Source organism: Pleurodeles waltl, chromosome 4_2, assembly GCF_031143425.1.
Source record: "Pleurodeles waltl isolate 20211129_DDA chromosome 4_2, aPleWal1.hap1.20221129, whole genome shotgun sequence".
Classification (NCBI taxonomy): domain Eukaryota; kingdom Metazoa; phylum Chordata; class Amphibia; order Caudata; family Salamandridae; genus Pleurodeles; species Pleurodeles waltl.
The window spans coordinates 645,321,997-645,610,354 of NC_090443.1; positions in this window are offsets into that span (position 1 = coordinate 645,321,997).

The following is a 288,358-nucleotide window of genomic DNA, read 5'->3' on the forward strand; positions in this document are numbered from 1 at the left end:
TATATGCCCTTCACCTCAGTTTTTACGGTGTCAGTTAATGTTATCTTTGTGGGGTATCCTGACCTTGGTGGAGTATCCAGAAATTGATGCAGCTGTGATTAGGAAGGAATGGTTTCTTACTTGTAATCCTAATTCTCTATTAGTCTCCCTTGAAATCATCAGCGCTGAATAGTCCCGCCCATGAGTGGGGATCCCAGAGCAGTTCTTTCAGAGTCACATATACTTTGCCTTACTTCAGAAAGGCCAGGAAACATATGTGACAGACATGTTAAAATGAATAATAGGGTCATACCTTTAAAAGTCACTTAAATAAGAAGAAAAGTGACCTTTCGAAAATGTCCTTCACAAACACTTTTTAGTTCATTTTTAAACTAAGATAAGGAGCAAAATATAGCAATATAGCCTTCAAAGGCTGCAGCATTGAAAAAATGCAAAAAAACTCACCAACTTTAAGAGCCTCTTGACCTCCAGTCTCCAACCATGCCCTGTTGGTGGCAGTGTACTCAGTTCTTTTTGACCAGCAAGTTAGCAGTATAATGTTATACAAATATTATGTCTTCCATCAGGGAGGAGGGAAGGTTGCATATTGTGAGGTGTATTATATGGTATGGTTGTGTGGCCTTACCGTGGAATACACTTGCAAATACTGTCTTGGGTCCAGTCAGGCTCGTTTGTACAGATGCATGATGGAACAACATATGCGTATATCACTCATTCCTTTTTCAATGCGGTCTCTACAACAACTGTGTCTTTACCACGCATGCCTTTACCGTGCATGCCTTTACAACAAATTTTGTTGTAACAGCATGTTTGGTAAAGGAACATGCATGGTAAATTCTTCACCACCCTGCCCCTTACACCTGATGCCATACTCCACCAGCCCAAGCCCTTAAAAGTATCCCTTCCCCCCCCTGCCCGGAGCCCTAATCCCCCCGCCCTAACCCTGCCCTGTCATAAAAACTACAACAACCCCCCACCCACCCTAAACCCTAAAACCCACCCTGTCCTAAAAACTACCCCACTCTGCCCTAAAACTACCCTGACCCCCAGCCTAAATCATAAAATATACCCTGCCCTGTCCTAAAAACGACCCCAAGCCCCTGCCCCACCCTAAACCCTAAAAGCTACCTGTCCTGTCCTAAAAATGACCCCAACCCCACCCTAAACCCTAAAACCTACCCCGTCCTAAAAACTATCCCTCCCTGTCCTAAAAACTACCCCGACGTCCACCCTGAAACCTAAAACCTACTGCGCCCTGTCCTAAAAACCACCCGACCCCTTGCGGTAAACCCTAAAACCTACCCCACCTTGTCTTAAAAACTACACTGAACGCCCACCCCCACCCTAAACCCTACCCTGTCCTGTCTTAAAATGTACCCCTCCCACACCCTAAACCCTGAAAGCTACCCAGTCCGGCCCTAAAACCTACCCCACCCTGCCCTAAAAACTACCCCAACCCCCACCCCACCCCACCCTAAACCCTTAAACCTACCCTGTACTAAAAACTATCCATCCCTGTCCTAAAAACTACCTGACCCCGCCCTAAATGTGAAAACATTCCTATCCCTGTCCTAAAAAGTACCCCGACCCCAGCCCCCTTCTAAAAGCTAGAAGCTACCCTACCCTGCCCTGTCTTAAAACCTAACCCACCCTGTCCTAAAAACTACCCCGATCCACCACCCTAAACCCTAAAACCTACTCTGTCCTAAAAACTACCCAATCCCTTCACCCCCCCACCCGGAACACTAGAACCCACCCCACCCTGTCCTAAAAACTACCCTGACCCCGCCTACGCCCTAAACTATAAAAGCTAACCTGCCCTGTCCTAAAACCTACCCCGCCCTGTCCTAAAAACTACCCCGACCCCTGCCATAAACCCTAAAACCTACCCTGTCCCAAAACCTAACCCACCCTGTCCTAAACACTACCCCAACACTGCTCTAAAGCCTAAAACCTACCCTGTCATATCCTAAAAACTACCCTGTCCCACCCTAAACCTTAAAAGCTACCCTGCCCTGTCCTAAAACCCACCCTGCTGTGTCCTGAAAACTACCCCGACCCCCACCAGAAACACTAAAACCTACTGTGTCCTAAAAAATACCCTGACCCCTCACCCTGAACCCTAAAACCTACCACCTTGTCCTAAAAACAACCCCATCCCGACCATATCCTAAAAACTACATCAACCTCCCCCCCAAAGCCAGCCCCACTAACCTCTCTCACCTCTGGTCACTGCGCCTTCATGTTCTGCCTGGACTGTCTCTCTGCCATTACCATGGGCATTGCGTCCTAAACACGTGTAATAAACACATATGTGCGGTAATGGCAGCATGGTCAATGCAAAGCGTTGCATTGACCGCATTGTCAGTGATGTTTCCCATTTGTACAACCTTAAGCTCAACCCTTGGTAGTTATGGCTTCGAGCAACAGGGCATGGACCAAGGAACTAGTGTAAAGCATTTAACAGTACCAGAAAACGAAAAAAAGAAGAGCAAAATGCACTTGAGGGTTCCTGAGATTTAAGTAAGCTTAGTTTTTAATCCATCTGCAAACAAGCATTGGTAACTGCAACGTTTGTAGCCTTTTCAAAAGTTTGTAAAAGTTACTTTGGCTACTCCAGCCTGACTTTGGTGACCAAATCCAGCAGGGAGAAGGTCTGAGGGGCCAGGGGGGTAGGTTTGAACAGCTACTTGGCTGACAGCATTTTCCAGTCCAGTTCCAAGCTTTACAGCACAACTGTCATAGATTTTAATAGAGTGGTCCTGATGCTGCAGATGCCGGGGATGAAGATGTTCAAAGGTTCTCCAGGTGCTGTGCAGTCAATGGGGGATCCTTTGTGGTTATTCCTTGGTCCACAAGTCCGATGGGGCATCTTTGGCCACATAGGTTGGGGTCCCTCAAAGTCCTCTTTGAGGCAGTAGAAGGCCAGCAGTGGCTGGACTACCAGTCTTTGTACACAGAGGTCCCAGTGGTATCCTTTGGTGCAGATTAGTGTCCAGCAGCAGTCACTGGGGGATCTTCTGAAATGGCTACTGACTTGCCGAGTTGGGATACTTTAATGAGCCTGGTGCTGGTTGCAGGGGTTCAGCCGACTGACCCTTGGAGTCACTTCTTTGGTATTGGGCTAGGGAATTACTTTTCCCCAAGCCAGAAGCCACAGGCACAGTCCTCTCTTCGCTAGTCCAAGGTGGAGCAGGTGAGTCCAGAAGATGGTGCAGTCTCTCTTTGTGCAGTACAGGGGTCTGCAGGGCAGTTCTTCTTCAGTCCTTGTTCCAGTTCTGATGTGATCTGAGGTTCAGAGTACCGGGGGTGCTGTATTTATTCCCAGAAAGTACCATGGGGGGAGGTAATGTGGTTACTTGTCAAGGGGCTACCAGGCTCCGTTCCTCTTGGTGATGACTTCCAGCTGTATGTAGCATCTTGCAATCCCACAGTAGAGTAGTCTTCCCACTTTCAAGATGTCTGCACCCTTCCTAGCTGTTAATATCTTCTTAGCCTACCCTAGAGGTGTGGCTACCTGTGGGCTACACGCCCATGGGAAAACAGTTTAGGCACTGGCTTCCCCTCTCTGTCCTTGTAATTAGCCAAGAAGTGTGAGGGCTATTTGCCCACCAAAGACGATGTTATGCAGTGGCAGACTGGGAGCCATTTTGTACCTTGTCACACGCAGGGTGGCACAATCAGTGCTGCTGTCCTGGGTGAACACCTCCTTACATGCTGTACATACCATGTACTAAGGAATTATAAGTAAGTCAGTTCTTGCCAAGTGAGGGTAGCCAATTCGATATGAACTTTGTAAGGGGATAGAACACTGGCACTGAGGTCTTGTTAGCAGGACTCAGTGCGCTCTCAGAGTCTATAAACAAGCAGTATCAATCCAAAAATATAGGGATGAACATGCAAAAATAGATGTTTCCTCACGTGTGGTTTCAATGGAGTTTCCCCTGAGAGAGAACTAAGATTACTGATAAAAATAAATCATTTTTTCTCCGGGGATCTCCATTGATAATCATAAACACTGAATAAACTAGCTAGCTCAACACCAAAAGATCCCATGAAGGAAGAGATAAAAAGGAGTCTAGTATAATTAGGCAAACAAATTATTTAGATATGCTTGCCGCATTTGGGCATCAGCATCAGTGTCTGAATCAAGGCAATATAGTCTAGTAAATGTGTGAATCAATCTCCAAGTTGCAGCTATGTAAATCTTAGCAATTGGAATGTTCCTAAGTAAAGCAGCAGTAGCTTATTTACCTCTTGTGGAGTGGGCTCTAGGTTTACCAGGTAGGGTCTTGTTTGTTTATTGATAACAAGAGATTAAGCAGGAGATAATCCATCCAGACAAGGATTGTTTAAAAGTGTCAGATTCTGTCCGCTTTGAACCATAGGTGACAAAGAGTTGCTTTGATTTTCTTGACGATTTTGTCCTCTCTACATAAAACTTCAAAGCTGTCCTAACATTGAGAGTATGGGGAGACCTCTTTACAGGAGAAGAAGGATTCTGAAAAAATGTGGATAAAGTAACATTCTGATTGATATTGAAATCCAAAGACTATTTTAGGGAGTACTTTATGATGTGCCCTCATCACTACCCTGTTAGTGTGGAACATTGTATAAGATTAATGTGAACTGAGAGCCTGTATATCGCTAACTCTACAAGCTGAAGTAATGGCTACTAAAAAGGAACCCTTCAAAGACAGGTGTTAGAGTAAAGCCATATGAATGCGCTTGAACGGAGAACCCATAAGGCAAGAGAGGAGAATGCTTAACTCCCATCGAGGAGAAGGTCTCCTGTGCGGAAAATATATTTTCTTAATACCTTCCAAAGCATCTTTGATGACAGGCATTCAGAAGAAGGACATTTGTGAAGGATATGTTTGATAAGCTGTGACTGCTGCATGATGTACCCTAATGAAGAGAATTGCAATTTTGCTTTAGTGAGGTGGAAGAAATATGAAAGAACAGGCTCTTCCTGACAAGGTAGAGAACAGAAATTGCTCTGAGAACACCAGATACAGAATCTCTTCCACTTGAAGGAATAGGAAGTTCTAGTGGGTGGGCTTTCAGCGTCTCTCAAAACACCCATGCATTTTTTGGGGAGATTCAGGTGACCATATTATATGAGTTCAGGAGTCATGTAGCCAAGTTCAATGAGTAGAGGTTGGCATGTTGAATATGGTCTCCATACTTCTGAAGAAGATCCAGTCTGCATGGTAGCCTCCGGTGTGGACATACTGTGAGGGGAAGGAGATCGGTGAACCACCATTGTTGAGGCCATTCCTGAAAAATGAGAATCATTCTGGCTTTCGAGTGTGAGATCTTGATGATCACTGTCAACAGTAGGAAAACTGGAGGAAACCTGTGTGTCCTAGCCAAGAGGAACGCTGAAGCGCTAATCAATGATAATAACCATGCGCGGCTAGAGTGAGGGAGTCAACTTCAGCTGAAGCAAGACAAAGTTCATGTGACTTTGAAAGAACTGCTCCTTGATCCCTGTACGTTGGCGGGACTATTCTGTGCTTATGATTATCAGTGGAGATCGCCAAGAGAGAAATGACATTGCACGGATAAATGCCCAATTAGAAGCAATGCTAGCTTTGTTCTGTTATTAGAGGATTTGACCTTGCATTTGGGGCTAGACTGTTTCTTTAGGTGGGGGATGGGGTAAGTTAATTTGCTGTTGGTTGTTTGGCAAAGACTGGGTCACAAAACATTTAGGACTGGCACTACTTGATGTCCTTGGTGGTAACTTAAGACAGTGTTTGGGCAAAACCCTTTTACCACTTTATTATGACAGCAGGTTTTGATTAATGTGTGACAAGAGAGTCTGTGAATATTTGTTGTGTGATATTTTATTGTGCTGGTGATATGTCCTTTTGATTTTTGTGCTACTGTTTATTTGTGATGCATTACTGCAATAAGATGTTGCTATATACTGTGAATATTGAATTGCATTCTGTTTTGACTGTATTGTTTTGTTGTGCCCTGTTAGGCGTTATTTGTGGTGTTATGTTGCTTTCTGTAAATTATTATGTAATGTTCTGTTGCTTACCTTGGATACGTTAATAAATGCTATTACATTTTGAGGGAAAAACCACTAATAACTTTGAAGTTCCTGTGGCAAACAAACATTTATCAATGCCTAAGATGGTAAGGTATTGCAGTTCTAGTTCTTCAAATATTTAGGACCAAAATGTGAGACCTATCTTAAATTACCACCTTTCGTGTTATATGTGCCTGTTTCTTAAATTAGCAGTTGTCATGCTCATTTTATGTACGATGGCCCACAATATATTGCAAAGTTGTAATGGCTTATTGGTCATTTTGCATATTTTCACTCATTTAAAATTCACAGTATCAACTAGAATGGCACATTGAAAATGATAAACTCATTGCATGAAATCCCATTCTCCTTCCCACCAGGGATTATTCAGTCTCCAGTTGTACCTTGTGTTCTCAGAATCCTAGCATCCTGTTACTCATTTCTTTTTTGATCAGGCAAAATCAAAGAAAAATCAGAGGCGAACACAGTGCTCACAACAAGAACATTTTTTTCAGACAGACTTGTAGCCAGGACATTTGTTTACATTGTAGATGATTACAAGTGATCACTCAATATTAGTGTATTTCAGGAGATCTTCTCATTAAATTGTGCGACGCACACTAAATACTCACAGTTATTAATCCTTAAAAACAGATAATCATTTATGAAACTATTAAAACATCATGCTTAGAAGTGCTCGACTCCAACATGCAATCACATCCTAAAATCATTTTTTGATTTCTTAGACACCAAGAGACATGCAAGTATGTGCTTGATAAAAAGACAATATACCCTTAGGTGTCCTCTTTAAGAATCTGTAGTGCTACTTGGTGGTTCCTCAAACCCAACATCAGGCGTATTGGCCGAATCCTGTCAAATACTATCACTTAGGGGCATATTATTTAATAATTGCATCACCCTTGCACCAGGCAATGGGGCACAAGAGTGACACAGCTTCTAAGTTAGATATATCAAGCCATGCAAGGCCACCTTACCTGCTCTTCCCTGCATGATAAATCTAGAGTAACACAACACAGCACAAGTCACTTCATTGCATTGCTCTGCCTTGGTAACGTGTTCAATCTACCAATGGGTTTTTGCATATTCCCAGATTTACCATTACTGGTTGACCTGTGAATGTGTCGATATCCTGCACTTTCCCAGATGAGGTGTAATGAGGAGAAATATCTTTATTTCTCCTCATTTTTTCCTCTTATTATATGTGCTCCATTCTGCTGCCCACATAGAGCAAAATGCCGTTCAGGATTGTTTTTAGGCAGGAAGGTGCCCCTTACCAGCACAAAACAATCCTGCTTACAATGCAAGCATCCTTGCACCATGTGAAAGGATGCTTGCTTTGGTGCAACGAAGTACATTGTGCACCAGCACTGAGAAAAGTCAGGAATGCACTGTACAGTGTTAAGTACAAGGCATTCCAGCCTTTTCCCTATCACGCAGTGCAGCAAGGTGACTTGCAGCGCAGCACTGCACGATTTTATTATAAAAATGTCACCAATTCTTGGAAGAGTCGTATGCTTCCCTGAAGTAAAATCTACTTACAATGGGAGGTGAATAGTGCATGTTTTCTTAATGAGTGCACTGATTTCCTCTAGAAGGTGGTGCCTCATACTTTATAACAACTATTTATGTTTTTTAAACTTCAAGCTTAGAGAAAACATTGGCTATCGAATTTAGGAACATATATTTATAATGGAGTGCACATTTTCCTAAGACTCCTTACAGAAATGTTTTTTTTTTATTTTTTTATTTGGAAAAGTCAGTACTGATACATGAGCTCTGTACGGTTTCCTTAATATTTCAGCTTTTCATTCTTTACCAAGTCTAAACCATTGATTTCCATTGAGTTCCCTGAGCTAGAAAAACCTGTTTAATAGATGTCACTGGTTGAATATGGCGTATGCTTCATCTTTTGAAAAAACATTCCAGTGAGGCAGATGTCCTTCTCGGGTTGAAATACCCATTACCATTCTGAAAAGAAGTTGGACCGGCACTGGAAGATACTTTTTAAAATGCACAGTGAGGCTTTTCACTCTGCATATGGTCCGAAATCAGATCTTAATTTGTGCTTGATGTTTCTGGTGGAATACACCAGCACTTATTTTTGAGGGCCGGCGCTTAGTTTTCAACCTCAAGTATTTACTGCGAGCAAAAGACACATTTGGGAAAGACGGGGGAAGAGAAAAACGAAAAAACGTCACAATGGGAGAAAGCAGAAAGCTGCACGAGTGAGCTGAATGGGCAGACAGTGGCTTTCAATGGATTGAAGAGGCTCAAGATGGCTTCCGGTTTACTCTGCCTCAGTATATTCTACATTTCCAACATTCAATGAAAGCAAAACGACAAGTGTCCTGATCTTACTTGGGTGTTTATTTACAGGCATATACAATGCGTTTAGCACAGCCAGACTCTCAGAGGACAGGAGCCTAGTGAATCTTTTGTAATTCCTGGAAGTAAACAGTCTAAGTAATTTTTTGATAGTACCAGAAAATGTCTTTGTTTTTCTTGTACAACCTAATAAAGCACAGGCATTTCGGACAGTGCTCAACTTGTAAATAAAAACGTGCCGAACCTTAAACCCTCCTCTTAACCCATTAGCTAGTGGGCCTTCCACCTCCCGCCCCCCAGTGTTGAGCCTTTTTTCAGCTATTTGGGGTAGTTTGCACTTAGGCTTTCATAACTTTTTGTCCATATAAGTGATCCACGCCAAATTTTCGTTCTTTTTTTCCAGCATCCTAGGGATTCCAAGAGATCCAGAGTTTGTGGGTTCCCCTGGAGGAGACAAAGAAATTGGCCAAAATACAGCTATAATTTTGTTCTATTTTTCAGAAAAATCGGAAAAAGGGCTGCAGAAAAAAATATGTGTTTTTTTCCCTTGAAAATGGCATCATCAAAGGGTTTGCAGTGCTAAAAGCACCATCTTCCAGCTTTCAGGAACAGGCAGACTTGAATCGGAAAACCACATTTTTCAACACAATTTGGCATTTCACTGGGACATATCCCATTTTTACAATTTTTTGTGCTTTTAGCCTCCTTCCAGTTAGTGACAAAAATGGGTGTGAAACCAATGCTGGATCCCAGACAGCTAAACATTTCCAAAAAGTAGGCAAAATTCTGAATTCAGCAAGGGGTCATTTGTGTAGATCCTACACGGTTTTCCTACAGAAAATAACAGCTGAAATAAAATAAATTGAAATTGAGGTGAAAAAAAAAAACAGCCATTTTTCTCCACATTTTACACTGTAACTTTTTCCTTCGATGTCATATTTTCAAAAGTAATATACCATTAAGTCTGCTGGACTCTTCTGGTTGCGGGGATAAATAGGGCTTGTAGTTTCATCAAGAACCCTAGGTACCCAGAGCGAATAAAGGAGCTGCACCTTGAAATGGGTTTTCATTGTATACAGGGTGTACAGCAATTCATTTGGTGAAATATAAAGAGTAAAAAATAGGTATCAAGGAAACCTTTGTATTTCCAAAATGGGCACAAGATAAGGTGTTCAGAAGCAGATGTTATTTGCACATCTCTGAATTCCAGGGTGCCCATACTAGCATTTCTCAAATAGATGTCTTTTTTACACACTGTTTTACATTTGGAAGGAAAAATTTTAGAGAAAGACAAGGGGAAATAATACTTGTTCTGTTACTCTGTGTTCCCCCAAGTCTTCCCATGAAAGTGGTACCTCACTTGTGTGGGTAGGCCTAATGCCCGCGACAGAAAACACAACATGGACACATCACATTTTTACATTGAAATCTGACTTTTTGGGGGAAAGTGTCTAGCTGTGGATTTTGGCCTCTAGCTCAGCCGGCACCTAGGGAAACCAACCAAACCTGTGCATGTTTGAAAACTAGACACCTGGGGAAATCAAGGATGGGGTGACTAGTGGGGCTCTCAACAAGTTCTTTTACCCAAAATCCTTTGCAAACCTCAAAATTTGGCAAAAAAAAACACTTTTCCCTCAGCTTTCGGTGCCTCAAAGTTCTGGAATCTGAGAGAGGACGCAATCTTCCTTCCACCCAGCATTTACCCAAGTCTCCCGATAAAAAGGGTACCTCACTTGTGTGGGTAGGCCTAGTGCCTGTGACAGGAAATGCCACGAAACACAACATGGACACATCACACTTTCCCAAAGAAAACAAACCTGTTTTTGCAAAGTGTCTAGCTGTAGTCTTTGGCCTCTAGCTCAGCCGGTACCTAGGGAAACCTATCAAACCTATGCATTTTTTAAATCTAGATATCTAGGAGAATTCAGAATGGGGTGACTTGTTGGGCTCTCATCAGGTTCTGTTACCCAGAATCCTTTGCAAACCTCACAATTTGGCAAACAAAAAAAAACTTTTTCTTCACATTTCGGTGATGGAAAGTTCTGGAATCTGAGAGGAGCCACACATTTCCTTTCACCCAGAATTCCTCCAAGTCTCCCAATAAAAATGTTACCTTACTTGTGTGGGTAGGCCTAGTGCCCATGACAGGAAATGCCCTCAAACACAACATGGACACACCAAAGTTTTATATTGAAAACTGACGTGTTTTTTGGAAAGTGCCTAGCTGTGGATTTTGGTCTCTAGCTCAGCCGGTACCTACAGGAATAGATCACACAATGGTCAATGTTGATCCTTACATGAGGGCAACTGTTGACCCAGGGTGATCCATTCCTGATGCAGGCACTAGGTACAGGCACTCAAGTGGGGTAGCGTTTTCATCAGGACAGGTGGGGAAACACTGGGTGGTAGGAATCTTGTGGATCCCAGCATATTCCTGTAGGATGTGTGGCAGCAATGCAAGAAAACAATGAGTTTTTATTCAACATTTCACCTTTGCAGGGTACTCTGGGTGAGAAAAATTTGGGGAATCCCGGATGTCTACTTTCCAGAAATGTCTGGGTTTGATAGGTTTCCCTATATGGCCGCTGAGCCCAGGATCAAAAATGCAAGTGCCTGCCTTACAAAACCAGATTGTCTTGTGATAGATAATTTTGATGTCACCGCAATCGAATTTGGGAGGTGGAATTTGGGGCTGAACTAAATTGGGGAGCTCCCAAGAGAACACTCTCTCTGTGCTTGCCGCCGCATGCACCTGCTCTCTGGTTTGGGCTAACCCGCTATTGTCTTGTTGCACAGACTGTGCCTGCGAAGGGAGAGAAGGACTGTCCTCATCACCTCCCTCATAATCAATGGAAGAGGAGTTATTGAATGATACTCCTCCGACTGAAAAATCACTCCCAGAGTCTGCACCACTGTCCTATCCCTCTGATGCTGTCTCAGTATCTGCTGTCTCAGTCTCTGATCCTACATCAGAGCTGTCCTCTATAACCCGAGTGAGTGCTTGAGTAGCAGTCATCCAACGAGATGCCATCTCTACTACTGGCTAAACTGTTGCTCTAAAACACTAGCCTACGTAGACTGTTACAAAATTGCTGGTGGGTGTGTGTGTGTGTGTGATACATGCAAAAGTAGAGGTCACCTTACCTTTGCTTCTTCCCTAAATCAGCACGTTCTTTTTAGACACCCAAAAAAAGACACACTATTACTTCACCTTGTCACATACCAATCATTACAGTCTTTAGCACCTCTAGCACCAAGTTTAACAATCATTATTGGTGCTCCCACTCCCATGACCCCCACCTCGGATTCCCTCACTACCACCCAGAAAAAGTGCCCTTCACCTCTCCATAGCTCCCCACACATACATTTAATTTGTATTATAGCACAGGTAATGGCTGACTTTACTAATCTACTCAGCTATTTACATAAAATATAGATTTGATTTTTGCAGTAGGCATATTAACCTTCTGCGCTACTTTATGGCATCAAAACTGCCACTAAACAAAAGTCAGATCCAGTTGCTGACACCCGCACTGAAGTGGTTAAACATGCAGCTGCTGCAATTAAATGTACAAACCCGTCAGGATGCAATTTGATCTGGTAGTAGGCAGCGCCAGCCTCGTAAAGGAAAGATAATCCGAAATGTTATGAAAAGAGCATGGCCAAAAGAGTGAACAACCTGTTCTGGAATGTATGACTTGGAAAATGCGTGCATCGCACTACAGATGAGAGCCATTTTGAGCTGCAAGTTGTTCCCACACAAGAGAGTGAAAATAAAAAAGGGAAAAAAGTGACAGTTGAATTTGTGCTAAGGCTATTAAAAGGTCTAGAGATCAAAAGCGCAAAGGAATTATGCTAGACAGTGATGATGAAGTTATTTTATCGAATCAGCATTTGATATAGCACAAACTCCAACAGGAGTTAGCGCATTTGAATAGCGCAATACTCCAACAGGAGTATCCTGGCGCTATAACCAAATACAGAGAGAGGCAAGTGGCAGACAAATCAGAAAAGGGAACGAATGGCTAAAATAGCCAAGATTTCAGCAACTTTTTTGAAAACAATAAAACTTTAAATGGAAGGAATGTGGCAGCACAACTTATTTCTGTGGTAAGGTGCAAGGTAAGACAAAGAGAGTCACCTATTTTGAGCAGTCCGTATGCGATGGCGGCAGAGGGGGGAGCACTGTCAGATAATCTAAACTTCCCGACTGGCTGGTAAAACCTGATTCTTGTCTAAAGGTGGACCGGACCCTCACCGTAGTAAGATTTATGGACGTGGAAAAGGAGGTCAAATATATGCTTCCTGACAGGAAGCCAATGAACAGAACCTGTCCGAGTGCCAGATGAAGTACGACAAACCAAACGGCCAATGAAGTGCTAAGCGGCATAAGAAATAATTTGCATACAAAGAAAGGGTAGCCTAAGGCAAATTAGGTGATGGGAGAGGGTGGTGAGGTCAAAAACTATACCTTAAAATGTTTGAGGACCATATGATAAGAAGGCGTTGTGTATCTCCTGGTAACCGTCATTAATTTATTACCAGTCTGCCATTTAGATCGTTTACATAGAACCTTCAATTCTATTTCCCAGGTACTTCTGAGCTGTCAATGTGCTCATGCCATGTGGGACACTGGCTTAGCTTGAAACATTTTAGAGCATAACCAAAGAAGATCGGAACCCATGTCTTTCTTCTTTAATTGAATGTTGGACAACATATTACGTGTCAGCATACTTTGGGTGCAGGCAGTAACAGAATAAGCTCTGTTTGAAGCAACACCAGAGGGGCAAGGGGCCCACACTTACATGTCAGAGAACCATTTCAGATAATGACCACAAATGGTGCTTGTACCCTACAATATGCCCCATTAGGGAAGAGAAACACTGTGTGGTCTCTGGGGTGGAGGGGAGGGTCTCTAGCCCATTGCCATGACAAGAAGCTCTGCACCTCATTCATTTTCTTACTGTTAGACCCACCCAGGTAGGACAGTGCCACCTGGGCGGACTCAACCTCACTGTTAACTACACCAATCAGACACCACCATTAAATTTGTCACTCCTTACAGGTGTCTGCTTAGGTGTTTTTAATTTTTTCACTAGATTAGCTGGATCCCGATCTTTCCAGAAACAAGTTTATTTACGCACTCCCTCCTGTTCCTTTAACAGTGAGGTTGAGTCCGCCCAGGTGGCACTGTCCTACCTGGGTGGGTCTAGGTGGTCAAATGATGAAGCATGACACTATATAGTGTGTGAGACCACCTAGTCCGTAAAAGGAACTCCCCCCGGTTTCTCTCCCCGCGCATGCACTCTGCAGTTACTTACTGACATTTCACTGACATTACCTTTCCAAATAGGAACACGTACAACCTAGGGCTACGCTGGTACCCGCGACGCCCTCTTTAGAGAACCCCGTACTTTCTTGTGTGCTTTGAGAGGGATGGCTGGCCTATCCTGGCAATAGGAGGCCCCTACTTCCCCACCTTCCTGACAGTCTTTCTGTCCCACCGGTGACAGGGTGGTGTTTTAACCACCATTCCACCCACCCCTGTCTTGATATTGGGCCACACCCTCAGGCAACAGTCTTTCTACCTAGAGAACAGGGTAGAATTAGGATTAACTTCCTATCTGCTAATCCTATAAATCCCACACTTCTCTCACATGGTATGGGTGCAGTATTCGGGCTTGGGGTTGGTCGACACACAGGAAACCCTACGAACCCTTGACATTTCTGAAAACTAAAGATGTAGGGAAATCCTGGATGGTGTGGGTTTCATGGGTTCCACCAAAATATTTTGCTCAGTATTCTCAATGAATGTCAAACATATGTTAAAGTCATTACATTTCCCATCTCTTGCCATGTAGGTAGGCTGCAACATTTGGCCCCCTAAAGCATGCGTCCAACCCTGCTCAGTTCTGAAAACTTTAAACACCGTGACATTCACAGTGTCTCCAAAGTATAGGTGAACACAATTTTCTCCAGGAACAATTTATGGGACAGAAATCCTAGGCATTTCCAGCAAATTACAAATGTCTTTTATGTATAATTTTTGCCATTAATCCTCCAAACCAATGTAAAAACAATTGGCAACTCTTCCCACACAAAAAATACACCATTAGTGTATATTACAGGACACACTTGGAGTCTGCTAGTGGTGTACGGCAGACATACAAAATGTTATAAAACATGACCTCAACCTGTGCGCCACAAGTCACAAATGGCCCACAGTGACACACACATAGGATTAGTACTTCCAATACCACAAATGCACCAAGAGAGACCATGTTATGGGTGAACGGTAACAGGAGTTGCAACTGACTCTGGTGTATACAGGTGCTCTTCCTCAGCTTCTCCAGTCTCCTTACTGATCAGATAAGTCTGGTATGGACCCCAAAAAGTTTTAGGGGGAGTCTGCGGAGGAGTTAACTCATTGTATGTGGCAGTCTGGGTGTTGCAGTATGTCATGTCGGTGTGGCAGTCTCTTACTGTCTGCAATTGCCCACGGTCCCATTTCAATGCCACCTGGCACTTAGCAAGTAGAAGGCCCATGGAGGATTACAGTGTTTTTACCCTCACATAGCCATACCTGGGGATGTAGAAAGACCACTGGGGAAAACATCTAGAGACCCCCACCCCAGTGACTGCACATTTTTCTCTCGCTTTAAAGTGGCAGATTGTAGGATGCAGGCACCATTTGTTGTGATTATACAAGATGGTTCTCTGACATGCCAGTGTGGGTCCCTTGCCTCTCTGGTGCTGATTCAAACAGATATTATTCTGTCACTGCGTGTAGCTGTCAATCTGAGGCCTACTGTGTGTTCCAACTCTAAAAATGTTGCCTTCCAGAATTTATGTACTCTCGGGCCGGTCCTTGCCATGTGAAGAAAGTCAGCATTGCCCCTTCCACATCTCAGGATGGCAGACCAGGTGTGCAGCCCATGCTTCCAGAGTCTATGAGGTGCTTAATAAACTCAATTGAGATATTTAAAGTGTATCGGTCTATGCCTTCCATTTAGGAAAATAGTTTGTGTCATAGAACAGCAGTATGCCCATTGAGCATCAGTTAATGCAATGCCTAGGTCTCTTCTCCAGACGAGCCTAGCTTTAAGTAATCTGGGCCTACGAGTGAAGGCATATAGGGGGTCATTATGACCCCGGCGGTCAGCGTTAGTAGTGAGGAAAGTACTGCCAACAGGCTGGCAGGTACTCTCCTCCATATTATGACATTGGCAGTTTGGCTGGAGCCAAACTGACAATGTACCACACCGACTGCCACGTCAGTAATGACAGCCGGGCTGTAGACTTGAATCTTCAGCCTGTTGGCCGTTACTTGCCCGCCTGCGGGCTTATGACCTCGCCAGGAGGATGATCCATCTATCTATAGCTTCCGATAAGTTTTGCATTGATCTCCCATAGTTGTCAAGCAAGACAATGGATGGGTCTGTGTGTATCTGAACCCCCAGGTACCAGACAGAGTCTGTTGTCCACGCAAAGGGAAACTCCAGTGGCACGGGGTCATGGTCCAAGTGGGGGGAAAATGATAGATTTGTCTCAGTTAATCTTTAGGCCAGACTGGATTCTGAATCTCACTGCCTCGTGGAGCAAAGGTGAGAGGTTGCGGTCTGGGTCGCAAACAAAAAACAGGGTGTCTTCCGCATAAGTGGATATTGTCACAGTGTATCCGGGGAAGTGGATACCTTTATGGCTATGATATTCCCGCAAGGCACTACCTCCTTGCCTGTCATTGATAGGGGTCTTCCCTGCCCCCCTGCCCTCTCCCCAGTTTCCTTTCCCAACCCTCCTTCCTCTCCAAGCCCCACCTTCATACACGCCTCTCTTTTCACACACGCACACACGTATACACACACCCATTCCAACATTCATCCACACATGTATACATCCATTCACACACACATCCCCACACACTTGCATACATACACACACACACGCATTCACACAACTCAACAAACATGCACTCACACCCCCAAACATGCACACACATACAAAACACAATAAACACCCACATTCACGCACGCACAGACATTCGCCCCCCCAAATACACACACAACATCCCCCATCCCCCTCCTGTCAGAGCACCTGACTTACCTGTAGTCAGAGGGTCCTCTGGCAGGAGACGGGGTGCTGCTGCCAGCAGCAGCGTCCACCAGCAGAACACCGACAGGCTGTATTATTGTCCTAATACGGCAGGCGGCAGTCTACTGTTGTGGCGCTGCTGCTGGCAGCAGCGCCATCTTACTGCCATCTGCCAGCATGGCCACAGCCGGATTCCCAACATCCTTCTGGTGGAAATCAGGTTGTGGTCATAATCCAGCAGATGGCTGGCAGCTGTGGTGACGGTCTTTTGGCGGTTGTCACTGCGGCGGTAGGCGGTTTTTACTGTCGGGGTCATAATGGCCCCCATAGTCTGGTGAATAGTTTCCCCATGCTGTCTCTTGTATCAACCAGGAAAGTTCAGGTGGCTCAAGAAGTTCATCCCCAATTAACTCCCATAGTGTGTATAAGGCCCTAAAGTATTGGCATTTCATAAGTAGAGTCAATGTTGGAGGGTGTACAAGTCTAAGTGTCCCAAGGACTCATACTGCCATCCTTGGAAAAATTGCCCATAGTTTTGATGCCTAGTTTATGGAACGTATCTGCTGCACCTCTATCTTGTACCGGTGGGAATCACGCACACCAGTCGACCCTCGCTTGTGAAGAATATCGTGGTGGGAGTGCCTGTTAATGCCATATTGTAATTTTGGGGGCATAAAAATTCACTGTGGAAGTGTGTTTGGCCTCTAGATGACACGTTTGAGGTAGGAATCGGGCACGTCATGGGGACCATGATCCAGCCATGCGAGAGCATGCAGCTCTATAATAGGCCTCAAGGTCAGGGACAACCCACCCATACCATATGGCAGCGTAATGACCTTCCATCGAACCCTGGGTTGTTTCCCCACCCAATCAGGTCTAACCAGCAGAGAACACAACATACAAAATAATGACCGGGGAAGCAGCATTGGAATGTTTTGAAATAGAAATAAAAAACCTGAGAAAGACCACTTTTCCATGAGGGCTATGTGCTCCATTATGGAGAGGGGGAGGATGATCCATCTATCTATAGCTTCCGATAAGTTTGGCATTGCTCTCCCATAGTTGTCAAGCAAGACAATGGATGGGTCTGTTGTATCTGAACCCCCAGGTACCAGACAGAGGGCCTGATTCTAACTTTGGAGGACGGTGTTAAACCGTCCCAAAAGTGGCGGATATACCACCTACCGTATTACGAGTCCATTATATCCTATGGAACTCGTAATACGGTAGGTGGTATATCCGCCACTTTTGGGACGGTTTAACACCGTCCTCCAAAGTTAGAATCAGGCCCAGAGTCTGTTGTCCACGCAAAGGGAAACTCCAGTGGCACGGGGTCATGGTCCAAGTGTGGGGGGGGGAATTATAGATTTATCTCAGTTAATCTTTAGGCCAGACTGGACTCTGAACCTCACTACCTCGTGGAGCAAAGGGGAGAGGTTGCGGTCTGGGTCGCAAACATAAAACAGGGTGTCTTCCGCATAAGTGGATATTGTCACAGTGTATCCCGGAAAGTGGATACCTCTATGGCTATGATATTCCTGCAAGGCACTTGCTAATGGCTCTGCCACCAGAGCGTGCTGGAGGGGCAACAATGGGCACCCATACCTGGTACCTCTGGTGATTTCTATAGAATCTGAGACGATTCTGTTAACCCTCATGAGTGCCATTGGGCTGGTGTATAGGGTCTGTACAAGTTGGAGAAACATTTCTCCCACTCCTATATGGCACAGCACTGCCAGCATAAAACAGTTTAACAGAATCGAAGGCCTTTTCTGCATCTAAAAAGATTGCTGCTGCATGTACTGCCGGGGCGACTTGTCACATACTGCCAAATAAAGTTCTAAGGTTCATTGTGAGACTACTACCAGGTATGAAACGTGCCTGTTCTGGCCGTACCACCCTCAGTGGGAGTGGCACTAATCTATTAGCTAGGATTTTGGCATAAGTATTAATGTCTACGCTAAGTAGGGAAAGAGGCCTATACGAGGAGCATTGTCGCAGGGGTTTGCCAGGCTTAAATAAAGTGATAATTATAGCTTCTCTCAAGGAGGGTGGCATGAGAGGATCACTAGCGATCTCGCCAGACAAAGTTTGCAAATGCCATATTAGAATCTCTTGGTAGGCCTTGTAAAATGCCACTGTGAGCCCATCTGAGCCCAGAGCCTTCCCTGCCACCATATATTTAAGATCCTTGTGTATCTCGGCTGGTTACAATGAGGAAATGTGGTATTCCCTATTGGTGTTTGTCAACCAGGGTATGGCAATATGTTCTAGGTAGTTTGTGGTGGCAGGTTCATCACACGTAAGCTTAAGTGTGTATAAGTCTGAGTAATAATCTCTAAATCTTTTCACAACACCCATTGAGTCACAAGTTGATCGCCCCTCTTCCGTTAGTACCTCCAAGACTACATCCAGTTCCTTATTGGGTCTCAATAATGCTGCCAACACCATGCTAGGTCATTAGTTCTCCCCATAGGAGTTGGCTACCTCATAGTTACGACATATCTGCCTGGGCAGTGTCATGGAATTTGGTTATTTTCTCCTTGATTAGTCCCAGCTGGCTACCATCCACTGAGGCTAGGCGCTCTTTCTCCAATTCAGTTGTCTCTCTTTCCAACTGGGCCAGTTGGACTCATATGGATTTCAAGACGTCTGCATGCTGATCGGTGGTTATCCCTCTTACATATACTTTAAAGGTCTCCCATACTACACTAAATTTGGAAAACGTCCCATTATTGACGCAAAAGAATTATTCTATGGCCTGCTCTAAGTCACTTTTGAATGCTGCATTCAGCAGCAAGTAAGGCACAAAAAGGCCACTTGAAAGGGCCTGCAGTACATTTACAAGTCTCTATTGTTAGTAGGACCAGGGAATGATAATAATATGTGCTGGGTAAGGGTTCACAGTCGATTGTTCCAGACAGAAGGCTTCTGGACACCAGCCAGTAGTCAATGTGTGTATGTAAATTATACACTGCAGAATAGTGAGTGAAGCCTTCTGTTGTGGGAAACCTATGTCTCCATATGCCAACAAGCCAAGTGTTGGCCGCAATTTCAATTATAGCTCGCACTGCAGCAGAAGGGCATCTAGTAGACCCAGAGGATCGATCCAACAAGGGATCCAGCATACAATCAAAGTCACCCCCCCACATCAGCAGCTTATCGCCCCATCTGGCAAGTATTGCACATAAGTCATGGTAGAACTGTGGGTTATTGTAATTGGGACCATAGAGCCCAACAAGCACAAATTTTAAATCATCTTTACTACAACGCACAATAGTGTACCTGCCATTCGGGTCACAGGTGAATTCCTGGATATGCACCCCTGAAGTTTTACCAGTCTATATCAGTACCACTCGGGAGTGTGAGGTGTATCCTGCAACCACAAATTGGCCCTGTAGTCTATTCGGGGTCAGTTTCAGACTGTTTGGGGCTAAATACAGTATATTTCTTGAATTATTGCTATGTCTTTATGATGGCCCTTTAAATATGCAATAATTTCCCTCACCTTTCTATGGTCATTGAAGCCTCTAAGGTTCCAAATTAGTAACTTTATAGGCGTGGGGTGAGAGGGGCTTTCAGGCCCGTGTTCACCTCCGTTGTGTGTTGCTGTCCATAAAATGTGGTTGGAGTAGCACAGGCCAACAGTGTGTTGTTAAATGTTGTGTGGAATAAACAAGAACAACAAACAGAACAGATCCAATATCCCACCCCTCACCCACGACAGGCCAACCTTCAACTAGCATGTCGATCTACCTAAATGCAAACCCTGTCCCACCCTCTTCCCTCCCAATGAGACCATCTACCAGATACTGTGGAGCACACATGGGGACAAATGTTCCCAGCCAGAAAACCACAGTCCCTCCTGAAATCTGTATATAAAGAGATATTTGAGCCTTCATGTTGTAAGGTCTTGAGTTCTCGTGCCTTCTTCAGAGCCGCATCACAGTCCCTCTAATTAAGTAGTTTTGCTATCACAAGGTGAGGCAGCACCCCACACGGCACCCAGGGCACCAACGAGCAGTGGGCTCGCTCAACCACGAAGATGTCTTGAAAGGTTTCTCATCCCTGTAGCATGATGAGAAGTTGTTCAATGTAGCGCTCAATGTTATCAATGACAGTCGATTCGGCAATGCCCATCACCCACTTGTTGCTACTACATGAGCGGGCCTCCAAATCTTAAACTTCAGCTTGTAATGCTGTAACTGTCTTGTCCATTTTAGGTTGTGCAGAGAAAGCAGTGTAATGGTTATCTTCGGCCTCAGAGATTCTAGGTTCAGCTATGTTGAGGCACTCTGCATGCAAGGTGCTCAGACATCCTGTCTATCCGGAAGCACAGGGAGTCTGCTTTGCCGTTCATTGTGACCATGCTATGTTGCATTGCTGTGAGAATGTGCTTCAGCTCAGGCTGCATGTCAGAATCAAGTTCTCCGAGGTTATGTTATGTTTTGAAAATTTATAGAACACATAGCTACCAGAAGGCCTCCCAGCGTTATACTGAAAAACCTTTGAATATACAGCTTTGTGACACAAACTAAAATAACCAAGTTTTTAATAGCCGCTGAAACGACAGTTCGTGGCTGGTTTGACGTAGATTCAGTGGTAATGAATTCCACACTCTAGCTCCAAGATACAATATTGATCTTCCTCCCCATTTGGCCTTTTTTATTGGGGGAATGACAGCTCGGGCCATGGAGGAAGATCTAAGGGGTCTGGTAGGTTTGTAAAAAGAAGCCAGGCATCGCAATATTGGTGGACCTTTGTCATATAGCGCTCTATGAATGTAACATAAAGATTTACATTTTATCCGTTGCTCGAAAGGAAACCAGTGCACCGTTGATAAAGTTGATCTGGCCGATTCATGCCTGGGTAGGTTGAAGAGAAGGCGTGCAGCAATGTACTGCACCACCTGCAATTTCTTCATAACCTATTTTGGTGCACCAAGAAACAGGGCGTTCCCATAATCCAGCTGAGAGATTATTAAGGCCTGTATGATGAGCCTCTTTGCAATGAATGGAAGTATTTTGAAAATCTTTCTAAGAAGTTTGAGTATGCCAAAACAGGAGGAGGATTTTTATTTCGCTTGATGATCCATGGTCAACCATGGATCGAACCATACTCCCAGATGCTTAATGCTTTCTTTGGGCAATGGAAGATCTTCTAATGGTTGTAAGACTAGGGAGATTAAGTTTTGTTTTGCCTGGTGACCCAGAAACATAGCCTCTGTCTTGTCTCCTTTCAACTTAAGTCTACAGCTGGACATCCATTTGGAGATTGCCTATAGACAAAGAATGAGCCAAGAATTGGTTGACTTCTGAACGGTAGAAAAGGATGCCACAAGCTGGGTGTCATCTGTATATGAGACTGCAGAGTGTCCACATGGCTCCACTACTGTTGCCAGAGGGGCCACATAGATATTAAATAACGTAGGGCTCAAAGAAGAGCCCTGAGGCACCCTCACTTACTATTAAAACAGCTTGAATAAAAGGAACGGTCCAAAACCTGAAATGATTTTGCTTCCAAAAATGAGGCAAACCAACTCAGGGCATTGCCTGAGACCCCTCTTTCCCTCAATCTCTGGAGTAAAATATTGTGCTCCACTGTATCAAAGGCGGCACTAGGATCGAGAAGCACGATTGCCGAGAACAAGCCCTGATCTACACGTTTCCTAACTTCTTCAGTGACTGCGACTAATGCAGATTCCGTACTATGTAATGGTCTAAAGCCCATCTGAGACGGATGGAGGTGGCACCCACATAATCGGTATGCCCTTCCCTGGACTTGAGGGCCTTACGCTGTTCAAAATGCAATTTTGCCTGCGTCTTGTCTGTTTTCCTAATCTCTGTATTGTGGTGGGTTCAGCGGTCGCCTGGAGGTCAGCTGTGAGTGACTTAATGCAGCTTTGCTCACAGTGGGGAGTGACCCACTAATTCCCCAGTGAGTAGCAGAGCAGTCTTGGGTTTGCTAGGATATGTGGGACTCCTCCTCCACTTGTGCCCTTGAATGTTACTGGCAGTCCCATCACAGAGATAGGCAAGGTCAAGTGTTCCAGTGCAACTGCACGCCGGCAATTAACAGTGACCGAGAGCACCGGAGGGGGCACTAGCAGCCCAGGGTCCACTAGGCAGATTACCGGTACTCACTGTGGCCACCGCTGCAAGGAGGGCAGTACTGCATGTCCATGGAGCTCTTTTCACACACCCAGTGCCACAGGCAGCCTCAGCAATGTCCATTCAGGCACAGGCAGCTGCAGGCTCACAGTTCTCCATGGATAGGCCCTCACCAGCAGCTGGCATGCCCAGGCCGCGTCCTTAGCCCCCGCAGCAGGATCTCTCTTCCAGCCTTTGCTCCCTTCAGGGTCTTACATCAGGACCGTGCATCGCAGTGGCCTTTCCAGTCCACAATCAGACACAGCCTCACCTCCTCTTGCCAGGTAGGATGAATCAGTGGCTTCCCCTGCTGCAAAATCCACCATTCCTACTTCAGCAGCCTTAGCAAAAGCAGCGACACAGGGGCCTTGACTAGGTGAATGCCTCGGCTGACTCTGGATCATCGCCAAGTGTTCGAAGATCGCAGCTGTAGGCCCACAACGGATGAGGTAGGCCACATCACTTGTGCAGCGGATGAGCGTCATGTAGAGCTGCAAAAGGCACTCCGTCGTGGTCACAGCTGCTGGAAGAGAACAGGCATAGACATTGGAGGCACTTTATTCAATCAGGGCTTCAGGATTATTCAGGATCACACGGTGACCTCGGGAGTGAAATTAACCCACGGCCATCTTGCAGCCCGGCAAACCCCGTCCCCAAATCACAAAGGTCTTACCATCCTGCATTTCCTGTGTCTTGAGAAAACCAGTCCTCAATATCTGTGACTAGTCCTGAGACATATGTGAAGAATGGCCCAAAAAGTCAACCATGTGAAATTTACATCAACATCACCTTAATTTCACATGGTCCAGGTTTTGATCAGTTCCTGCCGGGTATGATAGGTCTACCAACAAAAGTTATTGCTGTGGTTAGAAATGGGGTCTCTGGTTGGCAGTCAGTTTCCATTCTGTCCAATAGGGACCCTCAATCCAGTCAGGGTAAGTAAGATACACAGCTTAGATAGCCCCTTATCAAACTCTTGGTAGCTTGGCACAGCAGTCAGGCTTCTCTCAGAGGCAGTGTGTGAGGTATTTGTACAAACACATACAGTAACACAGTGAAGACATCACAAAACACACAACAACAGTTTAGAAAAATAGCCAATATTTATCTAAATCAAACAAGACCAAAATGACAAAAAGCCAAAATACACAAGTAAAGTTATGAACCTTAAAAGATGAAGGCCCTCATTACAACATTGACGGTAAATCCTGCTTACTGCCGTGCAGAAGACCGCGAACACACTGCTGCGGCGGCAGAATTCCGCTACAGCTATTACGACCCACAGCTCTGAATCCACCAAAATCCAGACACCCACACAAGTCCGTCACACCAAAGGTCAGTGATAAACTGGCGATAACAAAACCTCCACCATCACGCCAACAGGAATACGCCCACACTATCACGACCCATGAATTCACACAACGGTCTTTCAACTGCGGTATTCCATTGGCGGTACACACCGCCGCGCTCAAAATACATACACATTTACAAAACACAACCACATTGGACAAATCGAAATACACACACCTGATACATATACACACACCACTCCCACACACTCAATACAATATAAAACACACACCCACATCACCCACAAACCCCTACTACAATAATTGAGAAAGAAGCCCAGAGAGAGACACCACCATCAACAACACTACCATCCACAGGCACACAACACCATCACTCACACAACATCCACGCACCTCAAACAACACACACAAACACATCCCCTACACATCACAACCGACACCACCTCACACATCACCCACACCATGGCACCGCAAAGACACCCCAGGTTCTCTGAGGAGAAGCTCAGGGTCATGGTGGAGGAAATCGTCCAGGGAAGAGCCACAGCTATTCGGATCACAGGTGCAGCACACCTCCATAGCTAGGAAGATGGAGCTATGGCACAGAATCGTAGAAAGGGGCAACGCAGTGGGACAGCATCCAAGAACACGGGATGACATCAGGAAGAGGTGGAATGACCTATGGGGGAAGGTGTGTTCCGTGGTCTCAAGACACCAGATTGCAGTTCAGAGGACTGGCGGCAGGAGTAGCAGGAGGAATGGACTCTGGTAAGTGAAATCTTAACTATTACATCCCCCACCCTACCTGCATACTAACACATACCCACCCTCACCCCATCACTCCAACACCTCACAAATGTCCCACTATCACAACCCACACATTCCAACACCAAGCCCTGCATACAACACCAAAGCATAGACACCCATCACCAAAGCATGTCCACTACAGATACCCACACAGATCCCCAAACCAATTATCACACAAGGTCCTACTCAAGAATGCAAGCACTGGAGTACAGGGTCACCCACCCATTGCACACGATGGCACACACAGATGCAATAATCATGCCTTTACACCCCTGCAGGACCCCTACCCAACGTCACCGGACAGGAGGTTCCAGACATGTCCACTCCCCCCACAGAAGAGGCCCACAGTGATGACAGCAGCTCCGTCCAACTCGATCAAGATGACCAGCCCGGGGCATCTGGGACCTCGGGATAGTCAGTTCCCCTGACACTGGCACAAGCCACCACAGAGCCTCCCTCCTCAGGAAACATCAGCACAGCACCCACCCAGCAGGCCCATCCCTCTGTCCCCAGGACACGTCAAGCAGCAGTGTGTGCACCACTACAGGGAACCAAGGCTAACCCACCAACCCAAGAAAATCAGGGACCTGGGGGCAGTGGCAGTGGGCACACGGTTCAGGGGACAGAGGCACAGAAAAACAGGGGAACTGGGAGGACTGATGTGCGACAGGGGGAGGACAGGCCCAGGGAACCCACTCTCCATGAGGCCCTCTCCAACATCATGGGAGTGTACCATCATTCCCAGGAGACGATGGCAATGGTACTGGCCAAGTTTCAGGAGACCCAGCGGCTGCAGAAGGAACAGTATCTGGGGATCAGGGAGGAACTTAAGTCCATCAACACCACCCTGGTCACCATTGTAGGGGTGCTGAAGGACCTTGTGAACACCAGGAGGGACACTGTGGCACAATAAGGGGCCCCTGACACTAGCCTCGATGATGAACAACCCACCACCTCAGCCGGCGCTAGTGGACAGGAGGCACTGCCACAGGACCTCGACACCAGCCCCCCACCCCCTGCAGAAGGAGAACCACCCTGCAAAGGGTCCCTGAGATCCAGGACAAAGACAGAGAACAATGCCAAGACCCCCTCCAGGAAATGAGACCCCCCTGAATGCCATCCTTCTGTCCCACTTCGTCACCCTGTCCATCCATCAACTGCCCTAGCTCCACTTCCTATGGCCCTTTGGACAATGTACCTGTGAAACAAATAGACTGGACTCAGCCATGGACAATCCTCCACCATCACCCCTGCCCATTTTACAACCCCCTCCACTATTTTGCACTGAAATAAACACCCTTGAATCACAAAATAAGCTGGAGTCAGTCTGTGCTTTCACAAATGTTTATTTGCAATAACTATGGAATATAGCAATGTTGATTGTATTGTCAACATACTGATGTAAACAGCTCTAGTCCATGAGGTAATATAGCAGAGGTCACACAGTGGGACCCACATCTGTGAAATGGAAAGGCAAAGTGACAAGTCAAGGTCCATACACTGGGTGAAAGTGACAGACATATGATGGGTCTAACAATTGTATGAGAGGTGTGAGGCAGTGACATCTTCTTACCTGTGTCTCACTGGAAGTATTGCTGGATAACGTTGTTACTGTTGTCGATATCCTCTTTTTCTGCCTCCTCTTCTTCACTGTCCACAGGCTCCACAGCTTCCACAATACCTCCATCTGGACCATCCTCCAGCAGAAAAGGCACCTGTCATCGCAAAGCCAGGTTGTGCAGCATACAGCAGGCCACGATGATATGGCACACCTTCTTTGGGGAGTAGTAGAGAGAACCACCTGTCATACGGAGGCACCGGAACCTGGCCTTCAGGAGGCCGAAGGTCCTTTCGATCACTCTCCTAGCCCATGTGCCTCATTGTAGCCTTCCTCTGCCCTTGTCCTGGGATGTCTCATTGGGGTCAGTAGCCATGACAGGTTGGGGTTCCCAGAGTCACATGCAAATGTCGAGGGACAACTATTAGACACACACTAACCCTTAGGGACAACCCCAGACCAGGACAACTTTTCACAGGGTATAGGGTCCTTGTCCTCACCTATTAGCCACACACGGTGCCTCTGGAGTTGCCCCATCACATAAGGAATGCTGCTATCCCTCAAAATGTAAGCGTCATGCACTGAGCCAGGAAACTTGGCATTCACATGGGAGATGTACTGGTCGGCCAAACACACCATCTGCACATTCATTGAACGGTAGCTTTTCCAGTTTCTGTACACCTGTTCACTCCTGCAGGGGGTACCAAGGCCACATGTGTCCCATCAATGGCACCTATGATGTTGGGGATATGTCCCAGGGCATAGAAGTCACCTTTCACTGTAGGCAAATCCTCCACCTGAGGGAAAACGATGTAGCTGCCCATGTGTTTAAGCAGGGCAGACAACACTCTGGACAACACGTTTGAGAACATAAGCTGGGACATCCCTGATGCAATGGCCACTGTTGTTTGAAAAGACCCACTTTCCAAGAAATGGAGTACTGACAGGACCTGCAGTAGAGGGAGGATTCCATTGTCGACAGGTCCACCAGCGGTCTGTACACCGGAGGATGCCGCCATCTCACCACCTGCCCCAGCGGACGTGCCCTATGGAGGAAAACAGTGAGCAGAGAGTCAGCCAACACTGAGGTATTACTAAATGTCATTAGCAAACATTTGTAAATCCGCAATGTGCCTGTTACTGTGTGTATGCAAGGCCTAGATAGGTGTCACGCAGTTAATATTAATGCCATGTGGCCCCCTGAAATGGCGGCTGCCTGACCTGTAAGGTGGGACAAGGGGATATGAGGTAACAGCACTGGCGTGGTCGAAAACCGCAGCGCAATCCTGCATTGGTTAACATTGGACCCTATGTGTCCCAGGAGCCAATGACGATGTACGCCGGTGGTGACGGTATGCACCACCGCGGACGTGACCGCCATTTTCTGTCTGTTAACTCACTTGATACCTGACCTTCGACAGGAGAGGACCTACACTGCAAGTGCTGCTGTGACCTCAGTCTGGAAGCAACAATGGCTCATGTGTCTGGGGAAAGGGCCCCTGCCTTCACTTCGGAGGAGTTGGAGAAGTTAGTGGATGGGGTCCTCCTCCAGTACACGCTACTCTACGGTCCTCCAGACAAACAGGTGAGTACACTGTGAGCATGCTGCATGGACAATGCCTGTTTGGAGTGGTGTGGATGGAAGATACATGGGGGGACTGAGGCCTGCATGTGCGGATGGTAAGTGTATGTGCGTCAGGGCAAGGGAGGGAACATGGGCTTATGACTCTGACGGTCCGGACGGTTAATGTTTTTCCTTTTCCCCTGTACTATTCCTCTAGGTCAGCACCCACCAGAAGAAGGATATTTGGCGTGCCATCGCCAAGGACGTCCGGACCCTGGGGGTCCACCATAGACGGAGCACCCACTGCCGTAAAAGATGGGAAGACATTCGCTGCTGGAGCAAGAAGACGGCGGAGGCCCAGCTGGGGATGGCCTCCCAACGTGGGAGGGGTGCCTGTCTCACCATGACCCCCCTGATGTTCCGGATCCTGACGGTGGTGTATCCGGAGTTGGATGGGCGCTTGAGGGCATCCCAGCAGCCACAAGGGGGTGAGTACCGTCACATCCATATGACTCTGCGCGCATTACGAGGTGTCTGCATGGGGAGGTGGGCAGTGGGTTACCCTAGGCCAGGGTGAGCTTTGTAGGCAAGGACCCTTTGTGGGGCAGGCAATGTGGCACCCCAACCCCACCAGTGGTAGGAGCCATCGACACTTAGTCAGGCTCCTGTGACTTCCAGGTGTGCAGCAATCAGGGATAGGCCTTGTACCCCATGGGCATGTGATTAATCTAGGAACTCTAAGTGCATGGCGTAGTGCAGAGGGCTGCTGTGTCTGTAGTGTCCGCCAACAGTAGTGGTATTGCATGCACTGAACATGTATTTCATCTGTCTTTTCCGCCACCCTTTTTGTGGTCTCCCTGTTCTTGTGTGCAATAGCATCATCAGGCGGAGGAGCAGTGGCACCGGAGCAGGAGGAAGCTGCATCCCACTTGGCCCTGGAGGGCGAGATAACGGAGTCTGAAGCCACCAGTGGGACGGGGACAAGGGGAGCTCCACGGCGGGGACAGAGGGTTCATCACCAACAGCGACTCCTCCTCTGGTGGGAGCTCCCTTGCGATGGCAGGCCTCTCTGTGCCCCCCACATCAACAGGTACAGCTCCCCCTACCAGCACCGCCCTCCCAGCAGCCCCTCAGCGTGTGTCCCGTGGCCACTCACCAAGGAGGGTGGGCATCTCCTTCGCCCCAGGCACCCCAGGCCCTGCCCCAGTCAGCCCTGCTGCCCTCAGTGAGGAGGCTATTGACCTCCTGAGATCCCTCACTGTTGGTCAATCTACCATTGTGAATGCCATCCAGGGTGTCGAGAGGCATTTGCAAAAAACAAATGCATACCTGGAGGGCATTCATTCTGGTCAGGCAGCCCAACAGAGAGCATGTCAGGCTCTGGCCTCAGCACTGATGGCAGCCATTGTCCCTGTGTCCAGCCTCCCCCCTACAACTTCCTCCACCCAGACCCAATCCCCTGTACCTCAGTCTATCCCAAGCACACCATCAGACCAGCATGCACACACCTCATCAAACAAGGGTGACTCTGGCAAACATAAGCACCACACATCCCACAGGCACTCACACAAGCATCTTTCCCATGCAGACATACCAACATCCACTGCCTCCACTGTGTCCCCCTCCTCCACATCATCCTCCTCCCTCCTTGTCTCATCTCCACTCACACCTGGATGCACAACATCTTCAGCCACTACCTCCATCACCAGCACGCCCATCACAACACACCACTGATGTGCACTCACGACCCCCACTACCATTCACACATCCCCTGTGTCCTCTACCAGTGTGTCTGTGAGCCCTCCTCCCAAAGTACACAAATGCAGGCACACACCCATCCAACAGCCATCCACCTCACAACAGCCTCCAGCCCATGCACCTTCACCCAAATTCAGCAATCATACACCTCCTAAAACCACTACCTCTTCCTCCACTCCCAAACCCACTCCATCTACCCATCCCAGTGTGTTAAAAAACAATTCCTGGCTAACATTGACCTCTTCCCTACACCTCCCCCACGTCCGTCCCCTAGGGCCAGGCTTTCCAGGTCCCAACCCAGCACCTCAGCCACCACATCACCGGGCACTGTGGTCCCAGCAACAGCGGGCTTTTGGAGTGTGCCAAGCATCAGGGCAGCCAGTGTGCAATGGAGCGAGGGCAAGGACATTCCGCCACCTGCTAAAGTAAAAAAGTTGCCCACATCCCGGAGGGAGAAAGCGAAAACACCTACCACCAAGGGCTCAGGGAAAACAAAAGGGGATAGTGGCAAGACAGCTGCGCCCCCATCCAAGGTGGGGAAGGGCCAGAAAATCAAGGGCAGGTCAGGAGAGGGCATGGTGGCACCGACTATGGGACCAGTGTCACACCTTCTGTCCACGTCGACGCCAACCAGTACGGCGGAGAAGACCGCCACCTGCACTGCCACCTGCACCGCCACATGCACCGCCACCAGCACCGCAGTCCCTGAGCACGCCACCAGCACCGCAGTCACTGAGCCCGCCACCAGCATCGCCGCCACTTAGCCCGCCACCAGCACTGCCACCACAGAGCCCGCCACGAGCACCGCCGCCACAGAGTCTGCCACCAGCACCGCCGCCACAGAGTCTGCCACCAGCACTGCCACCACACAGCCCGCCTCCAGCACCGATGCCACAGAGACCACAACAACCACCGCTGCCACAGAGTCCGCCGCCAGCACTGATGCCACAGAGGCCGCCGCAAGCAACGCTGCCAAAGAGGCCGCCGCCAGCACCGATGCCACAGAGGCCGCCACAACATTATTGACGCACAGCTTGATTGTATACTTGTTGCTTTGATACCATAAGGAACAGTATGATTTTATTCTTTTTGTTAATTTTTGTAGAGGTGTCACTGCCGCCTGATAGTCCTGATGAGGCCCTGACTGAAGAGGCCGAAACGCGTTGACATTTCTTGCGAGATTGAGGGCTTTTTCAGTCAATTTAGTCAGACAAGAAATTTAATATGCACTACATAATACCTTTGGAAATAATTGCTTAGGTATTTGACAGCTGGGTGCAGCTAAAAACCTTCAATTATCGCATTTCTAGTGGATTACAACTACAATCTTGTTACAGTGATCACAATGTAAAGAAATGGTGTCAGGCATAACCCTCCTTTGGCGTATTGCCAATACTGAGATTTGTTTCATAATATGTTTGTAGTGTTTTGTATATATTTATGTTTTGTATATATCTATGTTATGTATATACCTATGTTATAGAGTGTTCACCGACAAGCTACTGCTGACCCTTTGGAATGATTTAAATAAATAAAGGGGAAGTAATTGACCCATGAAATCAGGATTTAGGCAGTGGTCTCTTAAAAGAATGGTTTGATTCGTCCCTACCTGCTGATTATTTGTGTTTATGATTAGTGTAGTTCCCAGGGCAGGTTAGGGTTACAGGGTTCCCTCTTTTGGAGTACAGAGGCCGCCGCAAGCACCATCGCTACTGACACCGCCACAAGCACCGCCAGCGGCCCCGCGACGTCCTGAGCCAGTGGCACCACCACAGACATGGCGGCCATCACCAGTGGTTAGTCGACCGAGCCTGGTGGTCAGTTCCAGGAGCCTGGGCAGCTTCCATGATGCAACACCTTCAGTGGAGAAAGGCATCCACTACCTCTGTCCTTGGCAGGATGAAACACTCTGGGCACAAAGCCCCCTCCAGAACCAGTGGAGAAAGTCATCCACTTCCTCTGTCCTTGGCAGGATGAAGCACTCTGGGCAAAAAGCCCCCTCCAGAACCAGTGGAGAAAAGCATCCACTACCTCTGTCCTTGGCAGGATGAAGCACTCTGGGCACAAAGCCCCCTCCAGAACCAGTGGAGTATCACATCCACTACCTCTGTCCTTGGCAGGATGAAACACTCTGGGCACAAAGCCCACTCCAGAACCATTGGAGTATCACATCCACTACCTCTGTCCTTGGCAGGATGAAGCACTCTGGCACAAATCCCCCTCCAGAACCAGTGGAGAAAGGCATCCACTACCTCTATCCTTGGCAGGATGAAGCACTCTGGGCACAAAGCCCCCTCCAGAACCAGTGGAATATCACATCCACTACCTCTGTGCTTGACAGGATGAAACCCTCTGGGCACAAAGCCCCCTCCAGAACCAGTGGAGTATCAAACCCACTACCTCTGTCCTTGGCCGGATGAAGCACTCTGGCCACAAAGCCCCCTCCAGAACCAGTGGATAAGTGCATCCACTACCTCTGTCCTTGGCAGCATAAAGCACTCTGGGCACAAAGCCCCCTCCAGAAACAGTGGAGAAATGCATCCACTATTTCTGTCGTTGGCAGGATGAAACACTCTGGGCACAAAGCCCCCTCCAGAACCAGTGGAGTATCAAACCCACTACCTCTGTCCTTGGCCGGATGAAGCACTCTGGCCACAAAGCCCCCTCCAGAACCAGTGGAGAAAGGCATCCACTACCTCTGTCCTTGGCTGGATGAATACACTCTGGGCACAAAGCCCCCTCCAGAACCAGTAGAGAAAGGCATCCACTACCTCTGTCCTTGGCAGGATGTAGCACTCTGGGCACAAAGCCCCCTCCAGAACCAGTGGAATATCACATCCACTACCTCTGTTCTTGGCAGGATGAAGCACTCTGGGCACAAAGCCCCCTCCAGAACCAGTGGAGAAAGGCATCCACTACCTCTGTCCTTGGCAGGATGAAGCAGTCTGGGCACAAAGCCCCCTCCAGAACCAGTGGAGACTATTATCCACTTGAGAGACTGTGGCTTTGCACTCCCCAGGATGCAGCAGTGGGCAAACCACCCACTGGAGAGACTTGAGAGACTGTGGCTTTGCACTCCCCATGATAAAGCAGTGGGCAAACCACCCACTGGAGAGACTTGAGAGTCTGTGGCTTTGCACTCCCCAGGATGCAGGAGTGGGCAAACCACCCACTGGAGAGACTTGAGAGACTGTGGCTTTGCACTCCCCAGGATAAAGCAGTGGGCAAACCACCCACTGGAGAGACTTGAGAGACTGGCTTTGCACTCCCCAGGATGCAGCAGTGGGCAAACCACCCACTGGAGAGACTTGAGAGACTGTGGCTTTGCACTCCCCAGGATACAGCAGTGGGCAAACCACCCACTGGAGAGACTTGACAGACTGTGGCTTTGCACTCCCCAGGATATAGCAATGGGCAGTGGTGTCTTGCACTCATCCGGCTGAAGTGCCCCCCCTTCCCTTCCCCCTGAGGTGCCTGTTTCCTTTCGATCTGATGCCCCTGCAGTGTTCTCTCCGTTTGATGTCTGGTATTGAGTGTGGGACTTGCCCATGCATTTTGGGCCCAGTGGTCCATGGACAATTATTGGTGCACTATCCGACTTGTGTAGTTGGTGTACATAATTGTATATACTGTATTTGGAGTTATGACTACTGTTTTTTTCATGATTACAATTGTTCAACTTATTTCCTTTTGTCCTTGCGTTCTTGAAAGGGGGGTGGGGGGTGTAATGTAATGTTGCAGCATGTATTTGTGTGTATGTTGTTGTGGGTGAGGGTGGGGGTGTTGCGTGTTGCGTGTGTGTGTCACTCTCTTTTCCCTCCCCCTTATCCTGTGTTGTAGTTGCAGTACTCACCGTGGTCGCCGCCACCGTCTTTGTAGCTCCTGATAGAGGAGCAGGAATACCATCCCAGGGAGTATTTGGAGTTCTGGCTCCATGGCGTCCTGGTTCCCAAGTCCTCTTTCCGCTGTGTTTTTGTTCGAGTTGGTTCCGCCCCGGAAAAGGTGGCGGATATGCCTCTCATAATAGTGTGGGCGGTACATTGTCTTCCGCCTGTCTGTTGACGGTGATGACCATGCTGTTTGTTTGTACCGCCGTGGCGGTCGGAGTGTTAAAATGGCTGTCTATGTTGGCGGTTTTCGCCACGGTCGTGATTCCATTTTTTTTCTGCCAGCCTGTTGGCGGTATTACTGCCAATTTAACACCGATCGCCAGGGTTGTAATGAGGGCTTAAATCCCAATAAAAACCCTAAGAAACATAAGAGCTCCAACGGGGGCTATCACAACGTCATTGACAAAGTTGTTCCCAACAGTCCGATGCCTCTTGCGGGGATGGCGGTGCTGATCACAGAGTTGCATGGACCGCCAGGTACAATATTTTTGGTAACAAGGAAAACAAGCTGGTGCACAGACTTGTGGAGGTGAGCCTGGATCTGGTGTGGTGTTGGTTCCTTACTGCAGAGGAGGGAAGGTGAGGCAGCACGGTGTGATGTGTTGGTTCCTTACAATCCAGCAGGGTTGATGAATCTGGCAGGTCAAGACGCGGTGGGGCGACCTCCCTGGGTCGCAGTCACGCCACTGGGCTACAAGTGCTGTGGCGGAGTCGTTTGTCACGGACGTTTGTGACACAGCACTCAGGACTTACAATGTCACTGGACTTCAGCGGGCCTGCTGTGGCGTCGGTCGGTTTGTTGCACTCCAGCAGCTTTGGGTTGCAGGCAGCAGCATGGAGTCATGCAGTGGTGCTGGTTCTGGAGTCGTCAGAAGCCGGTTTGCTTAGTTTTTCTTTGTTTCAGGCCAGCTTTCACTCCCAAGGGCCAAGGAACTGGATTGGCACCCCTTGGCAAGTCAGGGTCCTCAGAGGGGTTAGTACCCAGGTGCTGGCAGGTGAAGTCTTTGATATCCCTGAGACTTCTTAACAGGAGGCAATCTTCGTACAAGCCCTTGGAGAAAGCTTCACAAACAGGATTTCAGAAAGAAAAGTCCAGTCCTTTTCCTCTTAAGGCAGAAGCAGCAGCAGGCCAGCAAAGCAAAAAAAAGAAACAGGCAGAGTGGCAGGCCCTCCTCAAGCATTAAGCTCTTCTCCTTGGCAGAGGTTCCTCTTGATCCAGAAGTAATCTAAAGCTGTGTGGTCAGAAGTCCAATACTTGTGCTTATTTCTGCCTTTGAAGTTTGCACAAGACCCTGCCTCTTCCTTGCCCTGCCAAAGACACACTCCACATGGTTGAGCTGTATTGTGTAAGGGCAGGCACAGCCCTTTCAAGCGCAGTTGTTGGAGGAGCTCCTCCCTCCAGCTCTAGCTCATGAAGACTCATCAGGATATGCAGGACACACCTCAGCTCCCTTTGAGTCACTGTCTAGAGTGAATTCACAAACAGCCCAACTGTAAGTCTGACCCAGACATGTATTCAGTAGCCAGGCAGAGGCACAGAATGGTTAAGCAAAAAAATGCCCACTTTCTAAAAGTGTAACTTTTAATCTAAAAAACAACTTCACCAAAAGATGGATTTTTAAATTGTGAGTTCAGAGACCCAAAACTCCAAATCTCCATGTGCTCCCAATGGGAAACTGCACTAAAAATATATTTATAGGCAATACCATGTTAACCTACAGGAGAAAGATGCCTTGCAAAAGTGAAAAACAAATTTGGTAATATTTCACTTTCAAGCCATGCAAAACACAACAGTACATGTCCTACCTTTTAAATACACTGCACCCTGCCCATGGGTTACCTAGGGCTTACCTTATAGGTCACTCGCATGTAATAAAAGGAAGGTTTTGGCCTCGTAATTAGGTACACTTGCCAGGTCGAATAGGTAGTGAAAAGCTGCACACACCGACACTGCAGTGGCAGATCTGAGATATGTTTACAGGGTTACTCATGTGGATGGCACAATCAGTGCTGCAGGCCCACTAGTAGCATTCGATTTACAGGCCCTGGGCACACATAGTGCATTTTACTAGGGACTTACCAGTAAATCAAATGTGCCAATCATGGAAAACCAATTACCGATATCTTTTAGACAGAGAGCACTTGAACTTTAGCACTGGTTAGCAGTGGTAAAGTGCCCAGAGAATCAAAACCAGCAAAAACAAAGAACAGCACAGGATCCAAAAACAAGGGATCAGAAGCAAAAAAAAAAAAAAATACAGGGAAACCACACCAAGAGCTGCCAGGTCTAACAGCTGTCTTCAGTTAAAAAGTGAGACTACAAGAAAGTTGGATTTTGCTGTTGGTGGCATGCGGCAGATTTTTTTGTCACATAAAAATGTGAAAATTAACGAAGAAATTGTTTTATTTTCACCCAGACATTGATATTTAGTAGGAATTATTTGTATGAAAATTAGGGAAACCACACAAGCCTGACCATCTTAGACCACCCCCGGGAGTCTGAGTTACACTCGTATTAGACTTTAGTAGTTTTCTCTGGTTGTTGTCCGGCCTTTGGCCCAACATTGCATAATTGCTTGTGTAATTCGTGAAGGAAATTGATTTTTTTAGACATAGGCATGAGACTTGCAGGGTGCTTTTGAGTGAGGAGAAAACTATTGGAATTCACATTAGCCAACACATCCTGGATTTTGCCTTGTCTCTAGTTTTTAAAACAACGCGTGATTGGCAGAATTTCATGATTGTTTGCTGCCCTTGGGCCCAAACTATAGCTGTGGACAGTGAGGAGAATTGGAGTTATTTTAGGCATAGTTCTGATGTGCACAAGGGATTTTGAGTATGACATGTTAATGGGATCCATACCAGCCACACTACCCTGGATTTCGACACGTGCCTAGTTCTCAGAAATATCTGGGGTTTGTACGTTTGTTTGGATGCTGGCTGAACCTGTGCCCAAATACCACAGATGTCAACATAGTACGGGTGTCATTTATCTTACTCGATGAATAACGATACCACAGGGCATGGTATTTATAGGGAGTGACAAATGCCATCCATTTCAGGTTTGAGTGGAATAATGTGGATTTCAGTGTTTAACACACCAGAATCCGCACGGCATTGTATAGACCATATACATTGCAGCAGGTTTAGCCTGCTGGCGTTTAATGACAGTTGAGGTATTTAACACATCAGATAATTATTGGATGTGCCATATACAGCCAAAATAATTCCAACCAGTACACAGACTGGGGTTTGTGCGTGGGTTGGATTTACCAACCCACTCGTAATCAGGCTCGAAGTGGCAGAATTTTAGTCAGTTCCTACAGATTCCAGAACATTCCCTCAGGGAAATGTGGGGAACATTGTGACTTTAGACGAAGTTTTACATTTGTATCTCCGTTTATGTATTGATAGGTTTTCTATTTAAAAGTTAATGGGTGGGGTTCTGTCTAGAGTTGGGCGTTTTGCATTACAAGAAAAGAATACTCCAAAAATAAATGATAACTTTACTTTAATTCAGTATGTGTTTCCTACTTGTTTACAAAAAAGATACAAGTTTGGCTTGAAAATCGTTTGTTCAAAAAAAAACAAATACAGGCTTAAGCATGAACTGCCTTGATTATCAAATAATGGGCTCAGCATGGGGCAGTGGAAGCCTCAGCACTTAAGGAGTTAAGAGGACATCTATATACAGAGATGTTCTTTTCTTTGTGACAATTACTTAGTAACGAAAAGTAAGGGTTATTTACGTTTGACAACATTAAATCATGACAGCATTGCCCTATACTTCGTTCATTTGGCATACTGTTTTATCTTTATACATTTGCTAATCCATTTGTCGAGCCACTGAATAGCAGAAATTACAGTATCTGAATTACAGTGGAAGATCCAGTTATGCAGTGGGTAAAATTGCCATAGGTATTTTTTTAGATTTTAAGACAGACAATGCCTCTGTGATATTGTTGTTGCTGAATATGTCAAGTCAACTTTATTGTTTCAGCTTACAAATGCAGGGCATAGAATACACAAACAAATATCAAATTAGAATTGCACATAAAACGACGAATATAACGACTACATTGTCATATGCAAAATATTAAACTATCATAATTGTTGCCCCCCAAAAGCTTACCCAATGTTAAAAAAGATACATCTAATTCACAATAAAAGCTAAATAGTAAAGTGCTGGTGCTTATACCTTGTACCTTAAAATGGCCTTCCAACATGTAACATACTAGCTGTCTTTACAAAAGAAGAATATGATGAATATATCTATATGCTCTTCCTTATATGCCCTTCCTACGTCATCTCTGATATGTCAACACTTTTATAGGCACACATTGGCTTCTGCTCATATTCTGAGCTGTAGGAGTTTATAGATATCAAAGCTAAAAGCCAAGGGTTACCTCTAATCAGTGCCAATGTATTTTTTATGATCATTTACTCTCCTCTGAATGCACATGAAATGTTATCCCTCTAATGATAAAAAATATAGAAGTTATATTTAATATATTTACCTCCAAATGCACATATCGATACATTTAAAAAAATAACTTATATCACTATACAGTATATAGTTGTTTATTTGCAGATTCCTTACCTTAGAATTTCCCCGGGCATCAGTCTGGATCTAGAGACCTTCTTGTGCAGTACCCCTGAGCGCCATCAGGTGGTGCCTGTTTGCTCTGTGTCCCTCGTCAGCATCATGCGAACCAGCTATGATGTTGTGGGACCTATATAGGTGCCACACTGGCGTGCTAAAGTCAGTTCTGTTCTTTCCGTGCAAGCCAGTGCTGATCTAAAGAAGAGCTACCTCTCAATCACTTTTTGACTGGTCTCCTTTGAGATTTTTGAGTGTCTACACTCCTGGTGCATCAAGATGTTGTCATGTAAGACCGGACTCAATCCCTGTGGGTCCTGTCATCAGGCGATGTCCATGACAGATCTGCACCTTGTGTACTTGTGGTGCCTGGACCACAACCATGACCCAAAGTTCTGAGTGCCTGGCCAGGAATCCGATAGCTTTGAAGGAGCTGTCCCTAAAGCGCCTTGTGGCCCGGCACTCGGCTCCATGTTGCTCCCGACCTTGGTCAAGAAGAAGGTCCCGAGAATAGTCGTGGAGCCCCCCATTCATCATCACCCCGCTCCAAGTACTTGGGATGGTTCCATAAATCAAGGCACAAGAAGAAGTCAAAGAAGAACAAGCTTTCTTTGACTTCACACTGTCGGTTGCCCGACGTTCCAGCCCTCCATCCTCGGAACCTGCATCTGGAATGGCTCCATGCCACCCTGAGTTTCTGGGAGATGGAGCAACCCCTGCCCTATTCTGAGAGTTTCATGAGGCCATGCACCACATATTTGGGCAGTCTGACTCTGCTGGAGCACCCTCGAGCCCTGCAAGTTCCATGCTGGCAGCTACGGCCTCGGCTCTGGAAGGCCCCCAGGGATACATTCCTAGATCAGAACCGTCATACCACCTCAAACTTCTCTGATGCTGGTTCCATCATCTGTGCCCCCATGTGGCGTCAACACCATCCTCGTTGCTATTATGACATGGAACCGGACCAGCGTCACGCAACGCAGGTTCTGTCTTTGACAGGGGCCTTGCTCCCTAAGTCGGATCCGACCCTTACTCTCTTGGAATGGGACATGGTGAGGATTGGAATACCAGCTAGAAGATCCCACGGACTGGCAGATGGTCCTGGGTGACGCCAGTGGGCTGGACACTTCCCCTGACACTGGTATGCTTTCTCCCCCTACAATAGTTATGGAGGAGGGAGTGTCCTACTCAATGGTGGTGACAATAGAAGCCGAGGTCCTGGCCCTCAAGCTGCTGTGGTTACTGTCAGGGCTAATGTCCTGAGAGAGGTGCTCAGCCTGGGGCTTCCTTTTCTGAACCCCTCTTGCCCTTTAATGAAGCACTTATTGATGTCCCTTTTATGAACCCCTCTTGCCCTTTAATTAAGTACTTATTGATGTCCTGCTGGGGACCTTGTCCAAACCCATCACAGGGGCTGCTGTGAATAGGGCAATCGCCCACCACCAAAGACCCACTCCAAATGACCCATTGTTCCTAATACATCACTCCCAGAGATTTTGGTTATCTAAGCCTCCATGCCCCCAGGCTCTTTCCCTTTGCACCATTGGAAAGGAAATCCAATAGGCTTGACCAACTTGGGAAGAAGATGTTTTCTTCCTCCAGCCTGGCATTGCGGTCTGTGAACACCACATGCCTTTTGGGCTGTTAAACCCATGCTTTCTGGGACGTGGTAGCGCAGGTCCCTGAGGAGGCCTGGGCCTGTCTCTCCCAAGCTGCTGCTGATGGAAGAAAGGCAGTGAAATTCACAATATGATGTGGGCTCGATACAACCTACTCACTAGGCAGATCAGTTGCACCAGCAGTGGCCTTGAGGCACTTCTGGCTTTTCAGGGGATGTCCAGTTCACCCTTATGGACCGTCCCTTTGAGGGCACCCGTGTTTTTTGAGAAAATGCAGACTCGGCGCTCAAGTGCTTTAAGGATACCTGAGATACTTATATTTCCTTGGGCCTCGCAGCTGCCCCTCACCCACCTCAGTCTGCTTTTTGCCCCTTTCTTGGCTATGAAGGGGTGCCCAACCACATCCGTTCCCCTCCAGCCACCATGCCACGCATGCTGCCCAGCCTCTTCAAGGCCGGAGACATGAGATCCAACATCCTCGTGGATCAGGGAGCCAGCAGTCTAGCCAGTCCATTGCCCACCTCTGCAGTGACCTCTAAACCATCCTAGTCTGACGCTTCCCCTCCAGGGACCAGTCAGAGGCAGGATTCACTATCACCTGCCCCATTGGCAGGATGATTTTGGAAACAGTCACAAAGAGGCTGCTTCCTCCCCTTTGTGACTACCGCTCCATCCATGCCACTGTCCTACAGTCCTACAATGGATGATGAAAGATCGCCTGCCACCTCTCAATTAGGAGGTTACGGCTATCTTGACCAAGGAAGCATAGAGAGGGTCCTTGTATCAGAAATAGGTCATGGTTGTTATTCATGCTACTTTCTGGTGCCCACAAAGGACAAGGGCCTCCACCCTATCTTAGACCTTTGGTCCCTCAAAGTCTTCCTCAAGAAGGAGAAGTTCAAAATGCTCATTCTGGATCAGGTTCTCTCTGCCATGGACCCAGGAGACTGGATGGTAGCGTTGGACTTGCAGGAAGCATATTTCCACATTCTTGTCTTGCTTGCCCAGACAATACTTGCAGATCATGGTAGGTCACTGGCATTTTTAGTTCACTGCACTCTCCTTTGTCCTTACCAGCACCCCTTGGTGGTGGTCGCAGTTCATCTGCGAAGGTCAGGGGTTTTAGTGTTTCCCTACGTCAATGACTGGCTGTTGAAGGTGGGCTCAACCCGGACTGTTGTCTCCCCCCTCCCAACTATAGCAGACCTCCTGCATTCACTGGGGTTCACTATAAACATGCTAAACATGCCAAAATCATACCTGACTCACTCTCAGACAATCCCTTTCATCAGAGCTGTTCTAGTCACGGTGCAGTTTCAGATATTCAGGCTATGATTCCGATGTTTCAGCCTCTAGCCTGGATTTTGGTGAGAATGACAGTGAGGTTGCATGGCCTCATGGCCTCCTGCATTCTGCTGATGACACATGCCAGATGGCATATGTGGGCTCTGCTGTGGGACCTGAAGGTCCAGTGGATGCAGCATCAAGGGAATCTCTCCCACATGGTTCAGAGTTTGGAAGGAACTGCAAAAGATCTGCATTGGTGGCTCGTGAACTGTGATTGGGGCAGAGGCAGATCCCTCTCCCTTCCCAAACCAGATCTGAAGTAGTGACAGATGTGTCACTCCTGGTATAGGGCAGCCACATGGAAGAGGTGGAGAACAGAGGCGTCTGGTCTCCAGCGGAGTCCAGGCTCCACATCAATCTTTCGGAGCTCACGGCGATCAGACTGGTGTTGAAAGCATTCCTTCCCTCTCTCAAAGGGAAAGTAGTCCAGTTGTTCATGGACAACACTACTGCCATGGGTTACTGCAACAAGCAGGGTGATGTGAAGTCATGGACCCTTTGTCAGGAGGATCTGGGCCTCTGGACATGACTGGAATATCAGGGCATTTCCCTGGTGGTTCAAAACCCAGCGAGCACTCTAAAACGCCGGAGCGGACAAACTCAGCGAACAATGCCTGGTCGATCACAAATGGCATCTCCATCTGCAGGTGGTGCAAAGTCTCTTTTAGCAGTGGGGACAGCCCTAGGTGGATCTGTTTGCCTCTGCAGAGAACTCACAATGTCAGCAATTTTGCACGTTGGATTTTCCAAGGTGACTGTTGCTCGCGACCCTTTTCGTCTCGAGTAGAGCTCAGGCCTCCTGTATGCCTTTCTGCCCCTACCACTTCTGCCCAGAGTTCTCTCTTGGCTCTGGGATGACCAGGCCCAGGTAATCTTTTTGGCTCCAGACTGGGCATGAAGAGTCTGGTATCGCAAGCTATTGAGCATTCCCATTGATCCTCTGATCAGACTGACCTTTTGGGACAATCTTCAGCAGGGGAGGGTTCTCCACCCGAAACTGTCCTGTCTCCGCCTCCTTGCATGGAGATTGAACAGCGGCAGTTGACATGTTTTGACCTTCTGCCTGAAGTATGCAATGATATCTTGGCAGGCAGACGTCCCTCCACCAAAATGGTATTCACCTGTTGTTGGCATAAATTTGTGGCATGGTCCACAGCCAAGACTGTTGACCACCTCTCTGCCCCTCTTTCTGAGGCCTTCTTGCTTATACTTTCTTTGGCCCAGCAAGGCTCTGCTTTGGGCACCCTCAACGGTTGTCTGCTATGTCTGCATTTTTTATATTATCTGACCAACCGTCTTTGTTTAAGTCTCCTATTGTTAGTAAGTTCCTTAAGGGTCTTACCCACATGTTTCCTCCATTACTATTCATCATGCCTCAATGGGATTTGAATTTTGTTCTGACATTTCTCATTTGTGCTCCTTTTGAGCCTCTTCACAATTGTCCTCTCAGGCTTCTAACATTAAAAACAGCCTTTCTTGTGGGCATTACAACTGTCTGTAGGGTGAATGAGCTGCAGGCATTGTCATCTAACCCACACTACTTTTCCATCTATCCTGGCAAAGTGGTGCTTGGCACCAATGCTTCCTTTTTGCCAAAAGTGTCACCCCATTTCATGTAGGCCAATCCATCACCTTGCCTGCTTTTTACACCCCCCCACTTCCTTCTACGGAAGAGGAGAGAATCCACCACCTGTACTCAAAAAGAGCATTGACATTCTACCTTGATCATACCAAAGAGTTCCGGATGGATGATCAACTTTTTGTTGGGTGTGTGGGTGCAAAGAAACGTCGGGCAGTGCAAAAGAGAGCCACCTCTAGATGGGTCATTCTCTGCTTAAAATGTGGTACGCATTGACTAAAAAGCAACCTCAGAGGGTTTGCACGCTCATTCTACCAGAGTAGCAGCTGCAACCACTGCATTAGCATGCAAAGTTCCAGTCCTGGATATCTGTCAGCCAGCATCGAGGGCATCTTTGCACATGCTCACACCACACTACTGCCTGGACAGTCAGGTCCGAAAAGATGGGTACTTTGCACATTCTGTCCTGCAGGACCTCCTAGTATGATCTTGGTTCGCAGACCCTCATTCGGGGATGGCATTGCTTGTGTATCCATTCTAAGATAAGGCATCTGCAACTAGAAGTTTCTATCCAATGAACAAGTGACTTACCTTTAGTAACGCCTTATGTGATAGAGACATATTCTATGTGCAAATATTTCACCTACCAACCCTTCCTCCCCGCTCTGCAAACTGATTTCTACTGATAGGGACCTCCCTTTCAGGTCCTTAGTTTTGACACACCACTGTTCAGTGTTCTTCATGGCTCCACGCTTCTGGCGTGGAAAGTCGTGAAAAGAAACTGACTTCAGCGTGCCAGTGAGGCACCTATATAGGTCTCATGACATCATATCTGGTGCGCATGATGTCATTGACGGCATGGGGCCAACCAATGCCACCAGGTGGCATGCAGGGATATTGCTCGAGAAAAAGCTCCTGTTCCAAACTGATGCCTGGGGAAATTGAAATTCTAAGGTAAAGAATCTGCAACTAGAATATGTCTCTACCAGATAAGGCATTACCGAAGGTAAGTTACTTGTTCTTCTCAATAGCAACATTTACTGTTATTGAAAGTAAAGGCACAAAAACACACCCCGTCAGAGTTGCCCTCTTATTTTGGTGAACATTATTTTTCAAGAAAATCCATAGCAGACAATCACTAATAAAGTGTTTTTTAATCTAAATTATTTTTTTAATGTTAATGCCTTCAAAGGGATGCACTAGTGTTCCAAGCTGTAACTGGTGTATACTGTGTTTTTTAAAACCCACACCCTTAGAGCTTAAATCACTCACATAAGACACTAGGATGAAAACACAGTACTCATGCACAGACTCTACAATAACATGTTTTAAAAAGTAACAACAAATAAGTTAACTGAATATGTTCACAGGCTCGCTGGTGTCTCGTTGTGGAGGAATACATAAAGCTCCTCATCAAACAATTAATCTTTTAACAGTATATGGCACCCTTACAGCTATATTTATCACAAATTTGCATAACAGAATGAGCACCTATAGGTTGACACCGCAAAATATTGGCAACTTTCTCCTCATTTCTATTTGTTTGCTTTCTGTCACCTGCTACACAGATTTTCCTCCTTCTTTCTATCCACCCAAAAAATCATGTCCTCTATTAGAATCCCAGAAGCCAACTGGTTGATGCAAGTCAGTGTTTACCCTTTGTGCTAGAGACCTCTTTTTAACTTGATTGAGGACTCTCATCTTTTTTTTTAAGGTATCTGGTGCTAAATCTGGGAACAATAAAACATTGTGCCCTTCCTACTGATGATGTCTTGGTCCTGGCAGCTGCTTGGGTATGTTCATTGTCCCTTAAATCAGTTACTTTAACAGCAGCATTAGGCCACATTCCCATCCTCCGGAATATATGTTGCTTGTCTTAGTTCTATGTTATTTGGTCACATAAAAGTGATCACTTTCTCTATCTGGATTCAGTATTTTCATAAATGAGTCAGCACTGAAGGTGGCACAGTATTTTTCGTTGACCCTGTCGGAAGTCTGAGTTTTTGGCATGGTCACCCCCTATTTCTTTGCCTTTTGCTGAACCCTATATGTTTGCTGGCTCTAGAACTCTGTAGACTTTACCCCTGCTAACTAGTGGTAAAGTGCATGTGCTTCCCCTTGAAACATGGTCAAGTTGGCATACTCTTGATTGACATATGTGACTTGCCTCTACCCCCTTGTATATGATAGAGAGTGTACCTAGGGACTTAAATATAAATGCTGGTAGTGAACTCCAGCACCTATTGCGCCATCCACTACAGTGGCAATGCAGACACGGCTCCAAGCCAACCTGAATGTAGCAGTGTAAAAACTGCAATGTCAAAATAAACCCTTCTGACAGTTTGTGATTTTTCCTTGAGTTCTGTAGTTACCCACACCAATATTCCAATTTCTTACAGACTCCTGTCTTGAAGTCCTAGAACCCTGATGTGATTTTAATGTGCCACATTTTCCAGGGTCTCATTTCTGAATGCAGTAGTTTTACTCTCCTTTATCAATAGCTGCATTTTCATGTTAACGCTGTCACATTTAGAGGATTGCCAAGGCTGGTACCTCCTCTGCTCTGTAAGACCTCTGTTTTATTCTCCAAAGCAACAATCATCTTGTTCGATTGGTCTAGCTTCCTTTCCAACCTGGAAATTAATTTATCAATTCTTTCTAGTGTTGTAAAAATAGGGATTTTATCTGACTCTCTAGAGATGTGCCATCAACTGGTGTGGGCCAATTTGCCCAATTGTGTCAGCTGTCCTAAAGTTGGCGAACACAAGTCACAATAAGAGAAAATGGACTTGCTCTTTAAGGTGCTATGTTGGGGTGAGGCAACTATGCTTGGGTCTTGTACATAATTCTGGAAGCTATGTGTGTGGATACTTACTTTTTCTTTATAAATGAATTGACAGCAAGCCAAGAGTTGTGGGTCCTGTCACATACAGCTCCTATATCCCTAGGCTAAAATTTTATTACTGCAAGTATTCCCTGACATAGAAAAAAATACCAAACCAAAAAGTGTTGTTTCAATCTGAGAAAAAAAGAAGAGGGGTACATTAGCAAAGTGTCACAGGAGCTCAACTGCTGTAACATTCATTAGTTTTACCCCTTTCATTCTGTGGAAACGGCTGAGGAAGCTTGTGAAAACAAATCTTTAATACTGTGTATTCCTATTTAAAATGTACCTTAATAGAATTTAGGAAATGTTCAGAAGTACAACCATCAAATTCATCTGATTTCAGGATTGTTCTATAATGATACCTGGCACATGATAATTAGGCCACTCAAAAGCTTATGAACAATTATTGCACCAACAGGAGACACCCTTTTGAAGGGGACAAGCAGACTATGGGCCCCAGTGGGTCTTAGGGTGTGTTATTCTGCATAGAATTGAAATGTGGGCCACAGATAACATTATACTCAGCCCCATGCAATATGGGTTCTGTGTGGGATGGGACACCCTTGAGCAATGATCATTGGGAAGTACACAATCGCTGAATCAGGAACTCTGTATTTAGCCCTTAATGACCTCAACAGCCCATTTGACAGGATGAATCAAAGTAAACGCTGATATATTTTTGCAGAAAGAGGCCTGTTTAAGTCGATTGTTTTTTTAAGGGTCCTTTATGAGGGGGTCAATGTGTCAATTAGGTATGGCAAAGAGGGAGAATGTACCAACCCGTTCCCACTCCATAGGGGAGTGAGGGAGAGGTGTATTTTGGCTCCTACATTATTCCTCCTGTATATAGATTGCATACAGTCTATTTTAGTTTCTCTGGATATTGATCTTCCATCTGTCAATGGCAAACAGGTGCTGTGTCTCCTATATGCTGATGACACAGTCCTGCTTGCACTGACAGGGAATGGTTTAAGGTCTCTTATTAAAACCTTTGTAAAATATATGGATGAGGTAGACCTGGATGTAAACATCTCTAAAACTCATTTTATGGTCTGTGGTAAGGCAGGACAGAAAGTTATCCCTACCCCAACCATTAATCGCAGCCCATTAGCCAAGTGAAGGTGTTTTCTTATTTGTGGGTTACTCTTGACTCCAGGGGGAGCTGACTCCCCAGTTTGTCTAAAAGATGCTCCCGTTTTAACTCTTCACTAGAGGCTCTGTTTGAGTTGGTTGCTAGAGTTAGTAATAAACCTATATTGCTCCTGTTGGAGCTGTATAAACTTAAGTGTCTTCCTGTCTTAACCTTTGGGGCATTGAATTGGGGAATCTGGGACTGTAGTAGCCTTCAGCAAGAAGAAAATAGCTTTCTGCAGGCACCTACTGGGGGTAAGTCTGGGAACCCTGTATTTTCTTCTCCATGAGGAACTCAGTATTGTTTACACTGAACATTTTATTAGCCTTGCTCCCTTTTCATTGTGACTATCTATATGGGGAAACCAACATGCAGATTTTAAAAGGACGTTATCTTGGACTGCTTGTCCTGCGACTATGGTTATAAAATTCCCTGGTTGTGTTATGTTAGGAATGTTGTGGATAGGCTGGGCAGGCCAGATCTTTTTTCTTCTCCATTTACTTTTCTCAAAGGTGTGGCTTGCTGGGTTAAGAAAGAGTTTAATAGAATAGCAAGGGAGAACAGAGAGACCAAGGAACTTGTTAAGCCTGCTGCGAGCTCTTATCTAATCTATAAGTCTTGTCCAGGAATTGAACCCTATCTCTCCCATGTTGAGAATGTTTTGGGAAAGGACTCTTTAAACCAGGTTCTGGATGAGCTCCATTTGGTGCAGCCTCTGTTTTCCGCTAAGTCAGTTTAATCCTAATTGTATTCTGACTTGTCCCTGAGATGGTGTTTCTACACAATCGCTAATGCACTTTACTCTCATCTACAGGTTTTGTGAGCCGTTCAGACGGAGGCACCTATTGCCACTTTTAAGCATTTCTGGATTTCACCAATGTAGACCAGCAATTTATTATTTATGTATGACTAATGAGCCTGATGTGTGGTCTGTGGTTGCTGCTTTTTTAAAGATGTTGACCTTTTTTAATATCTGTTCTATTTATCTTATGTTTATTTGCTGAATTATTTTAGCTTTGTAATACGTTTGCTTTTTAATCCTATTTTCTTTATTTTGTATGTTCTTTTGTGATTATAAGTGTTGGACTTTTTCCCTTATGCAGGGTCATCCCCAATCTTTTTGCCTCCTGCCTCCTATTTTGTCTGACCTGTTTTTGTTGGCTTTAGAACTCTGAGCACTTTACCACTGCTAATCATTGCTAATGTGCACATGCTCTCTGTGTAAATTGTATTGTTGATTGGATTTCCATGTTTGGCATATTTGATTTACTGGTAAGTCCCTAGTACAGTGAGCTCACAATTTAAAAATACATCTTTTGGTAAAGTTGATTTTAAGATTATGGGGGTCATTCTGACCTCGGCGGTAAAAGTCGCTTACCGCTGGCCAGAAGGCCGCCATAACACCGCCGCGGTAAACCGCCACGGTCATTCTGACCCACAACTGGCAAACCGCCAAAAACCCGACATCCACAAAAGTCCGCCACACCAAAGGTCAGCTGGAAACTGGCGATGACCAAACCTCCACCGTCACGCCAACAGAAATACGCCCATACCATTCCGACCCACAAATCCCTGCAGCGGTCTTTCAACCGCGGTATTCCATTGGCGGTACACACCGCCGCGCTCAAAATACACACACCTTTACAAAACACTACCACATTGGATAATTCAAAATACACACACCTGAGACACATACACACACCACTCCCACACACCCAATTAAATATAAAACACACACCCACATCACCCACAAACCCCTATGACCACAATTGCGAGTGAAGGACAGAGAGAGAGAGCACAGCATAGAGTACACCATCACACAGAGGCAAATCACAACATCACCCACACAATTTCCACGCACAAAACACCATACACCACCACACTCACCACACTCTACAACACATACACCACCCCTCACCTCATCCACACCACCCCATGGCACCCCAAAGACACCCCAGGTTCTCTGACGCAGAACTCAGGGTCATGGTGGAGGAAATAGTTCGTGTAGAGCCCCAGCTCTTCGTGGCACAGGTGCAGCACACCACCATTGCCAGGAAGATGGAGCTATGGCAAAGAATAGTGGACAGGGTCAACGCTGTGGGACAGCATCCACGCAATCGGGAGGACATCAGGAAGAGGTGGAACGACCTACGGGGGAAGGTGCGTTCCATGGTATCAAGGCACAACATTGCGGTGCAGAAGACTGGCGGCGGACCCCCACCTATTCCCCCAGAATTCAAATCATGGGAGGAGGAAGTCTTGCACATCCTGCATCCTGAGGGCCTCGCAGGAGTAGGCGGAGGAATGGACTCTGGTAAGTCAAATCTTCACTACTTGATTCCCCCCACCCCACCTGCATGCCAAATCATACCCCCACCCTCACCCCCACCCCCATCACACCAACTCCTTGCAAATGGCTCACCATCACATCCCACCCATCCCAAAACCTAGCCCTGCGTGTGTCCCCAAAGCATGGACACCCATCCCCAAAGCATGCCCACTGCACACACCCATCACCCCCACAAGCCACCGTCACAAAAGCCCCCACAAGGGAATGCCAGCACTGGGGGACACAGCCACCCACCCATCACACGAAATGCCACACACAGAAGCAATAACCATACTCTTATACCCCTGCAGGACCCGAACGCCACCACACCGCCCAGGAGGGTCCAGAGATGTCCACCCACCCCCAGAAGAGGCCCCCAGTGATGACAGCAGCTCTGTCTCCCTGGACCCTGATGACCAGCCTGGCCCATCGGGGACCTCGGGACAGTCGGTTCCCCACAGACAGCCACAGGCTACATCAGACCTAACCCCCTCTGGGAACACCAGCACAGCTCCCACCCAGCGGGCCCATGCCTCTGTCTCCAGGACAAGTCAATCAGCGGTGTGTCCACCACTACAGGGCACCCAGGTTGACCCACCACCCCAACAACAACAGGGACCTGGGGGCAGTGGTAGTGGGCACACCGTCCAGGGGACAGAGGCCCAGGGAAGCAGGGGAACTGGGAGGGCTGCTGTGCGATAGGGGGGGGACAGGCCCAGGGAACCGACTCTCCAAGAGGCCCTCTCCTCCATCATGGGAGCAAACCACCACTCCCAGGAGACGATGGCTACGGTACTGGCCAGGTTCCAGGAGATCCAGGTCATGCAGGAGGAACAGTTTATGGGGTTCAGAGAGGAACTGAGGAACATTAGTTCCGCAATGGGGACCATCGTTGTGGCCCTAACCCAGATAGTCACCACATTGCGGGACCATGTGTCACCCCAAAGGGCCCCTGTCACTAGCCCGGGCCACGAACAGCCTACCACCTCCGCCGGCGCTAGTGGACAGGAGGCCCCCACACAACGACAGGCCACCAGAACCCCACCTCCTGCTGAAGATCAACCACCCCGCAAGCGGAACCTGAGATTACACAAGAAGACAGAGTAGGATGCCAAGACCCCCGCCAGCATGATACCCCCTGATGTCATCCCACTGTCCCACATTGTCACCCTGTCCAACCTTCAACTGCCCCTGCTCCATCCTTCCACAGGCATATGGACAATGCACCTGTGCGACTGAGAACTGGACTCTGCCATGGACATTACTCCACCCCCACCCATCACCGTTTTACTATCATGGACCTATATGCAGCACTTAAAATAAATCACCAATTGCACTTCAAAATTCAGGAGTCTGCTTGTATTCTTTACAAATGTATTACACATAACGGTGCAATAATGTTCAGTTACATTGTGATGACAACATACCAATGTCAATAAGCATTAGTCCATGGGCAAACAAAGCAGAAGTCACGCTGTGGGTCATACAGCTCTGAAAAGGGAAGGAAAAGTAAAAAATCAGTTAAAAGGAACTGGGGGGAAACACAGAAAGTAGAGATGCAGGAGGCCAGAAGTAAATGTAAAATGGTGTGGGTGATTCTTACCTGTGTGCTACTGAAAATACTGTTGTATAACTGTGTCCCTGTTGTTCGTGTCGTCCCCGTCGTCTTCCTCCTCTTCACTCTCCACAGGCTCCACAGCTGCTACAACACCACCATCTGGACCATCCTCCTGCAGGAAAGGCACCTGGCGTCGCAATGCAAGATTGTGAAGCATACAGCAGGCCACGATGATATGACACACCTTCTTTGGTGAGTACATTAGGGATCCACCTAAACCTGGCCTTCAGGACCCCGAAGGTACGTTCTATAATCCTCCTAGTTTGCCCATGTGCCTCATTGTACCCTTCCTCTGCCCTGGTCCGGGGATTCCTCACTGGGGTCAATAGCCAAGGCAGGTTGGGGTAACCAGAGTCACCTATTAGCCACACACGGTGTCTCCGTAGCTGTTCCATCACATAAGGGATGCTGCTATTTCGCATGACATGCGCGTCATGCACTGACCCAGGGAACTTGGCATTTAGATGGGAGATGTACTGGTCAGCCAAACAGACCACCTGGACATTCATCGAATGGTAATTTTTTCAATTTCTGTATACCTGCTCATTGTCTTTTGGGGGTACTAAAGCCACATGGGTCCCATCAATGGCACCAATGATGTTGGGGATATGTCCAAGGGCAGAAATCACCCTTCACAGTGGCCAAATCACCCTCCTCAGGGAAAACAATGTATCTCCGCATGTATTTCATCAGGGCAGACAACACTCTGGACAAAACCTTAGAAAACATAGGCTGAGACATCCCTGATGACATGGCCACTGTTGTCTGAAAAGACCCACTTGCCAAAAAATGGAGTACTGACAGAACCTGCACCAGAGGGGGAATCCCTGTGGGTTGGCGGATGGGGGACATCAGGTCTGGCTCATGCTGGGCACACAGTTCATGTATAGTGGCTCGGTCAAGTCGGTATCGAAGTATAATATGTCGTTCTTCCATTGTCGACAGGTCCACCAGCGGTCGGTACACGGGAGGATTCATCCTTCTCCTCGCAAGTCCCAGCGGACGGTGCCTAGGAAGGACAACATGGAGCACAGAGTCAAGCAACCCACAGGTACGTTCACCCAGCTTGCACAGTACACGAATCGCTATGCATTGAAAGGCTTGTATGAGTGGCAATGCAAGGCCTAGGCCTGTGTGACGCAGTAGCAATTAAGCCATGTGGGCCCTTGTAATGGCGGCTGCCTGACCTGAGAAGTGTGACAGTGGGATGTGAGGTCAACGCGCTGGCGTGGCACACCGTGGCGGTAGGCGATCGAAGACCGCAGTGCAAAGGCGCATTGGTTAACATTGCACCCTATGGGTCTCAGGAGCCAATGACGATGTGCGCCGACGGTCGCGGTACGCCCCGCGCCGGTACGCACCGCCGCGGGCGTGACCGCCATTTTCTATCTGCTTAATCACTCGAGACCTGATCATCCACAGGAGAGGACGTATACTGCAAGTGCTGCTGTGACCTCGGTCTGGAAGAGACAATGGCTGCTGCGACTGGGGAAAGGGCCCCTGCCTTCACTTCAGAAGAGTTGGAGAAACTTGTGGATGGGGTCCTGCCTCAGTATGCGCTACTCTACGGTCCTCCAGACCAACAGGTAAGTACACTGGGTGCACGTTGAATGGGCTATGCCTGGGTTGTGTATGGTGGATGTAAGATGGTGGGGTGGGGAGCGAATGAGGAGTGCAAGGCACGACAGATGAGAGCATGTGCCACATGGCAGGGTTGGGGAGGGGGGGGCAATCACATCTAACATGCAGAAAAATGTTGAAATTTCCTTTCCCACCCTGTACATGTCAAATAGGTCAGCGCCCATCAGAAAGTCGACATTTGGCGTGCCATCGCCAAGGAGGTCCGGGCCCTGGGGGTCCACAACAGACGGGGCACCCACTGCCGAAAGAGGTGGGAGGACATCCGCCGCGGGACCAGGAAGACCGCCGAGTCACTGCTGGGGATGGCCTCCCAACGTAGGAGGGGTGCCAGTCGTACCTTGACCCCCCTGATGTCCCAGATCCTGGCGGTGGCCTACCCCGATTTGGATGGGCGCGTGAGGACATCACAGCAGACACAAGGGGGTGAGTACCAGCACATTCTGCTATCTTTACGCGCAGTGGAGGTGCCTGGGTGGGGGAGGAGGGCTGTGGGTGACATTAGGCCAGGGCGCTTTCTGTAGTGTAGTCCCCTCCTTTAGGCATGGCCCTGTGCCCCCGCCCCCCACCTCTGTAGGGTGCCAAGTACAGCAATCCATGGTCCAGCATCACCCATGTGTGCATTTGTTGTCCATAGACCTGTAGGCCTAGTCACAAGTACTGAGTAGTGTACCCCGATTGCGCGGCGTAGTGCTGGAGGCTCCTGTGTCTGTTCTCTCCGACAACGGTGTTGACAATGCATGCACTCAACCTGTCTTTATTTCTCCCCCCACCCTTTTTCTTTATCTTCTTGTGCATGTGTGCATTAGCATCATCAGGCGGAGGAGAATTGGCATCGGAGCACGAGGGAGCTGCAACTCACAAGGCCCCGGTGGGCCATGCTACAGACACCGAGGTCACCAGTGATACGGAGGGCGAGGGGAGCTCCACAACGGGGACCCGTGGTGACACCAGAGACACTGACACGTCCTCGGAAGGGAGCTCCCTAGCGGTGGCGGCAACATCCGTGCCCCCCGCCTCAACAGGTACAGCCGCCACCCAGCGCACCAGCTCCGCCCTCCCAGCAGCCCCTCAGCCTTCGCTCCGTGCCCGCTCGCCCAAGAAGGCGGGCATCTCCTTCGCCCCAGGCACCTCAGGCCCTGCCCCAATTACCCCTGCTGCCCTCAGTGAGGAGGTCATTGACCTCCTACAGACCATCATTGTTGGGCAGTCTACCCTTTTGAATGCCATCCAGGGGATAGAGAGGGAGGTGCATCGGAGCAATGCATACCTGGAGGGCATTCATTCGGGTCGGGCTGCCCATCAACGATCGTTCAATGCTCTGGCCTCAGCACTGACGGCAGCCATTGTCCCTGTTTCCAGCCTCCCTCTTCTAACTGCCTCCACCGTCTCCTAGTCTCCTGTTCCCCAGCCTATCCCATCCACACCATCAGACTAGCCTGCACACACCTCAACACCCAAGGGCAGCTCATCCAGACATAAGCACCACCGATCCCACAAGCATTCACCCAAGCAACATCCAGATGCAGCCATGGCAACAGTCACTACCACCTCTGTGTCCCCCTCCTCCTCATCTCCCTCCCCCTCCCTGTGACGTCTCCACTCACACCTGCATGCACACCACCATCAGCCAGTACTTCCATCACCACCACACCCTCCAGTACAGTCCGCACACGTGCAGTCACCACCCCCACTGCCATTTACACGTCCCCTGTGTCCTCTCCCACTGTGTCTGTCACCCCCTCTTCCAAAACACACAAACGCAGGCAGCCAACCACACAACAGCCAACCACCACACGACAGCCTACGTCACAAGCACCTGCACCCATAGACAGCACACCTGACTCTCCTACAACCACATCCTCTCCCTCCACTCCCATACCCACTGCACCTACCCTTCCCATTGCTCCTAAAAAACTTTTCCTCTCCAAACTTGACCTCTTTGCACCACCTGACCTACCCCCTCCATCTGGTAAAAGTCCGAAGAGCACCTCAGCCACCACCAGCCCTGCATCAAGTCTGACCATGTGCACGGGTTTTGGAGTCCACCCTTTCCCAGCACAGATACATCGGCCAGCAGCAAGGGAACAGCCAGCCCCCCCCCTGGAAAGAGAACCCGTAAAACCAAGGCCCGCCGTGAGAAGGCTGACACGGCTGCCCCCAAGGAGCAAAGTCATGGCCCGTCACCTGCCACAACATCAAGGGCAGGCAAGGGCCAGAGAGCCTCATCGAAGGAGGGCAAGGGCAGCAGGGCGGAGAAGTCAGCCAGCAGGGGCGCGGACCAGGAGGGCCCCACAAGCCCCATCCCGGGTGTGACGGAGGACACCCACGGGCCCAGGACTCCGTCACAGGAGGGTCCAGCAACTGCACGGTCGGAGGGCGACTAAGCAGGGAGTCCTGGCCAGGTCTGGCTCCCTTGATAGACAAGAAAGGCACCGCTGAACAGGGCCCCGCCTTGAAGAAAGGCACCACTGAACAGGGCCCCGCCGTGAAGAAAGGCACCGCTGAACAGGGCCCCGCCGTGAAGACAGGCACCGCTGAACAGGGCCCCGCCGTGAAGAAAGGCACCGCTGAACAGGGCCCCGCCGTGAAGACAGGCAACGCTGAACAGGGCCCCGCCGTGAAGAAAGGCACCGCTGAACAGGGCCCCGCCGTGAAGACAGGCACTGCTGAAGAGGCCCCGCTGAGAAGAAAGGCACCGCTGAACAGGGCCCCGCCGAGAAGATAGGCACCGCTGAACAGGGCCCCGCCGTGAAGACAGGCACCGCTGAACAGGGCCCCGCCGTGAAGAAAGGCACCGCTGAACAGGGCCCCGCCGTGAAGAAAGGCACCGCTGCACAGGGACCCGCCGTGAAGAAAGGCACCGCTGAACAGGGCCCCGCCGTGAAGAAAGGCACCGCTGAACAGGGCCCCGCCGTGAAGACAGGCACCGCTGAACAGGGCCCCGCCGAGAAGAAAGGCACCGCTGAACAGGGCCCCGCCGAGAAGATAGGCGCCGCTGAACAGGGCCCCGCCGTGAAGACAGGCACCGCTGAACAGGGCCCCGCCGTGAAGACAGGCACCGCTGAACAGGGCTCCGCCGTGAAGAAAGGCACCGCTGAACAGGGCCCCGCCGTCTCAAGCACCGCTCCGCTGGGCCCTTCCTGTCAAGCACCGCTCCGCTGGGCCCTTCCTGTCAAGCACCGCTCCGCTGGGCCCTTCCTCTCAAGCACCACTCCGCTGGGCCCTTCCTGTCAAGCACCACTCCGCTGGGCCCCGCCGTCTCAAGCACCGCTCCGCTGGGCCCTTCCTGTCAAGCACCGCTCCGCTGGGCCCTTCCTGTCAAGCACCGCTCCGCTGGGCCCTTCCTGTCAAGCACCGCTCCGCTGGGCCCCGCCGTCTCAAGCACCGCTCCGCTGGGCCCTTCCTGTCAAGCACCGCTCCGCTGGGCCCTTCCTCTCAAGCACCGCTCCGCTGGGCCCTTACTGTCAAGCACCGCTCCGCTGGGCCCTTCCTGTCAAGCACCGCTCCGCTGGGCCCTTCCTCTCAAGCACCGCTCCTCTGGGCCCTTCCTGTCAAGCACCGCTCCGCTGGGCCCCGCCGTCTCAAGCACCGCTCCACTGGGCCCTTCCTGTCAAGCACCGCTCCGCTGGGCCCTTCCTGTCAAGCACCACTCCGCTGGGCCCCGCCGTCTCAAGCACCGCTCCGCTGGGCCCTTCCTGTCAAGCACCGCTCCGCTGGGCCCCGCCGTCTCAAGCACCGCTCCGCTGGGCCCTTCCTTTCAAGCACCGCTCCGCTGGGCCCTTCCTGTCAAGCTCCGCTGGCCCATTGACAGTGTTGGTTCTGTGTTGAGCTAGTGTTCACGCTGCACTCTGGGCACCCTGCCTCCTCCATGACCAGTGGAGTCTGTAATCCACATGATGGACTGTGGCTTTGCACTCCCCAGGATGGCACAGTGGGCATGGTGGCCCCTTCGTGGTTCTGGCGTCGTGGACTCCTGTGGCTGAGGTGCCCCCCCTTCCCTTCCCCCTGAGGTGCCTGTAGTTTTGTCATCTGATGCCCCAGCAGTGTTCTCTCCAACGGACTCAGGTCTCCTGTGTGGGCTTTGCCCATGTGTTTGGTAGACATTGGCCCACGGACTGTGGATATTTGACACACTGAGCAGGACTTATTGACTTTGTACATAGCTTTCGCACTGTTCATGATTTTTGCTTTGATATTTCATAACGATAATTTTCCATGACTTCAATGAACCTAATTTATACATAAATTTAAATTAAAATGTTATTATGTCTTTGCATTTTTCAGGGGGATTTGGGGGGTGTCACTCAGTTGTTGCTCTGCATTGGTATGTTGATAGTTGGGGGGGGGGCGTATGTGTGTGCCCGTAACCTTTCGTCCTCCCCCCTCCCCTGTGTCATAGGTGCAGTACTCACCGTTGTCTTCTGCGCCGGAGTTCGTACTCGTGGTAGATGAGCAGGTAGACAAGAGCTGGTAGGATGTTTAATTCGGGTTCCATGCTGTCCTCCGTCCTCGTGGAGTGTATAGAGGTGAGCGTTTTCCCGTTCGTAGTCTGTTTCCGCCGTGTTTTTATCGGCGGGGCTCCCGCCCCGGAAAAGGTGGCGGATTGGTGAGTTGTGATAGGGTGGGCGGTACATTGTCTGCCGCCTGCCTGTTGGCGGTGACCGCTGCGCTGTTTGTCTGTCCCGCCGTGGCGGTCGGAGTGTTAAAGTGGCGGCCTGTGTTGGCGGTTCCCGCTAGTGTCAGAATTCCATTTTTTGGACCGCCTGCCTGTTGGCGGGTTGGCCGCCGCTTTATCACCGACCGCCAGGGTTGGAATGACCCCCACTGTCTTTCCACATCTCATACATAGCTTACACACCCTGCTATTCACTTTTCACTTTCTCTCTTTTAATTAATTCTTTTTAGACACATTGTCCCCCTCTGTATATATGTTTATGCTTTCTATTTCGTTCTTTCTTTCTTATATCTAATCTCTTTCTCTGTTTCTCCTTTACGGTCTCTCTTAACCTTTGCCATCCCACCTATCAATGTATCCCTCAATTGTTTCTCACCTTGTGTTTTCTTTGCCTCTCTGTTTTTCCCTAGCACCTCTCCTCTGTCACTTCTATGTCTTACTCCTTCTCCTTCTCTCACTATCTCCCTCTCACCTTGTCTCCCTCTCCACATGTGCTTCGGTGAGAAGATACCGGACTCATAATATGCCCTTTAGCATAAAACCAATGCAGTGGCCCTTTATGTTGAGTTACTTTGTGCTGACAACAGGAAGCTTGCTGACAGAGTTGCAGAAAATGAATCCATACCATAATGAATAATGAGTAGTGGAACTACAGTGTCAATCATCTGAACTACAGAAGGAGGTCCAAATTCTGCATGAGAGACCGGAGGATGCAGTGGGATTTTCATTTCATAATATATCAGTATTGTTAGTGAAACGACTGAAGGCCCCTCTGCTGAGCTGATCATTGAAGAATAGCTTCTTGAGAAGATGTTTCAGAGCAATCAATTGAAGTTCTTTTCTGTGGAATGGGCACACAAAATCACAATGCAGCTGCCATCCCATTGGGTGACCCCCCACTCCCATGGTAGTGAGATTACTGAACTATTGAAAAAGAGACAACGTCCTCCAGTTAGCTCACAAACATGGTCCATGGGAACTTGAAAACCACAAAAATCATGTTGACCCATATTACACAACACTAGTACAAAGGCAAAGCTTGTTAGAAGTAAAGTGGACATTGACATTCATGAACATATCCTTTGGGTTGATCTACCCGATGGAGCTGTGGGCAGTGGCAAAGAACAAGACGTACATTTTCATGCAACTGGAGGAGTTTTAAACATTGCTGAAGGCTGCCAGTCATGAAATTACTCAAATGAGGCACCAATCTGAGAAGGCCCTGGGACAGAGAGTCAGATGGTGCCATGCACTTTGTACTGCAAGATCCCCCACCAAAGAAACAGGATGCAGCTGCACAAGTCACACTGGTTTGAGATCTGAGGATGAGGACATTGACAACACAACGCAGATTGACTGGTATGATTTACTGGTCATGGGATTGGAGTCCTTGGCTTCCTCAGATGTACCTTTGTTTCAGACGTGCCCAATTTTCACTCCAATTACTCCTTGGAACCTTGGGGTAAGGCGTTTATGATTTGCAAGATGATATGATACCCCGAACTGCAAGACTGGCTATGCCTCTGAAGCAGCGTGGTGGACACCAAGAGCATCAGCTGAACGCTTTTTGTCTCACTGTTTTTGCAATGTTGCAATAATCCCTTGAGCTTACTATTCTTTATTTTTAGATCTATATTGTTGTTAGGGTGGTCAGAGCACATTCAGTGATAGCCAGGGTTGATAAGGCTACCATTAACTCACTTACACGTTGTCACCTCACCTGACCAGTTGAACGGTTTATTCCTAAGGCACAACAGGTGAGGAGAGCTAGTAGGCACTGAGTGACATGGATGCCCCTCTACCAATATTCCGTTGCCCTCCCTATACTCAATTGGAATCTCTGGGGCCTCTGGGCCCCTCAAGTTATGAATATATGGTTCATTTATTTTCATGAGTCAGAGTTACATATTTCTATCATGCATTGTTAGCAGGACCGGCTCTCTCATGAAACGGTATTGCTTACAATCCATTCTTAGACAGAGTTAAAAAGCATATAGCCTATTTACATTAAATGTACCTGACATTATCTGAACTCCATACATTAGAGAAAAGGTGATGAGGCCAAATGCAGGGCACTATGTATTCTACCTTCTCCTGAGGCTCACTCATATGGATGGCCCCAGGTGTACCATACCCAATAACTAGCAGAATAGTAGATGAGTATGTAAGTACATGATCATTGAAGGTTTACTGTATGTCTTTACATACCCAACTTTGGTCAGTTGCACTTCCTCATGAAATTGTCCACATATGTTACTAGAACATTAGGGGTTGCCAGATTCTAAAGAGGGGATTATATCTTGGACTGTGGTTTTCGGCAATGGGGTTTTCATGACCTCTGGATGGAACTTCACAAGAATGATATGGAATACTCTTTCTATTAGTCCCTACACAACATACACCATTGTTGGGCATGTATATGGGAACGGCAGATCTGACACATAAACTTTATAATGCAGCATATTTATGCCGTATTGATTCAGACCACAAACTGTTGATGCTGGTGATCTGCTATGGAAGGATAATATTCCCATGGTGCCAACATGGATATTACAGCCCAATGAACTTCTTGAGCCTCCCTTTCAGTTAACAATAGCGGAGGAGGTAGATCACTGTTAGACATGACATCCTTGACATGGTATTCCAAAGCTTTTTGCCTTCACACATCCTGTTTGTGAATGCTTTTTGTTGGTTTCAGGAGTTTGTGCACTTTACTACTGCTACCCAGTACTAACATGTTTGTGCTTTCTTCTTCAGACATGGGAAAATTGGTGTACACCTAATTGGCACCTTTAATTTACTTTTATGTCCTTGATAAATGGTACTTCATGAGCCTGTAAGTTAAATGTTACTAGTGGGCATGTAGCACTCATTGTGCCACCTACTAAGTTATCAATTTAAATACATGTCTCAGGTGGGCCTCTGCAGTCCGTTGTATACTTTTAAACTGCCATTTCTACCTGGCAAACTAAATCTTTTGCCAGGCCTAAATCGTTCTTAATAATCATAAGTAGAGTAGGGTAGGCCTTAGGGTCACTAGGAAAAGCCCTAAAGTCTCACAGAGCAGGGTGCACTGTATTTATAAAGTAGAACGCTGGTGTTTAAAATTCTCTTTAATGGTAATGTTGTTTTTTAAGTCACAATTCAGGAAATGTCACTTTAGAAAAATAGCTGTTTGTTTTCTTAACCAAAAGTCCCTTCTGCCAGTGTCCTGGGTCACATGATGTGAATGGCTCTGCTGTTGGGTTCTGTGTATTGCATCCAGACAGTATCTTCAAGGGACCTTAGGTGGGATCCAGATAGGCTATCGTGGTAGTATCACTGGGGAGAGGGTTGTACCTAGCCCTGCTTAAACATGAAAGGACTCTGCCTCCTGTGCACACTAGGGAATCTGACCCCAATCCTGCCCTGCCTTTTGTCACCCCCAGTCAGATCAGAGCCTTGACAGGGGAAGGGGAGGCTCTTTCCAGTACAAAATGTGGGGGATAGGACAGAAGATCTCCCCCATATAAGTGGTGTAAACAGGTATAAATATTGAACCACCAGAGCCACTCAGCAGATCACTCCAGGACCTGTGAAAGCTATGGAAGAAGAACTGCCCTGCTGCCAGAGGACTGTCCTGCTTCATGGAGGATGACCTTGTGTCTGGGAAGGAAGATTGGACCTGCTTGCCTTCATCCCATACTACCAAGAGTGACTCAAAGTCAGAGATACAGGGACAACCTTCAGAGGCCTCCCTGCAACTGCCCAGCTGACCTGCTGCAGGTGAACCTGCCTGGACTTGCCTCAACCCTGCTGCTGGTCCCTGCTGTAATGAAACATAACAAGCTTCAGAAGTCTCCATGCAACTGCTCAGTTGACGTGCTGCAACTGATCCTGCCCGAATCTGCAGCTCAACCTGCCTGAGCCCTGCTGGGTGCCTATGCTGGAGTGAGTCCTGATCCCTAGGAGGTGCCTCCCAGGTCATAGACCCTTGCCTGATATCAGTGAGCACTCTTGGTAAGTGAAAAGGTGAGCATTTTGAAGTTTAGGCCCGTTTACACCAAGACTCTACTGCATGCTGTAACGTGAAGTTCCAGTGGGACCTGCTCTTCACACAAAAGCGTCCGCCAATGATGACTGAAAACTCAAGACCTGGACTCTGCACTACAGCAGTAGCATCCTACGAAGTCCACCAAAGCCAAGCTACAGCAATGACATCCATGGCGCTTGACTTGCTGTTTGGCCTACTGTCCACAACACTCATTCTCCTCCTTGCGGCCTCCTACACCCAAAATGGAACTCTTAGTGAGATGCTTAGGTGGTAAATTTTACAGGTGACTAACCTGGTCCCTTCATCCCACCCATGTTGCATTGTGTCAGCTCTAACTTGTGACTCTTCCTTCACTGTAGCTTGACCAGATGAACAGGAATGGTAATTTGTGCCTTTAGGAACTATTTTCACCTAAAACTTTCAAAGTGATTCTCTGGTTCTACTAATTGGATTTTTGTTGTTCTGGCATTATTTTATTTACTAAAATGTACTCTTTTTATACTAAATTGGCCAGGGGGTTTCTTTGTGTTGTATTTTCACTTTATTACAATGTGTGTGTTGCATAAATACTTTACACATTTCCTCTAAGTTAAGCCTGACAATTTTGTGCCAGAGGGTTAAGCACAGGTTAATTTAGTCACATCTTATTGTTTACTCTGGCAAGGAATGTGGTTGTTGACTCTGTGCGGCTTCCAGTCCATCAACCAATAACCCAACTTTACAACACCTATAGAACACAATTTGCCCCACAGCTTAATGCTACGTATATGAGAACTTATAATGTGGGGATACTTCTAGAAACAACTCAACATTCAATTGTAATGGTAATACCCAAAGTAGGTTGTTGACTTGGTGACAAATCTTAAGGCTATTTTCATTTTACACAAAATCCAGCATCCCATAGGCTAATGACCCCAAACTGACCCATCAAGTCCATACATAGGGCTCAAAGTACTGTTGTTTTACTTTTACAAGAAGATAGTTCAACCATGGCAGAATCCATTGATAATTAATTTATACATGTGTTGACAAAATCCAAACTGGTTTCAAAGAAGGGAGAAGTGGACAGTTGTTGATGTTTTGTTCTCTTGTATAACTAATATGTGAGACCATCCTCTGGACAATGCTAATAAAACAAATATCCTGTATATTTCACTGCTATATAAAAGAGAAAACAAAAACGCACTTAGACAAATTCCCTGAGAAACTGAAGTTGAAATAAAATAATGTGTTACACCCTGGTTAAGATATATGTGAACAAGCACAAAACAAAATAGTGTGGCACTCTGTGGCCAACTAAAACTTTCTGGATCTAATTCAAACAATATAGGTGGTTAATGTGAATATGCAATAAATACACAATTATATATCTCTTTCACAATTTAGAGTGTATCAACATACCAGTTTTGTATCATCTGTCTCTGAAACATGCAGTGAAATGCACATAGTAATTACATTTGGATTTATTTTAAATTTGAGTGCACCACAATACTTAGTATTGCAGAGTGAAAATATATTGTAATTGTTTGAGAGGGACAACAGTCAGTAGTAATGTTATCCACAAATAAAAACATTAAGGATCAAGAAGGCAGCACCAATCTGCTTACTAATTTACCTTTTAAGAGGTTTCTGATCAATTAGAATACAATACGACTGCTGTTGCTCAGTTCTGGTGTATCGCTATAAATTGCCAGAGCATGGCCATCTTAAGGCTGCAGGTGCAGTTAAAAAACTAGGCCACACAAGGTCATACTTAAATAATGAGCTGTACATTTCAGGCTCCCAGGTAATTATTGATATGTCAGAATCACATACAGTAAGGTATACGGAAGCACAGATAAATAGACTATTGGAGCATACTCCCCTTTTAAGTGGTGATCAGGCAACACCAGTTACCTCCAATGAAGATAAGGTAGAGAAATTGAAACAGCTTAAGAAAACGAACAAAGAAAATAAGAACTGAGTTACACTCACAGGTTCTTCAGAACATTTGAAAAATAGCAACATCCCTGTAGGTCTTCAAGTAAAAAATATTTCAGTTAATTTTGTTTTTGATAAAGCATATCTGTCACAGTTCAGTGGGGTAGGTACGAAATGTTCCTTAGATTGGCTGGCATTCCCTCTATAGAAACTGCCTTACGAATAAGTGAGCCTGAATTTAATGAAATTGAATCTTTGGAGTAAGAAATCACCCAGGATCAAACGATTCAGGACGTAAAGCAACTTTTAGAGTCTGTGGAAAAAACTATAGCTGAATTAAAAATCTGTACAGTAAACCAAAAAACTAAAAAAGTATCAAGAGATATAAAAAACTTCAAAATAGAGGAAGTGTATTTGTTCCTCAAAGAAGATTTTTATAAATTTAATAACCTTAGTAATTTGAACCTGCAATACCAAACTCAGTCACAAAGGAGATTCATTACGTTTTCAGATACCTCATCTGATTCGGATCAAGATTCTGTGAGACAGGCCACTCATAAATTCCATTATTCAGGAGCCCAACCTTTTTTCAACAGACCCTAATAACCCAGCAGGTAGACCCATAATATCTGCCTGTGGATAGGTACTTGAACCACTTGCCAAATATGTAAATACTTTTTGAAGCCATTTGTGTGGAAGACGCAGGCCTATAAACGTGATTCAATGGATATGATTACCAAACTTGAGGATACGATTTTTAACGATCAAACACAATTGTTGGTTACATTGGACATTGAAGCTCTATACACTAACATCCCACAAGATGATGCATAAGAAGTAATCACGGTTTTTTAAGAATCCAGGGCTCCACCACGTAAGGTTCCTACTGAATTTATAGTGATTCAGCTTCGCTTTGCCTAAAAAGCAATTTTTTCACTTTTGGAAATGACTTTCTTTTTCAAGTGAAAGGAGTAGCGATGAGATGTATCTTTGTTCCTGAGATTGCTAATTTAGTGATGGATTGTTTTGAGATGAGGTCGATTTATGACATCAACAACTCCTGTAGGAAGCATGTCGTAGAATGGCTCCGGTACATTGACAACATATTTATGATATGGGAGGGTGAGAAGGAGTCACTCTGCTCCTTCCATCATTGGCTTAACCAACGCACCCCTGATTTGAGATTCACTATGAACCATGATTCTAGATGCATTCATTTTTTAGATTTATGGGTTGGATCAAGAGAAGGACATATTGAATTAAATCTATACACAAAGGCTACTGGTAGCAGTATTCTATTACATTTCTCCAGCAGCCACCCACGTACATTGAGGGAGAATTTGCCTTACGAGAAGATTCTTCTTATATGAAGAAATTGTACAAATAAGGAGGACTATTTTGCAAATGCTGGGAATTTAATATTGAGATTGACAAATTGGGGGTACCTAAAGAAACTTGTAAAAAGGAACATGTAAGTCTGCATGATATTCCTCGAGAGAGGAATTGTTGGTCTGAAAGATGCGGACCAGAGAAATCCCATTATCATGCGTCTTAACATATAACCCTAAAGCCAACAGGGTAAGATCAATAATTGAAAGGAACTGGACATTTTTTGACCCCATTGGATATACCAAAACCTCTATTTTCACTCAAAATGAGTCACAACCTACGGGACTTTCCGGTCCATTCTTCTACCCTTGAAAAAAAGAAAAAAGATCTCAGGGAAATGTTTAGTTTACCCCCAGTGACGTCAATACAGGTGTAATACCTTCTCTGCCTGCAGGTTCACAGAAAACACAAAAAAGCATTGAGCTTAATGGAAATGTACATAAACAACTTTTTCCAACTGCAATACTAAAAATGTCATATATTGTATAAGGTGCCCTTGTAGGTTATCATACATTGGGCAAACAGTACAATCAGTTAATTCACATATTTTCCAACATAGGTCCAGAATTTAATGCTCTGTACAAGGAGCTCCTCTTGTGGAACACTATATGAGCAGTAATCATTCAGAGGACGACATTTGGTTGCAAGTACTGTTTGTGGCAGAGACAAAGCAGAAAGGAACTGGTGTGACATCCATCCTGGATAAGGTGGAAGCTAGATTCATTGGGAAATATGGTACAGCAAGAATTGGGCTGAATGATCTAAATGAAATGTGGTCCCTGATACAATGTTGAAGATAGACAACAGGCTGAAATTTATGTATTCTATTTTCTTTGGATATTTTCTCTAATTTTGTATAATTGGTGATGTATGGTTTAGGAAGGATGTTTCAGATGGCTAGATCATTAGCAGTGTTTCTTGCTATACACGTAATGGTGAAGTTCACACTTGTTTTTTAAAAGTATCAAGCATTATACAGCGGATATATATTTACCCCCCCAGGTGGGTAACAGGACGACAATGTTCATGTCAGGGATCAGCACGAATGTCCGGTTCTCGGGTGAGGGGATTTGTTACAGTATCAAGTGGTTAAGACCCATCTCCATTTCCACCTGTAGTTAGCCCTTTTCACATTTAAAGATGGCCGCCAGGTTAACCAGGTCTTTAGAATCATTGAATATCTAAAGCACACGTTCGTCACAGTGCAGCTGTTCAGGAGGAACCCCATTGTGATACTATGCGATGATGTAGCACACATACACTGGTGTGGTTCCCAAATATTTGGTAGGCGTCTTAAAAGTTTTTGCGCTCCTACCGCTGATGTCTGAAAGAATTTCAAAGAAAGGAGCATTCATTTAACTATCCATTCATGAATCTTAGAGGCTGAAAGACATAAAGGTTTCATATTTGGGTACTTTCTGCTTTATCTTTCAGGATTAGGTCTACTTGAGTTCTCACCGAGTGGGCGTCCCCCCATTTTGGCACCATCCCTTAGTGTTAAGGGATAGATACTCCTGAATTGAAATAAAGTATCCCGTGTACAAATACATGGTTTGGTCTGGTGTCTGTGACCAAATAAATGTCAGTACATGCAATAAATTCAGGTTAAGACACTTAAAAAATAGTTGTGCTCCACTCGGGTGTTGTGGTATTTACCTTCAAATCTACCAGAGAAGCTGTATAGTTTTTTATACATTGTAGACGGAGTGTTAACCTCACCATAAGTTTTAATTCTTATAAAAATGTAATTTGCATGTGTGTGTCTATGTTTTAATATTTACCATCACAGAAGTTTGCTGAACTCTTTAACAGATAGGGATTGATCACAAGGTGAACAATTAATTAATTGGTGAACAGGGCGTCATGTGACCCTGGCGGTATTGGTAATAATATAATATAGTTGCCATTACAATAACGGGTATATACATATGCAATTCTACATTTTGGTACTACTTTGCTTCCAATGTCCTGATGAGGCTTGTAGTAATGAAGGGCCGAAACACATCAACCAACAAACTGAGGAGTAGGACAAATTTATGAATTAAAGTTGAAGAAATAGGACATAAGGCTATTAACTATTACAGAAAAATTACCAATCAATAATGGTATTTATTAGTACTACCTCATACAGTGGACTGCTTTTGGAAAAGCTGATTGGCAGCTCGCAGTTGTGAATAGCGAAAGAAGATTATAACGGTTATCCATTGTACTGAGTAACTTGCCCGGAAATTGATATGATATAATTGTACTTATGTTTTTTTGTGATGTGATGTATATATGTGATTTATTGCTCTCCATTGTGCCAAAATTATGTATATTTTGTGTTTTTTAGAAGAAGGAGCAGGACAAAGTGTGACACAAATAAATTTGTTTAATAAAAGGCATTTGTGTTATAAGTGACACAAATGTTATTCCAGTGATCAATACAGGTTTTCACTATGGTATATAGTACATCTGTATTTTTCCCCACTACTTATCAGTATTGTATTTCTGTTGTACATTTGTGGTGGGCATCATTGAATGGAATAGTATTACTTTGTTGCACATATCACTAGCTTCAACTCCAGAAATAAATCAACATGATAGTATGGTGATTGAAACTGCTGAACAATATATCTATTACTTGAAAGGGAGCATATTGTTGAATAAAACAACACCAGTGTAAATGGCTACTACCCAGACATCAGCAGACATTTTAAGACTGTAGTTTGACAACTGCCCATTGAAAATTGCTTCGGATATAGTGTACACTCATGACAGTCCTTGTCTCATTAGATAGTATTGTTTAGGTGGCCAAGACTAAATTTCAGGTTCCAAGTGGAGAGTGTTTCAAATGTCTAATCGTATACTTGACATTTGGAAAAGAAAATCATAATGAATGGAAAATTTTTTGACATACTTTAACTATTAAGTAGTAGACTATTCTGGGCATAAATCAAAGAATGGAAAGAGTTGTGAACAATTTCTCAGTTTACATATATAAAACTTCACTGACCTTAACCACCGTGAACAGTAATGAATATTCATGCAAACAATAATCAGCAGAGTAGTAATTATTATAGATCCGCATAGGATGTGTCATTTAAAAGTAAGAATAAATTGAAACAATTTGCAGTGCAAGCAGAAAAAAAGTCCAGAGAAGTTATACAATTCAGCAATGTTTTTCAATATTTGTCATTTAAACCTTAAAATTGTTTGTAGTTGTTAACAAAACAATATCAATCCTGCTAGAACAAGAACAGACAGATTTTAGATACAATATTCTTACTGAACAAGCAAATATGTGACTAACCTGATCCTTAACTGGATATTAGTTGTGCAAGGCTAGTCTCTGCCACTCCAGAGCCACATTTAAGTCAGAGGTAACATTGTCTATGTGTCAAATCCTTCAATTTTCACAAAGGGGAAGTAGGTTTTCCAGGTTGTGGTTTTGTACTGACTTTTGTACTACCTGAGTCCCCCACCATTCCATACATCTAGGTGAATGCTTGTGGCTAGTGGAATATGAGTGACTTGGGGTCCAACTAGTTGTTGGAAGATTTCTTTTGTATCTCTTATGTAGTTTTTCCTATGTAAGGCAAATAAATTGTCCTTCAAGTTTTTGGGATAATGGCTATCAAAACACAGCAACATGCTGCATGCAGTAGGTTTTGTAAATAAGGTGGTATACAGTGATCCAATATCATCAAGGATGGTTAAATCTGAAAAGGATAATGAGTATTTATCTGACTGTATAGTAAAGACTAGCTTCTTGATCAAGGAATTCAGCCAAAAAAGCCTGACCCTGTGATAATGATTCAGTATCACCTCGCCAGATCACAAAAACATAATCTATAAAGTGAATCCATTTTTATATTAGTTTTTGATAGTTAAAGATGGAATAATATTCAAAATCAGCCAAAAAAACTGTTGCCCTTGTTTATCGCAACTCTTATTTTTGGGCAAAATTATTGTAAATGTACAAATCCCATACCTACCCGGACTAGTACATCATGAACAATGAGGATTTTTGCACAAGGGAGGAACACACATGTCAATACATGCCACTTGCTATGTGTTATAGATCATATACAGTTGACAATGCCAGGCCCATTGAGGCCTTGCTTGATATAGAAAAAACTTTTGACACATTTGTATAGTCATATCTTTTTGCAGAGGTAATAAGATAGGGGGTGACAGGTGATCTGTTATGTTGGGTACAGTTATTTTATGCACAACCAATAATGAGGGTACATATGGGCAAGATACATTCAGAAAGATGGCCACCTGTAGATGTACTAGAAATGGGTGTCCATTTTCCCCCATCTTGTTTTTGCAGGCGCTTGAACCATTGGCATGTCTGCTGGGAACAAAATGGTATGAGAGGGGTGTTGCCATTTGTTTGTAAGGTGCATGCTGTGGCCTGATATGCAGAGGATGCACTGTTATTCCTTAGATATCCTCAGCTGATCTCCTGATTGGAGAAGTTTGGAAATGTATCAGTCCCTTGGGTCAAGTAGGACAGATCCTGCATATCTCCATCGCAACAACCACATCTTAGAGGACCTCCAACCCTCTATTAGGGAGTCCTTTAGATGGGAACTTGAAACATTGAAATATCTAGGTGTTCAAATATATCATAAAGGTGATAAAATAAAAAGGAGTAACCTGAATAGATGTGTTTTAGGTATCAGAGGTTTGATTCGATTTTGGATGGGCTCCCACTGTCCTCTCTTGGTTAGATGGCTAAGGTAAGCATGATTGTGTAACCATGCTTTCAATGTTTTTTATTGTGTTCCCCTTGAACGTACTGGGATCCTTTTTTCATGACATTAAATCTCTTGTGTCATAACTAATCTGGGAAAATCAGAGGAGGCACGTCTCCTTAAACAGAGCAATGCACCTATAAGATGCTGGTGGGATGTGGATGTCTGATCTAACAATATATTTTTTAGGCGCTCAATTGGTGAGGATGATACGATGGATGATAATGGAGACATACAATGAACGTCCAAACCTGACAAGCATTATTGGTTCTGATGACCCATTGCAAGAAATATACGGTACAGTGAGAATAGGACCCAGGCACCAGAGATCCTTCCGTTCAGTTCAGATATATTGGATTAAATATTCACATAAAGTTTGGTTTGCTACCCCATAGTCCTGTGAACTTCCATAGTGGTTGATACCCAAATTAGCTACTGTGGCTAGGACACACAACACACAAGAACAGACACAGAATGGGATACTTGTGCTGGGGGCTCTATATGAGGATGACACACATGTCCCTTTTCAGACACTTATTTACTTGTAAATAATTATTGGATAATACCGGGCAGTTATTGACCAACACTGCTGCGGTTTCAGAGGGAATGGCGAATGGGGGTGGGTGTCATGCATTGGGATGTGATATTGTTTGCGATACAAACCAAGGTAGATGAGACACCCCTTTGACAAGGACACAGTATTTCATCCTATTACAAATTAGTTAGACACAATACACTTGTAAGATTGACTGAAAATGTGGTGAAGGACATAATGTACAATTATACACTGAATTTTGGATCTGTTATGGTATATACAGGAATGCTTAAGTATGTAAATATATGCTGGTTAAGACGTGTGACCAAGAATGGCAATGGATGAATATGCTTCCAAGACTATGGCCCTCATTATGAGTCTGACCGCCTGACTCGTGATGGTGGAATGCTGTGATTGTGGCGGTCTGACCGCTAGATTATGACCATGGCAGAGCTGCCACTGTTTGACCACTGACACCACCAAGTTGCCGCCAGTCGACAGACTGACGGTCTCGGCGGTTGTAATCCACCAATGTGGTGCTGCATGCAGTGCTGCTCTGGGAATTATGACTCCCCAATCCGCCAGCCTTTTCATGGGGTTGGAGCACCATGGAAAGGCAGAATGGGGGCCCCTGCACTGCCCATGGACAGCCTCATTGTGCTTTCCACTGCAACTTAAGGGCAGTGGAAAGAGCGACGGTTGCTGCTGGACCCATCACACTGCCACATTGTTGCCAGCTCGATTATGAGCCGGCGTCATTGTTAAGGCCCTGTTCACTGTAGGGCTGGTGGATGAAAACATTGTTTCCTCCCACCGGCCCTGTGGTGAACTCATAATAGGGCGGCGGTGTTCCGCCCACAATGACGATCAGGTGGCGGTAGGAGTTTGGCTAACTCGTAATGAGGGCCTATGTGTATAGTGTGTATACTGTAGTATTCAACAGGTAGCGCTCTGTCATCATTTTTTGTTTTGTTTTACATGAGTATTAAAGCATATTATATATATTGTTGACTTTAGGTTAAGTTTGATCATAGTTAGTGGTTTTCACACTATAGTTAACCATAGTTAGTGACCATGGTAAACTGGACATAGTAGGCCTCAAGTTCATTAGCTCGTGCTTAGTTGAGAAGTGCATTTCTGGCTGTAAAGATTATATTAGCATTTCTCTAGTTCCAGGAGCTGATCTTCAGTAGCTTGAATGTATAAATGGCTGCAATTTTTTTTTTTTTTATGAGTAATTTATCTTTGTATGTCGTTCTATATGCTTTTTTGACTTGCTTTGGATTATATCGACCCATGCTGGTATAAATTGATGATGAATCCATGATTAATCTGAATGATTTTAGTTTGTAATTTTGCTAATCCACTAATAAACCGACATGGTTTGCACATCTACTTCTCTCTTTCATCCATCTGGGGCCAGATGGCTTCACTGTTATTAATGTATTATTGATTTGTTGAAGTTAAGCCTCAATTTGAGACAAAGACCCATCCACTCATGTGCAGCTTGTTCTGGAAGGTGCATCAAAGATTTGCAAGGTGAAAATCCCATACCATGCTGCTTCACTACTTTAATGCTGAGTTTAGGATTTTTAGAGATTTTCGGGTATGTTAACATAGTTTTTGACCTCAGTGTTTGCCTCATTATTCAAAGACGACATTACAATTGCATGTATAAAAAGGAGAACAATGGCGAAACCTTTTGGCATGATGGCATGCGGCGAAGAATAAAGAAGGCGGCAGTGACATAAAAAATAGGAAGAAAGTAAAAAGAAGGCAGCAGTGAAGAAAGAAGAAAGAAGACGACATGCTGTAAAGAAGAAAGAAGACAGCAGTGAAGAAAGAAGACAGAAGACACCATGCAGTGAAGAAGAAGAAAGAAGGTGGTAGTGATGAAGGAAGACATAAGACGGCATGTGATAAAAAAGAAAGAAGGTGGCAGTGAAGAAAGAAGAAAGAAGAAGGCATGTAGTAAAGAAAAAAGAAGACAGCAGTGAAGAAAGAAGACAGAAGATGGCATACAATAAAGAGGAAAGAAGAAAGCAGCAAAGAAAGAAAACAGAAGACAGCATGGGGTAAAAAAGAAGGAAGACAGCGTGAAGAAAGAAGATGGCAGTGAAGAAAGAAGACAGAAGAGTACATGTGGTGAAGAAGAAAGAAGGCGGAAGTGAAGAAAGAAGATGGCAGGGAAAAAAGAAGACAGAAGTCGTCATGCAGTGAAAAAGAAGGAAGACAGCATGCGGTAAAGAAGACCAAAAATGGCAGTGAAGAAAGAAGGCAGAAGGTGGCATGCATTAAGGGAGAAAGAAGACAACAGTGAAGAAAGGAGAGAGAAGATGGCTTGCGGTAAAGAAGAAAGAAGATGGCAGTGAAGAAAGAAGACAAAGAAGATGGCAGCGAAGAAATGAGCCATTACGAAGAAAGAAGAAGGCACGCAGAAAGAAAAAAGAAGTACCTTCTGCATCATAGCCAAAAGGAAGGACACTGGCCAATGTCCAATGAGTAGTAACCTAGTAACCGGAAGGAGTACTTGGTCCATAGGCAACCCAACAGCAAGAAAGGTGAAAAAAATTAAGAAGATAACAGGAAGTGAATCAGGACGATGTGCAGACGATGTGCTCGACAACCAGAAGCATGTAAATCAGCACGATGTTGGACTAAGCCAATGGTAAGTTCAAGTAAGTAAGGGGCTGGTCTGAAGCACCTTTTAAGTTTTTTTTTTTAATTAGAAGATTTTGCAAGCAGCACACAAGCGCTCATGCAGGCGGAACCTAAGGAGAGAGAAATAAGGGAATAACCCTTTGAGACATCCCCCTTCTTTCTTAAGGTTTATTTCAAAAGATGGTTTGCCTTTCCCTCGGCTGAGACAGCCTCTTGAAGTAAATCATTGGATGATGAAGAATAGGATTTGTAGGAAGTAAAACTAGCAGTTAGTAATCATACATTGATTTGTGATCGGCACAAAGACAATTACAATAACGAACATGAAATATAGAAGCATAACTCAAAATGCATTGGGTGTCAATACAAAATATGACAACATAGTGTTAGTGTTAGAAATGGGGTCTTTGGTTGACAGTCAGGTTACTCCCTGTACAAGCAAGGACACCCACTCTAGTCAGGGTAAGTCACACACAATCCAAATTATCGTTTGCCCACCCTCTGGTAGCTTGGCACTGAGCAGTCAGGCTTAACTTAGAAGGCAATGTGTAAAGTATTTGTGCAATAAATCATGCAACAACACAGTAGAGCACCACAAAAATACACCACACAGTGTTTAGAAAAATATATAATATTTATCTGATAAGATGCAGGTCAAAACAATTAAAATGCAATAAGTATATGTTGAGATATCACTGTAAAAGTGATATAAAGTGTCTTTAGTCTTTAAAAAGCAATAAATGTCTCTTTCAAGCACAAAGTACCTGGTTCACGTGCAAAATCTCCACAAAGAACTGCAGAGGAGGAGATGCGTGGAAACAAATGGAGTGTGCGTCGATTTCTTGGGCCGCACACGGCGATGTATTGTTTCGTTTATACACGGGGATGACTGTGCATCGATTTCTGGCGCTCGGTCATGGATCCTCTTCGGGTTGTAGGGTTTTGGGGTGACCCGGGGACATTGCATGGATTTCTGGTGCTGACAGGACGAAGTCATAGGGGCTGAGTTGTTACGGCTCGGCTGTGCGTCGATCCAGTGGGCCATGCGTCAAATTTCCGGTTGCTACTCTGGCGCTGCGTCGAGCTTCTCATTTCGAAGTCAGGCTGTGTCATTCCAGTTTGGCGCAAGGTGAATGTTATACCGCGTGCAGGCTGTGCATCGTTTCTGGCAGGCTGTGCGTCACTTTTCGCCGCACAAGGAGTCCTTCTCGTAGAGATGAAGTATTTTCGGTCCTGAGACTTCAGGGAACAGGAGGCAAGCTCTATCTAAGCCCTTGGAGAGCACTTCTTTATCACAGCAAGGCAGCAGGGCAACAGCAAGACAGCAGTCCATCACAGAAAGCAGACAGGTGAGTCCTTTGGGCAGCCAGGCAGTTCTTTTTGACAGGATGCAGGTTCTCTTCTCCAGGAAGTGTCTTAGTTCATAGAGGCAGGGGCCCTGTTTAAATAGTGGGCGAGACTTCAAAGAATGGCTTAGAAGTGCACAAGGTCCCCTTTCAGTTCAATCCTGTCTGCCAGGATCCCAGTAGGGGGTGTGGTAGTTCTATGTGTGAGGACAGGCTACAGTCCTTTGACATGTAAGTGTCAGGCCCTCCACCCTCCCAGCCCCAGAAGAACCATTCAAAATGCAGACGTATGCAAGTGAGGCTGAGTATCCTGTGTTTAGGGTGTGTCTGAGTGAATGCACAAGGGAACTGTCAACTAAACCCAGCCAGACATGGATTGTAAGTCACAGAAGGATTTAAGTGCAGAGAAATGCTCACTTTCTAAAAGTGGCATTTCTAAAATAGTAATATTAAATCCAACTTCACCAGTCAGCAGGATTTTGTATCACCATTCTGACCATACTAAATATGACCATCCTACTCCTTTCAGATCAGTAGCTCTCACTCAAACAGTATATGAGGGTAGCCCCAATGTGAGCCTATGAAGGGAGCACGCCTCACAGCAGTGTAAAAACACATTTAGGAGTTTTACACTACCAGGACATGTTAACTACACAGCACCCTGCCCTAGGGGTTACCTAGGGCACACCTTAGGGATGACTTATATGTAGAAAAAGGGGGGGTTTAGGCTTGGCAAGTACTTTTAAATGCCAAGTCTAATTGACAGTGAAACTGCACACACAGGCCATGCAATGGCAGGCCTGAGACAAGGTTTAGGAGCTACTTAAGTGGGTGGCACAATCAGTGAATGCAGGCCCACTAGTAGCATTTAATCTACAGGCCCTGGGCACACGTGGTGCACTTTACTAGGGATTTATAAGTCAATTAAATAATCCAATTGGATATGATCAATGTTACCATGTTTAAGGGAGAGTGCGTATGCACTTTAGCACTGGTTAGCAGTGGTAAAGTGCGCAGAGTCTTAAAATCAGCAAAAACAGTATCTATAAAGTGGAGGGAGGCAGGCAAAAAAGGGGTGTCCACTCTAAGGCTGTCAGGTCTATCAGTTAGCATTAATGCATGAAAGACATCCTTAAAAGTGAAGAAATTATCTATCCCTAACATTTTCATGGAGCTGTAGCCAACAGTTGTGACATTTTCAAACTAAAACTATATTTCCAGCAAATTCATTTATATTGCAAAAGGCATTCTTGCATAGATTTTTTCATATGCATCAAGACAAGAGTAATGCATTGTAATCGTTTTCGGTAATCATACTCAAAGCAGCCAGTGTCACAGGCGACAGCTTGTAATTTGTTCTTGTCCTTGCAAATTGCTTTTACACCCGTTAAAACGTTAAGTATTTCACTGATGTAATAGCAGTCTTTTTCCCCAGTAGATGGATGGCATGTGTAGTACACTTGTGCATTTAGCAGGCATTGGGTTCTTCTTGTGCGTTCGGTGACCGTGCTGCATTATAATCCTATGCAGACACAAATACTTCTCTCATATTCTGCCAGTGTCCTATGCAGCGTGTGTAACCACCTTGCTGATCTTTAACGGAATATTAGACCGCACTGAATATGCATGAACAAGGTCTGTTGCTCTGAGATTGTGTCAGAAAAACATGCACGCTCCCGGATGACAAACATGGCTGCGAGTCTGTATTTATTGTTGTGCAAAATGTGTTTGCACTGAATAATCAGTGTTATTTGTATTATAAGTAACAGATGAGACCAAAAACGCTCAAATGCGAACAAATGATTAGCCAAATCAACATTACAAGTACCCCTGCTATTCAGATGGAGGTGGCAAAGCTTCGGCATGCCTCCAAGCTACAAAGCAATACGCAAACACGTTTGAGTTGTATAGGTACAAGCGTTAGATTTGGAAATAAAATAACTTCGTATCCTTATTGTTGTTAATAATTTTGCCGGTAGTGTTCTTCTTCTTCCTCATTATTATTATCAGTATCATTATTGTTATTTGTATTATTATTACTATTATTATTATTATTATTATTAGTATGATTATTATTATTGTTATCATTATATTACAGTTTTTGATATTTTTGCTCCTCTAGTTTGCCCTTTCTGCTTTTTCCCCATACATGCTTGTATTATTGGGGCTAGATTTATCAAATATGCATGCAACCCGCACTTTGCTGTGATGCTATGCGTGAAAGTGAAAGGGCAGGAATGCACTGTATCTAACATAATATGGCACATTTCTGCTCTCTGCCTGCACTAGTGCACAAACTGCTGCCTAACACCAACGCAAGCACCCTTCCATCCTGTATGTACATACGTACATACAAAGAGGAAAAAACAAGAAGAAACAACCATATTTCTCCTCTTTAAACTTCCCTGATGCATTCCCATGTCTACTGCTAATGGTAAATCTTGAAATGCTCCAGATGTAATACCTTGATAAATCTTGCCCTAGGTGGTTATTCCAGCTCTTTCTCCGCTGTGGGGCTTTTTTTTAAGTCTCGCCTCTAGCCAGCACGCCTGCATATCTCAAACCAAGGCTGTTGTGTCTATACCTTGTGCTCCAGTCCGCCCACAGCCTTTACATTTGCTGGCACCATCATCGCTCCATGTTGCTATATCCCCTTTCTGCTTTTTCCCACATGTGCTTCTGTTATTGGGGCCAGATTTATCAAATATTCATGCAATACAGCACTTTGCTGCGCTGCTGTGCATGAAAGGGACAGGGCTGGAATGCACGGTATTTAACATAATATGCCACATTTCTGCTGTCTGCCTGCACTGGTGCACAAACTGCTGCCGAACACGCACGCATGCACCGGTGCACCCTGCATGGTACAAGAGTGCCTAGGTTGTAGGCAGGACTTTTTTGTGCAGGAAGAGACACCTTCCTGCATAAAAACATTCCTCTGAGGCGTTTTCCTCTTTCTGGTATTGCTGCAGAATGCAGCACAAGTAGAAAGAGGGAAAAACGAGAAGAAATAACCATATTTCTCCTTGTTAAACCTCCCTGATGCATTCCCAGGTCTATCACTAATGGTTAATCTGGAAATGCTCCAAACGTAATCCCATGATACATCTGGCCCTAGGTGTTTATTCCAGCTCTATTTCTCCTCTGTGGATGCCTTTTTTAGGTCTCGCATCTAGACAGCGCAGATGCGCATCTCAAACTGAGATTGCTGTGTCTACATTGTCTACATTGTGGGCTCCAGCCTATCCACAGCCTTCCCATTTTCTAGCACCATCGTCGCTCCATTTTGCAGTATCCCCATTCGTGAAGGGCATGCCAACATCCTGCTTTTTCCAGTGTTTAGCTCTCCCTGAGAGCACTGGCCAACTATGTCAAAAATACACAACGCTTGCAAACAAATCGCACATTTCAGTTCACAGCAGCACTGGCCAAACGCAAAAAACAAATTTTACACCCGCCCTTCTGCCCTGCCATCTGCACAGTTCTTGCAGTGTTTTTCTCTCAAGGGCTTGAGTGAGTAGTCTCTTCTGGTGCACCCTGCCACTAATTTAATACTTTGTGATCCCAATATTAACAGGGTAATTTCCACCACAGCTATCCTGCAGAGGTGCATCAAAAATAATGTTTGCCTTTTCTTAGTAGCACTATTGATTAGGAATTGAGAGCAAATTGTGCTCGCTCCCGTTTTGAAGTGACCACACCTATTTGTACTTGTTAATAAAACAAGAGGTAGCACCGTGACCAAAAAAGGACCCACCTTATTCTATTCTGATTTGCACGAAAATGCTAATTATTTGGAAAAGAACGGCAACAATGCCATTATGGCCAAAGTTTGGACCTTGCAACCAAGGGTAAGTGGTTTCCAGCTACAGCAGTGTGTTATTTTGTGAGAAATCTTGGATCAACTCCAGCGGCCATATCATGAACAGCTGCGCTGGCTTAAGGCAGAGCCGAGCACCACTTTCTGAGTGCTTACAAAGTGCTTAATGTGGCAAGAAAGTTGTCAGGACCAATATATTAACTATTCAGTTGAAAAGAAATAGTGCTTCAGGACTGTATCATCAACAATAAACAACATTACCAACCAGTCACTTGGTGAGATTGTGTTAACCCTAGCAGGTGACAGGCTGAAACGGTGTTTTTTTTTTTTTCTTCAGCTGATGAATGACAGAAGCAGAGGGCCCGAAAGGACCCCGGTTCAATGTCCTTTTTTAAGTCTCGGCTCTAGAGGAGCAATATTGTGCCTGTCGCTCATGGTTTTGTATGGTTGCTTTCCTTTTTGTGCCTCTCTGACTGTTTTCCGCTCATTTGTTATCTTCTGTTTGTGCCATTCTGCTTGTTTCTTGACTTCTGTTTCTGCCCGTATGTTAGTTTTATACTCCTTTCATGCTGTCTGTTTCTATCTTTCTGCTTGATTCTGGACCTCTGTATCTGCCTTTCTACTTGTTTATTCATTTGTTTCTGCCTTTCTGTTTGTACCATTCTACTAATTTCTTGACTTCTATTTCTACCTGTAGACTCCTTTCATGCTCCTTCAGTGCCATTTGTTTCTGCTTTTCTGCTTGATTCTTGACCTCTGTTTGTGACTTCCTGCTAGTTTCTTGCCCTGTTTGTGCCTTTCTGTTCATATTATGCTCATCTCTTGCCCTCTGTTTCTGCCTTACTGCTTGTTATGCTTCTTTCGTGCCCTCTGGTTCTGCTTTTATGCTAATTTCTTGCCCTGTTTGTGCCATTCTGGTTCTTTCTTTCCCTGGTTTCCACCTCTTTGACTGGTTTCTGCTCATTTCTTGCCTTCTGTTTGTGCCTTTCTGCTCACTTCTTGCCTTCTGTTTGTGCCTTTTTGCTAGTTTCCTGCCGTTCGTTGCCTTCTGTTTGTGCCTTTCTGCTCATTGCGTGTACTCTGTGCCTTTCTAGTTGTTTCTTGCACTGTGTCTGTGCCTTTCTGCTAGTTGTATGTTCATTCCTTGCACTCTGTTTCTACCTTTCTGCTCTTTTCTTGCCCTGTTTCTTCCTTTATGCTTGTTTCTTGCCATATTTCGGCCTTTCTGTTTTTTTCTTGCCTTCTATTTGTTTTTCTCTCTCTGCTTATTTCTTGCCCTCTGTTTGTGCCTTTCTACTTGTTTTTTGCACTCTGTTTGTGCCTCTCTGCTCATTTCTTGCACTCTGTTTGTGCCTTTCTGCTCATTTCTTGCACCGTTAGTGCCTTTCTGCTCATTTCTTTCCCTCTGTTTGTGCCTTTCTGCTAATTTTTTTGTCCTCTATTTGTGCCTTTATGCTTATTTCTTGTCCTCTGTTTGTGCCTTTCTGCCTGTTTTCTTCTTGTTTCTTGCTCTGTTTGTGACTATCTGCTTGTTTCTTGTTATTATTAAACTGTGTGCCATATCCCTGTCCCTTGTTGCTTCTTTTCCCTGCCACGGACCCAGTCATCCCTTCCTCTTCACCACACCTGCCCTCCTTCATGTCTGGATTTTACAACTCTTTCCGTGGCTTTTTAGTGACCTGGGTGCCCCGAGACTACTTACTCCTGCAGTGCGACTATCTTTGGGGCCCAAATACAGGCAGGGTCTCGTTGCCACTCTGCCCCATCCGTGATGTGCCCTCAGCACTGTAGCAGACACCCCCACCAGCCCTCCCGTTCGCCACTCCCACTGCACTCCCGTTCACCACCCCACCCCACCCCACCCCACCCCACTGTCAAAGGCAATAGGTCACCCATTGCCGAGACATATTGACTTTGCCAGTGCTTATTTTCTCTGATACCATGTCCTCTACCTCCTCTGTCCCAGCTTTTACCTCTTTGCTTCCCCAATCCTCCCAGTAGCAGCTTGAAGGGCTGATGTCCCTGCAGGAAATGCAAGGCATGTAAAACCAGGACTACGAGGAGGTAGTTCTCGATGCCGTTCAGCAAATGGATTAAAATGATTACTGAGTTTCTGACTTGTAACTACCAGTTTATATCTTAGAATGTCTCTGCAATATGGTCTATGTGGACAGTGCAATTTGTCCTGTAAAATTTTCCAGCACACGAGATCCACTGAAAACTAAGACCCTCACTATCCCATTGCTAAACAACCAAGAATATCACTTTATTGACAGTTACAAGCTCTCCTATTTTGCCATTGAATATATCCCACACAACACCCGGGGAAGCAATAGAGAATTGTTACTGAAACACAAGGAATCCAGATAAATAATTGATCTAGATATCAAGATCCTAGGAGGATGAAACACTGAAGAGGAACTGAAAGTTCATTTTGAGGACGACTGAACCTCTATGCATTCTCTGTATCACTGTTTATTTTTAATTGCATCATAATTTGCACTAGGTTTCTTGGCAGCTCTTAAGTTTAATTATGTTTTTATACAATAACCTGTTTCTTTTTTATCTATTTCAGGAGGAAATGAATGGAATCTCAACCTGAGATGTGGTGTTGCCCGCTTGGACAGGAGCCCCTTACCCTTTCTTTTGCACACGACTGAGTGCTTGGAACACATTCTTACAGATAAGATGTTTTAATTGATGTATTTAGACTGCCAGTATTCTTTGCAACTTGATTACAGCTGTATATGGTTTTCATTCTGGGTGGAAAGTTTAGACTACAGGCAATTTGCTTCTATATGGTGATTTAATCTTGTTTTCCTTCTGGAAACCCCTCGATCACCAATTCACCTTATAACTCATTACATTAATTTATCTTACCTTATCCCACTGGGACTGACTTCTGCAGTCCTCTTGTCCATATTCACCCCAACAAGATTTTAGATGAGGGTCTCCCAAAGTGGGATCATTAGTTGATTAAATGAACACTAGTGAAAATGGAACAGGCGATTAATTTGTGTCTGAATGCATGTGTGCCATTTCATGGGTAGCACCATTAGGTCTTTTGATGAACTGATTCGCAATTATTTTGTGAGTTTCTTATTTACTACATTTCGTGTTTCATGAAAATTGAGCTGCTAATTTTTTTTTTTTCAGTTCAATGCTTTCCAACCCATCATTTATGCACCTGTTTCAAGATACTGCTGATGTGAACTTCTTGTACTTATGTCCTTTTACTATGTCTTTACTGCAAGTATAGATGGTGGGGGTCTGTCCCTGTAGGCCGTGAGGCCAAAACGCACCATGAGTTTTAAACCCTAAACGGCTGAACTCCATTCCTACCTTTTGTTTTGGGGTTTATTTCCTTTACTGGCTTGAATCTTCAAACATTTGACCAAATTTGTATTCCTCGGCTTCTAATTAACAAATAAATAGTGCAAAATATAAAAATAAAGATTATCTTTCTTAAAACAAGAACAAAAACGATATTACTTACAAATAAATTAAAACAAATACATGTATAAGAAGCATTATACACATAAAGTAAATTACTTTAAGATAAGTGTAATAAGTGCTGCTGATAAAGATGTTCAAAACTCAAACTATATATCAATTAGCACAGGCAGAAGCAGCAACTCACGGATAGCTCCACAAAGCACACTCACAGACAGGGCAGCTCTACTTCCTCAGCTATCCTGCTCTTCTCCATGCAGAGATTCCTCTTGGTTTCCAGAAGTGTTCTAAAGTATGTGGTTTTGGGTGCCCTTCTTATACCAATTTTGCCCTTTGAAGTAGGCCTACTTCAAAGAAAAGTCTCTCTTGTTTGTGAAATCCTGCCTTGCCCAGGCCAGGCCCCAGACACGCACCAGGGGGGTGGAGACTACATTGTGTGAGGGCAGGCACAGCCCTTTCAGGTGTGAGTGACAACTCCTCCCCTCCCTCTTATCATAGATGGCCCATCAGGAAATGCAGACTACATCCCAGATCCATTTGTGTTACTGTCTAGTGATAGTTGCAACCAGCCCATCTGTCAAACCGACCCAGACAAGGAATCCACAAACAGGCAGAGTCACAAAAATGGCTTAAGCAAGAAAATTCTCACTTTCTAAAATTGGCATTTACAAACACACAATCGTAAAACCAACTTTACTGAAATATATATTTTTAAATTGTGAGGTCAGAGACCCCAAACTCCACATGTCTATCCGCTCCCAAAGGGAATCTACACTTTAAAGGCAGCCCCCATATTAACCTAAGAGAGGGAAAGGCTTGCAACAGTGAAAAATGAATTTACCCATATTTCACTGTCAGGACATATAAAACACATTACTATATGTCCTACCTTAACTATACACTGCACCCTGCCATTAGGGCTACCTAGGGCCTACCTTAGGGGTGCCTTACATGTCAGAAAATGGGAGATATATGCCTGGCAAGTGGGTACACTTGCCAAGTCCAATTTACAGTTTAAAACTGCACACAAAGACACTGCAGTGGCAGGTCTGAGACATGATTTCAGGGCTACTCATGTGGATGGCCCAACCAATGCTGCAGGCCCACTAGTGGCATTTGATCTACAGGCCCTGTGCATGTCTAGTGCACTTTACTAGGGGCTTACTAGTAAACCAAATATGCCAATCATGAATAAACCAATTGCATACAATTTACACAGAGAGCATATGCACTTTAGCACTGGTTAGCAGTGGTAAAGTGCTCAGAGTTCTAGAGCCAACAAGGACAGGTCAGAATAAATAAGAGGCAAAAAGATTGGGGATGACCCTGCATAAGTTAAAAAGTCCAACACTGCTGAATAGTTACTATACAATGACTACTATGGTTGACATTGTTGTTGGCTGCCTTTGGGCTCCTGGTTGTTGCAGTGTTGTAACAGAGGCCATTGTAGCCCGTGAGGTGCGGGGGCCTGCGGCTCCGTGGGGTCACTTCAGCACAGTGCACTGTGCATGGGCGACAGGCCCCTGCCTGGGTCTATGGGGGAGGGACCACCTCCAGGTACTTTTCCGGGGAGGTCCTCCTCAACTTTTGTTACATCGCTGGGCTGTTGCTCACGCTGGACCTGCTTGATTTTCCTGAAAGTTTATCGGGTGTCACACTGAGGTAAATCAGGAATAAAGGTAGTAATCTGTAACAACTACTGTTGCCCCTTCACATGGACATCAATTCACCAAAATCCCAGGGATAGTGGAAGTGACATCACACGCCCTTTGAAGTTCACTTTCACTCACACACATGCTTACACATACATGCACATTTACACATAAACACTCTCTCTTTCACATAAACACTATTATCAGCAAGCTTGCAGACAGCATACATTGAAAGACATTTTCTTACTTACCTCAGCTGCCAGGGAAGGTTATATTCCACCTAATTGTACTCCGTTTCTATTATACTAAGAGTGAATAATGTAATACTATTCACTATTAGTGTATCAAGAAAAATGTCATAAAACAGAGTGGGAGCCCAACCAATGTCTGTGGTGCCCCTGACACTGATTTTGCCACTTTAAGGCAGTACCAGTAGTCACAAGGGGCAAGGTATGGTCACATTTGCGACCCCTGGTGACTCCTAGATAACACTCATGCCCCTGCATGAAAACAACTAACCTGGGGCCTATAACTCACCTAGGGGCCATGGCATTGATGCTACAGAACCCTCAAGAGAAGCACATGAATGACTGTTGACCTGACTTTGAGTGGAGAGAAATGTGGTTACTACAAGAGTTGTGGCGTTCTTAAAGTACAGGGAGTCAGTCTGAAACTATTTAGTAAATGGAATTGAGGTTTGAGCCAACTTCAGTTAAAATCACTACCTTTGCATTTTATGAGATGGAAATCCTCGGACTACCAACTGTTTAATACTGTTTTTTGGTTTCTTTTCTGATGGTGGCTTTGGAGTTGTAGGGTGTTTTAATCAGATACTTCATTTCCAGTTTGATGATGATTTTGGCTTTGCATTAAGCTTGTCCTCAATAGCTACCTGAACCTGTGGATGAGTGTCTTCAGGGATTTTATTTCAGTTTGTAAAACGGACACTACAGTGTACAGTGCTGACTTCAGTTTGTTCTGTGATTGCCATCTATGATAAAGCTGAGCAAGATGTGATTTGTTCAAGAGTATGACTATCTTTGTTAAAGGGTTCATCAATGGGAGGTTTAACTTGTAGACCTTTCCATTGCTCAGGTCCGCAAAAAATAGGTGAAGACCATGTTCCCTCTGCCAGCTATGATTCATGAGGAAAAGGAGGTTGGAAACATTCAGTTGATGGAATAGTATATCTGTGTACAAATGTCTAAGTGTACCCCTATGCAAAAGTCTGGGCACACAATCGTCCGAGACTGCTTGTAGGATCCTTAAAACTGATCTTTCACCTACTATAGCAATAGGGGTGGCCAAATTCCTGGGGTGGGCATGGATACTTCGTTCTGAACTACTAAAACAGTTACATGTTTTAGATAAGTAAAATATCTTGAACATTAGAACTGAGTTTTTAAAGTAATGTACTTCCTTTTTTAATATGTTAAAATATTTAACAAATGAAGCATTAGTAGCTTTTATGAAATATTGTATTTATTGTTTTAATCGTTAGCACTGTTAATTTTATAAGTATTATGACGTGTAGCATGTCTTTTATGATGAAATATCGAATAAAGACTTCATTGACTTGACTTGACTTGACTTGTCTAAGTGTACCATAAGAATAATATCCATGAACAATTTCTCAAAAATGTTTCAAACTTTTTGTTGGATTTGCTTCTTGGAACTGTGGTAAGTAGTATGATGGCTACCTCTATTTATTCTCAGGGAGGAATTCTAATAAGTCTTGACTAGATGAATCATTGAAGTAATACACTTAAAAAAATCCCATATACATCCCATTTTTTACCACCAGGTTTGGATGGTGTTCAATTCTTTAAAGGTGAAAGAAGCTGTGTGAGATGCCTGATTTGAAAGGATGCTGTCATGTTCTTGATGTTAGGACTGTGATCTTCAGAATTCTGTGTAGGATATATAGATGCCTCCTCGAATGGTTGGGCTGTACAGCAATTATCTTTTTAAAAGTGAATGCACAGGTTCACCTGTTCAGAGAATGGAGTGAACAGAAAATGCTATTAAACTGTACTGACACATATCTAATGGAATATAAGTGTGAGTGATTGTGACAGGTTAGATATGTCTGTGTTAACATCTGTGTTATTTGTAGTTTACGGAATGTTGTTAATACCACATTGGATTCATTTGAAGTATTACTACAGTATAACTGAATCAGTCTTTCCCAGAGATGAGAGATTTCCAGTCAATATTGGCACAGTATTCAGACCACTGCAAAAAAAGGAAATTATCATTAAAGTTAAGAGTGGTGTCTTTGAAGAATGCAAATAAAAAAAATAGTCCAACTGAATATAATCTGGAAACCATTATACCTCTATGGCATTGCTGTTAATAACATATTATAGCCATAAAGATTTATATGATTTGATGTGAGGAGCAATGTGGGTCAGCCTTCTGAGATCGTGGAGTTCCTGTGTACCAATCCTTCATGTATTTGTAAGTTCTGAAGACTGATTCCAAATCTGCACTTGTCGTTTTGGTGGTGAAGGAGGCCATCATGCTGGAATGTAAAAAATTGAGAATACTACATTATTGTGTTCCAGATGAGAATGTATCCAGTTGAGGAACAAGATTTGCCTTCAACATTGCTATTGTCCGATCTGTCAGGCCACTCCAGTGTCATCCAATCCTTTGTGAGTATTGAGTCCAGTGGTCTGTTTAATGGGTGGCCAGATTCAGGTTTCAGATCGAGTTCTTACCTCTTTCATCTGGTTCAGGTACTCTGGTGACACCCTTGCCAGCTTATAGGAACAGGAAGACATTCCCCAGGACAGGAGAATGGAGCATACTGCAGAGGCACTGCTCAAAAGGAACATGTAAGGCAATAGTTGGTGGATAGCGATGCACCAAATTGATAATATCATACAGGATGGACCTTGAAAAGGTTGGCAATACGGAAGAGATGGTGAGGTCATGTTTACTACATCACATATTAGGTATTTGCAGGGGTGTCTGGTCAAGGATGGGTACATGTTTTCAGGCACAACTAGAAATTGTTGACCCAGAAAGCAGGTTCATTGTAATGGGGAGCAGACTGGATGAGACTGGCAGAGCACTTATTATAATGTCAATGCTCTAAATGCTCTAAATATGATTCAGCATTTCTTTTGAACAGATAAGTTTCACATCTGGCTAAAGTTGTCCACTACCTCTTTAAACTTGGAGGTAACTTTATATCTAGTGAAGGCACCAGGCTGCATAGATCACACACTTCCACTCCCTATGTCAGGAAGACATAGAATGACCAATGGATTCACATCTTGAATTAAACTATGGTGGTGAAGACTTCAAGGTTGATACATGATCCATTTGTTCAGTTAGATAAATTCTTGTGCACTGCCAGGTCCATTCTACAGTCACGTATGGTGAGTATTTAGCCAAAACCTATTCACACCACAATCATTGCATTTAGTTGTAAGACAGGCAGAAGGGCCATCCTGACCAGTATTTTAAGCACACAATTGTTGGAGGCTTCAGTTTACAGGGGTATCCTGGGTATACAATAGGAAACTATTTAAGTGACTACACCAATACGGCATTGCCGGTCCTCAAAGAATGGAAGGCATTTAAGATTGTAATTTATGGCCATGGGTATAGCTGGAGTATGGACTGATTAGTTACAGATTTCACCTGAGAGGAACAACTGCTGAATACTTTAGAGAGAGGAGTGTTGTGGGGGTCAGAAAAGCAATAAAGCATCTAGGAGGAAATGCATAGAAGGCTCTTGGTGAATCAATTGAAGAAAAATGATTCAATAAGTTACAGAAGCATTTAATTAACAGGGCATAGGGATCGCTACCCCCACACTGTGTGAGGCTATTATAGTTTCCATCACTAAGCTGCATTAATACATGACAAGGATATCCTTTTACCAACCATTATCGATGCTCAACGTGGATTCCAAAGTCCTGAGTAAGATATTGGCAAATAGGCTTCTCCCAAAGGTTGGCGAGTTGATGCAACATAAAAAAAGCTTTTGGCCAGTATGGAACTTAGGGCCAGATGTAGGTACAAAAAAATTAGCGACTTGCAATTTGCGAGCATGTGCGACTCGCAATTTGCGTGTCGCTAACTGGAATGCAGGTACAATTTGCGGGGACAAATTGCGACTCACACCCAAAGTCGCACCGCAGATAGCGAGTCCGCTGTCTGCGAGGTCGCTTTTTGCGACCGCGCAAAAAACGGACTTGCAATTTGCGGGTGGGTGTCGCAAATTGCGATTTTCATGAAAATTGATTGCAGGTGCTGCAGAACACTCCAGAAACCACTCCAGAACACTCTGGAAACACTTCCTGGCACATGATAATGACATCACAGCCAGGAAGTTTACAAATACACCTGGGAGGAGGGAGGACCACACCCTTTTTAACTGCTGCACAGCTAACAGAGCAACAGCAACCATGGCTGACACTCCCAGAAAGAGGAAACTGAAATTTGCTGAGAAGGAGCTGGAAGTGCTCACAGAGGAATGCTGTCAGCACCATGATGAGCTATTTGGGAAGGCAGCCCTCAATGTGCCAGACTCTACCAATAAAAGAATTAGGCAGGAAATTCAGGAGAAGGTGAACTCCCTGGGGGTCAGCCACTGGAGTGTTGATGAGATAAAGAAGAGGTGGTATGACCTCCGCTCCCGGACCAAGGAAAGGGTGGCAGAAAGGCTCCAGGAGATGAGAGGCACAGGAGGGGGACCATCATCCATACCACCACCCACACCCCTGGAGGAAAGGGTGGAGGAGACCCTGGAGCAGGAGGCTGTAACAGGATTCGGAGATCTGGACACCTCTGAGCCCAGAACATCAACCGGTGAGTACCATGTGATATGCCTGTACCCCCATCAATGCCATACCCCCACCCACCATGTACACAGGGGCATGCACAACCAATCCATTTCAGAGTAGCATATACCAGCATGATGCATTATGGGCAATGTAGTCAAGTAGGCAGTTAATAGGCAAATGTTTATTAGGAAGTGTGCAACAGATAGTAGACACTGACAGTCTTTTCCCCATGTCCCACAGGTCTCCCACAAGACCCCACCACCAGCCACAGCAGCCAGGTGCCACTGGTCAGCCTGCCCCATGAGGAAACAACAGGAGCAGCCACCACTCCCACCTGCACCACCAACACCATCCCCTCTATGACAACACCCGCTGCAACAGTGGTTTCGGAGGCTGCACCAGCAACAGCCAGGAGTGCCACAGCACATCTCAAAGGGCATCCACCGCTGCACAGGCGATGCAGGATGAGGAGAGCAGGGCTGCAGGCAGAGTCAGGGCGTCCATCCACCACACTGACAGAGGCACAACTGCTATGTGGTCAGCGCCTGCAGAATCAAATGTTAGGGCGGATTAGTGGGGTTCTGCACCGCTTCGTAAGGAGCAATGAAAACAGCATGCAGCGGCTTCATGCCCAACTGGACGTAATAGGCAACAACACTGGTGACCTAGCCCTGTCCATGGGTGAACTGGTGGCTGGACTGCTTACACAGAGCGAGGGTGCGCGGCGCAGGGACCGCCAGCTGCTCCAAAGGCTGGACAGGATGGCCTCCACAATTTGCAGACTGGCAGTGAACACTACTGGGCTGTCGAGAAGAACAGTCAGTCTCCAGGTGGAAATGGGCCACTTTGCAGGTGATGTGGCAAGGGGCCTGGCCGGATCACCCATGTGATCGACCTCATGGAGGCACAGCAGGTGTCCAGGGGCACAGGGGACACCCCACAAGACAGCGAGGAGGGCTCCACTGTCAGCAGTGTCTCTGCTGGTGACACCAGGGTGCTCCGGAGTGGGAGTACGAGGCAGAGCACTGCTGAGCAACCTGGTACCAGCCAGGCTGGCAGAGGCCGCCGTAGGCAATAAACTAAACACTGTCCCTGATGTTGGGGCACATGATGGCAATGTGCCCCATGCCAGGTTGGCTTTTTGAAGTCCCTGAACAGTTTTTCATCATAAATAGTTCGGTTTTTGCACATATTAAATAACTTTTTTGTTCCACTTAACAAATGGAATGTTTGTTCAATTGGTGAGTATGGTAGAAGTTGGCACGTACCTTCCAAAGTATTGTGTTGCGATGTGTTCCCGTCTCAGTCTGCCTTGATTTGTGATGCTCCTATCCCCATGATGGTGATGTGGTTGCTCTTGCTCTTCATCCTCAGAATCCGGGTCTTCAGGGGTGAGAGGTAGCCCACGTCGGGTGGCAATGTTGTGCAGGATAGCGCATGCGACAACTATTTTGAATGCCGTTATGGGGGTATACTGGAGGGCACCTCCACTTTGGTGGAGGCATCTGAACCGTGCTTTCAGCAATCCAAAGGTTCGTTCGATCAGGTTCCTGGTCCTCTTATGTGCACTGTTGTATCGCCTCTCACATTCATTGCTGGGTGTTAAGTACGGAGTCATTATCCATGGCCGTAGTGCATATGCACTGTCACCTGTTGGGCACAAACAGTACACTGTTAGAAAGTCCTGGTTGGTGTGCACATTGATCTGTGTGCATGTCTACAAGGTGTATGCAGCTTTACCTAGGAGGTATCCGTCTCCAAACTCCCCACGTTCCAGGCGTTGGTGTATCCCACTGTGACTAAAAATGTAGGAGTCATGAGTACTGCCTGGAAATTTCGCTACAATGTCAGTGATGACATAATGGGCGTCACAAACAACCTGAATATTGAGTGAGTGGGTACACTTTCTGTTGCGGAACAGATATTCCAGGTTTGCAGGAGGGCATATTTGAATATGTGTCCCATCTACACACCCTATGACATGGGGAAAGTTGGCAATCCGGTAAAAGTCCAGCTTGGTACTGTTAATTTTTGCCTCATTCCTGGGTAGGTATATGTATTGGGACATGTGTGTGAGTAAGGCATCTAGGAATGCCCTGAGGAACTTTGATAGTGCACTTTGGGATACCCCACCTGCCACAGCAATGACCCCCTGATAGCTACCTGAGGCCAAGAGGTGCAGTGAGCATAGCACTTGCACATGCGTAGGGATGGCGCAGCCACGCAGCGTCTTGCGTTCTAGCTGTTGTTTGAGTAATTCAATTAGATCTAGTATAGCTGCGCTGCTAAGTCTGTATTTATCATAGATTTCTTCCTCAGTTTGCTGGAAGAGTGTCTGCGTTGTTCTGTAAATCTTCTCCTGTCTCTGGCTCCTCCTCCTCCTGTGCTGGGCTGCGTGGGCTCTCCTTCTCACTGCTATCAGGTATATGTCCGCCATCTTGAGTAACCCAGATGCCTTCTGGGTCTCCTTTTATACTTTGGCAATGATTACCACCTGCTCTGAGTTAGTGGTAAATGGGACATGCAAACTGGGCTTTTTACAACTAGTCGCAATTTGCGAGTTGCTATTGCATATGGTTTGCGACTCGCAAATTGCGACTTCCTATTTGCGGGTCGCAAAATGGGGTTGCAATTTTTGCGATTCGGTAACGGCTCGCATCGTTTTTTGCGAGTCGGTAATGGGATTTTTGCATCCCATTTCCGATTTTGCGGAGTCGCAAATAGCGATTCGGGTGATTTGCGACTCGCAAACGTTTGCTACATCTGGCCCTTATTTCCGGTTTTCTGTGACTCGACTAAACTACTGCATACTAACACAATGGCTTGAATCAAAATGGGGGATTTGTCTCTGAACCTTATTTTGTCGGCAGAGGAACAAAACAGGACTGTCTGTTTGTGCTAGTCCTGTTTGTGGTAGTAGTGGAGGCATTAGTGCTGATGGTCATGTGTCAGGCATTCTGCTTCCACAGTCTACAGATTAACGTGCTCCCTCTCCATATGTCTCTGTATGCAGACAATATACTACTGTATTTACAGGAGGCAGTTGGACATACAAGGTGCAATGAAAGAACTTGGGCCCATATTTATACTTTTTGACGCAAAACTGCGCTAACGCAGTTTTGCGCCAAAAAAATTAGCGTCGGCGCTGCCTGGTGTGCGTTAAAAAAAAACACGTACACCAGGCAGCGCCGGCGTAGGGAAAAATGGCGTTTGGGCGTCTAAAAATGGGGCAAGTCAGGCTGAGGCAAAAAAAACATCTTAACCCGATTTGCGCCATTTTTTTACGACGCCCATCCCCCATTGAAATGACTCCTGTCTTAGCAAAGACAGGAGTCATGCCCCCTTGCCCAATGGCCATGCCCAGGGGACTTCTGTCCCCTGGGCATGGTCATTGGGCATAGTGGCATGTAGGGGGGCACAAATCAGGCCCCCCTATGCCACTAAAAAATTAATTAAAAAATACTTAAACCAACTTACCTTCTCTTCCCTGGGGTGGGTCCCTCCATCCTTGGGTGTCCTCCTGGGGTGGGCAAGGGTGGCAGGGGGTGTCCCTGGGGGCTTGGGAGGGCACCTCTGGGCTCATTCTGAGCCCACAGGTCCCTTAACGCCTGCCCTGACCCAGGCGCTAAAATCCGGCGCAAATGCGGGTTTTTTAGTCCCGCCCACTCCCGGGCGTCATTTTTGCCCGGGAGTATAAATCCGACGCAATAGCATCGCAGTCATTTTTTTAGACGGGAACGCCTACCTTGCATATCATTAACGCAAGGAAGGTGTTCACGCAAAAAAATGACGCTAACTCCATGAACTTTGGCGCTAGACGCGTCTAACGCCAAAGTATAAATATTGAGTTAGTTTTGCGTCGAATTTGCGTCGAAAAAAACGACGCAAATTCGGCGCAAACGGAGTATAAATATGCCCCTTGGTGATTTTGGTGCACTGGCAGAGATAAAGATTAATTGAAGCAAGTTCTCCACTTATTCACTACAGAGACATTGGAGGTGAGTGCTCACAAGAGGTAGGACTCAAACCATGCAGGGGAACCCACTGCAATAAAATACCTGCAAAACTATTTTATAGATGGATTGAATGTTACTAGAATTGATCTGGCACAGAGACAGATGCAGGATGGTTTTGTCCAAACTACAGCTATCAGTGGACAAGAGCAGATTAGCTACCCTGGATGTTGAACTCTACTTCATGGCAGTCAAACTACAGTGGACGGGAAGGTGAAGGGATGTTTTGTGGGGTGGAGGAGGCACTAAAGGCATAGGAACACCTCCCCAGACAACAGTGCCTCACCTGCTATAACATGCTTCCAAGAAAGGGCAATTTAAAAAAGAGGGCATCTTAGGTCCTGATTATGACCTTGGCAGATGGGATACTTCATCACAAATGTGACGGATATCCCGTCCGCCGTATTACAAGTTTCATTATATATTATGGTACTTGTAAAACAGCGGTTGGGATGTCTGTCACGTTTGTGGCGGAGTATGCCATCCACTAAGGTTGTAATCAGGTCCTAAGGCCCTGATTTATACTTTTTGGTGCAAAAACACAGTTTTGCACCAAAAAGTTTAGCACCGGCTTGCACCATTTCTGTGCACCAACCAGGCACCATATTTATGGAATGGTGCAAGCCAGTGCAAAGGGTAGGCTAGCATTAAAAAAAACGACGTTAGTCGGGTGGGGCTGGCAGTATGGAAGAAGGGGGTTTTGCACCAAAAAATGACGGTAGGCAGGTTAGAGTAAAACAAAATGACTAACCTGCCTAGAGTCACTTTCTGACGCAAAACCATCCATACCACATGACTCCTGTCTTAGCAAAGACAGGAGTCATGCCCACCACCCCAATGACCAGCACAGGGGACCAGGGTCCCCTGGGCATGGCCATTGCACCCAGTCATGTAGGGAGGCCCATCTCAGAGCACCCAATGGCACTTAAAAAAAAAATACTTACCTGTACTTACCTATACTCCGCTGTCCCTCTGGTGTGGGTGGGGTGTCCCTGGGGCCTGACCATTGAAATAGGCCCACAGGTCCCCTAACGCCTGCCCTGACCCAGGCATTAAAAAATGGTGCAGAGCAAGCTTTGCACCATTTTTTGATCCCTCATCCCTCCCTCCTGTGCGTGATTTAAGCATGGGGGCTAAATATGGCGCTAAGGCCAAAGTGTCATTTTTTGGCACGGGAACACCTACTTTGCATCTCATTGACGTAAAGTAGGTTTCCACGTCCAAAATATGACTTTAACTCCATAAATTAGGTGCTAGACGGGTCTAGCGCCAAAGTATAAATATGGAGTTAGTTTTGCATCGAATTTGCATACAAAAAAATGATACAAATTTGGGGCAAAACAAGTATAAATATACCCCTCAGTGACCAATGTTATGCCTGGCCGAGAGCTCTCCAGAGGACACACATATCTCATTCATACAGCCATAAGATCCATAAAAAGTTGCTGATAGTACTATTGCATAGTGGAAACTGGGGTGAATTGAGAATCTGAGGAGGATGAAGGGTTTCAAAATAGTGGGAAATGTATATAGTGGCAAGGACTTTGTGGAGATTGGTGAGCTTCAAGGGTAGTATGACATCCCAAGTAGGCACTTCTTGATTCATGGGCACTGCTGGCGAGACTTCAGAGGTGGTGGAAATTGGGTGCACTAGAACCCCCTGTAGGTGATTGTATGAAGGACATATATACATTAGATGGAAGGGCAAGGGCGGTAACAATTATGCAGAGGCATATTAACTAAATAATGTTCTGGTTAATCAATGTTCAAATTACTAACTACATTTTCATTACTTGAGATACCGATTCAACCTTATTTTCATTACATCTCATAATCAGCAGTACGGACATTCTCACTTCAGATAGCACAGCTTGCTAATATGTTAATTAAATGACATGTTTAAACGTGCCCAGAAACAATAATGATTAGCCTGCTATTATGTTAATGTGTTAATGTAAGGATTTGTTTGAATGTTTCAGCAAATAACGTTTATTCACATCTTTCTCTAAAGCAAAGAAAAAACTGCTGACATTCAAGTGTTCTGCTGTATAGCTTTTCTGAACTATATCATTATAGGTTTGGCATACATTTTTCTCAGAAAATTAAAACAGATTCCTAGCAATCTATCTGCACGTATTGTGAGTTTTCTGGGGGTTTTTATAACTGGGAAGAAAATGGAATTTTCAGAGATGTTATGTTCTGCTGATTGAGTTATTTTGTATAGTTTGATAAATAACCATGTTTTTTTAATGAAAAATAATTTAGGTTAAGTTGATGAACTTTCCATGAAAATGGGTTACCTTTAAAAATGAGGGTATCACTTTGCCTCGGCACCCATATTATGACATGGGTTCAGAAGTAAACTTCTTTAGGAGGCAAATTAAAAGTGCGCCACAAAAAGGTGGCACACTTTCAGTGTGCCTCCTTGAGGTTGCCCTCTGGGGAGGGAGAAAGGGGGTTCCTCGGATCGCCAGACATCCTCTTCCAGGCCGGTGCAGTCTCACTGCACCCGCCTGCAAGGGGATTTTATAATACCCTTTGAAAGCGAAACCAACATGCACTGTGAAACACGGAGCTGCTTTGAAGCAGCCTTTCCGTATTTCACTTGAATGCACTTTCCTCCTGGCAGCACAAGTTCGCGGCTACCCGAAGGGCAGTGCATTCCTTGTAATCAGATGCACTTTCCCTGTTGTCCCTAGGAGCACCTTTTCTAAGGTGCGCAGTGGTGCAAACAAGGAAAGCTTGCCCTTATGGTAATAGGGGATCTGGTCTCAATGGCATTTTTATTAACATGGTTTTCAATAAAAGTCAATGGAGGTAGTTTTCTCTAAAACATGAACATATTACTTTTTTCACTGCAAGAGTTTTTACACATCTCCGAGTTTGAGTTTTTTTTCAAAATTGCTATTGGGATGTTCAAACACATGTATCTCTTTGGTCTCTTTGTGATTCCATACAAACTATATCCAGGGCTACGCTTTTGTGCAAATCCTTCATCAATGTTTCATTGTAGCCGGAATATAGGATGATAAATGAGGGGATTTGTAGATATTTTAACCACAGTTTTTGGATATGTTTTTGCATTTATCAAATGGACAAAAATATATCTGAAAATGGTAATCAAGTAAATGTTGTCTTGAATGTCTGGAGCCTGGCAATACCAATTATGTGTGTTTTTCTATGGAATGTAGAATGCCTAATGAATTATATAATAGTAGCTCAGATGACTACATTGTCACAGAATCACCTTTTTATTCAAAACCTTTCATTTAATGGGAATTATGTATTCTTCAATTATGTACAAGCTTATGAATGTAGTTAAACAAGTTAGACTTCTCTCAACCCTAAATGCCTGGCTTGTAAAATGCATGAAACATGACATTTGCCAAATTTTCTAGGTCTGGCGTTAGCCAGGACCGTTCAGTTTTTTAAATATCATGGCGGTCATTCTGACCCTGGCGGTCAAAGACCGCCAGGGCGGAGGACCGCGGGAGCACCGCCGACAGGCCGGCGGTGCTCCAATGGGGATTCCGACCGCGGCGGTAAAGCCGCGGTCGGACCGGCAACACTGGCGGGCTCCCGCCAGTGTACCGCCGCCCCATTGAATCCTCCAAGGCGGCGCAGCTTGCTGCGCCGCCGAGGGGATTCCGACCCCCCCACCGCCATCCAGATCCCGGCGGTCCGACTGCCGGGATCCGGATGGCGGTAGGGGGGGTCGCGGGGCCCCTGGGGGCCCCTGCAGTGCCCATGCCACTGGCATGGGCATTGCAGGGGCCCCCGTAAGAGGGCCCCTAAATGTATTTCACTGTCTGCTGCGCAGACAGTGAAATACGCGACGGGTGCAACTGCACCCGTCGCACAGCTTCCACTCCGCCGGCTCGATTCCGAGCCGGCTTCATCGTGGAAGCCTCTTTCCCGCTGGGCTGGCGGGCGGCCTGAAGGCGACCGCCCGCCAGCCCAGCGGGAAAGTCAGAATTACCGCCGCGGTCTTTCGACCGCGGAACGGTAACCTGACGGCGGGACTTTGGCGGGCGGCCTCCGCCGCCCGCCAAGGTCAGAATGAGGGCCCATGTGTATAATGTACTTGAATATAGCATGGGGTTTAGGCAACCCTCTTTGTTCATTGATATAATGTTGTGTCATTCATATTTTACTTTCACCCTCTACAGCATAAAGCATTGGGCAAAGGGTCAGCCAACATCAGCTTTTGGTCAACTTCACCAAGTAAACGGCATTCTAGTCATTGACAATGAGTAGATTGTTAACAAAGTAGTTCTGTTTAGTGCCGGGGATTACCATGGCCATGTGTGTTTTAAAGGGCAAAAATATCTTTAGCCAACTTTGTATTTAACATTTATTTATATTGGCGAAGGCCTAAAAGCTTTCCCAAAAATAAAGGTTGACAAAAACCATCACAAAAGAAAACCAGCACCAGCAAAGCCAAAATGTTGGTAGACAAATCCAGACCTATTGGCTTTTCCAAATGATAATTGTTTCTAAAACATGAAATTCAACCCAGTTTCCCTGCCAAAGTTTGGCCATAATCTCTGTTCTGCTTGGTCTCCTCAGTATGGAGGTTCAAGACCTGCATGATTTTTGGAGGGGCGGTTGTTGTGGTGTCAATATGCAATAAGCTGGTTAAAGGGCATTTGATATATATGGAAACATATTCCACGCTTGGTAATTTACTGTTTTCCATACCTTAACCAGTAAGCATGCGTGCCCTTTATTTGATGTGTAGGTTGTTGCTTTCCTCCTGCCATTTAACTCAAATTATGGTATCTATGCCCCTACTTTCGTGGGACGGCTTGCTTCAAATACAATAAAATATTCCTTTCTTCTTTTGCTAATGTTGTGTCGAGCATTTATTTTATCTTTCTGGCAATATCTGAACTACTGTACGCCCGTGTGCTTTGCGGTCGTTACTGCTTTGTCTAGGTGGGTCTGATTTACCAAAGTAAATGAAGTATTGAGTTTCAAAATTATCTTTTAAGTACTTCATAACTTACCAGAGACTCGTGCGTGTACTTAGCTTTGAAGTAATGTGATTTAAGCTCACAATAGTTACTTCTTACTCAACTGTTAGGTCCTACACCCTTCAAGGCATATTTAGAAGAAAGTGGCGCATCAGTCCAGATGCACCACTTTTCTTGTGTCACCCCTGCTGTACCTAACAGCACCATGGTTGCTCTGTATTTACAATACTGTGGTCTTGAGGAAACTAGCATCAACATTTTTGACAATATTGTGGTGCTTTGCTGCACAAGCGTCAACATTTCTGATGCTAATGCAGCAAAGCACAGGGAGGCCCATTGATTAAAATGGGTGCGTCATTTTACGCCTTCTCTGAGCAGGCGTTAAAAATGCTAGAAATGTTGTAAATTTCACTGTGCCATTTTTCGGGCCTCCCTGTGTCAGAACTCCCCCTTGCATACATTATACCTGCCACAGGGGAAAAGCCACATTAGTGCTTCCTTAGTGTAAAAAAAATTGACGCTATGGCAGCGCAAAGTGGATCTAGGGGCATGTAAATATGCCCCTTCTTTTTTTCAGTAGACTGAAATGGAACGTAGCTTAGTAAGATTGGGGTGGTGTGAACTTCAGATTTTGTAGCAATCATGCTTTCGTATCATTAAAATACATTATATTATATGAAAACCAGGGCATGAAGGAGGCTTAAGAGGCGGGGAGAGGGAGAGAAGTGTGGATTGTTAAGGGTATTTAAATTTAAAACACAATATTTTTTTTGTGTTGTAATTTTTTATTGTTTTTAATAGCAGATAACATACCAAGTAAATACAATATGACATAACACAGCCTTACAGGGCGAGGAAAAAAAAAATATCCACATGAATAAGGCAAGAGGACAGCATCTCGTGAACAACATGATCTAGAGGAAACACATGAGTGTTGCCTGAGATACAGCTGTAGTAACATGGCACGTACATCAATATTTATGGGACCAAACAGTATTGGGGGGAAAAAGATAGAAGGAAGTCAGGGGAGACTAATAATGAATGGTAGCGAATAGTAATAATAATGGTAACAGTAATAATGATAATAATAATAATGGTAAGAATTATAATAAGAATAATAGTGGCGACCAGCAATAGGTAACAGATCTAGCAATACTAATCAATACTAAGGGGGGGAGGTGGAGGGGAAGGAAATGTGAGGTGGAGGGAGGGGGGGAGGGGATGGGTGAAGGATGCAAACCTTTCAAGTATCTGCTGACAAGGGGGGGGCGGGGGTAGGAGGGGTAGAGGAGATCAACTGTCGGGTTAGGACCATATTCCGTAGAGTATCCGCCGAGTGTGAATCCTATGTCTCTGTGTATCGTCTTTTCCCTCATTTATGATTGAGATGAGTAAGTAAACATGCATTTGTCACAGGCGGGGTCCTTCTAATAGCGGGGGCTATCTGAAATTGCATGAGTAGGGATAATGGATGCTGCTCCATGATAGTCGGGTAATTCAGTAGTAAGGGTTGCGGTGGCAAGGGTGGCAGGAAAGTAGAATGTCCAGGTCTTATAGTGTTAGTCAAGGGGTGAGGAGAGAGGAAAGAAGGAGAGAAGAAGAGAAGAAAAGAAAAGAAGAAAAGAAAAGAAAAATAAAAGAAAAATAAAAATAAAGGGAGGGCTGGAAGAACGGAATGGGAGGGATCTGGTGTTGAAGAAAGGAGAAAGAAGAGGAAGAAGAGAGCATCAAGGAAGACATAGATAGATGAGAGGGGAGAGATAGAGAAGAAGTGAGGGAGATCAGAGAAACCAATCGACCAAGTGCAATGGTCCCAGGGCTAGGGAAACAAAGAAAAAGGAGGGAAGGTATGGGATGATAGAAGGGTAGGAGGGGGAGTGTGTGTGGGAAGAGAGGGAGGGAAAGAAGGGAGGGGTAGCAGGTATAAAAAAGGAGAGTAGGAGATACATGAAGTCCGCTGGGGAGCAACAGTAGTGATAATGATGTCGATTAGACATCAGGAAGGAAGGGAGCCCATACCTGAGCAAAGATGGCAGCCTGATCCTGAAGGTTGTAGATGACTCTCTCATGTTTGGCTATGTTAATCATAGCCACAATCCTTTCCTCGGGTGTAGTGGCGTAGGGGGGAGTATCATTGTGCCACAGGGGAGCCTGGGCGTGGAGGGAGGGGTGGACCCCTATGAGGCGGTGGGCCCCCTGCCATGCTACACCCGTCGCCTTCAGGATCGGGTTCGGGGGAACAGCGGTCCTGCGGTACAGTCCGTTAAGGCCTCCTCTATGGGAGAGGCTGCAGGGCTAGACAATGTGGCAGCTAGTGGTGATAGATGGAGGGCTAGAGCGTAATGTTCACCAAAGGGAGCCCCATTCCTCCATGTGACCTACGTGCTATGAGCTTGGCCGATGCTAGACGGTGCATGTGGATCCCCACACAAATATGGGCCATTAGCTGCCGCAATGCAGAGGGACCTGGCCCTGTTTTGGTATGACAGTGATTACGGCGGCGTTGGATATCGCACCCAGCGAACTGGTCTGACAAGCTTCGTTCAGCACCCCGTGTAAAACATCAAGTGTCTCCTCCCCTGCCCATTTATAGAATTCCGCTGGTAATCCGTCTTCTCTTGGCGACTTGTGGGTCGGGAGACCGGTGGCGACCTGCAGAATTTCCTGGCGGGTGATGTCCGCCCCCAGCAGTTTTCGCCCTTCATCGGAGAGGGAGGGCAAGGTGACAGTACTGAGAAAAGGCTCTATCTGGGCAGGGGAGGACTGTGAATCCGAAGTATAGAGGCGGCGATAGAAGGTTGCAAATTCTTCCACTATGTACTGCGGGTGCCTGATAATCTCCCCCGGCTGGGCCTTGATAGCCGGTATAGCTAGGGTTGACGCTCTTTGGCGAAGTTGTGCGGCCAGTAGACAGCCAGCCTTCTCCCCTTGATCATAGTGCCGTCCCTGCAGGCGTTGCAGCGCGTATTCAGCCTGGGAGGTAAAGAGTTCGTTCAAGGCCATATGGGCTCTCTCCAATTCCCTGCAGGTGGAGAGGGAGGGGCGGGCCGTGTAGCGCTCCGTCAGGCGTGTGATATCAGTTTCTAAGGTCGTTTGCCACTATGCCCTGTCTTTATTTGCCAGTGCGGAGTTGCGCATCATCTGTCCCCGTATCGTTGCTTTGGCCGCAGTCCAGGTAATCCTTTTGGATGTCACTGACTCAAGTTTGTCCTGGATATATGTGGATGTGTGTGCCTGCAGCTGCGCCTTCCCCTGAGGGGTTCGGTAGCGGTGGGCAACGAATCGCCATGGTTTGCAGCCTGGGGACACCATGCCCAGCTGAACAGCTAGGAAGATCGGGGAATGGTCTGACAAGCCCCCACTTAGTATGTGAGAGTCCTGCGTTTGTGCTACAAGGCTGTGTGAAATAAGGAAGTAGTCCAGTCGGGATTGGGTGCCGTGGACTGGGGATAGGAAGGTATATTCCCTATTACTCGGGTGCATCAATCTCCACGGATCCACCAGGCCGTTGTCATGCATTACATCAGACTGTAAGGGTCTGTCTCCATTATTGATGGTGTCCATAGGCCCGGTCCTGTCTAATATGGCATCTCGGGCTAGGCTCCAGTCCCCTCCGATAATGTACCGGGCAGCTCCAATCTCTGTCAAGAGATGGTTGATGCGGAGAAAAAATTGTCTTTTGGGACCTATTGGGGCATAGATGGATCCCACGCATACCAAGGCGCCTCCCAGCTTCAGTTTGGCAAATATGTATCGCCCCTCCGGGTCAACCCATGACTTGGTAACTGTAAAGGGCAGACTCTTTTGCAGCAATATTGTAGTTCCACATTTCCGCAGCATCGTGCTCTGGTCATCCAGCGGGGGGGGGGGGTGCTACAGCTGGCGAGCGCAGTCCCCACCCAGTCCCTTCGCAGTTTATCAGAATTGAGCCTGGTCAAGTGGGTTTCCCGAAGGAGGGCTATGTCCACCTGCTTGGTATTGAGGTACAAAAGTATTTTCTTCCATTTAATGGAGTGGGTGAGGCCGTTGATGTTCCAAGAGACAACCCATAAGGGGGCAGACGAGGCATACGGACGTCCAGCCATGGGGGAAAGCTATTAAGAGCGGTGGGGCGAGCGGTGTGAAGAGGAGAAGTAAAAGGATAGGGGGAGGGGTGTGGGGGGTGTGGGACGCTACAGAATATAGGACCGAGTGACTTGGGAGTGGGGGAAGAGGGTGTGAAGGGGAGTTGAAGGAGAAGAGGGCAAAATAGAAGGAGATACCAGGAAGGGAAGGGAGAAGAAGCGAACAGGAGGCAGAAGGCAAGAATGTAGAATAAGGTATGGACGGGAGTAATGGGAGTAGAAGGAGGGGGAAGGGGAAAGAAAGCGGTTATGAGGGAGGGGTAGGGTGGGAGGGCAGCAAAGTATAGGCGAGGAGATAGATACACCAGAGCAGAACCAGCCTCGATAGGAGAGGGGAGATAGCAAAGAGCAAACGGAAAAAAAGAAGAAAGAAAGAGATAGGCGGAGGTTCAAGAAAGAGAAGAATCAAGGAGGGGAAAGGGAAGGGGGGAGCAGAGGGGAGAAGGAAGAGGAGAATGAAAATAGGAAATAGAAGAGAAAATAAAAACGGAAAAGGAAAAGAAGGGGAAAGAAAAAAGAAAAAAGGGGGAGAGGAGAAAAGTGGAGCAAACTAAAGCCCCAGGGAACCTAAACTTTAATCTGCTGGTCTATACCCGGACTGTACTAGTCCTAGCGCAAGGCAAGGCCTGATCTCAGTCCTGGAAAGAAGAGGCGTGGGCCTCCACTTTTGACACTCATTCCAATCCCAGGACGTGAGTCTGAAAGCTTACAATTTCCGTATGGATGGATTTAGTTTCCGCCGCCAATGAAACCATGGCACTATCCATCCCCTCCAGTCTACGGCCAACTGCCAAAATTTCCTGAAGGATATGGTCCATTGTGGATTCCTGGGCTGGGTCCGACATATCTTGGTGTGTGGCAGATGGCTGCGTCACCATCGGTGGAGGAACTCCCTTCGCCTGGAGTAAGGCCTCAGAGAAGACCAACTGCCTCACCAGCTTGCCTGTGTTCTTGTGGGATGATCGTCCGCCTGGCATCTCTGGCCACCATCGCAGGGCTTGGTAGTAGCTGCATAGGGGGGGGGGCCGGAGGGCTCTGAGGTCCTCTCCCAAAGCTGCAGCTGGTCCCACTCTGCGTGGACGGGTAGGTGGGTGGGAGAGGGGGGAAGATAGGCTGGAGTACTCCAAGTCTCACTGTGGCATAGCCGGTGGGTGATTCAGTCCCAGCGGGGGCCGCTGCGTCGTCCGTGTTCTGGTAGTGGAATGAGGTCACAGTCCGGAGGAGGGAGGTGTCTGTCCTGCACAATAGCAAAGGGACGACTGAGCGCGATCCGCGGACTCAACGAGCCGGAGCAAAGGTACTCCGGTGGGTAGGGAGTACCGGTTCTTTTATTGTCGTGACATGGGTCATCTTCCGGAGGCCCCATTTAGCAGACATAGCAGTGTATCCATCAGTAAGGAGCAGAAAGTAAGAAGTAGGAAATAGGCCGACCTGCCTCTCCATCTTCCGTCTTGGCCCCTGGTGGTTTGCGGCCCCACTCTTTGTCAGTCGGGTGGATGGGGGTGCAGGCAGGCGCGTGAGTAGAGTAGGTGGGCCCCCAGTGGGAGAGGAGGGCAGGGTCCCTCAGGGCCCCCAGCACAGCGCAAGACTCTCACTGGTTCCCGACGCCCCCCCCGGCTGCAAAAAGCTGGCGTCAGTTCCCAGGTCGTCGCAGCTCCAGGACCCCAGACACACGGAGCTCTCTGCCCCCACCATAAGCAGCGCCTCAGCGGCAAGGTGGAAAGCTGGTTGGCGCATCAGTGGGTGGGGTGGGGTCTGCAGAAATTTGGTACCCAGGAGTGCCCTCTCCACTCCTGGGGCGCTCGATTGTCCTCGGCGGCGCGGGGCCCCGGTAGCATCAGAGGCCGTGGCTACGGGCTCTCTTTCACGGGCCGCTTTGTCTCGTCGCGGGTTTCTCCCGTGGTCCTGCTCCGCGGTGCTCCCAGGAGGTGACCCAGCGCTCAAGGCATCCTCCGATCTGTTTTGTGCCCCTAGGGGGGAGTTTTAGTGCCCCCGCAGTGCCCCCGTCTCCGGCCAGGCCAAGCCGTCTCGCGGAGCGCGCAGATCAGACGGCCATCACGCTCCGTGGCCAGACCACACCTAAAACACAATATTTTATAAAATAAGCAATATTTTTTAAGACCTTCAAACAGAGACGAGAGAAAGAGTGCATGCATGTGTGTTTTTGTCTGTGTGTGTATGTAAAAATTCCTAGGGAAATCTGACAGACACCTTACAATGCCTGAATAAAAGCACCTGTACCCAACTAACTACTAGATAATACAATTATCAGGAAGTGTAACACCCCAAACACCCCTGAAGCTATGCCCCGGGATACTGAATGCCACAAGGAACACACATTTTCTAATTTCGGGGTTTACAGGGATACCTCTCATCCTAGTGAATACTCCTTGATTCTTATAGAAGTTTAAATACTATGGTCCTCATTATAACCCTGGCGGTAAATGCCGCTTACAACCGTGCTGCCGCGCGGAATTCCGCTACAGCTATCACGACCCACAGCTCGGAATCAGCCATAATCCGGACACCAACACAAGTCCACCACACCAAAGGTCAGTGATAAACTGGCGATAACAAAACCTCCACTGTCACGCCAACAGGAATACGCCCACACTATCCAACCACGGTATTCCATTGGCGGTACACACCGCCGCGCTCAAAATACACTCACATTTACAAAACACAACCACATTGGACAATTCAAAATACACACACCTGACACACATACACACACCACACACACACACCCAATCCAATATAAAGCACACACCCACATCACCCACAAACCCTTACTACCAGATTTCTTAAAATCGCCAGAGAGAGACACCACCATAAACAACACCAGCATCCACAGACACACAACAACATCCACGCACCTCAAACAACACACACCAACACATCCCCTCACACATCACAACACACACGACCTCACACATCACCCACACCACATCATGGCACCTCAACGACACACCAGGTTCCCTGAGGAGTAGCTCAGGGTCATGGTGGAGGAAATCGTCCGGGTAGAGCTACAGCTATTCGGATCACAGGTGCAGCACACCTCCATTGCAAGGAAGATGGAGCTATGGTGCAGAATTGTCGACAGGGTCAACGCAGTGGGACAGCATCCAAGAACTAGGGATGACATCAGGAAGAGGTGGAACGACCTACGGGGGAAGGTGCGTTCCGTGGTCTCCAGACACCAGATTGCTGTACAGAGGACTGGCGGTGGACCCCCACCTCCTCCCTCACAACTAACAACATGGGAGGAGCAGGTTTTGGCAATACTGCATCCCAAGGGCCTCGCTGGAGTAGCAGGAGGACTGGACTCTGGTAAGTCAAATCTTTACTACCTCACCCCCCCCAACTGCATGCCATCACAAACTCCCACCCTCACCCTCACCCCATCACTCCAGCACCTCACATATGCCCCACTATAACAATCCACCCATCCCAATACCAAGCCCTGCATGCAACACCAAAGCATGGACACCCATGACCAGAGCATGTCCACTACAGATACCCACACAGACCCCAAATCAAATATCACACAAGGACCAAGCCAAGAATGCAAGTACTGGAGTACAGGGTCACTCACCCATTGCACACAATGGCACACACAGATGCAATAATCATGCCTTTACACCCCTGCAGGACCCCAACCCAATGTCACCGGACAGGAGGTACCAGACACATCCAGTCCCCCCACAAAAGAGACCCACAGTGATGACAGCAGCTCTGCACAACTGGCTCAAGATGACCAACCCGCCCATCGGGGACCTCGGGACAGTCGGATCCCCTGACACTGTCACAAGCCACCACAGAGCCTCCCCCCTCAGGAAACACCAGCACAGCACCCACCCAGCGGGCCCATCCCTCTGTCCCCAGGACACGTCAATCAGCAGTGTGTCCACCACTACAGGGAACCCAGGCAAACCCACCAACCCAAGAAAATCAGGGACCTGGTGGCAGTGGCAGTGGGCACACGGAAACAGGGAAGCTGGGAGGACTGCTGTGCGACAGGGGGAGGACAGGCCCAGGGAACCCACTCTCCACGAGGCCCTTTCCAACATATGGGAGCTTACCATCATTCCCTCGAGACAATGGTAACAGTACTGGTCAAGTTTCAGGAGACCCAGCGGCTGCAGGAGGAACACTATCTGGGGATCAGGGAGGAAGTTCATAAACAACACCCTGGTCACCATTGCAGGGGTGCTGCAAGACCTTGTCAACGCCAGGAGGGACACTGTGGCACAACAAGGGGCCCCTGACACTAGCCTGGACAATGAACAGCCCTCCACCTCCGCTGGCGCTGGTGGACAGAAGGCACCGCCAGAGGAACACAAAACTAGCACCCCAGCCCCTGCAGCTGGAGAACCACCCCGCAAACAGTCCTTGAGATCCCGGAACAAGACAGAGAACATTGACAAGACCCCCGCCAGGAAATGACCCCCCCCCCACTGAATGTCACCCTTCTGTCCCACTTTGTCATCTTCTCCATCCTTCAACTGCCATTGCTCCACTACTTCCTATGCCCCTTTGGACAATGCACCTGTGAAATAAATAGACTGGACTCTGCCATGGACATTCCTCCACCATCCCCCTGCCCATTTTACAACCCCCTCCACTTATTTGCACAGAAATAAACACACTTCAATCACAAAACAATCTGGAGTCAGTCTGTGCTTTCCCAAATGTCTAATTGCAATAACCATGTAATGTAGCAATGACAATTTACTTGTGCGCATACCAATGTAACACAGCTGTAGGCCAGGAGGAAATATAGCAGAGGGCACAAAGTGGGACCCTCATCTGTGAAATGGAAAGGCAAAGTGACAAGTCAGGGTCCATACACTGAGTGAAAATAATAGACTTATGCTAGCTCCAAAAATAGTTTGAGATATGGGAGGCAGTGACATCTTCTTACCTGTGTCTCACTGGTAGTATTGCATGATTATGTTGTTCCTGTTGTTGATATCCTCTTCTTCTGCCTCCTGTTCTTCACTGTCCACAGGCTCCACAGCTGCCACAACACCACCAGCTGGCCCATCCTCCTGCAGAAAAGGCACCTGCCATCGCAAAGACAGGTTGTGCAGCATACAGAAGGCCACGATGATCTGGCACACCTTCTTTGGTGAGTAGTAGAGCGAACCACCTGTCATATGGAGGCACCGGAATCTGGCCTTCAGGAGGCCGAAGGTGCGTTCAATCACCCTCATAGTTTGACCATGTGCCTCATTGTAGCGTTCCTCTGCCCTTGTCCTGGGATTTTTCACTGGGGTCAGTAGCCATGACAGGTTGGGGTAACCAGAGTCACCTGCAAATATGGAGGGACAACTGTTAGACACACACTAACCCGTAGGGACAACCCCATACCCAGATACCTATTCACAGTGTATAGGGTCCTTGTCCTCACCTATTAGCCACACACAGTGCCTCTGGAGTTGCCCCATCACATAAGGGATGCTGCTATTCCTCAAAATGTAAGCTTCATGCACTGAGCCAGGAAATTTGGCATTCACATGGGAGATGTACTGGTCTGCCAAACACACCATCTGCACATTCATAGAATGGTAGCTCTTCCAGTTTCTGTACACTTGTTTACTCCTGCGGGGGTGTACCAGGGCCACACGTGTCCCATCAATGGAACCAATGATGCTGGGGATATGTCCCAGGGCATAGAAGTCACCTTTCACTGCGGGCAAATCCTCTACCTGAGGGAACACAATGTAGCTGCGCATGTGTTTCAGCAGCACAGACAACACTCTGGACAACACATTAGAGAACATTTGCTGGGACATCCCTGATGCAATGGCCACTGTTGTTTGAAAGGAACCACTTACCAGGAAATGGAGTACTGACAGGAGCTGCACTAGAGGGGGGATTCCTGTTTTATGGTGGATAGCTGACTTCAGGTCTGGCTCCAACTGGGAACACAGTCCATGGATTGTTGCACGATCAAGTCTGTAGGTGACTATTATGTGCCTCTCTTCCAGTGTCGACAGGTCCACCAGTGGTCTGTACACCGGAGGATGCCGCCATCTCATCACCTGCCCCAGCAGACGTGCCCTATGGATGAGAACAGTGAGCAGAGAGTCAGCCAACACTGAGGCATCACAAAATGTCATTTGCACACATTTATTAATCCACAATGTGCCTGTAACTGTGTGTATTCAAGGCCTACATTGGTGTGACGCAGTTAATATTAATGCCATGTGGCCCCCTGAAATGTTGGCTGCCTGACCTGTAAGGTGGGACAAGGGGATATGAGGTAACTGCGCTGGCATTGTATACCATCGCGGTGGGCGGTCGAAGACCACAGTGCATCCAGCATTGGTTGACATGGGACCCTATGGGTCAAAGGAGCCAATGATGATGCACGCCGGCGGTGATGGTACACACCTCCACGGACGTGACTGCCATGTTCTGTCTGTTCACTCACTTGATACCTGACCTTCAACAGGAGAAGACCTACACTGAAAGTGCTGCTGTGACCTGTGTCTGGAAGCTCAATGGCTCATGTGTCTGGGGAAAGGGCCCCTGTCTTCACTTCGGAGGAGTTGGAGAAACTAGTGGATGGGGTCCTCCCCCAGTACACACAACTGTACGGTCCTACAGACAAACAGGTGAGTACACTGTGAGCATGCTGCAAGGGCACTGCCTGTTTGGAGTGGTGTGGATGGAAGATAAATGGGGGGGGGGGCTGAGGCCTGCATGTGCGGACGGTGAGTGTATGTGCATCAGGGCAAGGGTGGGAACGTGGGTTAATGAGTATGATGGTCCGGACGGGTAAAGATTTTCCTTTCCCCCTGTACTATTCCTCTAGGTCAGAGCCCACCAGAAGAAGGCTATTTGGCGTGCCATCGCCAAGGACGTCCGGACCCTGGGGGTCCACCACAGATGGAGAACCCACTGCCGTAAAAGATGGGAGGACCTGCGCCGCTGGAGCAAGAAGACGGCGGAGGCCCAGCTGGGGATGGCCTCCCAACGTGAAAGGGGTGCCTGTCGCACCATGACCCCCCTGATTTTCCGGATCCTGGCGGTGGCATATCCAGAGTTAAATGGGCGCTTGAGGGCATCACAGCAGCCACAAGGGGGTGAGTACACTCTCATTCAGCTGACTCTGCACGCATTACGAGGTGTCTGGGTGGGGGAGGTGGGCAGTGGGTTCCCCTAGGCCAGGGCGATCTTGGTAGGCAAGGTCCCTTGTGAGCCAAGCTCTGTGGCACCCCAACCCCACTAGTGGTTAGTGCCATCTACACCTAGTCAGGCTCCTGTGACTTCCAGGTGTGCAGCTATCGGGGTTAGGCCTTGTACCCCATGGGCATGTGATTAATCTAGGAACTATAAGTGCAGGACATAGTACAGAGAGCTGCTGTGTCTGTTGTGTCCGCCAACGGTAGTGATGTTGCATGCACTGAACATGTCTTTCTCCTGTATTCCCCCCCTTTTTGTGGTCTCCCTGTTCTTGTGTGCAATAGCATCATCATGCGGAGGAGCACTGGCACCGGAGCAGGAGGGAGCTCCATCCCACTTGGCCCTGGAGGGCGAAACAAAGGAGTCTGAAGCCACCAGTGGGACAGAGGGTGAGGGGAGCTCCGCGGCGGGGACAGGAGCAGAGACCAGTGACAGCGACTCCTCCTCTGATGGGAGCGCCCTTGCGGTGGTGGGCACCTCTGTGCCCCCCGCATCAACAGGTACAGCAGCCACCCCCCCTACCCGCACTGCCCTCCCAGCAGCCCCTCAGTGAGTGTCCCATGCCCGCTCACCCAGGAGGGTGGGCATCTCCTTTGCCCCAGGCACCTCAGGCCCTGCCCCAGTCAGCCCTGCTGCCCTCAGTGAGGAGGCTATTGACCTCCTGAGATCCCTCACTGTTGGGCAGTCTACCATTCTGATTGCCATCCAGGGTGTTGAGAGGCATTTGCAACAAACAAAGCCCATGCACCTTCACCCAAATTCAGCAGACCTACACCTCCTACAACCACTACCTCTACCTCCACTCCCAAACCCCCTCCATCTACCCGTCCCAGTATGTCTAAAAAACCTTTCCTGGCTAACATTGACCTCTTCCCTACACTTCCCCCCCGTCCTTCCCCTAGGGCCAGGCTTTCCAGGTCCCAGCCCAGCAGCTCAGCCACCACATCCCCAGGCACAGTGGTGCCAGCAACTGCGGGGTCATGGAGTGTGCCACCCATCAGGGCTGCCAGTGTGCCAAAGAGCGAGGGCAAGGACATTCCGCCACCTGCCAAGGTGAAAAAGGTGCCCACATCCCAGAGGGAGAAGCCAAAAACACCTGCCACCAAGGGGTTAGGGAAAACGGGGATAGTGGCAAGACAGCTGCGCCACCATCAAAGGTGGGGAAGGGCCAAAAACTGAAGGGCAGGTCAGGAGACGGCATGGTGGCACCGACTGAGAGACCAGTGTCACACCTTCTGTCCACGTCGAGGCCAACCTGTACGGCGGAGAACACCGCCACCTGCACCACCACCTGCACCGCCACAGACCCCGCCGCCAGCACCGCCGCCACAGACTCCTCAGCCAGCAGAGCCGTCACAGACCCCGCTGCTAGCACCGCCGCCACAGACCCCGCCACCAGAACCGCCGCCACCGACCCCTCAGCCAGCACCGCCAGCACCGCCAGCACCGCCACCACAGACCCAGCCGCCAGCACTGCCGCCACAGACACCGCAGCCAGCACCGCCGCCACAGACCCCACCGCCAGCACCGCCGCCACAGACCCCGCAGCCAGCACCGTCACCACAGACACTGTTGCAAGTACCACCGTGACTTACACCGTCGCAAGCACCGCCAGTGGCCCCGCGACGTCCTCAGACAGTGGCACCACCGCTGACATGGCTACCGTTCCCAGTGGTCAGTCGTCCGAGGCTGGTGGTGAGTTCTAGGACCCAGGGGTGTATTACAGGAGCTTTGGGGGAGGGATCGGTGGGGGGGGGGCTGCCAGGTAACACCCATAGATATTCAGCATGACTCATGTAATTCGTGGATGTAAACCTGGTGTTGTAGAAAAGGCTAATGCCTTCACCCATTCTGACATCATGTTCCATTGTGTTCCTCACTGCACCTTCCTGCCCATAAGCCATCCATGGACTTGTTTGACATGTTCTGTGTGTGCTGAAGGTTGCAGCACACACGGAAATTGAAAAGGCAAGGTTGATTTCCAAATTTCTCCATGTTATAGCTCTTCTGGGAATGTGTACATTCATTGGGCAGCACCAGGTTTACGTGAGTCTGATAAACTGGGTCAGTGTCAAATTCCATGGGTGTTGCATGTGAAAACCCACTGCAAGGCATATGCAACATCTCTTTTATGCAGAGACAAGCAATGAAATGATTTACTCTGTCTTGCCATGTGCAATGATTGTGCGGTCATGCTTAGGCATGTAAGGTGGCTTTGCATTGCATCATCAGTATAAGTGAGAGTCCTGCACCCACCAACTTTCACAAAAGTGAGTCTCCTATCGGGCAGGACCCTTGTATGTGAGCGCCCTAATGCTAACCACTGAAGAACACTCATGTCTAGATTTCTTACCATTTTGTGTCATCTTTGCACCACTTTTACTGCAAATTCATGACACAAAATGCTAGTAGAGAATTCAAAAGCCAGGCAAGGGGCAATCTGCCACACCTTGCGTGGGCTTGGAAAAGAGTTAATGCGAGTCAGCGTCTAATGCTGCATTATGTAACCTGACATTCTGAAAGGCATTCCATGGGGGGAACATGGGCGTTCCCATGCATCCACCCATGGATTTCATGCAATCTCAGATTAGACAAGGTTTCTACCCCAGGGAATGCATGATTTCTCCACGCATCACAAAAAATGGCGTGACCATGAGAGAAATATGTCTGTGACCTTGTCATTTCCTCTAGCTATGAGAGCTGCATTCTGCTGATCACATAGAAGGAGGAAAGTGCCTCGAAAACTTGCTACTGTGCAGGAATGTATCCCTTCCAGCACAAAAACGCTTCTCTCTGCAATGCTGGCACCATGCACCATGGTGCAAGGGTAGCTGTGCTGGTACTAGGCCTCCTGCAGTGCATCAGCGTGTGCCAGGAGCCAGAGGAAGTGTTCAATATCTTTTATATATGGGGCAGGTCTGCCCTCTCCTTTTCACACAACGCAGTGCATCAACTTTGCTTGCTGCCCTGCAATGTGTCAAAGATTAGTCAAGGGGCCCCTTCACATTCCAGCAAATTGGAAAATTATACTTTGTGTGCCCCAGTATTCACACCAGGGGCTGTATTAGAGTAGTGCTGCAGGGGAATAATAGGTATTTGCACCTTCTTTGCTCACCCCACTGGGCACTTTAGAATGCCAGAAGAAGCTGCTGATGCCTGTTTGGCCCTTCATGAAAAAGCAATAGGGCAGAGTCACTTACAGTGCCTGCACTATCATCAGAGGGTGATCCCTCTTTTGCAGGGTGGAGTGGCTCCATGCAAATGAGGGAATTACTTTGCCTCTGCACTTGTGTTATATTAAAGATGCGGGCCTAGAGGAAAAGAGAATGTCAGGAGGTGCACTGACAGTGCGCCCCCTGATGGTAGCCCTTTGGAGGGGGGGGGGTAGGGGCTCCTATGGTCCCACCCAGACATTTCCTTGCAGTGGGTGCAGTCACTTACTCCACTCGCCTGTAAGGGTATCTGTGATCCACCATTAAATAGCAGACAAGTTGGTGCATCTACTGTGCAACATGGAGCAGCTTTACTAAAGGTGCTCCACTTTACAATTAAATGCGCTGCCACCAGTGCAGTGCAAGCTTCTGCCAGTGCTGGGGGAAGTGAATGCAATTTAATAGTAAATTTTCTCAGTTTGCCCAGGGCTCACTTCTTGTAAGGTGTGACATTACACAAACAAAGGAAGCGTGCCCTATAAGTAATAGGGCACCAGTAATGCATATGTACACTGTCAACATGCACATGCAACACATTAAAATACATCAAGCAAGCCCCCTCAAGTATTCTTAGTCAATATACTGATCCCTGTAATTGTTTACATGCATTGCACCACAGAATACATTATAAAACACAGCCCATTGCTTAAAAAAAAGACTCATTAGCATAATGCATTATTTTTTGCACCCATCTCATTAGCCGGATGTCACACATCTCAGCCGCTGCATCAGAAATACAGCATTGTGCCTTGTCATGTCTTGTGTTAAAATCATTTATTGCCTATTTTTCCAATGTAGTTAAAAAAACAAAACATTTGGTGAAAATGTGATGCATCTGTCCTGGAAATGATGCAGTGGGTCTGCCTTGCTGCAAACCAGGAAGTGTGAAGTTACTGCAACGTTCCATTACACTCTTTCTGTCTTTACTTGCTGAAGGTTGTTTCTTGTGGTTGCTGGACAGTATGTTGCTGTATTTTGGCCTTGTTGGAATCGTCGTCATCCCTGTTGTGTCCCTAACCTTGTATATTGTATATTGTAATTGTTTTTTGTATAGTTTTGTCCAGTGTATTGTCAGGTGTTGGTCTTTTTTGGTATTTTATATTGTTATGGGTAGTTTGGGGTACTCAGGGTAGTTTAGGGTTAATTGAGGGGATTTTCATTTGTGGCGGGACAAGTTAGGGCCGGGAAGGACATGCAATATGTCAGAGCAAGAGTTTGATGGGTTCCTGTGGCTCTTTACATACTACCTAACAAACATGGTTATCAGTTGTGGTCGGGTTGTCATGGGCTACCCAACACAGGAAAGGAAGACGCCAAACTATGTTGAAAAGGAGAAGCATTCCACAGAGGCATTTAAACACTGGGCTGGCATTAGCCCACACAGGCCAGGTAGTGCATGCCATCCCCAAAGCTTCCTGCTGCTCTCCCCTGCCTCAAGAGCGAAGGACAGGACTAGCCCTTATTAATGATATATGGGGCACACATAGAATTCTGAAAAACACAAAGATAAATGAAGATGCTCATCCTCATTATGCCTCCCCTGGGGACGCACGCAGTAATGATACCTTACCAGGTTTGCATATTTTTGTGAATCTGGGGAGGTATCAAAACGTATGTGTGTTGCTTTGGAAAAGTGAACAGAATGCATATGGCATGCCTCCTTGATGTAGACTATGACTATGTAGTGCTGTGCGTTGCCTTGCCTTACTCCTTAATGGAGTTTTTTTGTACTAAAAGCTACTTATGTTGATGAAAATCATCCAGAGCTACGAATATTGTTAGAATTTTAATACTGACCACATCAGAAAAGTTTGCATGTTGTTTTAAATATAACCGTTACAGTTTTGTAGGCTGGGCTACATACAGAAGAGCTACTTATGGGTAGCTCGATAGGTACTAGTAGCTCATGAGCTACTTGTTGGAGACCATATTGGTGAAGGCATGCTAAGCCATGCAGGGTGGCTTTGCATAGCCCCATAGATATGATTGAGAGGGTTGAGCCACTGGAGCGGTTAAAAAAAAAGATCCTCCAGTGGTGCAGGCCTCTTGTAAAGGAGGCCCACAGTATATTACACGTGAACCCACTCACATGTATTTATCTCCAAATGTCTGACAGGCCTTTTTGAGCTACATCTGAACATTTCTCATACATGTTGGTGTTTAGATGTTCAAAATCCTTGATTGTGCCTGTACAGGGCATGAATGGACAATGTGTATTTACTTTGCAGCATTGACAAGTACTGTGCTCAATAAGGGCAAGGAACAAGCATGGCTACTGTCTCATGTGTATAGCATTGTCATGGTCATATAAAGATATGACAACATGAGATTGGGCTGTGTACAGAACTCTCATCATGCTCTGCAGCTGAGTTTTCTGATGGTAGCCGAAGACATTATGGTTGGTGGAGGGACACGCAGCAGCACTGGGTGTCCCATGGCTGTGGGAATGTTATCAACCACAATCATTTTCTGACCTGAGGAAGAGGTATAGAAGCGGTGAAGGGTTACGAGTCCTGCAGAGTGTCCTTGGGACCTAGCCTGTGAATGCTCAGTGATCCACAGTGATAAACCGTATCCCCTCTGAACTGAAGTAACATCAAACTCGAGCGAGTGCATGTTGTTTTAAAACACTTCCTTCAGCTCTTAAATACAGTTTAAGCCCTCAGTGGTTTGAAATGAGCCCTCTTTCATTGACTTTCTTAAAACTTCAAACCTTTCCATTCTCCGCTTCTTCAGAACATGAATGTGACTCTAAAATATATGCTTATTTAAGCTTCAAAAGTGAAGATCTACAAAGTGCACATTCCTGACCACAGCAGCCTATGAAATTGATTATACCCAACTTGTTAACAGACACAACATGCTTTTTCTGATGGGGGCTGGACAAAGTAATTTATTTCATTCAGTTGCTGAATCGTATCACTGGAGGAGTGCACTAGGCCTTCCTAAGGGAGGGGAGACACCTGGTTGCTATGGAAGCGGTCTGTGTAATCAGAGGTGTTGCATGTGGAGTCCAGGATAAATCCCCATGCTCGTCGTTAGCAAGCAGAGCTAGATTTTATGAAGCAGATTTCTTGTGACTCATTTACCAAACCCCCCTAACACTATCTTCATTAAGGGAGACAAGACAACTACAAGGTCAGCTCGTGAGCAGTGAAACAGCATAGCAGAGAAGGGTCAGGGACTTGCGACTATGACAACAGGAATGTAATCTCCATCTCCTCCCTGGACCTTTTGTTATGCTCATATACATGGCAAAAAAAGAGGACTTGCAAGCACAACTGAAGATGGGGCTTAGCACAACAGATTTCATGGAAAAGGACATAGTGTACCATGTTTCTGATGCAAGAGCCCCAAATCCCAGCCCTGCTCTTAAGACTTCTACAGAGGCAACCATTAACAGTATTACAACTCCAGCAAGGATGAAAAAAGCCACAATTAATAAGACTATGAAAGGCCAGACTTATCCTCTGATTTTGGGATCTGAGATAAAGGAACCTCTTTAGGAGGGAGCCCCCTTGAGGCCGACTACTAATTCTGCTGTGACAGATCAGATGGAAAGTAACTTAGCTCCTCATAGAATATGAAGAAATCTTGACCTTCAGCAGATATTGTTGACAGATTCTGTTCTAGGGTCACCAAAGAGGCTGAAGATTCAACTGGAATCAAACAAGGATATTCCACCGGATAAGATGAGTCCATCTGGTCTTGAGTGTCGCCAGACAGCAATGCAAGCAGATAAAAGAGAAAAAGATAAGACATTGCCTTCAAAATCTCTTCTTCAAATTCTAGATGAATTATGAACAATCAAGGTCTCACAGGATGAAGCTAATAAAAAGATTGAACAACAGCTCAACCTCATTATTCAGAGTATGAAGAATTTAACTGCATGTTTATCAGAGGTTGAACAGCGGGTATCAGAATTAGCGGATATGAGAGTGCATCAGGACACCTATACTGCTAAACTTCACGCTAAACTGATAGATCTGCAGTCTAAGATTGATGATGCGGAGAATAGATCTTGCTGCACAAAATTAAGGCTTACTGGTATCCCGGATGGGTGGAAAAATGGACAAACATTAGTCAATCTGATTTCTGATTTAGTGAAAAAATATGTCTATCCAGATGCTGACGCTCAAACTCTGGCTCTAACTATTACCCAAGCATACTGTGGTCCTAGGAAATACCCTTCAAATACCAAGTATCCTCAGATCATAGTAGTAAACTTTGGGGACTATTGAATTAAGGAACTGATCCTTCCTGCCGCTATAAAAGATACATTTTATCAGATTACTTTGCTTTCAATTTTTTTCTGATATGTCCACTTTGCCAGCACGCTACAGTACAGAATTTAAAGTTGGTATAACAATGTGAAAATAACTGAAATATTGCTTTGCACTCTGGGGATAGTAGGTGGGAGAAAGAATGGTATCCTTTATGTTGTTTTCTTTTTCTTTTTTCAGGTGCATTTAGCAGCCTCAGAGGACCCTTTGGTGCCATGTCAATGCACCAAACTAAAGGTAGGGGTTGTGGGGGCTTGGGACACTGAGGGTCAGATGAGAGGGGGTAGAGGAAGAGGAAGAGGAAGGAGTTTGGGACAGGTTCAATGGGTGAGGCAGATGTAGTGGGAAAACGTGCAGTAAACAGATGGAAAGATTTTTTGCAATGTCTTGCTATAGATTCAGAAAAGTGTCATGCAATGTGAATAGCTTAAATGACAGTGTAAAACGTCAAGGTATACTAGCTTGTTTCTGATCTTTAAAGGCAGACATATTATTTCTGCAGGAGACATACCTAAAGGATAGCAGTTGCTTCCCTCATGTGCCTCCGAATACACAACACACAATGTTTGAAAACTTAAGCACTGCTCAGGGTTGGTTTAAATTTCGATCAGTAGATGGGCAGCTCTTGGCTTTCGTGATTGAGAGAGTTTTGAGGCAGCATTATTTGGTCTCCTGACAAACGCTTACTCTGGGGAACAAATCTGTATTTTAGCTTCATTCATGTACAGCATCTATATAGGAGTTATCCGGTGGAGGTGCCTGAGATGGTTCAGAAAATAGGTAATCTCTCGCCTGTCCGCTATTTGAAATTGGTATACAGTATTATGTCAGATTTTAGGGATAAATCTTGCACCGGACCATTTGAACAAAATAACGACTATCACGGGCTGTGCAGTAGCTAGAGCCCAATGATCGTGCGGTAGTCAGATTACATGAAAAGACAATTGCACAGATAATTTCAAGTGCATGGCCTTTTATGGTAAATGGATACTGGATTATACTCCAGAAAAAATCAAACTGATATATGATGGGGCCAATGGTAGATGTTTTAGATGTGGGTCTGATACTGGGGGCTGGCTGCATGTGATCTTTATCTGCCCTTAACTGAGCACATTTTGGACCAGCTTCTTCAATGAGACAGGGGTTTGGCTGGGATGGGCAATGGCCCCTAATCCTTTACGGGCTATTCTCTGTATCCTATCTGTAGCAAATATTCTCCAGACTGAGCTTATCAAGTGTTGCTTTATTGCTACTTTAGTAGCCAAGTCCTTTATTTTAGCCAACTGGAAATCAAGAGGCAAAGCTACTATTGCTAAATGGTACGCAAAAATAGTAACGGTAATAATTCAGGAGAATTTGTACATGAAGAGGGTTGGCGCTAACAAGCGATTTAACAGAATTTGGACAAATTGGGAAGGAAAAGGAGATTCAATTAATTAATGCATAGCTAATGTCATTCACTAACAGTATAATGTATATGTGTTGGGGTGCTTTCTTATGTTTCCGATTACTGTATGGATTTTTATGTGGAATTATGATCAATAAAAACTAAAAAATAAGGGTATATAAAGATATGAGAAAGGCACAGCTAATGTAAAACTTTCCAGAGTGTGGTATGTCAAATTATTGGGTTCACAGACCCATGAAAGGCAGGCACCCTTGTGCCATTTCGTGAGTAGTAATGTATTTGTACTTGTTCCACAATCTGGGCATCAGATGCATGATTAGGCACATCATATCAGTGTACAATTCACCCTGGCTTACCTATGTGTACCAGTAAGCCATGTCAACTGTGCCATATGCTTCATGATGAACATGCAGAGTTACATAGCCAATTGCTAGTTCAATGTATTGTGCTTCTCATGTCCACAGTGTATATGTTTTACATTCAATGTAGTATGTTGTGTCTTGTAGGTGGATCAGCACCACACAACAGGTGAGGTGGAGAGCTTCAGGGATCCGGATGCTACCAATGATGGTACCTGAATGTTTAATGTGTTGTGCAAGGATTGTGTGTGATGTTCAATAATGTTTGCAATGACATGTTCAATGGTTATCCCAAATCCAATGGAATAATAAATTACAGACATGGTACATCATAAATAAAATGTCAAGGTTGCACATGCATTGGCTTCTGACTAATGTCAAGGTGAATGTATTGCCATTCTCTGCAGGCCAACATGTTAGATGGGCTGATAAAGGAGCCATGGCCAAAATGCCATAGTCTGTGAAAATATGTGGTAGCCGATTCACTGATGAACATGACTGGGAATAATTAACCTTCAAAAAAGATGTCAGATTCATATTCTTACTGTAATCGTCCACAGTGCATTCCATGTCCATTTTGTATGGCTAGTCCACCTACCTCAGTGAAGACAGAATGAGCAAGTGTAGCAGGCCCATATGTCAGCATTCCACACTTGATAATGCAGTGGAAGGCCTCACTCTTGTCGTATAATGCCCCATTTACATTATTGGATACATAGACATACCTCTATTCTGTCTTTTTAACAGAAATACCAAAGTGTGTTTGACCAGAGGTATGTCTGCACTGCATAGTCATACAAAGAGTCCATTACACAATCTACCTTCTGGTGGTATTACCCATGACGGCTTGCCAAAAAGATCTCACCCAGGCTTACACTTTGGCTAACACATGCTACGTATATGACAGGATACCTGTGCAGATGACATGTACAGCATGCATGCACACACCCATCACATGGATATGCTGCATGATGATGTGCAGCTAGGTGACATTAATCACTGACATGAAGGAACAGGCACTAGGCCATGTAGAGGGAAACATGCTATTACTTTGCCTGCATGTGATGAGCCATTGCATGGTCAGCCATGGATTTACATTAATCAATATAGGAGATGTATCTAACATCTGCTTTGATGTGAGTTAACTAGCCAGCCTCATTCATATTTCCAAAACCAGGGACATGGTAAATCTATGTAGCCATGTGTCCGGAGATTTGTCCTTCCCTTAATGGGTATACAATGTTGAGACACAATACATGTACTTAGCAGACATTGCTGATCTTACCTTAGTGAATGGCCATGGAATCAAGCCCATTGCAGGCTGCAGAAGGGCCACGAACGACCAGTCATAGGGATATGTGTCCCATACCATGTCTACATAACTACATTGTTACTAAGCATATTCCCTACCAACCTGGTTATACCTAGATTTGGGCAGACAATGCAATTGCAATAGCCAACATTTACAACACCTTTGTACTTTAGCCTCATTAAATTTGGCGACGAAAAATAATTTTTTATCCTTGAATATGAATTTTGAGTTTTAGTGATGCCACATGTGATATTTAATACTAAATTAATCATTATGATGATTGACCCAGTTCCCAGTTACACACTGTATGATAGATTTTTATTTGCTCCAACATACAACATGACCCCTGAACAGAAAAAGGCCCACCTCATCCATGCCAAATGTTATTGCCAAATATGCCTTGTAGCACAATTGTACCTGAGAATGGCTAAACAGTTTTTGAAGGTGAGGGCACCTGAAACCTGGCACATCAAACCCGAGGGCCCAGCCAAACTTGCCCAGCCAGGCAAAACTCAAGATGATGCAGTGGACCAGGAAGGTACATTAGAACCCATTGCAAGCACATCCAGCAGTCAGCACACAGTACCAGCGGTGCCCCAGTCACAGACCACAGGACATGGTTCAAACTTTGAACAAATGATGATGAAGGACATGTGTGACCTAAAGTTCCAGGTGACTGACCTTGAACATAACATGGACACTGTGCTTCACTTGTTATAAACTCTGCAGCAGCCTGTGGACCACATTTCCAAGACAAATGCAGGCCACAGGGATCCTTTCTGGCTGCAGCCATACTTTAGTTTTTGATTTTCATATACTGTTTTTATAGCATAGTTTAGCGATAGTAGTGTACACATAGTTTAGGTTGAGTAGTTTATCATTTTAGGCTGGATGGGTTATTTATGTAGGTCTAGGGGTGTGTAGGGAGTTAGTGGGTGGTGGGGTTGAAGTGTAGGATTTGTGTTTTATCTAACAAAAACAGAAAAATAGAAAATAATATATCTTTGTTGAAGTTTACATGTTTAGGTAGTATGTGTATGGGTGTAGTTGCTGTTGTTTTTGTTTGAAAATATGTATTAAATGGGCTGTTTAATTTGTTGTGATGTATGTGTAGGGTAAGCTAAGTTAAGATAAGGTAGTTTTGGTTGTTTTTAGGATAAGATAGTTTAGGTAGCATAGTTTAGTTCAGGTGTGGGTTAGGTTAGTTGGTACGGTAGTGGAGGTTAAGTAGTTTTATGTAGGAGAAGTTTTATAATTACATTAAATATAAGTGTTTCTACATAAAAGTCTCCCTTATGATTTACTGTGTAGGAGTTAGCATATCTGCCTAGGAAACGTTAACTACATGCAGTTGACTTTGTTAGAAGTGTTTGTAGACATGTGTGAATAAGTGAAATAATTAATTGTAATGTCAAACCATTGTCACTAGTGAAGGAGTTGTATGGTCATACACTAATGCCAGCCCCTTGCACACTGACCCATGTATCATTTGATTGCCACAACAGTGTTATTCATAGACTGCCCATCAGTACTGCGATTTCATTCATCATCAACATTGACTGCAAGCTGCTTGTTGCACTTTATGCTTGTGACCTTGAGTAACTACTTGCTAGTCTATATACAGATATGGTTAACAAAATACATTTCCCACTGCCTGTGTAGCTGTGTCCATGGCTCCATTACACAATGTCCCTTTTGGGAGTAGTTGGTGTGTTTGCCTCACACAATCCACCATGTTCTACTTAGTCTAGACTCTAACAGACATGCAACACACAGGTTAAGCTCAGTGCATTTATGTACATGTGCAACAATTAGTAGGCTCACTGGCACAGCTATTAGGGCAACAACTTCAAAAGTTTGTTTGAGCCATTGAATGTCCAGGTAGAGTCCATGGGTGATATATTGCATGTGACATGTGGAGAAGGGGAGTGTTTCAGTGAGAAAGGGATGTCACACATAGCCAATATGGAAGATAGGCCACATTGACAGTCCACAGTGGGTGGGACCAACAGGAGGGACAGCAAAAGGAGGACAGGACCAGTTTTGAAGGACACTGGCATGGTTATCAGCACCGGGAAAAGGAGGAACTGGAAATTTGGCCCATCAATTGTGGTGTCTTGCTTCTGGTCCATGGACTCCAGGGTCTTGCAGATTACCCCCAGCTGTGTGGCAACCTTACTGGTGCTACTTTGGCAGGGTAGTTGGTCATGCCTCTGCCTCATGACCCCAGCATTGTCAGTGAGGGACTGTTGGAGTCCACAGAGTGGAGGTTAGGTGTCCTTAATTGGACTGAGGCCCTTATGGACTGTCTTTAGAGTACCTGCCATGGTCTCCATCCCTGCCTGAAACATAGCTAGCAACTCCCACTGGACTTCTATCGCACAATGTTGAAATTCTATGTTGGAGTCCTCGGATTCCAGGGCTAGGGTGGCAGGTGGTGTTAGTTGGGTGCTGGGTGGATCCTCTGGAGACTTCGAAGTGCTGCCAGCCCTTCCCATACCTGGAGACGGTGTGTCAAAAGAGGCCAGGATTTGATGGAGGGTGTCTTGGTCAAGGGTTGGCAGGCTGTCATCCTCAGCCAGATCGTCACCCCGGTCAAGTTAGATGTTGACATGAGTAATCTGATTAACAATCTGATTTGCTAATGTTTGACTTTCAATACAACATAAGATGTCTGTTACATGGAGGTATTTTGTCCAAGTTGCACTGTAGTTGCCTTTCATATGGCAGTATCTCTGCATTCTTAATACAACCACTGTGTGACAAAGCAGACTTTTTGACTCACAACACATATTCCAACAGAGTTATACAGGTCACTGGGACTACCCTTCCTGGACTTAAGGGCAGGGTCAGGTCCACATCTGCCAAGGTGATTTGCATTGTTTTTCCTGATGCCTATATAATTGTCTTTTAATATGTTGACCCCTGTAGTGTTCCAATTGCATCTAATCCTGGGGCTGCCTGCATTCACTGTGGCCATTATTCAGCCCACTGCTCTTATGCAGGTGATGTGGGTTTGGTCACAAATTTGTAATGATCCTGCCGTCTCGGTTTCACACTGTGTACTATGGCACTCTGCCTTATTCTGCTGTCTACCATGCACATTGTGTATTCATGTCGGCAAGAGTTGATTTTGTAACACTTACCCTGCACAACTCTACACACCAAAAATACCTTGATAGGCTGCAGGAATGTGTGAAGGCATGTACTTACCATGTATTTGCTATTTCTGTCTCCTTATTTGATTTGATTGGCTATACCTTTTGCTACATAATTGGGGACAATGGTCACTGTGTACCAAATCGGAGGCTATGGGCAATGTCATACTAGGTAGATTGCTATCACTCACATTCAGCCCAGTTGATAATTGACAGATTTGGGTGTCTGCATAGTGTGACACATCCTTTAAGTCAGGCCAGCTCACGTGAACATGCACATGCCTTCTCTGCCACTCCTCATTTAGGGCCAGGGGCACAACTTACTGCCACACAGTGATGTGACTCAGATCATACATTGACTTTCATGTGCCTACAACACCAAGAAATATGCGTGACCATGTCCAATGTACTGAAAGGGCCGGCTGCTATAGAGGGCTATGGGTCAAGCTGTACCCCACATGTTAGTAGTGCTGGAATTAGTGACATGTATCTACCCAGGTCTGCTACATGACTGGGCACATCCACCTCAGTCTCCAACCATCGCTGATTCCTTCCCTTTGTGGTGGTAGACTACTTTCTATGTCCCTTAACAGATCCTTATTTCACATCCTCTAACTGAGACATATGTGGCATAGTGAAACAATTTCCTTTTAGACTTCCTCCTCCCAAGGGCCACATCTTTACTCAGGACCACATCACATGTAGGATGTTGTACCCCAATTGGCTCTTCTCTGTCACCCCTTCCCAGTTGCAACACAAGTGTGACACAGTCAGATACAGCAGTGCATTTGTATTGGTCTGGCTACTTTGCAGTACACATATCTATTCTGACCTTCTTGCTAGGCAATGTGTCCCATTCTGACACAGTGGCAGTACGAAGTAGTCAGTCATCACTTACAATGCACTGCACAACCATGGGCCCACCGGGGCAACACAACAGTTTTGGTTTCAACACACATAGTTTTCTGATATGTATCAATTAACCCTGACCCAGTCATTTTTAGTACATGGCATGAGTTCTGGTGATCCCTACCATGGCAACTGACACCTGTGTGGTCTCTTCAGGGCAGCAGTGTGCTATGTATTGTCATGCCAGTTAATGTACACGTGGCTCTTGGCATGTTCCTATGTGTTGATACTTCAATACGCCAAACCTGATCACCCTTTTAGGTGAGATGTTTCTTCCTTTGACAAACGCATGCCTTGGTTTCCATTACAGTACTTTACTTATGTTTTTGGGCCCATGTAAGACACAGTGGCTGCATAGTGCAAGGTGGCCTGCGTTGTTACTGTCAGGTTGTATAGGGCCCATGTGTCCATGCATGGTGTGTTATTCCAGCCTATGGGTCATATTTGCATGTCGCTTCTACCCCCAGTACATCACTTTTTGTGACACAACAGCAGAGCAAGCCGCAGACGCATTTCTACAAGGCCAGAAAAGACCACTTTGCATGGCTTTACCTGGCCTTGTAGATATGGATTGAGGCAAGGTAGCACAAGTTGTTGTGTTGCTTTACTCAGCATCAATGGGGCATAGCATGGGTGTTGCACTGGGTTTTCAATTGCAAAACACATGGTTTTACAAGGATCAGTGAACAGGGAAATCTTTCACCTCCCCAGGGGAGTCATAACAAGGAGTATCTTCTCTTCACCTTATTTCTTCATTTTTCAATGTGTGCTGCTTTCTGAATCATATATAGGAAGAGGACACAGCCTGACATGATTGTTTTTCTGCAGGAAGGTGTTCCTTCTTGCACAGGGACAACCATGTCTGCAATGTAGGCATCCTTGCAACATGGTACAAGGGTGCTTGTGTCTGACGATAGAAAGCCCAGTGTGCATCAGTGCAGGTAGAGAGAACGGGAATGCACGTTATATTGTCCGTACAGGCCATTCCTCCGCTTTCCATGTGGCTCAGGATAGCACAGCAGGGTGATTTGCTTCGCTGCCCTGCACCACTTACCTTGTGATTGAGCCACCATTTTTTTACTTTGTATTGTTTGACATGTAGTTCTGGTCACTCATGTTGTGCATTGCACTACATGTGCCAGTATACACAGGTTGACCTGGAATAGTGCTGCACTTCACACATGTAATAGATAAACATGACAGAGCCTGACTGAGATGTCCAATATTTTACTGGGTGGTGTGAGTGACATTTCTGTGACATTTCAAGGGACATGGTCTAGATTCCTGCCCTTTGCCCTGCAGACTGTGCAGTGGTGTGCTGAGACATAGCTAGCAGCACTGCACAACATGACTTTTCTGCCCACATCTCCTCTTCTTGATATTTACATTATATCTGTGGTTGTTTCTCATGTGCTGCACTGTCGTGTCCAGGGACTCCAGCCACCAACTCATCTGGGATGACAGTTGCCACCCTCTTCTCCAAGGCATCCAGCTCCTCCGGGGGCGCTGGGCTCTCTCCTCATGTCTGCATCGCTTCCTTCAGGTTCTTGGCCAGTCTCTTCTTTTACCAGCACTTATAATCACGTCAGTGCTTCTTGCAGTTGGTGGCAGTTCTCTTCACTTGTCCCACACTGTTGACTTTCTCCAATATGGACTGCCAAATGGCGCCTTTCCTCCCTAGTGGCAATTTAGAAGTAATAAAGAGCTGATGTTGGTGCTCTGTTATCTCAGTAATTAGGATGTCATTATCCTTCTCACTGAACTTGCACTTCCTCTTCCTCCTCCCCAGGAGTCTGTCTGGACATCCTGGCTGGTGCTGGGCTTGTTCTCCTTGCAGCTGCTGCCTGCTCCATGGCCGCCTTCTGTGAAGAGTGTAAATTTTTTCCAAAACCATATATTTTTTGCAACTTTTTGATGCCTTCAGCACTCAAAATGACGCATGGTCAATTTGTGTCACTTTACGTGGCGCAAGTCAGCCCTGTGCAACTCCTGCAGCAGGAGTGTCAGATTTCTCTATGACATGGTACACACAGATATGTCATTTATTTGACACAGCCAGGATACTTCTGCCATGGGGCACTGTATTGTAAATTCGATGCATCCATGTCATAGGATTCTGATGTACTAAAGCACCAGTTATTTTGATGCATCGCTGATAAAATGCAGCGATGCGTCATTGCTTGTAAATACGGCCCCAAGTGGTGAATGATTAATACTGAGTAATCCTGTATGTACAATACATGTGCCTTCTCTGTGACTCTCTTAGGCCCATGTCCCAAAGTGGGATACCTGCTGATTTTTTATTGTTAGGTGAGTCACAGAGGCCACATATGTTGGTGGGAACACATGCAAATGTGATCATGTACTATTATCAATATAACAATGGTAAAAATAGCAGTAGTTTTCCTGTGCAGACATATCTCCCCCATCAACAGAGCCCTGGGATAATACAACTAGGGTCACAGACTCACCCATGCTATTAAAGGTCAAACAGGATTTTACAGTATCTTGAAGGTCAACAATAGTTTAAGTTCAGAACAGTGTCCAGGTGTTCACATGTGGAAGTATCAAAGAAGTGCACTTAACAGCATATGCTAGTATCACAGAGTGATTAGCTACAATCCCTGTAGTCATTCTAAGATGAAAGCCAAAGCAATGCATGGAACAAAACAACTAGGAACATATCATTGTTAGGTACCACAGTATGAAACCAACTTATGTAGATGTAGAATGCACCTGATTCCATTGGTCCATCTTTGGGTGGTGATGAGAAGGGGCAATGCTGTGCTGCTGCCCCAACAACAGCTCCCCTAGATTCTCTAAATCCACAGAATTGAGTTTGTCAAATACTGCAGAGGAGTGTTGAGCCAGCCTTTTGTTACCTCTTTTGTATTTTCTGTAAAGTTGAAGAAGTACCACAATCAATCTTCGTATATAGGTACATCATCATGCTATATTTTAATATTGAACACCGAGTTCCTATTGTGTAGATTCATACACATGCATTAATACCACACTTTAGATTACAACTCTAGAATGTGGTATCCAGAAATATGCTTGTAGCTGCCATTACTAATTCACACCACATTTATATTTCTGCCCCAGCATGGATATTTACAAGGATCTTAACTTCAAAAAGATTACAAACACATTTTCAGCTTCATTTTGCTAATCTGTTTGGGCGCAGTGTTGCCCGTTTTATATAGCACACGCAGCTAGCATGTTACTACAGAGAAACTACTTGAAGGTATTAACAAACAACGATAGACTTTTCCTGATAAAAAGATAAGATCTCGGCATTCGATGGGGTCCGAGCTTTATAGTTTTCAGGGTTTTACTAATGTTCTAAGAAAATAAAAAACAGATTTCTGGCAATATAGATGAACAAGCATTGAATTTTCTTTGTTTGTTGCCCTTCCAAGGAAATGTTTTTCTAAAGAATGCATGTTCTGCTAATTGCTAATTTTTACACTTTCATTCTATTTAAGATAAAACATAATAGGGGAAAGGCCACGAAAGCCCCATGTTCGTGACTCTGGATTGGCTGCTTCGTTCTGGGAACGTCTCAACTGTTTCTACTTTCGCACCGACTCCCATGGTTCTCCACTCTTGTCCTTCTGCTCTTGTCCTAGAGGGTTTAGTAGTAGACAGGTAGGTAGGTAGGTAGATAGATAGATAGATAGATAGATAGATAGATAGATAGATAAGTAGATAGATACCATGGCAGTGAATGGTGCGCGGTCTAATAACACCTTTTTTAGAACAAACCACAAAATTTATGTGAGAAAAAATATTCGTACGGGCACCTGCCCACACTCAACAATGGTAATAATTTCCATATTCAAAAATGAAGCTGTTCAACTCAAAAGTTAATCATACTGGTATGAATACAATATCCAAGGTTGCTTTAAAACTGCTTATTCACATTAGAAAATTAGAATTATTTAAAGAAATGTGACAATCACTGATTATTGCAGCACCCCAAAAAAGGTACAATGGTTCTACACAGGTTTGGGGTTTTCAGAGCTAGTATTACATATGAAGAACAACATTTTTGATGGACATGTATACTAACATTCACTTTTGACTTGATGAAGTGTATTAAATCGTTCTCTGCCATGCCTTTTCCCCAAGTACTAAGCCTTTTGTATGCTTTTTGGAATAGTTAACGCTTAGGCCTCCTTAATTCTTTTTACCACATAGACTATCCACGGCAAATTTGCCTCCTTTTTTCCAACATCCTGGGGATTCTAAAGGTACCCAGGCCCGTATTTATACTCCGTTTGCGCCGAATTAGCGTAGTTTTTTTCGACGCAAATTCGGCGCAAAACTAACGCCATATTTATACTTTGGCGTTAGACGCGTCTAGCGCCAAAGTATTGGCAAATAGCGTCATTTTTTTGCGTGAACGCCTTCCTTGCGTTAATGAGATGCAAGGAAGGCGTTCCCGTCTAAAAAAATGACGGCGTCGTATTTATACTCCCGGGCAAAAATCACGCCCGGGAGTTGGCGGGTCAAAAAACCCCGCATTTGCGCCACTATTTAACGCCTGGGTCAGGGTAGGCGTTAAGGGGCCTGTGGGCTCAAAATGAGCCCACAGGTGCCCTCTCCTGCCCCCAGGGACCCCCCCTGCCACCCCTGCCCACCCCAGGAGGACACCCAAGGATGGAGGGACCCACCCCAGGGACATTCAGGTAAGTTCAGGTAAGTATAATTTTTTATATTTTTTTATTTTTTTTGGGTGGCATAGGGGGGCCTTATTTGTGCCCCCCTACATGCCACTATGCCCAATGACCATGCCCAGGGGACACAAGTCCCCTGGGCATGGCCATTGGGCAAGGGGGCATGACTCCTGTCTTTACTAAGACAGGAGTCATGAAATGGCGTCTGGGCGTCGTAAAAAAATGGCGCAAATCGGGTTGAGGCGATTTTTTTGCCTCAACCTGACTTGCCCCATTTTAAGACGCCCTAACGTCATTTTTTCCCAACGCCGGCGCTGCCTGGTCTACGTGGTTTTTTTCCACGCACACCAGGCAGCGCCGGTCTGCTTGCGCCGGCTAACGCCATTCCATAAATACGGCACCCGCATGGCGCTTCAGAATGGCGTTAGACGGCGCTAAATTTTTTTACGCTAAACTGCGTTAGCGCAGTTTAGCGTCAAAAAGTATAAATATGGGCCCCAGTGTTTGTGGGTTCCTCTAGAGGGGACCGAGAAGTTATCCAAAATTTAGCAAAATGTTTTCTGGGGAAAAATGGGAGAAAGTGCTGCAGGAGAAAATGTCTCCTGTAAAAAGGCAATAGCAAAAGGTGTGTAGTGTTAAAATCAACAACTTCCCAGATTTCAGGAACAGGTAGACTTGAATTAAAAACACATTTTTACCACCATTTTGGCATTTTCCTGGGAGTTAGCCTATTTTTCACATTTGTTGTGATTTCAGCATCCTTGCAGTTTGTAGTAGAAACATAAATCCCATAGTAAATCCCAGACAACTATACATTTCTTAAAAGGAGCCACAATTCAGCAAAGGGTGATTTGTGTAGATCCTTCAAAGTTTTCCCAAGAAAACTAACTCTTGAAGTAAAACAAATGTTGATAATTAGTAGGAAAAATGTCCGTTTTCATTTGTAACTTCTTGTCACAATGGCTGATTTAGAAAACCAATATACTATTACATCTGCTTGACCATTCTGGTTGTGGAGATATCTAGAGTTTGTGGGTTTTGCACGCAATCAAGGTACCCGAGCCAATAACTGAGCTGTACCTTGCAATGGCTTTTCATTGTGTAATGGGTATAGAGAAATTCACATGGTAAAACATAGGAAGTGAAAAATAGGTACATAGGAAACCTTTATATATTTCAGAAATGGGCACGGGATATGGAGAAGTGGTTATTTTACACCTCTACATTTGTTGATACCCATATTAGCATGTGAATAAGAAGGTATTTTTCACAATGTCTCCTTTCTTACACACTGGCTCAACTTTGGAAGGGACAAATACAGAAAAATATAAAGGGTAATAACACCTATTCTACTATTGTGTATTTCCCTTAGGCTCCCCATAAAAATGGCACCTCACTTGTGTTGGTAGGGCCGGTACCAGTGACAGGAAAAGCCCTAAAATGCAACATGGACACATCACATTTTTCCACTGAAAACTGACCCTTTTTTCAATATACCTAACAGTGGACTTTGGTCACTAGCTCACTCCGCACCTGGGGAAACCTAGAAAACCTGTACATTCTTGAAAACTAAATGTCTAGGAGAATCAAGGGTGGGGTGACTTGTGCTTCTCCCACCAGGTTTTACTACCAAGAATCCCTTGCAAACCTCAAACTTTGACTTAAAAAAACATTTTCCTCAAATGTTTTTGATGGAAAGTTCTGGAATCTGCAAGAAGCCACAAACGTCCTTCCAACCAGCATTCCTCGAAGTCTTCTGAAAAAATTTGTACCTCACTTGTGTGGCCAGGCATAGTGCCAGGACAGGAAACGACATGGACACATCACATTTTTCCACTAAAAGCTGACCCTTTTTTTACAATGTGCCTCGTTGTGGATTTTGGGCCCTAGCTCAGCCGGCACCTGGGCAAACCTAGCAAACATGTAAATTTTTAAAAACTAGAAATCCAAGATGGGGTGATTTGGGTGCCTCTCACTAGGCTGTTTTACCCATAGTCCCTTGCACACCTCAAATTGTGACTAAAAAATTCACATTTTGCTCACATTTCTGTGATGTAAAATTCTGGAACCTGTGACAATCCTCAGACTTCCTGCCACCCAGCATTCCCCAAAAGTCTTCTGATAAAAATGGTACATCACTTGTGTGGGTAGGCCTAGTGGTCGCAACAGGAAACAGCCCAAAATGCAACATGGATGCATCATATTTTCCTCTGAAAACTGACCTTGTTTTGCAATGTAACTAGCTGCGGATTTCGGGCCCTGCTCAGCCCGCTCCTAAGAAAACCTATTAAATCAACACATTTTTTTAAAATAGGCGCCTGAGGGAGTCCACGGAGGTGTGGCTTGTGTGTATTCACAAATGTCTTCCTACCCAGAATCCCCTGCAAACCCCACATTTAGCTAAAACAAAATCCATTTTCCTCACATTTCTGTGTGAGAAAGGTGTTGGATCACCAGGTAAGCACAGATTTTCTGCCAACCAACATTCCCCCAGGTATCCTGATAATAAAGGTACTTCACATTTGTGGGCGGGCCAAGTGGGTGCAATAGGGAAGGACCCAAAACATATTGTGGTGATAAAAATAACTGCAGTAGGTGTACTAATTAGTCCTGGGGTCGGAAAACATATAGAGAAACATATCAAACCCAGACATTTCTGAACAGTAGGTATCCAGGAGAGTTCAGGGAGGTGTTGCTTGTGCAGATCCCCTAAAGTTTTCTTACCCAGAATAACCTGCATAAATGAAATACTGATTAAAAATTATAATTTTTCTGTGACGTAAACTACAGGAATGTGCAGGGACCCACAAACTTCCTACCACCCAGCATTCCCCCCCTTGTCCCAATAAAAATTCCACCCCACTTGTGTGCCTGGGCATAGTGTCCATGACTGGAATGGATCACACAAGGTTCATCAGTACTCCTTGCAAGAGGGCTATTGTTGATCGTGGTGTGATCCATTCCTGAAGAGGGTACGAGGCTCAGACACACAAGGGCCACATATCTTCTCCCCTACTTTCTTCAGTGGAAGAGATGGATCCAAAGGGTGTCTGAACAGTTGGCATTAACATGTTCTTTTATCTTGTAATGCAGTGTTTTGAAACGAAAGGATTGAAGGGCCAGGAATCACCCTAAAATGTGTGTCTTGTTACATTTACTGCGAAATATCCGCTGAAGAGGGGCATGGTCAGTATATAGGGTGAATTCTCGTCCTTCAAGAAAATACTTGAGGGATTCAATATACCATTTTATGGCTGGTGCCTCTTTTACCACAATGGTGTAACTTTTCTCTTGTAAGAACAGTTTTAGACAAATATACAAAATAGGTTTTTGAATTTCCACTTCATCTTTTTGTGGAAGGAATGCAGCAAGGCCTACCCTGAAGGCATCTGTTTGTAGAATGAATGGTTGCATGAAATCAGGGCTGCGGAGAACAGGTTGTGATGTGAGAGTATTCTGTAATGCATGGAAAGAATCTCAGACTTGCTGAGTGGAATGTTGTAGAACTACAACAGCTTCTTTATTTTTCTTCAAGAGGTCAGTCAGGGGAGTGGCTATTTGAGAGAAATGGGGTATGGACCTTCTATAATTGCCTACCGGCCAAGGAAGGCCCTAAGGTCTTTTTTAGTGTTTGGGAATGGCACTCTAAGAATGGCTGACATCTTGTCTGCCATGGGCTGTATTACTCCTTTGTCTAACAACTAACCCAGGTATTGTACCCATCTGGTTACTAGATGGCTTTTTACTGGGTTCATCCTGCGGCCTCCAGAACCTAACAGCTGGAGAACACTTTGCAAATGATGTATATGGCCTCCCACAAGAGACTGTATATAATTATGTAATCTATATAGGCCACTGTGTTGGTGGTGTGAGGTTTCAAAAAGACATTCATCATGCTCTGGAAGGTGGCTGGTGCTGTGCGCAAACTGACAGGGAGAATAGTGAATTGGTATATCCCCACTAGGGGTCGGAAAATACGTCTTTCCTTTATCCCTAGTATTAAGAGGGACCTGCCAAAAACCCTTACACAGTTCTGCAGTAATGATGTATTTTGAGTGTCCTACTTCCTCTATCCTCCCCTCGACTCCAGGATTGGAGTACATATCTAATTTAGCAATCTTATTTACCTCCCTGAAATCAATGCAAAACTTTGTGGAGCCATCGGGGTTTTGGAACTAGGACGACAAGTGAGTTTCATTCACTCACACAGGGTTCAATAACTCCCATTATCAACATGGTTTGAACCTCTTCTTCAACCGTTTATCTACAGGCCTCAGGTACTCTATAGGGCTTCAGTACTAATCAAGTGATATAATATTTGTGTTTTCCCTAGGGTGGTGGAGAAAGCCCACTGATACAGCTCTATCTGATCAATCAAGTCCTGTTGTTGCTTTGGCTCCAGATCATGGTCAATATATCTTTGTTAGAGGCTGATTAGGCTTTACTGGTGTTGCCCTGAAAAGAGCCAGGTGTGGGTCCTCCCATTTCTTCAATATATTTACAATATAAATCTGGGACTCTTTCTTTTCTTTGTAAACCTCCACTCTGTACGTAACTAGGGTAACCCTTTCTAAAATGGCAAACGGTCCTTGCCATTGGCACAACACTCTATTTTCAGAATAGAGTAACATCATCAGTACTGGATTCCCTACAGTGAACTCTGGGAGCTTGGTACAATTATCGGTGTATCTCTTCTGGACTTGTCGGGCTTTTTCTAAGTTCAGACTAGTTACGTCCCATACATGGTTGTGATGGGTGTTTAATCCAGTTACGTATTCCAGCAAGGTTTTGGAGTCATCTTTTTCCTGTTCCAAGGATTCTTTGGCAATGTCTAACAAAATATGGGGCATTCGCTCGAATGCTAATTTAAAAGGTGAAAACCCAGTACTGCTCTGCTCCTGGCATCTGATAACAAATAGGGTTAATGGTAACATCTGTTCCCACTTTCTAGCCTCCAGATCTAATATTTTATTTAATGTGGTTTTTAAAGTAGTGTTAGATCATTCTACTAGACCATCTATCTGGGGAGGGTAAACAGAAGTACATTTGTGTTTTACACACAATTGCTCCCATATTTGTTTCATCAGTTTGGAGGTAAAAGAAGTTCTCTGCTCTGTCAATATTTATCTGTGGAAACCAACTCTTCAAAAGAGCTCAATCATAGCTGTGGTGTGTGGTGTTCAGGTGATGTATGGGAACAGCCTCTGGATAACAAGTGGCAGAATCCACTATTGCTAGTACATATTGACAACCACTCTGGGTGGGTATCAATGGGCCAATGATATCCATCCTTACTTGTGAGAAGGGTTCATCAATCATGGGCAAAAGATGCAAGGGGGCGTTACTAGGTTGAGACTGGCTATGCTTTTGACAAGCTAGCTATTCCCTACAGTATTTCTTCACATGTCTGTAAATATCTGGGCATTAAAATCACTCCAATATAAATTTCTTGATTTTTTCTGGCTCTTAGTGACCCCCCAATAGATGGCTATTGGCTGGGAACAAGACATTGTTTCTAAAGGGGATGGGTATGAGTAATTGTTTAGGATGGTTCCCCCCTTTTCGATACAGCAGCCCCTGTTTGAAACATTGGACACCTACCGCTTGTGTGTTCTCTTTTTCCTTAGCCGTATTCCATGTCTCTTGGAACTGTGGTTCTTCCCTCTGGGTTGCTTGAAAACTGTTATCAGATTCCCAGACATCCTTTCCCAGTGGACAGGAATCTCCCTCAGTGTCTTCTGTTTGTCTGCTCTCCTTTTTTTCTACTCAGTTGATCCTTAAGAAGGAGCCATTCATTGTCCTCCATTTTGGAAAAAGTACTGCTTTCCTACCATGACTCATCCTCTCTCCAGGTTTCCTGTACTATTGTTGACAAGTCGGGAAAAAGTGTGCCTAAAATAAATGGTTCTGGTAGCTGGGGTATCAACCCAACTTGCAGAGATACCATGCAGTCTTCTTCGTGTTGCATATTAATCTTATTAACTTAATACTTCTTCCTGTCCCCATGGACCACCTGGGATGATCTGGGGTCTAATGACACTTTGATGGCTGCTGGTGTCCAATAGAGCTGGAACAAGTTCTCCATTTACTTTTGAAAGACAATGACATGATGGTTTGGTTCCTCAAGTAGCATAATAGGATGGTCTTGCTATCCCAAAATCTATTGGCTCCCCTTTTTGAGGACAAAGACAGGCTATGTGCCCCATAATGCAACAGTTAAAACACTGGGGTCCAAGCTGCATAGGTCTTGGACTGGATCCGGGCAATAAGGGAACAACTTCTAGCTTCTGGGGGCCTTGGAGCTTACTGGATTTCACAAGACCAAGACCCCTGCCCCAACTTCCACTTTCCTCTTACCCTTTTGGGGAGTCTTGGGTGCTGATATAGGCACTAGCAAATCTCCACTGTTGTCTCAAGAGTTATATTACTATGTTGTCTTACCCACTTCTGTACTGGTGGATGCAAAGAAGCTAAAAGAAGTTCCAAATATATCTTTTCCATTATCTCATCCTTGGTGGCGTTCTCCGGGTTGAGCCATCTGTCCATCATATTTTCACTAAGTACTAAAGGGCTCTAGGGATTTCATGGATACCTCCCTTAACTTCTCTTAGCCGGAATCAGTATGTTTCACAATCTACCCCCAACCTCTCTAAAATGTTCTTTTTAATGTCCACATAGGGGACAGATCCTCACGGATTGGTGGCCTAAAAGGCAGTCTGTAAATCTCCTGTGAGCAGGGCCCCAACATACCCTGTTGGGGTCTTCCCCTCAAATATTATTGTAACACCACTGAAGGGAGGGCAGTGTGACACTGTTGCTGGCCCAACACGCCTGCCATTAGCCAATAGCCTCATCGTGCAACTGCGCAACCTTATCAAGTTTTTCAGCCTGACTAGTCACAGCTTTTTGGAATGTTTTGCGTCCTCAGTTGCTGTGAATATAAATTGTTCCATTACTATTTCCAACCGTTGTTGCCCTTCCGCCATACTTGTCACCATAGCCTCTGTTTCCACATTCCATTTCTGACACCTCCTGCGAGAAGTACGGGTGGAAATATGGCTTTGGAGTCTTGTGGGTTTTGCATATTTTGAATTTTTTATTGGCTCACTTGATACTAGAATGATTTTTTTGTAAGAATAACACAAAAATGATAGATGGAGGAGTGTTAAGGGGTACAGTTGAGTGACCATATTTGACATCTTGACAGGCGCAGTGATGGGATTTTATTTCTTCTCTTTCAGTGTTTAGGAGATGGTTGCCACCTCCAGCACCCTCACAAAAATATGGACAATGTGGTAAGTAGAGCGCTCCCCTAATACTGTCATGTTCCTTTCACCAAAACACCTGTGTGCCACAAAACATGTGCTTTTGTCATATCCCTTGTTCCATTTATGTTTCAAAGACTTTACACATATCATAGGGAAGAGGAACAAGAACAAAAATAAGAAACAAAAGAATGACAATACACACAGGGACAAATTGGGACAAGAAAATCCAAAATGGAGTTCTCCTTGATAGACTTTGACACTATGGGAAAGTCTTCCTCTTCCTATCCCTTCTCCGATCTAGGAATGGGAAGCGATCTACCAACTGTAAGTGTCTCACACTGGTGGTGGAATAGGTAAGGTAAACAGACTCCTGTGTATCATGATGGCTTGGGGCCCTTTTTCCATTACCCAGGTGGTATTTTGCAGTAAGCGCCTCCTTCCCCGTGTGGACCTAACTCCAGTCCACTCACTGCACTGACTGCAACTCTCTTGAGTTGTGGGAGGCTGCTGCATACTGTCTGGCAGCATCCATTAGTTTTCGCAGGTGGTCTTCTGGGGATCTTCACTCGTGCTGCATTCTTCAGACGACACTAGCATCTCTTTGGGGCTGTGATAGGTGTCTTCCTCATCCTTCGGCTTGTCTCCTCAGGTCCTGCTCTCCTTGTGTCAGAATGTTTCCTTCTGGAATGGACCCCAGAAGTCTGTTGCACGCCATCTGACCTCTATGCTTCATTTTTCTGTAAAGTGGCCCCACCCCTCCTCCTATAGGGATAAGTCAGTGTTTCCTCTAATATTTTGTCCCTTTTCTGTTTCGTTGTAGGTATTTGTGGCTTTGCGGGTACTGCAAGTGAGCATTGCCAGCAAGTCCACCAGGTAGTCAAAAGGAGCCGGTGAGTTTCATAACATATACATGTTATGCCCTTAATGATCAGTTTCCAAAAAGATGTGAGGGGAGAAGGTGTTCACTACAGAGAGAGTATGCACTGACAGTGAAAAAGCAAAAAAAAAAAAACACTAAAGCATTATTGCACACCCATCTAATAGTCCATCTGAGGCATAATTTGGATTTGGCACTAGGGTAAGTAAATGGTTCATTAAAAAAAAAAAAAGTTATTCTCCAAAGACTTTATGAAATGAAGCCAGCAAAAGTCATTATTAATATTTTTAACATCAGAATAGAGAACCACGGATCTTCAGCTTGTGAGCTGTAAAGCCACATCAAGGCCACTTTACAGTCCATTCACATGCCTTTCATGCGTTAGACACAGAAAACCATTCACAATGCCAGCTGAGGGCCCAACACAATACAACATTTACACTTACAAAAAGTGCCATTCAAGGTCCCATCACCCTCATACTCTAACAAGACTAATACACCAATCACACCACCAAACCCGCAAACATTAAAAACATCAGACAATTTACAAACGTACCTCAAACAAGTCAATACAAATACTGGCTACCAGCTACCAACACACCATCAGCCCACACACATGACCAGCCAGAAACTAGTCAGACACAACAATCATATTGCCTGGAAGTTGGTAGAATGTGTATACTGGCATTTCAATAACAGTGTGTTAGTGTAGAGACTTGCTGCTAGTCACAATACACACACACTGGCAGCCAAAACCCAGTCCACAGACACTGTCAGCCACACACACCAATAGGCAAATGCCAGTCCATGCACACCACCAGCGAAATTATAGTCTACACACACCACCAGGCAAGGACCAGACTACACACACTGTCAGCCAAGTGCCACTCCACATGCACCTCCAGCCAAGCGCCAGTCCACACACACCACAAGCCAAGCAACAGTACACACAAACTGTCAGCCAAACTGCAGTTCACACACACATATACTTATTCCAATGTGTCTAGTGGTTATCGGACTAAATAATGGCTCAGAGGCGAAAATGGCCAAAACACTTTCCCGATAATGGGGAACAGCCTTTGCCCAAGGGGCCGTTCTCCAACATCTAAAATATCTATCCCTGGTGTCTAGCAGTTTTCTGCCTCTTTTGGGGTCAGGTCGGTCTAAAAATACATCCGATCTACCCTCAAGGGGCAGTAAATGGTAAAAATAATGCCCCAGTAATTTGAAGCCACCCATTTCCAAGGAACTGCTCCCTGCAACTAAATATAATCCCTGGTGTCCAGTGGAGTGGATCCCTTCTTGGGGATCAACCTCCCAGGGAGATCCGCAAGCAGCGATCCTCAGTAAAAAGTACCATTGGAAAGGGGAGATAATAATACCATGTGCTTTAATGCTTGGGGGCTGAGATGTGCCCCTGAGCACTAAGCAGTGAAAGTGAATTGAGCCAATCAGCTCATTTAACTTTCTCTAAAATGGTGTCAGTGCTCCACACATGTTGATTGTCATTTCAGAGAAAACAATAAAATGGCCTTGGCAGATGGAAAAGCTTTTTTCCAGCTCCTGGGGGTATTTTAGATAAAACTAAATACCTCTAGTGCTCACACCAGTGGGATTTCTTGACTCAGGTGCGAGGACGGCATGGAGCTGTCTTCAGCACGAGGACCGGTGAGGAGAATGGCTTGGAGTAGTTCTATGTACCAAAATGATTAACCAACAAACTTTGGTCTTGATCATAATCAAGTCATTCTTACGCTTTTGCATCTGTCCAGTAAACCATCCCCTGGGATCCATGGAGCCTAGACCCTTTCATTGTTGTACACATTGTAGTCACAAGTTTCGGCTCTAAATATTTCAGAGAATCTAGAATACTTAAACCTGTGACCAGACACAACTTATTAAAAGTCCTCTGTAGTACCATTCACAGCAACATATCTTACTTGATCTAGCTGACAATGCAACAATTCAGCCAGAAAAGACCATCCATTCAAGGTTGTTCTTTTTCTGACCATCTCACACTTTAAGAAAATACAAATGTTTGGCACTTTCTTCTCTCTATTATAAGCCACATTCTGAAACTTTCTAAAAGGAACAATATTAGTGATTCAGGATCAACAGCAATTCAGGGAAGCAGTAAAGACTTGACTGCTAACAAACAGATGACTCCATTTGAAAGGAGGATGATTAACGCATCTCTGTTTTATTCAGTATAGTCCATCATGATATCCACAGCCATACCATTTAACAGCTCAAATGGAGCTCCTTGAAACTGAATTGAAGACATTTGACTCCTCCCACCCTTTCATTATTCAAGTCTAATGTCCTCTAAAAAAAGACCAGTTTTGGCAAAAATGTTAAATATACTCACCAAGCTAACTGATCTGTCTGACCATCCCTTACATCACTTAAAACATAAACACAGTGACAAACACTATTTGCATGTTTGAAGCACTCCTCCAGTGCTCACCCATGACATCGTAATGTTCCCCCATAGATGACTCTCACATTTACTATTTACTATTCATGTAAGCACAATGGCAACTTCACTGCACATGTTTGGTGCTCAGCAAAGGTATATATAAGCAAATACAACTGTAGCTCCCATAAATCTTATTACCACTGTCAATGTAGAAGTGCAGCAATCAGATCACCACAATATATTTGAAGTACCCTTCTGAAACTAATGCAGGATGCTAGAACTCTTCCCACAAGGGCCACGCTATAAACCCATACTCTTAAAAACCAAGCACATCAGACAGAGTAAATTATTATTTAACTACCATATACTATGGCCTGGCTCTATTAGGGGTATATTGCTTTATACAAATGTTGTCTCACAACACACTTTTCTGTCTGGGATCACTCCTCTATCACACCTTCTGGGTAGTTGGTTTGGACATCTGTTATTTCAAATGATAAGCAACACAATAGCCAGGCAGGATAAAGCAAATCTCTGGAAACTGAGATGTCCCACATTTTGAATAGGCCTCATTGGCAACTGTTCTGTGTACAACAGGAGTCTTCCTGACATCCCTGAAGCTGAGCACAATTGGATCCTTAAATCAAATGATGGCTTAGAGGATATTTCCTTTTACACCTAGTTCAAAGCCATGGGAGGGACAGGAGTACTGCTGGTGGATAGGAGAGAGTCTCAGATTTTAACCAGGTGTATGCCCACTTTGCATATGGATGCACACAACTCTGGAATTGTTTCATCACCAGAAAGAATGATAAAAACATTTATCATGATTATTTAAAACTGGAAGAAGGAAGACTTAGAATGTTTACCCTTCTGGAGAATTTTCCTCAACTTGGAAACTTTATGAAACTTTCCTCCTTGTATCAATAGTGCAGAATGTCCCTGCAATAAAGAAACCTCATGGTGTCTGTGAAGAATTCCAGTGGTTGAGTTTGAATTGAGCATTTGTATGTGAACCTGATGCTTAGTTGTGGTATACCACCTGCAACTGGCATCTTTGAACTGGGGCATACCAATCCAGTATGGGTAAGTTATTGTTTTCCATGTTTCCGATAATCCTTTTTTTCAATTTCATATATGATTGTGTTGATTATTTATTAAAGTTTCATCATTTTAACAATTTTTTTTACTTGTTATTGTGAAAACTACCATTGGTAACAAAGAATGTCTTACAGAAAGCAGTTTATCTTAATGATTTAGATTGTTTGACTCTTGTAAAAGCTCCATCTGCACTAACAACAGAACTATTGTTGACTACACCCATATAAAACAACACTCTGATTTCCTACCACATTGCTGTGCATTTTGCTCATTTTTCAACAGACAGATGTCTCAGAATGAAGCATTGTAATGGTACTAAATGTTTTTCAACCGTGGCTCAATTGATTTATTCAACAGTTGAGCGCTTGTTTTTTGGCATGAAAACAGCTACACATACAAGAAACTGCTCTTAAATATTTTTTGATTTTTAAATGTTATGAAATATGAAACCTACGCACATCTTTTGAATTTCAACTTTGTGAATTGGGGAATTGATTTCACTTTGGACCACAAATGATTCCAGTATTTTAGTTCACCTCCACCCACTCTGATATTGTTTATTTGTTTAGTAAGCTCTCCCTGTTTTCAAATTGATGTGTTGGTGCCAAGAATATGACCCCTGCTGCTTTTAGATTTGGTATTGTGTATTATATCACCCAAGACTAAAAACTTAATTTAAATTAAGTAACAAAGTAAAGGCAGTAATGCACTGAACCTTTTTCTGGTGTAATTGCTGTTGCTGGCACTGTTACTTGTAACAGTACACATAGAAAATGTACTGACCAATATAATAATATTTTTGTGTACATTTTATAGTAGCAGGTATGCACAATTGAAATCTGGAGTTCTTTGTAAATGCTACTCTTCCCTTCAGCAATGCTGAAATCTCAATATGTGACTATTGTCATTATCTGTACTGCAACCACAAATATACCTTGGTGAAATAGAGGAGAACCTGAAGCAGCTCATGATGCATGATCATGTTTGTACAGCAATTGCAAATTATATGTTATAGTGGCATTCATAAATGTTAAGGCGTATATGGTGCCTTTCATATGCAAAAAACTATTTTTTATTGAATGTGCCCTTACATTCATAATTTGTGGTAATGTATCTTCTCTTAGGATGTTAGGTGATAGGATGAGACTAACATTAAAGAGCTTGGGTATCCCTTCTACATCCCTGAATCAGCATGAAACAAAGCAGCCCTGTGAGAAATTGGGCTGTTGGTTGAGTGGGGTGGAAAGCCTGCTCAGGCAACAGCCACGAGTCCGATCAGGGAGAATCACTAAAGCCACTAAATTAACCTGTGCTTAACACTCTGGTAGCTAAGGAAAAAAACAGTCCAGCTTAACTTGCACGCCATATGAAAGTATTTATACAGCACACAATCCATAATAAAGTGAAGAAACTACAGAAGAAAAATGCCACACCAAGTTAGAAAAATATGGTCAATTTTAATTCATTGTCACCAAAAGGACACAAATGTAATCAGTAAAACTGGTGTTATGAATTTTTAAATGTTGAGCTACAAATCTAGCACTTAAAAAATCAAGGCACCAGCCATGGACATCTAGCCATTTGAGAACCGGGCAAAGCCGAGAATCAGGCCGAATGTGATGGAGCATGGGTTGGAAACAAAAAATGGATTGGGCCCAGTCGTTGCCGTTCTTCGGTCTTATAAGAAAGTTTGTGGAAAAATGTTTGAGAAGGTAAAGTTCAGCAGGGGAAGGCTGCAGGCGGTGTTCTAGGAGGAGGCATTGCAAACTACAGAAGAAAAATGCCACTCCAAGTTAGAAAAATATGGTACATTTTAATTCATTGTCACCAAAATGTCAAAAATGTAATCAGTAAAACTGGTGTTATGAATTTTTAAATGGTGAAGGACAAAACTAGCACCTAAAAAATCAAAGCACCAACCATGGACATCTAGCCATGTGAGAACGGGTCAAAGCCGAAAATCAGGCCAAATGTGATGGAGCATGGGTCGGAAACAAAAAATGGATTGAGCCCAGTCGTTGCCGTCCTTTGGTCTTATAAGAAAGTTTGTGGAAAAATGTTTGAGAATGTAAAGTTCAACAGGGCAAGGTTTCAGGCGGTGTTCTAGGAGGAGGCATTGCCGTCAGAGAATCGCTGGACAAGGGTGCGGTGGAGAGTTCCATGTTTGCTGTCTTTTGAATTACACAGCACACCACAGCGTCAAGCATTCATCTTAGAGTCCTTCAGCAGGCCCAGAAAGTGAACTGAGTAGTGGGTCTGAGGGTTCTATTTTTATACCAAATGCCTTCTTTGAAGTAGGGAGAAGTTTTAATAGATTCTGTTTGAAGTGCTTGGAATTTCCTGCCTCCCGTCGCTTGGCTCCAATGGACTAGTAGGAAGTTATTTGTGTAAAGGCATGGACATCCTATTGATTTGCAAGTGGGACTGTGCCCTGCTGTGCACACCCATCCTGTCACTGATGGCCAATTCAGGCACATCTGATCCCTCTATTTTGTGGCTGTCTGGAAGGAATATACAATGTCCAAATGCCAACTACACCCAGTCCTGTGACCGGTGGCAGGCACCAAATATCTACGGCAGGAAAATGCCAACTTCCTAAAAGTGGCATTTTCAAAATTGTATCTTAAAATCTGACTTTACCATTAAGGAGGATTTTAGATTATAATTTCTCAGACACCATTCATGAAATCCCTACCTGTTCTCAATCACAAGTTAGCACTTATACAAATGTAATAAGGAAACTCAATGTTATCCTAATGGAGAGGTAGGCCTCACAGAAGTTAAAAACAAGTTTGGGGGATTTGTCACTACCAGGACATGTGAAACTTAGAAGGTACATGCCCAACCTTTTAATTGCAATGCACCCTGCACTATGGGCTACAAAGGGACTAACTTAGGGGTGAATTATATGCAATATGAGGGGTGTTTTAAGGCTTGGCAATGAGTTCATTTTGGCAAGTTAAACTGCCAGTTTAAAACTGCAGGTCAACTAGTAGACCATGCGTTCATAGTATACCACTTTACTTGGCACTTATAAGTAAAATAAATATGCCAATCAGATGTAAGACATTGTGACAATGTTCTAAGTGACCACAAGCAATTTAGCATGGGTTAACAGTGTTAATGTGCACAAAGTCCTGAGGCCAACAAAATCAAATTCACAAAAATAGGAGGGGCAAAGGCAAAACATTTGGAGACAACTTTGCAGAAGGAGCCATGTCTAACAATTCCTTTTTAATCACATGTGAAAAATCTTATAGTGTCAAAATCAACAATGACATTCTTTCACTGTATGGTGGTGCATAAAGTGATCCCCACCTATTGTTTTATACTTTGCTAGCATTGTTTACTTTGGTAAACAGCCATTTAGCTTCTTTGAACATATGTTCTGACACTTGGTAGTGATCGTTCAGTTATACCCAATCATTATTTAAGTAAGGCCACAGTAACGTGATGCAGTACATGCAATACTGGTAGAAAACAAAATGTCATTTTACTTGCAGTGCCCTTGTACAACTTCCACATGTCTACCACTGCAACTTGTGTGTAAGCACCGCAGAACATTAAAGCAGCATGTGTCGAGAAATTTGACTTTTAGAAAAAAACAATGTTTAGCCACGTAGTAAGGGTACTTTGTAGCCCACAAGTCTGAATGCTGGATGTATATATGTGGAACATGAAAAACATTAAGAATACTAATAGTATGTCTCTACAGTGAATAGCTACAAATGAGATATTTCACTGTATGGGCACTGAAGCTTTTCCTACTTAGAGGCCTACCTATGTTTAAAATGTACTTTTTGTATATGCCATGCTGGGAAAGTACTACTGAAAGACAGACTGCCAATTAACAGATTTTTTGTATTTTCAAATTCTATTTAATTATAAAGGTATTTTGTTTGATACATGTATTGCAAAGGTTTTTCTTTTTAACCGTGTCCTGTTCTCTGTTGTCTGCAAGCAGTGACAGTACTCAAATAATATCTGCCGAGCTCTTCTGTCTAAAAACTTCCTTAAAAGAGACAACAGACCTGGGTATCCTGGCAGGAAGACTTGAGAGGAGTAGTCAATTATCATGGAATGGCGGGGAGAGGAGACGGGAGTGAATAGTGACACATATGTTATCACAAAAGAAAAAATTAAGGCCACGGAGTTTTTTGTGTTTGTAGTAAACAGGGTATATTGTGGGAAGGCTTTTGAATTTGAATCCTCTCCAGCCATTAGCTATCTGCTCACAGTTGGACATAGCCTATTTCCAAATCCAGCAATGGTCAGTCTTCAATTCAGTAAGGCAGTCCTGGATGAAGTGTTCTGCACACTGTGTCGGGGTTCTGCATTTTGAAAGATATCAGAGCAGAGTACTCTGGGACAAACTGTAGGAAAGAAAACAGGCATTGCTGAAATAGTGAGCAGGCTGGTATGTGGGAGTTATGTGAGCCTTTAATTAGAAGTTGTCATTAACTATTAAGTACAGTGCATTATAAATCTTGCTTTCCACAAACAGCCCCTGAGCACCCAACTTTACCAGTTAATGAAACAGCAGCACGATGTTCTATCTGGACCTGCCAGAATGGAGAACTGCGGTGTTGCATGATCTTGCACACAGTTAGTGGAAGTGCTCTCCAATGGATTTCATTGTCTGATGCCCAGCTCTTTGGTAGGCCCCATTGGACTCATTACTCCCACTAATAATGGAACATGTCAACCAGATACTTCTAAACCTAGGTTCTTTGGTATCTCCTCGTTATCCCAGGCACCTATTTGTTATTAAATACTGTACAGACATTATGGCTCCACTAGTCACTTAAATGAAAATCCATCTTTTTTATAAGTCACAGAACCAAGTATCCCCTTGAAAATGCATATCACACCAGTCCAATATGACTACAATTAACCCTATATCTTGCCTTCTTTTCACAATAAAGGCCACATTGGTTACATTGGGAAACTATGGGCCTGATTTGGATCTCGAGTGAGTGGTTACTACATCTCAAGGGTGGCGAATATCACATTCGCCGAAATCTAAATTCCATAGAAAACAATGGTATGTAGATTTCAGTCGACAGGATATCCGTCACCATTGAGACATAGTAACACCTCCGCTGAAATCTAAATCAGACCCTATATTTGGTAGAGTAAATCTTGCTCCTACTTTCTATCAGGGTGGAAGTACCAAATGGCAAAAACAATAGTAAAGTAGTAGTTTTAATACTGTTTTATTTTACCACGTGAGTTGATGCTGCAGAAAGTACTCTGCAGGGAGAAAGAGCGACAACCTGGTGTGAGAAATAAAAGCAACCTTCTTAGCATAACTGTATTGGGTCTTGCATGATGGGAGCAGTAGACTGAGGAATCGATTAGTCTATTGTAATATTTGACCCCTCTTCTGCAACGGGCTGCACAGAATTGCTGCTGGTTGTATATTTCAGAGTGCACTGAGCTTCTAAATTAAAATGCAGAACGTCATGTTCTCCTGCCAGTGTAAGTACGGGGATTACCATAGTCAATCCCTTCACTTCCGGGCCTCTTTGCAACCTACTGTGCAGGAAAATAAGACTACAGCAAAATTACATTAGAACTAGCGTGGTGTTTGGCCTTCCGACCAACCTCTGAACCAAAATACAATATTTGGAAAAACATGTAAATGAAATAAGAAACTTGAAGGTTGGCATCATATATTTCAAGTTCATTTGTGGGGGATCGTAATATTCAAAAGCTAATTTATGTCCATTCCGTATTTTCAAAAGTGATATCAAATGTTATTTCCCAGTTGATAAATGCAGGCTCTTTGACATGAAAGAAGATAGAAGCTAAGCAAAGCATTAATATTTCAACTTTCTTGCCAGTATGCTCATAAGGAATGAGACAGCAATTTGATTTGCCAATCTCCTTTCAAACTGGCCTTCATACATCTGCAAACGATGCCAACTAATTTAGTTTACAATGTGGTATTAGAAATGTGGGCAGCTCCGTGCTAAAGCTCAACAGAGACTGCCAAGTAATTTGAAAGAGCCGCCTGAACTTCTGCCACATGGCAATGACTTGCATTGTCTGCAAATCAAAATATTAGTGTATTTTATATAAATTTCATTGTTGTAATCAATTTCGGAAATACTGGATGCACACGCTTATGGAAAGCAAAATTCTACTTTGAAGTAGCCAGGGGTTGTGTTTTTCACAATTTGTCCAAGTTAGCACATACAATCTAAATTGTCTAGTTGTAGTGCGAGAACATTATGACACGTTTGTCAAACAAATGAATACCACAAAATATCATACAGTACATACATTATCTGCATATTTACTGATAAGCACAAAAACAAAGGGCCAGATGTATCAAAGGGTTTTACCCATTGAGTGTCAATGGGAAAATGCTTTGGTACATATGGCCCAAAAAGTATTTGTTCCAAAATATGGCTTAGGACTATTTCGTATGTCTTCTGTGTTCAGCGGCAATGCCAGTGGAACCCCTCTCTATTAGCTATAGTGTAGGTTTATTTGTTGTCGTCAACTAACTATAAATCCTTTTCCGGTTAGCTTGTCAAACGGCTAATACATGGTTATCATACTTTGGTGGTCATAAAAACCCTAGCAGTCAGTGTTAATGCGGCAGTAAAAGCACCAACAGGCCGGCGGAAAAAAAATGGAATTACGACCATGGCGGAAACCGCCAACATAGACAGCCACTTTAACACTCCGACCGCCAAGGTGGTACAAACAAACACCGCGGCGGTAACCGCCAACAGACAGGCGGAAGACAATGTACCGCCCACATTATTAGAAGCCACCAATCTGCCACCTTTTCCGAGGCGGATACACCGTGAACAAAAACACGGCGGAAACAGGACTTGGAAGGGAAAACGCTCACCTCTACACATCCCACGAGAAACCAGGACGCCATGGAATCGGAACTTCAAATTCTTCCACCCCTTATCTTCCTGCTCCTCTACCAGGAGCACGAACGCCGGCGGCGAAGACCACGGTGAGTACTGCACCTACGACATAGGGGAGGGGGGAGGGAAAAAACAGTGACACACACGCAACACTGCCACCCCCATACTCACCCATGACAACACACACACTAATACATCATGATAAATCACAGTTACACCCCCTAACCCCCCGGGAAGAATGCAAGGACAAAAGGAAATGAGTCGAATGATTGTAATATATACGAAGACAGTAATCAAAAATATATACATATATTAAGATATTCACACTATAAACAAATAAATACACCAAGTTATTCCACTATCATAGTCCGTGGACCACTGGGCCCAAAAGGCATGGGCAAGGCCCACACTCAATACCCGAACAAGATGGAGAGAACACTGCTGGGGCATCAGATAGAAATTAAACAGGCATCTCAGGGGGAAGGGAATGGGGGGGCACCTCAGCCGAATGAGTGCACGACACCAGATCCACGAGGGGGCTCCATGCCGACTGTTCAATCCTGGGGAGTGCAAAGCCACAGTCTCTCAAGTCTCTACAGTGGTTGGTTTGCCCACTGCTATATCCTGGGGAGGGCAAAGCCACAGTCTCTCAAATCTCTAAGTGGGTGGTTTGCCCACTGCTATATCCTGGGGAGTGCAAAGCCACAGTCTCTCAAGTCTCTACAGTCAATCAATCAATCAATCAGACTATTTATAAAGCGCACTAGATACCCCTGAGGGTTTCAAGGTGCTGGGGGAGAGAAAAGGGGGAGGGGGTGTGCTGCTACTGGTCGAAGAGCCAAGTCTTGAGGTGTCTTCTGAAGGTGAGCAGGTCCTGGATCTGTCTGAGGTCAGATGGGAGGGTTTTCCAGGTCTTGGCGGTGAGGTAGGAGAAAGATCTGCCGCCGGAGGAGTTGCTTCGGATGCGGGGGATGGAGGCGATGGCGAGGATGAAAGAGCTGAGTTGCCTGGTGGGGGTGTAGAAGCTGAGTCTGTTGTTAAGGTAGGCTGGTCTGGTTTTGTGGAGTGTTTTGTGTGCGTGGATGAGGAGCTTGAAGATGATCCTTTTGTCGACGGGGAGCCAGTGCAGGTCTCTCAGGTGGGGGGTGATGTGGCTGCGGCGGGGGATGTTGAGGATGAGTCGAGCGGAGGTGTTTTGGATGCGTTGGAGGCGTTGTAGGTTTGTGGTCGGGATGCCTGAGTAGAGTACATTGCCGTAGTCGAGCCTGCTGCTGACGAGGGCCTGAGTTACTGTCCCTCTTGTTTTGGTTGGGATCCATTTGTAGATTCTGCGAAGCATGCAGAGGGTGTTGTAGCAGGAGGAGGAGATGGCGTTGACCTGTTTTGACATGGAGAGGGATGAGTCGAGGATGAAGCCAAGGTTGCGTGCGTGGTCAGTTGGTGTTGGAGGGGTACCCAGCGAGGCTGACCACCACGAGTCCCAGGCGGAGGGGGTGGGCCCAAGGATGAGGACCTCCGTTTTGTCTGAGTTCACTTTCAGCTGGCTGCTTCTCATCCAGTCGGTGACGGCCTTCATGCCTTCGTGGAGGTTGGTTTTGGCAGTGTGAGGGTCCTTGGTGAGGGATAGGATGAGTTGGGTGTTGTCGGCGTAGGAGATGATGTTGAGGTTGTGTTGGCGGGCCACTTGTGTGAGGGGGGCCATGTAGATGTTGAACAGTATTGGGCTGAGGGAAGAGCCTTGGGGTACGCCGCAGATGATGTCGGTGGCTTTGGATTGGAAAGGGGGGAATCAGACTCTCTGGGTTCTTCCTGAGAAGAAGGATGTGGTCCAGTAGAGGGCTTTCTCTTGGATCCCTGCTTCGTGGAGGCGGAATTTCAGAGTGTGGTGGCAGACTGTGTCGAAGGTGGCTGACAGGTCTAGGAGGATGAGGGCTGATGTTTCTCCATTGTTGAGCTGGCTTCTGATGTTGTCTGTGGCGGCGAGGAGAGCGGTCTTGGTGCTGTGGTTTCGTCTGAATCCAGACTGGGAGGGGTCGAGGATGTTGTTGTCTTCGAGGTATCGGGTGAGTTGTGTGTTGACGATTTTCTCAATGACTTTTGCCGGGAATGGGAGCAGGGAGATGGGCCGGAAGTTCTTCAGGTCTTTGGGGTCCGCCTTTGGTTTTTTGAGTAGGGCGTTGATTTTGGCGTGTTTCCAGGTCTCCGGGAATTTTGCTGTTTCGAAAGAGAGGTTGATGACCTTTCGTAGGTGTGGTGCGATGGTTGTGTCTACTTTGTTGTATATGTGGTGTGGGCACGGGTCAGACGGTGCTCCGGAGTGGATGGAATACATGGTCTTGTGAGTATCGTCGTTGTTGGTGCTGGTCCAGGAGGTCAGGTGGTTGGTGCGGGTGGGGTTCGTGGAGGGGGAGGCTGGCGAGTTTGGGGTAGTAGGGGTGTTGAAGCTGTCATAGATGTCAGTGATCTTTCTGTGGAAAGCGGTGACTAGGGCGTCGCACATTTCTTGGGAGGGGGGATGTCGTTGACGGTGGCGCTGGGGTTGGAGAGCTCCTTTACGATGTTGAAGAGTTCTTTGCAGTCATGTGCGTTGTTTTCCAGGTGGGTTTTGAAGGAGGATCTTTTAGCTAGCCTGAGGAGTTGGTGATGCCTGCGTGTGGCGTCCTTAAGAGCAGTATAATTGTCAGGTGTGCGTTCGTGGAGCAATTTCTTCTTGAGTTTACGGCAGTTGCGTTTGGAGGCTTGGAGGTCGTTGGTGAACCAGGTGGTTTTTCTGTTGGTTTGGCTGTTGGAGGGTTTCTTGAGTGGTGCGAGGCGTTGGCGCAGTCTTCGATCCACTTGAGGTTGAGGGCGGCGATGTCAGGGTGGGTGGGGTTGGTGGGCGTTTTTTTGGGCTAGGGCGGTGGTCAACTGGTCTTCGGTGACTTTGTTCCAGCGACGACGGGGTGGTTGCTCGGAGTGGTGGTGTTCGGTTTGTTTCTTGAAGGTGAAGTGGATGCAGTGGTGATCGGTCCAGTAGAGTTAGGTTGTGTGATTGAAGGAGATGTGGTTGCTTGTGTAGAAGATGAGGTCTAGGGTGTGGCTGGCGGTGTGAGTGGGTGCGTTGACGAGCTGTCTGAGAACGAGGTTGGTGAGGTTGTCAATCGGGGTGGTGGAATTGATCTCGTTATTGTTTTCGAGGTTGAAGTTCATGTCCCCGCGGAGGATGTAGTCCGTGGAGGCTAGTGCGTGAGTGCTGGCAAAGTCGGCGATGGCATTGCTGAATAGTGCCCTGGGTCCAGGAGGTCTGTAGACGAGCCTTCCTCTGAAGGTGGTGTTGGGGTCTGTGTGGATTTGAAAGTGTAGGAGTTTGGCGGAGTCGAGGGAGTCGTCCAAGAGGGTGTGGACTTCGAGGGGGGTGGGTGGTTTGCCCACTTGTCAATCCTGGGGAGTGCAAAGCCACAGTCTCTCAAGTCTCTACAGTGGGTGGTTTGCCCACTGTTCAATCCTGGGGAGTGCAAAGCCACAGTCTCTCAAGTGGATAACATTCTCCACTGGTTTCTCGAGGGGGCTTTGTGCCCAGAGTGCTTCATCATGCCAAGGACTGTGTGAGTGGATGTGATACTCCACTGGTTCTGGAGGGGGCTTTGTGCCCAGAGTGCTTCATCCTGCCAAGGACTGTGTGAGTGGATGTGATACTCCACTGGTTCTGGAGGGGTCTTTGTGCCCAGAGTGCTTCATTCTGCCAAGGACTGGAGTAGTGGATGCTGTTCTCCACTGGTTCTGGAGGGGGCTTTGTGCCCAGAGTGCTTCTTCCTCCCCGTGGCGGCCTCAGTAGCGTCGGAATCATTGGCGCTCCCTGGCCTGCGGTGCTGCTGGCGGAGGTGTCCTGGGCAGTGGTGCTCGGCGGTGTCCTGGGCAGCGGGCTGCTGGCGGCGGTGTCCTGGGCAGCGGGGCTGGTGGCGTCGGTGTCCTGGGCAGCCAGGCTGGTGGCGGTCTTGTCCACCGTGCAAATCTTCCCAGACTTGCCAGTCTTACTGTGCCCCTTCCTCACCTTGGATGGTGGCGCAACTGTCTCCACACCCCCAACTGTACCCCTCGGAGCGGCTTTGGTGGCTGATTTATTTCCCCTCTCCTGCCGGGCACTGGGCAACTTTTTATGCTTTTCAGGTGGGGGACTGTCCGTGCTCTGGCTCCTTGCCACACTGGCTGCCCTGCTGCCTGGCGCAGCAGGGCAGCCAGTGTTACTACAGGGTATCCGGTTACTACTGGCACCACCGGTCCCGCAGATGTTGTGGCTGAGGTGCTGGGTTGGGACCTGGAGAGATGGGCCCTAGGAGACTGAAGGGGTGGGGGAGGTGAGGGAAAGAGGTCAAGGTTGGACAGGAAAAGTTTCTTAGGAACACTGGGACGGGTAGCTGGAGAGGGTTTGGGAGTGGAGGAAGAGGTAGTGGTTGTATGAGGTGTACGTTTGGTGACTTTGGGTGAAGGTGCATGGGCTGGAGGCTGTCGTGAGGTGGATGACTGTTGGGTGGGTGTGTGACTGCGTTTGTGTACCTTGGGCGGTGGCATCACAGACACACTGAGAGAGGACACAGGGGACGTGTGAAGGGTAGTGGGGGTGGTGACTGCACGTGAGCGGGGTGTGCTGGTGGGTGTGCTGGTGATGGACGTGGTGCCTGAGGATGTAGTGCATGCAGGTGTGAGTGGAGATGAGACAGGGAGGGAGGAGGGAGATGACGAGGAGGGGGAAACAGTGGAGGCAGTGGATGTTGGTGTGTCTGCATGTGTGTGATGCTTGCGTGAGTACTTGTGGGATGTGTGGTGCTTATGTTTGCCAAAGATTCCCTTGTGTGTTAAGGTGTGTGCATGCTGGTCTGATGGTGTGCTTGGGATAGGCTGAGGTACTGGGGTTTGGGTCTGGGTGGAGAAAGTTGGAGGGGGGAGGCTGGACACAGGGACAATGGCTGCCATCAGTGCTGAGGCCAGAGTCTGAAAAGCTCGCTGATGGGCTGCCTGACCAGAGTGAATGCCCTCCAGGTATGCATTGGTTTGTTGCAACTGCCTCTCTACACCCTGGATGGCATTCAAAAATGGTAGACTGCCCAACAGTGAGGGAGCTGAGGATGTCAATGGCCTCCTCACTGACAGGGGCAGGGGCTGAGGTGCCTGGGGCAAAGAAGATGCCCACCCTCCTGGGTGAGCGGGCACGAGACACACGCTGAGGGGCTGCTGGGAGGGCGGTGCTAGTAGGAGGGGTGGCGGCTGTACCTGTAGATGCGGGGGGCACAGAAGGGCCCACCACCGCAAGGGAGCTCCCATCAGAGGAGGAGTCCGTATCGCTGGTGTCAGCTCATGTCCCCGCCGTGGAGCTCCCCTCGCCCTCCGTCCCACTGGTAAATTCAGACTCCGTAGTGTCGCCCTCCAGGGCCATGTGGGATGCAGCTCCCTCCTGCTCCGGTGCCACTGCTCCTCCGCCTGATGATGCTAATGCACACAAGAACAGGGAGACCAGAAAAAGGGGGGGGGGGGAGACAGAAGAAAGACATGTTGAGTGCATGCAATACCGCTACCGTTGGCGGACACTACCGACACAGAAGCCCCATGTACTACGCCACGCACTTGGAGTTCCCTATTCAATCCCAGGGACATGGGTTACAAGGCTATGCCTGATTGCTGCACACATGGATGTCACAGGAGCCTGACTAGGTGTAGTTGGAACTGTACACAGGTGGGGTGGGTTGCCACAGGGCCTGCCTTAAGAAGGGTCCTTGCCTACTAAACTCGCCCTGGCCTAGGGGAACCCACAGCCCACCTCCCCCACCCAGACACCTACAATGCACGCTGAATCAGCAGAATGAGAGTGTACTCATCCCCTTGTGGCTGCTGTGATGCCCTCAAGCGCCCATCCAACTCCGGATACACTACCACTAGGATCCTGAACATCAGGGGGGTCATGGTGCGATGGGCACCTCTCCCACGTTGGGAGGCTATCCCCAGCTGGGCCTCCGTCGTCTTCTTGCTCCAGCGGCGAATGTCCTCCCATCTTTTCCGGCAGTGGGTGCTCCGCCTGTGGTAGACCCCCAGGGTCCAGATTTCCTTGGCGATGGCACGCCAAATGTCCTTTTTCTGGTGGGAGCTGACCTACTTGAATAGTACAGGGGGAAAAGAGAAGTTATTACCGTCCGCACCGTCACAGTAATTGGCCCGCATCCCTACCCTTGCCATGATGCACATGCACTCACCGTCGTTTCATGCATGCCTCATTCTCACCCCGCCTATCTTTCATCCACACCACTCCACACAGGCATTGCCCATACAGCATGCTCACAGTGTACTTACCTGTTTGTTTGGAGGACTGTAGAGTGGCGTGTACTGGGGGAGGACCCCATCCACAAGTTTCTCCAACTCCTCCGTGCTGAAGGCAGGGGCCCTTTCCCCAGACACACGAGCCATTTTCTCTTCCAGACTGAGGTCACAGCAGCACTTGCAGTGTAGGTCCTCTCCTGTCAAAGATCAGGTATCAAGTGATTGAACAGAGAGAAAATGGCGGTCACGTCTGCGGCGGTACGTACCGTCACCGCCAGCGTACATCGTCATTGGCTCCTGGGACCCATAGGGTCCAAAGTTAACCAATGTAGGATTGCGCCGTGGTCTTCGACCGTCTACCGCAACGGTGTACAACGCCAGCGCAGTTACCTCATATCCTATTGTCCCACTTTACAGGTCAGGCAGCCGCCATTTCATGGGCCCACATGCCATTATTTTGGACTGCGTCACACATATCTAGGCCTTGTCTAAACACTCATACAGGCATATGTCGATTTGCTAATATTTCAGAGTAAGCTCTGATTACGTACCTCAGAGTTGGTTGACTCTCTGCTCGCTGTTCTCCTCCATAAGCACCGTCCGCTGGGGCATGTGAGGAGATGGCGGCATCCTCCAGTGTACAGACTGCTGGTGGACCTGTCGAAAATGGAGGAGCGACATGTGATCATCACCTACAGACTTGATCGTGCCACAATCCAGTAACTGTGTGCCCAGTTGGAGCCAGACCTGATGTCAGCTATCCGCAATCCCACAGGAATCCCCCCTCAAGTGCAGGTGCTGTCAGTACTCCATTTCCTAGCAAGTGGGTCATTTCAAACTACAGTGGCCATTGCATCAGGGATGTCCCAGCCTATGTTTTCCAACGTGTTGTCCAGAGTGTTGTCTGCCCTGCTGAAACACATGTGGAGCTACATCGTTTTTCCTCAGGTGGAGGATTTGCCTACAGTGAAAGGTGATTTCTATGCCCTGGGACATATCCCCAACATCATAGGTGCCATTGATGGGACACATGTGGCCTTGGTCCCCCCGCAGGAGTGAACAGGTGCACAGAAACCGGAAGAGTTACCATTCGATGAATGTGCAGATGGTGTGTTTGGCAGAACAGTACATCTCCCATGTGAATGCAAAATTCCCTGGCTCAGTGCATGACGCTTACATTTTGAGAAAAAGCAGCATCCCTTATGTGATGGGGCAACTCCAGAGGCACCGTGTGTGGATATTAGGTGAGGACATGGACCCAGTACAGTGTGAATAGTTGTCTGGGTCTGGGGATGTCCTTATGAGTTAGTGTGTGTCTAACAGTTGTCCCTCGCCATTTGCAGGTGACTCTGGTTACCCCAACCTGTCATGGCTACTGACCCCAGTGAGGAATCCCAGGACAAGGGCAGAGGAACGCTACAATGAGGCACATGGGCAAACTAGGAGGGTTATAGAGAGGACCTTCAGCTTCCTGAAGGCCAGGTTCTAGTGCCTCCATATGACAGGTGGTTCCCTATTCTACTCACCAAAGAAGGTGTGCCAGATCATCGTGGCCTGCTGTATGCTTCACAACTTGGCTTTGCGACAACAGGTGCCTTTTCTGCAGGAGGATGGTCCAGATGGAGGTGTTGTGGCAGCTGTGGAGCCTGTGGACAGTGAAGACAAGGAAGCAGAAGACATTTGTCTGTCATTTTCACGCAGTGTATGGTCACTGAGTTGTCACTTTCCCTTACGATTTCACAGATGTGGGTCCCACTGTGTGACATCTGCTTTGTCTCCGCACGGACTAGAGCTGTGTGACATAGGTATGTTGACATTACATTTGATATAGCATTTTGCCACTGTTATTGCAAATACACATTTTCGAAAGCACAGACTGACTCCAGATTGTTTTTTGATTTAAGGGTGTTTATTTAAGTGCTCAATAGTGGAGGGGGTTGTAAAATGGTCAGGGGTGATGGTGGAGGAATGTCCATGGCAGAGTCCAGTCTATTAGTCTCACAGGTGCATTGTCCAAAGGGGCATAGGAAGTGGATTTGGGTCAGTTTAAGTATGGACAGGGTGACAATGTGGGACAGAAGGATGACAATCAGGGTGATCTCATTTCTTGGCGGGGGTCTTGGCATTGTTCTCTGTCTTTGTCCTGGATCTCAGGGACCGTTTGCGGGTTGGTTCTCCATCTGCAGGGGATGGGGTGCTGGTGTGGTGGTCCTGTGGCGGTGCCTCCTGTCCACTAGCACCGGCGGAGGTGGTGAGCAGTTCATCGTCCAGGCTAGTGTCAGGGGCCCCTTGTTGTGCCACAGTGTCCCTCCTGGTGTTGACAAGTTTCTTCAGCACCCCTACAATGGTGCCCAGGGTGGAATTGATGGATTTGAGTTCCTCCCTGAAGCCCAAACACTGTTCCTCCTGCAGCCGCTGGGTCTCTTGAAACTTGGCCAGTACTGTTGCCATTATCTCCTGGAAATGGTGGTAGGCTCCCATGATGTTGGAGAGGGCCTTGTGGAGAGTGGGTTCCCTGGTCCTGTCCTCCCCCTGTCGCACAGCAGCCCTCCCAGTTCCTCTGTGTTCCTGGGCCTCTGTCCCCTGAACCGTGTGCCCACTACCACTGCCCCCAGGTCCCTGGTGTTGTTGGGGTGGTGGGTTAGCCTGGGTTCCCTGTAGTGGTGGACACACTGCTGATTGACGTGTCCTGGGGACAGAGGTATGGGCCCGCTGGGTGGGTGCTGCGCTGGTGTTTCCAGAGGAGGCAAGCTCTGTAGTGGCCTGTGCCAGTGTGAGGGGAACCAACTGTCCCGAGGTCCCAGATGGGCCGGGCTGGTCATTTAGATCCAGTTGGACAGAGCTGCTGTCATCACTGTGGGCCTCTTCTGTGGAAGGAGTGGACATATCTGGACCCTCCTGTCTGGTGACATTGGGTAGGGGTCCTGCAGGGGTGTAAACGCATGATTATTGCATCTGTGTGTGCCATGGTGTGTAATGGGTGGGTGACTGTGTACCCCAGTGCTTGCATTCCTGTGTAGGACCTTGTGTGATAATGGTTTAGGGGGGTGTATGGGTATGTGTAGTGTCCATGCATTGGTGATGGGCATCCATGCTTTGGTGTTACATGCAGGGCTTGAGTTTGGGATGTGTGGTTTGTGATATTGGGACATACGTGAGGAGTTGGTGTGATGGGGGTGAGGGCGAGGGTGGGTGTATGTGATAGCATGCAGGTGGGTGGGGGATGTAATAGTTAAGATTTGACTTACCAGAGTCCATTCCTCCAGCTACTCCTGCGAGGCCCTCAGGATGCAGTATAGCCAAGACCTGCTCCTCCCATGTTGTTAGTTGTGGGGGAGGAGGTGGGGGTCCGCCGCCAGTCCTCTGAACCGCGATGTGGCATCTTGAGACCACGGAACCCACCTTCCCCCGTAGGTCGTTCCACCTTTTCCTGATGTCATCCTTAGTTCTTGGGTGTTGTCCCACTGCGTTGACGCTGTCCACGATTCTTCACCATAGCTCCACCTTCCTAGCTATGGTGGTGTGCTGCACCTGTGATCCGATTAGCTGTGGTTCTACCCGCATGATTTCCTCCACCGTGACCCTGAGCTCCTCCTCAGAGAACCTGGGATGTTTTGGAGGTGCCATGGGGTGGTGTGGGTGATGTGTGGGGTGGTGTGTCTTGTGATGTGTGGGGTGATATTTAGAGGTGTGTTGTGTGATGTGCGTGGATGTTGTGTGAGTGATGGTGTGGAGTGCCTGTGGATGCTAGTTTGTAGATGGTGGTGTTTCTCTCTGGCCCTGAGTCGCAATTGTTGACGCAAGGGTTTGTGGGTGATGTGAGTGTGTGTTTTATATTGTATTGGGTGTGTGGGAGTGGTGTGTGTATGCGTATCAGGTGTGTGTATATTTCAAAATGTCCAAAGTGGTTGTGTTTTGTAAATGTGTGTGTATTTTGAGCGTGGCGGTGTGTACCGCCAATGGAATACCGCGGTTGAAAGACCGCCACGTGGATTCGTGGGTCGTGATAGTGTGGGCATATTCCTGTTGGCGTGACGGTGTCGGTTTTGTTATCGCCAGTTTATCGCTGACCTTTGGTGTGGCAGACTTGTGTGGGTGTCTGGATTTTGGTGGATTCTGAGCTGTGGGTCATAATGACCGTGGCGGAATTCCGCGGCCGTGGCGGTGTGTTGGCGGTCTTCTGCATGGCAGTAAGCGGCTTTTACCGCCAATATGTAATGACCTCCTTTGTGATTTTGCTTCTTGACTATTACACATTGTTTAAGGACCTATATGGGGAACATGTCACAGGCGCAGTCACTCTCTATGATATAATATATTATATTTGTGGCACAAACAGCAGACTAAGGGAATGATGTCCTGCGACTGTTCCTTATACTATGTTTTATCGTCAAGTCATTACTTTTCACAAGACTCAAAGTGTGCTCGCACCAACACACAGTGTACAAGGAACAGTATGTTAAAGGGTTTACTTTATTCTTTTTCTTCCTTAGAGAAGTCACAATTAGCTTGCTTTATGGTCCCTTAAGGATTTCTGGTTGATATGTGAATGGATGACTAAATATCTTTACATTGTCAGATTTTTTGACAAACCAGTGTTTCTATTCACAATTCTGCTAGCTGAGTATTTTGCCACGGTTCAATATTGTGATTAGCTTATCTCTGGGATTGTAGAATGTATACACAGGCAGAACATATTGGTGAGGCTCCTTCCCACTTAAATTTGTGAATGAAGAGGAGAATGGGTAAAAATAGACTTCCTTGTTTTTGTACTGTATTTGTGTAGTACATCTTAAGTGAGGAAAAAAGGACACAGTTGGAAATGGCCTCTCTGCACGGTCAACCCCAAACTTTTTGCATTCCTCTTTCTCTTTTTCTGGCCTCATATTTGCCTGCTTTAGCACTCTGTGCACTTTACTACTGCTACTGAGTGCTAAAGTGCATATGCTCTCTCCCTAAAACATGATAAGATTGGCTCATACCCAACTGGCATATTTAATTAACTTGTCCTTAGTAAAATGCACTACATGTGCCCAGGGCCTGTAAATTGAATGCGACTACTGGGCCTGCAGCACTGGTTTTGCCACCCACATAAGTAACCCCTTAACCATGTCTCAGGCCTGCCATTGCAAGGCCTGCGAGTGCTGTTTTACTGCCACTTCGGCTTGGAATTTAAAAGTACTTGCCAAGCCTTAAACTCCCCTTTTTCTACATGTGTCACCTCTAAGATAGACCCTAGGTAATCCAGAGGACAGGGTGCTGTGTAGGTAAAAGGCAGGACATATGTCAGTGTGTTTTATATGTCCTGGAAGTGGAAAACTCCTAAATTCATTTTCCACTGCAGTGAGGCCTGCTCCTTTCATAGGCTAACACTAGGGCTACCCTGATATACTGTTTGAGTGGTAGATTCTGATCAGAAAGGAGTAAACAGGTCATATTTAGTATGGCCAGAATGGTAATACAAAATCCTGCTTATTGGTGAGGTTGGATTTTCTATTACTATTTTAGAAATGCTACTTTTTGAAAGTGAGCATTTCTCTTTACTGAAATCCTTCTGTTCCTTACAGCCTGTCTCCAATCCATGTCTGGGCTGGTTGACAGCTACCTTATGCATTTCACCCAGACAACCACAAATACAGAATGCTCAGTCACACCTGCACACATCTGCATACTGAATGGGTCTTCCTGGGCTGGAAGGGTGGAGGGCATGACACTTACGTTTCAAAGGACACTGGTCTGCCCCCATACAATGGACTGCCAAACCCTCTACTGGGACCCTGGCAGACAGGGTTGTACTGAGATGGGACCTGGTGCACTTCAAAACCACTCTTTGAAGTCTCCTTCACTTCAAAGGCACTTTTGGGTAAATAAACTGGGTCCCTGACCCTACCAACTCAGACACTTCCTAGGACAGATACTCTGAACCAGATTCTGCAACCTGCCAAGAGGCGCTGTCTGGCTGCCCAAAGGACTCACCTGGACTGCTTTGCTGTGAAGGACTGCTGATTTGCTGACCTCTGGCTCTGCTGAGAAGTGCTTTTAAAGGGCTTGGATTGAGCTTTCCTCCTGTTTCCTGGCGTTTCAGGGGCAAAAAGACCTCACCTCTGCAAAGGAACTCCTTGTGTGGTGAAAATCGACGCACAGCCTGTCAGAATTGATGCAGAGCCTGCATAGCGGTGAAAGAATCACCACATCGCTGAACCAGAACGATGCAGCCCGGCTTCCCGAGTGGAGATTGACGCAGTACCAGCGTTGCGACTGGAACTGTAATGCACAGCCCACTGGATCAATGCATCGCCGAGCCGGAAAACGCAGCCCGAAGTCCTACGGGAGGAATCGATGCAGCGCCTCCAGTGCGACAGAAACTCTGACGCATCACCCACCGGATCAACGCAGCATCTGTGACTTCAACCTGCATGCCCAGAATTTCCATGCATCGTCCCTGGGCATCAAAAGACCCCGCATCGCAAAGAAGATTCAAGCCTGCACACCAGAATTCGATGCAAAGTCCTTGCCGAGTGGAAAATAATTGACGCAGCATCTGTATGCACCCGGAAATCCAATGCACACCCTTCACATTCCTTGCATTCCCTCCTCTGCGGTCTCCGTGCATGTAATTTTGACGCATACCAGGTACTTTGTTCTTGCAAAAGACACTTGTTGCTTTTTAACCCGCTGGGTGCTGCGGGCGAGCTGGTCTCGTCCTGGCACACGGTTCCTGTGTGCCTGGGATGAGACCAGCTCGTCCTGCACCCAGCCCAAACCCCCCAGTCGCTCACAGCGCACCAACGTCATCAAATGCTGCCAAGGACGCACTGGAAGCCATTTGCTTCCAGCGCGTCAAGAAGAGAGAATGTCTACAGGTGAGTCCTTCTCTTTCGGGAGGTTTTGGGGGGAAAACAGACAACGGGAGAAAGGAAAGAGTTTTTCCTTTCCCCTGTGCCTGTTTTCAATGAATTCCTGCTCCACGATCGCGGGTGAGGCCAACGATCATGGAGCAGGAATCCACCACTAGGCACCAGGGATTTCAAGTTTATTTATTTTGGGGAGCAATACCTTGGGCAAGGGTCGCTCTCCTGGGGGCAATAAAAAATCCGTGTTTCAGCCCCCACTGGTTGCAGATCGGCTGTTGTTTCGGCCTATCTGCCTCCGGGGTGGTCGAACCCCACTAGGAACCGGGGATTATGTTTTTTATTATGCTTTCAGGCAGCAACCCCTTAGGTAAGGGTCGCTGCACCGGGGGGAATATTTTTTTATATGTTTCAGCCCCCTTGGGGCTAGATCGGCCATGTTTTGGGCCGATCTTGCCCCTGGGGGAGTCGAAGCCCACTAGGCCCCAGGGATTGTGTGTTGTGTGTGTTTTGTGTTTTGGGGCCACCCCTTGGGGGCAGATCGGCCTATTTTTTTTAGGGCTACCTGTCCCCAAGGGGGGCAGAAGCCACCAAAAAGTCAGGGATTGTTTTTGTCCCCCTTTGTTTTTTTGTGCTGGGAGCGCCCCCTTATGCCCCCTTTGGCAAGGGTCGCCCCTAAAGGGGGCACAGAGCTGTTGCCCATTTCTGTCCCAAGGGGTGCAGATCAGCCTTTTTTTTTGCCCAGCTGCCCCAAGGGGGGAAGAATCCACTCAGGCACCAGGGATCTTGTGTGCGTATGTTTTGTGTGGGGGCAGCCTCTTTGGCAAGGGTCACCCCCCAAAGGGGGCACATTACTGATGGCCATTTTTGTCCCCCTTGGGGGCAGATCAGGCTATTTTTTTTAAGCCCATCTTCCCCCAAGGGGGGCAGAAGCCACCAAGACATCAGGGATTTTTTTGTGTTCCCCTTTGTTTTTTTGTGCTGGGGCACCCCCTTTCACCCTCTTTGGCAAGGGTCACCCCCTAAGGGGGCACAGAGCTGTTGGCCATTTCTGCCCCCCTTGTGGGCAGATCGGCCTATTTTTTAAGGCCCACAAGGGGGTCAGAAGCCACTTAGTCACCAGGGAAAATTTGTAAGTTCATGGTTGCGGGGTGTTTGTCAACTGACAAAGTATTTGTATTTGTGATTATAACAGTTTATTTTTTCTTTTTGTTCTAGTTCAAAGCTTTTGCTTCCTTTGCTGTGGATCGTTGTGGTTTTGGCAGAAGTTGTCCTGCGGTTTGCATAGTTGCATGTTTTAGATAAGTAAAAGCAATTTACTCCAGAGGAGTATTGTTGACAAAAATGAATGACATGTTTGTAGGTGGTGTACTAAATGTAGGATTATATGTGAAATTGTCCTTAGACTTGTGCACAATGATATTTGTGTTGTCTTATGTCTAATTTGCTTTTTGCTTTTTTCTTTTTAGTGGGATATCATTGGTGATTGCTGTGTCGGTGCAGAGTAGTTGCTGGTGAGTCTAGCTTTTTCAGGCAAGTGAATGGTATAGTTTTTTTTAGTACATACCACTTTGTGATAAAGCTACACTTTGGTTATTACTTATTTTAGACAGTGCTGGTTGTTGTTGGCAATCCATTTGTTGTTAGAAAGGATCATTGCTAGCCACTGAGTGACGCTCAGCAGGTTGTTGGCATGCTTTTTGAGTCATCTTCTGACCATGATTATGAGACTGAGGGGGTCATTCTGACCCTGGCGGCCGGTGACCGCCAGGGTCACCGACCACGGGAGCACCGCCAACAGGCTGGCGGTGCTCCCGAGGGCATTCTGACCGCGGCGGTTCAGCTGCGGCCAGAAAGGGTAAACCGGCGGTCTCCCGCTGGTTTACCACTGCCCTTGTGAATCCTCCATGGCTGCGGAGCGCGCTCCGCAGCCATGGGGATTCTGACACCCCCTACCGCCATCCTGTTCCTGGCGGGTCTCCCGCCAGGAACAGGATGGCGGTAGGGGGTGCCGCGGGGCCCCTGGGGGCCCCTGCAGTGCCCATGGCATGGGCACTGCAGGGGCCCCCGTAAGAGGGCCCCGCAAAGTATTTCAGTGTCTGCTAAGCAGACACTGAAATACGCGACGGGTGCAACTGCACCCGTCGCACCCCTGCAACTACGCCGGCTCAATTCTGAGCCGGCGTCCTCGTTGCAGGGGCATTTCCTCTGGGCCGGCGGGCGCTCTTTTGGAGAGCGCCCGCCGGCCCAGAAGAAATGTCTGAATGGCCGCCGGTGCGGTCATTCAGCGGCGGTACCTTGGCGGACGGCCTCCGCCGTCCGCCAAGGTCAAAATTACCCCCTGACTCTGCATCTGAGGCAGAGGAGGAAGAGAGAGATTCGGGCAGTGAGTTTTCTGTCCGAGAGGATTCTTCTGATGAGTAAGCCACTCTCAGTGCAGATGAAGGGCCTGTTTTAGAGGAGGACATTGATGTGCCAAGAGTGCAGCAGCCTGGGGCTGAAGGGTTTCCCATTAGAAGACGTGATACCCGGATTGCCCCAAACATGGGGCAGCCACAGTTACCTGCATTTAATGGTCTCCCAGGGTATAGAGTTAATATGGAAAACTTTTTGCCTCTCAATTTCTTTCAGTTGTTTATGGATAATGTATTTTTGGAAGAGATTGTTGAGCAGACTAATTTGTATGTGGAGTAATATTTGAGGGACAATGCTGCTAGACTTAGGCCTCAGTTTAGAGCTACCCAATGGGTTCCCACAAATCTGGAAGAGGTGAAAAAGTTAGGTTTTACTTTTTTGATGGCGTTGATAAGGAAGCCGTCACTGGCTTCTTATTGGTCTACTAGTCCCTTGATGGCAACGCCTATATTTCCTGCAACTATGACTCGTAATCACTATTTGTTTCTTCTTCGGATGCTCCATTTTGTATACAATGCTGAAGCCTTCCCACAAGATCACCCTGACTGTGACTGTCTTTTTAAGATTAGGCCTGTCCTTGATCATTTTGTAGATCGGTTTTCAGAGATGTATGTTCCAGGCAAAGAGATAAGTGTGGACGAGTCTTTGGTCCTGTTCAAGGGGCGTTTGGTTTTCAAGCAGTAGATTCCTAGCACGAGGGCACGGTATGGAATTAAATTTTATATGCTGTCAGAATGTAGTACAAGATACATGTAAAATTTCCGGGTGTACACTGATAGGGATTCCACTATTGACCCCCTTGGTTGTCCACCCACTTTTGGAGTTAACGAGAAAAATGTGTGGGAACTTGGTAGATGACTGTTTAACAAAGGTCACCATTTGTACATAGATAATTTCTACACTGGAGTGCAGTTGTTCAAGGAGTTGTTTAGAGTGGACACTGTTGCTTGTGGCACAATCCGTTCTAACCGGAAAGGCTATCCAAGGGAGCTTGTCTTTAAAAAACTTGAGAGGGGACAGTGCAGTGCCTTGCTGAATAATGAGCTGCTAGCTCTGAAATTATCAGACAGGAGGGATGTGTACATGCTAACTACCATCCATGATGAGAGTAATTCCCCTGTGACTGTTTGGGGTCAGGTTGTCGAAGTGCACAAACCTGCGTGCATTTTGGACTACAACAAGCACCTGGGTGGTGTTGATAGAGTAGATCTGAGGTTGGAACCTTACACTGCTCTTCATAAGTCTTACGTGTGGTATAAGAAGTTGGCCATACATTTATTTAATTTGGCAACTTTTAATGTTTTATTGTGTTCAAGGCTTGTTCCCCTGAGTCAAGGATGACATTTGTTAAATTTCAGGAGTCAGTGATAGAGAGCCTTATTGTGGTGGAACAGGCAAGAGTTCCTAGAGTACCAGTGGTAGAGGATGTGGCTAGATTGAAAGATCGCCACTTTCCAGATCACATTCCTCCCACTCCCAAAAAAGACTTGCCCACTAAGAAATGTAGAGAATGTGCCCGAAGAGGTATCCGGAGGGAGAGCCGGATGTACTGCCCCAATTGCCCTTCAAAGCCTAGGCTGTGTGTGGCCAGCTGTTTCAGGAGTTACCACACCAAAAATATTTTGGGGGAAATACCGTGAGCGTAAACTGCCTGTTTTATATTTTAAGATGTTCAGTTTCACATTTCTGTCATGTTTTCAGTTAGAGCTTTTGTGTTTGTAGTGTTGTGTTTATTTTATAATTAGTTAGTGGTGTCTTTGTTGTTTATAAACAAAAATAATGATGACAATGTGTATGGGGTGTTGCTTGGCTGGCGGTGTGCCTGGGGTGGTGCTTGGCTGGTGGTGTGCATGGGGTGGTGCTTGGCTGGCAGTGTGCGTGAGTTGGCGATTGGCTGGCAGTGTGGCGCTTGGCTGGCGGTGTGCATAGGGTGGCGCTTGGCTGGTGGTGTGTGTGGGGTGACGCTTGGCTGGCGGTGTGCATGGGGTGGCGCTTGGCTGGTGGTGTGCGTGGGGTGGCGCTCGGCTGTTGGTGTGTTTGGGGTGACACTTGGCTTGCGGTTTGCATGGGATGGTGCTTGGCTGGCGGTGTGAGTGGGGTGGCGCTTGGCTGGCGATGTGTGTGGAGTGGCGCTTGGCTGGCGGTGCCAGCCAAACATCAGTCCACACACTCCCATCAGCTAGTGTGATTGCTGTATGGAGACAGCCTTGTATTTCCCTTCATTGAAGATAACTGCTGGAAACTAAAGTGTATGCCTCCATCGCCCTCAGTGGTGTGGAGACAGTGCCCATATGGCAGGAAGTAAAAGACACTGTCAATGCATAAGGGATGGAGTATGTACTGTGGGGGACCTAAAATATGGCACGTTGAGTGAAGGCAGGTAATGGAGAAATTTTCCCCTGTGTCAAGTGAAAAACTCTTTACCTAGAGGTGGCCTTAATCCAGCCTTCATCTCATCCTCCTTCATAGCATGCTTTTCCAGGAAATCCTAAAGTCAGTAGACCTAATAAACGGAACTCATCTACCTATCCATGATTACTACACCTACTCACGTTATACTGTCCTCCCTCCCCCAGAGAAGGGCACACATCTCACTCACACATAGCTTCCATACTCGTCAGTGTAGTAACAGTTGGAGCAAGAATGGACTCTGCTCATGTAGGGAGACAACCAGGCCTACACACAGCCTTATCAACCAAGAGGAATACTTTATTCAAAACAGTGTCACTAACAAACCGAAGAAAATTTGTAATACCTGAACGTTGTCATTCATATTTTTTATTAAATATGTTGAGAAGAAATGTACTAAAAACATGCATCTATTGTAAATTAATAGGCCTCTACCTTTCTTTGAAGGTCTTCACCATTGTGATGGCCTGAGGAGGGATACAATCCTGAATTACTACGCCAGGTGAGATATGGCAACTAATATTATGATGCCCTACTGTCTACCACTTGGTTGTGATGGCAAATTACAATTAAAACAATGAAAACTTTTCTTAAATGGTGGATGAATTTTCTCTTCCACTGTTGTGTCGCCTGAAACGTCATGTGCAAAATACTCAAATTGTTATATCTGCGTTCCACACAACATAAATGACACTGAAAGACATTTCATTACAGCCTCGCCTTTCACTTAGGATTGGCATTCCTAAGGGGGCACGTCTCTACACTATGCTCCCACACCTTGCCATTCCCTCCTCCTCAAGGGTAGAGAAACTGTGAGTCAAAACTCATAGCCTACAAGTTGCTTATTCAATTTACTGGTAAATGAATTATATAGAGCGATCTTAAATAATGTTTAACTTTCATTTGTCTCTAGAGATCGAGGTGTAATATTTTTCTGGTGCGTAGATCTTCAGTTTGTGGCAAGACGGAACTATACCGGTTAATGTAAAGGAGTGTAAAAAAATGCCTTTATATTACTGTAATTTTATCAACTTATGATGTGTCCTTGAAATTACAAATGCGTGACAAAATTAATATATATTTCCTGTACTGTTTATTGCATGCCCTTGTCACTAAAATGTCTTGTTGCATTCCAGAGAGATTACACCATTCTATTGCTTAAACTGTCACAAAGACTCAAAAATCAGAGACAAACGACTTTCTTTAATGACTTGCTTTTTGAATTGTGCGTTGCTACAATGCATGAATAATGAATAGCCAATTCACAGAAGTGTCTTTTATATTCATCTGTATTTCGGCTTCCACAATGTATCCAATGCTGTGTTCTGAACTTTACTAATTAGGGAAACAAGCAGTAAATGTTTCTAACTGAAGCCCATTAAACATGGATGATTAAAGTTGCTGACACTCACCAGTGTAAAATGGTGATTATCTAAACAGTTATACTCGTCTTGAAATTTCTCCCGCAGAATGCTATTATTCTGTAATTGTTCTTTTCTTTAGTGGGAATTAAAATCAAATGTAGAAACGCCATGATAGTTGAGAAGCCATATGTAATAGCCCAAGCCACAGAAAAGTTTTGCAAATTGAATTGCCGGCTGCAATCTAAAAACAACACTTGACAGATTCATGGTATGAAAATATAGCAGCTCTTGATAACTTACCTTTCAAACAAGAGCAAATCTAATGGGACACAGAAATGTTGCAAAATAGGCCCCTCAAGACACCCTCCACTGCGTATTAAAGTAGTTTCCGTACTGGCATCATTGTAGTCCGTGATGAATTTGTAAAACAAAAAATAATAATAATTGGAGTGGTCAAAAGGTTACTTCTAAGGAGGCTGCCAAGTGCCTGATTACCTGAACACCAAGGCCGCCTAGTTGTGAAATGCCTCTTTTACTCCCTATAGTTCTTTTCTGTTTATTTCACTTTTGAAGGTTCGTTGTCATGCCTATTTGCTCCCTCTGTCACATTTCCATATTTCTTGTATTTTTATTTCTCTTCCATTCATGCCTTTATCACTCCTACTCTGAATGAAAGATGAAAATCTGATACTGAAAAAAACCCGGTCCCTAAAAATGAATATTGGTGCATATTGTGTGCGGGAAAACATCAAGGAACGCAGCCGTATTTGAAAAAAATATTTTATTTAGTGTTCAGATGTGAGACACAAGAGCACACGACTGCATCTCTCGCATCCTCGGTGTATATGCAAACCGTTCTACGTAACAATGAGGACAGAGCGAGCAGAATGCTAGGCTCACATTTCGTAAATGTGCATTCTGTGTCCCGTACTCTATCACTATATACATCTTAGGACCAAAAAACTACAGTAATGAAGAACAAGTGTTGATACAACAGTTCCCAGCACCTGAACGATCGTGTCCAAACTCCTAAGGCCTGATTCACAAAGGCAAAGTTACACTTTGTATACGTTTTTTGGGACTGCGGAGTCTCTGCACACAAAAAGATAGAACAGTCCTATCTTTTTATGTGTGGAAACTCTGCAGTCCGGAAAAATACTACTCCTAAGGGAAAGATAGTACTAGCAAGATACCATGGTGAATAGGAAACAATTGTAAATTAACAAAAAAGACAAAGTTTACCTTTGTGAATCAGGTGCATAAGGTACAATTTGGATTTTGATGGTGTTAGTGCACCTGTTCCTTAATAAGTAAACTTACAAGGGGACACTCATAGGTCGATGAACCTTTTGATTCGGATGGAGTATCCTAGCTACGGTGTGACCAAGGTTCTCAATAATCAATATACAAAATCAATACCCGTTGAGCAAATCATTAACAGCAGTTAATAACATCACATCATGACTTTTCAGTCATGAATAACCACAACTCAATATAAATTTTAGTAATTTTATTTCCCTATTAGTTACAATACTATATCATGAGATTATTTCAAACTTTATTTGATTCAAATCAAGATTAATTCATTAGCAACCACCAATAACCCAACCTAATCAAAACTTGTGACAGAATACATTCTAAAGCATTAGCATAAGTCAACATATGAATCAAAGGTGAATACGTCAATATGAGTAGCCAAGTTCAGCAAGTCAGTCCATCAATCATTTGTCTCTGTAGTTGTAATTGGTTTAGAATAGGAACCTCATCTAATCCAAATTAGCATTAGCATGTGGGACTTCTGCAAAAACAGTTTACAACATAAATTTGGAAACACATCTAGCTAAGAGAAAATTATTAGACAGCGCAGTTGGTACCCAGAAAGATAAGGCACAAAAAGGTAATTCAGTCACATTGTCATAGCTACCTATCCACAGTATGGCTCAGCAACAAAGTCATTCTTCGTCTTCAGGTCATCAATCGATCAGCATCACATCAGGCTGTCCAGAGCATGAACCCAATGACAGAATCTTGAATCTCTTCTCCTCAATATCGCATCAATTTCGGAACAAGGTCTGCTCTCCTAACATCTATCTCCATCTGAAGTTTTCTCCCTTTGTCACAGCGTTATACCGAAATCACCCAGACTATCCCCCAAATCCTAATTGGTCAATTAATCACACGATTCTTCCTTAGCCAATAACCCTCATATTTCAAATCTATGAATTCTAGTATTACTCAGTTCCCATGTGGTTGATTGGTTCACTTTACGATGTCCTCATCATCCGGCTCATCAGGTATCGAAAATGTTGCATCTTCTTCTCCAGTCAGTGTCTCTATTGTTCGAGTCCTGGAAAGGTAGACTCAGTATGCTTTTCACACTTTCTGCTACATTTTTATTCCATCATCTCCTGTCCATTGGTTCACGCAAAGGTTTTCAGCTAAGAAGATTTTATTAAACAATGAGCAGTTCACGGTTAGTTCAGCCCGTCAGTGACTTACATTGAACGTTAATATTCAGCTTCTGCACGAGGCCTGGCAAAACTAGGCCATGACTTTGGCTAAGTTAAGCTGTACAATATAATGCAAACATAAGTTATATCTCTCAATATGACATACTACTACATTATTTTAATACAATTTTAGCATTTCACATATGTTAGTTGCTCTTTAAATATAATTTGTGAATCTTGGTAGTCACTCTCCGAGGGCACAATTTCAAATGTGCACATTATTTTTCTATGTTAATCATGTTTTTTCATTTTTCATAATTCAGAATACATAAACATTCATTAATAATTTCTAATCAAAACATTTGCGTTAACAATGGCAATGGGCAGTCATTAGAAATTGTCATCTGTATGGCTTTGCCACCCCTCAAAGCCACATACTTGTGAGTCGCACAAGCTCACAATTTCAATCACCTCTAATAGTATTATTGTATTAGATTTGAACCAATTAAGGGCATTCCGCACTATTCCATACCTTTTCTTGTGCTAATATCAATTATATTGAATGTTGTTGATCTGTCAAGGACATGCACAATCAAAGCACAAGCTGTCCAGACCCTGTCTCCGGAAGATGAGTAGTAATTACCTTTCATACATAAATTCAGGCACAACATTCACATACACAAGGAGGCCAGGCTTGATGTCATAGAAGACGCTGATGCTTTGAAAATGGTTTCCATAATCTTTGCCATTCAGGAAGGGCAAATATTATGCGGACATTTGATTGACTTCATGTAATTAATTTAGATTGAGTGGGGTGACTGTGACCTCTTGCTTAAGATACCACGTGACAATTTCTGACATCAACAGAGACCAATGTGAAACTAGTACTAAGAGGGCTGATGCATGTTTTAGCATTATTTTATGAGTTTCATGTATTGTCATCAGTAGATGTTTTTGGTGTGGCAAGAACCAATCAGAAATGACATTTTGTTAGGATGTCTATGCTTGGAATGACTGTCCTTTTCCTTGTACCTTTACAAACAGTTCTTGAGCACCACTTTTGAGGGCTATTGTATTGACAATCAAAGCAGTTTTCTAAATTATTAGTTATTGTCTTTCAAGTGAAAATATTTCATGGAACCAATGTGGCAGTATCAATGACATCATTTGGTGGAAATAGGTGTGCCCCATAAGGTTGTCTTCAGAAGAATGCAGGTTGGATCGATTGTGTCCAATGTAGATTCAACTGATTTAGCTCTCAATATTTTTCTATTGAAGTAAACATTACACGGTCACTTTAGTGACCTCTTGACATTGGTCACAGCTAATAAACATAGAAATGTGTTCTAAGAAGATTTACATTTTATGTTGTATTAAGGTACACAATCCATGGTTGGAATGTTTGGTGAATTCTTTTGTCACCCTACCAGAATTTCTCTCTCACACTTCTCTCTCCCCTCTATCTCTGTCTGACTTTTGCTGTCTTTTTTCTCTTCTATATATACATCTTTCCACTCTCTTCATTTCTCTACCCCTCTTTCTTTTCTGTCTTTCCTTATCTTTCCATCTCTCTCTCTTCTGTCTCTGTCTCTTTTGTCCTTCTTTTTCTCTTGCTCTCCATTCCTCTATATTAGTCCCCGTGGCATAACAATAGCCTCTGCAGCCCCTGAGCTCCCGGGGGCCCCTTCCCGCACTGTACACAGCCCTTATCTGAGGGCTCTTTACTGGGTCCTGAGCGTGGGGGCACCCTCCATGTATTTTGCAGGAGGAGCCCTCAAATTTCGTTATGCCACTGATTGGCCCTGGCCCCTTGATATACTTCAGTAAAAAAATTGTTGTCCAGAGATTTCCATTTTTTATTTGTGTTTTTGTATCATTAGAGAAGTAATTTAGCTTGGGTAGACATTGCTAATCCTGGCCAAATGATTCTGGATGACATTTTTTTAAATGGCGGATGTGTTGCAGTGATGATGTAATATTTCAGGTACCATGAGACCTACACACTCCATTTTGGTGTCAAAACATAGGTTCTGGCGTCAAGTAGCCTTATGGAGACAGAAAATAACTCCTCAGAGCAACCCTTCCACCATTTTCCAAAACAGTGGCTCTAAAATGATGTGTCTTAGCCATAATACAGGTAAGTTATTTTAATATTGTTTTTGTGTGAGGATTTCCCTTGATTCAGATTTGTAAACATGAACGAAGCAGGTGGTAGCACAGGATCTTCACTTCCTGACAGGGTTTGCTAACTACAAAATCTGAGGACTCCTTCAGCAAAGAAAAATGTGTCAGGTGGCAAACTAATCTGAAGGAAAAGCTAAAAACTGTGGCTGGACAGATGAGAATTTGAGATGCTGCAGAAATACAGCAAGAGGAAGTTCACAAAAGATTGAAACTGGTGGGTGAAGAGGATCAAATATTTTATCATGTAACAGCAAGTGCTACAAGTTGTATACAATGGAAATAGCCTGGAAAAAATTTCTTATAAAAATAGCAGAAACTAGTGAATCACAACAATAATTCGAGTCTTCTGAGAAAGCAACCACAACCAAACCCAATGGCAATCTACTTGGAAGATCGATGGCTACCCCTCGTACACCTCCAGCAACTGATCAGAAAGCATAGGATCTTCAATGTGTTATCTATGGTTTAGCCATAACAAGGGCCAAAGGGATTGACGAAAGAACAAAGTACAGAGTATGTGAGTCTCAAAGGGCAAACATGTTTTAATATGAAGGTAGTTTCTTCCAAGATGAGGTTTTCAGCCGAGTAGCTGATCTAAACAGCAAGGTGAATGTATTTACAGTGGATTTGTATGCCCGCCCGAACTGCATGCACGCATACTTTCGAAAATACCGATATACAATGAGCTCCCAGCAGCAACAAAACTTCCACCCTTCAGTTAAGTTTGCACTGTTTGAAAAAGCAAATGAAGTTTTAAAGCCACTCTTGAGTGCTGGCTACAGCTTCACACTCAGTGAAATGAGAGAAATAATGATTTTTCTGGTGAGAATGTACAATGACAGAATGTGTGTTTGTCAGTCTAACAAAAAGAATGAGCTACTTCTGATGTTCCCAGCTGATTCGAATCGTGAAGTTCTTGCTGCTAAAATAAGATCACAGGATGTAGTAGAATCAGCAGGAACCATTTTAAGAAACATCCTGAAAGATTTAGATTTTGCACTTAATGACACATTGTGTGATGCCTGATGTTGTCTTAACATCTTTTACATCATTGTTTAATATCAGTAGAGCAAAACTGTTACAAACGAAAGTTCTGGAGTTCAGAACAGAAACCGACAACATTGATGATGGCTTTGAAGATATAAGCGAAGAAGTGGAAGACAATCCCATGACCCAACAGGCTTATGCGGTGCAAATGTACTGTCTTTTCCAAATCATGTTTTATGAATTACGTCACGAAAAAAAGACAACTCTGCTACACATGATGACTGCCAACAAAATTGATGTCAATTGCAAAACTAGAGAGCTAATCATTTAATTGAATAGGACGACTGGTGTATCAACAAGGTAAAATGACATAGTATGGAGCAGGAACTTGTTAGCAGCTCATGCTATAAAATCTTGTGGATTCAACAGCACACTACTTCCACGTCACTTTACCAGGAAAGGATTTACAATTGCTGCTCTTGATAATTTTGATTCTGAGGACAGCTCTTCTTTGTTTGGAACACCCAGCACACATGATACTACCATGATGCTTTTTCAAGACTGTACCAATGAAGTAGCTTCTGGAAAACATGTGTCAGCTGTAGGCATAGACAAAGCTAAACATTTATAACCCAACTGCCTGGCCAACAAGTGCAAAATCACTGCAAGCAACATGTCCCAGTCTACCAGGAAGTTTCAAAGTGACTGAGGACATGGATCTTCTTCTGCCTTATGCTGCGGTCCCTAAACTGATTTAACCAAATTTATCACATTGTTTATTGAGTGTGGACTGAGGGATGAAGAAATGCCATTTCCTCCATGGGCAGGAATTCATGGCCTGATCTCCCAGATTACCGTCCACTGAAGAAAGTTGGACTTCTACCAGTAATATCATATCCAGTCACAAACTACGCAACTGTAAACACAGTTCTAAACATTTCCAAAATGTGCATGATCAGCTTAAAGACCAGCCTGTCCTGCCAATTATCTGTGATGGAGGTGTTTTCCGTATTGTAGCTGAAATTTTTATGAGCAATCCAGTAGGATTTGTTGATCTTGATCCAATGGTGGCCTTTTTCCACGTAACATAATTTGAGTTGCGGTGTGCAGGAAGGTACCTCAGTAGATGTAGCATAGACGATGCACATCCTGAGGCTGAAACCTTGGAAGCAAAACTGTCCAGTCAGTATCGAGTGGAACTCATTATGTTGTTTGTTACAAGGTATGTTTATCATATGTGAGGCTATAGAAATATTGCGTTGGAATGCTTTCTGGAACAAGAATGACAAATTAGGTTTTGCATATCTTATCTCAGAAGTGAACAAGTCACAGGGTGCACTTCATTCAACAGACATAATGCAAAGCCAGGCAACGTTCAATACACTCATTTTAAAATCAGAAAACCTGAAAAACAAATTTGTAGAGTTTGTCAAAGAATGTGAAGAAAAATTAGAGCTTTGCAATTACTGGGGAAGTGTATTACACATGATAGCTGTAGTGAAAAACTTGGTACATGCTGATCGGAAAGGTGATTGGAAGCTGCAGTTGAAGACTGTGGAGTCACTGATTACTGTGTTTGATCGCATAAACTACCTGAGATATGGGTCCTCGTATTTGGAAAGAGTGAAGATGCTAGAGGTAGAAAATCGTACCTCTATAGAAAATTCATCCAAAGACATTTTGTGGTGAAAGTCAGAGAGAGAAGGTTCAATGCTGTGGGTTTAGCTATGAAACTGGATCAGACAATCCAAAGATCACAGACATGCTCCAAAGGAATTGTTGGTCATATACCTAACAGTGAATATTCTGCTCAATAGCATTTAGTTTACCATGAAGTTCTTTCTATAGTAATGTTTTCAGAGAGATGACAAATTCAAAATTTATAGACCATTGTGAAACTGTTCTTCACCAAAAACTTGTGGGAAAGAGAGAGGAACGTTTTAATAAACACGGTGACGGTCTTGTTAATTTCATGCAGCAGTAAGGAAACCCCTTTGAAAGACTGAGCCTGTGTAATTACACAACTTTGTGACCAAACAATATGTGGATAACAATATAAAGACACTTCTACAAGATGTCCTGCAACATGGATCAAAACTGTATGCCAAACTGAAGCAGGAGAGATTCTTATTGAAGGAGAAAAAGCTGTTTGACATAATCACTAAAGTTAAAACTTCCATGCTTTAATTGCCCTAGTAAGAGTTTCATCAACCAGCCACTACAAAACAGGATTTTGCAAGCACATAGAGAGATGGATTAACAAAAGAAAGGGGTCAATTTATCAAAGATATTCTGTCACATGATCTTCTTCCAACAAACACATTATTTGATGGAGATGCTGCAACCAAACCAGTGAAGCACAAACTCGTACAGGAGCTCAAAAAACACCTTTCACCTGACGAATTTCAATTCGAAATGGTATCCTCATTCAACACTACTATTGCTGTGTACTATATGTCACAATTGCAAATGGTCAAGATTTCATCCATGCAAAACGTCTGAGAGGTCCTTCAGACTGTTCTACAGATATCAAAGTCAGTGTGCACCTTGCAAGAACTGCACATTGTCTTTGACAATTATCTTGAACTAGTTTTCAAAGAATGTGAGAGACTCAGACAAATGTCTACAGGTGAAACAATTTACCTTGCCTCCATCAAAAATTCAACACATGTACCTGTGCAACTTGATTCATTGCTGATGCTTCAGTGAACACTGAGGCCCTCATTCTGACCTTGGCGGTCGGCGGAGAGGCGGCGGTAGGACCGCGAACAGACCGGCGGTAAAAAAAATGGCATTCTGACCGCGGCGGTCACCGCCGCGACCGACCGCCACTTCCCCACTCCGACCGCCACGGCGGTCATGACCGACGGGCTGGAGTTTGCGCACTCCGGCCCGGCGGTCGACCCAAGAACGCCAACGGTATCATGACCCTGCTTACCGCCGCGGTTTCTGGCGGTCAGGAACCGCCATGCGAACCATGGCGGTAGGCACTATCGGGGCCAGGGAATTCCTTCCCTGGCACTGATAGGGGTCTCCCCCACCCCCCACTGCCCTCCCGAGTCCTCCCCCCACACCCTCCACCCCCTGCTATCCCCCAGAGGTGGTACGAACCCCCTCCCCACCCCCACCCCGACATGCACACACCCCCAACATGCACATATACACACCCCCTACACACACACATACACAACGGGGACACATACCCGCACACATACATGCCGACATGCGCACCCGCCGAACTACACACATTGCCCATAGGCACAGCAGCACCCCCCGCCCGCATGCACGCACTCACACACCCCCTCTACACACTCACACACACACCCCCATGCACGCACACATCACACAACACCCCCCCACCCCCTCCCCTCACGGACGATCAACTTACCTTGTGCGTTGGTCCTCCGGGAGGCGACAGGAGCCATGGGGAGGTGACCGCCAACAGAAGACCGCCAACAGAAGACCGCCACACAGAAATGTGGGTCGTAATTCTGTGGGCGGTGTTCTGCTGGCGTGGCGGTGGAGGTTGACCAGTCTCCACTTTCCCGCCGACCGCCAGTGTGGCTGCTGGCGGTTTTCCGGCGGAACGCTCCCAGCGGTCGGAATGCGCACAGCGGCATACCGCCGCGGTCGGCGGTCTTCACCGCGGCGGTAACTCAGCGGTCTTGCGAAAAGACCGCCAAGGTCAGAATGAGGGCCTGAATTTCCAATTAATGCAAGTAGAATGATTGTCAATAAAGAGTTGGTGCCTGCATAGATATATTCAAAAGGTACAGGCCATATTGTTCAAGAATTTACCAGCAAATTGGAGGAAGCGGACCATCGTGTTGTGCCACATGTTGAGTGGGGTGTTTGAATTGGTTCCAAATAAGAATCCAACATGTCTGCTTTAGTTGTGTAGTGATTTGCCAGGCTGTTATGAAATTCATGAGAAATGGGGTGGGGTAGGTAGCATCTGTGAATTTTGGCTTACAAAATTCAGTTATTATTTTATTAAGTTTCTTATTAGCACACTTTGCACTGTGGATTCAGTTGACATAGTGTAGTTGTTTTGCTGTTTTGATTGATGACTTTTATATTTTCTTGTGTTTGTGTAGGCACTTCTTCTCTTGAGGGTTGTTTGTTTTGAGCAATTTTCCTTTAAGTTTAGCAGTTTAGTTTTGGTCTTTTTTAAACCTGTACACATCTTTTCTTTTGTTATGTTGATAATTTCAGAGGAAGTAGAGGTTCAAAATCTTACTGGAGCAAATCATAGAGTGTTAGTACAGAATTGACTGTGATCAAATCTGTGTGGGAGGTAAGCAGGTTTTCTAGTTCCTCCAAACCTAATTTGTTCCAAAGTTGATGTGTGGTTAAAGACAAGATGATTTTATTTGGGCTCAGTTTTGGTGTCTTTTGTTGCAAGGCAATGAGGTAGTGGCCAGATCAGGTGACTGGAGTAATGTTTTGGAATGTGACTCGGTCTGGGGTGGCAAAGACGATATCTAATTTGTATCCAGTGATGTGTGTGGGACTGGGAACAAGCTGTTGTAAGTTAAGAGTGATGAGATCAGTGAAGGTGGTTCTGGACAATGGCATATTAGGTTTTTCAAACCATATGTTGAGGTTCACTAACAATGCATATGTTTGAGTATATTGAGAAAAGGTTAGAGAACGTATACAACAATGTGTCTGGGATTGTTGCATTGCTAGGTGGTGGTCTGTAGAGAAGGAGAAGTTAACATGAAAAGGTTGGGATAGGGTTGCATCTGATAAGGAGCGCCTCACACCCTTGTAAATAAATACCCTTAGCTTTGGTGAGTTTTTTTTTCTTTAAAAAGGACGGCTATGCCACTCTTTTTTTTGCCAGTGTGAATTTGTGTTTTAGTTTGATATTCTGATGGAACAGCTACATGCAATACCAGTGCTGTATCTTCCCCCAGCCATGATTCAGTTATGAAAAGTAATTTAGGTTCTATGTCTATCAATAGATCAAATATGCCGTACTTCATTGTTTTTTAATTTGAACAAGCATTTATTAGTACACAATCTAAAGAATGTATGGTGCTTGTGAAGTGAATTTGTGCTGCAGGACGGTGGGTATTGTCTTTTAAAGTTGTGGGTGTGTAATCTTGGTTGTGTGAACATTTGTAGGACAGTACAAGTGTTGTGTTTTTATTGCTTATCTTCCTCCAAAAGGTTTAGAACGCACTTGTTGTGTCTGGTTGTGTAGATGGTGGTGAGTCTAATTAAAATTGAGGGGTTGGTCTGTGAAGTTGTGAGTGAAAACTAGGTTTGGGTATGTTTTGCAATAGAGAAGGTGAGCAAGTGTTAGACCTATCAACCTTAGGGTAATCTTTCCCCCAACTTTTCCTTACCACCTCCATTTTCCTGATCTTATTTTTGCTGGTATTAAGACTCTGCACACTTTACCACTGATAACCAAAGTTAAAGTTCTTGTGCTCTAAACATGGTAATATTGGCCTATTCCCAATTGGCTTATTTAGTTTACTTATAAGTCCCAAGTAAAATGCAGTACATGTATCTAGGGCCTGTAAAATAAATGCGAACTGTGGGTCTGCAGCACAGATTTTGCCACCACTTAAGTAGCCCTGAAAACAGTGCTTAGGCCTGCCTTTGCAGAACCTATGTGAAGACTTTTAAACTACCATTTCAACCTGGCAAAATAAAACCTTTTGTCAGGCTCACACCTTCCTTTTACTACATATGGGACCCCTAGAGTAGGCGATTGACAACCCAGAAGGGAGTGTGCAATGTATTTAAAAACAGGGCATATACTGTTAAGTTTTACATGTTGTGGTAGTGAAAAACACCACTGGGTATAGTTGGCAGTTGGGCTTTATGTATTCACCCTAGACAGCCACAAACTGTGGGAGCTTAGGTATGTCTGAATGGGCTGTCACTTGCAGGATAGGAGGGAGAAGCTGGACCCAGCCTAACTTAGACCTGAATAAGATCTGTCCTGTACCCACACAAAGAGTTTCATACTCCCTATAGTTAGTCTGGAGCCAGGGCAGAGAGGACAGGGAATCTGTGCACTTCAAAGGCATATCTTTAGAAGTCTCCTCACTTCAAAGGCACCACTGGGTATAAATACTGGACATCAGACACCATCATTGCAGTACACTTCTGGACCTTTGGATACTCTTCCAGGAAGCAAGACTGCTGTGCTGCTGCCACTCTGTTGGATTACAACCTGCTGGGCTCCTGCTTTGCTGTGCTGACCCGCCGCCTGATGCCCTTTTGGCTGGGTGAGAAGAACTGGGTCCACATCTCTGGAACCCAGAACTCAGAGTGATTCCAAGGGTTAGTTGGCTTGCCTCCTGAACTGAAGTCTCAGGAACATAACAGACTTCCAACAACCCTGCTTCTCCCCTTGGGGTCTGCCATCTGTGAGTCCATCCTGCCACCCTAGACCTGGACCCTTGGGAGTAGGCCAAATTTGCTTGCCCATGGAAATGATGCATCCTCTGTGCTAAGAAAAACATCCCAGACTAGACCCCATGCATCTCCTTGACTGAGCGCTGTCCCCAAGCATAACAGACTCATTGCTATTGCTGCACGATGCTTCCTCAGAGCAGATCCTTGCATCTCTCATGAAAGGCAGCTTCAACAACAATGCTGAAACTCCACATCGCAGTTTCACCACTTTTTGGAATCAATGAATCACCTCAACTGGAAATCGGTCCCAGACACCAGCCTTCTCATTGCAAGCCCGGTGGATGGGACCCTTGGTGTTGATGCAATAGGACAACATCTCAGAAACAATGCATTGCTTTGGCTATGCAATGCATCTTTGACGTGGATCCACGTGGCTCCTCAACCATGACTTAAGGTACTTTGTTCAGAGGGCTCTGTAGCTGGCCTATGCTCTATCGAGGTCAGCCTGAACTTGTGACTTTCTCCCAGTCCAACGTGACCAGATCTCCCCAAATCCTGCTTTGTGCTTTTTGGGGTTATTTTTACTTAAAACTTTAAAATTCTATATCTCAGGGTCTACTGAAGGATTTTTCTTGTTTTGGTCTTGTTTTATTTACTAAATTCTAATCTATTGTTCTAACTGTGTTGTGGGCTCCTTTTTTGGTGTTTTCACTGTGTTGCTGTTTGGAGTGTTGCACAAATACTTTACACATTGCCTTCAAGTTAAGTCTGACTGCTCTGTGCCAAGCTAACGGGATGGGTGGTTTGCTTTTTTCTTATCCTGATAAAGATTATGGTTGCTGCTCAACCAGTGCTCACAACCCAGTCAACCAACAACCTACGTTCTTACAGCGAGGTTATAAAGAGAATTGTGGAGTCCCTTTATTTTGTACATTTTGAAGGTGGAAGGTGTATGAATGAAGGGTGGTGGTGAGGCATGAGGGTCATGTGGTGGCTCTGAATTGAGCAGTGAATGACAGGTGAGTGAGTTTTGTGTGTTTGTGGATTGTATTCAGAGAATAGTGCATCTGTGTAGGCATGTTTGGTTGGTAGGGAGTTTTTGAAGGTGTGAAGATTTGTTCAAATAGATTTGTTATGTGTGTTTGGTTTAGATTTTTGTGAGGTAGTGTTATCCCTTATGTTGGTAGTCACTTAGGCCCATATTTATACTACTTTTGCGCCGCATTTGTGTCTTTTTTTTACCGAAAAATGGCGCAAACTAGCAAAATAAAATTGTATTTTGCAAGTTTGCCTGCTGTTGCGTCAGAAAATGCTGCATCGCTAAAAAACTATAAATATGGGCCTTAGTGTGTAGGATTTGAGTGAGAGTGATGGGCGAGTTAAGTTTATTGAATGACAAGGGAGTTGTGAATATAGGAGAAGGGGGAGAAGGAGGATGGGTTTTTGTTTAAAAGTAGTCTGTTGTGTGAGATTGGGAAAATATTTGAGAATTGTTTCTTATTTAGGTTAGGAGCATACATTTGTCTTATTGGTGGAGGAGAGTGTTGAAAGAGTGTTGTCATTGGGAAACGCCCTGAAGGCCGACTCCGGAACAATGAAGTCGTGGCCAACGAAAGCGGAAATAAGCTTTCCTTAACCACGACTTTGTTGTTTTGTGCCTCAACCCTGCATGTTCTGAACAACGCACATGCAAGGTTAAGGCACAAACAAGGGAGTTGGCTGACGAGGACGACGCGACGAGGCGACGACTCAGGTAAGTGGGGCGGAGGTGGGGAGGGTTGGGGTTTTAGTTTTAGGGGTGGGGGTGGGGGTCGGGGTATTTTCAGTTTTAGGGGAAGTGGCTGAAGTGGGGGTCGGGGTTTTAGTTTTAGGGGCGGGTTGGGGTATTTTCAGTTTTAGGGGAGGGGCGGGGGTCGGGGTTTTCGTTTTAGGGGCAGGGTGGGGGGGTCAGGGTATTTTCCGTTTTAGGGGTGGGGGTCGGGGTTTTAGTTTTAGGGGCGGGGTGGGGGGTCGGGGTATTTTCAGTTTTAGGGGTGGGGGCGGAGGTGGGGGGGGTGGTGTTTTTGTTTTAGGGGCTGGTGTGGGGGTCGAGTATTTTCAGTTTTAGAAGGGGTGGGGGTTGGAGGGGTTGGTGTTTTAGTTTTAGGGGCAGGGGTGGGAGGTCGGGGTATTTTCCGTTTTATGGGCCGGTGGCGGGGTGGGGGTTTTGCTTGTTTCTTATCCTGATAAAGATTATGGTTGCTGCTCAACCTGTGCTCACAACCCAGTCAACCAACAACCTACGTTCTTACAGCGAGGTTATTAAGAGAGTTGTGGAGTCCCTTTATTTTGTACATTTTGAAGGTGGAAGGTGTATGAATGAAGGGTGGTGGTGAGGCATGAGGGTCATGTGGTGGCTCTGAATTGAGCAGTGAATGACAGGTGAGTGAGTTTTGTGTGTTTGTGGATTGTATTCAGAGAATAGTGCATCTGTGTAGGCATGTTTGGTTGGTAGGGAGTTTTTGAAGGTGTGAAGATTTGTTCAAATAGATTTGTTATGTGTGTTTGGTTTAGATTTTTGTGAGGTAGTGTTATCCCTTATGTTGGTAGTCACTTAGGCCCATATTTATACTACTTTTGCGCTGCATTTGTGTCCTTTTTTACCGAAAAATGGCGCAAACTTGCAAAATAAAATTGTATTTTGCAAGTTTGCGCTGCTGTTGCGTCAGAAAATGCTGCATCGCTAAAAAACTATAAATATGGGCCTTAGTGTGTAGGATTTGAGTGAGAGTGATGGGCGAGTTAAGTTTATTGAATGACAAGGGAGTTGTGAATATAGGAGAAGGGGGAGAAGGAGGATGGGTTTTTGTTTAAAAGTAGTCTGTTGTGTGAGATTGGGAAAATATTTGAGAATTGTTTCTTATTTAGGTTAGGAGCATACATTTGTCTTATTGGTGGAGGAGAGTGTTGAAAGAGTGTTGTCATTGGCAAACGCCCTGAAGGCCGACTCCGGAACAATGAAGTCGTGGCCAACGAAAGCGGAAATAAGCTTTCCTTAACCACGACTTCGTTGTTTTGTGCCTCAACCATGCATGTTCTGAACAACGCACATGCGAGGTTAAGGCACAAACAAGGGAGTTGGCTGATGAGGACGACGCGACGAGGCGACGACTCAGGTAAGTGGGGTGGAGGTGGGGAGGGTTGGGGTTTTAGTTTTAGGGGTGGGGGTGGGGGTCGGGGTGTTTTCAGTTTTAGGGGAAGTGGCTGAAGTGGGGGTCGGGGTTTTAGTTTTAGGGGCGGGTTGGGGTATTTTCAGTTTTAGGGGGGGGCGGGGGGTCGGGGTTTTCGTTTTAGGGGCAGGGTGGGGGGGTCAGGGTATTTTCCGTTTTAGGGGTGGGGGTCGGGGTTTTAGTTTTAGGGGCGGGGGTGGGGGGTCGGGGTATTTTCAGTTTTAGGGGTGGGGGCGGAGGTGGGGGGGTGGTGTTTTTGTTTTAGGGGCTGGTGTGGGGGTCGAGTATTTTCAGTTTTAGAAGGGGTGGGGGTTGGAGGGGTTGGTGTTTTAGTTTTAGGGGCAGGGGTGGGAGGTCGGGTATTTTACTTTTTATGGGCCGGTGGCGGGGTGGGGGTTTTGCTTGTTTCTTATCCTGATAAAGATTATGGTTGCTGCTCAACCAGGGCTCACAACCCAGTCAACCAACAACCTACGTTCTTACAGCGAGGTTATTAAGAGAGTTGTGGAGTCCCTTTATTTTGTACATTTTGAAGGTGGAAGGTGTATGAATGAAGGGTGGTGGTGAGGCATGAGGGTCATGTGGTGGCTCTGAATTGAGCAGTGAATGACAGGTGAGTGAGTTTTGTGTGTTTGTGGATTGTATTCAGAGAATAGTGCATCTGTGTAGGCATGTTTGGTTGGTAGGGAGTTTTTGAAGGTGTGAAGATTTGTTCAAATAGATTTGTTATGTGTGTTTGGTTTAGATTTTTGTGAGGTAGTGTTATCCCTTATGTTGGTAGTCACTTAGGCCCATATTTATACTACTTTTGCGCCGCATTTGTGTCCTTTTTTTACCGAAAAATGGCGCAAACTTGCAAAATAAAATTGTATTTTGCAAGTTTGCGCTGCTGTTGCGTCAGAAAATGCTGCATCGCTAAAAAACTATAAATATGGGCCTTAGTGTGTAGGATTTGAGTGAGAGTGATGGGCGAGTTAAGTTTATTGAATGACAAGGGAGTTGTGAATATAGGAGAAGGGGGAGAAGGAGGATGGGTTTTTGTTTAAAAGTAGTCTGTTGTGTGAGACTGGGAAAATATTTGAGAATTGTTTCTTATTTAGGTTAGGAGCATACATTTGTCTTATTGGTGGAGGAGAGTGTTGAAAGAGTGTTGTCATTGGGAAACGCCCTGAAGGCCGACTCCGGAACAATGAAGTCGTGGCCAACGAAAGCGGAAATAAGCTTTCCTTACCCACGACTTCGTTGTTTTGTGCCTCAACCATGCATGTTCTGAACAACGCACATGCGAGGTTAAGGCACAAACAAGGGAGTTGGCTGACGAGGACGACGCGACGAGGCGACGACTCAGGTAAGTGGGGCGGAGGTGGGGAGGGTTGGGGTTTTAGTTTTAGGGGTGGGGGTGGGGGTCGGGGTATTTTCAGTTTTAGGGGAAGTGGCTGAAGTGGGGGTCGGGGTTTTAGTTTTAGGGGCGGGTTGGGGTATTTTCAGTTTTAGGGGAGGGGCGGGGGGTCGGGGTTTTCGTTTTAGGGGCAGGGTGGGGGGTCAGGGTATTTTCCGTTTTAGGGGTGGGGGTCGGGGTTTTAGTTTTAGGGGCGGGGGTGGGGGTCGGGGTATTTTCAGTTTTAGGGGTGGGGGCGGAGGTGGGGGGTGATGTTTTTGTTTTAGGGGCTGGTGTGGGGGTCGAGTATTTTCAGTTTTAGAAGGGGTGGGGGTTGGAGGGGTTGGTGTTTTAGTTTTAGGGGCAGGGGTGGGAGGTCGGGGTATTTTCCGTTTTATGGGCCGGTGGCGGGGTGGGGGTTTTGCTTGTTTCTTATCCTGATAAAGATTATGGATGCTGCTCAACCAGTGCTCACAACCCAGTCAACCAACAACCTACGTTCTTACAGCGAGGTTATTAAGAGAGTTGTGGAGTCCCTTTATTTTGTACATTTTGAAGGTGGAAGGTGTATGAATGAAGGGTGGTGGTGAGGCATGAGGGTCATGTGGTGGCTCTGAATTAAGCAGTGAATGACAGGTGAGTGAGTTTTGTGTGTTTGTGGATTGTATTCAGAGAATAGTGCATCTGTGTAGGCATGTTTGGATGGTAGGGAGTTTTTGAAGGTGTAAAGATTTGTTCAAATAGATTTGTTATGTGTGTTTGGTTTAGATTTTAGTGAGGTAGTGTTATCCCTTATGTTGGTAGTCACTTAGGCCCATATTTATACTATTTCTGCTCCGCATTTGCGTCCTTTTTTATGGAAAAATGGCGCAAACTTGCAAAATACAATCGTATTTTGCTAGTTTGCGCTGCTGTTGCATCAGAAAATGCTGCATTGCTAAAAAACTACAAATATGGGCCTTAGTGTGTAGGATTTGAGTGAGAGTGATGGGCGAGTTAAGTTTATTGAATGACAAGGGAGTTGTGAATATAGGAGAAGGGGGAGAAGGAGGATGGGTTTTTGTTTAAAAGTAGTCTGTTGTGTGAGATTGGGAAAATATTTGAGAATTGTTTCTTATTTAGGTTAGAAGCATACATTTGTCTTATTGGTGGAGGAGAGTGTTAAAAGAGTGTTGTCATTGGGAAACGCCCTGAAGGCCGACTCCGGAACAATGAAGTTGTTGCCAACGAAAGCGGAACTAAGCTTTCCTTTACCATGACTTCGTTGTTTTGTGCCTTAACCATGCATGTTCTGAACAACGCACATGCGAGGTTAAGGCACAAACAAGGGAGTTGGCTGACGAGGACGACGCGTCGACTCAGGTAAGTGCGGCGGAGGTGGGGAGGGTTGGGGTTTTAGTTTTAGGGGTGGGGGTCGGGGTATTTTCAGTTTTAGGGGAAGGGGCTGAAGTGGGGGTCGGGGTTTTAGTTTTAGGGGCGGGTTGGGGTATTTTCAGTTTTGGGGGGGGTCGGGGTTTTCGTTTTAGGGGTGGGGTGGGGGATCAGAGTATTTTCCGTTTTAGGGGTGGGGGTCGGGGTTTTAGTTTTAGGGGCGGGGTGGGCGGTCGGGGTATTTTCAGTTTTAGGGGTGGGGCGGAGGTGGGGGGGCGTTTTTTTTTTTCAGGGGCTGGTGTGGGGGTCGAGTATTTTCAGTTTTAGGAGGGTGGGGGTGGAGGGGTTGGGGTTTTAGTTTTAGGAGCAGGGGTGGGAGGTCGGGTATTTTCCGTTTTATGGGCCGGTGGCGGGGGTGGGGGGTTTGCTTGTTTCTTATCCTGATAAAGATTATGGTTGCTGCTCAACCAGTGCTCACAACCCAGTCAACCAACAACCTACGTTCTTACAGCGAGGTTATTAAGAGAGTTGTGGTGTCCCTTTATTTTGTACATTTTGAAGGTGGAAGGTGTATGAATGAAGGGTGGTGGTGAGGCATGAGGGTCATGTGGTGGCTCTGAATTGAGCAGTGAATGACAGGTGAGTGAGTTTTGTGTGTTTGTGGATTGTATTCAGAGAATAGTGCATCTGTGAAGACATGTTTGGATGGTAGGGAGTTTTTGAAGGTGTAAAGATTTGTTCAAATAGATTTGTTATGTGTGTTTGGTTTAGATTTTTGTGAGGTAGTGTTATCCCTTATGTTGGTAGTCACTTAGGCCCATATTTATACTATTTCTGCTCCGCATTTGCGTCCTTTTTTATGGAAAAATGGCGCAAACTTGCAAAATACAATCGTATTTTGCTAGTTTGCGCTGCTGTTGCGTCAGAAAATGCTGCATTGCTAAAAAACTACAAATATGGGCCTTAGTGTGTAGGATTTGAGTGAGAGTGATGGGCGAGTTAAGTTTATTGAATGACAAGGGAGTTGTGAATATAGGAGAAGGGGGAGAAGGAGGATGGGTTTTTGTTTAAAAGTAGTCTGTTGTGTGAGATTGGGAAAATATTTGAGAATTGTTTCTTATTTAGGTTAGGAGCATACATTTGTCTTATTGGTGGAGGAGAGTGTTAAAAGAGTGTTGTCATAGGAAACGCCCCGAAAGGGCCGACTCCGGAACAATGAAGTAGTGGCCAATGAAAGCGGAACTAAGCTTTCCTTAACCACGACTTTGTTGTTTTGTGCCTTAACCACGCATGTTCTGAACAATGCACATGCAAGGTTAAGGCACAAACAAGGGAGTTGGCTGACGAGGACGACACGACGAGGCGACGACTCAGGTAAGTGGGCCGGGGTTGGGGAGGGTTGGGGTTTTAGTTTTAGGGGTGGGGTGGGGGTCGGGTATTTTCAGTTTTAGGGGAAGGGGCGGGGGTCGGGGTTTTCGTTTTAGGGGTGGGGTGGGGGGTCGGGTATTTTCCGTTTTAGGGGCGGGGTCGGGGGTGGGGGGTTGGAGTTTTAGTTTTAGGGGCGGGGTGGGGGGTCGGGGTATTTTCAGTTTTAGGGGTGGGGGGTCGGTGTTTTAGCTTTAGGGCTGGGGGTGGGGGTCGGGGTATTTTCAGTTTTGTGGGGGTGGGGGGTTGGGGTTTTAGTTTTAGGGGCGGGGTGGGGGTCGGGGTATTTTCTGTTTTAGGGGCGGGTGGCGGGGGTGGGGGGTTGGAGTTTTAGTTTTAGGGGTGGGGTGGGGGGTCGGGGTATTTTCAGTTTTAGGGGCGGGGTGGGGGGTTGTGGTTTTAGTTTTAGGGGTGGGGGAGTTGGGGTTTTAGTTTTAGAGGCAGTGGTGTGGGGGTCGGGTTATTTTTAGTTTTAGGGGCGGGCGGGGGTGGGGGTTGGGATGTTTTAGGGGTGGGGGTTGTGGTGGTTTTAGGGGTGGGGGTTGGGGTAGTTTAGGTTTTAGGGATGGGGTGGGAGTTGGGGTGGTTTTAGGGGTGGGGGTTGGGGTGATTTTAGCGGTGGGTTGTGGGGTTGGGTAAGTTTAGGGGTGGGGTGGGTTTCGGGGGGTTTAGGTTTAGGGGCAGGGTGGGGGGCTCTGAGCAGTTTTAGGGGTGGGGGTTGGGGTACTTTAGGTTTCAGAATTGGGGTGGGGGTTGGGGTTTTAGGTTTTGGGGGTAGGGTGGGGTTGCAGTAATTTTAGGGAGGAGGTGGGGTAGTTTTAGGGGCAAGGGTGGGGGGTTCGTGTGGTTTTGGGTGGGGTGGGGGAGTCGCAGTAATTTTTAGGGGTGGGGGGCCAGGGGGGCGCATGCAGGACCAATGCATGCCTATCACTAATGCCTTTACCAGGAATGCCTTTACAACGAAAAGTCGTTGTAAAGGCATTCGTGTATAGGCATTAGTGGTAACAAAGAGGTTGTTGTTCCGACCTCGTTGTTCAGGCATTCATTGTTCCAGCAGGCGTCGTTTCGACATACATTCGTTGTCATTGGCTGTGTGTGAGAAGACGAGAATGGCTGTGAAGTAATGTGGTGTGATAGATGGCTGCAGAAAGGGTTTAGATGAGTTGTAAGGGCAATGCCGGAGAAAGCAGAGGGTAGTGAAAGGGTTATGGTTGGAAAGGGTGGATGGTTATGAGTGTGCGTATTTAGTTTTATTTAGATATTTGTCATAACTGTGAGCATTACACAACATTTAGTGAACTGTGTCAATGTTACATAATCGATCGTGAAGGCTACATTCCGTAGGAAACCTTACATATATTTGGTATTGTCAGACTCCAGAACTTCAGGACAGCATTTTCATTTTGTGTTCATCCATTTTAGAAATTAGACAAAATAACTAGCACATTTGGAAAAAAGAAATGGAAATAAGTCGATATTTCTCATTATATCTTCCGGTTGAAATAAGATATTTATGTAGGGATAGCATCAATGTATATCCCTATATGTAATTAAAAAACAAATTCAGGGGTATAGGTGCACACATACGAAGGAGGGTCACATGCTCAAACAACTCTGTGCCATTTTTGAGGAAAAAAGCTTCAGCAAAGAGATGCGCAAACACTGACAGTTTAAGTATTCGGTTGTTGCTGAGGCTTACATAATAAAGGCCCCTAAAATTGCCACTCTCCATTTAGCATTCTCAATATCACATAGCTCACCCGGATGCCCCCTTCCTAAATGGAGAACGCCTATATCTGTAGGTCTTCGAAATGCCAGTGCGGGCCAAAACAGGCCAAAACACATCTGTGCTGGTCATTTTAGGCGGGATAGAAAAATGCTATGCAGATTTGATTAGTGGATTGTTTCAACTCCATACCCTTTTTCCTTTAAACAAGAAGTCTTCAGAAACACATGCAAAGGCCTTGTTCTGATTAACCTTTATCCTGGAGCCTTAGATCATTATCACAATTCTTCTCGTTCCTAATCCAATATAGAAAACGCTACGGATAGCTGCCCTCTGCAGCTCGCACTGCTTTTGCAATTACCCATAAGATTTCAATGAGAGGGAAAATGTTTGCTTTAAGCAAAATGTGCTATAAATAAAAACACGCTGTCCGTGTTTATAAAGGCAGTCACCAGCATGTCTGCTGGAGTAGCAGACCTTTTCAGTTCTGAGATTCAGGTCAGTGCAATGATATCAACTCTGCAGTTCCATGAGGTTAGACAGACGGGTTATGTACCTTTTTTCTTCTTAAAGCAGACATTAATGTCATTAGCTCCCTGCCACAATCTGTTTTCTTTCTAATTGAAGCATGTGAATTGTATTACATGTGAATGTCCTTTTTCCAAACGTGCCTCTTACAAAGAAAATATTTCCTTCGCAATTTTGCTTGGATAAAGTATCATAGAAATGTTAATTAGCATGTTTGTATGTAAGCATCGCTGTGCATGCTATTTCTATAGCGCGAACTTTGTCAGAAGGCAGCAGAGCTTGTACGTGGTAAAAGACACACATAAAGTCAATAACTAAAATGAAGCTGCGTTGTGAAGGAATAACACAGTAGGACTAGTGTTCTTTAAAGAAGTGAGTCTTTAAATCTTTCCTAAATGTGAAGAGTGAGCCCACAGAAGTACAATCAGGGAGCTTTAAGATGGTGCTACACGTGCGGCCACAGTAGGTGCTGACCTGGAGTGGAGGCACTGACCTAGGGGAAGTGGGGCTTTGTTTAGCAATGACAACATTTAAACAAAGGGAGGGGTGTGTTTGGCAATGACTTAAGATTTAAGCACACCTTCTGCAGAGTTCCTTGTGCATACAGCTTTCAGCCAGCAATAAAAATGTCAAGATAGTAATGTTCCTGCTTGAGAGATTGGACTTCTATCTAGTGGCACTTTGGATTCCCCATTAAGTAGTGCAAAGGGTTGATATGCCTGCTGCACAGAACAGATCTATATTTTATTTGGACAGCTGGGTGGATTAGTAAAGGCAGCAGCCTTTACCAGCTCTTTAAAACAAATAAAGGGGGTCATTCTGCAGGGCCAACGACCGCGGAAGCACCGCCAACAGGCTGGCGGTGCTTCCATGGGCATTCTGACCGTGGCGGTACAGCCGCGGTCAGAAACGGGAAACCGGCGGCGTCCCGCCGGTTTCCCGCTGCCCCAGGGAATCCTCCACAGCGGCGCTGCTTGCAGCGCCGCCATGGGGATTCCGACCCCCTTACCGCAATCCTGTCCCTGGCGGTTTTCACCGCCGGGAACAGGATGGCGGTAACGGGTGTCGTGGGGCCCCTGGGGGCCCCTGCAGTGCCCATGCCAATGGCATGGGCACTGCAGGGGCCCCCTAACAGGGCCCCACATTGATTTTCAGTGTCTGCCAAGCAGACACTGAAAATCGCGACGGGTGCCACTGCACCCGTCGCACACCTTCAACTCCGCCGGCTCCATTCGGAGCCGGCTTCCTCGTTGAAGGTGCTTTCCCGCTGGGCCGGCGGGCGGCCTTCTGGCGGTCGCCCGCCAGCCCAGCGGGAAAGCCAGAATGGCCGCCGCTGTCATTTGACCGCAGTGCGGTCATTCGGCGGCTCCCGCCGGTCGTGCGGTTACCGCCGCCGGCGGGAGTCAGAATGACCCCCAAAGTGTATGTGAGACAGGGGCTATGGAGAAAAAAGGACAGTTTTGCTGGGTGGTAGTGAGGGAAACCTAGAGTGAGGTCATGAGAGGAGGTGCCAAAAAAGATTGTTTCACCGGGAGCGACCACTGCTAAAGCCAGCCAGGTATAATGGTTTGTTTATCAAATTTTTGTGAGGGGTGATGTAGGGTAGGGTGTTAGGAGGAAGCTAATTTATTTAGTTATGTATTTATTTATTGATTTGTTGCAGTTCTTTAACCAATCTGTGCGCTGTACATAACAACAGGATTAGAGATGTTTACACCTGTCACACAAAATGTAATAACACATTTCAACAGGTATAAAGAACCTCAGTTTACCTTGTTAGAAAAAATTATGGTGTGAAAATATTTCGGAGTTGCATACAGCTAGAATCAGGAGAAAAGATGAGGTGATTTAGAAGAGATAGTAGAAGGATGTACGAGGCAGTGGAGAGGCAAGGGTAGGGGAACTTGAGACAGAATAGAACGCAAAAACCACATAGATGCATTAAAAGGTGTGGGAGAGAAGTAGAAGTGAATGAAGTGAATGAGTGAATGTAGATTGCATGTAGGGAACATCAAGGGTAATGAGAGAAACGGGAGCAAGTTAAGTAAAAATCCAATATGAAGTGTGTATTTTCAGTAGGAAAATCAATGAGGTCTCTGGAGGTTTCAAGCTGACTTGGGGTGTACTTTTAGAGTATGCGCTCCACCAGAGATGGTCTGAATTGCAGGTTTTGGAGTTCTGAATTTGTCCGTTTATTGGAATGTTGTAAAGACTTCTTAGAAGTTCCTTGGTCAATGACATCTTTAATGATGATCAGAGGCATTCAGGTTGTTGTAGTTATTATGTTTTGAAGACAAATATGTGATGAAGATGCTTTTAAATATGTTGAGAAATAAGGTCAAATTTAAGTGCAAAACTAATAATGTTTAAAATGTGTGTTAAATGCAAAAATGTAGTAGACAATCATGCTTAACCATGCTGGACCTGAAACACTTATTTGCAGATTGATGAAAAATGACGCACAACTGCGCTAGCGCAGTCGTGCATCCCAATTTTTTATGCGATCTACCGTCATTTCCTCGCGCCTTCAGTGCAACATATTGAAAAAATGACGCATTATGGCGCTAAGGAATGGTTAGCGAAAAAAAATGATGCTAACCATTGCAACATCGTGTACGTAAATATTACGTTAATGCTGCAAAAGTAACGCCAGATCGTTTTGCGGCATGTATTTTTGATGCAAAATGGGTTAGCGCCATATTTAACTTCATTACCATCCCAAAAAAATAGCAAGCAAGAAAAAAAACAATAGGAAAGACATGATAGAGAATGCAGGCCAGGAGACACCCCAGCGAGACCCCAATCACCCAAGTACCAGCCAAGAGGGTCCAGCAAAATCCCAGGAGAAGAGGAAGCAGAAGTGTCACTTTAGTTCGGAGGAAGATGACATCCTGGTCAGAAAGGTGACAGAGCACCAACACCAGCTCTTCTTAACCTCCAAATTGCCAGTCGGTAGGAAAGACTCCATATGGCAGGCAATAACAGACAAAGTCAATAGTGTGGCAGAGGTGAAAAGGACTGTCATTCATTGCAAGAAGTGCTGGCATAATTGCAAGCACAGGACTAAGGAGAAACTGGCCAGGAACTGAAAGGCAGCACTGCAGACTAGAGGTGGAAGTCCCGCACCACAGGAGGATCAGGATGAGTTGGAGGAGATGGTCCCAGAGGATGGTCACTGGAATCGCAGGACATAACAGCTCAGACTACCAATAACTACCACAAATGCAGGGTAAGTTGCAGGGGGGACTATCTGGAATCTCACAAATGGAAGAAGGGGAGCACAATCAATGCATGCTAAAGGGTTGAATCGGGACACATAGGCCCTGAATCAAAGCGCTCCATCGCCACCCAAGCCATACGTATAGTAATGCTCTGGTACATAATAGTCCGAGATATACAAAACGTGGACATAATCCACTCACTATGGCTTTATTCCACCATGTAAATACGCAGCACATTGCCTGGAAGGGACGTGCAATTAGTGTGTATATGGCTGCATATTGTCATAGCCCCTGATCCAACACAATTTTTACTTCAGAGACTGGGACTGAAGTCAATACCACCCCAGGGGTGGTGTCAGGATGGCATAATAGGGCAAAATGCTTCCCTTCCTCCTTCTGTCAGTGCCCTTCTCATGTGTGCTCTATCGTGCAGCACATACTGAAATGCCACCTCGCCAAAATAGCTTGTACATGTGCAGGAAGGGACACCTCCCTTCACATAAATGATTTATCCCCTCATTGCAGGCACCCCTTCATCATGCTGCAATAATGCCTGCATTGGTGCAGGGAGAACAAACCTGTACGGGCGCAGGGGAAATTGCGGGGGTGTGCAATATTCCAGTAAACATGGTACATCCCTGCATTTCAAAACTGGTGCAGCATCATGCAACACATTGCTCCTGCACTGAGCTGTGCCACTGGAGAAAAAATCAGGCCTGAAGTGTTTAATCTGTGGAACGCAAACCACACAGGGTGAACCAACAACAACTCTCACACAACTCCATGCGCCATTTGGGAATGGCCACAAAAGTCAACTCATACAACATATGGGGCATGTCTGTGAACTTCATTTGTGCAGATGTACAAGTAGCTGCAATCTCACCATCTGACAAGATTGAGTGTGTTGTGGGACTGGTTGGTGTACTGCTGTTGGACCTGGTCCCTTTGCAGGGTCATCCCCAACATTTTGCCTCCTTCCTCCTAATTTTCCCACCCCATGTTGTTGGCTCTAGTACTCTGAGCACTTTATCACTGCTGATCAGTGCTAAAGTGCAGATGTTTTCCCTACTGAAGTTGATATGACTGGCTTACACCGAATTGGCACATTTTATTTACCTGTAAGTCCCTTGTACAGTGGTATCCCTATACCCATGGCCTGTAAATTAAATGATACTAGTGGGCCTGCAGTGCTACTTGTGCCACCCACTGAAGTAGCCTTTCGAACCTGTCTCAGGCCTGCTAGAGCAGGGCCTGAGCACTCAGTTTACTGCCACAGGGACCTTGCATCTAAACATACTTGCCAGGCCCAGAACTTCCCTTGTATGTAGAAGGCAGGACATGTGCCTGCTTGTGTGGCCTGTCCAGGTAGTGACAAACAGTCTATTTGGTTTCTCACTGCTGTGAGTGCTGCCTTCTGATAGGATTTCATTGGAAATGCCCGGCCTTATGTCAAGGGAGTATTGTCTGATTTATGAGGGGTAGCGTAGGCATGTTTGGTATGGTTGTGATGGTAATGAGAAATGCTGCTTACTGGTGTAGGTGTTTTTTTTTATTACCAATACAGAAATGCCACTTCTAGAAAGTGAGCATTTCACGGTGCACATAACTCTGGTGTTTTGCAGCTTGACACCAATCCACGCCTGGGCAGAGTGACAACAGGGCTTTGTGCATACTTTTCAGATAGCCTGTTCGCAGGGAGGGTGGAGTTATTACAGAGGTGCATCTACATATTGAATGGTCTCCTGGACTGAGAGAAGGGGAGGTGGGGCACACTTGCATCTGCAAAGACTGTGTCCTGGCCTCACACAAAGGGCTTGTTTACCCCCAAGTCTGGAGCCTGTGCTGGAGGAGAGAGGGGACACTCCTAGAACCAGCTGTAACTTGTTGGAACCTACTCTCCCCCTCTTTGTTAGTGCTTGCAAAACTGAGTATAAGTAGAGGGGATTTTCCTCATGAAAATAAGACACTTGACACTTGTAACTTGCTTGGAACTGGACAGAGAATGCTGCTGGACAGACTCTCCAGGGACCGCCTTGTACTGCTGCTGCTGTGCTGACCTCTGACCTGCTTGGTCACTGGGAGGAACTGCCACTGTCTGCTTTCCCTTTGCGCTGGCCTGCTGCTGGGCCCTGCCACCCTGTGCCCCATCTTTATGTGCCCAGGGGCTGGTTGCTGTGGCCTCTGATCCCTGTAATTCCTTGCCTGAAGCACACGAGGAGTGCTTCATTTTTATGACATAGGGGGTCATTCCTACCCTGGCGGTCCGAGACCGCCAGGGTAGGGGACGGAGGAAGCACTGCCAACAGGCTGGCGGTGCTTCTGGGGCTATTCTGACCGCAGCGGTAAAGCCGCGGTCAGAAAAGGAAAGCCTGCGGTTTACCGCCGGCTTCCCGCTGCCCCTGTGAATCCTCCACGGCGGCGCTGCAAGCAGCGCCGCCATGGGGATTCCGACCCCCTTCCCGCCAGCCTGGTTCTGGCGGTTTTCACTGCCAGAACCTGGCTGGTGGAAACGGGTGTCATGGGGCCCCTGGGGTCCCCTGCAGTGCCCATGCCACTGGCATGGGCACTGCAGGGGCCCCCTAACAGGGCCCCACATTGATTTTAAGTGTCTGCTTGGCAGACACTGAAAATCGCGACGGGTGCAACTGCACCCGTCGCACACCAGCAACTCCGCCGGCTCCATTCGGAGCCGGCTTCCTCGTTGCTGGTGCTTTCCCGCTGGGCAGGCGGGCGGCCTTTTGGCGGTCGCCCGCCAGCCTAGCGGGAAAGACAGAATGACCGCCACGGTCTTTTGACCGCAGTACGGTCTTCTGGCGGTTTCCGCCAGGCGGGCGGCGACTGCCGCCCGCCAAGGTAGGAATGACCGCCATAGTGTCTGGAAAAGTGATTTCCTTTCTATGGATGCAGCACATTGAGAGCGCCTTCCTCTTACAAATATTGCACCTTGAGAGTGCCAGTTGTTTTATTCTTTAAGCTCTTTGAATGTGCTTCCTCTTCTGTTTTGCCGCTGGAAAATCTCTGCCGCGACCCGGGCGTTTAAAAAACCCGAATGCATCTGAAGCGCACCATGTCCTGTGCCCTCGGGGCACCGTAGAGTGAAGATTGGAGCGAGCGTGCTCCAAACAGTGCCCCTGGGGACAAACATGCTCTGAGGAGCTCCTCCGGGGCATCAGCTGTCCCCAACCTTGGTCCGATCACCTCTGTGGCCCGGGCGGGATGCATCAGACTCGCACACCAGATTGGGTGCAGGTGAGCCAGCTGCTGTTTGGCAGGACGGCAGGGGAGGAGGCCTCATCGGAGGCCCCCCTCCTCTACCAAGGCCCCAGGGAGCTCATTGCAGGATGGATGGGGAGGAAGCCTCATCAGAGGCCGCCCGCACAGCTGGGCCCCTTTCTATTGTTGCTCTGCTCCCCCTGTGAGGCCGGTCATGGCCCAGGAGGGGCCACTGGGACTGTGAGCGGCCAGTTCAGGGGCGGGCCCCAAGAGGAGTCTCCATGGTAACATGTGCACTATGCATGCAGTGCAATATATAGTGCTCCTTTGTGGAAGAAGATGACTGTACCAGCCATCAAGTGTACTAGGGTGTAAATCACACATTTCGAGGATGAGAAAAAGTTAGTGCAGTAGAATCTCCTAAGTCCCTATACATAATTTATCACAGACACTTTCAACACATGCACAGTGCAGGAATTGGGAGAGGGCACTCCATTTTTTTTACATGGGTCTCTAGGTACAGTGCATGAATGGGCCTCTATACTCCCACAGAGCCCTACTGTGACATCCATGATCTTTACAGTATTGCACAATCTCTGTGCCATTGTGGGCCCTTACTCGAATACAGCACACACATGGTAGCGTTAGGGGGTGCTAAGAGTCGCAAGTATTGGGACACTGGACTAGATGTTGCACGACCTCTCTTCATTCTGCCCCATGGTCTTTCATGGCAGGTAATGTTTTATTCCTGTGTGTGCAATACAATGCAGCAGACAGGTGAATGCGTACACTGCAGGTATTTCAGGTATGTGTAGGTGACATTTCATAGGTAATGGCAACACTTGGGTGGCATTTGATATTGGTGCTGCCAGAGGCTTGAAAGCCATGACAAATGTGGGGCCGTGCCTATGTGTGACCTTCTTTACATTGACATGGCCTATGTGATTCACAGAGCTGAGCTAAACAATATTTGGTGTACTGTGTGTGGGATCTGTATTTAGGTGTCAGCCAGTGGACACTAGTAGTGATTTGGGCCCACCTTCTGTATGCAAAGGGGACATAGCTCCACCTGTCCTCACGTGGTGTGCCAGTCAGGTTGTGGCTGTTTTATGTACATGTGGGTGTATGTGTGTGATGTGCAATGATCACAGTGTAGTGTGGCATGTGGCATATGTGTTGTTATCTGTACATCTGTGTTCCCCTGCCAGTGTGTGTTGTGTGTGGTTTATGTCTTGTTTGTCCAACAAGGTTGGTGTGTTGTCTGTGTATGTGTACTGATTGGTATGGTGGTTTACCTATGAGTAGGTGTAGGAGGCTGGACTGGCTTGTAGTGAGTACCAAGGGGTACTTACACCTTGCACCAGGCCCAGGTATCCCTTATTAGTGTATAGGGTGTCTAGCAGCTTAGGCTGATAGATAATGGTAGCTTAGCAGAGCAGCTTAGGCTGAACTAGGAGTCGAGTGAAGCTCCTACAGTACCACTAGTGTCATATGCACAATATCATAAGAAAACACAATACACAGATATACTAAAAATAAAGGTACCTTAATTTTTATGACAATATGCCAAAGTATCTCAGTGAGTACCCTCAGTATGAGGATAGCAAATATACACAAGATATATGTACACAATACCAAAAATATGCAGTATAGTATTAGAAAACAGTGCAAACAATGTATAGTTACAATAGGATGCAATGGGGACACATAGGGATAGGGGCAACACAAACCATATACTCCACAAGTGGAATGCGAACCACGAATGGACCCCAAACCTATGTGACCTTGTAGAGGGTCGCTGGGACTGTAAGAAAACAGTGAGGGTTAGAAAAATAGCCCACCCCAAGACCCTGAAAAGTGAGCGCAAAGTGCACTAAAGTTCCCCAAAGAGCACAGAAGTCGTGATAGGGGAATTCTGCAGGAAAGACCAAAACCAGCAATGCAACAACGATGGATTTCCAGACGAGGGTACCTGTGGAACAAGGGGACCAAGTCCAAAAGTCACGATCAAGTCGAGAGTGGGCAGATGCCCAGGAAATGCCAGCTGTGGGTGCAAAGAAGCTGCTACTGGACAGTAGAAGCTGAGGATTCTGCAACAACAAGGGCTAGAAACTTCCCCTTTGGAGGATAGATGTCCCACGCCGTGGAGAGTCGTGCAGAAGTGTTTTCCTGTGGAAAGACCGTAAACAAGCCTTGCTAGCTGCAAAGCTTGTGGTTGGGGTTTTTGGGTGCTGCTGTGGCCCAGGAGGGACCAGGATGTCACCAATTGCGTTAGGGGACAGAGGTGGCGCCCAGCAAGACAAGGAGCCCTTTCAGAAGCAGGCAGCACCCGCAGAAGTGCCAGAACAGGCACTACAAAGTGGAGTGAAACGGTGCTCACCCGAAGTTGCACAAAGGAGTCCCAAGCCGCCGGAGGACAACTGTGCACAAACGATTCCCTCGGAAAGTGCACAGGAGCCGGAGTAGCTGCAAAACACGCAATTCCCAGCAATGCAGTCTGGCGTGGGGAGGCAAGGACTTACCTCCACCAAACTTGGACTGAAGAGTCACTGGACTGTGGGAGTCACTTGGACAGAGTTGCTGGATTCAAGGGACCTTGCTCGTCCTGCTGAGAGGAGACCCAGAGGACCAGTGATGCAGTTCTTTGGTGCCTGCGGTTGCAGGGGGACGATTCCGTCGACCCACGGGAGATTTCTTCGGAGCTTCTAGTGCAGAGAGGAGGCAGACTACCCCCACAGCATGCACCACCAGGAAAACAGTCGAGAAGGCGGCAGGATCAGCGTTACAGAGTTGCAGTAGTCGTCTTCGCTACTTTGTTGCAGTTTTGCAGGCTTCCAGCGCGGTCAGCAGTTGATTCCTTGGCAGAAGGTGAAGAGAGAGATGCAGAGGAATTCGGATGAGCTCTTGCATTCCTTATCTAAGGAATTCCCCAAAGCAGAGACCCTAAATAGCCAGAAAAGAGGGTTTGGCTACTTAGGAGAGAAGATAGGCTAGCAACACCTGAAGGAGCCTATCAGAAGGAGTCTCTGACGTCACCTGCTGGTCCTGTCCACTCAGAGCAGTCCAGTGTGCCAGCAGCACCTCTGTTTCCAAGATAGCAGAGGTCTGGAGCACACTGGAGGAGCTCTGGGCACCTCCCAGGGGAGGTGCAGGTCAGGGGAGTGGTCACTCCCCTTTCCTTTGTCCAGTTTCACGCCAGAGCAGGGCTGAGGGGTCCCTGAACCGGTGTAGACTGGCTTATGCAGAAATGGGCACATCTGTGCCCATGAAAGCATTTCCAGAGGCTGGGGGAGGCTACTCCTCCCCTGGCTTAACACCTTATTCCAAAGGGAGAGAGCGTAACACCCTCTCTCTGAGGAAGTCCTTTGTTCTGCCTTCCTGGGCCAAGCCTGGCTGGACCCCAGGAGGGAAGAAACCTGTTTGAGGGGTTTGCAGCAGCTGCAGTGAAACCCCTGAAAAGGCAGTTTGGCAGTACCCGGGTCTGTGCTAGAGACCCGTGGGATCATGGGATTGTGCCAACAACGCCAGGATGGCATAGAGGGGGCAATTCCATGATCTTAGACATGTTACATGGCCATATTCGGAGTTACCATTGTGAAGCTACACATAGGTAGTGACCTATATGTAGTGCACGCGTGTAATGGTGTCCCCGCACTCATAAAAGTCCGGAGAATTGGCCCTGAACAATGTGGGGGCACCTTGGCTAGTGCCAGGGTGCCCACACAATAAGTAACTTAGCACCCAACCTTTACCAGGTAAAGGTTAGACATATAAGTTACTTAAGTGCAGTGTAAAATGGCTGTGAAATAACGTGGACGTTATTTCACTCAGGCTGCAGTGGCAGGCCTATGTAAGAATTGTCAGAGCTCCCTGTGGGTGGCAAAAGAAATGCTGCAGCCCATAGGGATCTCCTGGAACCCCAATACCCTGGGTACCTCAGTACCATACACTAGGGAATTATAAGGGTGTTCCAGTATGCCAATGTAAATTGGTGAAATTGGTCACTAGCCTGTTAGTGACAATTTGGAAAGAAATAAGAGAGCATAACCACTGAGGTTCTGATTAGCAGAGCCTCAGTGAGACAGTTAGTCATAACACAGGTAACACATACAGGGCACACTTATGAGCACTGGGGCCCTGGCTGGCAGGGTCCCAGTGACACATACAACTAAAACAACATATATACAGTGAAATATGGGGGTAACATGCCAGGCAAGATGGTACTTTCCTACACAACCCCCCCCACCCCAAACGAAGGACAATAAGACTAGCCATGACCTGATGAGTCTTCATTGTCTAAGTGGAAATATCTGGCGAGTCCATCTGCATTGGAGTGGGTACTCCCAGGTCTATGTTCCACTGTATAGTCCATTCCCTGTAGGGATATGGACCACCAGAACAATTTAGGATTTTCACCTTTCATTTGTTTTAGCCAAAGTAGAGGTTTGTGGTCTGTCTGAACAATGAAGTGAGTGCCAAACAGGTATGGCCTCAAATTCTTCAGTGCCCAGACCACAGCAAAGGCCTTCCTCTCTATGGCAGACCAACGCTTTTCTCTAGGGGTCAACCTCCTGCTGATAAAAGCAACAGGTTGATCCTGGCCCTCAGAATTAAGTTGTGAAAGGACTGCCCCTACCCCTAATTCAGATGCATCAGTTTGGACAATGAATTTTTTGGAGTAACAGGGGCTTTTTAGGACAGGTGCAGAGCACATGGCCTGCTTTAGCTCCTCAAAAGCTTTCTGACAGCTAGCTGTCCACAATACCTTTTTAGGAATTTTCTTGGAGGTGAGGTCATTAAGAGGGGCTGCAATGGAGCCATAGTTCTTTATGAACCTCCTGTAATACCCAGTGAGGCCTAAGAAGGCTCTCACCTGGGTCTGAGTTGTAGGGGGAACCCAATCTATAATAGTTTGGATTTTCCCCTGAAGTGGTGCAATCTGTTCTCCACCTACCAGGTGTCCCAGATAAACCACCTTCCCCTGCCCTATCTGGCACTTTGAAGCCTTGATAGTGAGGCCTGCCTTTTGCAGGGCCTCCAAAACCTTCCATAGGTGGACCAGGTGATCATCCCAGCTGGAGCTAAAGACAGCTATATCATCTAGATATGCTGCACTAAAAGCTTCCAGCCCTTGCAGGACTGTATTCACCAACCTCTGAAAAGTGGCAGGTGCATTTTTCAATCCAAAAGGCATTACTGTGAATTGGTAATGGCCTCCAATGGTTGAAAATGCAGTTGTTGCTTTTGCATCTTCTGATAACTTGATCTGCCAATACCCTGCAGTCAAATCAAAAGTGCTTAGATACTTGGCAGATGCCAGTGTATCTATTAGCTCATCTGCCCTGGGTATAGGGTGAGCATCAGTTTTGGTTACTTGTTTGAGACCTCTATAGTCTACACAAAACCGCATTTCCTTCTTTCCATCCTTGGAATGAGGTTTTGGTACAAGTACCACAGGAGAGGCCCATGGACTTTCAGAGTGCTCAACCACTCCTAGTTCAAGCATTTTCTGCACCTCTTGCTTTATGCAGTCTCTGACATGGTCAGGCTGCCTATAGATCTTACTTTTGACAGGCAAGCTGTCTCCAATATCCATAGTGTGCTCACACCAAGAAGTGGTGCCTGGCACAGTAGAGAAGAGTTCAGAAAACTGACCTAGGAGATTTATGCAGTGGTCTTTCTGCTCAGCAGTAAGACAATCTGCCAAAACTACACCTTCCACTAGAGCATCTTGTTCTGTGGAAGAGAAGAGATCAGGGAGAGGGTCACTCTCTTCTTCCTGTCCCTCATCTGTTGCCATGAGCAGGGTGAGATCAGCCCTGTCATAGTAGGGTTTCAGGCGATTGACATGGAGCACCCTAAGGGGACTCCTGGTAGTGCCTAAGTCAACTAAGTAGGTGACTTCACCCTTCTTTTCAACAATTATGTGGGGTCCACTCCATTTATCTTGGAGTGCTCTTGGGGCCACAGGCTCCAAGAACCACACTTTCTGCCCTGGTTGGTACTGAACCAAAACAGCCTTCTGGTCATGCCATTGCTTTTGGAGCTCTTGGCTGGCCTGAAGGTTTTTACTGGCCATTTTCATGTACTCAGCCATCCTTGATCTGAGGCCAAGTACATAGTCCACTATGTCTTGCTTTGGAGCTTTTAAAGGTTGTTCCCAACCCTCCTTAACAAGTGTTAGAGGACCTCTCACAGGGTGTCCAAATAGGAGTTCAAAGGGGCTGAAGTCCACTCCTTTTTGGGGTACCTCCCTGTAAGCAAAAAGGAGGCAAGGTAACAGGATATCCCATCTCCTGCGGAGTTTTTCAGGGAGTCCCATAATCATGCCTTTGAGAGTTTTGTTAAATCTCTCGACCAGTCCATTTGTTTGTGGATGATAGGGTGTAGTGAACTTGTATGTAACACCACCCTCCTTCCACATGGCCTTTAAGTAAGCAGACATGAAATTGCTTCCCCTGTCTGATACCACCTCTTTTGGGAAGCCCACCCTGGAAAAAATTCCCAGGAGGGCCTTTGCCACTGCAGGAGCTGTAGTGGGCCTTAGAGGAATTGCTTCAGGATATCTGGTGGCATGGTCCACTACCACCAAGATAAACCTATTGCCTGAAGCAGCAGGAGGGTCAAGGGGGCCAACTATGTCAACCCCTACCCTTTCAAAGGGAACCCCAACCACAGGCAGTGGGATAAGGGGTGCCTTTGGAGTGCCACCTGTCTTGCCACTGGCTTGACAGGTTTCACAGGACTTACAAAATTCCTTTGTGTCCTCTGACATTCTAGGCCAATGAAACAAGGGAACAAGCCTGTCCCAAGTTTTCATTTGCCCCAAATGTCCAGCTAAGGGAATGTCGTGGGCTAGAGTTAGGAGGAACTTTCTGTACTCCTGAGGAATCACCAATCTCCTCGCAGTTCTAGGTTTTGGATCCCTTGCTTTAGTGTACAAGAGGTTGTCCTCCCAGTAAACTCTGTGAGATTCACTGACATCCCCATTTGCTTGTTTGACAGCTTGCTGTCTTAGACCCTCTAGTGTGGGACAGGTATGCTGTGCCACACTCAGCTCCTCCCTGGCAGGCCCCCCTTCACCCAAAAGCTCAGCAGTGTCTGCTTCCAGCTCCTCTGGTGTAGGTTCTGCACAGGGTGGAAATTCTTCTTCCTCAGAAGTAGAATCCACTGTAGAGGGAGGGATAGTAGGTAGTGCTTTACTTCTACTAGCCCTAGCTTTAGGGAGCACTTGGTCCATTCTTCCAGGATCCAAGTCACCCTGTCCTTTTTGCTTTTTGGCCTGAGCCCTGGTTAAAGCAAAAATATGCCCTGGAATGCCCAGCATTGCTGCATGGGCCTCCAACTCCACATCTGACCAAGCTGATGTCTCTAAATCATTCCCTAGTAGACAGTCTACAGGTAAATCTGAGGCAACCACAACTTTCTTTGGACCAGAAACCCTCCCCCAGTTGAGATTTACAACAGCCATGGGGTGGCTAAGTGTGTTGTTGTGAGCATCGGTTACTTGGTACTGGTGACCAAGTAGGTGTTGTTCAGGGTGGACTAGTTTCTCTATTACCATTGTAACACTGGCACCTGTGTCCCTGTAGGCCCGAACCTCAACACCATTTATTAGGGGTAGTTGCTTGTACTTATCCATGTTAAGGGGACAAGCAACCAAGGTGGCTAAATCAATAGCCCCTCAGAGACTAACACAGCCTCTGTGGTCTCCCTAACAAGACCAACCCCAACTAAGTTACCAAAAGTGAGCCCAGCTACTCCCTTGGATTGGCTATTAGTAAGTTTGCTCCCACCACCACTGCTATTACTAGGGGCACTAGGTGTAGCAGCAGGGGTTGTAGTGGTAGGAGGCTTGGTGCTTTTCTTTGGACAACTGGGATCTGTTGTCCAATGGCCTTTTATTTGACATAAATAGCACCATGGTTTCTTTTCTTTGTTTTGATTTGAAGAGGATTTGTGCCCACCACCCTCACCAGAGTGTTTTTGTGGGCCTGATGAAGACACATTTTTAGATTTGTCCCCACCCTTGTCAGAAGACTTACCATCCTTCTTCTTGCCATCTTTGTCACCCCCTGTATGAACTTTTCTGTTCACCCTTGTTCTGACCCATTTGTCTGCCTTCTTTCCCAATTCTTGGGGAGAGGTCAGATCAGAGTCCACCAGGTACTGGTGCAACAAATCAGACACACAATTATTAAGAATATGCTCTCTCAGGATTAATTTATACAGGCTTTCATAATCAGTAACTTTACTGCCATGTAACCACCCCTCCAAGGCCTTCACTGAATGGTCAACAAAGTCTACCCAGTCTTGTGAAGACTCCTTTTTGGTTTCTCTGAACTTCATCCTGTACTGTTCAGTGGTTAAGCCATAACCATCTAGGAGTGCATTCTTAAGAACTTTGAAATCATTGGCTTCACTTTCTTTCACAGTAAGGAGCCTATCCCTACCCTTTCCACTAAATGATAGCCATAGGATAGCAGCCCACTGCCTTTGAGAGACATCTTGTACAACACAGGCCCTCTCAAGTGCAGCAAACCACTTGTTACTGTCATCCCCCTCCTTATAAGGGGGAACTATCTTGTGCAGATTCCTAGAATCATGCTCTTTTGCAGGATGACTATGGGGAATACTGCTGCTGCCACCATGGGTTTCTAAGCCCAATTTCTGTCTTTCTCTTTCCACTTCTAAGGACTGCCTATCTAAATCCAGCTGTTGCTTCTTGAGCTTCAGCCTGGTTTGTTCCACTCTCAATCTATTGAGCTCCCTTTCTAACACTCTGTCATCAGGGTGGGTGGGTGGGGCATGCCTTGAAACAGAAGTATGGTGAGAATGAACAGAAGGAGACCTGTCCCTAACAGATGGCACCCTAAAAGCTTGGCTAACAGAAACATCACTTCTACTATGATGAGAAGGAATACTCTTACTGTGATGTGAGACACCACTATCAGTATGGTGTGACTCTACATCAGTACCAGCTATGCTAGGTTGTCTGATAATGGGCAGGCTAGGAAGTTTCCTTTCTAAATCTTTTGCTGGGGTGCCCCAGGGTCAGATTGGGAACCATCAGCTAATTTCTCAACAGAAGTGGCACCTCTGGCCTTATCCTGTTCAACTGTAGTGTGGTCAGTTTTACGTATATTTTGCGCATTAGCTTCAGGCCTTAGGCCTCTGTGCACTTTGCCCTAAATATATTTTATTCATTTGCTAACAGCTTTAAGCCTCTGTGCACTTTACTCTAAATGCTTTCTATTAGGCTTCGTACTGTTATTTTACAGAATAGCCAGTTCTACGGTGTTGTTTTTTATTCATATCACACTGTTTTGCCTACTTCAGCACTGGAGTTCTTCATAACATATTCACTCTGTGCTTTAGTCAAGGATACAGTCTGGTACATTGCCGATAGACGTGGTAGGAGTCTAGACTTGCCATTCCTGCGTATGTTGCGCCGCGTGGTGCGGCGCGAGCCGAGCATTCGGCTCGCGCCGCGCAGCGCGTTCTCAGGACGCGGCGCGCCCCGAGTCTTCTTTGTACAGTGCGAGGCCCCAGATATTATTTTGGGCCTCGCTCTGCCTTCTGTGGTGTCCCTGTTCTCCCCTGACCCCTCCTTACCTGTTTCTTCTTCTTTTTCTTCTTTACTTTTTCGAGGCATTTTCTGTCCTTTCTTTATGTCTTTCCCCCTTCCCATGTTACCTTTTTCTTCCCAGCATTCCTTGGTCCCTATTTTCTATGGTTCCTGTTCTATTCTATCCTATGTACTTTTTCCCTATCTAAAATGGTGTCTTTTTACTTCCTGTTGGTCACTTCCTGTTTCTTGGTATATAAGGGCTCTGTTTTCTCCCTTTCCTTGCGCTGCATCACTTTCTGCTCAGATTGTGTCTTCGCTCCTGATTCTTAGCCTTCGGTTCTGAATCTTTCCAATTTTGCATTTACCTGCATTTTGTTCCTGTTTGATTCCTGGTTTTGTTTTCGTTTCAGGAATCCATTTTTTGGAGGTTTTTTCCCCTTTATTGGGGTTTTTTCCCTCTGGCACTAATTCTAAAGGTCACGGTCTGTTCTTGGCGTTTCCACTGCCTGCAGCACCGTGGCTACTAGAAAGAGTCGCCCCTTTCTGGGCCAAAGCCGAACCCTCAAGACCTACGCCACTAGATCTGCGGTTTCCAGGCGCCAGCAGCACGTGAGTCGTGACAGAATGCAGCGCCAAACCATTCCGACATCTTCTGATACTATGGATGACACAGTGGCGGCGGCTGCAGATCCTGATTCATCTTTTTTGACTACTATTCAACAACAAGCTCAGGAATTGCAACAATTGCGCAACGAGAATGCGGTCTTACGACAGGCTTTGGCCCTCCGCAGTGGCGATGTTCCGACTATCTCCGCCTCAACGCCTCGCTTCTCTGGTGAACCAACTAAACTGCGTGAATTCCTGGATGCATTAACGGTTTACTTCGCCTTCAGACCTAGCCAATTCTCTCATGACAGGACAAAGGTGGGATATTTTAGTAGTGCATTATCCGGTCCTGCCTTGGCCTGGGCAACCCCGATGGTGTCATCCAACGATCCAGTATTGTCGGACTATTCTGCCTTCGTGACCCGCTTCAAACAAATGTTTAGTCGCCCAGGATTGGAAGCCTCGGCAGAGGAAGCATTATGTGATATCCAGCAAGGTTCCCAGGATGTCCTCCGATATATTACACGTTTCCGTCAATTAGCGGCAGAGACCACTTGGGTGGAGCGTACCCTGGTAACTTTGTTTCGCAGAGGACTTAAGGAAGAAATTAAGGATGAATTAGTACATTCCACCAGAGTTGAAGATCTTCGTGGCCTCATGGATCAAGCACTTTCCATCGAGTATCGTCTTCAAGAACGACGAATGGAGAAGAGAAGGAGTAGAGGAGCGTCTCAGCCAAGCTCTTCACGGATGTATCCACCTCATCCTGAGGAATCTCGTCCTCCTGCTAAAGATATAGAATGGGAACCCATGCAAGTGGATACTGCTCGAGGGCCACTCTCTGCTAGTGAGAAGGAAGACAGACGGAAGAAGGGATTGTGCCTCTACTGTGGTTCTGCTGGTCACCTGCTTCGTACATGTCCTGTACGTCCACCTAGACCCCTGGGAAACGCCACCTCCCGTCCTCTGTAAGAAGGGAGGGGACGGGACCATCGGCTATACCTTCTATCAGCTCATTCAACGACAATACAACTTACTTGTTCGTGTTACCAGTCATATTACAACTACCTGATGGCCGCCAAGAAAGAACTATGGCATTATTGGATTGTGGTGCTAGTGGTATATACATGGATAAGACATGGGCCACTAATCTGCAAATTCCCACTCAACCCAAAGACATTCCTGAACAAGTACACACCGTGGATGGATCTTTAATATCCTCAGATCCAGTCGATACTACGACCTTGATGTTAAATTTACAGTTTGGTAATCATCAAGAACACCTCTCTTTTGATCTCATTTCATCTCCCAACCATACCATTATTCTCGGAATTCCATGGTTTACTAGACATAACCCATATGTGAACTGGGTAACCCGGACAATTTCTTTATCCTCACAGTTTTGTCAAGAAAATTGCTTTGCTTCCGATAAATATTGGTCACCAAACAGATTAACACCTATGAAGAGTACTACGGAGTATTCCATCAACACTGTCCAAGGGGTTCCTGAACATTATTTAGAGTTCCAAGACGTGTTTCAAAAACCATCCAGACCTGTATTACCTCCACATCGAGAGTACGATTGTGCTATTCCTTTGGAACCTGGAACAGTCGTTCCCTTTGGGAGGATGTATTCTCTCACGGAACCTGAAAAGGAAGTTCTTAAGGAGTATCTGGAGGAAAATGTACAGGGTGGTCTCATTGTTCCATCATCTTCTCCAGCAGGGGCTCCTCTCTTTTTTGTACCTAAGAAGACCAAAGATCTTCGTCCTTGCATAGACTTTCGAGGCCTAAACAAGATAACTATAAAGGATCGTTATCCTTTGCCCCTCATTAAGGATATTTTAGAGGCAGTCAGAGGGGCTCAACGTTTTACCAAGTTGGATCTTCGGGGAGCTTACCACCTTTTACGTATAAAAGAAGGAGACGAGTGGAAAACAGCATTCAGGACACCGTTCGGTCATTTTGAATATAAAGTCATGCCCTTTGGTCTTACGAACGCTCCTGCTATATTTCAAAGGTTTATGGACTCAATATTTTCCGATCTCTTGAACCAGACACTCGTAATCTACTTGGACGACATCCTTATTTTTTCCAGACACCCCGAACTCCATTCTTCTCATGTGAAACAAGTCCTTCACAGACTCCGAGCACATCAACTATTCTGTAAACCCGAAAAGTGTGAGTTCGATAAGACGGAAGTCAAATATCTGGGTTATCATTTAAGTTCCACCGGCATAGCTATGGACCTAGAAAAGGTACAAGCAATTCTAGAGTGGCCTTCTCCCTCTTCTATCAAAGAAACACAATGTTTCCTAGGATTAGCACATTTTTACTGACAGTTCATTCAAGACTTTGCTAAACAGACCAGCCATATAACCCATACCTTAAAGAAGGAAAATCTAAAACAGGGGTTTGTCTGGACCAAGGCGGCTGAAACAGCTTTTCAAGAATTAAAGAAGGCATTCACTCAAGCTCCCATCTTGAGACATCCAGATACCAATAAACAGTTTATCGTAGTTACCGATGCTTCCGAAAAAGCTATTGGAGCAGTCTTGCTTCAACTTCAAGAAGATGATGGTCTTGAACATCCTGTTTTCTATTTGTCCCATATTCTCTCTTCAGCTGAACAACATTACTCTGTACTAGAAAGAGAGTTGTTAGCTCTGAAGACAGCCTGCATCGAATGGAGACAGTTTCTGATGGGATCCAAGGAGCCTTTCGAGGCGAGAACAGATCACCGTAATCTGCAATGTCTACGTAATTTTGTATGCCAAAATAGTCGCCAGGCGCGTTGGGCCTTTTTCTTTAGTCAGTATGACTTTTACATCACCTATATTCCTGGATCTCAAAACATTCTGGCTGATGCTCTGTCTCGACGCTATCCAGATTGTACTCCTTCCTCATCTCAGTTTCTACTGGAGCCTAGTAAGATCATTGGAGTTGCTCAATCTTTTCTGGATGAGGTACAACTGGAGTATTCCAGCCTGTCTAATAGCGAAATAGAGAAATTAAGAACCTTTTTATGCAAGAAAGAAGGATTGTTTTTTCATCAGAAGCTGTTATTCCTCCCTACTAACAGAGTGCGAGACAAAGCATTACAGATGTGCCATGATTCACCGGTTGCTGGACATAGAGGTATTAAGGCCACACAAGAACTTCTTTCGCGATCTTTCTGGTGGCCTACCTGGAAATCAGATGTCGAAAGATATGTTCAGGCTTGTCCCATATGTGCCCAAGTCAAGATTCCCCGTAGCAGACCTGCAGGATTACTACAGCCTTTGCCAGTTCCACCAACGCCATGGCATACTATTTCCACTGACTTTATGTGTTCACTTCCGCCATCAGCTGGAAACCAGGTTATCATGGTCACTGTTGATTCTTTCACTAAGATGGCCCACTTTACTGCTCTAAAGAAATTACCAACATCCCAAGAATTGAGCCAGATATTTATCGACCATATTTTCCGTCTCCATGGACTTCCACATACCATTGTGTCTGACAGGGGTCCCCAGTATATTTCCCGGTTTTGGAAACATTTTTGCAAGACACTGAATATCAATATAGCACTATCATCCGGTTTCCATCCTCAGACCAATGGACAAACTGAGCGTTTGAATCAAGGACTAGAACAATACCTTCGTTGTTTTTGTAATTCCACCCAAAGCAACTGGAACACTTATCTTCCTATTGCTGAATATTCCTACAACAATTCTGTCCATAGTGCCTCCAAGGTCACTCCCTTTTTCTGTTCCTATGGCTATCATCCGACCTCTTTTCCTACTGCTCCTCAATCTACCTCTCCTCTGCCTGCCATTACATCTTTTTCCAAACGTCTCCTGCAACTCCATAAGCTCATTAGATCTAATTTATTGCACACTAAGAGGTATATGAAGAAGATCGCTGATAAGAAACGTGGACCCACTCCTGATTATCACCCTCAGGATAAAGTCTGGCTTTCTTCCAAATTCTTGCCCTCTCGTCTTTCTCTGAATAAGTTCACGCCTCGCTATTATGGGCCTTTTCGTATTCTTCAGTTGCTCACTCCTGTCACTGTTCGTCTTCGCTTGCCTCATAATTGGAAAATTCATCCGGTCTTTCATGTATCCCAACTCAAACCTTATGTCCCTGATCCTTTCTCTCGTCAGTTTCCTTGTCCTCCTCCTGTGTTGGTGAATGATGTCCCTGAATATGAGGTTCAAGAAATTTGTGACTCTCGCCTTTTTCACCGGCGTCTTCAGTATTTGATTCACTGGAAGGGTTATCCTCTTAGTGAATGCTCTTGGGAAGATGCTTCTTCTGTTCACGCCCCTCTTTTGATTTCTCGTTTTCATCGTTTGTTTCCCTTCAAACCTGGACCTTCGGGGGGGACCTACTGTTGCGCCGCGCAGCGCGTTCTCAGGACGCGGCGCGCCCCGAGTCTTCTTTGTACAGCGCGAGGCCCCAGATATTATTTTGGGCCTCGCTCTGCCTTCTGTGGTGTCCCTGTTCTCCCCTGACCCCTCCTTACCTGTTTCTTCTTCTTTTTCTTCTTTACTTTTTTGAGGCATTTTCTGTCCTTTCTTTATGTCTTTCCCCCTTCCCATGTTACCTTTTTCTTCCCAGCATTCCTTGGTCCCTATTTTCTATGGTTCCTGTTCTATTCTATCCTATGTACTTTTTCCCTATCTAAAATGGTGTCTTTTTACTTCCTGTTGGTCACTTCCTGTTTCTTGGTATATAAGGGCTCTGTTTTCTCTCTTTCCTTGCGCTGCATCACTTTCTGCTCAGATTGTGTCTTTGCTCCTGATTCTTAGCCTTCGGTTCTGAATCTTTTCAATTTTGCATTTACCTGCATTTTGTTCCTGTTTGATTCCTGGTTTTGTTTTCGTTTCAGGAATCCATTTTTTGGAGGTTTTTTCCCCTTTATTGGGGTTTTTTCCCTCTGGCACTAATTCTAAAGGTCACGGTCTGTTCTTGGCGTTTCCACTGCCTGCAGCACCGTGGCTACTAGAAAGAGTCGCCCCTTTCTGGGCCAAAGCCGAACCCTCAAGACCTACGCCACTAGATCTGCGGTTTCCAGGCGCCAGCAGCACGTGAGTCGTGACAGCGTAGGAACATTTTGTAATCACGATGACATGTTAGTTATAAAATCACTTCCTTGTCCCAATACATGCAAGAGGGAGATTCCGACCAGGGAACCACAACTAGACGCTGACTGCCTCGTTGCAGATGCTGAACCAGATCACAGGCCTTTGCTCAGGTATGAGTGTGTCCGTCTCCCTAGTGATACAGAAAGGCAAGCTGAAAGCTTAAGATGCTGTGCTCCAAACAGAACAAGCAGAGGGAGAGTAGAAACGGTTAGGAATTATGATAGCTTTATTTCTATGTTTTACTCTCCTGGTTACTATATCAATCCTACTATGTTGTATTGTTCTGGTTATTGCGGCTCACGCCTTAATATCTAAAATACAGTTGTTTTATTAAAACATTATATAAAACTTATACTGTCTTTGTCATTTGTATATGAGACCATATTGTGAATGAGAGAGTTGGTTTGGATCTGAGTGACCACGACTTCCCTGAGAAGTTCCAAAGATGTCATGCGCTCGGCTGCCCAATCATTTCTTCCCCGTGGGAGAAATGAGGCACTGCTAGTTAGCCGGAGCAACAACCGGATTTAGGGTGACAGAGTTCCTTACACGTGGGTCAGACTCAGTCACCCACACCGTTATCGATCCTGCTGCCTAGAAATCCAGTAGTCTCATTTAGGATAATGAGAGCCCACGCGACATGGCGCCGCCAACGTTTGGTCTGGCTCTAATGTTTGGGTCCGACTGACTCTCTCGGTCTCGTATATATTTTGACTGCTCGGTTCCGTTAACGGAGACGTCCGTGGGGCTGAGGGTTTCCGCCACCACAGGTTGGGTACATCCTCATACTTTGTGGTTGGTTGTTCAAGCTTGAACTTTGAAAGGAAATACCCCGATATTGGTGTGCCTTTTCTGTCCTAGAGCTATTATTGTTATACTAATGGCGAATCCAGTTGTAATAAATATACCGCTTAATATGCGATTGCCGCTCACGGGTCATCTGATAGCACATGGACTGACGGTCCAGGGGGGTCCGGTCACTTTTGTGGTGGACGCCCATGCAGCCTATAGAACAGAACTTTTTTATTCTTGGGTCGTATTTCCAGCAGCTGATGGGGGTACAACTACTTTTCACGAATATACTGTTGCGAATGTCCCTGGACAATACAGGGCTTATGCATACTTAGAAATACCTTTATCTTATCAAGAACACCATAATTGGCTTGATGGCGCCCTCCCACATTCAATAACACCAGTAAGGTTAGGTCCGTTGAGTAATGATGGTCCGACCTGGCCTTTATTGGCTACATATACACCATATCCTGGAGTGGCAAATGTGGCAGTGGCTGAGGTGCGTCGTTTATATGTGGAATTAACTGCAACGTACAGACGATTAGTTCAGTTTGTGATGCAGACATTAAATACTAATGCAGGGCGTGCTGCTCCAGCTCACCCACATGCGTTGGTACCGGGAATCAATCCGGCCACTGTACACTCTGTAATGGGCAAAGTACCGGCTAAACGTGAGGAGACTCCATTTTGGCTGGCGCAAAAAATTAATACGCTGGAAGCAGTATTTCCCCATACGGGACCTCAGGATAAGCATAGAATTTTGACGATGTGTTTGCCGTATGGGATGGTTCCTACGGTGGATCTTTGTAATACTTGGGGCACGGTGTTTGCCGCACTTTATACTACAGCACACAGTACACCGACTTTGGCTAATTTGCCAGAGGTGCTTAAACAAATTCAGGATGAATATGGGGCTGCCCCTGCCTTAGATTTAGGCATGCAATTGATGGGTAATTTTGACGCGGTTTCTTCTATTATTTTGAGTAATCTCAAAGGGGAGGCTGTAGCACTAGCAGTGCGAATGCGTCTTCGGGACGTTCCGCAGATTAATCAGGAGCGGGAACTTCCGAGAATAATAGCTGAAACATATTCTAGTATTGGTCGTGATAGCCTAGGGGCTCGACCGCAGAAGCCACAATTGCAGGGTAAAAATAATAAGGATAATTCTAAGCAACAGCAACCTGAGGGTGCGAAGAAGCGCTGGGATAAGAAACAGCAAACACCTAAGAAAGATGGTGGGCAGTCTCCGCAACCGGAGACCCCGCAAAATAAGTATAATCTCAGGAATAGGGATACTTTGAAGACGCCTGATAGATATCAATATACTGATACGCGCCAATCTCGTGCCTTTCAGGACTCCTCGGAGAAAAGAAGTGAGAGAGGTGGGCGGTCAGAGCGGAGGACGGAGTACGTGAAACCGAGACAGGATTCACAACGCTCAGCGGAGGTTTCTATTAAACAAGAAGAGAAACCGCTGCAACAAAAACAGCAATTTAAAAAGAAGAAAGTGGCAGCAGTTTCAGTTAGACATGCCGCTCAAGAAGAGAGTTCTCTTGACGAACAAGACATGGGCGTTAGCGCTGTTAGACAGCGCGGCAGAGGTCACAATAGTTCGCCGGAGTCTTCTAGAGCATCTGGAGGCGAAAGCAACTGATGACTTCATACAAGTCGAGACGGCGGATATGCAAGTCTCTGATCCTGATCAAGTATATCTTGTGACTCTACGATTAGAAGGGGACATTGACCGCGTTGTACACGCCATCTTTTGGGACCATGTGGTGAAATCATATGATGTCCTGTTGGCCGAACAAGATTGGCCACCTGACTTTGTTCGCGACTGTCCGGTTGGGGAGGAGGTTATTGCGCCTTCCTTTTCACCACTTGTTCCGAGAGAACTAGCGGAGTCATATGGTAAATCATGGGCTCTAGCACAAGCCCCCGCACTATATAGAAATAATGTGGGGTGGGATAAACATTCACCTTATCATGTCATTCCCATTAAAGGAGAACCTCAGCCACAGCCGCAATATCCTATTAAATTTGAAGCAAGGGCATCGGTTCGGAAAATTCTTACACAATTGGAGTACCAAGGTGTGATTGAGCCTTGTGTCTCGCCGATGAATAATCCCTTATTTCCGGTTGCTAAACCGGACCATTCCTATAGGATAGTGGTGGATTACAGACAGTTGAATAGTCATACACGCACATATGCAATACAGAATTCACATAGCGCTGCGCTTATGAATAATATAGTGTGTGTACTTGGACCATTGTGGTCCACTGACACCAGATAGTGCATACAAATACATATTGGTTGCTGTAGATTCATGCTCCAGATTTGTGTGGGTCTGGCCACAGCGCTCGGCTGACGCTCGGACTGTTATTAAAGATTTGCGTATCTTTGTCGATACATTTGCAGTTGCGGTTTTTCATTCGGACCAGGGCCCTGCCTTTGCCTCTAAGGCATTCAGGGACACCATGGCTTCGTTGGGGGTCCAACTCCAATTCTCGTCTCCGTTTCATCCCGAGGGAAATTCTGTTGTGGAGCGTTTAAATCGTGATTTAAAGCAATCCTTAACAGCCAGGGTTATAGGTACGGGTCGTAGTTGGCTAGCCCACCTGTATGGAGTACAGAGAGCACTTAATAACTTGCCTAGAAGGTCACTGGGGGGTCGTACTTCATATGAGTGCCTGTTCGGAACACGAATGTATGTTCCTGATCTAGATGGTCCTGGTGTGGAGGCGGCAGATACGCCCTTTGACATAAATGATCGTGTCACTGTTTTGCAGGATTTACAACAATTTCGTGAAGATAACTCTTCTGCGAGTGCTGCCTCCTCTGGAATTAAGGATGAGCCAGTAACACCTACTGGTTGGATACCCAGGATTGGGGATCTAGTGCGTGAAAAGGTTGCAGTAAAGAAAGAATTTGGTCCTTCTTATCGAGCACCCGTCCCGGTGTTGGGGGTGAGCGGCACGAGAACTGTGATTTTGCCGCCGCTGCGAGGGGCCAAAGGAAATCGTTTTGTTTCCATTGATAATGTCAAGTTACAACATGTGGCCGATTCTGCACAGCAGACCAAGAGGGACACCCAGTAGTTCCGGCATCCCTCTCACTACTGGGGAAGAAGTCCCGCTGCAGGTGATTTGCACCGACCCTGTTTCCTCTCCGAGCTTGGGGAGGGTGGAAGATGATCTTGCGATTGTTCCACAGTCAACGATTGATATTGATTCTTTTTCTCAAGTTGCTGTACGTTCTACTGATGTTTCTGAACATGTGATTTATAGCGTACCTAGGAGAGAACCTCCATCAGCTTCCTTGTTCACTGTTGCACCTTTTGCAAGAACTGCCTCTGGCTGCTTCAATGACGCGGATGCGGCTGTATCCAGCTCTTCGTCTTCGCTGTCTTCAATCCGAGGTCCACGTAAGCTACTCAGTTGGCTTAAACGTACATATTTTGTTATTCCTTGGAACTATTTGTGGCTTTTTATGGCTGTACTGACTCTTTTTTTATGGTTGGGATTTGTGGTTACCTTTTTTCTAGTAATACATGGTCATTTTCTTCCTGATCGATCAGACATTGAGCACATGGAGACTGTGTTGAGACCACATTTTTCGTCTCATATGGTTCGAAGAGACTTATCCAATGTGAACATTTCTGCAATACCAATTCCGGATGGGATTGTGTGGGATAAAGTAATGTTTGATATATATGGTCCCACTGAATTGATTCAAGTACCGTATGTTCTTAAGTTATCAATGAATGATATTGTTATTCCAGGCATTGTTTCTGATGATTGGGATGTGAAGACAGTAGATGCTATGCTAAAAGATTTGCAATATTATACTGTCTATGACGATGAAGATGCTTACCAATTTAGAGATAATCATGGTGATATGTTTTGCTACACCTATTATGGACACCACTTTATTCACAAAGCGAGTAGCCCTAAGTCCATCTTTAATTATGTACAATGGGAACATTGCTCGACTCCTCCACAAGGGAGTTCGAAAACGTATAATGATAAATTTGCATATTTTTCTGGGCATGATCAGCGAAATGCTAAGTCTTACTATTTTAAAGTGACACCGTATTCGAATAAGCAAATTTTGTTGACCGATACTAAATTACTGTATTCTAATTCGTTTGTATCTAAACTTTCGGTCGAAGGATATGAATACTGGTTGAAGACTGTTGACTTGAAAAGTGTTTGGGGTACGAAAAATTGGCAGATGCAAGGCAGAGATACATTATTTCGAGCATGCATTATCCCTGTGCAAATGATTTTCCTCAATGACACAGTACAACAGACTAGTTGTTTGGGCTTGGCGTCGATTAGAGAATTGACTTTGCCTAGTATACCTGTCCCTTCTAAATTAAATAACTGGCAGCACTATGTGAATGCTACTTTTAGTGAATTTACGCATTGGGTCCAGAATGGTACGCTTAACGCTTCATCGTTACATCCGGGCGGGTGGTTATTGTGGCCTGTAGACACTAATCAGTGTCATCAACGTTTTGTTACCTCTTCTGGGGGGTTCAGGACTAGTAGGGCAGACCCTCGTTACATTTCACCAGAACATGCTGATATAATAACTACATACAGTGTGGGGAAACTTTGTCAACAATGGTTGAAGTACTCCACGCTGGGTGCAGTTAAGTCACACCTCAAGTTACTGTCTAATGGTACTGATTTACAAGATTTCTTATCAGGTCCCAAGGTGCCCCGGAGAAAAAGGTTCTTATACGAAGTGTATAATGAGTTTTGGAAACTTTCCCAGCAGGAGGCTGCAGCCCGGTTAAGACAGATTGATCAAGAAAATCTGCTGCAGACTTTGGGCCTGATTCTAACTTTGGAGGACGGTGTTAAACCGTCCCAAAAGTGGCGGATATACCACCTACCGTATTACGAGTTCCATAGGATATAATGGACTCGTAATACGGTAGGTGGTATATCCGCCACTTTTGGGACGGTTTAACACCGTCCTCCAAAGTTAGAATCAGGCCCTTTGTCTGTTGTTGATAATGGCATGCATACCCTTTCTGACCGTGTTTACACGATTGACAGCATTGTCTCTTCTGCTATTGACATTATAAAATCAGACATGTCTTCTTTATATCATGGGCAGAGTCAGACACGATCTATCATGCAGCTGGGTTGGACTCTTCAGACCTTGAAGGCGGGTCGCGTTCCATGGCAGCACATTCGTGCCAGAGAGATCTTTATCTCCTTTAATTTAACTCGTCAACAACAATTGATGGCTAAGAAGGAAGCAAAGTATGTTATGTTAAATATTGAAAAGTTGGAGAAACTGCCTTTTACGGTGGCTGAGATTCCGTCAGCTGAGTGGTTGATTCATGGGGTTATTAATTTGCCTATCTCCACTCTGCAATTTACTTCTTGTTTGAAGCACATTCCGGTGGGTAGATATGAACTATTGGGTGACAGTTACATACACGAGGTGTGGGAGCTTCCTTTTCAGTACAGATGTGTTAATGGTTTGCGGGAAGTTTTTCTTAGCGGTAGCGAATGCGAAGCTTCTGTTAGCCATTCCATGGTTTGTAAACAGCTGTCCTTGCACGGAGCGTGTAATGCTTCGATTGCTAACTTAGCTTGTTATCTGAAGGGAGTTCCATATTGCTACTTCCAAGGTTGATTTCGACAAGTTGAGTCGGCTGAAAGCTTTATTGTTTCAAAAGCATGTGGCCCTTACATCTGCTAGCGAGACCTACGCACTTCAAGTGGCAAGGTCATCGGCGGAGATACAGTCCCTTTTGAATACTAACTTTCCGAGTCACTTCGGTGAACTTGTGGGACGTATATTTAATGCATCCTGCACTGCTGGTATTGCTCATTTTTTGAAAGCCGTTGGTGTTGGTTTCGTTCACACCTTCTCTTCCATATTCGGTTTGATACCTTCGGCTATACACTCTATTTTCGGAAGCATTTTTGGGGGTTTCCCGATTACTTTGGCTTTATTGGCTGGAGTTTTGCTGTTGTTGCTATTTTTTCGCAATGGCTGTCCCGCAGCAACGAGATCCTGTATTGCTGCTCCCGTCAGCACAGCTGTGTCGTGAACGCATGATGCAGCGTTTTGGAGCAACACTCCTGGCTCATCTGGAGTGTGACTGGTCTTTGTCGTTCCGACCGGTTTTGGATTGTGTGCAACCCGTGTTTCGATGCCTTTGGTGCTCGTTTGAACATGCACTGGCTTTCTGTCTCTCACTGCAGCGCTCTCCAGTGGTTGATCTTGATCTGTTGATGTTCCCGATTAGGGCTCATTCCCAGACTTGTGCACTACGGTTGCGTTTGCTTTGTGAAGCGGATTATGAGATTCCCTTCCTGGAGGAAGATGGTTTTGTCTCTTTCCTTGGCACTACACGGGGTGCCGCCCTGAATGGTTTTGGGGCTTTGGAACACACCTGCTCCATGGTACTTTGTGGAGTGGATCTTCCGATATTGACCTATCTCGAAGTGGAGGAGCTTCTACGTTCTATTGCTTCTGTTTGACAATTGGATTTTTTTCTCTCTCTCCCGACTAAATTGACACTATATTGCAATTCGCTCTATCGTCACATGTTTCCTAAATTTATGGCTTTGTTGTCTTCTCATCTTGTCGAAATGTTGGGTTTAAATTTAGGTCATGTTTTTTTTATTTATTTTTTTATGTTGTTGGAACCACTTGCTACCGACAAGGGGAGGGTGTAGTGTGGTCAGTTTTACGTATATTTTGCACATTAGCTTCAGGCCTTAGGCCTCTGTGCACTTTGCCCTAAATATATTTTATTCATTTGCTAACAGCTTAGAGCCTCTGTGCACTTTACTCTAAATGCTTTCTATTAGGCTTCGTACTGTTATTTTACAGAATAGCCAGTTCTACGGTGTTGTTTTTTATTCATATCACACTGTTTTGCCTACTTCAGCACTGGAGTTCTTCATAACATATTCACTCTGTGCTTTAGTCAAGGATACAGTCTGGTACATTGCCGATAGACGTGGTAGGAGTCTAGACTTGCCATTCCTGCGTAGGAACATTTTGTGATCACGATGACATGTTAGTTATAAAATCACTTCCTTGTCCCAATACATGCAAGAGGGAGATTCCGACCAGGGAACCACAACTAGACGCTGACTGCCTCGTTGCAGATGCTGAACCAGATCACAGGCCTTTGCTCAGGTATGAGTGTGTCCGTCTCCCTAGTGATACAGAAAGGCAAGCTGAAAGCTTAAGATGCTGTGCTCCAAACAGAACAAGCAGAGGGAGAGTAGAAACGGTTAGGAATTATGATAGCTTTATTTCTATGTTTTACTCTCCTGGTTACTATATCAATCCTACTATGTTGTATTGTTCTGGTTATTGCGGCTCACACCTTAATATCTAAAATACAGTTGTTTTATTAAAACATTATATAAAACTTATACTGTCTTTGTCATTTGTATATGAGACCATATTGTGAATGAGAGAGTTGGTTTGGATCTGAGTGACCACGACTTCCCTGAGAAGTTCCAAAGATGTCATGCGCTCGGCTGCCCAATCATTTCTTCCCTGTGGGAGAAATGAGGCACTGCTAGTTAGCCGGAGCAACAACCAGATTTAGGGTGACAGAGTTCCTTACACGTGGGTCAGACTCAGTCCCCCACACCGTTATCGATCCTGCTGCCTAGAAATCCAGTAGTCTCATTTAGGATAATGAGAGCCCACACGACACAACAAGCATATTAACCAACAGTTCTCTAGAGGGATTCTTCCCTACACTTAAACCTCTTTCTATGCAGAGACTCCTTGCTCCTTTCCAGCTAAGGTGATCATAAGCAAGTTTGGACAGATCAACAGTTTGGCCTGTGCCAGACATTTTCGAAAGTGTTTAAGTGATAGAAAAAGTGAGAAAATGCTTTTCAGAACTTTTGGAAAGACAGAAAAAAACTTTTAAAGAACTTTTTAGAAAGTTTAGAGGTACTTTTCAGCACTTTAGAAAAGAAGTGAGAGAAGAAAAGCAAAACATTTTGGTTAGGTGTACATACACTGAACTTGTTTTGTATATTTTTCTCTTATGAAAAGTACAATGACAAAAGTGGTAAGTAGTTGCAAAGTACTTATCCCACCGCTGCACAACCAATGTAGGAGGCTGGACTGGCTTGTAGTGAGTACCAAGGGGTACTTACACCTTGCACCAGGCCCAGGTATCCCTTATTAGTGTACAGGGTGTCTAGCAGCTTAGGCTGATAGATAATGGTAGCTTAGCAGAGCAGCTTAGGCTGAACTAGGAGACGAGTGAAGCTCCTACAGTACCACTAGTGTCATATGCACAATATCATAAGAAAACACAATACACAGATATACTAAAAATAAAGGTACTTTATTTTTATGACAATATGCCAAAGTATCTCAGTGAGTACCCTCAGTATGAGGATAGCAAATATACACAAGATATATGTACACAATACCAAAAATATGCAGTATAGTATTAGAAAACAGTGCAAACAATGTATAGTTACAATAGGATGCAATGGGGACACATAGGGATAGGGGCAACACAAACCATATACTCCAAAAGTGGAATGCGAACCACGAATGGACCCCAAACCTATGTGGCCTTGTAGAGGGTCACTGGGACTGTAAGAAAACAGTAAGGGTTCCAAAAATAACCCACCCCAAGACCCTGAAAAGTGAGTGCAAAGTGCACTAAAGTTCCCCAAAGAGCACAGAAGTCGTGATAGGGGAATTCTGCAGGAAAGACCAAAACCAGCAATGCAACAATGATGGATTTCCAGACGAGGGTACCTGTGGAACAAGGGGACCAAGTCCAAAAGTCACGATCAAGTCGAGAGTGGGCAGATACCCAGGAAATGCCAGCTGTGGGTGCAAAGAAGCTGCTACTGGACAGTAGAAGCTGAGGATTCTGCAAGAACGACAAGGGCTATAAACTTCCCCTTTGGAGGATAGATGACACACGCCGTGGAGAGTCGTGCAGAAGTCTTTTCCTGTGGAAAGACCGTAAACAAGCCTTGCTAGCTGCAAAGTTTGCGGTTGGGGTTTTTGGGTGCTGCCGTGGTCCAGGAGGGACCAGGATGTCACCAATTGCGTCAGGGGACAGAAGGAGCATCCAGCAAGACAAGGAGCCCTCTCAAAAGCAGGCAGCACCCGCAGAAGTGCCGGAACAGACACTACAAAGTGGAGTGAAACGGTGCTCACCCGAAGTTGCACAAAGGAGTCCCACGCCGCCGGAGGACAACTCAGGAGGTCGTGCAATGGAGGTTAGAGTGTCGTGGACCCAGGCTTGGCTGTGCACAAAGGATTCCCTCGGAAAGTGCACAGGAGCCGGAGTAGCTGCAAAACACGCGGTTCCCAGCAATGCAGTCTGGCGTGGGGAGGCAAGGACTTACCTCCACCAAACTTGGACTGAAGAGTCACTGGACTGTGGGAGTCACTTGGACAGAGTTGCTGGATTCAAGGGACCTCGTTCGTTGTGCTGAGAGGAGACCCAGAGGACAGGTGATGCAGTTCTTTGGTGCCTGCGGTTGCAGGGGGACGATTCCGTCGACCCACAGGAGATTTCTTCAGAGCTTCTAGTGCAGAGAGGAGGCAGACTACCCCCACAGCATGCACCACCAGGAAAACAGTTGAGAAGGCGGCAGGATCAGCGTTACAGAGTTGCAGTAGTCGTCTTCGCTACTTTGTTGCAGTTTTGCAGGCTTCCAGCGTGGTCAGCAGTCGATTCCTTGGCAGAAGGTGAAGAGAGAGATGCAGAGGAACTCGGATGAGCTCTTGCATTCGTTATCTAAGGGTTTCCCCAAAGCAGAGACCCTAAATAGCCAGAAAAGAGGGTTTGGCTACTTAGGAGAGAAGATAGGCTAGCAACACCTGAAGTAGCCTATCAGAAGGAGTCTCTGACATTACCTGCTGGTCCTGGCCACTCAGAGCAGTCCAGTGTGCCAGCAGCACCTCTGTTTCCAAGATGGCAGAGGTCTGGAGCACACTGGAGGAGCTCTGGGCACCTCCCAGGGGAGGTGCAGGTCAGGGGAGTGGTCACTCCCCTTTCCTTTGTCCAGTTTCGTGCCAGAGCAGGGCTGAGGGGTCCCTGAACCGGTGTAGACTGGCTTATGCAGAAATGGGCACATCTGTGCCCATGAAAGCATTTCCAGAGGCTGGGGGAGGCTACTCCTCCCCTGCCTTAACACCTTATTCCAAAGGGAGAGGGTGTAACACCCTCTCTCTGAGGAAGTCCTTTGTTCTGCCTTCCTGGGCCAAGCCTGGCTGGACCCCAGGTGGGCAGAAACCTGTCTGAGGGGTTGGCAGCAGCAGCAGCTGCAGTGAAACCCCTGAAAAGGCAGTTTGGCAGTACCCGGGTCTGTGCTAGAGACCCGTGGGATCATGGGATTGTGCCAGCAACGCCAGGATGGCATAGAGGGGGCAATTCCATGATCTTAGACATGTTACATGGCCATATTCGGAGTTAAAATTGTGAAGCTACACATAGGTAGTGACCTATATGTAGTGCACGCGTGTAATGGTGTCCCCGCACTCACAACGTCCGGGGAATTGGCCCTGAACAATGTGGGGGCACCTTGGCTAGTGCCAGGGTGCCCACACACTAAGTAACTTAGCACCCAACCTTTACCAGGTAATGGTTAGACATATAGGTGACTTATAAGTTACTTAAGTGCAGTGTAAAATGGCTGTGAAATAACGTGGACGTTATTTCACTCAGGCTGCAGTGGCAGGCCTGTGTAAGAATTGTCAGAGCTCCCTATGGGTGGCAAAAGAAATGCTGCAGCCCATAGGGATCTCCTGGAACCCCAATACCCTGGCTACCTCAGTACCATATACTAGGGAATTATAAGGGTGTTCCAGTATGCCAATGTAAATTGGTGAAATTGGTCACTAGCCTGTTAGTGACAATTTGGAAAGAAATGAGAGAGCATAACCACTGAGGTTCTGATTAGCAGAGCCTCAGTGAGACAGTTAGTCATAACACAGGTAACACATACAGCAACACTTATGAGCACTGGGGCCCTGGCTGGCAGGGTGACACATACAACTAAAACAACATATATACAGTGAAATATGGGGGTAACATGCCAGGCAAGATGGTACTTTCCTACAGTAGGTCATTGCCATATTGCCCATCCTGTAACTGCTTGTTGATGGTGGAATGCCGGAATATGTAGCATCACATACGCTGCTGGGGTATTTGGCAAGGGTGTGTCAGAACAGCCCACAGTGGTCCACAATGGCCTGCACGTTTATTGAATGGGTGTGCTTGCTGTGCCTGTATAGGTGATCCATTGCTGAAGGTGGCACCAGTTGGACAAGGGTGCAGTCCACTGCACCCAGCACATGTGGTAACCCAGCAATTAGATAGAAACCTTGCTTGGTCTCTTGCTGCAGTTACTGGGTGTTGGGAAAGTAGACATAGTAGGGTGTGAGGCATGTGACTGTGTCCACAACCTTTAAAAGGAAGACCAAGATTGATGGCTGGGAGGTACCCCCACTCGTGCACCCATTGTCTGAAAAGATCCTGATGCCAGCATATGGAAGACAGCAAGGAGTTTGGTAATGAGTGGTTTATTTCTTGGAGATTCCACCCATGCATTGATGTCTGGCGCAATGTGGTGCAGCATGCGTACAATTGACTCCCAGCTCAGATGGTATTTCCTGATGACATCTTGTTCCCTGAGCCCAAGGATGGTTGTACGCTGTCGAAAGATCCTCTCCCACCTTCTGCGCTTCCTTTGCAGCTGCCTTTGGTGGTATTTGAGATTGCTGCGGTGGTGGTGGTGGAGAGACCTGTTGTCATTGCTGATGTCTGAGGCATGTGTGAAGCTGGAACAATAACAGTTCTGTTTTCCAGGAGGTTGACAATTCTCCTTCTGTGTGTTTTCCTTAAGTGGTGGTGTGTGGGCTTCATTTAAACGCCTGATCTGACCAGGCGTTAAAGTCTGACAAAAATCAGCTTTTGCTTCTTTTTCTGGGACCGAGTCCTCTCTGTGTGTCATTTTAACATCTGCGGTAAATAAGATGCTGGAGTGCTAGCGTCATTTTTTGGTAGGGAATGCCACCCTTGCACATCTTTGCCACAATACAATGCAAGGTGGGTTGGTGCTCCCAAAAAATTATGCTAGCTCTGATATTTTGACGCTAGACAGGTCTAATGTCAAAATATTAATATGACTGTAGGTTTGCATCACTTATGCATAAAATATTGCGCAAAGGCTACTCAAACTTTTCATAAATATGGGCCTAAGGAAAAGGATTGCATCAATTCCTTACTCACAAGTGAGGACGTGTGTCGTTTCCTTCTTCAGTTGGGTCGGCAATGCATCATTTTTCTCTCTCGCAAGAGAGAGATGCAGCGATTTCCAGATGGGGCACTTCGGATCCATGCAGAGTCGGGCTGACTTGGATGCCCAGGGACGATGCGTGGAAAATCCGGTCACATTGTATCAGAACAATGCACTGCTTAGGGTTTGCGTAGTTATCAGACTCCATAAGATGGTGTGGCGTGTCGTTTCTCCAACTGCAATGAGTCGATCTCCCAGCCACAATGCAGGTGGAGTGTCGATTTCAGCCCCAAAGCCGGCCGCGCATCGTTTATCAGCAGTGCTGCTGAAGGTCCATCGGAAATTCCCTGCATGGCATTATGTGCGTGGATTTTAAGATCTTGTCTGCCAACTTCACCTTTCAAGGGCCCAGGGACTGGATGGGGCACCACTTGGCAGGGTAGGAGTCTCAGCAGAGAGTCCAGGTGCTGGCAGGGAAAGTTTCTGAATGGCCCTGAGACTTCAACAACAGGAGGCAAGCTTAGTTCAAGCCCTCGGAGATTCTTCTCAAGCAAGAATGCACAACAAAGTCCAGTCTTTGTCCCCTTTCACAGGCAGAGGCAGTAACTGCAGGATAACCCAACAAAGCACAGTCACAGGCAGGGGACGCACACCTTATCAGCTCTTTAGCTCTTCTCCTTGGCAGAGGCTCCTCTTGATTCCAGAAGTGATTTAATCTTCATGGGGTTTTGGGTCCACTACTTATACCCCTTTCTGCCTTTGAAGTTGGCAAACTTCAAAGGAAAGTCTCTGTTGTTTGTAGGATCCTGACTCGCCCAGGCCAGTCTCCAGACACACACCAGGGGGTTGGAGACTGCATTGTATGAGGGAAGGCACAGCCCTTTCAGGTGTGAGTGACCACTCATCCCCTCCCTCCCAGCACAGATGGCTAATCTGGATATGCAGGCTGCATCCCAGCTCTCTCCGTGTCACTGTATGGAGGAGGAGTGCAAACAGCCCATCTGTCAAACTAAACCAGACAGGGAATCCACAAACAGGCAGAGTCACAGAATGGTTTAGACAAGAAATGTCTACTTTTTAACAGTGGCATTTTCAAACACACAGTCTAAAAACAACCTTTACCAAAAGATGTATGTTTAAATTATGAGTTCAGAGACCCTAAACTCCACATTTCTATCTGTTCCCTAAGGGAATCTGCACTTTAATAAAATTTAAAGGCAGCTCCCATGGTAACCTATGAGAGAGCTAGGCCTTGCACAGTGAAAAACGAATTTGGCAGCATTTCACTGTTAGGACAAGTAAAACACATTACTATGGCCCTCGTTACAAGTCTGGCGGTTGGTGATAAAGAGGCGGTAATACCGCCAACAGGCCGGCGGTAAAAAAAAGGAATTATGACCACAGCGGAAACCATTCACACAGACAGCCACTTTAACACACCGACCGCCACGACGGTAGCAACAAGTACCACAGGGGTAACAGCCAACAGCCAGGCAGAAGACAATGTACAGCCCACTGTATTATGACAGGCCTATCCACCACCTTTTCTGGGGCGGCACCAATGACATTGAAAGCACGGCAGAAACAGAACACAGAAGTCAAATGACTCACCTCTGGACACTCAGGGAACAACCACGACGCCATGGAGCCCGAGTTGCACATTTTCCCCATGCTCGTCTACCTTTTCCTGCATTATGAGCAGTAACGCCGGTGAAGACGACCAAAGTGAGTACTGCCGCCTAGCATACAAGGGAGAGGAGAGGAAAAAGAGATTCACACACACACGCAACACGCAAAACCCCCACCCTGAACACCATACACACAAACAGAAGCACAAACATTATATAGCCACCCGGTAACCCTCAGGAATAATGCAAGGACAAAATGATTGGAAGAAAGTGAGTGCAATATGATAAAATAGCATGAATAAGTGCATCAAAATACAAACGTATATTCAGATTTACAAATGGAGGGACAATGCCCGGTCATCAATGTACGTGGGCCACAGTGCCACATCACATAGGCCGAAGCCCCACCTCACTCCTGCAACAACATGAAAAGAACACTGCAGGGGCATCAGGTCAAAAATACACAGGCACCTCAGGGGGACAGGGAATGGGGGGCATCTCAGCTGGAAGATGGTACAACACCACTGGTCTTGGAGGGGGCTACATGCCCTGTGCGATGTCCTGGGGAGTGCAAGGCCACGGTCTCTCAAGTGGGTGGGTTGCCCACTGCTTGGTCCTGGGGAGTGCAAGGCCACAGTCTCTCAAGTGGGTGGTTTGCCCACTTCTTGGTCCTGGGGAGTGCAAAGCCACAGTCTCTCAAGTGGGTGGTTTGCCCACTACTTGGTCCTGGGGGGTGCAAGGCCACAGTCTCTCTAGTGGATGGCTTCTTCCATTGGTTCTGGAGAGGGCTTGTGCCCAGTGTGCTTCATCCTGGATAGGATGTGGTGAGTGGATGGCTTCTTCCACTGGTCCTGGATGGGGCCTTGTGCCCAGTGTGCTTCATCCTAGGTAGGATGCGGTGAGTGGATGGCTTCTTCCACTGGTTCTGGAGGGGGCATTGTGCCCAGTGTGCCTTATCCTGGGAAGGATGCCGTGAGTAGATGGCTTCTTCAACTGGTTCTGGAGGGGGCCTTGTGCCCAGTGTGCTTCATCCTGGGTAGGATGCAGTGAGTGGATGGCTTCTTCCACTGGTTCTGGAGAGGGCATTGTGCCCAGTGTGCTTCATCCTGGGAAGTATGCGGTGAGTGGATGGCTTCTTCCACTGGTTCTTGAGGGGGCATTGTGCCCAGTGTGATTCATCCTGGGAAGGATGCGGTGAGTGGATGGCTTCTTCCACGGGTTCTGGAGGGGGTATTGTGCCCTGTGAAGCAGATCTTGGGGAGTGTAAGGTCACAGTCTCTCACCTGGTTGTCACACCCACAGGATTTGCAGGATCCAGGATGCACTACAGCCCATGGAGGCAGGACTACACACTGCCCACTGGTGGTGACGGCTGCTCAGTGGTGGCTGTGGTGGGGCTGACAGTGGTGGTGGTAGGCTGCAGCCCTTCCCCTGCAGCCTCGGATGGCTGCCCACTGGGGCTGCTGCTGCTGGCAGTGGTGCTAGTGGCAGTGCTGGTGGCGGTGCAGGTGGTGGTGCTGGTGGCGGTGCTGGCAGTGGTGGGGGTAGGATCCAGCCCTTCCCCTGCAGCCTTGGACGGCTTCCCACTGGGGCTTCTGCTGCTGGCAGTGGCGCTGGTGGCGGTGCTGACAGAGGTGGGGGGAGGCTCCAGCCCTTCTGCTGCAGCCTCAGACAGCTGCCCACTGGGGCTGCTGCTGCTGGCAGTGGTGCTGGTGGCGGTGCTGGCAGTGGTGGGGGTAGGCTCCAGCCCTTCCCCTGCTGCCTCGGACGGCTGCCCACTAGGACTGCTGCTGCTGGCGGTGGTGCGGGCGGTTTTGGCAGTGGTGGGGGTAGACTCCAGCCCTTCTCCTGCAGCCTCGGATGACTGAACCACCATGGTTGGTGGTGGGGGTTCCGAATGAGTCCCAGCACCAGGCTTCCTGTCCTTCCTGCCTACAGGTGCAGGCCCCTTGCCCTTCCCTTTGGCAGCTGGTGGTGCCTCCTTGCCCTTCCCTTTGGTAGCTGGTGGTGCCTCCTTGCCCTTCCCTTTTGCAGCTGGTGGTGCCTCCTTGCCCTTCCCTTTTGCAGCTGGTGGTGCCTGCTTGCCCTTCCGTTCCTTCTTTCCATCCTTGGAATGAGGTTTTGGTACAAGTACCACAGGAGAGGCCCATGGACTTTCAGAGTGCTCAACCACTCCTAGTTCAAGCATTTTCTGCACCTCTTGCTTTATGCAGTCTCTGACATGGTCAGGCTGCCTATAGATCTTACTTTTGACAGGCAAGCTGTCTCCAATATCCATAGTGTGCTCACACCAAGAAGTGGTGCCTGGCACAGTAGAGAAGAGTTCAGAAAACTGACCTAGGAGATTTATGCAGTGGTCTTTCTGCTCAGCAGTAAGACAATCTGCCAAAACTACACCTTCCACTAGAGCATCTTGTTCTGTGGAAGAGAAGAGATCAGGGAGAGGGTCACTCTCTTCTTCCTGTCCCTCATCTGTTGCCATGAGCAGGGTGAGATCAGCCCTGTCATAGTAGGGTTTCAGGCGATTGACATGGAGCACCCTAAGGGGACTCCTGGTAGTGCCTAAGTCAACTAAGTAGGTGACTTCACCCTTCTTTTCAACAATTATGTGGGGTCCACTCCATTTATCTTGGAGTGCTCTTGGGGCCACAGGCTCCAAGACCCACACTTTCTGCCCTGGTTGGTACTGAACCAAAACAGCCTTCTGGTCATGTCATTGCTTTTGGAGCTCTTGGCTGGCCTGAAGGTTTTTACTGGCCTTTTTCATGTACTCAGCCATCCTTGATCTGAGGCCAAGTACATAGTCCACTATGTCTTGCTTTGGAGCTTTTAAAGGTTGTTCCCTTAACCCTCCTTAACAAGTGTTAGAGGACCTCTCACAGGATGTCCAAATAGGAGTTCAAAGGGGCTGAAGCCCACTCCTTTTTGGGGTCTCTCCCTGTAAGCAAAAAGGAGGCAAGGTAACAGGATATCCCATCTCCTGCGGAGTTTTTCAGGGAGTCCCATAATCATGCCTTTGAGAGTTTTGTTAAATCTCTCCACCAGTCCATTTGTTTGTGGATGATAGGGTGTAGTGAACTTGTATGTAACACCACACTCCTTCCACATGGCCTTTAAGTAAGCAGACATGAAATTGCTTCCCCTGTCTGATACCACCTCTTTTGGGAAGCCCACCCTGGAAAAGATTCCCAGGAGGGCCTTTGCCACTGCAGGAGCTATCACCAAGATAAACCTATTGCCTGAAGCAGTGGGAGGGTCAAGGGGGCCAACTATGACAACCCCTACCCTTTCAAAGGGAACCCCAACCACAGGCAGTGGGATAAGGGGTGGGATAAGGGGTGCCTTTGGAGTGCCACCTGTCTTGCCACTGGCTTGACAGGTTTCACAGGACTTACAAAATTCCTTTGTGTCCTCTGACATTCTAGGCCAATGAAACAAGGGAACAAGCCTGTCCCAAGTTTTCATTTGCCCCAAATGTCCAGCTAAGGGAATGTCGTGGGCTAGAGTTAGGAGGAACTTTCTGTACTCCTGAGGAATCACCAATCTCCTGGCACTTCCAGGTTTTGGATCCCTTGCTTCAGTGTACAAGAGGTTGTCCTCCCAGTAAACTCTGTGAGAGTCACTGACATCCCCATTTGCTTGTTTGACAGCTTGCTGTCTTAGACCCTCTAGTGTGGGACAGGTATGCTGTGCCACACTCAGCTCCTCCCTGGCAGGCCACCCTTCACCCAAAAGCTCAGCAGTGTCTGCTTCCAGCTCCTCTGGTGAAGGTTCTGCACAGGGTGGAAATTCTTCTTCCTCAGAAGTAGAATCCACTGTAGAGGGAGGGATAGTAGGTAGTGCTTTACTTCTACTAGCCCTAGCTTTAGGGAGCACTTGGTCCATTCTTCCAGGATCCAAGTCACCCTGTCCTTTTTGCTTTTTGGCCTGAGCCCTGGTTAAAGCAAAAATATGCCCTGGAATGCCCAGCATTGCTGCATGGGCCTCCAACTCCACATCTGACCAAGCTGATGTCTCTAAATCATTCCCTAGTAGACAGTCTACAGGTAAATCTGAGGCAACCACAACTTTCTTTGGACCAGTAACCCCCCCCCCCAGTTGAGATTTACAACAGCCATGGGGTGGCTAAGTGTGTTGTTGTGAGCATCGGTTACTTGGTACTGGTGACCAAGTAGGTTTTGTTCAGGGTGGACCAGTTTCTCTATTACCATTGTAACACTGGCACCTGTGTCCCTGTAGGCCTGAACCTCAACACCATTTATTAGGGGTAGTTGCTTGTACTTATCCATGTTAAGGGGACAAGCAACCAAGGTGGCTAAATCAATAGCCCCTCAGAGACTAACACAGCCTCTGTGGTCTCCCTAACAAGACCAACCCCAACTAAGTTACCAAAAGTGAGCCCAGCTACTCCCTTGGATTGGCTATTAGTAAGTTTGCTCCCACCACCACTGGTATTACTAGGGGCACTAGGTGTAGCAGCAGGGGTTGTAGTGGTCGGAGGCTTGGTGCTTTTCTTTGGACAACTGGGATCTGTTGTCCAATGGCCTTTTATTTTACATAAATAGCACCATGGTTTCTTTTCTTTGTTTTGATTTGAAGAGGATTTGGGCCCACCACCCCCACCATAGTGTTTTTGTGGGCCTGATGAAGACTCATTTTTAGATTTGTCCCCACCCTTGTCAGAAGACTTACCATCCTTCTTCTTGCCATCTTTGTCACCCCCTGTATGAACTTTTCTGTTCACCCTTGTTCTGACCCATTTGTCTGCCTTCTTTCCCAATTCTTGGGGAGAGGTCAGATCAGAGTCCACCAGGTACTGGTGCAACAAATCAGACACACAATTATTAAGAATATGCTCTCTCAGGATTAAGTTATACAGGCTTTCATAATCAGTAACTTTACTGCCATGTAACCACCCCTCCAAGGCCTTCACTGAATGGTCAACAAAGTCTACCCAGTCTTGTGAAGACTCCTTTTTGGTTTCTCTGAACTTCATCCTGTACTGTTCAGTGGTTAAGCCATAACCATCTAGGAGTTCATTCTTAAGAACTTTGAAATCATTGGCTTCACTTTCTTTCACAGTAAGGAGCCTATCCCTACCCTTTACACTAAATGATAGCCAATGGATAGCAGCCCACTGCCTTTGAGGGACATCTTGTACAACACAGGCCCTCTCAACTGCAGCAAACCACTTGTTAATGTCATCCTCCTCCTTATAAGGGGGAACTATCTTGTGCAGATTCCTAGAATCATGCTCTTTTGCAGGATGACTATGGGGAATACTGCTGCTGCCACCATGGGTTTCTAAGCCCAATTTCTGTCTTTCTCTTTCCACTTCTAAGGACTGCCTATCTAAATCCAGCTGTTGCTTCTTGAGCTTCAGCCTGGTTTGTTCCACTCTCAATCTATTGAGCTCCCTTTCTAACACTCTGTCATCAGGGTGGGTGGGTGGGGCATGCCTTGAAACAGAAGTATGGTGAGAATGAACAGAAGGAGACCTGTCCATAACAGATGGCACCCTAAAAGCTTGGCTAACAGAAACATCACTTCTACTATGATGAGAAGGAATACTCTTACTGTGATGTGAGACAACACTATCAGTATGGTGTGACTCTACATCAGTACCAGCTATGCTAGGTTGTCTGATAATGGGCAGGCTAGGAAGTTTCCTTTCTAAATCTTTTGCTAGGGGTGCCCCAGGGTCAGATTGGGAACCAACAGCTAATTTCTCAACAGAAGTGGCACCTCTGGCCTTTTCCTGTTCAACAAGCATATTAACCAACAGTTCTCTAGAGGGATTCTTCCCTACACTTAAACCTCTTTCTATGCAGAGACTCCTTGCTCCTTTCCAGCTAAGGTGATCATAAGCAAGTTTGGACAGATCAACAGTTTGGCCTGTGCCAGACATTTTCAAAAGTGTTTAAGTGATAGAAAAAGTGAGAAAAAGCGTTTCAGAACTTTTGGAAAGACAGAAAAAAACTGTTTTAACTTTTTAAGAACTTTTTAGAAAGTTTATAGGTACTTTTCAGCACTTTAGAAAAGAAGTGAGAGAAGAAAAGCAAAACTTTTTGGTTAGGTGTACATACACTGAACTTGTTTTGTATATTTTTCTCTTATGAAAAGTACAATGACAAAAGTGGTAAGTAGTTGCAAAGTATTTATCCCACCGCTGCACAACCAATGTAGGAGGCTGGACTGGCTTGTAGTGAGTACCAAGGGGTACTTACACCTTGCACCAGGCCCAGGTATCCCTTATTAGTGTATAGGGTGTCTAGCAGCTTAGGCTGATAGATAATGGTAGCTTAGCAGAGCAGCTTAGGCTGAACTAGGAGACGAGTGAAGCTCCTACAGTACCACTAGTGTCATATGCACAATATCATAAGAAAACACAATACACAGATATACTAAAAATAAAGGTACTTTATATTTATGACAATATGCCAAAGTATCTCAGTGAGTACCCTCAGTATGAGGATAGCAAATATACACAAGATATATGTACACAATACCAAAAATATGCAGTATAGTATTAGAAAACAGTGCAAACAATGTATAGTTACAATATGATGCAATGGGGACACATAGGGATAGGGGCAACACAAACCATATACTCCAAAAGTGGAATGCGAACCACGAATGGACCCCAAACCTATGTGACCTTGTAGAGGGTCACTGGGACTGTAAGAAAACAGTGAGGGTTAGAAAAATAGCCCACCCCAAGACACTGAAAAGTGAGTGCAAAGTGCACTAAAGTTCCCCAAAGAGCACAGAAGTTGTGATAGGGGAATTCTGCAGGAAAGACCAAAACCAGCAATGCAACAACAATGGATTTCCGGACGAGGGTACCTGTGGAACAAGGGGACCAAGTCCAAAAGTCACGATCAAGTCGAGAGTGGGCAGATGCCCAGGAAATGCCAGCTGTGGGTGCAAAGAAGCTGCTACTGGACAGTAGAAGCTGAGGATTCTGCAAGAACGACAAGGGCTAGAAACTTCCCCTTTGGAGGATAGATGTCTCACGCCGTGGAGAGTCGTGCAGATGTATTTTCCTGTGGAAAGACTGTAAACAAGCCTTGCTAGCTGCAAAGCTTGCGGTTGGGGTTTTTGGGTGCTGCTGTGGTCCAGGAGGGACCAGGATGTCGCCAATTGCGTCAGGGGACAGAGGGGGCACCCAGCAAGACAAGAAGCCCTCTCAAAAGCAGGCAGCACCCGCAGAAGTGCCGGAACAGGCACTACGAAATGGAGTGAAATGGTGCTCACCCGAAGTTGCACAAAGGAGTCCCACGCCGCCGGAGGACAACTCAGGAGGTCGTGCAATGCAGGTTAGAGTGCCGTGGACCCAGGCTTGGCTGTGCACAAAGGATTCCCTCAGAAAGTGTACAGGAGCCAGAGTAGCTGCAAAACACGCGGTTCCCAGCAATGCAGTCTGGCGTGGGGAGGCAAGGACTTACCTCCACCAAACTTGGACTGAAGAGTCACTGGACTGTGTGAGTCACTTGGACAGAGTTGCTGGATTCAAGGGACCTCGCTCGTCGTGCTGAGAGGAGACCCAGAGGACTGGTGATGCAGTTCTTTGGTGCCTGCGGTTGCAGGGGGACGATTCCGTCGACCCACGGGAGATTTCTTCGGAGCTTCTAGTGCAGAGAGGAGGCAGACTACCCCCACAGCATGCACCACCAGGAAAACAGTCGAGAAGGTGGCAAGATCAGCGTTACAGAGTTGCAGTAGTCGTCTTCGCTACTTTGTTGCAGTTTTGCAGGCTTCCAGCGCGGTCAGCAGTCGATTCCTTGGCAGAAGGTGAAGAGAGAGATGCAGAGGAACTCGGATGAGCTCTTGCATTCGTTATCTAAGGAATTTCCCAAAGCAGAGACCCTAAATAGCCAGAAAAGAGGGTTTGGCTACTTAGGAGAGAAGATAGGCCAGCAACGCCTGAAGGAGCCTATCAGAAGGAGTCTCTGACGTCACCTGCTGGTCCTGGCCACTCAGAGCAGTCCAGTGTGCCAGCAGCACCTCTGTTTCCAAGATGGCAAAGGTCAGGAGCACATTGCAGGAGCTCTGGGCACCTCCCAGGGGAGGTGCAGGTCAGGGGAGTGGTCACTCCCCTTTCCTTTGTCCAGTTTCGCGCCAGAGCAGGGCTGAGGGGTCCCTGAACCGGTGTAGACTGGCTTATGCAGAAATGGGCACATCTGTGCCCATGAAAGCATTTCCAGAGGCTGGGGGAGGCTACTCCTCCCCTGCCTTAACACCTTATTCCAAAGGGAGAGGGTGTAACACCCTCTCTCTGAGGAAGTCCTTTGTTCTGCCTTCCTGGGCCAAGCCTGGCTGGACCCCAGGTGGGCAGAAACCTGTCTGAGGGGTTGGCAGCAGCAGCAGCTGCAGTGAAACCCCTGAAAAGGCAGTTTGGCAGTACCCGGGTCTGTGCTAGAGACCCGTGGGATCATGGGATTGTGCCAACAACGCCAGGATGGCATAGAGGGGGCAATTCCATGATCTTAGACATGTTACATGGCCATATACGGAGTTACCATTGTGAAGCTACACATAGGTAGTGACCTATATGTAGTGCACGCGTGTAATGGTGTCCCCACACTCACAAAGTCCGGGGAATAGGCCCTGAACAATGTGGGGGCACCTTGGCTAGTGCCAGGGTGCCCACACACTAAGTAACTTAGCACCCAACCTTTACCAGGTAAAGGTTAGACATATAGGTGACTTATAAGTTACTTAAGTGCAGTGTAAAATGGCTGTAAATAACGTGGACGTTATTTCACTCAGGCTGCAGTGGCAGGCCTGTGTAAGAATTGTCAGAGCTCCCTATGGGTGGCAAAAGAAATGCTGCAGCCCATAGGGATCTCCTGGAACCCCAATACCCTGGCTACCTCAGTACCATATACTAGGGAATTATAAGGGTGTTCCAGTATGCCAATGTAAATTGGTGAAATTGGTCACTAGCCTGTTAGTGACAATTTGGAAAGAAATGAGAGAGCATAACCACTGAGGTTCTGATTAGCAGAGCCTCAGTGAGACAGTTAGTCATAACACAGGTAACACATACAGGGCACACTTATGAGCACTGGGGCCCTGGCTGGCAGGGTCCCAGTGACATATACAACTAAAACAACATATATACAGTGAAATATGGGGGTAACATGCCAGGCAAGATGGTACTTTCCTACAGTAGGTCATTGCCATATTGCCCATCCTGTAACTGCTTGTTGATGGTGGAATGCTGGAATATGTATCATCACATACGCTGCTGGGGTATTTGGCAAGGGTGTGTCAGAACAGCCCACAGTGGTCCACAATGGCCTGCACATTTATTGAATGGGTGCGCTTGCTGTGCCTGTACAGGTGATCCATTGCTGAAGGTGGCACCAGTTGGACAAGGGTGCAGTCCACTGCACCCAGCACATGTGGTAACCCATCAATTAGATAGAAACCTTGCTTGGTCTCTTGCTGCAGTTACTGGGTGTTGGGAAAGTAGACATAGTAGGGCGTGAGGCATATGACTGTGTCGCCAACCTTTGAAAGGAAGACCAAGATTGATGGCTGGGAGGTACCCCCACTCGTGCACCCATTGTCTGAAAAGATCCTGATGCCAGCATATGGAAGACAGCAAGGAGTTTGGTCATGAGTGGTTTATTTCTTGGAGATTCCACCCATGCATTGATGTCTGGCGCAATGTGGTGCAGCATGCGTACAATTGACTCCCAGCTCAGATGGTATTTCCTGATGACATCTTGATCCCTGAGCCCAAGGATGGTTGTACGCTGTCGAAAGATCCTCTCCCACCTTCTGCGCTTCCTTTGCAGCTGCCTTTGGTGGTATTTGAGATTGCTGCGGTGGTGGTGGTGGAGGGACGTGTTGTCATTGCTGATGTCTGAGGCATGTGTGAAGCTGGAACAATAACAGTTCTGTTTTCCAGGAGGTTGACAATGCTCCTTCTGTGTGTTTTCCTTAAGTGGTGGTGTGTGGGCTTCATTTAAACGCCTGATCTCACCAGCCCAGCGGGAAAGCCAGAATGGCCGCAGCGGTCATTTGACCGCGGTGCGGTCATTCGGTGGCTCCCGCCGGCGTGCGGTTACCGCCGCCGGCGGGAGTCGGAATGACACCCACAGTCTAAAAACAACCTTTACCAAAAGATGTATGTTTAAATTATGAGTTCAGAGACCCTAAACTCCACATTTCTATCTGTTCCCTAAGGGAATCTGAACTTTAATAAAATTTAAAAGCAGCTCCCATGGTAACCTATGAGAGAGCTAGGCCTTGCACAGTGAAAAACAAATTTGTCAGTATTTCACTGTTAGGACAAGTAAAACACATTACTATGGCCCTCATTACAAGCCTGGCGGTTGGTGATAAAGAGGCGGTAATACCGCCAACAGGCCGGCGGTAAAAAAAAAGGAATTATGACCACAGCGGAAACCATTCACACAGACAGCCACTTTAACACACCGACCGCCACGACGGTAGCAACAAGTACCACAGGGGTAACAGCCAACAGCCAGGCAGAAGACAATGTACAGTCCACTGTATTATGACAGGCCTATCCACCACCTTTTCTGGGGCGGCACCAATGACATTGAAAGCACGCCAGAAACAGAACACAGAAGTCAAATGACTCACCTCTGGACACTCAGGGAACAACCACGACGCCATGGAGCCCGAGTTGCACATTTTCCCTATGCTCGTCTACATTTTCCTGCATTATGAGCAGTAACGCCGGTGAAGACGACCAAAGTGAGTACTGCCGCCTAGCATACAAGGGAGAGGAGAGGAAAAAGAGAATGACACACACACGCAACACGCAAAACCCCCACCCTGAACACCATACACACAAACAGAAGCACAAACATTATATAGCCACCCGGTAACCCTCAGGAATAATGCAAGGACAAAATGATTGGAAGAAAGTGAGTGCAATATTATAAAATAGCATGAATAAGTGCATCAAAATACAAACGTATATTCAGATTTACAAATGGAGGGACAATGCCCGGTCATCAATGTACGTGGGCCGCAGGGCCACATCACATAGGCCAAAGCCCCACCTCACTCCTGCAACAACATGAAGAGAACACTGCAGGGGCATCAGGTCAAAAAAACACAGGCACCTCAGGGGGACAGGGAATGGGGGGCATCTCAGCTGGAAGATGGTACAACACCACTGGTCTTGGAGGGGGCTACATGCCCTGTGCGATGTCCTGGGGAGTGCAAGGCCACGGTCTCTCAAGTGGGTGGGTTGCCCACTGCTTGGTCCTGGGGAGTGCAAGGCCACAGTCTCTCAAGTGGGTGGTTTGCCCACTTCTTGGTCCTGGGGAGTGCAAAGCCACAGTCTCTCAAGTGGGTGGTTTGCCCACTACTTGGTCCTGGGGGGTGCAAGGCCACAGTCTCTCTAGTGGATGGCTTCTTCCATTGGTTCTGGAGAGGGCTTGTGCCCAGTGTGCTTCATCCTGGATAGGATGTGGTGAGTGGATGGCTTCTTCCACTGGTCCTGGATGGGGCCTTGTGCCCAGTGTGCTTCATCCTGGGTAGGATGCGGTGAGTGGATTGCTTCTTCCACTGGTTCTGGAGGGGGCATTATGCCCAGTGTGCCTTATCCTGGGAAGGATGCCGTGAGTAGATGGCTTCTTCAACTGGTTCTGGAGGGGGCCTTGTGCCCAGTGTGCTTTATCCTGTGTAGGATGCAGTGAGTGGATGGCTTCTTCCACTGGTTCTGGAGAGGGCATTGTGCCCAGTGTGCTTCATCCTGGGAAGGATGCGGTGAGTGGATGGGTTCTTCCACTGGTTCTTGAGGGGGCATTGTGCCCAGTGTGCATCATCCTGAGGAGGATGCGGTGAGTGGATGGCTTTTTCCACTGGTTTAGGAGGGGGCATTGTGGCCAGTGTGCTTCATCCTGGGAAGGATGCGGTGAGTGGATGGCTTCTTCCACGGGTTCTGGAGGGGGTATTGTGCCCTGTGAAGCAGATCTTGGGGAGTGTAAGGTCACAGTCTCTCACCTGGTTGTCACACCCACAGTATTTGCAAGATCCAGGATGCACTACAGCCCATGGAGGCAGGACTACACACTGCCCACTGGTGGTGACGGCTGCTCAGTGGCGGCTGTGGCGGGGCTGACAGTGGTGGTGGTAGGCTGCAGCCCTTCCCCTGCAGCCTCGGATGGCTGCCCACTGGGACTGCTGCTGCTGGCCGTGGTGCTAGTGGCAGTGCTGGTGGTGGTGCAGGTGGTGGTGCTGGTGGCGGTGCTGGCAGTGGTGGGGGTAGGATCCAGCCCTTCCCCTGCAGCCTTGGACGGCTTCCCACTGGGGCTTCTGCGGCTGGCAGTGGCGCTGGTGGCGGTGCTGACAGAGGTGGGGGGAGGCTCCAGCCCTTCTGATGCAGCCTCAGACAGCTGCCCACTGGGGCTGCTGCTGCTGGCAGTGGTGCTGGTGGTGGTGCTGGTGGCGGTGCTGGTGGCGGTGCTGGCAGTGGTGGGGGTAGGCTCCAGCCCTTCCCCTGCTGCCTCGGACGGCTGCCCACTAGGACTGCTGCTGCTGGCGGTGGTGCTGGCGGTTTTGGCAGTGGTGGGGGTAGACTCCAGCCCTTCTCCTGCAGCCTCGGATGACTGAACCACCATGGTTGGTGGTGGGGGTTCCGAATGAGTCCCAGCACCAGGCTTCCTGTCCTTCCTGCCTACAGGTGCAGGCCCCTTGCCCTTCCCTTCGGCAGCTGGTGGTGCCTCCTTGCCCATCACTTTGGTAGCTGGTGGTGCCTCCTTGCCCTTTTGCAGCTAGTGGTGCCTCCTTGCCCTTCCCTTTTGCAGCTGGTGGTGCCTGCTTGCCCTTCCTTGATGTACCTGGTGCAGGCACACATTCAGTGCTGCCAGCTGGTTCCCGGGATCCTCTCCCACCTGCAGTCGTTGTCGATACTACTGTGGCCGTGGTTTGGGTGGCTGAGGTGCTCGCCTAGGTTCTGACCATCCTGGCCCAATGTGAAGGACGGGGTAGGGTAGGGAAGAGGTCAACGGTGGAGAGGAAAAGTTTCTTAGAGACATTGGGGCGGGAAGAGAGTGAAGGTTTGGGAGCGGAGGAAGAGGAAGTGGTTGTAGGAGGTGTTTGTCTGCTGTGTTTGGGTGCAGGTGCATGGGCTGGAGGCTGTTGTGAGGTGGATTGCTGTTGGGTGTCCGAGTGCTTGCGTTTCTGTACTTTCGGAGGAGGGGGCACACACACAGTGGGAGAGGACACAGGGGATGTGAGCTTGGATGTGGGGGTAGTGACTGCCAGTGAGGGGTGTGTAGTGATAGGTGTGCTGCTGATGGAGGCAGTGATGAGGATGTAGTGCATGTAGGTGTGAATGTAGACACTACTGGGAAGGAGGTGGACGAGGAGGTGGAGAGGGACACAGTGGAGGCAGTGGATGTTGGTATGTGTGCATCTGGATGGTGTTTGTGGCTGTGGGATGATGTGTTGCTTGTGTTTGCCTGAGCCACACTGTGTGTTGATTTGGGTGAATCCTGGTCTGAAGGTGTGCTTGGTATAGGCTGGGGTTGAGGGGATTGGGACTGGGTAGAGGAAGTTGGAGGGGGAGGCTGGAGACAGGGACAATGGCTGCCATCAGTGCAGAGGGCAGAGCCTGAAATGCTCTCTGGTGGGCCATCACGCCAGAGTGAATGTCCTCCAGGTATGCATTTGTTTGTTGCAAATGCTTCTCAACACCCTGGATGCCATTCAGTATGCTTGACTGCCCAACAGTGAGGGATCTCAGGAGGTCAATAGCCTCCTCACTCAGGGCAGGAGGGCTGATTGGGTCAGGGCCTGAGGTGCCTGGGGCGAAGGAGATGCCCACACTCCTGGGTGAGCGGGCACGGGAAACACACTGAGGGGCTGCTGGGAGGGTGGTTTCTGGTGCGGGGGTAGCGGTTGTTGGGGTGGGCACAGAGGTGTCTGCCACTGCCAGGGAGCTTCCATCGGACGAGGAGTCGCTGTCTGTAGTGTCCCCTCCTGTCTCTGTCATGGTGCTCTCCTCGCCCTCACTCCCACTGGTTCCCTCACCGTCGGTGGATTCAGCCTCCAGGCCCATGTGGGATGCAGCTCCCTCCGTCGCCGGTGCATTTGCTCCTCTGCCAGATAATGCTAATGCACACAAGGACAGGGTGACAAAACAAAAAGAGGGTGAGAGACAGAGGTTACACTTGGTCAATGCCAGCAACAACACTACCGTTAGCGTACACAACACACAGGGATCAGCCCTATGCACTAGGCCAGTCACTACCAGTTACAATGCTAGTCACCAGCTCACGGGGTACATTGCCCATCGCCATTGGCTGTGACCTGAAACCAACAGGACCCTGCCCAGTAGTAGATGCCCACTAACACTATTGAGGTTGGAGTGCTTCAGAGCCTGCCCAACAAGGGACCTAACCCTGCCAGTTCGCCCTAGCCTAGGGGCACACACAGCTCACATCCCCCACCCAAGTACAACCTTAATGCATGCAAAGTAATGAATCTGAATCTGTACTCACCCCCTTGTGGCTGCTGTGATGCCTTCAAGCACCCATCCAACTCCGGATAGGCCACTGCCAGGATGCGGAACATCAGGGGGGTCAGGGTACGACAGGCACCCCTTTTTCGTTGTGAGGCCAGCCCCAGCTGGGCCTCCGACTTCTTCCTTGCTCAGCGGCGCAGGGCCTCCCACCGTTTGCGGCAGTGGGTGCTCTGCCTGTTAAAGACCCCCAGGGTCCACACCTCCTTGGCGATGGCACGCCAAAATCCCCTTTTTCTGATGGTCGCTGCCCTGCAGGAAAATATGCATAGAAAAAAGGGATTAGTCATACCGTCCAGACTGTTACACTCATGTCCCACAATATTCCTCCCATCCCCTTACACACAGACATTGACCACCAGACATGCAGCACTCTGCCCAGGACCCCTCAGCCCCCCCCTCGCACATGAGGCTTACACGCACAGCAATCCATACATTCATGGCCCACGCATCATGCTCACAGTGTACTCACCTGTTTGTCTAGAGAACCATAGATTAAAGTACACTGGGTTAGGACCAGATCCACTCGTCTCTCCAACTCCTCCGAAGTGAAGGCAGGGGCCCTTTCCCCAGACAGTCGATCCACTGTCGCTTCCAGACACAGGCCACAGCAGCACTTGCAGTATAGGTCCTCTCCTGCTGAAGGTCAGGTAGCAAGTAATTGAACAGATAGAAAATGGCGGTCACGTCTGCGGTGGTGCGTACCATCACCGCCGGAGTACATCGCCATTGGCTCCTGCAACCCATAGGGCCCAATGATAACCAATGCAAAGTTGCGCTGCGGTCATCGACTGCCGACCGCAACGGCAACCAACGCCATTGGAATTACCTTATTTCCACTTGTCTCTTCTCACAGGTAAAGCAGCCACCTTTTGAGGGTGGCACAGGCCATGGCACCTAACTGCATCACAGCAGACATAGGCACATCAACTGACTTTCAAATTCATATAATGTTTCTGTAAAGGAAGAAATGCATTTTTATTTTCGCATATGTGTGAATATGACCATCTGCTCACCGTTTTCCACCCTAGAGTTCAACCGCTGAGGATGAATAGGAGATGGAGACATCCCCCGTGTACAGACCCCTGGTGGTCCTGTCGACTATGGAGGACAGGCACATTATCCTTACCTACATACTTGATCAGGCTACAATCCAAGAACTGTGTGCCCAATTGGAGCCAGACCTGATTTCAGCTATCCGCCAGCCCACAGGTATCCCCCTCTAGTGCAGGACCTGTCAGTGCTCCATTTCCTGGCATGTGGTTCCTTCCAAACAACAGTGGCCATGGCATCAGGGATGTCTCAGCCAATGTTCTCCAACGTGTTGACCAGAGTGTTGTCTGCCCTGCTGAAGCACATGCACAGCTACATCGTATTATCCCAGGTGGAGGATTTGGCCACAGTGAAGGCTGACTTTTATGCCCTGGGACGTATCCCCAACATATCCCCAACATCATTGGTGCCATTGATGGTACACATGTAGCTTTTGCCCCCCCCCACCCGAGAAATGAACAAGTGTTCAGGAATAGAAAAAGCTTTCATTTTCTGAATGTGCAGATGGTGTGTTTGGCAGACCAGTACATCTCCCATTTGAATACCAAGTATCCTGAGGCACCGGGTGTGGCCAATAGGTGAGCCCAAGGTCCCCACCCAGTATATATTGGTGTATGGGGTTGTCCCTAAGGGTGAGTGTGTGGCTAACAGCTATCCCTCGATATTTGCAAGTGACTCTGGTTACCCCATCGTCTCATGGCTACTGACCCCAGTGAGGAATGCCATGACAAGGGCAGAAGAACATTACAATGAGGCACATGGATGAACAAGGAGGATAATTGAAAAAACCTTTGGCCTCCTGAAGGGCAGGTTCAGGTGCCTCCATCTGACAGGTGGATCCCTGTACTACTCACCTAAGAAAGTGTGCCAGATCATCGTTGCATGTTGCATGTTGCACAACCTGGCCTTGAGACGCCAGGTGCCTTTTCTGCAGGAGGATGAGCCTGGAGATGGTCTTGTGGCAGCAGTGGAGCCTGTCGACAGTGACGAAGAGGAGGCAGAGGATGAAGATGTGGACAACAGAAGTTCTCTCATTCAACAGTACTTCCAGTGACACACAGGTAAGACACTGTAATTTCACTTTACATTGCAGTTTTGTTTTAGACATTGGACATGGCAGCCTGATTTCCCTATGTCTGTGGCCACTTACTGTACCCTTCGGCATCTCTATTTTCAGATCTCTGTGGCCTACTCTGGCTCCTGGTGTGTTTACTGCTGCCCACTACAGGTCATACCAATGTATATATAACTGTCCATATGACTTGAAATGTTTACAGCTTGTTAAACAATCAATCAATCAAAAATCAATCAGTTGACAGACTCCATACTTGTATTTGTTCCAAGGGTGCTTATTTAAGTGCTAAGAGGTGGAGGGGGATGTGCAATGGGCTGGGGTGATGGTGGAGGAATGTCCAGATAGAGTCCAGTCTCTTTGTATCACAGGTGCATTGTCCAAGGGGGCATAGGAAGGGGAGCAATGGCAGTTCAAGGTGGACAGGGTGACATAGTGGGACGTAAGGGTGACATTCAGGAGAGTCTTATTTCCTAGTGGCGGTCTTGGCAATGTTCTCTGGCTTCTGCCTGGATCGCAGGAACCGTTTGCGGGGTGGTTCTCGTTCTGCAGGGGGTGGGGTGCTGGTGGCCTGTTGGTCCTGTGGCGGGGTCTCATGTCCACTAGCGCCGGTGGAAGTGGAGGGCTGATCTTCGGTTTGGCTAGTGTCAGAGGCCCATTGGTGTGCCACTGCCTCCCTCAAGGTTTTGGCCATGTCAGCCAGCACCCTCTGCAATTGTGACCAGGATGGTGTGGATGTGTGTGAGGTCCTCCCTGATCCCCAGGTACTGTCCCTCCTGCAGCTGCTGGATCTCCTGCAACTTGGCCAGTATCTGGCCCAAGTTCTCCTGCAAATGGTGGTATGCTCCCAGGATCCCTGCAAGTGCCTCGTGGAGACTGGGTTCCCAGGGCCTGTCCTCACCCTGTCGCACAGCAGTCGTCCCAGCTTCCCTGTTGTCCTGTGCCTCTGTCCCATGAACCGTGTGCCCACCTGTCACTGATCCCAGGTCCCTGATCGTCCTGTGTGTGTTCGTTATGACCCTCATAGTCCAAAAATAACCTTTACCAAAAGATGTATTTGTAAATTGTGAGTTCAGAAACCCTAAACTCCATATTTCTATTGGCTCCTAAAGGGAATCTGAACTTTAATAATATTGAAAGGTAGCTCCCATGTTAACCTATGAGAGAGATAGGCCGTGCACAGTCAAATCCAAACCTGGCAGTATTTCACTGTTGGGACATATAAAACACATTAGTATATGTCCCACTTTAAACATATACTGCACCCTACCCATGGGGCTACCAAACGCCTACCTTAGAGGTGCCTTACATGTATGAAAAAGGAAGGTTTAGGCCTGGCAAGTGGGTACACTTGCCATGTTGAATTGGCAGTTTGAAACTGCACACACAGACACTGCAGTGGCAGGTCTGAGCCATTTTTACAGGGCTACTTATGTGGGTGGCACAACCAGTGTTTCAGGCCCACTAGTAGCATTTGATTTACAGGCCCATGGAACCTCTACTGCACTGTACTAGGGACTTACTAGTAAATCAAATATGCCAATCATGGAAAGCCATTTACACATAGATTTTTATATAGGAGCATTTGTACTTTAGCACTGGATAGCAGTGGTAAAGTGCCCAGCATATCAAAAACAGCAAAAACAGAGCCCAGCACACATCAGCAACCTGGGAAACAGAGGCAAAAGGTTAGGGCAGAGCACACCAAGGATGCCATGTCTAACAGTCTTCTTCTCTGCTAAAGGTTTGTGGTGGAGATCATGAGGTATCATTGACTGCTCAATTGAGATAGGGACTCTAATAAATTGCTGTGAACAGACTAATATTGATTGGTGTTTGTAGGTAAGAACCCTTTTTGGCATGGTTAGCCCCCATTTTTTCCCTGATATCTGATGTAACTTCATCTGAAAATGCACTGGGTCTTTGCTAACCAGGTCCTCAGTGCCGGATCATTTTCCCTAAAACTGCGCAGTTGCGCGTTGTTAAAACCTTTAGCACCCTCTGTAAGTCACTAGTAAATTGTATCCCTAGTACCTAGGGTCTGGGGTACTAAAGAGGGTACCTAATGGCTGCAGCATGAATTGTGCTACCCTTTGAGATCTCTCACTACGCAAGCGACAGGCTGCCATTGCAGATAAAAGTGAAAATGCAAAATGGCACACAGCCTGTTGGCCATGTCCCCTAACACTGCATATAATATATCTAAGTAACCCCTTTACGAGGCCTTTTATCCCTAAGGCAGGTTGCATTATATTATATGTGAGGTTAACCAGTACACGTAGATATGCCCCTGCTATGTCTTTGTCGATTCTCAGACATAGTAAATAACAAGGGAAGCCATTTTAAATACATGTGCTGGACACCAGTCACTACAAGTTTCCCAGTTACATGATGGCTTCACTGAAGATAGGGATATTTGGTATCAAACATCTCACATTGCTGAACCCACTCTGATGCCAGTGTTGGATTTACCCATACATTCATCCACAGGGCACCTTTGAGGTACACTGTGAAAACCTACCAAATACCAGTGTGTTAACTGACCAGTTCAGCCACGTTAGCCACGTTTCTGACCCCCAAGGTGAGAACTAGCACTCACTGGGCACGCAGACAAAAGCCTAAACTGTGTTGGGGTGTTCACACTTCCTCCAGGCAGGATAAACATTCCAGGGTGGGAAACTTCAAAGCCTTAGCTCGCTTTGTAATGTGACCTAGGTCTCTTCAAATGGCAGAGATGACTGGTCAGTTGTCCTGATGGTAGTGAAATTAGGCAGTTTAAGTGGTATGCCCACTTCATGCCAGAGCCCCTCCTAAGGTGGACGAACTGAAGTGGACACCACTTTTTAAATTCCTCCATCTTGGTTTGCAAGGTATAAGGTTATTAGGGTCAGAGTCATGTCCACTTTCCAACAAAAGTGGTCATAGAAATGGTGTGATCACCCTAAAGGTGGGTTTCAGAAATGGGGTCTTTGGTTGGCAGTCAGGTTACCCCCTGTCCAAGCAAGGACACTCCCTCTAGCCAGGGTAAGTCACACACAATCCAAATTATCCTGTGCCCACCCTCTGGTAGCTTGGCATTGAGCAGTCAGGCTTAACTTAGAAGGGAATGTGTAAAGTATTTGTGCAATAAATCATACAATAACACCATATAGCACCACAGAAATACACCACACAGTGTTTACAAAAATATATAATATTTATCTGGATGAATGCAGGTCAAAATGATTAAAGATGCAATAAGTAAATGCTGAGATATCACTGCAAAGTGATATAAAGGCCTTCTTTACAACCCTGGTGGTAAATGCCACCGACCGCCATGGGGACAGCCGCCAAGATACCGTGACCGTGACGGTATACCGTTACGGGTATTGTGACCCACACAGAGAAATCCGCCACTATACAGACACCCACACAAGTCCCCCAGCCCAAAAGTCAGTGATAAACTGGTGGTAGCAAAACCCACACCGTTACGCCAACAGAAATACGCCCACAGCATCAGGACCGACGAATCACCACAGCGGTCTTTCAACCACGGTAAACCATTGGCGGTTCCCCCAGCCGTGCTCAAAATACACGCACTAACAAAACAACATCACATTGGAAAATTCAAACTACACACACCTGACACACATACACACACCACACCCACACACCCAATCCAATATAAAACACACACCCACAATACCCTACAACAACCAAAAAATATTGCCAACTGAGCGAGAGAGACAAGCCAGGAGCACCCATTCAATCTGAGCCACATAACACCATCACCCATACACCATCCATGCACCACACAGCACACACCCCAACACATCACCCCACACACCCTCACACATGCCACTCACACTACACCCATGACACCACAAAGACACCCCAGGTTTTCAGAGGAGGAGCTATGGGTCATGGTGGAGGAAATCATCTGGGTAGAGCCACAGCTATTTGGATCAAAGGTGCAGCAGATATCCATTGCAAGGAAGATGGAGCTATGGCGGAGAGTCGTGGACAGGGTCAATGCCGTGGGACAGCACCCAAGAACAAGGGATGACATCAGGAAAAGATGGAACAAACTAGGGGGGATGGTGCGCTCCGTGGTTGCAAGACACCAGGTAGCCGTACAGAGGACTGGCGGTGGACCCACACCTCCTCCCCCACAACTAACAACATAGGAAGAGCAAGTCTTGTCGATCATGCATCCAGAGGGCCTCACAGGAGTGGCAGGAGGGGACTCTAGTAAGTCAAATATTTACTACTATATCCCCCACCCTACCTGCATGCCACCACAAACTCCTACTCCTACCCTCACCCCTATCAGTCCACCACCTCACACATACCCCACTATCACAAACCACCCATCCCAATACCAAGCCCTGCATGCAACAACAATGCATGTACACCAATCACAGACCTGCATGGACACACATTGCCACAGCATGCACACTAGTGACCATCACTTAGCCAACCGAATCACAACTCACACAAGTCAAAGCTGCCTTGCTAATAACAACCATAGAGGGAAACATACCCATGCACAAGATGGCACACGCAGATACAATAACACTGCATTTCATCCCCACAGGACCCCCACTCAACATCACCGGAGAGGAGGTGCGACCAACATCTAGTCCCCTCACAGAAGAGGCCCACAGTGATGACAGCAGCTCTGCACGCCTGGATCATGATGACCAACCTGGCCCATCAGAGAGCCCTGGACAGTCGGTTAACCTGCCACGGTCCCAACCCCCCACAGAGCCTCCCCCTCAGGAAACACCAGCACAGCACCCACCCAGCGGGCCCATCCCTCTGTCCCCAGGGCACATCAATCAGCAGTGTGTCCACCACTACTGGGACCCCAGGCACCCCCACAAACCCAAGACAATCAGAGACCTGGGGTCAGTGGCAGTCAGCACACAGTTCAGGGGACAGAGGCACAGGACAACAGGGAAGCTGGGAGGACTGCTGTGCGACGGGGAGGACAGGCCCAGAGAATCCACTATCCACGAGGCACTTGCAGGGATCCTGGGAGCATACCACCATTCCCAGGAGACCATGGGCCAGATACTGTACAAGTTGCAGGAGACTCAGCGGCTGCAGGAGGGACAGTACCTGGGGATCAAAGAGGACCTGAAACACATCCACACCACCCTGGTCATCATTGCAGGGGTGCTGGCAGACATGGCCAACACCATGAGGGAGGCTAGGGCACACCAATGCGCACCTGATACTAGCCACACTGAAGAACAGCTCTCCACCTCTGCCGGCGCTAGTGGACAGGAGGCGCGCCACAGGAACAACAGGCCACCAGCATCCCTCCCCTGCAGATGGAGAACCACCACGCAAAAGGTCCTTGCGATCCAGGCAGAAGCCAGAGAACAATGGCAAGACCCCTGCCAGGAAATAGGACTCTCCTGATTGTCGCCCTTCTGTCCCACTCTGGCACCCTGTCCACCTTGAACTGCTATTGCTCCCCTTCCTATGCCCCATTGGACAATGCACCTGTGATACCAATAGACTGGACTCAACCCTGGACTTTCCTCCATCATCAACCCAGCCCATTGCAATACCCCCTCCACTTATTAGCACATAAATAAACACCCTTGGAACAAATACAAGTATTGAGTCTGTCAATTGATTCAAATATGTATTCGTTTAACAAGCTGTGAACATTGCATTTCAACTGTACAGTCATGTAGACATAGGTATGACCTGTAGTGGGCAGCAGTAAACACATCAGGAGCCAGAGTGGGCCACAGAGATCTGAAAAGAGAGATGCCAAAGGGTTCAGTAAGTGGGCATAGAATCTGGAAAATCAGACTGCCATGTACAATGTCCAATACAAAACTGCAATGTAAAGTGAAGTTACAGTGTCTCACCTGTGTGGCACTGGAAGTACTGTTGAATGAGTGAATTGCTGTTGTCCAACAACCTCTTTCCTCTGCCTCCTCTTCGTCACTGTCCACAGGCTCCACCACTGCCACAAGACCTCCCACAGGCTCACCTTCCTGCAGAAAAGGCACCTGGCATCTCAAGGCCAGGTTGTGCCACACGCAACATGCAACGATGATCTGGCACACCTTCTTGGGTGAGCAGTACAGGGAGCCACCTGTCAGATGGAGGCTCTGGAACCTGGCCTTCAGGAGGCCAAAGGTTATTTCAATTACTCTCCCTGTTCATCCATGTGCCTCATTGTAAAGTTCCTCTGCACTTATCCTGGCATTCCTCACTGAGGTCAGTAGCCATGAGAGGTTGAGGTAACCAGAGCCACCTGCAAATATTTGAGGGATACCTGTTAGACACACACTCACCCTTAGGGACAACCCCACACCTATATACCTATATCAACTGGTTGGGGACCATGGGATCACCTGTTAGCCACACCTGGTGCCTCTGGAGTTGAGACATCACATATGGAATGCTGTTATTCCTCAAGATGAAGGCATCATGCCCAGAGCCAGGATACTTGGCATTCACATTGGGAGATGTACTGGTCCAACAAACACACCATCTGCACATTCAGAGAGTGATAGCTTTTTCTATTCCTGAACACTTGTTCATTCCTCCAGGGTGTGGGGTGACAAATGATATATGTGTACCATCAATGGCACCAATGATGTTGGGGATATGTCCCAGGGCATAGAAGTCAGATTTCACTGTGGCCAAATCCTCCACCTGGGGGAATACGATGTAGCTGCGCATGTGTTTCAGCAGGGCAGACAACACTCTGGTCAACACGTTTGAGAACATAGGCTGTGACATGCCTGATGCCATGACCACTGTCGCTTGGAAGGAACCACTTGCCAGGAAATGGAGCACTGACAATACCTGCACAAGAGGGGGGATACCTGTGGGCTGGCGGATAGCTGAAATCAGGTCTGGCTCCAATTGGGCACACAGTTCTTGGATTGTGGAACTATCAAGTCTGTAGGTCAGGATAATGTGTCTGTCCTCCATTGTCGCCAGGTCCACCAGGGGTCTGCACACGGGGGATGTATCCATCTCATATTCATCCGCAGCGGTTGCAATCTAAGGAGAAAAACGGTGGGCAGAGAGTCATATTCACACATATGTTGAAATAATGATGAATTTCTTCCTTTACAGAAACAGTATATGAATTTGAGAGTCAGTTGATGTGCCAATGTCTGCTGAGTTGTCAACAAGTGCTTGTTTGCTGAATGTGTTTTCCTTCTATAGGCTAACATTGAAGAACTCTCAAATGGCACTATGTTGATTTTTGTAACTAAAAAGTATTTATGCTTAAACATTTACTTACCTTATAACGAAGTTCTCAGGTTTGAAATATATATAAAAAGAAGTGTTGTTTTCCACTTTGGTCTCTGATTTATTCTTTGACTGTGTGTCTCATGTATTCGCTCTGTGAGTGCAACGAATGCTTAGCACTACCTTCTGATAAGCCTAACTGCTCCTCCATACTAGCACAAAATAATAAAATAGTCCTATCTACTTTTGCCTCTCCAAACCAATTGAGGATGCACTGGACTTTCTGCAGAGTGTACTACTTCTTAGTGCACCTTATGGAGAGCCAGCTACCTACAGTGTTAGTGTGGTAAAGAGGAAGCTACATCGATTAGAGTGATTTCACGCTGGTCGAGATTTCATTTGCATGTGTGAAGGTCTTTTGTATGAAAAGTTGAAGGGTGTTAATGCCTTCATATTCCGATTGTTGAATTACCTATGTTTTCTATAGATTAGCAGAAAAGGTATTTGTTCCTTTTTTCCATTTGTTTTGAGTTATAGAATCGGGTGTACAAAAGGTTTGTAAAAGATGGTAAACTGGTGTAAGGTGGGAGGAGTTACATCAGAAGAGCAGCGCTGGGATTGGATAGTTGGTGTAAAATGTCACATTGTGATTGGGTGACGAACTAGAAGAATGGAATAAAATAGAGGAATAATTGAGGTTTAAGGAATTACAAATTGAATCAAAACATTGAAGAGTTGAATTGGTTTTGTTTGTTTATAGCTAAATAACTTGAAAGACATGAAATGCTTTTTAGCTTTTAAGAGTTTTGTGAGAGGTGATGTGAGGTTACCTACATGTTTATGGCTTATTCAATGAGGCAGGGTCACTGAGGATGAAGGTCCATTAGGATTTCTACAACATGGTGCTTATGAAATACTAATTATTGAAAGATTGAAAGAAAAATGAGATGAAGCTACCAACTAGACCTACAGAGCATGGAACTTTAAATGCCTAGGAGAAAACAGCACATGCTAAGGAGAAAGAGAAATACCGGACTAAGGCTAAAAGAGCTGTGCAAAATTAACAAGATGCTCAATGGGACAAAGCACATCAAAGTAGGGAAAATGTGTAGTCAAGGGAACGCGAGTGTTATAGCTACAGAGTAGACTGGAAAGAACAAGACACAGGGAAATGATAATGAGAGAGCGGTAAGGAAATCAGTCACTAATAGCAATTCAGGGGATTATATATTGGATGCATTATTGGCTGCATGTCCACCACCATATATGGCCTCTGTAACAAATAGTGAGGGTGCTTTAACTTCTAGTGCTACAGTGGCTATAGACCCTGTTGTCCCAAATATGAGCCATACTGGGAGACCATTGCAGGTAATACAGCTTGTTGTATAACCTGTGGTATCTAGTATTGTGCCTGCATGAGTTGAGACTGTTCAAAAAGTGATACCTCTGCTTCTATTGTGATTTAACAGAACCAGTTACTAGAATGATAACTGCTCAAACTTCAGAGATTTGAACGGCAACTACAGCTTTAAACATTATTCTGACTAATGTGGTTCAAGTAGACAGTTTCCTGGACACCACCACAAACTGTTCAATTATTGAGCGAAGGGAGAAAGGTTCACAACACCAATATCACTGGGAGAGATAAATCTACTAGATGATGGAATTTTTCCTCCACGTTTTGAAGAAACCCCAGACAATAATAAGACAGGAAATGAAGAGGGTGAAGCTGTTAATACAGGAACTGAACAGGAGAAACCACTAAATGTTCCAAAGTTAAAATGTGCATAGGATGAAATAATTAGAGGATGGTTGGATATTGGACACCTAAATCAGTATCAAGAGAATTAATTAATCTTATTAAAGAGATTACAAGGGATGCATGTTAACTGAGTTGGCAAGAAAGCATTAGGTTGATCTTTCAAAGAGTGTCCCATTGCAAGGAAGTTTCAAAGCACAGTTATCTGATGAGACTATTGAGACAATGCTGTCTTTAGGAACGCAATTACACATTACCAAATTGGTAAAATGCATCTGTAAATGGAGTATTTTGAGGAATTAGAGCGTACATGGGCAAAGATACAAGTAAAGAAAAAGAGACAATGAGATGTGACAAATAGTAAGCCACTGCCAGGCCCTCCTGAAGAAGAAGCTTTGACATTCCTGATGAGAGAAGTACCAGGTGGAGGTCCCATATAGTAGAGACGATCTTGAAACATGTACAAACAACTTTCCAAAGTTGAGAGAGAATTCTACACAGTGGTTAGACTCTTCTAAGAGTCTATTTCATTTGTGGACAGGATTCTTATTTTCAATTATCAATTGATTGGAAGGGTACTTGCTATTTCTTTGTTATTTCCTAAAATGTATCAAGTAAATAGTATAGATGGTTTCACAATGACTCCAGCACGTAGACATAGACATAATATAAATGGTGTAACTCAGTTAGTTGGAGACATTTTTAGAGCAATCTTTCCACCAGTGGGAGTTGTTTTAAATTACGAGAAGAGTAGAAAGCTTTCAACAGTAGTGCATAAAGTGGCAACCAGCCCTTGTGGAGCTTTATTAGTTGTCATTACATTATTAAGGGCTATTAAATCAATGATCTTGCAAGACTGATTGGCTTTAGATATGTTGCTTGCAAGAAAAGGCCTCTTCTGCAACATTCTGAAAGCCCAGCATTGCTGTTCACACATTCCTGCTAAGAGTAAGAGGGTTTTAGAATCCGCAAAGAACAGTCTGTCTTAAAATCTGAATTAAAATCATTGGAGACTTAGGTGGTCATTCCAACCTTGGCGGTAAAAGCCGCTTAATGCTGTCAGAAGACCGTCAACATACCGCTGCGTCCGCGGTAAACCGCCACAGTCATTCTGACCCACAACAGGCAAACCGCCAAAATACAGACATCCACAAAAGTCCGCAACACCAAAGGGCAGCGAGAAACTGGCGATGACCAAACCTCCACCGTCACGCCAACAGAAATACGCCCACACTATCACGACACACGAATCCACGCAGCGGTCTTTCAACCGCGGTATACCATTGGCGGTACACACCGGCGCGCTCAAAATACACACACACTTACAAAACACAGCCACATTGGACAATTACAAATACAAACACCTGATACACATACACACACCACTCCCACACACCCAACACCCAAGGGAAGCTCAGCCAGACATAAGCACCACACATCACACAGGCATTCACACAAGCAACATCCACATACAGACATACCAACACCCACTGCCTCCACTGTGTCCCCCTCCTCCTCGTATCCCTCCTCCCTCCCTGTCACGTCTCCACTCACACCTGCATGCACTACATCTTCAGCCACTACGTCCATCACCAGCACACACACCAGAACCCCCCGCACACGTGCAGTCACCACCCCCACAGCCATTTACACATCCCCTGTGTCCTCTCCCAGTGTGTCTGTGACCCCCTCTTCCAAGATACACAAACGCAGGCAGCCACCCACCCAACAGCCATCCACCTCACGACAGCCTCCAGCCCAAGCACCTGCACCCAAAGACACCAGACTTCAAACTCCTACAACCACATCCTCTTCCTCCACTCCCATGCCCACCACACCTACCCTTCCCATTGCTCCTAAAAAGCTTTTCCTGTCCAAACTTAACCTCTTTCCACCAACTCCCCCACCCCGTCCATGTCATAGGACTCCAGTCAGCACCTCAGCCACCACAAAACCAGGCCCTCTCATGACAATCTGCCATGGACTATGGAGTCCCCCACCCTCCAGGGCAGCCAGTTCAGTACGGAGCCAAGGCACGGGCAGCCCACCCCCGGAGAAACAATCAAAGATAGGCAGTGGCCGGCGCAAGAGGGTGAAGACACCAGGCACAAGAACCCCTACCATGGCTCCGGCAGGAGGTGTGGAGACAGCTGTCACACCGCCCAAGGTGGGGAAGGGCCACAGGCGATCAGGGAAGGCTGGGAAGGGCAGCACGCCCGACAAGACCGCCATCAGCCCAGCTGGCCAGGAGGGCCCCGCCAGCCCCATCCCAGGTGGGCAGGAGGCCACCAACATGCCCGGCACTCCAGCCCAGGAGGGCCCCGGCAGCCACAGGACAGATGGGCAGGAAGGTACCGCCAGCCACAGGACAGGTGGCAAATGAGCTCCACGCCATGGCCAGATCCGCTGAACTGGGCTCTTCATCTCAAGCACCGCTGAACTGGGCACCGCCGTCTCAAGCACCGCTGAACTGGACACCGCCGTCTCAAGCACCGCTGAACTGGGCCCTCCATCTCAAGCACCGCTGAACTGGGCAATGAATCAATCAATCAATCATAACATTTGTAAAGCGCACTATGTACCCGTCAGGGTTTCGAGGCCCTGGGGGGGGGGGATGAGCTGTTAGCGGTCGAAGAGCCAGGTCTTGAGGAGTCTCCTGAAGGCGAGGAGGTCCTGGGTCTGGCGCAGTGAGGTGGGGAGAGAGTTCCAGGTCTTGGCGGCGAGGAAGGAGAAGGATCTGCCGCCGGCGGTCTTGCGCTGGATCCTGGGGACGATGGCGAGGGCGAGATTGGCAGAGCGGAGTTGACGAGTGGGGGCGTAAAAGTTGAGTCTGGAGTTGAGGTAGGTAGGTCCGGTGTTGTGTAGAGCCTTGTGAGCGTGGGTGAGGAGTTTAAAGGTGATCCTCTTGTCCACGGGGAGCCAGTGGAGGTCCTTCAGGTGAGGGGAGATGTGGCATCGGCGGGGTATGTCAAGGATCAGGCGGGCGGATGCATTTTGGATACGCTGGAGTCGTTTGATGTCTTTTGTTGGGATGCCTGTGTAGAGTGCGTTGCCGTAGTCAAGTCTGCTACTGACGAGGGCTTGGGTCACCGTCTTTCTGGTTCCTGTTGGGATCCACTTGAAAATTCTGCGGAGCATTCGAAGGGTGATGAAGCAGGAAGAGGAGACGGCGCTGACCTGTTTGGACATGGTGAGGGCTGAGTCCAGGATGAAGCCGAGGTTTCTTGCGTGGCTGGCTGGGGTGGGTGGGGGTCCGAAACCGGTGGGCCACCAGGAGTCGTTCCAGGCCGAAGGGGTGCGCCCGAGGATGAGGACTTCCGTCTTGTCGGAGTTGAGCTTCAGGCGGCTGTCGTTCATCCACACAGCGATGGCTTTTAGTCCCTCGTGGAGGTTGGTTTTGGTGGTGAGTGGGTCTTTGGTCAGGGAGAGGACGAGCTGGGTGTCGTCGGCGTAGGAGATGATGCTGAGGTGATGTTGGCGGGCCAGTTTGGCGAGGGGGGTCATGTAGACGTTGAACAACGTAGGGCTGAGGGAGGATCCTTGGGGGACGCCGCAGATGAGGTTGGTGGCTTTGGAGCGGAAAGAGGAGAGTCGGACTCTCTGGGTTCTGTCGGTGAGGAAGGATGAGATCCAGTTGAGGGCTTTATCCTGGATGCCGGCTCCATGGAGGCGGGTCAGTAGGGTGCGGTGGCAGACTGTGTCAAAAGCGGCTGATAGGTCGAGGAGGATGAGGGCCGAGGTTTCGCCGTTGTCCATTTGGGTTCTGATGTCATCTGTGGCGGCGAGGAGAGCAGTCTCGGTGCTGTGGTTTCGTCTGAAACCGGATTGAGAGGGGTCTAGGATGGAGTTGTCTTCGAGGAAGTGGGCGAGCTGTGTGTAGACGATCTTCTCGATGACTTTTGCTGGAAAAGGGAGGAGGGAGATCGGTCGGAAGTTTTTGAGGTCGTTGGGGTCAGCCTTGGGTTTCTTGAGGAGGGGTTGGATTTCTGCGTGTTTCCAGCTGTCTGGGAAGGTGGCGGAGTCGAAGGAGAGGTTGATGATCTCGCGGAGTTTGGGGGCGATGATGGCGTTGGCTTTGTTGAACACGTGATGAGGGCATGGGTCCGTGGGGGAGCCTGAGTGGATGGTGTTCATGGTTGTTATTGTTTCGGTGTCGTCCACGTGGGTCCAGGCGGTGAGGCGGCAGGCGTCTGTGGAGATGTCAGGGGTGGGGTCTGGCGGCGGAGTGGCGTTGAAGCTGTCGTGGATGGTTGTGATTTTCTGGTGGAAGAAGGTGGAGAGTTCGTCGCAGAGTTTCTGGGAGGGCGGGATGTCGTTGGAGTTGGCGTTGGGGTTTGAGAGTTCCTTCACGATGCCGAAGAGTTCTTTGCAGTCGTGGGCGTTGTTGTTGATGCGTTCAGTGAAGTGGGCGCGCTTGGCGACTCGGATCCGTTGGTGGTGTTCACGGTTGGCGTTTTTGAAGGAGGCGAGGTTGTCGGGTGTGCGCTCTAAGATCCACTTCTTCTTGAGCTTCTGGCAGAGGCTTTTGGAGGCGGTCAGTTCGTCTGTGAACCAGGCTGGTTTTTTCTTTCCTTGGTTGGCGGTGGGTTTCTTGAGTGGGGCTAAGGTGTTGGCGCAGTCGAGGATCCATTGATGGAGGTTGATGGCGGCAGTGCTTGGGTCGGTTGAGCCGGGTGGAGGGTTTTTGACGAGGGTGCTGGTTAGTTGGTCTTGGGTGATTTTTCCCCAGCGGCGGTGAGGAGGTCGAGGGATGCGGTGGTGTTAGGTGATTTTCGTATAAGAGAAGTGGACGCAGTGATGGTCGGTCCAGTGGAGTTCGGAGGTGTGGCTGAAAGAGATGTGGTTGCTTGAGGTGAAGAGGGGGTCAAGAGTGTGTCCGGCGATGTGGGTGGGAGTGTTGACCAGTTGACGGAGTCCGAGGTTGAGGAGGTTGGAGGTCAGAGATGCGGTGTTGACGTCATTGTTATTTTCCAGGTGGTAGTTTAGATCTCCCAGGAGGATGTAGTCTGGGGAAGCGAGGGCGTGGGTGCTCGCGAGGTCGGCGACGGTGTCGCTGAAGGGGGCTCTTGGTCCTGGAGGGCGGTATATGAGGGTTCCTCTGAGGGTCGTGTTGGGGTCCGTGTGGATCTGGAAGTGGAGGTGTTCGGCTGTCTTGAGGGTGTCGTCCGTGTGGGTGTGGATTTTGAGGGTAGATTTGTGGGCGATGGCTATTCCGCCGCCGATTCCGTTGGTTCGATCTCTTCTGGTGATTTTGTATCCCTCCGGTATGGCGATTGCGATGTCCGGGGCCGAGGAGTCGTTCCACCAGGTTTCGGTCAGGAAGGCCACGTCAGGGGCGGTGGTGTCGAGTAAGTCCCAGAGTTCGATGGCGTGTTTTTGTGCGGAGCGTGTGTTGATGAGGATGCAGTTCAGGTGGTTGGTGTTGGGAGTTCTTGTTGTTGGCTTCGCCATTCTGTCGCAGGAGAAGTTGCAGGTGCGGCAGGAGAAAGGTCCTTTTGTGTGCTTTGGGGTTGCAAGGAAGCACTCTGCGGGGGGGCCGGGGTTGAGTGCGCGGAGTTCGTTGGTTGAGTAGCGGACGCGGGTGATGCGGGGGGCGTGAGGACCAGGGGGGGTGGCGCTGGGCGCGGTCCAGGGCGCGGTCCAGGCGCGGACGGGCGCAGACGGGCTTGCCTCTGGCGCGCCTCCGCAGCGCCAGCCATTAAGAATGGAGGGGGGAGGGAGGAGCAGCTGGGAGGCGGGAGGTGGGAGGGAGCGGCGAATGGGGGCGCGAGGGGGGCGGGGCCGCAGGGAGGCAGCGGCAGGGATCGGAACGCTTGGGGGAGCACACAAGGGGCAAAAGCACAAAAAACAAGCAAAATTAAAGGCAATCACAATAGAAAAACACACAGTATGAAATACAGTAATGGCACAGTACACGATCGGGGAGACAGCAATCAGGGGGGCACAACGGGGGCAGAAGCGCAGGCGGCGAGGCGCAGAAAAATCGGAAAAACAATCAGAAAAACAACTTACAGGACGTCGGAAGCGGCACACGGGTCAAGTGGAGCTAGGCAGAGCCCATTAGACACCAGGGATGAGGCGCAGGAGGATGCCTGCGGGTGGAGGAGGGCCTCAAACACGCAAACAGCAGCGTGGTCGGGGGACAGAGGCAGGAGGCAGCAGGTTGGTGCTGCGGTCGTGGGGGGCGAGCTCAGGACCTGAAACAGGTCAGAGGTCGCTAACTCGCGACGCGCAGCGCCAGCCATTAAGAAGGGAGGGGGGAGGGAGGAGCAGCTGGGAGGCGGGAGGCGGGAGGGAGCGGCGAATGGGGGCGCGAGGGGGGCGGGGCTGCAGGGAGGCAGCGCCAGGGATCGGAACGCTTGGGGGAGCGCACAAGGGGCAAAAGCACAAAAAACGAGCAAAATTAAAGGCAATCACAATAGAAAAACACACAGTATGAAATACAGTAATGGCACAGTACACGATCGGGGAGACAGCAATCAGGGGGGCACAATGGGGGCAGAAGCACCGGCGGCGAGGCGCAGAAAAATCGGAAAAACAATCAGAAAAACAACTTACAGGACGTCGGAAGCGGCACACGGGTCAAGTGGAGCTAGGCAGAGCCCACTAGACACCAGGGATGAGGCGCAGGAGGATGCCTGCGGGTGGAGGAGGGCCTCGAACACGCAAACAGCAGCGTGGTCGGGGGACAGAGGCAGGAGGCAGCAGGTTGGTGCTGCGGTCGTGGGGGGCGAGCTCAGGACCTGAAACAGGTCAGAGGTCGCTCACTCGCGACGCGCAGCGCCAGCCATTAAGAAGGGAGGGGGGAGGGAGGAGCAGCTGAGAGGCGGGAGGCGGGAGGGAGCGGCGAATGGGGGCGCGAGGGGGGCGGGCCGCAGGGAGGCAGCTGCAGGGATCGGAACGCTTGGGGGAGCGCACAAGGGGCAAAAGCACAAAAAACGAGCAAAATTAAAGGCAATCACAATAGAAAAACACACAGTATGAAATACAGTAATGGCACAGTACACGATCGGGGAGACAGCAATCAGGGGGGCACAACGGGGGCAGAAGCGCCGGCGGCGAGGCGCAGAAAAATCGGAAAAACAATCAGAAAAACAACTTACAGGACTTCGGAAGCGGCACACGGGTCAAGTGGAGCTAGGCAGAGCCCACTAGACACCAGGGATGAGGCGCAGGAGGATGCCTGCGGGTGGAGGAGGGCCTCGAACACGCAAACAGCAGCGTGGTCGGGGGACAGAGGCAGGAGGCAGCAGGTTGGTGCTGCGGTCATGGGGGGCCAGCTCAGGACCTGAAACAGGTCAGAGGTCGCTCACTCGCGACGCGCAGCGCCAGCCATTAAGAAGGGAGGGGGGAGGGAGGAGCAGCTGGGAGGCGGGAGGCGGGAGGGAGCGGCGAATGGGGGCGTGAGGATGCGGGCCGCAGGGAGGCAGCGGCAGGGATCGGAACGCTTGGGGGAGCGCACAAGGGGCAAAAGCACAAAAAACGAGCAAAATTAAAGGCAATCACAATAGAAAAACACACAGTATGAAATACAGTAATGGCACAGTACACGATCGGGGAGACAGCAATCAGGGGGGCACAACGGGGGCAGAAGCGCCGGCGGCGAGGCGCAGAATAATCGGAAAAACAATCAGAAAAACAACTTACAGGACGTCGGAAGCGGCACACGGGTCAAGTGGAGCTAGGCAGAGCCCACTAGACACCAGGGATGAGGCGCAGGAGGATGCCTGCGGGTGGAGGAGGGCCTCGAACACGCAAACAGCAGCGTGGTCGGGGGACAGAGGCAGGAGGCAGCAGGTTGGTGCTGCAGTCGTGGGGGGCGAGCTCAGGAACTGAAACAGGTCAGAGGTCGCTCACTTGCGACGCGCAGCGCCAGCCATTAAGAAGGGAGGGGGGAGGGAGGAGCAGCTGGGAGGCGGGAGGGAGCGGCGAATGGGGGCGTGAGGGGGGCGGGGCCGCAGGGAGGCAGCGCCAGGGATCGGAACGCTTGGGGGAGCGCACAAGGGGCAAAAGCACAAAAAATTAGCAAAATTAAAGGCAATCACAATAGAAAAACACACAGTATGAAATACAGTAATGGCACAGTACACGATCGGGGAGACAGCAATCAGGGGGGCACAACGGGGGCAGAAGCGCCGGTGGCGAGGCGCTGAAAAATCGGAAAAACAATCAGAAAAACAACTTACAGGACGTCAGAAGCGGCACACGGGTCAAGTGGAGCTAGACAGAGCCCACTAGACACCAGGGATGAGGCGCAGGAGGATGCCTGCGGGTGGAGGAGGGCCTCGAACACGCAAACAGCAGCGTGGTCGGGGGACAGAGGCAGGAGGCAGCAGGTTGGTGCTGCGGTCGTGGGGGGCCAGCTCAGCACCTGAAACAGGTCAGAGGTTGCTCACTCGCGAGGCGCAGCGCCAGCCATTAAGAAGGGAGGGGGGAGGGAGGAGCAGCTGGGAGGCGGGAGGCGGGAGGCGGGAGGGAGCGGCGAATGGGGGCGCGAGGGGGGCGGGGCCGCAGGGAGGCAGCGGCAGGGATCGGAATGCTTGGGGGAGCGCACAAGGGGCAAAAGCACAAAAAACGAGCAAAATTAAAGGCAATCACAATAGAAAAACACACAGTATGAAATACAGTAATGGCACAGTACACGATCGGGGAGACAGCAATCAGGGGGGCACAACGGGGGCAGAAGCGCCGGCGGCGAGGCACAGAAAAATCGGAAAAACAATCAGAAAAACAACTTACAGGACGTCGGAAGCGGCACACGGGTCAAGTGGAGCTAGGCAGAGCCCACTAGACACCAGGGATGAGGCGCAGGAGGATGCCTGCGGGTGGAGGAGGGCCTCGAACACGCAAACAGCAGCGTGGTCAGGGGACAGAGGCAGGAGGCAGCAGGTTGGTGCTGCGGTCGTGGGGGGCGAGCTCAGGACCTGAAACAGGTCAGAGGTCGCACCGCCGTCTCAAGCACCGCTGAACTGGGCCTTTCATCTCAAGCACCGCTGATCTGGGCCCTTCATCTCAAGCACCGCTGAACTGGGCACCGCCGTCTCAAGCACCACTGAACTGGGTACTGCCGTCTCAAGCACCGCTGAACTGGGCCCTTCATCTCAAGCACCGCTGAACTGGGCCCTTCATCTCAAGCACCGCTGAACTAGGCACCGCCGTCTCAAGCACCGCTGAACTGGGCACCGCCGTCTCAATCACCGCTGAACTGGGCACCGCCGTCTCAAGCACCGCTGAACTGGGCCCTTCATCTCAAGCACCGCTGAACTGGGCACCGCCGTCTCAAGCACCGCTGAACTGGGCACTGCCGTCTCAAGCACCGCTGAACTGGGCCCTTCATCTCAAGCACCGCTGAACTGGGCACCGCCGTCTCAAGCACCGCTGAACTGGGCCCTTCATCTCAAGCACCACTGAACTGGGCCCTTCATCTCAAGCACCGCTAAACTGGGCACCGCCGTCTCAAGCACCGCTGAACCATGAGCGCCAGGGGCTGGCCCGCATCTTAGTCGGGCAGGGCTGCACGAGGCAGTCTGGGCACCAGGCCCCACCCAGAACCAGTGGAGACTGTTATCCACTTGTGAGACTGTGGCTTTGCACTTGCCAGGATTGAACAGTGGGCAACCCACCCACTTGTGAAACTTGAGAGACTGTGGCTTTGTACTCCCCAGGATGGAACAGTGGGCAACCCACCCACTGTAGAGACTTGAGAGACTGTGGCTTTGCACTCCCCAGGATTGAACAGTGGGCAACCCACCCACTGTCCGGACTTGAGAGACTGTGGCTTTGCACTCCCCAGGATTGAACAGTGGCCATGGAGGCCCCTCGTGGATTTGGCGTTGTGGACTCATCTCTCTGAGGTGCCCCCCCTTCCCTTCCCCCTGAGGTGCCTGTAGTTTTGCTATCTGATGCCCCTGCAGTGTTCTCTCCATTGGAGTCAGGTATCTTGTGTGGGCTTTGCCCATGTGATTTGGGCCCAGTGGTCCACGGACAATACATGATACAATGCTCGGACTTGTACATTTATGTATATAACAGTTTTTGATGTAGAATTATATTTTTAAGCCAGTAATACAATATATTCCTATGTTTAGAATCATTTCCTTTTGTGTTTGCATTCTTCCGGGGGGTTTGGGGGGGTGTCACTCTGATGTGTTGATACGCATTGATGTCTGTGTTGTAGTGGGTGAGGGTGAGGGTAGGTGTGTCTCGTATGTGTGTACCCGTAATATTTTCTCCACCCCCCTCCCCTGTATCGTAGGTGCAGTACTCACCGTTGTCTTCTGCGCCGGCGTTCGTGCTCCTGGTAGAGGAGTAGGAGCACAATCGCTGGGAGTATGTGGAGTTTGGGTTCCATGCTGTCCTTATTCCTCATGAGCTGTATGGAGGTGAGCGTTTTCCCTTCGAAATGGCTGTTTCCGCCGTGTTTTTATCGACGGGGCTACCGCCCCGGAAAAGGTGGCGGATTGGTAGGTTGTGATACAGTGGGCGGTACATTGTCTCCCGCCTGTCTGTTGGCAGTGACCGCCGCGCTGTTTGTTTGTGCCGCCGTGGCGGGCGGTGTGGTAATGTGGCGGTCTCTGTTGGCGGTTTCCGCCAGGGTCGGAATTCCAGTTTTTTCCTGCCAGCCCGTTTGCGGTTTGGCCGCTGGTTTAACACCGACCGCCAGGGTTGGAATGACCCCCTTAGTCTTTTAGAGCATTCAGTTAAAGGTGTTTTTGCAATTGGCAACTGGTTTACTACAACTGGAGGAGGAATTTTCATAGCTATATTTGTGCCAGTACTAATAGCTGGATTTTGCTTAGTAATTTTGGTTCTTAAATATAAAGGTTGTAGATGTTATTTGGCTGAGAAAAAGAACAGAGTAAGAAGCAAACAGATTATAAAAGAATTAGAATAAAAAAGCTAAAAATAAAGAGTACAAAAGCTTTAAAGGATCCAAGACCTCAAAAAAAAAAGAGAAAGACTCATCTGAGGATACGAGTGAACTCTAAAGACTCATTTGTGAAGAAGATGTGATGGTTTGATAACCATCAAGGGGGAAAATTGAAGATGCGTTTAGAAATGTCAACATATAGGGGGTCATTCCAACCCTGGCGGTCGGTGTTAAACCTGCGGCCAAACCGCAAACAGGCTGGCAGGGTAAAAAATGGAATTCCGACCCTGGCAGAAACCGCCAACAGAGACCGCCACATTAGCACACTGCCCGCCACGGCGGCACAAACAAACAGCGCGGCGGTCACCGCCAACAGACAGGCGGGAGACAATGTACCACCCACTGTATCACAACCTACCAATCCGCCACCTTTTCCGGGGCGGTAGCCCCGCTGATAAAAACACGGCGGAAACAGCCATTTCGAAGGGAAAACGCCCACCTCCATATACCCCACGAGGAATCAGGACAGCATGGAACCCGAACTCCACATACTCCCAGCGATAGTGTTCCTACTCCTCTACCAGGACCACAAACGCCGGCGCAGAAGACAACGGTGAGTACAGCACCTACGACACAGGGGAGGGGGGAGAAGAACATATTACGGGTACACACATACGCGACACACCCACCCTCACCCACTACAACACACACATCAATGCATAGAAACACATCAGAGTGAAGCCCCCCAAACCCCCCGGAATAATGCAAATACAAAAGGAAATGATTCTAAACATTGGAATATATTGTATAAAAGGCTTAATAATATATCTACACATCAAAAAATCTTATATACATAAATGTACAAGTCCGAGCATTGTAGCATGCATTGTCCGTGGACCACTGGGCCCAAATCACATGGGCAAAGCCCACACAAGATACCTGACTCCAATGGAGAGAACACTGCAGGGGCATCAGATAGCAAAACTACAGGCACCTCAGGGGGAAGGGAAGGGGGGGCACCTCAGCCAGATGAGTGAACGACGCCAGATCCACGAGGGGCCTCCATGGCCACTGTTCAATCCTGGGGAGTGCAAAGCCACAGTCTCACAAGTCTCTGCAGTGGGTGGTTTGCCCACTGGACCATCCTGGGGAGTGCAAAGCCACAGTCTCACAAGTCCAGACAGTGGGTGGTTTGCCCACTGGACCATCCTGGGGAGTGCAAAGCCACAGTCTCACAAGTGGATAACAGTCTCCACTGGTTCTGGAGGGGGACTGGTGGCCAGAGTGCTTCGTGCAGCCCTGCCCAACACAGATGCGGGCCAGCCCCTGCAGCTCATGGGGCAGCGGTGCTTGAGACGGCGGTGCCCAGTTCAGCGGTGCTTGAGACGGCGGTGCCCAGTTCAGCGGTGCTTGAGATGAAGGGCCCAGTTCAGCGGTGCTTGAGACGGCGGTGTCCAGTTCAGTGGTGCTTGAGATGAAGGGCCCAGTTCAGCGGTGCTTGAGACGGCGGTGCCCAGTTCAGCGGTGCTTGAGACGGCGGTGCCCAGTTCAGCAGTGCTTGAGATGAAGGGCCCAGTTCAGCGTTGCTTGAGATGAAGGGCCCAGTTCAGCGGTGCTTGAGACGGCGGTGCCCAGTTCAGCGGTGCTTGAGATGAAGGGCCCAGTACAGCGGTGCTTGAGATGAAGGGCCCAGTTCAGCGGTGCTTGAGATGAAGGGCCCAGTTCAGCGGTGCTTGAGACGGCGGTGCCAGTTCAGCGGTCCTTGAGACGGCGGTGCCCAGTGCAGCGGATCTGGCCATGGCGTGGAGGTCATTTGCCACCTGTCCTGTGGCTGGCGGAGCCTTCCTGCCCATCTGCCCTGTGGCTGTCGGGGCCCTCCTGGGCTGCAGTGCCGGGCATGTTGGTGGCCTCCTGCCCACCTGGGATGGGGCTGGCGGGCCCTACTGCCCACCTGGGATGGGGCTGGCGGGGCCCTCCTGGCCAGCTGGGCTGATGGCGGTGTTGTCAGGCGTGCTGCCCTTCCCAGCCTTCCCTGATCGCCTGTGTCCCTTCCCCACCTTGGGTGGTGTGCCAGCTGTCTCCACACTTCCTGCCGGAGCCATGGTAGGGGTTTTAGTCCCTGGTGTTTTCACCCTCTTGCGCCGGCCACTGCCTATCATTGGATGTTTCTCCGGGGGTGGGCTGGTTGTGCCTTGGCTCCGTACTGAACTTGCTGCCCTGGAGGGTGGGGGACTCCACAGTCCATGGCAGACTGCCATGACAGGGCCCGGTTTTGTCGTGGCTGGGGTGCTGTCTATAGTCCTATGACATGGACGGGGTGGGGGAGTTGGTGGAAAGAGGTTGAGTTTGGACAGGAAAAGCTTCTTAGGAGCAGTGGGACGGGTAGGTGTAGTGGGTATGGGAGTGGAGGAAGAGGTTGTGGTTGTAGGAGTATGAAGTCTGGTGTCTTTGGGTGCAGGTGCTTGGGCTGGAGGCTGTCGTGAGGTGGATGGCTGTTGGGCGGGTGGCTGCCTGCGTTTGTGTATCTTGGAAGAGGGGGTCACAGACACACTGGGAGAGGACACAGGGGACGTGTAAATGGTAGTGGGGTGGTGACTGCACGTGTGCGGTGGGGTTCTGGTGTGTGTGCTGGTGATGGACGTAGTGGCTGAAGATGTTGTGCATGCAGGTGTGAGTGGAGACGTGACAGGGAGGGAGGAGGGAGACGAGGAGGAGGGGGACACAGTGGAGGCAGTGGGTGTTGGTATGTCTGTATGTGGATGTTGCTTGTGTGAATGCCTGTGTGATGTGTGGTGCTTATGTCTGCCTGAGCTTCCCTTGGGTGTTGAGGTGTGTGCAGGCTGGTCTGATGGTGTGTCAGGGATAGGCAGAGGTACAGGTGATAGGGTCTGGGTGGAGGAAGTTGGAGGGGGGAGGCTAGAGACAGGGACAATGGCTGCCATCAGTGCTGAGGCCAGAGTGTTGAACGATTGCTGTAGGGCAGCCTTACCAGAATGAATGCCCTCCAGGTATGCATTACTCTGGTGGACCTCTCTTTCGACACCCTGGATGGCATTCAAAATGGTAGACTGCCCAACAGTGAGCGTCCTCAGGAGGTCAATGACCTCCTCACTGAGGGCAGCAGGGGTGACTGGGGCAGGGCCTGAGGTGCCTGGGGCGAAGGAGATGCCCACCTTCCTGGGTGAGCGGGCATGGGGCAAACGCTGAGGGGCTGCTGGGAGGGCAGTGCTGGTGCGGTGGGTGGCGGCTGTACCTGTTGTTGCGGGGGGCACAGATGTTGCCGCCACCACAAGGGAGCTCCCTTCAGAGGACGAGTCCATGTCGCTGATGTCTGCCCGAGTCCCCGCTGTGGAGCTCCCCTCGCCCTCCGTCCCACTGGTGAATTCGGAGTCCGTTGCATGGCCCTCCATGGCCATGGGGGATGCAGCTCCCTCGTGTTCCGATGCCACTTCTCCTCCGCCTGATGATGCTAATGCACACATGAACAGGAAGACCACAAAAAAGGGGGGGAGGGAGAAAATAAAGACATGTTGAGTGCATGCATTGGCGACGATGTTGGCGGACAGCAGAAACACAGAAGCCCCCTGCACTACGCCGCGCACTTGGGGTCGACTACTCAATCCGTGGAACATGGCCTGCAAGCCTATGGACGACATCTGCACACATAGATGACACAGGGCCTTGATTAGCTGTACTTGGCACCCTACAGAGGTGGGGGGCGGGGGCACAGGGCCATGCCTTACGGAGGGGCCTAGCCTGCAGAAATCGCCCTGGCCTAGGGATACCCACAGCCCTCCTCCCCCACCCAGACACCTCCACTGCGCGCAAAGTCAACAGAATGAGAGTGTACTCACCCCCTTGTGTCTGCTGTGATGTCCTCACGCGCCCATCCAAATCGGGGTAGGCCACCACCAGGATCCGGGACATCAGGGGGGTCAAAGTCCGACTGGCACCCCTCCCACGTTGGGAGGCCGTCCCCTGCTGAGCCTCCGCCGTCTTCCTGCTCCAGCGTCGGATGTCCTCCCATCTCTTCCGGCAGTGGGTGCCCCGTCTGTGGTGGACCCCCAGGGTCCCGACGTCCTTGGCGATGGCACGCCAAATATCGATCTTCTGGTGGGCGCTGACCTATGTGAAATGTACAGGGGGGGAAAAATAGTCATCACCATCTGCATTCTCAATGTGAGTGGCCCCCCATCCCTACCCTTGCCATGTGGCACATGCTCTCATCCGTCGTCTGATGCATGCCTCAATCGCTCGCCTCCCCACCATCATTCATCCACCCCACTCAACACAGGCATTGCCCACAAAGCATGGTCCCAGTGTACTTACCTGTTGGTCTGGAGAACCGTAGAGTAGACCCCATCCACATGTTTCTCCAATTCCTGAGCAATGAAGGCAGGGGCCCTTTCCCCAGTCGCATGAGCCATTGTCTCTTCCAGACCGAGGTCACAGCAGGACTTGCAGTGTAGGTCCTCTCCTGTCGAAGATCAGGTATCGAGTGATTAAGCTGATAGAAAATGGCGGTCACGCCCGCGGCGGTGCATACCGCGACCGCCGGCACACATCTTCATTGGCTCCTGAGACCCATAGGGTTCAATGTTAACCAGTAGTGCTTAGCGTTGCGGTCTTCGACCGCCTACCGCTACGGTGTGCCACGCCAGCGCATCTACCTCACATCCCATTGTCGCACTTCACAGGTCAGGCAGCCGCCATTTCAGGGGCCCACATGGCTTTCTTTCTACTGCGGCACACATACCTAGGCCTTGCATCAACACTCATACAAGCCATTCAATGCATTGGGAATCGTGTTATGTGCAAGCTGTGGTTACGTACCTGCGGGTTGATTGACTCTGTGTTCGCTGTTGTCCTTCATAGGCACCGTCCGCTGGGACATGCGAGGAGATGGAGGAATCTTCCTGTGTACAGACCACTGGTGGACCTGTCAACAATGGAGGAAAGACATGTCATACTGACACACAGGCTTGACCGAGCCACTATCCATGAACTGTGTGCCCAGCTGGAGCCACACCTGATGTCACCAATCCGCCAACCCACAGGGATCCCCCCTCTAGTGCAGGTGCTGTCAGTGCTCCATTTCCTAGCAAGTGGGTCATTTCAAACAACAGTGGCCATATCATCAGGGATGTCTCAGCCTATGTTTTCCAAGGTGCTGTCCAGGGTGTTGTCTGCCCTGCTGAAACACATGCGCAGCTACATCGTTTTCCCTGAGGTGGGGGATTTGCCTACAGTGAAGGGTGATTTCTATGCCCTTGGACATATCCCCAACATCATAGGTGCCATTGATGGGACACATGTGGCTTTGGTACCCCCCAGAAGGAGTGAACAGGTGTACAGAAACAGGAAGAGTTATCATTCGATGAATGTACAGATGGTGTGTTTGGCAGACCAGTACATCTCCCATGTGAATGCCAAGTTCCCTGGCTCAGTGCATGTTGCGTACATCATGCGGAATAGCAGCATCCCTTACGTGATGGGTCAACTCCAGAGGCACCGTGTGTGGCTAATTGGTGACTCTGTTTACCCCAACCTGTCATGGCTACTGACCCCAGTGAGGAATCCCAGGACAAGGGCAGAGGAACGCTACAATGAGGCCCATGGGCGAACTACGAGGGTGATCGAGTGGACCTTCGGCCTCCTGAAAGCCAGGTTCCGGTGCCTCCATATGACAGGTGGTTCTCTCTACTACTCACCAAAGACGGTGTGCCAGATCATCGTGGCTGCTGTATGCTTCACAACCTGGCTTTGCGACGCCAGGTGCCTTTTCTGCAGGAGGATGGTCCAGATGGTGGTATGGTAGCAGCTGTGGAGCCTGTGGAGACTGGAGACGAAGAAGCCGAACAGGACAACATAGACAACAGGAACACAGTAATACAGCAGTATTTTCAGTGACACAGAGGTAAGAATCCACACCGGCATTTTACATATACTTAACCACTACTATGTCTCTACTGTCTGTCCTTTTCCCCCAGTGTATGGTAACTGAGTTGTGACTTTTCCTTCCGATTTCAGAGATGTGGGCCCCACTGCGTGACATCTGCTTTGTTTCCCCATGGACTACAGCTGTGTGACAGTGGTATGTTGGCATCACAATGTAAATATGCATTTTGGCGTAGTAATCTCTAATACATTTGTTCTAAATCACAGCCAGACTCCTGATTGTTTTGTGCAATAACTGTGTTTATTACAGTGCTCTATATTGGTGGGTGGTTGAAAATCGGTGAGGGGTGATGGTGGAGGATTGTCCATGGCAGAGTCCAGACTAGTATTATCACAGGTGCATTGTCCAAATGGCTGTGGGAAGTGGAGCAGGGGCAGTTTAAGGATGGACAGGGTGACAATGTGGGTCAGTGGGATGACAATCAGGGAGGTATCCTTTGCTGGCGGGGGTCTTGGCATCTTACTCTGTCTTCTTCCTGGATCTCAGGGCCCACTTGCGGGGTGGTTCTCCTTCTGCAGAGGGTGGGGTGCTGGTGGCCTGTTGGTCCTGTGGCGGGCCTCCTGTCCACTAGCGCCGGCAGAGGTGGTAGGCAGTTCTTGGTCCATGCTAGTGTCAGGGGCCCTTTGTGGTGCCACAGTGTCCCGCAATGTGGTGAGTACCTGATTCAGAGCCCCTACAATGGTGCCCAGGGCGGAACTGATGGTTCGTAGTTCCTCCCTGAACCCCAAATACTGTTCCTCCTGCAGGAGCTGGATCTCCTGAAACCTGGCCAGGACCGTCGCCATCGTCTCCTGGGAATGATGGTAGGCTCCCATGATGAAGGAGAGGGCCTCGTGGAGAGTGGGTTCCCTGGGCCTGCCCCCCCCTGTCGCACAGCAGCCCTCCCAGTCCCCCTGTTTCCCTGGGCCTCTGTCCCCTGGACCGTGTGCCCACTACCACTGCCCCCAGGTCCCTGTTGTTGTTGGGGTGGTGAGTTAACCTGGGTGCCCTGTAGTGGTGGACACACCGCTGCTTGACGTGTCCTGGCGACAGAGGTATGGGCCCGCTGGGTGGGTGCTGTGCTGGTGTTCCCAGGGGGGGGAAGGTCTGCTGTGGCCTGTGGCTGTCTGAGGGGAACCGACTGTCCCGAGGTCCCCGATGGGCCGGGCTGGTCATCTAGATCCAGGTCGACAGAGGTGCTGTCATCACTGTTGGCCTCTTCTGGGGGTGGAGTGGACATTTGTGGACCCTCCTGCGTGGTGACGTGGTGTTCGGGTCCTGCAGGGGTATAAATGGATGGTTATTGCATCTGTGTGTGCCATAGCGTGCAATGGGTGGGTGTCCGTGTACCCCAGTGCTGGCATTCCTGTGTGGGGGCTTTTGTGACGGTGGTTTGGGGGGGGGATGGGGATGTGCAGTGGGCATGCTTTGGTGATGGGTGTCCATGCTTTGTGGTCGCATGCAGGGCTTGGGGTTGGGATGGGTGGGTTGTGATGGTGAGACATTTGCAAGGAGTAGGTGTGATGGGGGTGAGGGTGAGGGTGGGGGTATGATTTGGCATGCTGGTGGGGTGGTGGGGATGAAGTAGTGAAGATGAGACTTACCAGAGTCCATTCCTCCAGATACTCCTGCGAGGCCCTCAGGATGCAGGATCGCCAAGACCTGCTCCTCCCATGTTGTAAATTTTGGGGGAGGAGATGGGGTCCGCCGCCAGTCCGCTGCACTGCGATGTTGTGCCTGGATACCATTGAACGCACCTTCCCCCGTAGGTCGTTCCACCGCTTCCTGATGTCGTCCATATTTCTTGGGTGCTGTCCCACTGCATTTACCCTGTTGACTATTCTGCTCCATAGCTCCATCTTCCTGGCAATGGTGGTGTGCTGCACCTGTGTCCCGAAGAGCTGTGGCTCTACCCGTACAATTTCCTCCACCATGACCCTGAGTTCATCCTCAGAAAACCGGGGGTGTCTTTACGGTGCCATGGGGTGGTGTGGGTGATGTGTGGGGTGGATTGTGTGGTGCTAAGTGTGGTGATGTGTATTGGTGTGTTGTGTGAAGTGCGTGGTAATATTGCTGGGTGAAAGTAAAATGCGCGTCTGGGTGCTCGGATCTCTATTTCTCTGTGCGTGGTTCCGATTCTGGAGGAGTGGGGGTTTGAGGTTGATGTTGGTGTGTGTTTTATATTTAATTGGGTGTGTGGGAGTGGTGTTTGTATGTGTATCAGGTGTGTGTATTTTGATTTGTCCAATGTGGTTGTGTTTTGTAAGTGTGTGTGTATTTTGAGCGCGGCGGTGTGTACCGCCAATAGAATACCGCGGTTGAAAGACCGCCGCGTGGATTTGTGTGTCGTGATAGTGTGGGCGTATTTCTGTTGGCGTGACGGTGGAGGTTTGGTCATCGCCAGTTTCTCGCTGCCCTTTGGTGTGGAGGACTTTTGTGGATGTCTGTATTTTGGCGGTTTGCCTGTTGTGGGTCAGAATGACCGTGGCGGTTTAACGCGGCAGTATGTTGGCGGTCTTCTGACAGCGGTAAGCAGATTTTACCGCCAAGGTTAGAATGACCCCCATAATGCTAAAATAATCTGCAAAACTCATGATGTTTAAAGTGTGTTAAATACAAAAATGTAGTAGACAATCATATTTAAATGTGCTAGGCCTGAAACACTGAGACGCAGCCATGTTACAGTTAACTTGTCCTTCACCTTTTGAAAGACTTAGTGCATATTTACAATAAAGTGGCGCAGCGCAGTGCTACGCCATAATTGGCAGCACTGCAACACTTTAGAAATGCAGGGATGTGCAGTATTAACAAGAATACCTTGCACCCCTGTTTTCCCCTGCAATGGGGCTACATTTTCTGCCAGGCACCAATGCAGCCACTCTTGCGCCATGGTAAAAGTATTGCTGCGTTGTGGGTGAGATTGTTTTTGTTCAGGAAAGGACTCCTTCCTGCACAGAAACAATTTAACCAACGATTTGCTCTTTCTATGTGTGCTGCAGAATGCTTAATGGTGCTTTGTAAATACAGCGCAGTAAACAGAACCACTGGAGTGCCACAAAAAGTGACGATTCAGTGGCACTAGGGGCTTGTAATTAGCCCCTTTTTTCCCCAATGAATGGTTGTTGCACAAAATGTTTTCCTACTAGTTTATACAGATGTTTCTACTTCTAAACAAACTACTGTTAGCTACTGAATAGACATGGCATTTAGAAAAACAGAAATAAAGATTCACACATGGGGATGCAGTCTTTAATGGGAGGATGAATCATGAGAAACTAGATGACATAGTTATGCGATAAGACATAGTGGTGAGGAGACGAGGAGTCAATATGTTCCCATGGGTGCATCAGCAGCTGATTGGTCAATGACGAAAGAAAAAGTAACAAGTATTGCAATAATAAATTTGCGTGTCTACAATAATGCATGTTGCTAGAGTAGGACCACCACTATCATACTGACTTCCGTTCTCCTTATTCCTTTTCCATGCTCTTGTCAGCACACTACTTAGAGACTCTATTGAGTGTCTTGAACCGCTCTTCAGGAATTGTTCTATTTTGATTGATATTTGAATTATTGAACTGACTTTTGGATGCTGAAGCTTTGTTCTTATGATTGATTTCACTGGAACCAGAGCTTCTTATGGGTTTCTGAAACTGACACATTTTCCTTCTCATTCTTAGAATAGGGATTCTTTCCTTTATAGAACGTGCTTAATGTTTTTTATTGATTACCTAAATGATTATCCACATCTAACTGAAAGTCTAGTGACTAGGCTTAATATACTTTATATGATGATTTTAAAAAAGACGACCTACTAAAAAGATAAGAATAATAAAACCCTTTAACTCATACAAAACTCTCTTTATTGACTTTCTATAGATTTAGAAAATTGTTATGATAAACTAATGTGATGTACAGCTCCTGATTAATCTCCATCAAAGTCAAAGATCCATCAACCTGAGTTGAAGCCAGCGGGGTTTCCCCTAATGAGTTGTCACATTTTTTGCAACCCAAACTTTAACTGAAAAATCCTCACTCTAGCATTGTTTATAAAAAAGCAATTTAGCACAATTATTCGGGTGTACTACATTGCTCCTTTTTTTTGTTGAACATGACAGTTTTGCAGAAACGTAAGTCACAGTTTAGATTTTGTCTATGTGTACAAAAAGTAGAAAAAAAGCACTGACCTCTATAAAACAAATACAAATGAAATAGCTTTATCTTACAGCATGTAAAAAGTGCTAAATAGATACTGAAGCTAACATAGTTTCATGATAGATATATAATTCAAACTTTTCTTGAAAATCTACCTGCATCTCCCACTCCTTTAAATAATTGCGTGTTGGTTCTGGTTGATTTTTTTTTTAGTTGGAAATACCTTGTATTGCAGGGTTTTATTTTGTTTTCTTTGAAGCTGTCACCAAGCTGGGCAATGATCTGCCTGGGCCATGAGATCAGTATTACCATTACTTCTCTATGAATCAAGCCTGGATGCTGCGGAAGGTTTCCCACCTGGCTAATAACGAGCTTTTGAGCTTGAAGGTTATGTACTCCTGGAGAAATGAACAACTGCCCAGTTGCTGGTATGAGACCCAAGTTGGAACCCTGGTATCAGATGATCATGTAATCCTACTGACTCAGACTCCATCTCCCTTCTACTCTGCCACCATGCCTTAGTCCTTACTGCTGTTTGGATCTATATATGCTGATTTTGTCATGCATGATCTCCACTGTGCTGCAGTCTAAGTTTTTGACAAGTGCAATTCTGGGACTATTTTTAGGGAAAACGTGATTTGCCTAGAATTGTAAGGAATTCCAGGAGTTGGCATTCAGAACAGTTCATAGGTAACAGAGTAACTGTGAAATAGAACCAACAACACTATACCTTTTGGGCTGTCCCCTGTCGACCTGGATCTTGATTTTTTTCCCTTAACTGTGCCAGGACTTGCATACAGATCCATCCTTCTACCAGTCTTCCTCTTCAAGGTGGTACAGATGCTAGCTGTTTACTCCCTGGGTGTGGATATAATTCCACTGGGCCTTGTTGAAAGACCAGGACTGAGGAATTCAGATGAAAATTACTTGCATGATCTTGTTGTGCTCTGTGCTTGGAGGCCTGGTAAGCTTGTCAAAAGTAAATATTAATCTTGTGTCCTCTGCTTCCACTCCTGTGGATGATAGGCAGTTTAGGAGTCCTAATAAGGGGGTGAGCTTATTATATTGTGATGCTCCACAGTCTACTATCTTCTTGCCGACTATGCAATTTCTACAACTTCACTGTCATACAATAGTTCCAGCAGGGCTACTTTCAAACCTGGCAGCTACACATGACCTCTAAATGTTCTACTTTGCTGATGAACCAGATCACTGGCTCTATTGAAGATTTTTCCTATGTCACAAAATAAATGTGTTTTTCTCACACCACACCAAATGGGATGATTGTTTCAATGCTTACCTTTCTCCTAAAATGATGCCTTGCATTGCATTTGTCCCAGATATTCGTCTCCCGTTCCATTTACAGACTGTTCTCTTCTCTATCTTGATAAACTGCACTTTTTGTTTCATCTGTCCCTTCTTTCTTCCTGCTGTCTTTTCCTATTGCTGCTCTTGCACTTTTCCATTTCTCCTCAATCGCTATATTGGTGTGGGCTCTCAGTCCATAGTGAACGTATTATGATCTAATATGTGATTACAACCATTCTTGTACTCAATCGTATTTTCGTCTTTTCCAACAGGACACCCAGCTTTTATGTGGCTCTCTGCTTATGTCCAAGCCCCACTTTATCATGTATTATTCTATATTTACTTCTGTTTTTATTTCCTTTACAGTGATATGTTTTACATTTTAACAAGAGACAAGTGAAAACAATGTATGCACCTTTATAATACTTCATAACATCTTGCTCGAAAGATTTGCTGGAAAGATGGCACAGTGAGCTAAATGACAAACATATGTTTTTTTTTGTACTTATGACTCTCTGTAGCAGTAGTAGTAGTAGTAGTAAAGTAATAGACCATGTTTCAGACAAGTGTTGCGTTAATATTCCACTTATGTGCCTTCTAAGATGAAAATGGTGTCCTGTCTACTTTAAGTCCTCTTTGGCATTCTGTGCCACCTGTTACTTCTTGTGTTTGCCCATTGTAGAGTCTTTGAGCACCCAGCACAACTTCATAAACAAATCTGGTTTCTACCCCTTCAAAATTAGCTAGCCATCTAATCTATCCAATTGCATGCCTTAGGATTTCAGACATAGATTTATCAAATACAACCCAGAAAAACTTATTACAGATAAATAACTGTCTCTGCAAAGTATTCCTCACAACAGTGACTTCCTATTCTTTTCCAATTACACTGTTTGTGAGTTCCATATTAAAACAATTTCACAATGTGTAGTTAGGAAAACAAAACATCCATCTGTCTCCAAATGAATTGCCCCTACCTGCTCTTTTTTTCCTGCTCACCTGGCAGTCTCTATGTTTAATAATGAAAAACGGCCTGATTTAGATATTGACCAATGGGTTACTCCATCACAACATTTATGGATATTCTGCCACCCAAATTCAAAATCTCTTAGGAAATAATGGGATTTAGATTTCGGCAGATGGGATATCCAGCATCGTTGTGACAGAGTAACTTGACCGCCGTATCTAAATCAGGCCGAAAGTCTTGATCCAAGCATGTGACTTGAATGTAAAAATGTATGAAATCTACTTCAATAATCTTCTTTACAAATAAGACTAAGGGTAATATGTATTGAAGATTAATGATTCACTAATAGGTCACAAACTGTACCAAAGTCAATTTGGAGTGCAGAAAAAGCAAATCAGTAATATACCGATCAATTAGAGAAACATTTCCCAACATTGTTTTTATATTTTATATTCACAAATAAAGAAACACCATTACTAAATATCAAAGATTCATAATTACCCAATAAACGCTGAACTAACTTTTTGTACATGCAATTTAGCACCAAGTGAATGCAGGTGGGAGGCAAGTGCAAACATTATGAGGAGACTCAGCATACAGTTCTGTTTTTCACAATTACAGCCCTGTATGCTATGGTGCGAAAAAAACTTTTTTTTTTTAACCCATCAATGAAGAAGGAGAAGAAAGGAGAGGGTGTTTAGACTGCTGGTTCAGAAATTTTGGGAGATCACTTTTAAGCAAAATTCATTATCACATTTATTTCGAAATACTCAACAGGACCTTTCAGGGCACCATGAAAAAATGGTATTGTATAGTACCATTTCAAAGAATTATGTGTTGCAATGCTAGAGCACATGTTTTGATGAGTCCTTCTGACACAGTATATCTTTATAGAAACAGGAAAAAAACAAGATTCACTTGATAAAGGAAGTGCATTAAAACAGATTTGATGGGCTGTTATCAAGGCAAAATACATGATACCTTCATGTCTCAACACTGTGGCTTTTATAATCGCTTCCCAAGAGGAGAGTTTGGAGATGACCAGCTTTAGAAAGGTTATAGCATTTTTTATTAATAAAAGATATACGTTACTATACTTACATTTTTTGCATTGTATTCTTGTTTTTAACTATGAAACACTGATTATGCTATGAGGACACCTTTACACTATGCCTGCATCCTAATTCTGACAGGAAACTCAGATACTATATTGCTTATAAAAAATAGGATCAGTAGTAGGCCACACCTTAAGAGTAGGTTCCAGTGCCTCCAAGGAAATGGCTGAACACTTCAGTACACACCAGAGACATCTTGCAGAATTATTACTTGATGTGCTATTCTACATAACTTTGCAACCTAGCAAAATGTACCCATCAAACCAGAGAATGAAGAATCAGAGGATGATGATTTACAATTTGTCCATTCAATCATAACCTTGGATCTGAATCAAGCAGCAAAATTAATGACACTCTAACCAATAACTACTTTTAGGTATTTATAAAACAAATTATAGAGTAAACATTAAAACAAAAACAAACTTTCATTACAGTAACCAACATTTCTGTTTATTCTTAGATGAAATAAATAAACAGGGAGTCACCTGCAACAACATATGGATTACACTGAACACAAAATACAATAGAGAATCTTATTTTTCAATAAACCTAACATTTTAATTTTTGTTATCTAAAGTAATTCACTCCATCTGTTGCTTTCTTCCTATTAACCTCTTAGCTGCTGGGCCTTTTCCCCCCCAGTGCTGAGCCCTTTTTTGGCTATTTGGGGTAGTTCGCGCTTAGGGCTTCATAACTTTTTGTCCACATAAGCTAACCACGCCAAATTTGCGTCCTTTTTTTCCAACATCCTAGGGATTCTAATGGTACCCAGAGTTTGTGGTTTCCCCTGGAGGAGACCAAGAAAATAGCCAAAATACAGTGAAAATTTCGTTTTTTTAAAAAAAATGGGAAAAAAGGGCAGCCGAAGAAGGCTTGTGGTTTTTTCCCTGAAAATGCCATCAACAAAGGGTTTCTGGTGCTGAAATCACTATCTTCCCACCTTTCAGGAACGGGCAGACTTGAATCGGAAAACCACATTTTCCAACACAAATTTGGCATTTTACTGGGACATACCCCATTTTTACTATTTTTGGTGCTTTCAACCTCCTTCCAGTTAGTGACAGGAATGGGTGTGAAACCAATGCTGGATCCCGGAAAGCTAAACATTTCTGAAAACTAGACAAAATTCTGAATTCAGCAAGGGGTCATTTGTGTAGATCCAACAAGGTTTTCCTACAGAAAATAATAGCTGAAATAAAAAAATATTGAAATTGAGCTGAAAACAACAGCCATTTTTCTTTATGTTTTACTCTGTAACTTTTTCCTGCGATGTCAGATTTCTGAAAGCAATATACCGTTTTGTCTGCTGGACTCTTCTGGTTGCGTGGATATAAAGGGCTTATAGGTTCATCAAGAACCCTAGGTACCCAGAGCCAATAAATGAGGTGCACCCTGCAGTTGGTTTTCATTCTATACTGGGTATACAGCAATTCATTTGCTGAAATATCAAGAGTGAAAAAGAGGTATCAAGAAAACCTTTGCATTTCCAAAATGGGATCAAGATAAGGTTTTGAGGAGCAGTGGTTATTTGCACATCTCTGAATTCCGAGGTGCCCATACTAGCATGTGAATTGCAGGGCATTTCTCAAATAGACGTCTTTTTTACACACTCTCTTATATTTGGAAGGAAAAAATGTAGAGAAAGATAAGGGGCAATAACACTTGTTTTGCTATTCTATGTTCCCCCAAGTCTCCCGATAAAAATGATACCTCACTTGTGTGGGTAGGCCTAGCGCCCGCGACAGGAAATGCCCCAAAACACAACGTGGACACATCCCATTTTTTGACAAAATACAGAGCTGTTTTTTGCAAAGTGCCTACCTGTAGATTATGGCCTCTAGCTCAGCCGGCACATAGGGAAACCTACCAAACCTGTACATTTTTGAAAACTAGAGACCTAGGGGAATCCAAGATGGGGTGACTCGCGGGGCTCTGACCAGGTTCTGTTACCCAGAATCCTTTGCAAACCTCAAAAAGTGGCTAAAAAAACATGTTTTCCTCACATTTCGGTGACAGAAAGTTCTAGAATCTGAGAGGAGCCTCAAATTTCCTTCCAGCCAGCGTCCCCCCAAGTCTCCCGATAAAAATGATACCTCACTTGTGTGGGTAGGCCTAGCGCCCGCGACAGGAAATGCCCCAAAACACAACGTGGACACATCACAGAAAACAGAGCTGTTTTTTGCAAAGTGCCTACATGTAGATTTTGGCCTCTAGCTCAGCCGGCACCTAGGGAAACCTACCAAACCTGTACATTTTTGAAAACTAGAGACCTAGGGGAATCCAAGATGGGGTGACTCGCGGGGCTCTGACCAGGTTCTGTTACCCAGAATCCTTTGCAAACCTCAAAAAGTGGCTAAAAAAACAAATTTTCCTCACATTTCGATGACAGAAAGTTCTGGAATCTGAGAGGAGCCTCAAATTTCCTTCCACCCAGCGTCCCCCCAAGTCTCCCGATAAAAATGATACCTCACTTGTGTGGGTAGGCCTAGCGCCCGCGACAGGAAATGCCCCAAAACACAACGTGGACACATCACAGAAAACAGAGCTGTTTTTTGCAAAGGGCCTACATGTAGATTTTGGCCTCTAGCTCAGCCGGCACCTAGGGAAACCTACCAAACCTGTACATTTTTGAAAACTAGAGACCTAGGGGAATCCAAGATGGGGTGACTCGCGGGGCTCTGACCAGGTTCTGTTACCCAGAATCCTTTGCAAACCTCAAAAAGTGGCTAAAAAAACAGGTTTTCCTCACATTTCGATGACAGAAAGTTCTGGAATCTGAGAGGAGCCTCAAATTTCCTTCCACCCAGCGTCCCCCCAAGTCTCCCGATAAAAATTATACCTCACTTGTGTGGGTAGGCCTAGCGCCCGCGACAGGAAATGCCCCAAAACACAACGTGGACACATCACAGAAAACAGAGCTGTTTTTTGCAAAGGGCCTACATGTAGATTTTGGCCTCTAGCTCAGCCGGCACCTAGGGAAACGTACCAAACCTGTACATTTTTGAAAACTAGAGACCTAGGGGAATCCAAGATGGGGTGACTCGCGGGGCTCTGACCAGGTTCTGTTACCCAGAATCCTTTGCAAACCTCAAAAAGTGGCTAAAAAAACAAGTTTTCCTCACATTTCGATGACAGAAAGTTCTGGAATCTGAGAGGAGCCTCAAATTTCCTTCCACCCAGCGTCCCCCCAAGTCTCCCGATAAAAATGATACCTCACTTGTGTGGGTAGGCCTAGCGCCCGCGACAGGAAATGCCCCAAAACACAACGTGGACACATCACAGAAAACAGAGCTGTTTTTTGCAAAGTGCCTACCTGTAGATTTTGGCCTCTAGCTCAGCCGGCACCTAGGGAAACCTACCAAACCTGTACATTTTTGAAAACTAGAGACCTAGGGGAATCCAAGATGGGGTGACTCGCGGGGCTCTGACCAGGTTCTGTTACCCAGAATCCTTTGCAAACCTCAAAAAGTGGCTAAAAAAACAAGTTTTCCTCACATTTCGATGACAGAAAGTTCTGGAATCTGAGAGGAGCCTCAAATTTCCTTCCACCCAGCGTCCCCCCAAGTCTCCCGATAAAAATGATACCTCACTTGTGTGGGTAGGCCTAGCGCCCGCGACAGGAAATGCCCCAAAACACAACGTGGACACATCACAGAAAACAGAGCTGTTTTTTGCAAAGTGCCTACCTGTAGATTTTGGCCTCTAGCTCAGCCGGCACCTAGGGAAACCTACCAAACCTGTACATTTTTGAAAACTAGAGACCTAGGGGAATCCAAGATGGGGTGACTCGCGGGGCTTTGACCAGGTTCTGTTACCCAGAATCCTTTGCAAACCTCAAAAAGTGGCTAAAAAAACAAGTTTTCCTCACATTTCGGTGACAGAAAGTTCTGGAATCTGAGAGGAGTCTCAAATTTCCTTCCACCCAGCGTCCCCCCAAGTCTCCCGATAAAAATGATACCTCACTTGTGTGGGTAGGCCTAGCGCCCGCGACAGGAAATGCCCCAAAACACAACGTGGACACATCACAGAAAACAGAGCTGTTTTTTGCAAAGTGCCTACCTGTAGATTATGGCCTCTAGCTCAGCTGGCACATAGGGAAACCTACCAAACCTGTACATTTTTGAAAACTAGAGTCCTAGGGGAATCCAAGATGGGGTGACTCGCGGGGCTCTGACCAGGTTCTGTTACCCAGAATCCTTTGCAAACCTCAAAAAGTGGCTAAAAAAACAAGTTTTCCTCACATTTCGGTGACAGAAAGTTCTGGAATCTGAGAGGAGCCTCAAATTTCCTTCCACCCAGCGTCCCCCCAAGTCTCCCGATAAAAATGATACCTCACTTGTGTGGGTAGGCCTAGCGCCCACGACAGGAAATGCCCCAAAACACAACGTGGACACATCACAGAAAACAGAGCTGTTTTTTGCAAAGTGCCTACCTGTAGATTTTGGCCTCTAGCTCAGCCGGCACCTAGGGAAACCTACCAAACCTGTACATTTTTGAAAACTAGAGACCTAGGGGAATCCAAGATGGGGTGACTCGCGGGGCTCTGACCAGGTTCTGTTACCCAGAATCCTTTGCAAACCTCAAAAAGTGGCTAAAAAAACAAGTTTTCCTCACATTTCGATGACAGAAAGTTCTGGAATCTGAGAGGAGCCTCAAATTTCCTTCCACCCAGCGTCCCCCCAAGTCTCCCGATAAAAATGATACCTCACTTGTGTGGGTAGGCCTAGCGCCCGCGACAGGAAATGCCCCAAAACACAACGTGGACACATCACAGAAAACAGAGCTGTTTTTTGCAAAGTGCCTACCTGTAGATTTTGGCCTCTAGCTCAGCCGGCACCTAGGGAAACCTACCAAACCTGTACATTTTTGAAAACTAGAGACCTAGGGGAATCCAAGATGGGGTGACTCGCGGGGCTCTGACCAGGTTCTGTTACCCAGAATCCTTTGCAAACCTCAAAAAGTGGCTAAAAAAACAAGTTTTCCTCACATTTCGATGACAGAAAGTTCTGGAATCTGAGAGGAGCCTCAAATTTCCTTCCACCCAGCGTCCCCCCAAGTCTCCCGATAAAAATGATACCTCACTTGTGTGGGTAGGCCTAGCGCCCGCAACAGGAATGGATCACACAAGGGTCAATGGTAGTCCTTGCTTGAGGTCTACTGTTAACCCTGGAGTGATTCATTCCTGAAGCAGGCACTAGGCGCAGGCACACAAGCGGGGTTGTGTTTTTATCAGGACAAGTGGGGAAACACTGGGTGGTAGGAATTTTGAGGATCCCTGCAGATCCCTGGACTTCTGCTCATTGGAATGCAAGGAAAATGTGGTTTTTAAGCACATAATGTAATTTCAAGGGGATTCTGGGTGAAGGAAAACTGGTGAGAGCCATGCAAGTCCTGCACCCTTGGTCTCCCCTGGTACTAGTTTGTTAAAGTTAACCCACCACTCACACTGGTTGGTTTTAGCACCTCCAGAAATTATGGTTTTAAAGCATGATTACTTATCAAAGTATCTGAATGTTGAAACCAAGCCTTCTGAAGGTGGGCCATAAAGCCGCGTCCAGGCACCAACCTCTTTATGGTCCATTCACACGCCATTCACGCACAACAAACAACCCTTTCAAATCGCCAGCCACGGGCCCAATCCAATCAATCACTCCACTCACATTAACTTACCGCTGCCAGACAAGGGCCCATCACATTCACACGCCACAGAACGGAATAAGTTTGACTACATTTTACCACCTGTCAAGTAACTGCCTCCTTCTTCCTTAACATTACCAAATGCATGCGTAACAAACCTTTACTAATGACTCCTGTGACAGCCACCTGAGGCTCAGGAAGACATGTTTTTCATGCGCCTTTAGCGCACTCTCTGTGCTAAATCCAACTCCTTCCAGTTTGTGGATGCAAGTTGGGGGTGTCCGAGTATGCCGTACAAAGCGATTCCTCGAACTGAGTGAGCATATCTACCTTTGAAACTAAGGGAGACATGCTGGGGATTTCTCATGCTGTTACCTAAAGAGAAGGTCATAGGCTACCTGCCTCCTTCTTCCTTAACATTACCAAATGCATGCGTAACAAACCTTTACTAATGACTCCTGTGACAGCCACCTGAGGCTCAGGAAGACATGTTTTTCATGCGCCTTTAGCGCAATCTCTGTGCTAAATCCAACTCCTTCCAGTTTGTGGATGCAAGTTGGGGGTGTCCGAGTATGCCGTACAAAGCGATTCCTCGAACTGAGTGAGCATATCTACCTTTGAAACTAAGGGAGACATGCTGGGGATTTCTCATGATGTTCCCTAAAGAGAAGGTCATAGGCTATGGAAAAGGGTAGTGTTTGGTACATAGGGGAGTCCATGAGAACGTAGCATATGTCCCAGCCAACATTATGTGCAGTGATGTGACTATAATGCACTTATACAGCAAACTGAACATCTACTAAGTTCTGATGGAGGATGAACATGAAAAGCAGGTCAAACACTGACCTATACAAGTCATTCTCCTTTAGTGCTGGGATGGCACCAATGGGTTTGAATCCATAGGTGTAGATGATGTACATCTGTACTACCTTTACTATCTGCCTTCTACCTGTGCAATAACCCTGTTAAGGCACTCCTACCATAAGCTTTCCTTACCCATCCATGTCTCTGTTCTCATGAGAGTCCTGGCTAATCCTGTATAATAGCCAAGTGAACCTATACTAGTTTGTGGAAGCAAGTTGGGGGCTTCCAAGTATGCCCTACAAAGTGATTTCTCGAACTGAGAGAGCATATGTACCGTTGAAAGTAAAGAAGACATGCAGGTGAAGAAAGGGTACTCCGTGGCAATGTGGCATATGTTCTGTCTACTAGTATATGCAGTAGGGGGAAGAAAATGCATGTTAATTGAACAGAACACCGACCACGCCAAAAGGAAGTCCATGATGAAGTAAAATTCTGTGGCTCCTTGCCTAACGAAGCAGTGGCCCATGGACGTTCGGTATCCATGCACTGCCACTGAAAGGATTACCCAACAGCAGCTCAACCTCAGTCGATTTCCCAGAATTTTGCTTTAGTATGATACAACGTAAAGCAAGTAGGGATACAGAGGCCTGGTTGTGATGGACACTGGGGACAGTAATACCGACTCTCCTGCCGCTTTCCATGCTTTGAGCACACTTTACAGCGACGACATGGGCGATCCTTTTTGGGTGTTTTAGGTATGCGATCAGCAAAGTGTCGCTCCTGCAGCCTTGCCACATCCTCCAGAACATATGAGGTGGAGGCTGCTGCTTCTTCAGTAACAGCAGTGAGGCTTTCAATTACAGACAACTGGAAGTCAAGGAAAGTCATGAGTCTTCCTGTTGTTGTCTGACGGTAAACAACATACGCATTATATGTTGCCATCTGAATCAGGTGGGTAAACAGTTTCTTGTACCAAGTGCGAGTTTTACGACACGCATTGTATGGTTGAAGAACCTGGTCGTTCTTGTCCACTCCACCCATGTACTTATTGTAATCGAGTATACAGATGGGCTTGTGGACTTCGGCCATCTGACCCCAAACCGTGATGGGAGAAGTGCTCTCATCATGAATTGTAGTGAGCACGTATACATCACGTCTATCTAGGAACTTGACTGCGAGCAGTTCGTTAGAACGCAATGCAGTACTCTGTGATTTCTGGAGCTTCTTGCAAACAAGCTCCCGCGGGAATCCTTTGCGGTTACAACGAACTGAACCTCAGGCCGCAGTGCCAGCTTTGTAGAGCTCACTGAACAGCTCTACTCCTGTATAGAAATTGTCCACATAAAGGTTATAACCTTTGTGAAGAAGTGGCTGGACAAGTTCCCATACAATCTTACCTGTGACCCCTAACGCGGGAGGGCAACCTACAGGGTTTAGGGTAGAATCCTTCCCTGTATACACTCTCAGGCTGTACACATAGCCAGTAGAGCTCTCACACAGCATGTACAGCTTTATGCCATAGCGAGCTCTTTTGCTCGCAATGTACTGTCTGAAAAGCAGCCGTCCTTTGTACAGGATCAAGGACTCATCGACTGCTATATTCTTTCCAGGAGTATAGATCTCTGGAAACCTGGCAGACAAATGTTCCACGACAGGCCGAATTTTGAACAACCTGTCATGATCTGGATGGTCCCGGGGCAATGCAGCAGAATTGTCATTGAAATGCAGCATGCGCTGCAGTAGCAAAAAACGATCTCTGCTCATGTATGGTGCGAAGATGGGAGTTACCCAAACCGTGCGAGTCGTCCAGTAGGACTGCAAGGTGGGTTTCTGTACTAACCCCATTTTGAGGGTAAGGCCCAAAAATATCTTCAACTCCGCCAGCGAAGTGGGAGTCCACTGGCGTGCCCTAGAACGGGGCCCTAGAGTGCCTCCGCGCTCCCTCAGAAATTGGTCTGCACGCAAATTTGTTTGCTGCACAACTTTCTGAAGAAAGTCAATATCCAAAAACAGATAGATGTAGTCGACTGGCAAAAAGTTAGCTGTATCGACTTTACATCCAGCGTCACCAGTAAAAGGTGGAATTTGGGGCTGAACCAAACAGGGGGGCTGCCAAGAGAGCACTCGTTCTGTGCTTGCGGCAGCAAGCACGTGCTCTCTGGGTTCGGCTAACCCAATGTGGTCCCGCTGCCCAGAATGTGCTTGCGAAGGGACAGCACGGATGTCGTCATTGTCTCCTTCAGACTCACTGGAAGAGGTGTCGTCAGATTGGACTCCGCCGACTGAAAAATCACTCCCAGAATCTGCCCCATTGTCCTCTCCCTCAGATGCTGTCTCAGTGTCTGCTGTCTCAGTCTCTGAGCCTACATCAGAACTGTCCTCCATAACCCGAGCTAGGGCTTGATCAGCAGTCATCCAACGAGACGCCATCTCTGCAACTGGCTAAACTGTCCCTCTAAATTACTATCCTACGTAGAAGGCAGATAGTCACAAAATTGCTTGTTGGTATGTTTGTTGTGTACAACAGGAAATGTCGTCACCTTACCTTCGCTTCTTCTCCAATTCTGCAGATTCTCTGAAAACACTGAAAAAAACAAAAAAAGAATGTATTACTTCACCTTACCACACACCCTGTGCAACAGTCATTTTTGGTGCTCTGCCTCCCATTACCTCCTCTTCTAATTCCCTCAGTACTATCCAGCAAAACTGCCACTACAGAAAAGACATGCATGCATGCATATTGTGTATATATATATATATATATATATATATATATATATATATATAACAATATATATATATTTATATGTTTAGAAACAAAGTGGTTGAAGGGTTGCTGGGCGGCACACTCCACTGCCGGTGCCCAGTGACAGGGAAGACCAATCTAGAAATTATCTAATGCCGAAAAATTTCACCGCACTCCATGAAGTACAAATAAACGTGTATTTTATTGCAGTCAATAACCACCAACGTGTTTCAACTCACCAAGGAGTCTTGATCACGGTCCTCGTGGAGTGCGGTGAAATTGTTCACCATTATAAAACAACACACACAAGAATAACAAGCATTTACAATGCAATGGGTCTCGCATCTGCTCGAGTTAGAGCTATTAGCGTTATAAACTCCTAACCCAACTTTTCTTGCCACATAAATTGATAATTTAAAGTTAAACTCTTTCACATAAGAGAGCCGATTCACAGCGCCATGGCCACCATGAGCATCATGTGAAGAGTTACACAAAAGGAAAAGAAGTTCGCTCGCAGTTAAACGTAACAGCAAAAGTGCAATTAGCCATGTACCAGGGGTGATGGCCAAGGCGGTAGCAAAACCTCCCCAAGGAGGGACAAAGGTAAATCATTTTCCAATGCCATCAAAGGAGTGGTAGTGATGGGCGTGAGGTGGGCGTTGTTAGAAGCCCAGATACACACCAACAAGTCAGAAAAGCAGTACATGGACGCTGCAATGCTTGTCCTGAAAAAAATATATATATCTATCTATATATATATATATATATATATATATAGATAGATATATATATATCTATATAGATATATATATCTATATAGATATATATATGTGTATACATATATACACATATATATGAGACTCATGTCACAAATCTTTTTCTTTTTATACATGTGTGCTTGCCCTCGGCAAAGCACACATGTATAAAAAAAAAATGGCCCCATTGATGGTCACCCTAAGGGCTGACCACCAACAATTTGTTTTTTTTTGTTTTTTTTTTACCCTGGGGGGGCGATCGGCCTCCCCAGGCAAAACTACGTTTTTTTTTTTCCCCCTGGGGTCGGCCCGTGTTCCAAGGGCCGACCCCGCCATTTTTTAAAAAAAATTTTTTTGTGGGGGGCGCGATCGCCCCCCAAAACAGTGTAAATAATGTCAATATTGCCGGGGGGGGGGTGGCCCTTTTACGAGGGGGCCGACCCCCCCAAAGAAGATCCCTGGTGCCTAGGGGCGTTTCCTGGCCGTGGATCGCAGCCGCGCTGCGATCCACGGCCAGGAAACGGTGCCAGGGAGGCATCGATGGAAAGGGGAGAGCCTCCCCTTTCCATCGATGCCTCCCTGGCATCTGGGGAGGCCGTTTTGGCCTTTTTTTCCCCACCGGAGAAGGAAAGAACGCTTACCTCTGTCTCTCCTTCTCCGGTGGGGAAAAAATGTGACGTCAGTGCGCCTCGCGGCGCGTTGACGTCATAAGGGGGCGGGAGGGGGGTGGGATGGAGACGCGGAAGCTCTTCCGCGTCTCCTACGGTGGAAAAAAATAAATAAAAATCCTCCGGTGCATTGCACCGGAGGATTTTTAACCCCCTCCCTGGTGTCGGCCACTGGTCGTGACCCGCACCAGGGAGGGAGTGTGGGCGTCGGCCAGTGGCCGACGCCCGCATTCAACGGGTTAAGCCAAGACCTCTCTCTTAAACTGCAGCGCTTCCCTCTTCCTCAATACTGTGGCTTCCAATGAGTGCTTTATGACTCACTTAACCCTGATCTTGATTTCAGCAGCTTTTAAAGATTTTATACCAGACATAGGCCCTCATTACAACCCTGTCAGTAAATCCCGCTTACCGCAGTGCAGGAGACCGCCAACATACCGTCACGGCTGCGGAATTCCACTACAGGTATTACGACTCACAGCTCAGAATCCGCCAGAATACAGACACCCACACAAGTCCGCCACACCAAAGGTCAGTGATAAACTGGCGATACCAAAACCCACACCGTCACGTCAAGAGGAATACGCCCACACTAGCACAACCCACAAATTAACCGCGGTAATCCATTGGCGGTACACACCACAGCGCTCAAAACACACACACACAAACAAAACACAACCACATTGGACAATTCGAAATACACACACCTGATACACATACACACCCCACACTCACACACCCAATCAAATATAAAGCACACACCCACATCACTCACAAACCCTTACAAACAAAAATTTGAAAGAAGGCCAGAGAGAGAGATTAGCTAACGCAACACCAGCATCCACAGACACACAACACCATCACTTACACAACATCCACACACCTCAAACAACACACACCAACACATCCCCTCACACATCACAACAGACAGCACATCACCCACACCACATTATGGCACCTCAAAGACACCGCAGGTTCTCTGAGGAGGAGCTCAAGGTCATGGTGGAGGAAATCATCCGGGTAGAGCCACAGCTATTCGGATCACAGGTGCAGCAGACATCCATTGCTAGGAAGATGGAGCTATGGCAGAGAATTGTCGACAGGGTCAACGCAGTGGGACAGCATCGAAGGACATGGGATGACATCAGGAAGAGGTGGAATGACCTACGGGGGAAGGTACATTCTGTGGTATCCAGACACCAGATTGCTGTACAGAGGACTGGCGGTGGACCCCCACCTCCTCCCCCACAACTAACAACATAGGAGGAGCAAGTCTTGGCGATCATGCATCCTGAAGGCCTCGCAGGAGTAGCAGGAGGACTGGACTCTGGTAAGTCAAATCTTAACTACCATATCCCCTATCCCACCTGCATGCCATCACATACTCCTACCCTCACCCTCACACCCATTACCCCAACACCCCACAGATACCCCACTACCACAACCCACACATCCCAAAATCAAGCCCTGCATGTAACACCAATGCATGGACACCCATCACCAAAGCATGTCCAGTACTCATGCCCCAAAATCACCAATCACATAAGGGCCATGGCAATAATGCAAGCACAGGAGTAGAGGTTGACTCACCCATTGCACAAGATGGCACACACAGATACTAAGATTATGCATTCACACCCCAACAGGACCCGTACCCAACGTCACCGGAGAGGAGGTGCCAGACATATCCAGCCCCCCACAGAAGAGGCATACAGCGACGACAGCAGCTCTGCACGTCTGGATTAAGATGACCAGCCCGGCCCATCAGGGACCTCGGGACAGTCGGTTCCCCTAACACAGTCACAAACCACCACTGAACCTCCCCCCTCAGGAAACACCGCCACAGCACCCACCCAGCGGGTCCATCCCTCTGTCCCCAGGACACGTCAATCAGCAGTGTGTCCACCACTACAGGGAACCCAGGCAAACCCACTAACACAGGACGATCAGGGACCTGGGGGCAGTGGCAGTGGGCACACAGTTCAGGGCACAGAGGCACAGGATAACAAGGAAGATAGGAGGACTGCTGTGCGACAGGGGGAGGACAGGCCTAGGGAACCCAATCTCCACAAGGCACTCTCCAACATCATGGGGACTTACCACCATTCCCAGGAGACCACTGGCCACGTTTCAGCAGACCCAGCGGCTGCAAGAGGAACTTTACCTGGGGATCAGGGAGGACTTGACGTCCATCAACACCACCCTGGTCACCATTGCAGGGGTGCTGGCAGACCTTGTCAACACCAGGAGGGACACAGTGGCACACCAACGGGACCCTGACACTAGCCTGGATGATGAACAGCCCTCCACCTCTGTCAGCACTAGTGGACAGAAGGCACCGCCACAGGAACAACAGCCCACCAGCACCCCACCCCCTGCAGAAGGAGAACCACCCCGAAAACGGTCCCTGAGATCCAGGAACAAGACAGAGAACATTGCCAAGACCCCCGCCACGAAATAAGACCCCCCTGAATGTCACCCATCTGTCCCACTTTGACACCCTGTCCACCTTAAACTGCCATTGCTCCACTTCCTATGCCCCATTGGACAATGCACCTGTGAAACAAATAGACTGGACTCTGCCACAGACATTTCTCCACCATCCCACCAGCCCTTTTTACTACCCCCTCCACTTATTTGCACAGAAATAAATACACTTGAATCGCAAATCAATCTGGAGTCAGTCTGTGCTTTCACAAATGTGTGATTGCAAATTCTCTGGAATATAGCAAGGTCAATGTACTTGTTCACATACCAATGTTACACAGCTGTGGGCCAGCAGTAAACATAGCAGAGGGCACAAAGTGGGACCCAGATCTGTGAAATGGAAAGGCAAAGTAACAAGGCAGGGTCCATACACTGAGTGAAAATGACAGACCTATGATACCTCCAACAATGTTATGAGATGTGGGAAGCAGGTACATCTTCTTACCTGTGTCTCACTGGAAGTATTGCATGATGATGTTGTTTCGGTTGTCAACATCTTCTTCTTCTGCCTCCTCTTCTTCACTGTCCACAGGCTCCACAGCTGCCACAAGACCACCATCTGGCACATCCTCCTGCAGAAAAGGCACCTGGTGTCGCAAAGCCAGGTTGTGCAACATACAGCAGGCCACGATGATCTGGCACACCTTCTTCGGTGAGTAGTAATGGGAGCCACCTGTAAGAGGGAGGCACCAGAATCTGGCCTTCAGGAGGCTGAAGGTGCATTCTATAATCCTCCTAGTTCGTCCATGTGCCTCATTGTAGCGTTCCTCTGCCCTTGTCCTGGGATTCCTCACTGGGGTCAGTAGCCATGACAGGGTGGGGTAACCAGAGTCACCTGCAAATGTCGAGGGACAACTGTTAGACAGACACTAATCCTTAGGGACAACCCCATTCCCAGACACCAATGTCAACTGTATTTGTACCTTGGGCTCACCTATTAGCCACTCCCGCTGCCTCTGTTCCTCAAAATGTAAGCGTCATGCACAGAGCCAGGATACTTGGCATTCACATGGGACATGTACTGGTCTGCCAAACACACCATCTGCACATTCATAGAATGGTAGCTTTTCCGGTTTCTGTACTCCTGTTCATTCCTGCGGGGGGACAAATGCCACATGTGTACCATCAATGGCATAAATGATGTTGGGGATATGTCCCAGGGCATAAAAGTCACCTTTCACTGTGGGCAAATCCTCCACCTGAGGGAAAATGATGTAGCTGCGCATGTGTTTCAGCAGGGCAGATAACACTCTCGATAACATGTTAGAGAACATTGGTTGGGACATCCCTGATGCCATGGCCACTGTTGTTTGAAAAGACCCACTGGCCAGGAAATGGAGCACAGACAGAACCTGCACTAGAGGGGGGTTCCTGTGGGATGGCGGATAGCTGAAATCAGGTCTGGCTCCAACTGGGCACACAGTTCCAGGATTCTTGCATGATCAAGTATGTAGGTGATAATGATGTGTCTCTCTTCCATTGTCGACAGGTCCGCCAGGGGTCTGTACACCGGAGGATGCCGCCATCTCATCACCTGCCCCAGCAGACATGCCCTACGGAGGAGAAAAGTGAGCAGAGGGTCATCCAGCACTTAGGTATCACATTGTGTTATTTGGTTAAAAGTTGGAAATTTGCAATGTGCCTTTATCTGTCCGTATTCCAGGCCTAAATAGGTGTGATGCAGTTTTTTTCTATGTGGCCCCCTGAAATGGCGGCTGCCTGACCTGTAAGGTGGGACAAGGGGAAATTAGGTAACTGCGCTAGTGTTGTACACCGTCGCAGTGGGCGGTAGAAGACCGTGGTGCAATTCAGAATTGGTTAACATTGGGCCCTATGGATTCCAGGAGCCAATGATGATGTACACTGGCAGTGATGGTACGCACCGACGTGGACGTGGCCGCCATTTTCTTACTGTTCCCTCACTTGATACCTGACCTTCTACAGGAGAGGACCTACACTGCAAGTGCTGCTGTGACCTGTGCCTGGAAGCGACGAAGGCTACAGTGTCTGGGGAAAGGGCCCCTGCCTTCACTTTGGAGGAGTTGGAGAAACTGGTGGATGGGGACCTCCCCCAGTACACACAACTGTACGGTCCTCCAGATAAACAGGTGAGTACACTGTGAGCGTGGTGGATGGTACATGAGTGTATGGAGTGGCGTCGATGGAAGAGGGTGGGGAGGGGGACAGACCAGCATGTCAGGATTGTGTGTGTATGTATGTCTGGGCCAGGGTGGGAGGTGCTTGGCAATGTGTGAGATTAAATGTACGGGATAGAAACATCAATTTTTACTTCACTTTTCCTCAAGGTCAGCGTCCACCAGAAGAAGGGTATTTGGCGTGCCATCGCCAAGGACGTCCGGACCCTGGGAGTCTACCATAGACGGAGCACCCACTGCCGT